At 45.6% G+C, this 286,654-nt stretch overlaps 7 protein-coding genes and 1 long non-coding RNA gene across 17 annotated transcripts; 4 read left to right on the plus strand and 4 right to left on the minus strand.

Moving 5' to 3' along the window:
- Positions 1-7,426: 7,426 nt before the first annotated feature.
- CLDN23 (claudin 23) lies at positions 7,427-9,768 on the plus strand. The gene has a single exon (XM_084627176.1). It carries the CDS (start codon positions 7,782-7,784, stop codon positions 8,517-8,519), a length of 738 nt encoding a protein of 245 aa, XP_084483302.1. The 5' UTR covers positions 7,427-7,781; the 3' UTR covers positions 8,520-9,768.
- A 5,116-nt stretch (positions 9,769-14,884) lies between these two features.
- Positions 14,885-46,961, minus strand: LOC311520118 (prolow-density lipoprotein receptor-related protein 1-like). Its single transcript, XM_084627358.1, has 30 exons — positions 46,863-46,961; positions 45,392-45,505; positions 45,138-45,257; positions 44,112-44,237; positions 42,372-42,578; positions 41,705-41,873; positions 41,126-41,294; positions 37,772-37,997; positions 36,482-36,607; positions 35,373-35,597; positions 34,660-34,971; positions 33,423-33,635; positions 32,233-32,451; positions 30,867-31,082; positions 30,090-30,328; positions 29,194-29,323; positions 28,259-28,437; positions 27,126-27,306; positions 25,970-26,188; positions 24,581-24,764; positions 23,361-23,562; positions 23,119-23,283; positions 22,225-22,422; positions 21,122-21,668; positions 20,152-20,277; positions 19,217-19,324; positions 18,691-18,927; positions 17,517-18,036; positions 15,592-15,712; positions 14,885-14,961 (listed from the first exon to the last, which is right to left on the minus strand). Exons 1-30 carry the CDS (start codon positions 46,924-46,926, stop codon positions 14,929-14,931), a joined length of 5,895 nt encoding a protein of 1,964 aa, XP_084483484.1. The 5' UTR covers positions 46,927-46,961; the 3' UTR covers positions 14,885-14,928.
- Positions 46,962-76,609: 29,648 nt separating this feature from the next.
- On the minus strand, positions 76,610-140,393 carry USO1 (USO1 vesicle transport factor). The gene is made up of 24 exons (XM_084627362.1): positions 140,213-140,393; positions 132,413-132,499; positions 132,205-132,269; positions 126,524-126,603; positions 118,898-118,998; positions 118,285-118,387; positions 118,072-118,127; positions 117,302-117,422; positions 114,589-114,767; positions 112,025-112,165; positions 110,662-110,750; positions 108,341-108,495; positions 106,064-106,275; positions 96,852-96,962; positions 95,503-95,621; positions 94,753-94,934; positions 93,781-93,902; positions 93,255-93,393; positions 88,319-88,482; positions 83,692-83,781; positions 82,528-82,617; positions 80,206-80,307; positions 78,757-78,972; positions 76,610-77,043 (listed from the first exon to the last, which is right to left on the minus strand). Exons 1-24 carry the CDS (start codon positions 140,276-140,278, stop codon positions 76,972-76,974), a joined length of 2,862 nt encoding a protein of 953 aa, XP_084483488.1. The 5' UTR covers positions 140,279-140,393; the 3' UTR covers positions 76,610-76,971.
- Positions 140,394-142,021: 1,628 nt separating this feature from the next.
- LOC311519578 lies at positions 142,022-146,923 on the minus strand. Its single transcript, XR_014711314.1, has 2 exons — positions 146,557-146,923; positions 142,022-142,404 (listed from the first exon to the last, which is right to left on the minus strand). It is a non-coding gene; the product is annotated as an uncharacterized lncRNA (long non-coding RNA).
- A 181-nt stretch (positions 146,924-147,104) lies between these two features.
- G3BP2 (G3BP stress granule assembly factor 2) lies at positions 147,105-196,928 on the plus strand. 2 transcript variants are annotated; one of them, XM_084626209.1, is made up of 12 exons: positions 147,105-147,247; positions 162,716-162,834; positions 170,803-170,884; positions 176,557-176,730; positions 177,886-177,976; positions 180,248-180,350; positions 181,841-182,021; positions 183,011-183,109; positions 188,199-188,301; positions 192,262-192,390; positions 192,624-192,742; positions 193,491-196,928. In XM_084626209.1, exons 2-12 carry the CDS (start codon positions 162,740-162,742, stop codon positions 193,761-193,763), a joined length of 1,449 nt encoding a protein of 482 aa, XP_084482335.1. In that variant the 5' UTR covers positions 147,105-147,247; positions 162,716-162,739; the 3' UTR covers positions 193,764-196,928. The 2 variants fall into 2 exon arrangements, with proteins under 2 accessions (XP_084482335.1, XP_084482336.1); XM_084626210.1 differs by lacking the exon at positions 183,011-183,109.
- A 13,035-nt stretch (positions 196,929-209,963) lies between these two features.
- On the plus strand, positions 209,964-246,203 carry CDKL2 (cyclin dependent kinase like 2). Of its 6 annotated transcripts, none has more exons than XM_084626619.1 (14): positions 209,964-210,054; positions 210,678-210,826; positions 212,038-212,234; positions 224,775-224,969; positions 226,152-226,330; positions 227,291-227,403; positions 229,577-229,716; positions 231,463-231,551; positions 234,710-234,839; positions 238,794-239,086; positions 241,992-242,085; positions 242,841-242,958; positions 243,159-243,265; positions 244,080-246,203. In XM_084626619.1, exons 3-14 carry the CDS (start codon positions 212,067-212,069, stop codon positions 244,137-244,139), a joined length of 1,686 nt encoding a protein of 561 aa, XP_084482745.1. In that variant the 5' UTR covers positions 209,964-210,054; positions 210,678-210,826; positions 212,038-212,066; the 3' UTR covers positions 244,140-246,203. The 6 variants fall into 6 exon arrangements, with proteins under 6 accessions (XP_084482745.1, XP_084482750.1, XP_084482747.1 ...); XM_084626621.1 differs by having other exon boundaries at positions 209,988-210,006; XM_084626622.1 differs by having other exon boundaries at positions 210,037-210,054; positions 210,682-210,826.
- Positions 246,204-253,392: 7,189 nt separating this feature from the next.
- THAP6 (THAP domain containing 6) lies at positions 253,393-260,356 on the minus strand. Its single transcript, XM_084627368.1, has 5 exons — positions 260,221-260,356; positions 259,399-259,501; positions 255,639-255,846; positions 254,822-254,947; positions 253,393-254,386 (listed from the first exon to the last, which is right to left on the minus strand). Exons 2-5 carry the CDS (start codon positions 259,476-259,478, stop codon positions 254,132-254,134), a joined length of 669 nt encoding a protein of 222 aa, XP_084483494.1. The 5' UTR covers positions 259,479-259,501; positions 260,221-260,356; the 3' UTR covers positions 253,393-254,131.
- Positions 260,050-270,556, plus strand: RCHY1 (ring finger and CHY zinc finger domain containing 1). Of its 4 annotated transcripts, none has more exons than XM_084627366.1 (9): positions 260,050-260,152; positions 261,043-261,162; positions 262,270-262,385; positions 264,001-264,079; positions 264,674-264,718; positions 264,891-264,949; positions 266,126-266,152; positions 266,732-266,852; positions 268,815-270,556. In XM_084627366.1, exons 2-9 carry the CDS (start codon positions 261,106-261,108, stop codon positions 268,941-268,943), a joined length of 633 nt encoding a protein of 210 aa, XP_084483492.1. In that variant the 5' UTR covers positions 260,050-260,152; positions 261,043-261,105; the 3' UTR covers positions 268,944-270,556. The 4 variants fall into 4 exon arrangements, with proteins under 4 accessions (XP_084483492.1, XP_084483489.1, XP_084483490.1 ...); XM_084627363.1 differs by lacking the exon at positions 260,050-260,152 and adding an exon at positions 260,302-260,436; XM_084627365.1 differs by lacking the exon at positions 260,050-260,152 and adding an exon at positions 260,582-260,958.
- The last annotated feature ends 16,098 nt before the right edge of the window (positions 270,557-286,654 follow it).

Genomic DNA, 286,654 nt, shown 5'->3' on the forward strand with positions numbered 1-286,654 from the left:
GGCTGACACAGCTGGGTGACTCTGGGGCCTGGCTCTGCCTGCATCGCTGGAAGCGGGGAGGCTGGCGTCAGCACTGACAGGTTGACCAGGAGCTACGATACAGTGCAGTCAGCTGTGCACATAGCCACTCCCTGCTGTCAGGTGTGAGTGAATTCAGAATAACTCCATTGGGGTCAGAGGTGTTGCACTGGGCTGAGTGAGAGCAGCATTAGGCCAGTAGTAGCCTGAGCTCCCTCCCACGGTAGCGCTACCTGTGGGGGCTCTGTATTTGTATATGAAATGCTGGTGGGACTGCAGCACCATTTGCAAAGGGACCAGTCAGTTCAACAAGAGCAACATTCTACTCACAGGACTGCAGGCTGGGAACCTGCTGCTTTATTCCACTGCATTGCCATGGGGAGGGGATGGACTCCAAACTACCAAGCAGGAAGGGACAGGCGGGGAATGGCTCCCTCCCCAAAATTACTTGGCGTAACTCAGTTAGTCCTATGGCAATCCCTTTACTACAGCACCCAGATTCACAGGAATGGCCATCCTGGGTCAGACCAGAGGTCCATCTAGCCCAGTAGCCAATGCCAAGTGCCCCAGAGGGAATGAACAGAACAGGTAATCATCAAGTGATCCATCCCATGTCGCCCACTCCCAGCTTCTGGCAAACAGATGAATTTGGGTGTGACGGGTTGGAAAGCATGGTGAATATTAGCCACAAACGTCAATGTCTCCATCCTTCCTTACCGACGAAAGCGATCCCTGGTGGGTACAACACAGCGCGGTGTCCCTGTCTGGGGCTCCAGGGGACAGGCTGCCAGGGGACTTGCTTGACAATGAATGGAGTTAACAAGCATCCCCTTGTTTGTGTCTGGATCCCTGAGAACAGAGGTCCCAGACGAGACGGGAAGGGGGGAGGGTGTATGATGAGTGTGTGTTAGCATGAGTTCTGTACCTTCACCACCCTGCCCCTCCTCCTGCGGGAGCACTTCCGGGCCCTCCTCTGGCTCCGCATCAGCCAGAATGCTCGATGTCTGCATGCAGAACAGGTAAGGTAGCAGAGAAGGACCTGGTAGAGGGTGCCCAGGAACGTGAGACTTTGTTCCGGAATTTCGTAGGACCCATCCAACTTGTTGGCAGCTCTTTACATCAGCTCTTAATGGAGCATGTCTGGTGGGCTCTGCTGTGCCCTCTCTGGAGCCAGCTCGGAGCTGCTCAGCCACATCCACTTAATTCAGCCCCACATTGTGGCGATCTGTTAAGGGAAGTGGCCTTTAGTACCGTGGAGTCAGCTCACCCTCAGATTCATGGACAAGCAACCATCCGAGGCTCCATGCACAGGCAAGAGGGTCCAAAATCCGGCTGGTTTCCTGGTGTTTGGCTGAATGGAGTCTTTTGGCTTTAGGCTGAAAGTAGCTATCCCCAATAGGCAGTGGCAGTCAAAAAGAGGAACAGGTTCCATTAGAAAAAGGAGAGATAATAAGTCAGAAAATAACACAATGCCACTATATAAACCCATTATACACTTATGCCTTGAATACTGAGTGCAGTTCAGGTTTCCCCATCTCAAAAAAAGATATTTTAGAAGTGGAAAAGGTGCAGAGAAGGGCAACAAAAGTGATGAGGGGTATGGAACATCTTCCATATGAAGAAAGATTAAAAAGACTGGAACTGTTCAGTGTAGAAAAGAGACACCTAAGTGAGGAGGGGGGCAATGATAGAGGGCTATAAAATCATGGCTGGTGTAGAGAAAGGAAGTGTTATTTACCCCTTCACATAACACAAGAACCAGGGGTCAGCCAATGAAATTAATAGGCAACAGGTTTAAAGCAAACAAATGGAAGTACTTCACACAACGCAGTCAGCTCGTTGCCAGGGGATGTTGTGAAGGCCAAAAGTATAACTGGGTTAAAAAAAGCACTAGATAAGTTCATGGAGGATAGGTCCATCAATGGCTATTAGCCAGGACAGCCAGGGATGTAACACCAAGCTCTGGGTATCTTAAACCTTGAACTGCCAGGAGCTGGAAGTGGACAACAGGGGATGTCTCATGTGACAATTGTCCTGTTCTGTTCAGCTCCTTTGAAGCACCTGGCACTGGCCAGTCAGAAGACAGGACACTGGGCTAGATGGCCCATTGGTCTGACCCAGTGTGTCCTTATGTTGGGCTGGGAAAGGACTCTGGAGCAGCTGGGCCGCTGGCCACAGGCTGGGGATCAGCCAAAGCCTTTTCTCTCTGTTGACTTTGCTGATTCCTCTTGTGTTTGTTTTACACCTGAGATTGTCTGAGCTGCGGGAAGAGCCAGACCCCTGCACATGACTGGGTGCCAAGTGGCCTTTGTACACTGCATTCCTTCCAACTGCCTGGGAAGTTAAAGGGCCAAAGGCAGCGAGAGCCACCAGTACACTGGGCTAAGCCAGAGTCTGGGCATGCAGGTGGGTAGGCACTGGGCTGGCCCTAGACTTTGGGGGGCCCCGTGCAGGGAGATACTACTTTGGACCCACTTTACTCCCCGCCTATAGGAGCAGACGCGAGCACCAGTCAAGCATTTTCTGATCCAAAACATTGTTCATCAGCAAACAAGTTCAATCTAAAAATGACATTTTTAATGAGAAAAAAAATAATTTTCAAAAGTTGGCGAAGAGTCCCAGTGGTGGAGGCGAGACTGGCTGAGAGTGACTCAAAAGGAAAGGGTCACTTCCCCTCCGAACATATGAGGTGATGAAAGTTACTGTGAAAAGGGAACATGTCCCCCACCCTCCACTTTCCTACACTTGCTAAATGGAAAAAGCTGGGAAACAGGGAGGAAGTGTGGGAAACTGGGGAGGAAAACAACTTTCCTGGGTTTCCTAAATTCCCCACAGGAAAAATCAGAATTTCCCCACGGGACCATTCTGAAAGGGGATTATTCTAATCTGTGAAAATTTCCATAGGAAAATTCCTAGTTTTCCCACTAGCTCCCCTGGGCACTGCTCCTTTCTTCAGCTCTAGGCTGCCTGGGATCCCCATCTTCAAGGTGTTCATGAATCGTATGACTGCTGCCATCCACTTACTTGGCCAAGGACATCAGGACAGTGCAGCAAAGCAATGAGGGAACTCAGCTACAGATGTTCAATGGGGCAGGATTAGGCCTGAGGCCACAGTGTGATCGGCTGCACTATGGGAGAGCCAGGCGTGGCTTGGGAGCCCACCAATGAGAAGGAGCCATTCATGCGGCTCAGGGCAGAGGGGCTCCAGCGGCATGTTACCCCCTCTGAATACCCCGGTGCCCAAAAGGGCCATGGTGCAGGGATGGGCAATGAGGAGGCTGCAAGAGGAAAAGTTGTTTGTAACCTCTGGGACTTGTGCCTAAGGAGCGGCAGCTGCAAACTGCTGGGTTTGAGGCAAGCAGCCCTGAGCACAGGGCCCGGTCCTGGTGGGATTTGGAGAAAGATGGACAGAGCAGGGAGAAAGCCAGAGGGGAGAGGGGCTTACAGGAGCAGGAAATCAGGGAGGGACCGCGCTTGGGGGAACCACAGAAAGGCTTTACGCGCTCAACACCCATCTTCTCACAACAGGGAAGTAGCTCAGAGTCTAATTTCCAGAGCAGAACGTCCCTCCCTCCTGGCCACAAGCTGACTCCACCCTCCACTCCCTTCACATCACAGTCACTAGCACCTTCCCATTGTTGCGAGCTAAGCGCCTCACTCTTCAAGTCAAGAGCACAGACAGCCGGCAGCAGGAGAGGACCTGCGACTGGCTGAACTGGGCTTGTCAGCTGTGCCATTGACTAAGCGCAGAGGCTGCCTCCTTCTGCATGAAGCCTTCACCCTGACAGTTCCAAGCCCGCAGGCCGATTGTGGCTCCCTATTCCTCCAGGAAGTGAGGGCAGGGAGGGAAGCTTAGGACACATGCCAGGGGCACAAACACACCACTCAGCTTGCCTCAGGGAGGCTTCACACCCGCCCCTCCCCCCGCTGGCCAGGGCCAGCTGGTTCTGATCTGCAGACCAGGCCCCACATCTGAGGGTGCTTGTGAGAGACCTGGTCTGTGCTGCCCAGCGTTTCTGAACTATCCTAGTGAATACAGTAGCGGGGACTGATGCATTTGCAGCTCCTTGGAGCAGGGAGCCAAGCCAACCGAGTGTCCATAGACATCATTGGCGTGTGAGCCGCTCTGGAGAAGAGCACCCATGCCTGGGCACTAGGGATGAAATGCTGACGGCAGAAGGCTCCCTACCCTAGCAGTGGGGCATTTCTGCTGAGGCCGGCTGATGGGTGGCTACCTCTCCTGCCAGACAGCAGGCTCCCAGGGCAAGAGCTCCATAATCTGCGCCCAAAGAGCACCCGTGGGCTGGCCCTGGCTACCTCAACAGCTAAGTTATCGCAGCAAGTCGTAACTGTAGCGCTAGGCAGGAGGCGATGCCACCCCTGAACCATAGCTGCTTGGCGGAGTGGCCTTTGGACTCTCACCAGTAGGTGACACTACCTCAGGCAGTAACGGCCAGAGAAATCAACCCTTAGACTCTCACCATTAGGCCCCTTGGGCTCATGCCCCGGAGCCGGCCCGGAGCACACAGCCAAACCCTGACAATCACCGTCTTTTCTGGTAAGCCTGGTGGAGCTGCCAGTGTGGAGCTGGGAGCAGGGCAAAGCCCTTCAGCAGGTGTGTAGATCCCCAAGGTAAATGGCAGAGATGTTTCCTGTCCTGAGGGCTGGCAGCATGTGTGGGTACATGTACCTAATGGTCAGCAGAAGCTGGAGAATTCCCTGGGCCAGCTGCTAGTGCTGAGCCTGGAGACTCCTCTTGGGATGACATGACAGGCTAGACTCCACAAGTGTGGAGTCCTCATTTCTGGAGTCCTGGGCCTGGTTTTCCAACGTGCTGAGGGCTCACAGCCCCCGTTGCATCAATGGGAGCCATGGGTGATCTTCGCCTCTGGAAATCTGGTGCTTGGTGTCCCATGCTGGGCATCCAGAAATGGAGGAACCCAAAGCCAGTGGCCACCTCTGGAAATCTTTAATCTTTCAGGTTCCAAATCAGTCCTTACAAACGGAGGCCATGTCTGGTCTCCAGCCCCTTGTCTGGAAGAGCAGGGTTTTGTGCTGATGTCCCTGGCTGAACATTTACCCCTCCTGTGCAGTGTGGTGTGCCACCTGGCTGCAGCACTCCATCCCAGAGTTGGCTGCATACTACTGCAGGGATATGGTTGTAAAGGGCTTTAAGATCTTGAGGATGAATGACATATATGTGGGGGTGTGTACACTGCCCAGCTTTAGAAGAGATTTATTTTTTAGTTGATGGGAAGGGAATTGATTTTGGGTCAAAATGATTTTTTTAAATCTTTTTTTAAAATAAGTGAAATGGTTAACGCTAGGATAAGCACACCATGGGGCAATTAATTTAATAACTATGTATGGGTAGAGAGGAAGCTATTGGAATTCCAGCCAGCAAGAAGCAAAATCCAAACACAATACTCAGCTTCCTGTTTCTAAGCAGTCAGGGGATGGGATCTGTCCCCTCCAGTATAGATTGCTTGGCTTGGGGTTTAGGTGTAGGGGTGTCTGAGTCCTCATTCCTTACACTGAGACACACCCAACCAGCAGGTGAAGCCAGCCATGAGGTTGTTGTTTTCTTCCTCAATGTTTGCTAAACATTTTAGAGCCAGAACACGGGATTCAGTTTAACCCCTACGTCCCCTCGGGCTCCCTGCTGGGGAGAGTCTAGGATTCACTTCTCTTCATTGCTAAAACCACTGTTGGATGCCTCAGAGCAGTGTCTCTCAACCTTTCCAGACTACTGTACCCCTTTCAGGAGTCCGATTTGTCTTGCGTTCCCCCAAGTTTCCCCTCACTTAAAAACGACACGCTTACAAAAATCAGACATAAAAATACAAAAAGGCGTCACAGCTCGCTGTTACGGACGCATTGCTGACTTCCTCATTGTTACCATAGAATTATAAAATAAATCAACTGGAATACAAATATTGTACTTCCATTTCAGTGTACAGTATACAGAGCCGTATAAACAAGTCAGTGTCTATGAAATTTTAGTGTGTACTGACTTCGCTGGTGCTTTTTATGGAGCCTGTGGCAAAACTAGGCAAATAGCTCAATGAGTTGATGTACCCCCTGAAAGACCTGGGCATACCCGCAGGGGTACGTGTACCCCTGGCTGAGAAGCATGGCCTCAGGCGACGTGTAGGAACGGTCCTGCGGTAAAAACACAGTTAAGACAGTGCACTTTCGTTTTACTACCAGGTAAACTCGCTGAGGTCAGCCCTATGGCCCTGCCAGGGGTTGCTTCCCTGTGCTTTATCCTGTCCCTGAGGTAAATCCCACAATTTTTTAGCTAAAAATCTCTCCAGTGCTGCTAAGCCTCCACTGCCTTCCCACAGTGCTCCCTAAAGGACAGACACGTTCGCCCACAATTAATGGGAGACACTCCCAGGGGATGTCTACGCAGCAGCTAGACACCCGCGGCCGGCCCGTCCCCGCCGACGCGCGCAGCGGGGCTGTTTCATTGCTGTGGAAGTTTCCGGGCTCGGGCTGGAGCCGGGGCTGCAGGCCCCTGCGTGGTGGGAGGGTCCCGAATGTTGACCCCGCAATTAAACAGCCCCTGAGCCCCGTGCACCCGAGACAGCTGGCCCAGGCCGTGTAGGTATACCAGCTGCCGTGTAGGTAGACCCCAAATCCTTACTGAGGCTCCTGCACGAGCAGCTTGTTTTCCAAGGTGCAGCACTCCCAGCAGCCCCCCCGAAGTCATGGCAGTGCTGGGTGCTCTGCCTGGTTACGTACAGCAGCGTCTTCTCACCGCGTTGAGAGCCTAACCAGGACTCTTGGCCTGGTACGATAAGAGCGGGAACCGTGGCACCGAAGCCCTCTGTGCCGGACAGCCTGTATAGAGCTGGGCTTGTATGCCTTTAAATCCGATATATCCAAGCAGACCCTGAACAAAGGGCCCTTTTATATCTGCGACCAAGCGTCTGCTCTAAATTGGGCAGCGTGTTGCGGGATCCCCTCCTCTGTTGACCTCCCCAGTGTGTGCACCAGCTGGATCCAGGCCCCACCAAGGGCCTGGACACCCCTGCACGTGCCCCGATGTTCCCCTGGAAGGGCAGGTGAGGGGGGCGGTAACATTTCCTGCCCAGGCAGATCCAGGCCATGCAGCCATCCCAAGCTCTGATTTCAGTGCAGCCGTGCCACTGTTATGGCTCAGGGGCCGAGCGCAGACCTTTGCTCAGCACCGTTAAAAGCAGCCACGCACAGGCTGGGAGCAGCAAAGGGCTTTTCTGCAGTCACTTCACACCAATCCCCACCTGCCCAGCGGTTCGGGAGCCTTTAGGGCTCCTCCCTGGTTACTGTTTCACCTCCAGGGGTGGGGAAGCCCTGCATTCCCCTCCCCTCCCCTCCCCTCCCATAAAATACCACCCAGAACTTGTTTGGCAGCCGGGCTGGGTTTCTCTGTACATGCAGCAGTTTCGGTCAGAGCCGCCAGTTTCCTTCTGCTGGGGACAGAGCAAAGAGGAAGCCGTACGGCGCGACCGGGCTGGCAAACCCAGGAGGTGAGGGCTTGCGCAGGGGCTAACGGCGCTGGGCTGTGCGGGCCGGGCAGGTGCCAGGGCCAAGCGGGAGCGGGCCAAGAGGAAGGGCCCTGTGCTGGGTAGACCACAGCAGCTGTGGTGGGGACGGCCATGGCTCCGTCTGCCTCTGCAGTAGCATTGCGCCTTCCACCCCTGTGACTGGGGCAGCAGCGGCTCTCCTCTCCCCAGCAAACCGGTGGTTATTCCCTCCTCCTCCCTGGGCCCTGCAATATGCGGACGCCGTCGGTGATGATCGTGGGCCTGGTCCTGGGCCCCTGCGGCCTGCTGCTGAACCTCGTCAGCACGCTGACTCCCTGCTGGAGGCAGGTGAGCAGAATACCCAGCAATCCCGTGGATCTGATCTATCAGCAGGGCATCTGGGACCTCTGCGAAGAGACCCAGAGCACCCACCAGCGCCAGTGCGGCCTGCCTGATGAACTCGGCTACTTCTCCATGCAGCCAGTGCAGGTGGCCAAGGGGCTGATGGTCTCCTCGCTGATTGTGACTGTGGTGGGGCTGGTGGTGGCTGCTCTGGGGGTGCGCTGCTGGCAGGAAGAACCCCACTATCTGCTGGCAGGCCTCTCTGGCCTGCTACTCTTCGCCTCCGGGCTGATGAGCCTCATCCCCGTCTCATGGTACAACCACGACCTCAGCACCCTGCCAGTGCCCGCAGGCAGCACCTTGGAGGCGGGCTACAGCCTAGTGCTGGGCTACCTGGGCAGCTGCCTGGAGCTCATTGGGGGCTTCTCCCTGGCACTCAGCCTCCACCAGTTCTGCCAGGAGTGCAGGAGAAAGAAGGCAGCTACCAAATATCCCCACCACAGCCAGCAGGGCCCCGCCACTGTATCTTCCAGAGGCTTCATGCCCCGCAGCCAGAAGCCGGCTCCCAAGTCTTTCAGCAACCCCGTGGATGTACTGGAGGGAGAAAGAAGCTTCAGCCACTCCCTGCCCTGTGACTCAGACTTATAGCCCTGTCACAGTGGGCCTGGCAGACACAGCCCCGACCAACACGAACGTGGGCAGTGCGGCACGAGCCGAGAGGAGCCCCTGCCAACGAGAGGCCAAGGCTGGCAGGAAGGGGCACTGTGCCAGGCTGACAGCAGCAAGGACCTCTCCCTGCCTCTCTGCAGATGGACCCTCCTGCTGCAGCAGCGGGGGCCTACGAGAGTTTGGTACCCAGAACTGCAGCCATTTCTTGTGGGCTCTGCACAAGAGGTGGATATTTCTGTGTATAGGCATAGCAAGGGTGACATTATTGATGATTTGCACATTACTGCCTGGCCATGGTGACTTAGACAGTTCACAGGAGGGGGCAGATAAAATCTTCAAAAGCACCTACGTGACTTAGGACCCTCCATCTCATTGGAAGTCAGTGGGATTTAGGCTCCTAATTGCCTAAATTACTTTGGGTAAATTTTTCAAAATTCTCCAGGGCTTTTCAGTGGCGGCTTGGAGCCTAAAAACCTTTGAGGATCTGGGCCAAGTGACGTAGGAGCCTGACACCATGTCCTTGGGAGATGCGGGGTGCGCAGCTCTTTTGAATACGCATGTGCTTAGTTCAGAGTCTAAATATGGAGCCTAACTTTAGCCACCAGCATATGCGATTCTTGGCCAGAGATGTTACGAACAGACTGTTCAGAAAAGTGACCCAGGTTATTGCAGTCTAGTTATTGTATCTCTATGTAATCAGCACCTTCTCAGCTTCAGCATTTACAGCTGGAAGGCTGCTGAGTTCTAGCATTCAGTCACTTCTTTGGACAGAAGCATGGCGAGCCGGGCTGGATTTAGGGGCAGGCAACCCAAGTGACTCTCTGAGAGGCTGGGCTTGGGGCGGGGTGCCGGGCTCCGAGTGCTCTCTTCGTTGAGAGCAACAAAAGGGAAGGACAGGTTTCAGGTATTCTGTCCCTGGATTCATTTTTCACCAACCTAGAATGTTCTGGAACTTTGTAGAATCTCGTGGAACCTTCCAGACTTTCTCAGAACCACATTTTCCTTGAACCTCCTAGACTGTTGTCAGCTATGCCCATGGGTGTATAAGGGGCGACATGGGTGGCAGGTATCGTGGGGTGGGGGGACAGGCTGTGCCTCCCCAAACAGCCCAGCATGGCTTTGCCCACACTCCGTCTGAGGCCCCCTCCTGCTTGTCCTTCCCCCTTGGCCCCAGCCCAGGCTGACTTCTCGTCTTCTGGAAAGCCGGATGGGGCAGCTGTAGGGGGGGGCCGGGGGGGGCCGGGCCTGGGGCCATGCTGCCCTGTGCTTGGGGCGGGGGCTGCCTGCCCTGTGCTCAGGAGGGCTGGGGGCCGCGTGCTGCCTGCCTTCCCACCCACCCGGTGTTCAGGGGTGGGCGACGACAGGGAGAGAGAGGGCGGGGGCTCCGCTGGGGGTAGGAGGCAGGCCCGGCCAGGGGCTAGCCTCCCACAGCTAGCGGTTTACCCACCACCCATTGGGGTGGGGCAGGCATCGCCAGTCATTCAGTGAGATATAAGAACAAAGTCAAGCGAAGCGAGAGCCCAGCGGCGATATTGTGAACCTTGTTTTATTGTGTAATTATGAAAGTGGACTTGTGTTTTAAGATCTGAAGAGTGTAAGTAGTGACTAATAAAGGACACATTTAATGAGACACCACAGATAGCTATCGAACCCCTGTCTATGCAACAATATAAAATAAATACTGTTACTTCTCTGTTATGCTTTACACGTAATGTTTGGTGACTTTCTAAGACTGCGGAACATAGATTTTTGCTCTCCCTAATACTGTCTGTTTTCCCCTGTAAAAAATAAAAGATGCCCGTGAAGAAGCCTTCAGGAGCTCAGTATAGGAAGCGAAAAGCTCGATTGCAATCTCATTTGCAGCAAGGGGCAAATGTGATGGGAAAAATATCTGAAACAGAACGTAGACCAGGCTTTCAGCAGTAGTGATCGTCCCAGGGCAGAAGAAATTGAGGAATTTATTTGCTTAGATATGGCTCTTCTGCTGCCAAGAACTCTGTGATACATCCAGAGGCCATCGGGGACCCGAGTCAAGGTGGGGCAGCATAGCCACATGAAAGCAATAGGGGTCAGACCCTGGGTCCCACCTTAAAGCAGCCAGACCCTCCAGGCTCCTGGTCCCTAGGTCCGAGCCCTTGCTTAGCACTGTGTAGACATGTCCTAAAGTGTGTCTGTCTTTATGTGTACAAAGAGTCAACAGTCTGTGAATCATATTGACAGAGACTGACCCTGTCCTCAGTGCTGACCATACTAAATGAGTCTATGCAGCCCAGTGGCTGGACACATTTCAATTTGACAACATGTGTCAACTGGCTGCTCGTTGATGCTAAACACAGTAGCCAGGGCCCTATAGCTGGGGAGCTCACACGTGCAGTGGCAGCTAACCCCCTCCCAGTGAAATGGTAGCTTGTAAGACAACTTGTCCTGCTGTCCGTGCTTCAGATTTGAGGTTAGAGTGAAGGCAGATGGCAAGTGTGCACAGCAGAGGAAGGGGGGAAGGGAAGGGGCGTGTGCTAGGCCTACTTTTACAAAGGTGAACTCAAGGTAAGTTGAGCTGCCTGTTACCTTCTGAAGAGGAGAAAAAAAACAAGCACAACTCAACTGTAGGACACGTCATTGCAAACTGCATGCACCATCTGCCTTTTGGGCCTGAAATTGGGGAGGCATTGGTTAAAATCAAACAAAGTGTATCATCCAAATGTGTCACTCACACTGCGTGTAATGCAAGAGGCCATGATTCAACTGCAGCTTCACCGACCCTAGCTATCATACACAAGCAGCTCACACGCTCTCTTACAACTTGTCCGATCCTTCTTATGCCCCCACTTATGGAAGTTTTTTGCTCTTGCAAATGTTTATTAGACCAGTCACCAGCCACCTAAGACCTCTGCTCTCACAGGACAAGTATCAAAGATGTGTACCAGTCAGCCATGTGTTACTATGAGATTCAAAGTCAGTTCAGCTTTGTGATCCTACACTGTTTCTCAGGGGGGGACCAAATCTGATAGCCTTTTGCCGGCAGTGAGGCATGAATAAGCTTCTCCCATTAGCTTTAGTATCTCTTATGGCTGGCTCTTTCTGTAAATATCTCTGCCTTTTAGCACATCTGCAACTGCTCCTCACAACACAGCCAATGCTCTTTAGCCCCTGTCGGATGTAGGCCCCGGTGGGCTGAGAGGCATTCGCTGGTAGAAATGGTCAGAGTGCACAGCTGAGTGAGGCAGGAAGGTTTACATTTCTGTAGTTACTTTGATAATAAGAAAGAGGGATCTAGGAATCACGGGGTAGCAATTGCACAATTGTTATCTGCTTTTACAATAGCACTATTATACATCACAGCACCATCACACCTGTGGGAGGAGATGCAGGGACAAGGGGTCCAGGCAGCTGAATTCTCTTCCAGGCCCTACCCCGGACCTTGAGCAAGTTCCATTAATTCCCTCACTAGCTGGGCTCTAAGCGGTCTTGTGGAGGTAATGGGGTGTGGTGAGTGAGTGTGGTGTCCAGCCCACTAGGGCCTTCTGATGGTGTATTTTCATGCCACCTAGAGCCTAATAGGAGTGCTCACTTTGGGAGTTCCTACAGGTCTACCTTATGCCCCGGCTGGAGTTCGGGGGGTGGGGGGGAAGACAGTGCACGGGACTGGGCTACCCAGAGGTAAGCTATCATTGCCTGCTCATCACAGCAGCCAGACAAAACCCAGCCTCCCTGTCCCCTGTGGTGGGTTACAGAGTTCTAAGCCTGCTGGGGCAGGGGCGCACTCCCTCTTCTGCTCATCCATCAAGCTCTGCGAGAAGCCTGAACCCTAGTTTTGCCCCAGGCTGGATCCAGGCCATGGGCTGTGTTCACTAGGGCCCATAACCGTCGCCTTGCATGGAGTACAAGATTGCCTTTAGAAAGGCTCCTAGGCCTTGTGGCTTCCTGGGGACGTGACTGCCTGTGACCCTTGCTAGTGCTGGCCTTGGTAGCTAAGCCAGCTCCAAGGGTGGACTGCCCCCTGCTGGAGTCTTAGTGTCCAAGCCTGTGTGACTCCTCCAGTGATTCCACTTGATGCAGTGTTATGCAAAGATCAGCCTCCTGCACCTGGGCAAGGGATCTGCCTAGACCTCCCCACCCCATCCCTGCTCATCTGGCTTCACACTGCCCCGAGGGAGAGGGGCTGTTCCATGGCCCAGCCGCCTCCTGTTTCTACCTCCCACTTCCAGATGGGAGCTAGGAGCTGCTGTCCACACTGGCATCTGGACCCAAGCCCCATGGCAGTGGGTTGTGAAGTGCTGTGATAATTGCACCACTTTGCCTTAGTCCTGGGCTGCTTGTACAAGCTACTGTCCCGTCCCCCCCCTTTCTCCAGCGGGAGGGGCTTTTGCAGCCCTCTAGAGCAAGGTAGAGCTGCTCTAAGGCAGAGTTTCTAGCATTTGGTTGGAGGTGTTAATAACCAAACTAGCACAGCTTCTTTAACTGACAGGTAGAACACCCTGACCTACTCGGCTCCTGCTGCCAAGCTGGAGAGCTTCCGGCTCCCACTCCCAGAAGCATGAAGACAGCAGGGAGAGATCTGGCTGGTTTCCTGTAGCAAGCACACTACTCACTCCTGTGGATGGTGGCATTAACCCTCTGCCTTAATGCTCTTTTGAAGTGAAAAAGAAAAAAAGAGTCTCCAAATGGTCAAAGCAAACTGTCTGAACTTAGTCTTTTCACCCAAAGCTGTGTTTAGTTCAGCAAGTAGTTTTTGGTGGGGTTGAGACAGGGGGTTTCAGAGGTGGGGCTGTGGTGAATGGTCTAGGAGGGAGAGGGTCCTGCTAGGACAGCAGCTCCCTATTGACAGGCACCAACATCTGCTATTTGCATAGCAGCTACTGCCATCTCCCTCTGAGGGCAACAGGGCACCTTGAACCCCTAAGGTAGAGGAAAGTCACCCTCTGGAGTTGCTACAATTCAGATGTTGGTCACTGATCCAGCTGGGTGCCCCCTTTCAGCCACCCACCAGACAGCTGTGAAGGAAATCCAGGCCCCCCTACATCCACAGCTGCTCCAAGCCTCTTGGAGCCTAGCCACTGCCCCAGTCTTTGGGTCCCAGCACTCTTGGGGGGTGCAGACCCCATCCTGAGAACTGTAGCCTGCTGTGTATAGTTGCCCAGACCCTGAGCTCTCTCCTGAGCTCAGACTCTCCTTCACTTAAAGACCCTCTTCCAGAATTCCCCCCCAAAGGGCGAGCCTTTGGGTCACTGGTAACTCCCCAGTAGCATGGGGTACATGTGAAGCATGTATACACATCCACATCATTTCACTTACAGAGTACCACAGTGTACAGGACATTTAGAGATGGGAACATCCTATCTGCAGTGCCCCTCACTAGCTCACCCTTCCCCTGGAAGGGGACCATCTGGGCTCAGGAAAGTATGCAGTGTTTCTAGCCCACCTGACACAGGGGAACATGTAGGGTGGCCCCTCTTTCAGAGTGGTTTTCCCCAGCTTCCAGCCTGCCCAATGCCACCTCTTGCTTAGAGCCATCCAGTATCCTCTATCAGGAGGCACCATGCTAAGCTCTAGCTACATCTTTGTGTGCATTTGTAGAACACCTGGCTCCACTGGGACCCTGAACCTAGTTGGGTCTCTCCTTCCCTGTCGGAAGTTTTAGGGGCAGCCAGGTGAGATTTCATTTCTCAAACACTCTGCAGGGCCTTGTTTGTTAAACTAGGACTCACTCTGGTTGTCCAATGTACTATTAAGCTGCATTCTACTGAAGGGTAGAGACAAAAGCACATGCTCTCATTTGTTGAGTGTGGGGATAAGAGGCTATGGTACCCCTTTGTCCTCCGAGCACTTCAAAGGAAAAAAGTTCTCTAGCTGAACAGTTGTGACCTTGTCTGGTAGAAGCCCAGATGGTGCAGACACCAGTTAGCCAAGCATGTCTGATCAGTGTAAGAGCCATGGGAAAAGGGTTCCTTTTACTCCACTTGAAATGGGAGCCACACAGTGAGGTCTTGCATTAGTACTGAGGGAGGATAATCAGCCAGCACCCCATATTGCAAGCCTATTGCTTACCCAGGCTGCTCAAGCCAAATCTGCAGCCCTACAGAGTTAAACTATAGACTCCCCCAGTTACTCTTGTGAAAAGCAGTATCCTTTCAAGGCAAGGCTGACCCTGGACTGCCAAAAGATCTACTGGCCACCCAATTGCATGTCCCTGTTACTCAGATGCAGGTTTTTAATCACATCTGTACAAGTAGCCATATTTGCATCAGAACATCCATACCTGAAGAGGAGACATTGCCCAGGAATATTTACTGACCAGCATTCACACCAATACTAAGTGAGGAATTTGTGACTAAGACAAGGGTTCTGCAAATGTTACTTTATTGAGAGAATTCAAGTTTCCAACATGAAGTTATTCTATCTTCATAGGAGTTACCAGCTCCTGCTGAAAGAAAAAAAGCATCCGATTTTTGCGTTCGTTTGTATCCAGGAGGTAGAACTGGTCTCCCACATACAGCACTGTTAGTTGGCGAGTGGTGCCCTGTGCCTGAGGACCTGGCTAGTTTACTGCCTATGTGATCAACACATGCAGTTTTACTGTAAGTGAAGAGCTGCTGGCCCTTGGAGACTAAGAGGCTTCTTAGAGGCAAGCCTAAACAGTCCCCATTTCCAATCCTTGGAGCAATTAGGGCTCCAGGAGTCTATTTTTTAAGTGACCTGAGCAGTCTAGCAGCATTAGCCTTAGGGAGTGCTGCCCCTGTAGGCCTGAGCTTGGATGCCTAGTGGTCAGTGTCCCCCTGCCCCCAGTTTGGTGTAGTACAGCTTTCTCTAGTACAGGAAATAAATGCACCCCCTAAGCCACTTGGTCTTTTATAAGGGCATTGAGAAAGGTTGGATAAGTTCCCAGGCACAATTCGGTCCTGTGCCAATGGAAGCAGCGCTCCTCCCCCACTCTATAAAGTTTTAGTCCGATATCCCATGTGTGGTCTGCCTGAAAGGTAGGTCAGCCATGCATCCCATGGGCCTGACCAAGTCACAGGTGTTTGAGTCTAGGAGACTCCGGTTGCCTTCTCACCTGTTCTCTGTCATAGGCTTCATTGATGAAGGTCTCATTGTTTGAGAGGTTCTCTTCTTCCATGAGGTCGCTGTCCTTGTGGTAGCTGGTCAGAGTCTTAGAGGATGCTGTACTGGAGGTCCTGCATTAGGAGAGTAAACACTTCTCTAACTACAATGCAATGAAGTAAAACGGCTTCAGAACTGACAGCTGATCGGTTCCTAATGTTAAGAGCCTTGGACCAAAAACCTAGCATGAGAAAGGCTGTTCAGAATAGCAATTCAGGGACACCACATGTAGCCCTGAGCACAGGATGCCTTTGACAGTAGGGCCCTGCACAGCAAGCTGAGAGTCATGGAAGCACTGGTAGAAGAGTGTTTGCCAAGGCCCATTCTACACAGATGGGCCTCCTGTTGCCCCAAGGTGTTTTACCCTTCCCCATCACTGGCCATACAATCCTGCAGTAGGGATGGGCTTGGGGATGCTTGTAGGGTGTCAGGTTTAAAGCCTTTTGGTACATCATATTGCAAAAGGCTGGAGTCTAATGTATCAAAGCCTTCCCAATGTGATCCCTGGGTTAAGTAAGTTGTCTAGCAAGATTGGTTGTTGCAGTCTTTAGAAGTACTCCTAGAGCTGCAGTTCTATTTACAGCTCCCCAGAAAACAAGTATTTGTTTTTGCTCCAATACCATTGGTAAGAGCACATCTACATTTTGAGTTGGAGGTATAGTTAGCAGGTTACCTGTACCAGGCCTAGTACAGGTATGTCTCAAGATGGAGATCTAACAGCATATCTATATTAGAGGCAGAAGTTGTTGTAGGTACTTTGCCTCAATTAGGGATTCAAACTTTATACCATTCTGTAGAGATACTGTTGGAGGTCTTTTTATGCCAGTTGCATTCAAGATAGTGCATAGTGTTAAGGGAACTAAGTTCCCAGTAGTGCCAGTGACCCCCTAGTGGTTGGCATACTGACACCAGTGGATCAATAAGTGTTGGTGGCCCATAACATTTTAGGAAGTGGTCTGCAGAAGCAGCTGGGAAAGGCCCTGCTGTATACTGCATGGAGTAGGCACCTGTCATGTTCACCTGGTCACCCTGACTTGGTGTGGCCTCTCCACAGGAAAGGAGAAGAATGGGGGACAGATTAAGAGGCAAAGGAAGCAACCCATTCACAGCCCCTAGTCTGTGAGCCAGGTGATTTAGTGCTGTTTAAGAGGCTTGGATCTGACAAGCCTTGAGGGTGGCCTGGGGAAAGGCCAACAGCAGTACCTTTGCTATGGCGTGACTACAATATTTTAAGGCACCCAGCTTTACAGTTTAGAGCCATGCTTCTTGTATGTGGAAGGAGCAAACTTGACTCCATTACAATATTAACACCAAGGCTGTTCTGCTGCTAGATTCTATATTAGGGAAGAGGTAAGGAGCCCCAGCTGCAGGAGGCTTGTAAATTTGGAGACCCTGAGAAAGCCTAACCTGGTATATGCTACAGGGGCTGTTTAGAGAGGTTTTCCCTTCAAAACTGTCCAAGGGACAGCCCCCTCCCCCAAACAAGGGTTTGTTTTCAATAGTTCATACTTGTGTAGGAAGCACCTGTTAGCAACATGGTCCAGTGTGGGCAGCCAAGTTACAACCGCTTGCTAGGTGCACAGATTCCTAGCCCCAGACGAGATGGATGACCACTTGTACAACACTAAGTTAGACCTCTTGTTTGTGCTTCATGAGCAGTTCAAACAGAGCATTGGAGGAATCCGAACCAGGCTTTCCTCAGCGCAGGCTGCTGTAACGTGCACTGCACAGCAGTTACTTTCACGAATGCTTACTACAGACATTTGGTGGAGTCAACAAGCTCCTATTACTGCTGACTGAACATTCAGGTAACCAGTGATCAGCTGGCGGGAACAATTCTCATTATGAAGTCAGACAGAAAAAGGGAGAGAGTCTTACCTCTTTAGAGTGTGTTGCCGCCTCATGTAGACAAAAGCTCCCACCACTGCCATGACTATGAGCAAGACTACAGCTGTGCCTAAGATAATGGGACCAGTGGTAGATTTGACCTCTGTCTCTTCACAGTAATCACCACTGTACCCCAACATGCAGCTACACTTCACTCTGTCCTCTTCAATGGTACAGTCCCCTCTCATGTTACAGGTTTCACGGCTGCAAGGTTGGGGCTCTGGACCACTTTCAATGCTCTCAGGTAAAGTAGATGGTTCTTCTGAATATTCCCACATACTAGATACTGTGGTCCTGCTTTCTCTGTATGGGGGAGGTGTCTGTATAGCTGGAGTTTTTCTTCCAGGGTACTTTGTCCCTTTTGGGTGCAGGTATCTGGTTCCAGTGATAGGTCTTTTGGTGATTGTCTGGACACATGTTGGTGCTAGTACTTCCTCTTCCTTTCCAAAGCCTGGCTTTGCTGGAGTTGGGGCTGTTGTAGACCAGGGCTTCTTTCTGTCCAGGTATTTGCCTAGGAGAAGGAAATATAGTGTTAGATCTAACAATGTCAAGAGCTAGTTTGGAGTTTAGTTTATCTTAAGTGGATTAAAGGATAAGCTCTCAGTATGGCTTGGGTAAGTGGGACAAGCAGGGTGAAGAGCTAAAGTTACCTGGGATAATATACTGCATGAACATGTGGGACTTATCTCACCTTGTCTGCCTGCAGTGAGGCAGACATCAGTGGCTCCTTGGTATCCTCTTGGCAGTGCATCTAGGAGGGGTTTATTGTGTTTTGACAAGAGGTGGGGGCTATAGATCTATTAGAGTTCCAGGGGCATAGGAAGGATCTTTCCTGCACCCCTTGAGCATCAAGGATCAGTGCTGCAATTTAGAGACATTGCTGCCTACCACCCTATTTCCTGTTGGAGAATGGATGCAGGTTTCACATAGTGATAGCAAGACCATAGTGATACCAAGGTATGTGTTTGATAGACATGAAGAGGACTACTAGACTAACTGACCAGTAGCTGGTTTAAGCTAACAGGACAAATTCCATCTCAGGGAATGGAGTAGGGAAGATTATGGATACTAACCCTAACCAAAGCAGAGGTTAGGGCATGAAATTAATGTTTACAGGATAAGTCTCTGGTGCCAGACCTCTAGATGTGCAGAAAGTGTTACTCACAAGCCAGCTCATCAGATCCATCCAAGCAGTCGTTGTGGCCATCACAAGCTTGCTCCCTGGTAAAGCATTTCAGCTTATCTTTGCAGGCTTCAAGTGGTTCAGGGCACATCACAGCTCTAGTACATTTGGTACTGTGCTCCAGATGGTACCCGACGGTGCATTTGCAGACCCTTCCCTGATGGTTTGGCAAGCAGAGCTGGCTGCATCCCCCATTGTTCTCCGAACAGCCATTACTGCCTATGAATGAAAACAAACATGACACAAGAGTGACTACCATTCTTAAACAAGATGTCAGTCTCCTGAATGGAGGAGAGTCAGCAGGAGGTCTGGACTGGTGTCCCAGCTAGAACTCCTTTCTTCATATGTGCATCATTGCCTCAAATGGAGGGAGACCAAGGAGAGAGACAGACACAGGTAGACCAGCTTAGTGCCATGGAGACAGTCTCTGGAATCTACAGGAGAAAGTTTTAATTCTGGTTTTATCAGGATTTCACCCCTTTATACCACAGCAGAGTTTTAGACTCACCTTGTTGGGTGAACTTGCTGTAGATTTTTAGGTCCACAATCTTCTGGTCCACTTGAAACCACCAGTTTTCCATAAGTTCCAGTTTGCTATGCCACACTCTAGTTAAGCCTAGCAGACAGAAAGGACACTGATTCAGTGCTACAAGTCAGCTTTCCATATGCAGGAAGTAGTGCACATTATACATGCAGGACCAACAGTGAGGGGTGCGTGCAGATATGGAATTCCTCCTAGGGTACAAGGCTCTGCTAGAAACAGACAGCTTGAGCCAGAAGTTCAAGAGGTCTCCTCTACACTTCAGGATGGGTCTGCAGGAAGACATCCAAAACTAGAACTGTCTCAGCTGGAGTGAGACCAAAGAATTTATGACACTAGGATGATCCAAAGGCCATATATAGAGCTTCTCTCCCTGCCTGCTCCCCCCACCCCCCAAGGCACCACTTGCAGAAGTCCAATTTGTGCCATTAGAGTGCAGAGTTTTAGACTAGTGTCTAAAAGGAAGAAGAGATGGAAGTTAGCCAACTATCCATCCCCCCCCCCCATCCTAACCTAGGAAAACCTCAACTGGAAGCCCAGTATGCTCTGGCAGGCAGCCAATATGCTCAAGCCAATCCAAGGTATTAAGGGAACTTGTTAAAGCCCACAAACACCAAGATGGATTAATTGGGCACTTCCCCACACAGTGGTATAAGGCAGGGATTGTGGGGAGAGGCTATAAAAAAAAGACTAATTTAAAATTAAGACTGAGTTTGAATCTAGAGGCAAGTGATCCAAGATCATTGGTAGGCCCAGGACAGTGTGCTATCCATTTACAGCATTAGGGACTTTTGTTTTCCAATATGGAGCTATCTATTCAAAGAGCTGCTCTCCTTGGAGATGTTCCTTTTATTAGTTTAAGGGATGTTATGGAAGGGTCTGTGTTATTGCAACTGGCTTACCATTGTGGGTAGTTGTCCAGACCATCATCCCTTCACCGGCTGCGAAGAGTGTGAGGCCATGCAGTCCTCCCCGAATTATCCTGAACCTGGAACCATCCAGCTGAATGCTTTCGACAACACCTTTTGCTACAAGAGGAAACATCTTGTTCAGGTTTCAGAGATGAAGATAGATGTAGCAATGTGTGACTGTCAGTTATCCAGCCAGGTTGGATCAAACATGTGAAGCAAGAAGTGCCAATGAACACCACGTCTAAACCCTTAGACAACAGGGCACATGCTTGTGCCAAGTCACTAAGCTCAGGGGAAGGGGCAGTTCTGTTTGGGACTTATTTATAGAGGCTTGCAGGTAGCAGGCTAGTTTAATGTCCCTCAGTGAACTCACTGCTTTGCTCAGAGCCCTGGCCTTTCCACACATCCCATAAGTCAGTGCGCTGTACCAATATCTAGCCACATACCACATGGACATCCCTAGCAGCTGTGGCCACCAACTATTTGTCATGCTCCCAATTGAAAAACAAGAGACAAAATAAAGCAGTCTTATTCCATGCATTATTTGAAACAGGGCCATGTTAAAGTTCTGCCGTTTGCTTTTAGGATGCCAGTCCAGCAGTGGTGCAGCATACCACTTTACACAGCTATGCTGTAGTGGAGGGGACAGCCAAGCAGCATTTGGGTTACTAAGCTCGCAATTCTGAGCTGTGGTCTTGCCCTCTTCCACAGAGGATGAGCAGGCACTGTTTGGCTAAGGCAATGCTTGCCTACAGGAATAGACATGTGCTGGAACCAGACTACATGGGTCTCAAATAAGCTCGAAAGAGGCCTTGCAGTGAACACGCTCTAGTGGTAAATTCTCCTGCAGCAGTGCACTAACCATGGCGAGAGACTCCCTGCCCTGAAGAGTTTGCAGCTTAGTGGAGCCACATGGGCAAGTTCCTGTATTCTCCAGGAGAGCCCGGTCTCCCGTGCTTACCATGGTCAGCCCAGTAGAGCCGCGTGCCAACGTCTCCAAAAGTTAGGCCAACTGGCCTTTGGGATTTCCTCCAGAGCACCTTTCTGCTGCTTCCATCCATGGACGCACACTCAATCTTCGGGCCAACACTATGGTTCTCCCTACCCAAGTCAGCAAAGCACATCATGCTAGTAGGGGGGTGCAGTACAACCGAAACTGTGTGATAGAGCTCGTTGCTGATCAGCACAAGAGTGTAGCGGCCGTTTGAAGTTGCCACTCGAATATCTGGATTCTGGCTGTCGATCCAGTAGATGTTGCCACTCAGCCTGTCGAGGGCCAGAGATACCACAGTGCCCTCCACTGGCACCACTACCTTCCAGGACAGCTTGCCAGAGTCCTTGATTCTCAGCCGCCTGATGTAGCCATCTTCCCGGTCAGCAAAGTAGAGGGCCTTATCCCGCACTGAGTAGTCTATGGCTGTCAAGTAGTTCACATTAGTGAGAGGGAAAACTCTGTGCTCAGGAAGAGTTGCCCCACTGGCTGCAGAGGGCAGCTTTTTCAGGTACACCTGGAGTTAAAGACAAGATTAGTGAAATCTTAGTCCTGTTCTTTAAGTCTGAGCTTTACTGTAGGCTTTCCAGGCTCCTTGCTGGGGGGGGAAACATGGACACATTCCTAGATCAGCCACTCAGTGTTCTATTCCTTGCAACTCTGAGGGACTAGATTTCACTTTCTGGACCAAGGTTTGGCAGATTATTGTTTAACACTAGGGTGGAGTCTAGTTCTTCCTGCTGGTATTGGGCTCATACAGAGGTGACTGACAGAATCGGAGTTCACTTGGCCAGTCATGCAGAAGTACATTCACATTTTGAGGAGCTCACTAGGTTGTCTTTACTGGTGAGACCACTATAAAGCAAGCAAATTTATGAGTCAGCTTGCTGTTACTTTACAACATTAACACTGGAGCCATTTCTTGGCTCCTTCCAGGAAGCTGTGGGTTATAGAGTCTCCTAGGACAGAGCCATTGCAGGTTGTTACAGAATCCTCTCCAGTCATGTGTCTCAAAGGAGAGCTATCCTATGGGACATGCTTGTTTTCTGTCTAACCTTGTAGCAGAGTGGTACCTGAGTAATCACTGTTGGGGCAACCAGGAACATGAATGCTGAATCCTTAAGAGGAATGCAGTTCTTCTCATCAGCAAGCACTTCTCCAATTGGACACCGACAGCTTCCTTTGTGTTTTGGGTTCAGCAGACATAAGTGGGAGCAGCCAAGTTCCCGACAAGGGTTAGGGGCTGTTGGTTGTAGCACTTCATGCATTATCTAAAAGAAAGGCCTGGCAGTCAGTACTAGTGAGCAAAGCAGAGAGCCACCACAAGTGTCTCTACAATGCAAGCCCTCCATTTGCTTATGGTTCTCTCCTGCAACTATACACCAGAAAGGCCACCTGGGGTCCACAACAGGAAGAGATTAGTTTACATGGACCTTTGAGTGGAGGCCCAGCCAGGAGGGTAACTGGTGGGAGTGAGTTTGAGGAAATGAGAGAAGCATTTGGATTAGTCTGCTGGGGAAGAACCAGTGCAGAGAAAGACCTGTGCAGGGGTTAGCTGCTCCATGTTGGAGCTTGACACCAGTTGGCTTGAAGTTGTGTGTTCAGAGGAATCAGAGTTCCTGTGCGTCATATGAGGGGTCAGATGTTTGACTAGTTCTATGAATCACCACAGGTGTGGCTACTAAGGAATTAGGACTTGGAGCCCTTTTGAATGGCAACATGGGGGGTGGTTAAAGATTTCCCCCCTAGATAGCTTGGCTCCCCTCCAAGAGGCCACCCCACCCTTTAGTAACATTATACCATGCCTCATGCACAGTTCCCAGGGAATTGTTTGGTCATTGGAAGTTAGCAGCAGGGGAGGTTGTGAGGAGGGAGAAGAGCCCTAAGGTTTGGGCTAGTGGGAGAGGGTGAGGGGAGAAGCATCTATGTATTGCACAGCTAGTTAGAGTCTGCTGCTTTGCAGGTACCTTTAGGCCATAGGGCTGCCCATGACGCTTGATCAGCACAGTCCTGTTCTTGCCAGTCTTTTTGTCCACTTTCTGCACAGTCCTGGTTTTCATATCAGACCAGTAGGTATCATCCTCAAACACAGCTACTGAGAAAGGGCTCTTGATCTGGGTCAGCTGGAACACCTAAGAGAGGTTAAGTCCATCAGATGTGGCAAGTCTGATGACAGGCAGGCCTGCCTCTAAAGCCAGCTGCACCATACCTTTATGCCAGTGCCATCCAGGTTGGCAGAGCCAATGCAGTGAAGCTTATCATCAGACCAGAAGATTTTCCAGCTCAGGAGGTCGACAGCTAAGCCAGTCGGCCAGCCCAGCCCTTCGTCAATGAGGATTTTCCTGTTGCTGCCATCCATGCCAGCTTGCTCTATTTGAGGTTTGTCCCCTATTTCAGACCAGTACATTAAGCTATACAATGAGGGTGGGGGGAAAGAAAATAGATATTTCAGCCACTGTATCACATTGAAGAGATCTGTCTGCAAAAGCAAGTCTCATTACAATTTGCAACATAATAGAGCAGATTTTCAGAGGGGTTTGCATTGAAAGCGGACCATTTCCATTATCTGAACACTCTACTTTGCAGTATTTCTGACTTGGTGCTTTTAGCCACGTAACCCAGCCCAGCTGCTGCTGGAGAAAAGTGCTCTCTAAATGGCTCAAATTATTGTAATTGCAGAAAACTCCCGACTCTCCAGAGCAGGAGCAGAGCTTGTCTAGACTAGGTAAGTGGTGTGTGCAGGGGCCAAGCAGCTTTTTAAAAAAAGCTCTGTACTACTGCTTACATTAGAGGCAGATATGGGATGGCAATATACTGTTCATCCCATGCCCTGCAGTGGGGAAGGAGCATTCCTTCAGAGGATGAATTAAGCCAAGTCAAAGCTTGATGGAGTCTAGCTGTTTTGACTTGCTAGTTGCTTGTTCTCCTGCAATGAGGCAGCTATTACACAGGTAGTCAGTGTCTAGTGTCACTGCATACCAGCAACAGAAAGCTTGACACTGCACTGAGCTCTGAAGGTCATTAGGAGCCAGTAGATAGTACTAATGCAGTACCCTTTCCTCTGCACTCCACCTGTTCCAGGGTGACTTGCAGTTATGGCTAGTCAGAGGCTGAGGAAGGCATAGTAGTGTTAGCAAGCTGTTCCGAACAGTACCCAGCTTAGGGATCTATTCTCATCTCTGTACTAAACTTAATTGTCTGCATGGTGCTAGTTTACACTGTGCACCACCAGTGGCTACAGAGAGAGTTAGGCAAAACACTAGTTCATGTCCCATTGCATCTCAGGTTAGAGAGCTTAGTTTACAGGGGGGAGGGAGAGGAGTCAGCCCATCTTCCGTTACTGCACAGAGTTGAAGACTAGCAGGCCTATCTCCAGCTGGAAGGTGGCTGCTGTATTGTGAGGATGGGACAGGAGGACAGAGGCCTTACCCTTGCAGTGGTTGCAGAGCCAGTGAGCGAGGCTGATCCAAGTCTCCATCCAGAACCACGGTGTACTCTGGGTTGCCTCTCCAAGTAGCATTCAGCCAAGTTGCCAGCAGCTCTCCTGCAGTCCCATCTGTCCAGTAGAGATTCCTCCCAATCCAGTCCACTGCAATGCAGTCAGACTTGATGCCTGAAACCAAAAAGCCACTTACAGGTTAGTCTTTCTGAAGAGAACCGAGGAGGACAGGTATCCCTGCCAAGGTAGCCATGCCCAGGGGGGCAGAGAGGCTACATGGATTTTAGGAACTCTTCACTCATAGGGGGTCAGAGCACCAAAGCAGCTTTAAGGTTGACCTTCAAGGAAGGACAGATTAAGGTGAATGGAGCTCTGGGGTGCTGCCCTGCTTGCTTTGCCAGGCACTAGACAGTGTGCCAAGGAGGAGGCCAGCTTTGCTTTGCCAAGAGGCAGCTAGATGGAACATGCAGCCAGTAGTGTTGGGTTTTACCCTGTCCAGGTGGCTATCGACTTGTGTGGCACATGAGAGCTGAGCATTGCCAAGAAGTCAGTGGGAACTACAGACCCTGAAGGATCTGGAAGCTGCAGGGGGTTTTGGCACTTGGAGTAAGTTTGTGATCATGGGCTAAACACACTGGTGGCCTGTCTGCCAAGTGAGATTGTGCCAGGTTTTAGTCATTCTGGCTTTCTGCACTAGGCCTATAAACTGATGTTCACAGCTTAGCTGCAATGTCAGGCTGTCTGCACTCAACCATCTGTGTTTTGGAAGTTCCTTTATAGGAAGGCTATAAAATAGCCCTTGATTTGGGAGCACAGTTCAGCGAGTTCTGGGGCTGTGGGACACTGGGTCCAGCGTTCAGGTTACTTTACCCTGACAGCAGCTAGTCCCTTTGCTGGGGCACCTGGTTTCTGTACTGGACAGACCATTTACAGCTCTTAAAGAGCAATGATACTGAATAGCTGACAAGCTGCACATGTCAGCCTGATTTAAGGGCCTTGGACATGTCAGGCCCAGTTGTCTCCAGTTAAGGGTAGGGGGAAGGAGAAGATCTGTCCCCCAATGCAGGCTATGCCACTTGGCTACAGACTCCACTTGGAGTAACTGCAGAGGCAGCAAGTAAATCTTGGGCAGTTCTCCAGAACAGAAGGCTGCTGAGGTACTGAAATCCAGCTGTGGCCCTGCTGTAACTAGTTCCTGCAGCCTGGGGAAAGTGAGAACAGGAGCTCAACTTGTCTAGGCTTTGCTTTCTTTGTGGTGCCATTTGAGGCAGGTCATCCTGTTTAGTCTGCAAACAAACAGCAATACCCTTCCTGCAGAAGCCAGCAGCTAGTAATCGCAGCAAGGTCTGGAAGGGAAAGTTGAATCCTAGGCCCCCCACCTTTCACAAGTGTTCCTTTTTTCTGGGTGTTCATTGTTATCCATTTGATACTTTCTGCATTGAGATCCATCCAAAAGACCTTCTGCGCCACCAAGTCGTAGTCAAGAGAGAAGATGATCAGGTTCTTGTCAATCGTCATCAGGATGTCCTCTTTCAAACTCCTCAGCCCGTAGAGCAATAGCTCAGACTGGATTGCTACAAGCAATTTTGGCTCTGACCCTACAATCAGGCAGAACCCCATAGGCAGGGGAGAGTTAGTTCCTCTAGACCCTGCTATTGTATCTTCTCCATCCCAGCCAGACCCCACTCCCAGCCTTGGGTAGGTATGTGAACAGCCTAAGCATAGCAAGGTGGTGGCTTCCTGGGAACTGGTGCTAAAAGACAGGACTTAGAGGACACTAAGGGAAAGTTGTGCTAACAGCCTGGAGACAAAGGGCCATGGAGTTCTGCAGCACTTCAGGCAGGGGGCCAGCCCTACAAGGGAGACTGTTCTGATGTTGCCGAGATCCCAGTGTGGAGGGATTCCCTCTGCCTCCAAGAGGTCAGTGTCAAAGCTGTACCCTAGGATCAGCAGCTCCCTCTGGCATCAGAGTCCCAGTCTTGTAGGAGCTACCCCTCCTTGCATAGGGAGAGGGCATTAGTGTCTCAGCATGCAGTCTCATCTGTAGGAAGCTGGCAGCAGCCTGGGTGTCGGCTGCTAGCCGAGCAGATTCCATGGCTGTGGGCTTGTTAGGCCCATGAGCACCAACAGATTAAAGCTCTGAGGAGGGGAGCAGGATTAAGGAAAAAGAAGCCCATGACCTGAAACTAGCCTAGTTGTTCAGGACCAAGAATGATCAGGGCATGTGCAGAGTCCACTTCCCCTCTGAGCAGTATCAGAGTGGGAACAGGGGTCTGTGGGGCTTCAGGCTTCAAACAAGGACAGGATTCCAGTGGGTTACCCTGGGGCTCAGGTCTCCCTGGCATGCTGGCTTGGTGTTGTTCCTTAGCCAGCTTGTACAGGGGCTACCAGTATCAGACTAACCCCACTACACTGAAGATTGTAGAGGGGTGACTTTGGAGGAGATCTGCCCATGGAAGTCAGGTCCCTTGCCTGGGAAGGACTCAGAGCCCTGTTTTGAGCACTGCAAGGAACTAAGGGTCATTGTGGTCTTACCAGTCACTTTACATGTGTGGGCATCTGGTTCCAGCAGGTAGCCTGGGTGACAGGTACAGCTGTAGGTGCCATTTGTATTGACACAGGTCTGACTGCATGGCTCATGCTCTTGGCACTCATTGATGTCTGTGCAGGACACTCTGTTGCTGCTCAGTTTGAATCCCCATTGGCAAGCACACCTCTGAAAGCAGAGAGAGTTGTCAGCTTGCCACTTTCCTCTAGCCAGTCAGGTTAGCAGAGTCCCCAGGGCATGGGCCATTTGGGACTCAGGCTTGCAGAGCCTACAGTAGGATCCACAGACAGGGGCCTAATGGATGTTAGGGCCAAGAGCACTAATGAGGTGCTTGGACCAGCCCCATCACTGGGGAAGGAGGGAATATGCTGCAGCAGTGCTGGAGTGGCTGCCTTCCCTCACCTCCTGCATGAGAGGAGGAGCAGCAGCGTTCCCCGCTTCCCCCCTTGGGAGCCCGAGGGAAAGCAAGGTAGGAGTTCAGCTGGTGCTGAGGGGAGTGCCAAGTAGAGAATGGTGCCTCTTCAAGAGGCAGCTACTGTCGGATCCCCACTCTTTGCCCCAGCCCTGGGTGGGCAAGTGGAGCCACTGTCAAGTGGGTGCATTGAGGCCAGCTGGGGTCTGGAGCACAGTACACTCTGGCCAGCCTCCCTGCTCAACAAGGTGCAGGAGCCAGATTTGCCAGCTACACCTGCTGGGGGTTCCCCACACTGGGGCTTGCTGGTATAACAGAGGAACAGAAATACCCAAGTCTCAGTGTGGTCTTAGACTTTCAAATGCATGTTTAGCCTGGGCTGGACACTGACTCCCAGCAATACGGTTACATGGACATCTAGGTGGTTCAGTACTTGGAGAGGCAAGGCATTCTGCTCATGGGGAGGAGAATGTCAGGTGACTGGGTGTCAAGGTGTGGCCAACCAGAAGGAGGATACAAGACAGATTGGCTGCAGCCACACTCCATGAGAGAGATGTGGGCTTGCTGGAGAATGACCACCAAGATTAGGTCTCCCATCCCCCTCCTGCCAATGGCAGAGCCAAGGAGGGTTAGTTTGTTCAGACCCTGCTGGAGGCTCCCTGTACCAAAACTAGGCAATAGGAATTCCTTAGAGTTCCCTTTACTCACAGGTCCATTAGGTGACTGGTAGCAGATCTGAGAACAGGGTCTCTCACATGGAGACAGACACTTTCCACCTTCATCCGACCCATCTGTACAGTCCTTCTTGCCATTACAGACCAGGGTGTAGTTGAGACATTCATGAGTCCCACACTGGAATTCATGACTCTGGCACTTCTTCAGCTCACCTGAAGAGACATGGGCTTTTATTGGCCACCACCATAGGACAGATGGGGTGTGTTGATGCAGAGCTTGCTGCCCCATACTACACTGAGGAGCACATCACAAGAGCTTAGGTTAAATGGAGGCTTAAAACTGGTCATCCTGTGACAGGTCAAGAGGATGACATCTATCTTAAAAATGGATTAAATGGCTCAGTAGTTAGAGGCCTACAGAACAGTAGGTTGTTTGCCAGTACCTGGTATATGTTACATCAATTTGTAGATGTACTACTGGCCTAATGTTTAAAGTGTCTGAAGTGTTACAATCCTAGAAATACTCTCCATTTAGTCATGGGCCAAACTCTGCTGCCTGTGGTCACAGATTAGACTGAGGGGAACATGAGACCCTGAGGTGAGGATACCAATTTGGCCTGGTGTTGTAGAGATCAAGTAGTTTTGAAAGCCAAATCTTGTTATTTGCACCATTTACATTTTAGCATTGTTAATTTTGTACAATAGTTCAAGGCTGTACTGTTTCTGGTTGTTTTCACTTGAATTTTAATGAACTTTCCTACTGTCCTTTGGATTGGTCCCTGCTGTAACAGGCAAGGCAGGTAGAGGAAGGGGGAACATTAGTATTTAAATGCAGCCAGAAGTCTCACAAGATAAGTGAGCTAAGACCCAGACATGGAAGCTCTCCAAGTCTAAAGAGCATCTGTCAAAGCAACAGCTCTGGTGGTAGTGTCTCTTCCACTGTAGAAGAAGTTTTAAAAGCTGCCTTACATCCAGTTTCATCACTGCTATCTCTGCAGTCTTGCTCCCCATCACAGCGCCAGACATCTGGAACACACTGGTCTCCACTGCTGCAGGACCACTGCATTGTGCTGCACTGGAGTTTCTCACGCTCACAGTCCTGCAGATTAATCACACACAGTGTTCTGTAGAGGCCCCCTAGGGACAGTCATAGCTTTGTAACCCTTGCTGGTCTGGAGTGTATCATATCTTAACCATGCCAGGATAGGGGTGGTTCCCCAGATGCCTTTTCCACCCCTCCCTCCCACAGGGTCATCCCCACACATTAAGGGCCAAGAGTCCTAGCTTAAGGACTTTTCAGCTATTCAGAGGACTGAATTAGGAGCTTATGGTCCCCAGGAAGAGAATTCCTAAAGAAACAGGAACATTAGGATCTAGGGCAGCAGTTAGCAGGGCTTTTTTTGGAGGCCCTATTTAAGCTTGCTCACTGTTTAGAGAAAGTTAGTAAAGGGTCAGAGTGTTCCGCAACATCTGGCAGAAGATGAGCCATTTCTTGCTAGATTTTGCCAGGGTTTTAGACTATGAAGAAAGTCCCCTGCCTCCCCCAATCTCATGCTTTGGGCAAAAACATCGGCCCCAGATACTGGACTACAGAAGGTCATGCTCTACTTTAGTATGTCCGATGCTCTGGGTTATAACTTATTCAGCTCATCCTTCAGTGCTTGAAGGACCAGGACAAACTGCTTTAGAAGAAAATGTTCAACCTCTCAGATCTCCCTCATCCCTTAAGTGTTATTGGCAGCTAGTCTATCAGCAGGTCTGAACTCAAAGGAGAGGACCCCAGTTCTGGGAGCGTGCAGTGCTAGAAGTTTGCATTCCCCATCCAAGCCCCTGGTAAATTATGTAGTAGTCTTTATTTCCAATACCTGCTCATCAGTTCCATCCTTGCAGTCTATATCCTCGTCACAGAGCCAGTCCTTCAGCACACACTCCCCACTTCTGGGGCACTTCACCTCCCCCAGGTGGCACAGCAGTGGCTTGGGGACTGCACAGTCCTCCTCATCAGAGCGGTCCTTGCAGTCATTGTCCCCATCACAGCGCATGGAGTAAGAGATGCATTGGCCACTCTTGCACTGGAATTCGGATTTGCTGCACTCTTCGTGAACTGCAAACCAGAGTAGTTTAGTCTAGCTGAGCTGGCTTCCCCAGAGTATATAGGGAGGATGCACTAGTACTTTCAGAGTATACTAGAATAGGCAGAGACATCAGCTACGTAACAGAAATTAAGTTTAGGGAAGCCCATGGTGGGGCAGCCTAGAAGGCTAATGAAGACTACTGCTATTAGGACAGCATGAGTACTAATGCCATGTTCTGCATGGAAGCAGCTACATACTCCACTCCAGCTGAAGACTGAGGGGTGGGGGTGGAATCCTGTTCCCAGCACCCACACTGGCTGCCTTGAGAAGCCCTGTTTGTCTCTTGGGTCTCCACTACCAATCTCAGACACCATTGTCTTGGCTCACTTTAGAGATGTGTCATACCTGGTAAAGGGACTGTGGGGTTTCTATGCTTTTCTAGATGGTGTATTCCTGTAACATGCTGCTCAGAGGTACAAACCAGCCCTAATCATCCTCCTCAGTACCTGGTGTAAGGGAATTATGTCGCGAGCCAAGGAAACCCAAATGCATCTCTGCTGGTCTTACCGCAGCCCTGCTCATCTGCTTTGTCAAGGCAGTCTGGGTTGCCATCGCATAGCCAGCTCTCTGGGATGCAGCGCATGTTGCTGTCGCAGCGTAGAGCACAGTCTTGGGTTGGCTTCCAGCAGCTGAGCTCATCTGAGCCATCTGGACATTGCTGCACGCCATCACAGTGATGTTTCTCCTCAATACACTTGTTCCCACTCAGACATTTAAAGGCTCCTGGGAGGAAGGGCACAGCATTAGCCGACCATGCATGTAGGCTCCCCGTCACTCAGTATGACTTTGCAATGGCTAGTCCTTTGCTATGCACTGAAGGATTCTACATGAGCGGGGCACCTAATCTCACTTGCGTATAGACCAAGTGATGCAGGTAGCGGTGACAAAGCTGAAGGTTGCTTCCCACAAGTTCCAGATACAGTTTTTTTTTGGGGGGGGTGAATTATAACCACTAGGCATTTCTCTCCTTACACAGGAAGGCAGTCCTTGAGTCTCTGCCTGCCTGATTCTGGGTCATGGAAGAGATCTGCACACCTAGATGGATGGAGATCATGGCCAACTCTCACCTGCTCTGCCACATGTGTTGACCAGGATGTCTGCTCCCTTTAGTGCAGGAGTGAGGTTGGTCCAGTGAAAGACAAAGCCTCACCCCACCCCTCTAGTATCCTGGGACCAGCAGGGCTACAATACTGCCCACTTTAGTGTTACTGAAGTCCACAGCTCTTTTTGGAAGGGGATGCAGTGCTCAGGGGAGGTTAAAGTGTCACTAAAGACAACAGTATGCCCTCACTGATACATGCAGTCACTTGTGATCAAGACAAAACCAGCTCTATTTCAGAGCTCAGGCTAAGTCTGCAGGTCTAAAATCAGATGGGGGACTTCAGAGCCCCTTTCTGTAAGTTACTAACTGTAGTGCAGGAGTATCAGTGTTTTGACCAAGGTTTTCCTTGACATCTGACACTGGAAGTAGGAAGCTGATTTTAGGATAATAGGCAAGGAAGTTTTGTTTGTGCCTCTGATGGGAGCTTGGCCTTCCTGCAGCAGAGGACAGCCCATGTTTAGATGTAACCCACCTGTCCTGGGTGTGGGGTTCTGTCCCATCTAGTGGCAGAGACCACTTAGCGAGAGATCAAATGAGTCTGCTCTACAGCCTTAGCTAAGAGCCAGTTGGCTTTTAGCTCATGCACCAAGCTCCAGAGGTCCCAGGGTTGATCCTACCTGCTGCTGCCTGGGGTCTGTTGGTGCTGCACACACCTCCAAGTCTTTAATATGGAATAAGCAGAGGTTGTGGCTAATGGACACCACCTTGTCCTTTGCCTGTCACTCAATGGTTAGTGATGCTGCTATGTTTGAGCCCATGCAAACAGTGTACCTGGAGTGTCACACAACTGAGAACAGTCTTCTTCATCAGAGCCGTCCTTACAGTCTCTCTCCCCATCACACAGGTACTCGTGGGCAATGCACTCTGACCCATCTCTGCAAGGTATCCAGGTGCGGGGACAAGACAGAGGTGGCATTGCTGTTGTCTCCGTAACCACTGGGAGACCTGTGGTTCTGGCTGCGGGCTGTGGAAGAGTCACTGGCTCTGGAACTAGAGAGCGTCTTCAGGTTAGCTGGGACCCAGCTCAGCAAGGGAACCATGCTGTGCTTTGTTTCCCCTGCAGACCAAATACCACCCCCAGGACTGTCTGCTCTTGTGGGCCACAAGAGTTGGTATGAAGGACTTGAGCTCTCAGCCCTGTAAGACTGTTTGGTCCAGGGAACCTCACCCACCATGCCATGCTGCTCGTGAGTCAGCAGATGGAGCACGTGCTTCTTTCAAGAGCCAAGCGTAGCTGTATGGCAGCAGCAGGCGAAGGGCACTGCAGCAGGGTCTGCGGCATAGACAGGCCCCAGCTTGCTGTGCACTAAGTCGACCTACAGCACTCCATGCTCTAAGGCAGAGACCAGCCCATAGTGTTTGAGTGAGGGGTAGTGGCACTCCTAACCAGCTGGATCTGGAGCCCAGGTACTGGATGCTCTAGTCATGGTACTTTTACACCTCATTATCAGGCTCAGATTTAACTAGCAAGAGCCTGGATGACTAACACTGAGTCCGGAGGGGACTGTTTCCTGTACCAGACCATGCTGTTAAGAAACCAAGTGGAGCAGGGAGCTAGTCTGACAGGAAGACCAGGTGTTTAGTCTGCTTTCACAAGCAGCAAAAAGTTATTTCCTCAGCTTCCCAGCAAGTCAGTGCTTGGCTAGAGCCAGGTCTCTAGCCTGTGAGAGACATGTTTCACTGATGGCTCCAAGTTACCCTGTCACTTAAAGCTTCTCCAAGTTATGCCAGCAAGAGTGATCTTACAAGGGCTGCTCTGGTAGCTGAGGATCAGACAGATCCCAGGGGAAACCCCCCCCCCCCCCCAATACCCAGCCAGCTTTCAGTAGCTAAGATGCTTCAGTGCTGGAAAGTTCTGCTTGAGGGTCTGGGACTGCTCTGCCAGCAGTAACCACAGCCAGTAATGCAGCAGGTACAGGCTAGTTGAATCTATTCATTCCAGGAGCCATGCAAAAGCTTACCTGTCTCCAGTTGCATGGCCAAGAATGGTACTACTTTCTGTATATTGGCTTCTTCCACAATGGTAACAGGCTCCATTGTTCTTCTGTCCCACAGCAGGAGAGAGGTCTTGTTGACAGACACCAGGTAGGGTTCATAGGCAGCGGCTATCCCATACATCCAGCTGGTCTTCAGAGTATCTTTCTGATGCTTGGCAAGGCTCAGAACCTGCAGGCCTGCATGACAGATCAGTGCTAGACTGTCCTTGTAGACAGGAGACTGCCCATTAGGCTAGTGCCTGTCAGGCATGTGCACCCAAGGGACCCCATGTATTGTTTTAAAGCCATTTGCTTGGTATGTTTAGTGGTTGCCAGCACTCCAGTAGGTGCTGCTCCATAACTGTTGCTTCCTTCCTGCTGCTTAAGGAATGGAGCACTAAATGTTTAGCTACTGGGAGACAGTGGAGGTAGATTGAGTGCCCCTTGGGATTCAGGAAAGGCAAACTAGCAGGTTCCTTATACATGAGGCTGCAAGATGCCTTTATAGGCTATGGTGTCCTGGTATTTTATCTACCAGACAACCCTGCACATCTAATGGGACTGAAGTAAGATATCCCCATGTTCTGGACATGGAATGGTCACTGAGTGGGTTTGAGCCTTCAGCAGATATTTAGAGGCCTCATCTGCCAGTGGATCAAGTTCTCCAAACTTTCTTCATTAGCAGCCAATGGCTTCCTAAGACAGTCCTAGCCATTTTGCAGGGGGCAGATAGCAGAAAAAACCTTGTAGCATTAGGGGACTTCACCTATCCAGCATAGCTGATGGGAATCAAAGCTGGTCCTTCACTAGAAGTTAGGGAAGAGGGCTCTTTAGGTAACACCCCAGACCCTCTGTGCTGCTGCCTGCAGACCAAGATAAGGTCTTTGCCTCGTGCAGCATGTCTCCGGCTGCTAACCTCAGGGCGTCTAGACAAACCAATGCTACCCTTGCAAGCTTCTGTACAAGAGTGGCACTTACTGGCCTGGGCTAGCCATTGGGGTGTCAGCACAGGTGCTTACTGCTAGTGATCTTTGAGCCAAGGTTGCTGTTAAGGTAAAACAGTTTAGGAATCTTACTGTGTTCCCCCCCCCCCCCCACTACAGAGTTGAGCCCCTTGGTAAATGTTCACTGTTAAGGGTCAAGATCATGAGTCTAAGCCATCAGCCTTGCTATGTCAGTTTCAATACCATTTTTAGACCACTAGTCTAAATTCAGCTCTTACCCAGGTCTTTTGAACTCCAGAGGATGCTGAAGGCTTGAGTGTCCAGAGTGATTGCAATGTCTCCTGACCAGGTTTCATTCCAGGCATCATGCACATCACCTCCAGCCAGGTTCATCTGCTGGAGGGGTTTCCCATTCTCAAGCCAATAGAGGGTTGCTCTCTGCCAGTCTAGAAACTGGTGTGTGATGATGCTCTTGGAACGGTAGAGCACACTGGTTGCCATGCCAATGAATCGGGTAACTCGGATGTCAGTTCTGTCACATGTCAGCCAATAGATGTCACCGGATGGTAGATCAACAGCAGCTGAGCAAACTGCAGGAAGAAATATCATTTCAGTGACCAGCAACTTAGAGGCACATTTAGACTATGTGGCTGGGGCTGCAGAGACTAGTCTTAGCTTCCCCCAGGCCTCCTCCTCTTCCCCTCAAGGAGTGGGAGGGGGAACAAGGTTCTGTATTGGTCCCCTAAAGTCAGGGCCTGGTTTCCCCTTGCCAGAAGGGAATGGCAGTTGAGAGGCCATCTCTCCTGCAGTGGGGAAGCCAGGTCCAGGGGGTTTGGCACTTCCAAGGTTTGGGTGAATTGGTAGAAAGGAATGGCTAAAAAGCCACAGGAATATTCTGTTAAAAGCCAGAAACTGAAGGTAGTTAGGCATGGGACATTGGTCTGGTTTGTTGTACCATTTGTAAAGTGCATGTTCAGATTCAGCATCTCACCTGGCAGCCCAGTTTGGATGGCTTCTTTCCTTCGAAGGTGCTTACTGAAGCGCATCAGGTCCCCTTCATCATCTGTCCAGTAGAGGAAGTGTCTTTTCCAGTCGACATCCTGCAGGTGGATGCTATGTGGCCACTCCAGCACCAGGGTGCTCTTTAGAGCCAAACCCTTTGGGTCCACTTGTAGTAAGTGGATCATTTTGTCAGTTGAATACAGGAAGGTCAGCTCTGGGGAACAGGTTGGTGCCAGGGTTAGATTGCCATGCACGAGTGAAACGATGCTAGCCTATTAGATGAAGCTGAATATCCTAACCCCATCCAGATACAAGCTATCTGCAGTCTCTTGATCAGGGTGATGAAACTCAGCCCCTCCTAGAGAGATGATCAGGTTTGGTTTCTTTGGAACCAAGATGATCTCCTGAAGAATGCTCCCTTCTAAAGCACAGGGGACCCCCCCACTTTGCCAACTGCAGCTGGGTGAGGTGTTGGAGTTCCAAGCTATCTAGGGCAAAGACTTCAGCTGAAAGCCATAAGCGAGCCAGTGCAGCAGGAGCTCCTCTAGGAGAGAGGCACTTGAGTGCACAGCACTATTCTGTATTAGCCTCAGTTGCCAGAGGGGTTTACGTTTAAGTGGTCTATGTGGGGTGGTCACAGCAGCTTATACTCCAGGTGGCCAGGCATGGATCCTAGCCAGATCACAACCTGGAGACATGGCTCTAGTCTCCTAGCTCGACATGGATGATCCAACACCATCCTAGTTATGGCTACTGCCCAGTCCCTTGGCAGCAGCTGGGGGAGTTGCCAGAGGGGTCAGATGTAAGAGCTCTGTGCCCTACAGCTCCCTCTCAGAGGTTCATGCCCTTCACCCCATGCTGGAGCATCCTCTCCCCTTTAGAGAGGTCAGTGGCACTCAGGCCAGTCATACTGTGCCTGACTAGGCCACTCAGCTTGGAGCACTGACTGGCCAGGTGGTGGCCAGTGTTGGGATGGGAGAGCTGGGTCCTGTGGATGACACCATGCATGTAGTGCATTGCTAGTCTGATGGCCTCCCAAGGCAGCTGCTGAGTTAAAAAAATTTATAAGAACTTCCATGTTTAGAGCCACAAGCCTACCTGCACACTTGCCAGAAGGCAGAAGGTGAGTACCTTCTGGACAAGCACACTTATAGCCCTTTGGATGGACAGGTGACAACAGGCAGATGTGACTACACAGTCCTGGAGCACATGCAGTTGTGTTCCCTAGAGAGCAAGGCAGTTGGTATTAGATTACTGACAATATTAAGATGGACAGATTTGCCTAGAGTCACTGGCTGTGGATTATTCTCTGGACTCCTATGATAGAGGAAACCTACTAGAGAGTCTTGGGACCTTCTTGTTCCAGCTACTGACAGCCTGTCTTGGAGCAGTGCTTCACTGGCCAGCCCAGAAGCCCACGAATGTTTCCTCTTGGCCACTCAGGCTGTCAGCTACAGCCAGCCAAACCCTGCTGCCTTCTCAGCTGCACTGCTGAAGCATGCAGACCTCCTAGCCACCTTGGCCTAGCAAGAACTTCTGTCAAGCTTTGAAGATTTGAACTGGTGTCTGGAGGATGGCCAGTGAGTCTTTGGGCCCCAGTTCTCAGGTGGGCCCCATTCTTGCTCTTGGGGCAGGGACAGGGTGCAAAGGGGTTCAAAGTGGGCTCCCCGTGTTGTGTCTGTGCAAGTTTGGAGCAGCTCAGAGGCTGCTCCAGGGCCTCATGGGAGGCTTTACAGTGGACCCCTTGGGGCCCCACCTGCAGCAAGTACATCTCCGAGCATCCTCCTCCAACTCCCACCAGGAGTCAGAATAGGTGTAGCAGAGTCTGCCCATGTCCCTGACCTGCCTTCTTTGCCAGGAGCTAGGAGAAGGCCCTGCACAGAGCACTTGTGGTATCCCTACTCAGGCCAGGGAGGCCCCCTGCACAGGCATGGCCTTCCCATGCCCTGTAAGCCCCACCCCACTAGAAGGGTTTGGGGTCATTGACAGACCAGTGATTTACTGAGTAGTCAGATCAGAATGGTCTTCATACCTCATCTGAAGCTGCCCAATGCCTAGTTGATCTTTTGGGGAAAAGGAACCCTTTCCATTAACAGGGGAGCAACAGGACTGGAGTGACTAGTTAAAGCTTTGTCACTTCCTGCACTGAGGGTCACCATATGGGAGCTACTCTGTTAGAGCAGGGAGCTGAATTGAAGTAGTGTTTGCCACTCAGCAGGTTACCATGATGGGTACTAGGTGCCAGGCTCTCATTGCTGTAGAACTGGTGAAGCTAGCAGCATTGTGACCAAGTTGCTGCAGCATAGCTGGATTCCACACACCGCCCTGCCCCCCCCCCCCACACACACACACCACAGTTGTGGGGGAAAGCAGTCTGCTCAAACTTACTTGGAGGCTGTTGGAGTTCATGCAGCACAGTGAATGCAGAGATGGAGGTGTTCACCAGCACCACTGTCTCCCCTGGTGAGCTGCGGGAAGCAGAGAGGAGTTTTTCTTGGTCTGCCCAGAAGAACCAGTTCTCAAACACCATGAGTCCCAAAGGGTCCTGATCTTTCAGTAAGATCTCTGGAAAGGAATATCGCCCACTGCCATCCACTTTTATGGTTTCTATGGACTGAAAAGACAGGTTGATTGAGAAGTCAGTATTGGGGTACCACAACAGCTCTCCAGGATGACCAGTATTCAGTGATGCAGTCGTTACTCTATAAAGCACATTTATATTGTCTGAACAGGAGGAAGTTGTGGCATCTCTTTTCACTAGTGTTTGTAGCAAGCTCCATGGACAGTTTAGTTTTGCCCAGAAGTTTTGAACCTCAGATCTGCAGGCTGCTCTAGTTCATGCGAGATCTAGCAATCCTGCAGAGACACAATCACACCTGGTCTCTTGCTGGGAGAGTTTGCAAGTGTCCAGTGAGCTAGTTACCTTGGAAGAGACGCTATTTGTAGAGCAGAGTACACAGGGCCATCCCTAGCTGTTCTAGGGCCCTATGCAGCCCCCCTGGGGCAGTGTGGGGCCCCAGGCCTCTGTGGGGGGGGAACCACCCCCGCAGCACTTACCAGCAGTGCAGCTGTGGCTGGGTTGCTGCACTTCCCACTGCTGGCGAGTGCAGCCCCAGCCCTGCTGCAGAGCTCAGAGGAGTGGGGCAGGGCTGGGGCCCTGGGGAAGAGCTGGAGCAGCATGCAGGTCACCAGGAAATTTGGTGTCCCATGCAGCTGCATACAGGGAAGGATGGCCCTGAGAGTACAAGGCCTTCAGAGCTATTACGAGTTAGAATGGTGTCTGTATAATGTAGAAGGGAAGGAGGAGTGATCTTTCTTGCCCTTAACCACCCCTTTACTGCAGACGTCTTTTAGTAGACAGTTTAAACTAGCCTTGCATGCCTGATCCCAGGTACTCCTATTTAATAGGAAGGCTCATGCTACTTCACCCCTATGTCCACCATTTGTATATGTTAGGATACCTCACAAGGCACACTTTGTACAAAATGTATCATTCGAAACCCCAATCTGCTGATCCTGTGGAAGTGTCTAACTGCATGTAAAGTTATGAAAATTTGCTATAGGATTGTTCCTGAAATACACTAATTCTGGGTAATGCCTACACACCATTTTGGCAGAGGCTTGCTGGCATGCCAGCAAGGTGCTAAAGAGCCATTACCTACTTAATGGTCCATTCACCAGTAGGGGGAAGAAATTTACATTGCAGGAACAGTCTCAAACCTTGTGCCCACATGGGACAGTCACCATGACTCAGCAAGGATGTTTCTAGCACAAGTGGACTTAAAGGGGAAGAGAGGGGCAATCAAAGAGTCTCCTTCCATCTCTGCTCATGAGAGCAGTGAGCTCAGAACTGAGCAAAGGGAGTAGCCATCCTAGGCTGGAAAGGGAGGCAGCCTGAGACATTTTGCTTTTAAGTTCATTTAGGGATCTGGATAAACTGGAGAAATAGTCTAAAATAAATTGCATGAAATTCAATAGGACAAATGTAAAGTACTCCACTTAGGAAGGAACAATCAGTTGCATACATACGAAATGGAAAGGACTGCCTAGGAAGGAGTACTGCAGAAAGGGATCTGGGGGTCATAGTGGGTCAAGCTAAATATGAGTCAAGTGTAACACTGTTGCAAAAAAGCCATGAACATCATTCGGGCTGTATTAGTAGGAGTGTTGTAAGCAAGACACGAGCAGTAATTCTGCTCTGTGCTGATCGGGCCTCATCTGGAGTGAGGTGTCCAGTTCTGGGCATCACAATTCAGGAAAAATGGAGACAATCCAAAGAGCAACACAAAAAGATTAAAGGTCTAGGAAAAAAAAGTGACTGAGAAGGGACATGACAGTTTTCAAAGTACATAAAAGGTTGTTACAAGAAGGAGGGAGGGAGGAAAAATATTCTCCTTAACCTTTGAGGATAGGACAAGCAGCAATGGGCTTAAATTGCAGCCAGGGAGCTTTAGGTTGGGCATTGGAGGGGGGAGAGACCTGTGTGTCAGAGTGGTTAAGCCAGGGGTGACCAGCCTGGGGCTCCAGAGCCACATGGGGCTCTTCAGAGGTTAAGATGCGGCTCCTTGTCTAGCCAGACTGGGGCTAGAGCTACAGGTGCCAACTTCCCAATGTGCCGGGGTGGGGGGCGCTCACGGCTCACCCCCTGGCTGTGCCGCATGGCCCTGCCCCCGCTCCACCCCTTCCCCTGGGCCTGCTGTGCCCTTGTTCCTCCCCCTCTCCTCTGAGCCTCCTGCACATCTGGAAACAGCTGATTGGGAGGCACAGGGGCGGAGCGGGAGGTGCTGATCAGCAGGGCAGCTGGTGGGCAGGAGGTGCTGGGAGCCAGGGGGAGCTGCTGATTATTACTGTGGCTCTTTGGCAATGTACATTGGTAAATTCTGCCTCCTTCTCCCATGCAGGTTGGCCACCCTTGGGTTAAGTGCTGGAATAAATTGCCTAGGGAGATTCCACAACCTCCATCATTGTCTAACCTGCTCTTAAAAAGCCTCCAAACACGGTCAGGGATGGCCTAGAGGATACTTTAGTCCTGTCCCCTGCCCTCCTGGCAAGGCTAGATGATGTCTCAAGGTCCCTTCCATAAATTACGATTAGCTTGCTTTTGTCATCTTGCTGTGTTTGTAATGAATCTGGATTTACACTTGCAATCACCTCAAAACCAGTTGAACTGGAGCAACAGATTTCATTGAAACCAGTGTGTTTCAAAAGGGTTTCAGAATCTCCACTGGGGCTGGCAAGTCTGGTGCCGCACCATGCATGGTTGGACGGGAGGGTGCACTGTCCAGGGTCCTGACCAGCACAAGGGTACATTTTGGGGAAGCCAGGCTGGGACTGGGCATATGTCGGTGTCACCCTGTATGTAATTTGGGAGTGACTTGTCAGAGCACTTATTTGGCTAGGAGTACATTTGCATGCTGAAGGCTGTGTATGATCAGACACTGGAGGGGTTGCGGCTCACCAGCTGAGCAGTGTAAAAGGCATCCCAGGCAGGAGATCTGAAAGGGACCCTGCAATCCTGACAATCCTGGGGAATGTCACACCCTGGCAGAGTGGCTTAAAACAAGGTTTAGAAATTTCATCAAGTAGTAACTTATCTTCAGGCTCCTTTCCCCAGAGAAAGCAAGGCCCAGAAGTCAGTAGTATTTTAGTGACCTGCCAGGGTTAAACTCCTTGGGACAGCCAGCTATTTATGAAGCTGGTCCAATCAGTTATTGAAAACGAGAGCTAGAGATCTCCCTGTACCTCCTTATACTCGCTGATCCAGTACAGTCTGCCAGTTATGGAATCCAGAGTCAGTCCCAAAGGTTCTTCCATGGGGACAACAGCAAGCACTTGTCTGTCAGAGCCATCCATTCCTGCTGCCTCAATCATGGTCCTGCCCTTCTCACCGTGATTCACCCAGTACATGTACCTGCGAGGAAGGTTACAGGACAATGCTCAGTATTGTGTTCTGGCTTGCTAGAAGATATTTGCTTGCAGAGGTAATCATGATGCATACTCAGGCTGCTCTAGGGTGAGAGCCATGCAGGTAGATGGATATCCCAGAGCTCTAGGCTTGTTCCCTTATCAAGGAGATGGCTCACACTCCAAGTGCCCTTGACACTGCTTTAGACTGGTGCTTACAGCTGTTCTGTTGGCATGATGCGAACAAGTGCTCACCAGTGCTCTTACTAGTTAGTAGTGGGACTTCTAGTGACTTGTGCACTCATGGTTTCTAACAGTCTTAGAGGAAGACTAAAGCACCCAAGATGGAAGCTTAGAGGCTAAAGCAGGCCAATCCAGACTGCTTTAGAGTGGTTCTTGCCCACATCTGGTTCTCACCTTTTTGCTGGATACACAGTCAGCTGCTCAGGGACCAAGTTCTTCTCTAGCACCTTTATGTATCCCCGGCCATCACTTAGACCAGCACAGATTGTCTGGGGGTGGCTGCTGGCCCAGTACACCTGCCCTGTGAACCAGTCTACAGATATGCTGTTCACACCACGGACATCTAAGAGACAAAGGATTGTTAGCTATGAAGTCCCCGCTCCCTAATCCTCTGTGCCCCAGAGGCAGCTACTAACCCCATGAAATCAGTGCCCCAGAGGAGAGTTCCTTTGGATTAGATGCAGGGGAGGGATGAGGCTTGTTTGTACATGACTAAGGACAGCATAGTCCCTGCTAGCAGAGGCCACCCCATTGTTACTGACTAGCTGTCTTTTGGGATGAGGCATCTTGTACTCAAAGCCAAGTTCTGTTGTGCACATCAGACTTGTAGGACAGATGTGATGAAGCTGCCCTCTGTATAGACAGAGCTGTGACCTGTTGAGACTTTCCCAGCCCTCCTGCTGGGTGAAGCACTGTACACAGACATCAAGGCTCATTGCTACCTTCAGCTCTCAGGGCAAAGGAGAGCGTTTACTGCGTTCTAGTCTCGGAGAGAAAGTGGTACTGTGATCTATTCAACCTTGAAGCCCATAACAGAGTGCCTTATTGCAGGGGCATTTACCTGGGTAGAGTAACATGTTGCCCTTCCCAGGCATATAGGCATGCAGACTTTTGCCTTCATCCACCCAGTAATAAGCTTCCCTCAGCAGATCATAAGCAATTGCTCCAGGTGTGGCATTTGTGGAGATGAGGCTCCGATGGGTATGGGTTCTCACATCGAGAAGAACAAGGTCAGGGCCAGTTGCTAGCAAGATTTGCGTAGCATTGTCTGCAATGAAAATAGAGGTTATATGCTTGTTACTGAGCCAGCAGGCTCATGACCACCTTCCCTCCACCCCTGCTAAGCTGGAGGGAAAGGCAGGCCTGTGGAGGGGGTCCTGTGCTGCCCATTCCAACATGGAGCTGGGATGCTCTGTCAGCCCCCTGGTACACCAATGGTGGGGACAGCCTAGAGTTCACAGAGAAGCAGGCTCAGACTGAGCAGGAGCAGCCAGAGGCAGTCTGGTAGCTAGCTGGAGAAAGGCCAGAGAATGGGCAGGGGTGAGCAGTAGCTGCAGTCAGAGGCTACAGGGCAGCACCACTTATGCAGGAGAGAGGATCCCAGCTAGGACAATGCCTTAATGTGCTGCTCCTGGGGGCTAGGAGAGGATCTTCCTGGTAAGATCAATAAGTTGTGCCAAGGGTACACCACCTTGTACTGTCTAGCAGCCCTTGTAAAGAAAGTCTCCCACTCCCCAAAATGCAGCAATGTGTATGGGGATACCAAGGGCTGGAGCAGCTGCCTGAGCTGGTGATTTGTAGAGCCTGCTACTAGACTTCTAGATGCAATGGTGCACTAGTGCTCACAGCTGCGCCTTGCAGTGGGGTCAGTTCTCGTGTAACTGGAAATGATCTACTCCAGAGCAGTCTTGCCATGAGTTGGCTGCCTGCACCCACCAATCTTAGTGGGAGTGGGCCTTCTGCATGGCCCCATGTAGTGCTGCTAGGATCTCTTTATTCAAGCCTCACTGGGATGCAGCTGCCTCTGGATGAATTGCTGCAGGTAACTGGCACTTGTTGCACCAAAGGTACATGGGGAGGTCAGAGCAGGTTACATGGCATTCCCTTGATTGCAGAAGGTTTTCCTAGCCACCATTACCAGGATTAGCATCTGGTTCTAGGAGCCAGATATTGCTAATCTAATGCACACACAGTTTAACCCCTCTGGCATCAGAAGGCCTCTAGCTCTAATCTTACTTGGAGAGGACTTAGAACTGTTCTCCATTGCTAAACCAGGCAGAGGCTTGCTTGGATTCTGTACACAGAATCATGCACTGCTATTTAACAGTGGCAGTTGTGCTCAGCCCCTCCAGGATCTCAGAGACCTTGTCTACATACTGATGGGCCCCCTCTAGTTCACGACTTACCCCTCATCTAGCTGGGGTCTCCCCACTCTGGGTGGTCAGGCTAATACCAAGGCCTGTTCAGGACTGGTGGCCAGTTTCAGCCTGTCCCCCAGAGAAGGGGAATGTGCACACACTAAACAGGGTTTGCTGGGAGAGTGCAGTTTATGGACATGTTTATGAAGTTGCCAGTCCCCATAACCTTGGGGAGGGGGCAGCCAGGTAAGTTTGGTATAGCTGCCACTTGCAATATCAACTAAACAGCTGGGTTACCAACTATGACAAGCCAAGCAGTAGAATCATTGCTGCAGTCTTCCTAGCAGTAGGAAAGCTAAACACTGTTCATGTGTTAGCCTGGCTTCCAACTGGCAATAGGAGGAGCCCAGTCCCACCACCTGTGGTCATCAGGTGTTACTTACTAGCAACTTCACAGGTGGTGCCGGAGTGGAGCTGGTACCCTTTTACACAGTCACAGGTAAAAGACCCAAGCGTGTTCTTACACAGCTGGCTACAGGGACTATACACAAGGGAACATTCATCCACATCTGTAAGGGGAGAAGGTCACTAGGTTATGAAACTGAACAGCCAGTAACTCAGGTAAACTTTCTAGGCCAGTCTGCACGTGTTGCCCATTCAAGAAGCTGACTAGGAACAAGTGCTACCACAGTGTTTGTGGAATTCAGGTCTGAGAAAAAGCTCTCAGTTCCAAGCTGCTCTTGAAGCAGAGAGAGAAGAGAGCTCTCTAGTACCTGCTCTTACATTCCAAGTGGTGGAAAATGCCTGCCACCACCATTTGTGTGCAAGTTTGTGGTGTGGCCAGACAAGACGTTTCCCCACAGCAGCAAGCCAGCATGCTTACAGCAGCAGATACAGTCATATCAGCCAGCAATGAAGTACTACAGGAATTTAGCCCCAGTCAGGTCCCATCTTCATGGGCATATGGTCCTCTGGTGCACTAGTGACCATATTGTGTCTTGTGCCCTTTCCAAGAGGCACAAGATTTGTAGGCTGCTGTGTTTCTCCCCTCTTCTCCAGGACTGAATCCTTGCCTGGGTATGCCTCAAGCACTCTTAAGGTGAAGACACTATACTGGCCTTTACTGAGGTCTATTAACACTAATACCCCTGGATGGGTAAGAAACCTAGAACCTCTGGATCTTAATGCATGAGCCTCTACTGCCAGAGTTAAGAGTCATGGCTCTTAGCCAAAGCTGTATCAGACCATGACTGGCTGCCTGCAGAGGCCAGACTACATAAAACCCTGGAAACACTCACTACTGGTCAACTGGAATCCCACCAGCCATAGACTCCCCACTGTGGGGAAAGGAAAGAGCTCCCTGCCCTGACATCTGCAGATTGCTCTGGTTGACAATAGCATTCTCTCAAGTAGCTTTTGGAGACTCCCCTCGTGCCCCTTCAGGAGACTGTCAAACAGCTGTGCCCTACCAGTGCAGTTCTGTCCATCAGCCTGGAGCTCCCATCCAGCGCCACAAGAACACCTCACGCCCCAGCTGGTGTCAGTACATGTCTCCATGCAGCCTCCATTGCTCAGAGAGCAATTTTTGCCTGCATAAAAAAGGGAACAAGCCTTGACATGTGAAGTTGTGTTCAGAGGCTTCCTCACAGTATGGTACACTTCTGACACTTCATGGTCTATGAGCAGTTCTACAGCAGAAAGATGTAGCGAGCCATTACATTACCACAAGTACTGCGTTCGTCAGTCCCATCTAGACAGTCTTCTGCCTTGTTGCACATTAGAGATTCCAGGATGCATTTCCCCTCATCGCACTGGATCATGCCTTCTGGACAGTGAGCTGTGAGAAAATATCATGTTACGAGATGCTCTGCTACTGCCCTCACTTGCAAGAGGTAATTGTTGCCAAACATTCAGAGAGGTTGTCTGACAGACTCCTTGGACAGAACTAAAGTTGATAAGAACTTTAGTTTCTGATGCTAGCTATTTTCCTGTCTGAGGCTATGCCAAGGCTCTGTGGAAGTTTGTATCTGGAGTCCAGATGCATGAGGGAACTTTCAATTAAAATTTGTTTTCACTACTCTGATTTAGCAAGATGTGCATGAAACATTTCCAATTGTTTACTCCTGCTGCTTACTCCTAGGCTAGATCAGTGTGATATTACAATGGATTGCTGTGAAAAGCAGGCTGTCAGAAGTTCAACTCTTATTTCAGATTAATGAGTAGATTGCTTAGGATGTGAGCTAACCTGGATACAGCTACAGCATATGGCAAGCGTAGTTCATCAGGACTGATTTTGTCTGCTTCAGAAGAAAGTTACCATGTGGTCCATAATTATGGAGTGGGGTATGGAGATGCACCTCAGCTGTCTGAGGTCTAAACTTACTTCCATATTCCTACTACATGGAGTAAGAGCCAGAGTTTGACTATGGAGAACAAGGCCTTCTAGGCTAGTTTATGGAAATTCACCACATGGAGTTGTCCCCTTCAGTGTCTGGACACCTCCATTTCAGGTTAAGTTATTTTAGTGGTTTCATCTCTTTTTAGCTCTAGAGGACTAACTTAGCAGAGCACCTTGTTAGGGCACATGTGTAATAACAGTCTTAATCATTACCTGTTATCTCAGAGGCTGTCCAGAGAAACTGGCCATAAGCAATAGCCAGGCCTGACAGTACAAGTCTTAGCAATGTTTCATTAAAGTGGTGGAAGATACTTGAATAGTGTTAGTTGGATTCTCCCCCCCACCCCAATTCCCCAAACTCCATGGGTGTGGGTCTACACAGCATTTGAGCTAGTGGGAGTAAGTGTCCCATCATGGGTTGCTACACTTAGGTAGTCAGGGTTCAGACAGTTTTGGGCTCTGAAATTCATCTCCTTCCCTATGGCTTCAGAGGAAGAGCTCCAGCCCAAGCTGCACTTGAAGTACTGTCTGTACAGACATTTTTAGAATACTAGCCTAAGGCTAACTGGCCCATGATGGGGGGCTCACTCCCATTAATTCAGATGCTGTGTAGATATACCCCATTAGTTTCCCCTTCTGACCCCATCACAGCAAGATGAAGTTTTATTGCCACTAAGGTTTAAGTGGCTAGAGGTGGATTCAGCACAGGATTTTAGGTAAATTAGAGATGGCCATGTGGTTGGCCAATTACCTTGTTCTTGTACATGTCAAAAAAATACCATTACCAGTTACATACCACAGACTTCTTCATCTGAAGAATCTCCACAGTTGTTGATGCCATTACACTTCCAGTCCTCCATAATGCACACTTTGTTCTTACATTGCCATTGTCCTGGTAGACAGTGGTTCTGGGGACAGTTTGCTTCATCTGAACCATCTTCACAATCTTTGTGGAGGTCACAGATCTCCCAAGGATCAATACATTGAGAACTCCCCCAACATGGAACTTTTCTGTCTCTACAGACTATCATAAGAGACAACAGGTTACCATAACAGCAGTTTACCAACTAAATTCTGGTTTGGTCAGGTATAAAGGGACTAGTGGCTTACTGGATAAGGCAGAAGTTGTTGAAATCTCCTATCTGTCCAGTGTTCTGTACCAAGTGATCATTTGATAGACACTAATCTGTAGTTGGGAGGAAGACTCCTTCAGCAGGATTTTGGCCATTTCAATTTTCCCTCAGATTTAAGAGGCACCCTTGTCCTCTAAGCCCCAATCGCTACCTTGATGTTCATGCATCTAGTGTCTAGTAGCCTTCACTTGCTGAAGCCTCAAGTTTTGCTTGGCAGAGACATGAGTGGTCTCTTCAACAGGTCAATATCTAGGTACTAGACACCAGAAAACAGCAAGCAAGAACAATCCTACGGCAAGTGAACCCCAGGAAACTTAAGGTTAGACCAGTGGGAAGGGTTGTTTGAACAACATTCCTGCACTTTAAAATCAGCCATGTGCCAGACCAGCCATCCCAGGTAAGAAGCACCCTGGAGTCCAGTGAAGTAAGTTTACAGGATTGATATTTCCTTCATTAAGAGGCTCCCACTAAGTCAGTCTTGGAAAAGGGCCCAATACAATAGTACTGGGCAGTTTAATAGTGTTATTTACCTGAATAAAGAGCCCTCACTAAATATCAGGTTGCCCATTGAGTTGGTCTTTGCCTACAGTCCAGTTACAAGCAAGCCATTCCTTGTACAACATGGAAGGTGAAATTTGTTCATACCAAGGAGCTCAGGCACCCACATTTGACTCTAAGTTAGGACTCTGTTGCATGGCTTGTAAAAAAAAATCCAGCCTCTTGGTCTTCAGGAGGCAATTGCAGTCTTAACCCCCCCCAAAAAGCTAGTGGTTCTAAAGCACCACTCTACCAAGCAGAGTGGAGATGCCCACCACTTCCCCAGAAAACTAACTGGGGGTATAAACGCCCAACACTCAGGGCAGGGAAAAGGGCCTACCATGATATGCCATTCACAGTTAGACATGGGTTATGGTTCCCCTCTTCCAGAAAGCCAATGTTGTCTGGATTTCCAGTATTGAGGGGGACAGACAAAGAAGCAGACTCCTTCCTTCTGCTTTTCTGACACTAGATGCAGTCATACTTGACCATGCATTTATAGAATCCTCACTCTGCAGGAGGAATTTCAGTGAGAGGAACCACAGCTCAGCTAATCTCTAGCTCTAGAGGTCTGCTGCAACTGAGCATGCATCCAGTAGTCAGATCTTTGCTGTTAAAGCAAGTAGCTGATGGAGCATTTGGGAACTACATTTCTAGATACACTTTGCCTCTAAATATCTGTATTGAGAAGCTTAGTGCAATACATACCACAGTTTCTCTCATCTGAGCCATCTATGCAGTCACTGGTACCATCACAGAGCCAGCTACTAGAAATGCACCCTCCATTGTCACACTGCCATGCATTTGGGTCACCACGACATGCTGCTTCTGAACAGCAGGAAGGAAAGACAGGAAAGTCTTTAACAGCTGTGACATTGCAAGGCAAGCCACTATTGCTGCCCTGTCAACTGTACGATACTGCTATCCTGTGGGCATGCTGGACCCTTCCAGTCTAGGAAAGGGAAACCAAGCATTTAACTGCTAGGCTAATGCCACTAGCATGATGTTGCAGCAGTCCAATTTGCCACAGATAGCCACTGCTTGCTTGATGACTAGAGCTGGTTAAAAAACCAAAACATAGGCATCCAATGAAGTGAGCTGTAGCTCACAAAAGCTTGTGCTCAAATAACTTGGTTAGTCTCTAAGGTGCCACAAGTCCTCCTTTTCTTTTTGCGAATACAGACTAACACGGCTGTTACTCTAAAACTCACCACAGTGCTCATCAGTCCCATCTGGGCACTCTTGTTCTCCATTACAGAGCCACACGAAAGGAATACATTTCTCTCCACACGCAGCCTGCTGCAAGGCATGACAATTTCTTTCACCTGCCAAGAAAGATGTGCAAGGCTGGAGTCAGAGTGTAGGCAGCCTGTCAGGTTCAAAAACTAGAGACTCAGTTGTAAGTATTTGTTCCAGCAGGAGCAATTTGTTGCTGCAGCACATAGGAAGATCAGACTTGGCAGCCCTTGGAAGAATCTAAAGAAGATTGACAACCTGGACTGATTTTTGAGAGGAGGCAGCAAAGTGGCAAGGACACCAGTTGGTCACGGGCTAGTTACAGGTTAGAACTGATAGCTATTCCTGGTCCTTGGGGAGGGGAGGCAAAAGTCTACACCTGATACCTTGCTGTTAGGATGCTATGGTGTATTAGTCTTTAACCAAGGCTCCTCCTTCATTTCTGATTATATAGTCCAGAAAGCAGTCTGGTCAGGACTGCTAGGGTCTCCTAAGACTAGAGCTGTTCAATGCCCAAGTATGACGTCTCAGTGGGGGATGGAGGGAGGGAGTATACTAGCATCAGTGAGTCAATTGCCATTTGCACTATACACTTGAGTATGGAGTAATGCTCTTCTGGTAAAGGTGGCACCCAGGGCACTTAGCACTTCCTGCTGCAGGACCAGGTCTAGATCAGCCCCATACCAAATGTAACAGCCCAAGGGGCAGACTGGATAGATTCTTGTGAGCCTGGAAGCAGGATGCAAGAGATATCAAAAGAGTCTGTCCTACACTAGTGACTGGGAATGTTCCTCTCTAGCTAGCATCTGTGCTTTCCTGCTTTGTCACCAGAGGTTTGATTTGGCCTTCAGTATCTTGCCATGCTATTTCACACCAAGAGCAATAGAAACAGGTCAAGGTAGGAGCCTCCAACTCTAAAGATTAGTAGTGTTCCACTAGAGGCCAAATGAGGAACTGCTAAACTGCCCATTATGCATGGTCAGCTACATGAAGAGCCAGTTTTAATATAGTCTAGTTAGGGTTACTGACTAGAGACAGCTGCTCCTTCTTAGAGCCTCAGCACCACAGAGGTAATGCATGCGGCTTGAGACAGCCCTGTTACCGCCCCAGTGAGCCTGCTTTGCCCACTGGCCTTGTCAGACTGACCGATCCCAGCAGGAAGGCATATGCAACTTAGCCTCCCTCCAGCAGCCACCCCAAGGGGCAAGGTGTGAAAAAAGCAGAGGCAGAGTTATTCTTTCCTTCTGGCAGCATACAGCCAACTTAAAGGGTCACATGTAGGGGCTTGGTGGGGTCCCCACTTGCCCTACCATACTAAAGTGCTTGAACTCTCAGTAAGTGGTACACCACAGCAGTGGTTCTCAGCCTCTCCATTTGCAGATCTGCAAAAAATTTCCAGTGGAGGCAAGGACCCCTTTGGAAATCCTAGATGGGTCTGCAGACCCACAGGTTGAGAAACCTCTGCAGTATAGCACACCCGCCTTCAGATACAGCTGTGCTGTTGGCTAGCAGTCACTGGACAGAGTCATTTTGTTAGCATTGGACATACCCAAGGGCTTCACATTGCATAAAGCAAGAGCACGGTGTCTGCAGGGGTTTTCAACCTCTCTTCATTTGCAGACCCCTTTGGAAATCTATTGTCTGTATACAGGGGCCGAGAGTTACACACACTCGTGGTGCCCGGGCTCCAGCAATATTCAGGGCCCGGGGGGTCTGGCTCCATCAATGTTTGGGGCCTGGTCTCTCCCCCAGCCCTGCTGCTGCGCTGCCCCCCCCCCACACCCCTCTCCCCTGAATGTCCCCCAGCCTCCACTTGCTACACCTGCTCACGTCCCCAAGCCCCAAACTCAGGCTGACTCTGCTCTGCCAGCTCCCCGCATCAACCGCGGCCAGTGACATAGTGCCCCCCACATTCACCAATGGCAGGGCAGGCTGCCCTTCCACCCTATCCCTGAGCCTCTTGAGCACCCCAAACCCCTCAGCCCCAGCCAGAGCCCTCATCCCCCTGCACCCTAATCTTCTGCCCCAGCCCTGAGCCACCCCCCACACCCCAAACTCCCTCCCAGAGCCTGCACCCCCAAACTCCCTCCTACACACCCACCCTAGAGCACGCACCTAAATGCCATCCCAGATGCCCTCCCCGATGCCCTCCCCAACCCAAATTCCCTCCCAGAGCCTGCACACTGCACCCCTCCTGTACCCCAATCCCCAGCCCATGGCCTGCACCCCAGACCTCCTCCCTCCCACCTAAACTCCCTCCCAGAGCCTTAGGCAGGTGGGGGAGGAGGTTCTGGGCACCACCACCATTTCTACAAACCTGCCACACATCTTGAAGTCTGTGGAGTCAGTTTTCAGTCTGAACTCTTTCAGAGACCCCTTCAACATAGTCTGCAAGCCCCCAGGGGTCCATGGGCCACAGGTTAAAACCACTGGTCTAGGACACTTGAGGTGTTCCCCTCCACACACACTTGTGATTACAGTATAAAAAGACTATCCTGGAGCAGATGCCATGTGCATTCCCATTATCCCCAATCACACTTCAGCTCAAGGGACCTTCACCTTAGACAACCAACTATGCAAACTAAGAAAAACAGCCCCCCAGCATTCAACCCTGCCCCCAGGAGGCAACAGGAGCCCCCATAGTTTCCCTTTCACACAGGAGCCTTGTTAAGGGAGGGGAGCCTTGCAGGGCCCCTGAACTAAGCTAGTTTGGGTCCAGAGTCAATGCCCAGGGCAATTAAGCAGGCAGGTGCTGCAAGCTCCCCCAGAAGGGGCACCGAGAGTTCACAGCCAAGGCAGCCCTGGCACCTAATCGACCCGGGCAGCAGCCGCCAAGGAAGCTCCCCGAAACGAGCACCTGGAGGGAGAACAACTCCCGGCTCAGGCGGTGGCGAGCCAGGCGCAGCGACCCAGGCGGCGCCTCGGGGAGGGCGGCCGGGGAAGGAAGGGGCTACCCGCGCCGCTGGGACCAGACCCACCCTCCAGCTTGCCCCGGGGCCGGACCGGGGACCCCGCCTCCAAGCCCTGCCCGCCCCGCAGCCCCGCCCGAGCCCGGCCCGCTCACCTGTGCCGGGCAGCGAGCGGCAGCAGCCGGCGGCGAGGGCCAGGAGCAGCAGGCGGAGCGCGGCGCGCCGCATAGTGCGGGAGCAGGAGCGGTGCGGGAGAGAGGGAGCGCGAGGAGCCGGGGCGCGCGGCGGGGCTTTATCCCCGGGCCCGGGCCCCCATTGGGCCGGGCTGGAGCGGCCGGGCGTTAATCGCCGGGCGGGGCCCCGCCGCTCCCACCTGGCGCGGCAGCAGGTGGATGCGGCTCTCGCTGGCCGGTCACAGAGCCAGGGGCTCCCCCTGCCCCGCCTGGCAGACAGCCGTGCCCCCCCCCGCCCTGCCTGGCATACCACTGTGCACCCCTGCCCTGCTCTGCCTGGCAGACAGCCGTGCCCCCTCGCCCTGCCCCCTGGCATACCACTGTGCCCCCCGCCCCGCCTGGCAGACAGCCGTGCCCCCGCGCCCTGCTCCCTGGCATACCACTGTGCCCCCCTGCCCTGCCTGGCATATAGCCGTGCCCCCCTGCCCCGCCTGGCATATAGCTGTGCCCCCCCGCCCTGCCCCCTGGCATACCACTGTGCACCCCCTGCCCTGCTCTGCCTGGCAGACCGCTGTGCCCCCCTGCCCTGCCTGGCATATAGCCGTGCCCCCCTGCCCCGCCTGGCATATAGCTGTGCCCCCCCGCCCTGCCCCCTGGCATACCACTGTGCACCCCCTGCCCTGCTCTGCCTGGCAGACCGCTGTGCCCCCCTGCCCTGCCTGGCATATAGCCGTGCCCCCCTGCCCCGCCTGGCATATAGCTGTGCCCCCCCGCCCTGCCCCCTGGCATACCACTGTGCACCCCCTGCCCTGCTCTGCCTGGCAGACCGCTGTGCCCCCCTGCCCTGCCTGGCATATAGCCGTGCCCCCCTGCCCCGCCTGGCATATAGCTGTGCCCCCCCACCCTGCCCCCTGGCATACCACTGTGCACCCCCTGCCCTGCTCTGCCTGGCATATAGCTGTGCCCCCCGCCCTGCCCCCTGGCATACCACTGTGCACCCCCTGCCCTGCTCTGCCTGGCATATAGCTGTGCCCCCCTGCCCTGCTCTGCCTGGCATACAGCCGTGCCCCCTCGCCCTGCCCCCTGGCATACCACTGTGCCCCCCGCCCCCCTGGCAGACAGCAGTGTCCCCCCGCCCTGCCTGGCAGACAGCCGTGCCCCCCTGCCCTGCCACGCCTGGCAGACAGCTGTGTCCCCCTGCCCTGCCTGGCATATAGCTGTGCCCCCTGCCCTGCTCCGCCTGGCATACAGCCGTGCCCCCCCGCCCTGCCCCCTGGCATACCACTGTGCACCCCCTGCCCTGCTCTGCCTGGCAGACCGCTGTGCCCCCCTGCCCTGCCTGGCATATAGCCGTGCCCCCCTGCCCCGCCTGGCATATAGCTGTGCCCCCCCGCCCTGCCCCCTGGCATACCACTGTGCACCCCCTGCCCTGCTCTGCCTGGCATATAGCTGTGCCCCCCCGCCCTGCCCCCTGGCATACCACTGTGCACCCCCTGCCCTGCTCTGCCTGGCATATAGCTGTGCCCCCCTGCCCTGCTCTGCCTGGCATACAGCCGTGCCCCCTCGCCCTGCCCCCTGGCATACCACTGTGCCCCCCGCCCCACTGGCAGACAGCAGTGTCCCCCCGCCCTGCCTGGCAGACAGCCGTGCCCACCTGCCCTGCCCCGCCTGGCAGACAGCTGTGTCCCCCTGCCCTGCTCCGCCTGGCATACAGCCGTGCCCCCCCGCCCTGCCCCCGGCATACCGCTGTGCCCCCTGCCCTGCCTGGCATATAGCTGTGCCCCCCTGCCCTGCCCCACCTGGCTTACCGCTGTGCCCCCCTACTGCGCCTGGCATACAGCCATGCCCCCCGCCCTGCCCCCTGGCATACCACTGTGCCCGCCCTACCTGGCATACTGCCGTGCCCCCTGCCCCGCCTGGCAGAAAGCCATGCCCCCCTGCCCTACCCCGCCTGGCAGAAATCTGTGTCCCCCTGCCCTGCCTGGCATATAGCTGTGCCCCTCAGCCCTGCTCCACCTGGCATACAGCTGTGCCCCCTCGCCCTGCTCCCTGGCATACCACTGTGCCCCCCGCCCCGCCTGGCAGACAGCAGTGTCCCCACTGCCAGGGACTCCATCCTATCCTGCCTGGCATACAGCCGTGCCCCCCTGCCCTGCCCTGCCTGGCAGACAGCCGTGCCCCCCTGCCCTGCCCCGCCTGGCAGACAGCTGTGTCCCCCTGCCCTGCCTGGCATATAGCTGTGCCCCCCTGCCCTGCTCCACCTGGCATACAGCCATGCCCCCCGCCCTACCCCTGGCATACCACTGTGCCCGCCCTGCCTGGCATACAGCTGTGCCCTCCTGCCCCACCTGGCAAACAGCCTTGTCCCCCTGCCCTGCCCCGCCTGGCAGACAGCTGTGTCCCCCTGCCCTGCCTGGCATATAGCTGTTCCCCCTGTCCTGCCCCGCCTGGCAGACAGCTGTGCCCCCCTGCCCTGCCCTGCCTGGCAGACAGCCGTGTCCCCTGCCCTGCCTGGCATATAGCTGTGCCCCCCTGCTCTGCTCCGCCTGGCATACAGCCATGCCCCCCGCCCTGCCCCCTGGCATACCACTGTGCCCTCCCGCCCCGCCTGGCAGACAGCAGTGTCCCCACTGCCAGGGGCTCCATCCTGCCCTGCCTGGCATACAGCCGTGCCCCCCTGTCCTGCCCCGCCTGGCAGACAGCCGTGCCCCCCTGGCCTGCCCTGCCTGGCAGACAGCCGTGCCCTCCTGCCCTGCCTGGCATATAGCTGTGCCCCCCTGCCTTGCTCCACCTGGCATACAGCCGTGCCCCCCCACCCTGCCCCCTGGCATACCACTGTGCCCCCCCGCCCCACCTGGCAGACAGCAGTGTCCCCACTGCCAGGGGCTCCATCCTGCCCTGCCTGGCATACAGCCGTGCCCCCCTGCCCTGCCCTGCCTGGCATACAGCCGTGCCCCCCCTGCCCTGCCCCCTGGCATAGCACTGTGCCCCCCCTGCCCCGCCTGGCAGACAGCAGTGTCCCCACTGCCAGGGGCTCCATCCTGCCCTGCCTGGCATACAGCCGTGCCAGCAGTGCCAGGGGCTCCCCACTTCTCTGGCTGGCAGACAGCTGTGCCCCCCGTGCCAGGGGCTCCATCCTGCCCTGCCCGACTGGCAGACAGCTGTACTCCCAGTGCCAGGGGCTCTGGAAAAAGGGGTTAAAGATGGGTGTCCAGCCTTAGAGGTCACTCGTGAGGGTTTGAACGCCTGCTCCCTGGGCAGGGGTGGGTCACAGGCCTTCATGCTCTTTCGTGATTATCTTTGTGCCCAGTGTCATGGCCCGGATCTGGGAAGGGTCTTAGGCATTGCAGTGCTGGGGGTCACAGCACCGAACTTTTAGACCCCTGGCAAGTCACAGGAACGGCACTGAGACCCACAACGCTGAGTTTGGTACCCAGGCTCCCCAGACAACAAATGGGGGGAGATGGGCACCTGCCAACGAGCTCCACTGAAGCCAGTTCACAAGGTGAGGCGCCACCTTGGCCAGCCAGTGGGAGAGGTCTAGGAGAGGAGTGTGTCCTGAGCCCCGCCCCAGCTGGGCTGCAAAAGGTGTCTATCTCTGCTAGCGATCCATAGCCGGGCACCTCTCTACTGGGATCAGGTGGTTTAGGTGCCTAAGATGTTTCTTGCCAGGATGAATTAGGTGCCTGCACCAAACAGCTGGAGGAGGGGTTGCTGTTGGTGCCCCCTTATAACTGTTGGCCCAGTGGTTACCACCCTCACCCAGGTTGTAGGCGTCAATCCCCCTCTCTGCCTGAGTGGAAGGATTTGAACAGGAGTCTCCCACCCCGCAGGGGAGTGTGGTGGGCTACACGTTATAGGAGAGACAATAGCACCACCCTGCTCTGACTGTGCCTCCTGGATCGGGCCCTGGAGGCAAGTAAGGCAGAGTTTGGGGCTTGTCTGCACACTGAGAGGGAAGCAGCAGTGTGCATATTGAGAGGCAGAAAGGTAGGTGCTGAGGGAACTTGGACCAGGAAAAGGTAGGTATTGAGTGAGTTAGGCACCTACAGGGTTAGGTGGCAGCCGAATGGGGGCTTGTGGATCACAGTGGTGCCTAAAACTGAGACTTAGGTGCCTAACTCTGGGGTTTAGGAACCTAGGTCCAGTTGTGATCTGGGCCCATGTGGCTTCTCTCACAGCACTATAATTCAAACTTTGAAACAGACAACCAAGGGACAAGAGCCTAGTGGGCAGAGGCTGAGCCATCCCAAGGAACATCGCCGCCGGGGCATGTGGGTGACACCACTCGTGAGCACAAGTGACTTCCAGCATCGCTATTTTACTCACAGTTAGGGCCCTTCATTTTCAGTTGTTATTTCGTTTAACATTTCCCAGGAACTTAGCGGTGTTTCTTACAAAAATTAAAGAAATGGGTGAAACTTGGTGCAAGACGTGAACATAGCCATTTTCTGGGTAAACATCACTCTTTTCTCCGTGTGTGGCTTTTTAATAACCCCTGTATCTTCTAGGTTTCAGAGTAGCAGCCGTGTTAGTCTGTATCCGCAAAAAGAAAAGGAGGACTTGTGCACCTTAGAGACTAACCAATGTATTTGAGCATAAGCTTTTGTGAGCTACAACTCACTTCATTCTAGCTGGATACGGTTTTTGTTTTCAACCCGTTTTAGCATGGAAAGCAGTTCACCGACGTTGGTTTGCTGTGGACGCTGGTAACTATCCGCACTATCTGTACGCTGGCAACGTGGTGGGTGTGGGATTGGAAATAGTACGTGCACCAGCACTCAGATCCTTCCGGTACTTTGGATCCGGCTCCCTGCTCCGGAAGAAGCCACCGTCTCTCCTTCCAGAGCAGGGAGCCAAATCTGGTACTTCCAAAATTCAGGTGAAAATTGGTTTGAAAAATGCAGACTGGTGTGATGGGGTGTAACAACCCCGCACTGGTGGGGCAAGGGTCAAACGGCTGCTCGGGACCCAGGAAGCTACGCCCCCTTGTCGCTGCTGGGCATTAAGAATGGAACAGCTCTGCTGGGTCTGGGCTGACGGAGGAGAGCAGTTGAGAAGCGGCTGGGATCGAACCTCCTAGCCAAGTGACTGGAAGCCATGGGAGCCGAGGCTCATGACTCGTGTTGCTGGGGAAGGGGCTCCGCAGCCAAACCTGGGAGGAAACCAAGACCGACCCATGACACTGACACAGGTACGGGAAACGGGTAGGAAGTGACCCAGGGAGTGCGAGTAAGGGTACCAGACGCCAGGCCATGGCCTACTGCTTTGAAGGGCCCTGGGTTGGGACCTGGTGGAGTAGGGTGGGCCTGGGTTCTTTTACCCAGCCCCCAGAGACTATAGAGTACACAGAGTGGCCCTTGACTCTTGCCTTTGGGTGACTTGACCATGGATCCTCTGACAACTGGCTTTTGTAAAAAGTGGGAATTTTTTTGGTAAAAATTGGTGAAAACTGAAAATGAAGTGACGCTTTATCTGTGACGATAAAGCCTCTCTTCTGTTTGTATCAGACAGGAGATCAGGACTGGAGCTGTGGGCAGCATCTGGGGATTCCCGGACTTGGCAAATTTTTTGTTTCATGGATATAAGAGCACCTGGAGTGAGTAAATTAGCTGTGGGCATCAGGGGAGGTGTCTGGTGGCTAGAGAACAGGACACAGAATCAGGTTCACTTCCCACCTCTGAGGAAGACTTCCTGTGTGGCTTAATCTCAGCTCCTTTCTTCCTTTAATTGACAATTATTGACTTTTAGCAATAAACCTGACCGATGTGGGTTATTTGGCCTCTTGAATATATTTCATAATGAACCAACAAGTGGTCAAGCAATTGACTGTACAATTTACCAACATTCCAGTAACACTTCTCTCCTCTGTAGGGACCAATTTATCCATGTTTGCGTGGGGCCACATAAGTAGAGAGAAAATACATTGCACCAAGCATGAACTAGATGGAAACTAATAGGACTTTCCAGTCCCTAAGATGAGCCGGAGATTGCATTTCTGTCTCTCCCTGTCCTCTTGCATTCTGAAACGAACCATGGTGCTGGCAACCAAAGGGCCAATCCGCGATAACAAATCAGCAGGTGCTGATAACCTGTATCCAAGAGTTTACAAAGAACTGGCTGAGGAGCTCACTGGACCATTAATGTTGATTTTCAATAAGTATGAGAGCACTGGGGAAGTTCCGGAAGACTGGAAGAAAACTGATGTTGTAACAATTTTTTTAAAAGGGTAAATGGGATAACCCAGGTAATTATAGGCCTGTTCGCCTATCAATCCCAGTCCAAAATAATGGAGTGGCTATTTAACATCTTTATCAACAACCTGGAAGAAAACATAAAATCACCACTGATAAAGTCTGCAGATGATGCAAAACGTGAGGGAGTGGTAAATAATGAAGAGGAAAGGTCATTGATTCAGAGCAATCTGAATGGCTTGGTAAATTGGGCACAAGAAACACTGCATTTTAATACAGCTACATGCAGATGCATGCATGTGGGAACAAAGAATGGAGGCCATGCTTACAGGATGGGAGACTCCATCCTGGGAAGTAGTGACTGTGAAAAAGTTTTTGGGATGAGTAGGTGGATGATCAGCTCCTGATGAGACACTGACCAAAAAGGGCTAATGCAATCCTGGGATGCATAAACAGGGGAATCTCAAGTAGGAGTAGAGAGGTTATTTTACCTCTATATTTTGTATCGGCACAATCACTGCTGTAATACTGTGTCCACAGTTCAAAAAAGGATGGTGATAAATTGGAGAGGGTTCAGAGAAGAGCCACAGGAATGGTTAAAGGAATAGAAAACTGGACTTATGGTGATAGTCTCAAAGAGCTTAATCTATTTATCTTCACAAAGAGAAGATCTGAGGGTGACTTCTCCCACTCATAGATTTAAGGTCAGAAGGGACCATCATGATCATCTAGTCTGACCTCTTGCACATTGCAGGCCACAGAACCTCACCCATCCACTCCTGTGATAGACACTTAACTTCTGGCTGAGTTACTGAAGTCCTCAAATCATGATTTAAAGACTTCAAGTTACAGAGACTCCACCATTTACACTGGTTTAAACCTACAAGTGACCAGTGTCCCATGCTGCAGAGGAAGGCAACACTCCCCCCTCCCACCCCGCCTGAGTCTCTGCCAATCTGACCTGCAGGAAAATTCCTTCCTGATCCCAAATATGGTGATCAATTAGACCCTGAGCATTTTGGCAAGACCCACCAGCCAGATACCTGGGAAAGCATTCTCTGTAGTAACTCAGAGTCCCCCAACCCATCTAGTGTCCCGTCACTAGCCACTGGGGACATTGGCTACTAGCAGTGGCAGATCAGCTACATGCCATTGTAGGCAGTCTCATCATCTCATAAACGTATCAAGCTCAGTCGTGAAGCCAGTTACGATTTTCACCCTCACAGCTCCCCTTGGAAGGTTGTTCCAGAACTTCCCTCCTCTGATGGTTAGAAACCTTCACCTAATTTCAAGCCTAAACTTGTTGATGACCAGTTTATATCCATTTGTTCTTGTGTCCACATTGGTGCTCACCATAAATAACTCCTAGGGCTGCATTCAGCTTTTTCACAGCCGCATCACACTGATGGCTCATAGTCATCCTGTGATCAACCAATACACCCGGGTCTCCTCCTCTGTCATTTCCAACTAAGTCCCCAGCTTATAGCAATAATTCTTCTTGTTAGTCCCTAAGTGCATGACCTTGCACTCTACACTATTAAATTTCATCCCATTTCTATTACTCCATTTTTCAAGGTAGTCCTTCCTGTATGCAGGGATGAAAGTAACTTAAAGGACTTACCGGTATGCCAGAGTCCTGAGCAGGGGGCGGGGCTTCAACTGGAAAAGGCGGGGCCTTTGGAGCCCCGGGCCTTCCGGCTGCCTCTGCTACCCCAGGGCTCCAGCATTGGGGTTCTGGCAGCTACATAAAGGGCCCAGGGCTCTGGCCGCCACTACCACAGCAGATCCCCGGGCCCTTTAAATCGCCGCCGGAGCCCCAGGGCTCCCAGCTGCCGCCACTACCCCAGGACTTCAGCAGCGGGGCTCTGACAGCGATTTACAGGGCCGGGGCTCCAGCTGCTCTTGGGAGCCCCTGGCCCTTTAAATCGCCGGCCTGGGGAAAATGCCCCCTGCTGGTACGGTTGGCTGTGTACCGGCTCTTGCCGATACGCCATACCGGACTATATCGGCTTACTTTCACTTCTGCTTGTATGGTATTCCAGTCCTCCTCCATATTGGCAAAATCTCCCAATTTTGTGACATCTGCAATTTTTTCAGTACACTCCCGCTCCTGTTGATATTTGTAAGGATCTCTTCAGCAACGGAGGTGAGGAAGGCTAGTCTTGTGGTTAAGGAACTGTGTTTAATCCCCAGCTCTGCCACAAACTTCTTGTGTAACCTTGGCCAAGTTACTTAACCTTTGTGCCTCAACTTCCTATCTGTGAAAGGGGGATAATGTGGGGCTTCTTTCTCCCACTTCTTTTCAGTCTTGGCTAATTAGTTTGTAAAGGACTGTCTCTTACTGTGTATAGCGTGCCTGTCAGACTGGGATCTCCAGGCTCTCCTGGCAATTCCTCACCAGGCATACAAGGAACCAGTGAAGCCGACGACACACAAAGCTCTGCTAAATGCACAAAAGTGAACTAAAAAAAAAAAAATCTACTAACTTATTTTGTTTCTAGCCATCTCAAATTACTTCTAATTATGAGGTATATGATTTTCAGCCAAGTATGATTTTCAACTTAATGGGTCTTCAGCTTTCTCAGTTTTAGTTGGTGAACAGCCATGAATTTTTTAAGCATCACTGTTTACAGTGTAGCTACATGGGGAACAAATAGTTACAAACGGGCTTTTCAGTCTAGCAGAGAAAGGTCTAACATGATCCAAGGGCTGGAAGCTGAAGCGAGACCAATTCAGACTGCAAACAAGGTGTACATTTTTAACAATGAGAGTAATTAACTTTTGGAACAATTTACCAAGGGTCGTGGTGGATTCTCCATCACTAGCAAGTTTTGAATCGAGATGGGATGTGTTTCTAACAGATCTGCTCTAGGAGTTATTTGAGGGAAGTTTTATGGCCGGTGGTGCACAGGCGGTCAGCCGAGAGGATCACAATGGTCATTTCTTGTCTTTAGATGAATCTATGAAAAGTCCCAGGCTGAGAGAGACTCTGCAGGGACCTGGATGAATGCAGGTTCCATTTCTGTGTTCGAGTGTGTACTGAATAGTCAGCAGATGCCGGGCAATGTTTTCCTCTGAATATTTCTAGCACTGGTATTTCTTAAGGACCTTGCCCCTGCACTCAGTGGCCTGGAGGGCTCCATGCTATGTGATAGTAAAGAATATGCTGCTAAGTAAATTGGATGCAGCCTGCCTCCAGTGAACCTTCAGTCTGGAGATAACTGATGGGATAGAGAAAATTAATATTTTGAAAATATTTCTGATCCCTGTACCTGCTCCTGCCCACGCAGCATCTGCTGACCTTCATGGGAGCACTGCTGGGATTGCTTGCATGTCTGGAGCCAGACCTCAGCTCTGATATTTAAACTTGGTTGCAAATGCATTTTTCTTTAGCTTGCTGGATGTAGCTTTTTAAATACCACCTGGATGGTGCATTCAGAAGGGGGGGAGAGGGAGTGTCACAAATGATTACTATTGGGCCATATCTTTGGTTATTACTTGGTTATTCAGGCAAAGCTATCACTGAAGTCCACAGTGCTAATTTTCCTGACTGTTGAGCGCAACACTCAGCCTAAATAAGGTTAGTTTCAAGTGGTATTTCCATACGGAGGGGAGGAACTGGTGTAGGCAATGGTGGGACACGTCTGAAAAAGCATTCTCAAGCCAATGGGAGTGTGATGTTATCTGATTAAAATATGACCTTATCGATCATTGTTGCAACCACGGTTATATATTTGCAACCAATCTTGGACAACGGTTGTCAAGCGAGGTGTCTAGGAAAAGGTTATGATTTGCTGGTTATGATTATGCTAGCTGTATGCATGTATCATTGTTGTATTTGAAGTGAGACGTATTGGCTCTATACCTGGATTTCAAATGTTTGCTCCTGGGGTAAAGCCCACAAGGTAGCTAGCTAGCATATCTTGGAGGGACTATTCAAATTGAATGGCCCATCAAAAGGGCACTCAACTTACAATGGACCATGGGAGACGTCCTTCTACACTGAGTGGACTGTCCTGTGAACGTGCTGTCTGGAATATAGGGAACGGCTTCCTGCAATGACTGAGGGAAATTGGGCATGAACATGTGACTTGCCCATGTGACTCCAAACACTATCTGGTCACCTGTGATTCTCCACTAGCTGTGCTGAGATTTTTGTTTGAAACAATGGGTTTCCCCCCACATAGCAGAGGATATAAATGGTCCTGGAAACCCTTCCATTTTGCCTCTATCCTGCTCAAGCCTCTGGAATATGAATTTATACTAATGGGAGCATTCTAACCAATGGACTGAGGGCCTTCCAATTATTTGGAAGCAGCCAGAGACTTATTAAGCCAGCAGTTTATTCCATCACTGCTACAAGCCTGAACCAAGAACTTTGCAATCACTGTATGTGATTCCTTTAACCAATTTTAACTCTCACCTTTCTTTCTTTTTATGAACAAACCTTTAGATTTTAGATACTAAAGGACTGGCAACAGCATGATTATTGGGTAAGATCTAAGTTATATATTGACCTGGGTGTGTGGCTGGTCCTTTGGGATCAGAAGAACCTTTCATTTGATGAGACTGGTTGTAAAGAACCACTCATCTCTGAAGCCAGTGTTAACTGCTTTTATGACTTCTTGCTCGCCAGTGTGGTGAAACAGGAGTTTACTTTTGTGGCTGGTTTGGTATATCTTATGAAAGAATAACTGCCAGTTTGGGGTTGAGTTTTCCCTATTTCTCAGCAGTTTGTCCTGAATTTGGCACTCTCAGCTGTGACCCACTGAGGCACGATCACAGGAAGCTACCGGGCACTTGGGCAAATCCATCCCTGATTGTGGGGGATGAGCACTCTGACAACCTGGCCCTCCAGGCTTAGGCAAAATGTTCCATCTCAGCACATCTTCTGTACTGCAGCTTACTGAAGAAACACTGCTCTGGTCAATGCAATGACAACACGGATGCCTCTAACTGTATGGGGCGTGTGTGGTGGGGGGTGCAGCTAAATTGTCTCCTTCACCATTTATGGGAGGGAGTGTCTGACAGGGTGGCTTGTGATGGTAGGGAGCAGGGCTTGGCATTGCTGGGGGGCAGTTCCTCTGCTGAAATATGTCTCATATTCCTAAAGCTCATGCTTCAGCCACTTGCAGCCACTGGCAGGGGTTAGGAAGGGATTTCACACCCCATTGTATTCTGTGACGTTGGGGTGGGGCGGGGTGCGGTTTTGGTCTTTGTATGCTGGTGGCACTAGTCACCAGCTGAGGATAGACTCAGGTTACTCCCTGGCCGGTATTTGACCAGCCTGGCCAGATTTTTTATGAATTTGCCAGTTGCCAGAAAAATAATTTAATCTACCGGGTTTTTTTAACCTGGGTCTAAAGATTTGCATGATTATCCCAGTGCACTGGGAGATCTGATGTTAAAGGTTTGAGTCCAGCTAAAGATTCTGCAGCGTTCCCACTTCTGCAGTTTAAGTGATAACAGATCAAAAGTGTTAAAAATACACCAGCTGTCTGCCTACCAACACACAAGCGCATCACGCGCGTCTGAGAGAGGGTTTGAGTCACATGAGAATGAGGAGACGTGCAATGTTAGAAATCTTAGCTCTCTGTGTTCTCTCTCTATAAGTGGCTGTTAGAGGGGGGTTGCGGGGCTACCTGGGGGTTGGGGTGGGCTTGCCTTGTGGTTGGGTGCCAGGTTTTTTGCATTTCAAAGGTGGTAACCTTTGGATAGGCAGCCAGCCATGTCTGGAATAGATTTTTGTCCCTTTCTTTGGGGCTCAGTTTGTCTTCCCAAACAAAGCAAGAAAAGCAACACCAAGTCTGGTTAGGGGTTCAGGGACAATGGGTCTTGGACCCTGGTCCACAAGGGCACTTTGGGGTTTGCAGGGACCTGCCACCCAGGGACTTCCTCACTGTAGGCAGAATAGGAGCTGAACTCAGACAGAGCACCTAGGATCTGACTGGCAGAATACTGCGGGGGTAAGGAGGGAGGGCAATTGGTCCAGCGCCCCTATTTAAACCCAGCACAGGCACCCCAATTGTCCCAGCAGCTAGGCTCCACCGTGGTCTGGACTGTGTGCTTCCGGCGCCTCTGGCTTCACTTCCTGGTATCCTGGCTTGGCCTGACTCTGGTTATTGATCTGTGGTTCTGCTCCCAAGTCTGTCTCCTGCTTCTGAGCTCCTGGTAACCTGACCCTGCCTGTCTCCTGCCATCTGACTCTCGATTTTGCCTCAGATTCTGACCTCCTGGTATCGGACCTGGCCTGACTCCTGCTTTGACTGCTAGCTCAGACAGCCTACATCCCAGCTGTGACACTGGGTCATCTGGCAGCTAACAGGTAGGGAACTCTCTGACCACAGGGGGCTACCCTGGGCCCACCTGCCTGCAGCCTCCCGCTCGATTTGCCAGAGACTTTCCTCTCTCTTGTCTTCCCCCTCTGCCTGATCAATCTCCCGCTTGGCTTTCTCCACCAGAAACCAGTGTGGCAGCCATGGCTTCCCCCACCCCTTCATGGCTGAGCTCGCCTTTATGCTCCAGCTGAGAGTGTGGGCCATCATAAGGTGCTGAGCTGCTGTCAGCTGCTTCCCAGCATCTCTCTGCTGAGCTGCTCCCTGTCCCCTCCACTGGGCTATTAAAGGAGCAGATTGCCCGGTTACAGTCTCCTTCCTCTGAAACTTCAGGGATGGCCACGGCTGGAGACAGAGCACGGCCCAGGGAGGACTGAGCATTCAGTCTCTCAGGGGCTTGGCTGGCTGGTTTTTGCTCACATGTTCAAGGTCTAACTGATTGCCAGACGTAGGGTCAGGAAGGAATTTTCCTCCAGGTCAGATTGGCAGGAACCTTGCGGGGCAGTCGGGTTTCACCTTCCTCTGCAGAATGGAGTGGGGGTCAGTTTCTGGGAAGTATCTGAGTGTAGGCCTTGCTGGAGCCCTAGGCATAACTAACACCAAAGGCTGTGAACCAGAGTAGGCCTGGCCTGGGCAAAATAACAGCACATGAGGTATTGGGTAACCAAGTAAGCACATTGCTGACCAGAGAGGAACACCCAGAGTTCTCAGGTAAGGGCATAAACCCATGTTTGGGAGGTGGTATAGGAACACAAGGACGGGGTAATGGATGGGGATGTTTTCTTCAGACTTGCAGGTACAAGGAAAAAGGTGGTAACTAACCACACCAAGAGTGCGCTATGTAACTTGTTTGTCTCAATCTATAAAAGGGGACATCCTAGGAGGGGCACCTTTGGCCAGCCCAGGGGGCAGAGTCCTGGTGCGCTGGCTGAGCTGGTACCATTGTCGTGGGCACACACACGTGAGTGTACCTGTAGCTGGTGCTGTGCTTTGTCGACAATAAAGCTGGCCGAGCGCCCTCCCGCCACGCCGAGCCCGTGCTCGTCCTGAGGAATAACACGGAGGTCTGCTGAATGAGCATGCTGCTCGTGCAGATGGCACTGGAGTGCCAAGACCAGTAACAACATTCCTCAGCACTTAACAGCCCCGGGTACATCTCACTGGATCAGGTCCCTGCTCTGAGGGGGGTGCTCGCCTCACACCAGCCCCCGGAAGAGGCCCATTAACCTTCACAGTTGTGCCTGAAGAGAGCCCTGAGGGGGAAGCTGAGAGGACGTATGTAGCATCAGGGACGGGTTCATAGTCACTCTCTGGTGAGACTTTGCTACCCCGGTGGGGACTATATTGTGACCTAGCCAGAGGGCTGAGTCGCAAAGAGGGAGAATTGTGCATTACGGGAAGAGAGGCGCTCTGTCGCTACAGTGATTTATCGGCTGGGGGGTGCCATATGGGAAGAAAGCTACTACCCCATGAGTGGCCATGAAGATGCTCCCTTGTGGTGAGTGAACCCCGGTACACTGGCCAGTGCCGGGGCATCAGGCATTGGTGGCTGCTCGGTCCCGAACAGTCTAGTCTCCCCTGGGCTGTAATGCTTTGATCCAATGTCAGTTGTGGGGTTTCGTGCGGGGATGCTGGTGGTCGGGGCTGTACAGGAGGTCTGATTAGATGAGCGAGTTATCCCTCCTCACCTCACGCTCTGACTCCATGTCACCCCAGGACTCTGCCAAGCTCTCTGTGGGCAGAAAGCCGGCCGAGGTGCTTTCTCAAGGGGCAGAGCACTCTGTGGAGACACAGATCCTGTTCTGTAGGGGAGACTCTGCTGTGTGAAGTGAACCTGGCTCCGTGGCTCCCATGTTCCTGGTCCCTACATCACACGGCCTCAAAGGGCCTCCCGTAGAAGGACTTCTGACTGAGGAAGCTAGAGAGATTTTCTTTCTGTTTGGTTTCTTAGATGAAACTTTCCTCTCTCAGCTGGATTTTGGTGCCTCGGTCTGTCGAGCACCTTATCCTCTCCGTCTCGCGCTATGCTCATGGATGATAGCCCTAGGAAATCTCTCTTTCTGCAGCAAAATCTTCAATTTTATTGCCACAAGCAGCCTGACGATGTACTAGAGGCAGAATTTGAAACGTCTGCTCCCTCATTTACCTGGACCCCCTCCCATCTTCCCCTTCCTTTTGTTGTCCTTTCTTTTTAAGGAGCGGGTCTCTTCTCAGCTGCTGAGCGGTGTTAGCTTGACAGTCCCACTTTGCTACATGGAATGAGCCCGCTGCTGCTGCTGGCTGGCTTCCATTGAATTACTATCTTAATAAAGCCGAGCTCTGCCCTGTGGATCGCAAAGCACTTTGCAAAGGAGAGCCTGTACCGTCAGAGAGGGGGAAACCCTGGGAAAGGGGAGTGAAGGGACTTACCCAAGAGGCCACAAAGAAGAGGGGAGAACCCAGCTCTGCTGAGTCCCAGCCAGTGTTAGCCAGGCTGCACGGCTCTTTGCCCGACTCCCCTCCTGATCCAAATGCCACTGTTGCAAACACAGCGGGAAGGAGCACAGAGGGGAGGTGGAGCCCTCTAGGGCGGCCCCCCAGAGTGCAGGGAGGGACTATTGAGCAGAAGATGCACAGAGGGATTGCAGGCTGAAGGCCCTGGCCGCCAAGGGCTGGCTACACCTGTACACGCTGCAGCAGCTGTGTCTGTGGTGGGTGCCCAACGTAACTTGCTCTCGAGTCCATCCAAGGACAAGCCCCCGACCCCCAGAACAACAGACTGGTTAATGAGCCACGGGAACAGCGCCTTTTCAACGTAGGGGGCTGAGCTGGAGGGGGGGAGAAAACGGCCAGGCTGGTGCAGAGGGGAGCCAGAGGCAGCGGTGGGGATGGGGTGGGGGTAAGGGTTAAGAATTGATGGGGATGGAAAGCCTTTCAAAGCCTCATGGTATTAAATGTCCTGGCAAAACCCACAGCTACAACCCCCCCCTCAGAGCGAGGCAGCGACAAAGGTGTCCGGTTCTGGGCCTGGGCCCGGAGCCTGCAAGCAGTCATGTATGTGCGTCAGTGGGGTTACTCACGGGAGTAAAGCTAAGCTTTATGTGAGCGTCTACAGGCCCAGGGCCTTGGCCCACCCACATCCATCCACGTCGGTGCACTCTTCATACGTCTGGCTGGCAGCAACCCTACCTGCCAGCGTTAATCACGGCAGGTGCCCCAGCTCCTCACTATGCTACACTGCTTAGTGTAAAAGCTTAGGCAAAACCCAGTGCCATAACCTGGCTCCACGGGCCGGGCTGCTCTGTCGCATTACAGCCGCACAACGCAGCCAGGATAAATGTGGGACTCCGGCCTGGAGCTTCAGAACAGGAGACTCATTTAGAGCAGAGGTGGGGAACCTCTTTTGTATCAAGGCCACGAGCACCTAAGAGCTAAAATCACTGAAGTCCCATTTTCAAAAGTCATTTAGGAGCGGACGCCATTCATGTAACTCTGAAGCTGCAGTGGTCGAGAGAGGAATGGGCACAAGGATGGGACTCAGGACGTCCTGAATTATAATCCCTGCTTGTCTGCTAGGTCATCTTGAGCAAATCATAAAATATCAGGGTTGGAAGGGACCTCAGGAGGTCATCTAGTCCAACCCCTGCTCAAAGCAGGACCAATCCCCAATTTTTGCCCCAGATCCCTAAATGGCCCCCCTCAAGGATTGAACTCACAACCCTGGGTTTAGCAGGCCAATGCTCAAACCACTGAGCTATCCCTCCCACCGATCACTAACCCCCTCACTTCTGGGAACTGGGGCGAAACCCCCTCCCTACAAAAGCTCTGGTCAGAATTAGCTTACCTCTGTAAGGGGCAAAGTAGTCCTACTTGCTAGTCACTGAAGGCCTAACCCTGCTTTCCTTGTGCATCCAAAATGCCCAGCGACTCTAGAGGGAATTTTGCCTGTACCTGAAATGCAGGAGGAGGCCTGGCTAGCTCCTTCTTATACTGTACTGCATTGACACGGGAACGTTTTGCAGTACCTTGTCTATACTCTTCTTCCTGGGGCTGTCGTCTGGTCTGATGCTGCCACCCACAGACATATCCTGGTAACGGAGTGTGGCCTAGGGCCAATTAGCAACACAGATTGAGCTGTTTCAGAGTAACAGCCGTGTTAGTCTGTATTCGCAAAAAGAAAAGGAGTACTTGGGGCACCTTAGAGACTAACCAATTTATTAGAGCATAAGCTTTCGTGAGCTACAGCTCACTTCCTCAGATTGAGCTGCCAACCCAAACATGAAGCCACCCCCCCCACCCCCGACCCATCATGAGATTTAAAAAAACCCAATTGATTTATCATTTTGGTCCATCTCCTGAGGCCCCCCGGCCCCCTCCTCAGTGCATGTGAGACACAAACTGATGCAGCCGATGAAGTGAGCTGTAGCTCGCGAAAGCTCACGCTCAAATAAATTGGTTAGTCTCTACGGTGCCACAAGTCCTCCTTTTCTTTTTACAAACTAATAGCGAGGGAGGTAATTTTGGACCCTGCTGATGGATGGACACCCAAGCTGAGACCAGGACTCTATTGTGATAGGCACTGTACAAACACACAGTGAGAGAAAGAGCTTCAGAGCACTAACGGTCCAGGGCAGGGCATGGGAGGGAGTTTGTGATCACGGAGGGGACCCACCAAATTCATCTCATATTGGAGTCACCAAACATCCATTAGCTGGGAAGAACTTTTGATCACTACTTGACATGATTCAGAGCGCTGACCTCTAGCTGAAAGGCTCTGTAGCCCATTAGCAACACCCCCACACCACCCAGTCCCTAACTAATGCCAATGTTACCCCTTGGGCATGAGGCTGCTCTCAGAACATTATTTAATAAACATCTCTTTCCTGACTCTTTTGGAACTCGGACACACAGGCAGGGTTGCCGCCTCTCTGGTCACACCACACAACCTCCCACACCCTGTGCCAGGCCCTGTTCTTAAAGGGTTAGATCCCATTGACCAAAGACACAGAATGAAACGGCAACAGGAAAACAGATATCAGCACAAGACCCAAACTTACTGCTCTGTGTTAAGTTACGCAGTATAAGATCTGTCCAACGATGGAGCTAGGATCCTTGTGATAACCTCTATAGATGCAATGCAATGCTCAGCTGGGGGGACTGAACCCGGGCCCTCCTGGATGTCAAAGCAAACCTGCTGTTGCAGCTGTTCTGGTGTGCACAGCCTGCCCTGGGTCAGTGGCCACCAGATGCTGAACACCAATGGGAGGATGCTCAGGGGACTCAGTGTCACTCTTCCAAAGCCAGCACAAGTCAAAGCGGTTACAAGATGACGGCTGCTCAGGGGCAAAGTGATTTGCTAGTTGCGGGCCTGTTCCCTGTGGCCCCCCTGCGATTGGTGCTAGTCATCCGTCACTTACTAACATCCTTGTGGGCAGTCTGTGATGAATAGCCAAAGGTGGGATAGGCATGAAATCTGCAATGGTCCTTCCCCCACATGCTGGGGTCCCATTTTCAAGGCAGCATGGGGAAACTCACCGCATGTAGGCAGAGGGCTCCTCATCAGCACCTTCCACAATCACTCAGCTCACGCAGGGCAACTTTCCTCAGTGTACCTGCCTGCCTTGCACAGGGCCTGACTGGCAAAGGACTGAGCGTTTGCAGTGGGATCTGCGGGAAAGCTGATGACCTCTGAAAAGTTCACAAGCTGAGTCTCTGAGGCCTTTCTAATTTACAACCAACCTGCCCAGCAAGCTGGAACTTCTTTCTAGCACTCATAAAGGCGGTGATGACCACTAGATGGCGTCTCTGCCCCCAGTAGCTTGTTGAGGCAATTATATAACACACCTCAGCCCCTGGCTGGTGGGCTTAGGGTTTTAGATTGTGCTATTCTGGTAAGCAAGGCAAAGCCCCCTGTACCACCTCTCCAAGAGGGAGCAGGGGTAGCAGCCTTCCTGTGAAGCTCACATGCATGGTCTCTCTTGCCATGAAGTGAGCTGTAGCTCACGAAAGCTTATGCTTAAATAAATTTGTTAGTCTCTGAGGTGCCACAAGTCCTCCTTTTCTTTTTGCGAATACAGACTAACACATGGCTGCTACTCTGCAACCTGACAATAGAAGAAGTGCGTGTATTTCGTCCTGAATCGTTGGACTGTCAACACTTTGGCCAGCTTTGGGGTTTCTCCCACCTAGGGCTTTGCTTATACAGACTGCAAATGGCTCTCCCCTGCCCTCACCATACCCTTTCCACCACCAGCGTGCCCCTCATACCCTGACATGCTCCCTTCTGACCCTGACACACTAGCACAAAGGTCCTTGCCCACAAACAGCTACAGCTGGACCCAGCCACTTTGGGCATCTGGTACAATGCAAAGTACAGCACAGACCAGACAATTTGAATTGCACATTAGATTCTGCACCGACGGAGGGGGAGGTGGCAAAACCCCCTCTGCCTTCAGTTTGCTAGAAGCTGGGAATGGGTGACAGGGGATGGATCACTTGATGATGACCTGTTCTGTTCATTCCCTCTGGGGCACCTGGCATTGGCCACTGTCAGAAGACAGGATACTGGGCTAGATGGACCTTTGGTCTGACCCAATGTGGCTGCTCTTATGGTCAGGATTTCACCATGAATGTTAAAAGATTCATTATGAAGTTAACTTTGCTATGTTAATAACACAATGTTAGTGAAAGTGTGTGTAAAAAACACAGCTTCTACAAATCTCCCCTATTTGAATGCATTGACTCCTCAAACAACTCTTCAGGTGTGTTGATTTTAAGTTTCAAAGAATTTATGCCACTTATTTTCCAAAGAGAAAAAGTTAGTACTAAAAATACACATTTAATATTGTCAACATATAGTTCTTTGCCTGGGCAGAGTAAAACAAAGCCAAATGAGCTGCCTGCCCACTCAGTATGTCTTTTTGAAAAAAATCATTTAGTTCATGGTAAATTTCAAGCTAAGATTGCAAAATCGTAACTTTTCAAATTGGACTCGAGCGTTTGTAAAACTGGTTTAAATCAAGGGTTTGAAACAATAAATCAGGTGAGTTACATGATGATTGAAATCCCCATACCCCGACAAGTTCTCCTGGCGGAGAACACAGACATTGCCCCTTCTTTCATGGAGATTTTATTAAGGTGTGGTCTAGTTTGCTGCCTTCTTAATTTCCAACAAAATTTGTGCTAACTGAACATAGCTGATTGTTGGGTTTTGTTTGGTAAAAGATCACCAGCAACATAGCAAGCCTCCAAATGCCATCAGCCCTGTGCTCCGTATTCAGCAGACAGACAGAGTATGAATAGAACAAAGGTCTGGTAAAGCCATGTGCTTGGAGCCAAAACCACATGGCTGTCAGAACTGCCACCAGCAACGAGCGGGGGCGACAGGGTGTGTGTGTGTGTGTGGAGAATCTGCTCCGTGGCAAGTTTTTTTTTGAGGAAAGGGATGTTCCTGGGAAGAATTTAGGAAGGTGCAGGCAAGGAAATCAAGATGGAAATATTGGATGGATGCCTTCCATCACCTGCTCCTATGGACAAGATTTCAAAGAGAGACCCCATCATTCACATGGGAGTTAGTTTAAAACACACAGCATCACCCTCCTCAGTGGTCAAAAATCCTGTCAGGACCCAAAGTTCCTGGCATTGGCTTAGGAATCATGAGCTTTTTAAAGAATAATAAACAGGAGGTCCATTTTCAGCTGGTTTTGGAGTCTTTGAGCCTCACATTTGCAAGTCCTCCCCTCCCCCCCGCCAAAGAGCTGGAACCTCAGGCTCTGCCAACACAGAAACTTGCACCGGTTCAGTTACACGGGGGCAAACCCCTGCATGGCTGCTGGTGGTTCCGTTTAAGAGTAGCTTGTTCTGGCTTTGCTGAACTGCTGGTGCTGCTCTGCATGCAAAGGAGACCCCCCCTAACTTTTTTTTTTTTAATCAAACTGGGATGCTCATGCATTCACCTTGTTCCAGGAGCTAGGGCTTCAAATATTGCAAGACCCCATCTCGAAAAAGATTTATTGGAATTGGAAAAGGTTCAGAAAAGGGTAACAAAAATGATTGGGGGTATGGAATGGCTTCCATATAAGGAGAGATTAATAAGACTGGGACTTTTCAGCTTGGAAAAGAGATGGCTAAGGGGAGACATGATTGAGGTCTAAAAAATCATGACTGGTGTAGAGAAAGTAGATAAGAAAGTGTTATTTACTACTTCTCATAACACAAGAACTAGGGGTCACCAAATGAAATTAATAGGCAGCAGGTTTAAAACAAACAAAAGGAAGTATTTCTTCACACAACGCACAGACAACCTGTGGAACTCCTTGCCAGAAGATGTTGTGATGACCAAGACCATAACAGGGTTCAAAAAAGAATTAGATAAATTCATGGAGGATAGGTCCATCAGTGGCTATTAGTCAGGATGGGCAGGGATGGTGTCCCTAGCCTCTGTTTGCCAGAAGCTGGGAATAAGCAACAGGGGATGGATCACTTGATGATTCCCTGTTCTATTCATTCCCTTTGGGGCACCTGGCACTGACCACTGTCGGAAGACAGGATACTGGGCTATATGGACCTTTGGTCTGACCCAGTAGGGCCATTCTTATGTTGTGTTAGACACGCAATACAATGGTGAGCATGGGCAACGTGCGTTAGAGCAGCTGGACGCCTTCAGCAGGCTTTGGGTCAGTCCCATTGTGCTGTGTGTCTTTTGTGCTGCAACTGCGTGTCACATATCTGGTACATAAAAGCAGGCATGGTGAGTCCCAAGTTCCTCATTGGTTGGGGGTGGGGATAGTCTTCCTCCAAGACCAGTCAGTCTCCTGTGATCTGGGAGACCCAGGTTCAAGGCCCTGCTTTGACCCTCTAGAATAGCTTGCCTATTTTATAGTGGGGCTCTAGAATTTCATCCCAGTTCAGAACAAAAACCAGTAATGAAACTGCAGTATCGTTAGTGAAATGGAATTCTGGTTTCCCAGCCAGCCTTATGGGTGACCTGGTTCTTCCCCACCACATTGCTTTGCAAGGCCTTATCCTTGTGACTGGGAGCTCAGTGCTCCAGCCGCATACACAGCCTTCCTCCCCAAGAAGTTCCTGGCATAGCTCAGATGCTGGGATCACTGAAGTCTCAAGCCCTTATTAGCCCAGCTCGGTTCTGTGCTCTACAGCCGTCAATAGGAGAACCCTGAACCCTTTTATTAGCCACCACAAGCAGCATCCCCGGGTGCTATTTGATTATCCAGCAGGTATTTTGATGAGGTCGGGGAGGAGAATCAACTTTACAACAGGATTTCCTGAATAGGCAGATGTAGCAGCATGATCATGTGAATTAAATATGGGCTGTTCTCACCCTGTGTTTGCTGTTCTGACATAGATTCGATTCCGTACCAAAATACAGGCCATTCCAAACTGGGGGCTGGGTGATTGACTGCATACACAGGCCAGACTCCTTCTCTTCCTCCACTTCCCCGGTTCGGGCATTGTGCTTTACAAGACACCCGGCGGGGTGGGGACATGGAGGCTGAGCGAGGAGACAGCAACTCTGCTTTTCCATCATTCTAACCTAATTCTGAGCTAGTCAGATGTGACCGTAATCCTTTAATGTGGGCTGACTTAGCCAAGTGTCTTTGCTGTGTGAAATTACAAGGTTAACACCTTTATTAAGGTCTCAGACCAACTGTATTTAGAAGAGAACCTAGTCTCCCATCTCTGCCGGGGGCTATATTTTGAGGCAGGAATGCAATGGTTATGTTCATAGAATATCAGGGTTGGAAGGGACCTCAGGAGGTCATCTAGTCCAAGCCCCTGCTCAAAGCAGGACCAATCCCCAATTTTTGCCCCAGATCCCTAAATGGCCTCCTCAAGGATTGAACTCACAACCCTAGGGTTAGCAGGGCCAATGCTCCAACTACTGAGCTATCCCTCCGCGTGCCTACAAGCGGGGTTAAATGGGGTGAAACAGCTGTGTATGTTTCTCTAGTCTAGTCTTAGCCACTAATACCACATAGGCACACTTTGCCCTGAAGCTGCTGTGTTGTGAAGAGATACTGAGAGCTCTCAGTCACTGAAGCCACCCAGAGATGTGCAGGATCACACACACATTTTGTGTAGTTCTCCCCTCGTTGCGGCACATACAAATGAATTCTTCACTTTCTCCTCATAGCAGGAGTCTTTCACATCCTTCCTCCGGGACCTGCAGTTAGAGCGTTCATGGGCTCTCCTTAACCTAAGATCAGCAGATACTCATTGACCTTTGGAGAGTATCTTTCTAAGCAAACTTCAGCCAACCTCCCCTTAGCAGAGATTAAGCAATGCTTTGTTTTTATCAGGCCATACACTATCTTGTTATTTGAACTATACCACTGCGGCCTGTGGGTTGGACCAGCTCTAGCATCATTAGCTAGTGAAGCTGGAATTCGAATACCAACGTTGCTACATAAGCACTGCCATACGAAAGCCTGGTTTCCATGGTCTGGCTGGGAAAAGCAAGAGGTCATCAATATGGAGCAGACTTAGCCAGGGAAGGCACCCGTAGAGTGGAGCACTCGTAGAGACACTGCTCAAAGACAAACCCCAGCTTTCCTTTGAGCAACACACTGAGATTTCTGCTTAATTCCAGAAGTAGTAGTAAATTGTCAATGGCTGGCCACGTTTAAGCTTTCCCAGCTACTCGGTCTCCGTACTGTCTTGCACTCCAATATATGTCAATCAGAACAATGTCAGGACGACTTCTTGAATATATGCTTGTCCCCTGACTCAGAGAGGCATGGTTATTTTGCACCACTTACAGGCAAACCAAGTTGGCTAGTTAAAGTGGAAAGACCCTCCAAGATATGGTACATGGTTTTAGTTAAGGATGTGATAGGGTATTATATAGTCTAGGTCAACAGGCTGAAGAATTCACAGTGCAGCCAAGTGTACTTTAAAATGACTACTCAAACATGCATAAAGCTTCAAACAACCTGAAAACCTTTCACAGAAACTCTCCTTTGTGTCAATACGGCCCAGGACTCTACTCTGCCATGGCCTTTGACCCTTATTCCTCTCCCACAGACTTCAATAAGTTTGAACATAAAGGGATTGCAGAAGCAAACTCTCTTCCTAACTCCTTATTTTAGGATGGTTTCAACTCAACCCATAAATGAGCTGTTACCAGGAGATGATAAATACATACAAGAGAATTTTAAAATGTTTATAATATAGCCAGCCAACCATTTTCATTCACTTGTCTAAGTCTTACTTGTCTGGCTTATGAGATACTGTCCTGGGCTATGAAAGCATCTTGGGAGAATCAAAGACAAGCTTCATTCTTACAAACTGCTAAACAGCTCAAAAACTGACCCTTCACCATCATCAAGTTAGCTTGACGAGCTATGAAACCAGTACCTTTGAGAGCACCCTTTTAATCTATCCAGCCAGACTGGTGTTTTTAAGCCTCTCTGATTCAAATGCAAATGAGCAGTAAAATCCACAATTAAAAACAAGACAAGAGAACTAAGTGAATGAATACTAAATGGACATATCTATTTTTATTACCAAAACATGAAATTTATGCATTGTGTATTAATTTTTCTCTTTTAAAATCTATTCTCTTATCTACTCTGCATAAAAGCCAATAAATTACATAAATCAGTTGTATTTTTCATTTCTTGACTCAAGAATACAACAATCATTTATGATGATCTGGTAGCACATTTAATTTTTCGGATGAGTTGTGTGTGTTTGTTTTTTACATATTGAGCTTAGAAATGCTACCATACTGTTGCAAGTTTCTATGCAACTCCATTCTCATTGTTAGCATAATGGTGCAGTTTCCTTGGGTTTCTTCGCTGAGGTACAGACTGTGGTGCAGCCATTTCAGGTGTCAAGGCACGCAACACTGTTCAGTTCAATTGGTTTTAGTACACTTGAACCGGAAGCTGCTGGGTGTGTACAATCCCCAACTCATCCAGCCCCCACTCCCACATCCCACAACATAGCCACTTATTTTAAAGGAACCTATGAGTTCTGATTAGCTCCATGCTGAATGTAGAAGCAATGATTCCATTCAACAGATGTTAAACCAAATACATATGTATTTAATCACCTTAGAGTTCCAAAGAAACATTAAAATGATAGACAAATGCACAGAACTTCTGTAAACGACAATGAACTACGGCAGTAGCATTGTCACCCTCATGCTTTAAACAGTGTCTAAAGCGGCTTCTAAACTGTTAGAAGTTGGGATGCTTTTGTTTAACTTAACAGTGATTTTTGTTTCGCCTATGGTGGTTTCCAAACACTTCACTTCAGAAAATCAGAACATTATTTCCCCATTTGCTTCCGTAAGTGGATGTTTTACTTTGTAGGTCAACAGCATTAGTTTAATTTTGTATTACAATGCAACCTCTAATTTTGTCATGGTGACACTAAAGCACTATTAGTCTTCCTCTTCCCCATCCTCATCTTCGTCACCTTGGTCTCCAGATTCAGTATCATCCTCATCTTCCACCTGAAATAAAAATCAGGGATTTCTTTTGAGAGAAGCAACATTTGAGGGGAGTATGAGCCAGAGACCAAACAAATTGCAAAGTAAAGAAAAACAAGCCTAAAGCAAACCTAAAATTACCATACAAATTGCATTTATATCAGTATTTCAACTTCTAGGCATCAACCATCCTGGATAACCACACTGATCCTGACATCAAAGCTAAGAAGTCAACTCCTGAGATCCGCGGGTTTTATTTCACTCAGTCCTGGGAAGAGGAAAACTGTCGTCTAGAGTGAAAGCAGGGGATTTGGACACGGAACTTCCCAGAGTTGTCACTTATTTTCTGTGCCCTTGGGTAAGTCTTCCTCTGTGCCTCAGTTTCCCCACCAGTAAAATGAGAGTACCTACCATACTGATTGCTGAGACTTCATGTCTATGCAGTACTTCAAAACCCTCTGAATGAAGCCATTAAGTGTAATGACTTCTTTAATAATTGGATGACCCACAAACTTTCCACAGAATGTTGTACGGACCCTCTCTATTTAAACTTGGACCAAAGTTTGTAGAAATATTGAACAGAAACATTTCCACACATTTCTTTCAAAACTGACTGGAATTAGGACATTACGAACCGGTGTAGCATGGCCAAGAGGGGTATTATGTGCCACCGAAAGGCTAGATCTTACATCGAGAGACATAGGATTTAGAGATGCACATGAAGTACTTGTATTCAAAGAAGAAATCTAACCAAAAGTCACCTGGCCAACCACATAAGCAGAAGAGTGACAGTTACATGTGATCCGATGCACAAGCCCAGTTGTAAATTATGGTGGGGTTTGTCAGAAGCAATGCACCCTGAAAGGGGCCAATCTAGCGTGCGCACTTGGTGGATTACTATCTGGTAGTACCGTATGTATCGCTGGGACGTACCCACTCGCAGACGAAGTACAAAATAGCCACGTGTGGTTTTGAAAGACAACTTTTAACCCAAGACAGGTTCCTGCACACAAGAGCTGTCTGGACCTATTTTCTAGCAAGCATGCAACAGCAACACGCTGAAAGCTACTAGCGGTTATTCCTGTCCATGAGCCTCCCTGATTATGGTTCTTAAAGAACATGCTTGTGAGGAGAAGACAAAAAGATGGGCCTTGCAATGTCTCCAGATGGGTAACAAAATCCAGGCTCTGGAGTAGCAAGGGGGGCGCGAGTTTTAAACCTGAGAGTGACCCTGTTTATAACTGTGGCAATGTGTCATGGAGAGAGAGAGACATGCAATCAGGTCCGAAGCCACTGGGCTATGTATGTTAAAACCAACTCATTAAATTCCACATGTAAGATCATTGAAAGCCAGTGCCAACTCCAGGGCACTTCTATTCCACTTCATAAGCAGGCTGCAGCTTTTTGAGTTGTAGCTTTTTAATAGTCCAAGGGCGGTAGCTCCATGGAGAATGTAATACAGCCAGCAAACCTCAAGGTGAAACAGGCAGGCAGGGTTGTGGCAAGGTCCCTGCATGGAGAGATGGTCACACACTCATTGTACCAGGTGCATATGGGGGCAAAACCCCCTACTTTGGGCCCCACCTGATACCCAGTTTGGCCCACGATCTAGCTGTGCACCTGCTTTATTTATGGCAGATAGGGGATAGGTCTGTAAGTTCTGCCAACTCTTCTGTCTGCTTCTACAACTGCTAGCCTATACAATGTAGATACTGGGAGTGACGGTAGGCATCTTACCGGTTCCCCAAGTTCCTTGAGCTTGTTCTTTAGTGCAAGTATTTTCTGATCCTGATCAGCGAGAAGTACCAGGAGGTCATCCTGTTCTTTTTTAGATTCTGTAACTTCTTGGTGGAGTTTGCTCTTCTCATCTTGCAAGACAGCAACTGTACTGTTGATTGAGTCCAGATGCTGCTTTAGCAATGCTTTTTCCTCAGAAAGTGTTTTAACTTCACTCTGGCAATAGTCACAAAAATAGGAAAGTCACTAACATACCAAGCAGTCAGTTCATTCAAGTCACTCAAGTGACCATTCATGACAGCTCAACATTCCTGCCTCTACTTTGCCTGGAGCTTCAATTCTACAACCCCTACCCCTGCATGTGCGGTGTCTGTCCCTCGTTAGCCATCAGGTCATGTGTAGAGGTTTATGAACCTGCTACTGCCTTCAAGCTATGAGCTTGTCCTTTAGCTAAAGCAGCAGGAGCCCATGCTTTCAGATCCAGAGATTAAACAATACTTTGTTTTAAGAAGGCTGCTATGGGTCACTGTACTCACCACTGGTCACAACTTCCAAAGGGAAGAACTGCAGGTAGCTGAATCAAGTTGGACCTGCCGCGTTAATCACGGTTGGTACACAATGTGCTATGGCCCAGTACCCAGTCTGAGTGGGAGAATTGCAGGATTCCACCCCAAAGAGGTAAAGACACAAGACTTCATACCTGGGGGGTGGGGATGGTGAACTCTGGGAACTAGAGAAAGAAGTCAAAGGTGCATCTAGCTTTTACCAGTCACACCCAAGTCCTGGCTGCAATCTCCAAGGCAATCCAGGCAGGACTGCTATTACAACTACAACCCCTCCCGTTCAACACAGCTTTCAGGTGACCTGGACGACACTTTCAAGTTGGGTTTTGCTTTCTGATGTTTAAGGAAGACTTGACAGGTATGCACGCATGCACCATTTTATTCTAAAAAGTTCAGAAGCACCAAGCCCCATTTACCCCAATTTTTATGACTGCCTTAGAAGGAACATTTTGAGAAGACAAGGTTAGTGCTCAAGCATTAGAGGCCCAAGAGCATTAAATCTTCAATAAAGGCTTGCTGTCCGCCTGTCACTGAAGTTTAAAACTCCGCTTTCTTAACATGTATTTAATTTCAACTAAAAATGCCTTTCCCATCCTCAACTGTTTAACCTTCATTTTGACTCTTGAGGTCACTTCTCAAGCTCTCCAGACCAAATCTGTCAGGGCAGACAAGAGCCGGATTTCTAATGTGAAAACTCAACAGGAAAAAGCTTAAGATTTTTGGATATAGTAAAAGAAAGTCAATTCCCAAAAACTCAAAGCACTCTCAAAAGCCTTCCCCACCCTTGCAGGTCACCTTTAATACTGAAGCACTTCACAAAATTGTGACCATAACTGAAAACTGAGTACGCAGTTATTTCAGGTTTTGTGTTTCACCAATGACCAACCTTCAATTCTTTTATCTCTTGCAACAATCTGCCCTCCAATTCACTGTTCTTTGCCGCTGTTATAGCACTGTTGTCGCCCAGAGCAGGAACTGAAGCTGTATTCTGTGGAATAGATATTCAACACCAAGAGCAGTTAATGTTTCAATCATACACACAGTGGACAATGTAATTTTCACTCATCCAGTTGTAGACTTCTTCCCACCATATAGCCAGCATGCTGGAACTGTGTACAACATGTGTACTCGGACAAAATCAAAGACAGACCGATCTCTGAGGGGCTCTATACACTGTCAGACAGATGGAGAGCTCACAAATGGGAACTTGCATCTGACAGCACTCAAAACAGCAACAGGTTTATGTACAGCCATGAGAAGGGCTTCTGAGACGCAGGCTGGTGGGCATTCCATAAGCACATCCCGCAGTAACAGACACTAGTAAGGCAAAGAACTGCCTGAAAGCAGATTCTTCCTTGAGGAAGCCAACTATCACAAGCCACCTCCATACCCGATTACTGCAGAGGTATAAGAAAGCCATTTAAGTGGGCACCCATGTTGTGCCCAGGTACTGGATATCAGATGATGCAGTTCCTTCATTTGTAAATTGTCTTGTTAATGCTTCCCTTACAGTAACTGTATAAGCTTTGCCATGAAACTACAGACAATGACAGATTCTTGTTATCAGTGTGATCTCTAAACTCAGGGTCTAAAATTCATCTCTTAAAGTGCTAAGTAACTACATGCTTAATAGAACAGTGGCCCCAATCTGTAAAACCTCCAAACTGGAGTTTTGGCAGTTTCACATGTAGAAGATTTGCTGGTGAAGCCCTATATGATGACCAAGCCAATGTAATTACTTTTTCCAAAGCCAACAAATTGCCAGTTAAATGTACAGTATTACACTGTTGTACCTCCTAGTCTTTTTAAATCTCATTCATAATTACAGGTCCACTTTTCTTACACATTTTAAGTAATTATTGCCCACTCAATTGTGTACCAAGATTACATCCATTAAACCACACTGAAGTGTGCATATGGTGTAGGCAACAGATTCAGGAATAAACACACTGACAACACTTTTTCTGACCTTGTTACGTACAGTATGAGTTTAAAATATTAAGCCACTTTCCCCTGGCTTCTTAAGTGATACAAGTATGCAATGGTGTAACACATGCCCTGGTTCTGTGAAGGCATACTCCTCCAGCTCTTATCAGGTATCAACTGATAATTGACTGTTACTTATCTCATCAGTATATTGACTGAAATGAGAGGAAAATAAGGACTCCGCATTTCACTGAAGTTAGTGGAGTTACATCAAGGTAGTGTTAAGAAATACATAACGAATTGTGTCAGATAAATGTATATTAAATAATGTTAGAGAAGTGTGTGTGTGTGTGTGTGTTTGTGCGTGTGTATAACCAACAGTCTCAAGAATGTGTAAAAGGCAACTTTTCTGCTTTCTGCATGTGTCTTGTTGACACTGCTTTCAAAGGTTGTAAAAATCAGAAAGTTGGTTTGTGTCTTATCTACAGTGGATTCTTGGACTGTGTAGATAACAGGGCAAAGCAAACCAGACAAATGTGTCATTTACCAGACACATGCAAACCTCCCTAGGAAAACCAACTTGGGAGGATGGATATTGACTGAGCAGAACTAGCCAACCCGTAACTCCAAGGCCACAAGAAGCAGATACGTAAGAGCGAGTCAGCTGTCGTCAGAAATAAGGGAATACAGGAAAGCAAGGAAAAGACAGCTGGACTGAGTAAGGAGGAGGATAGTGATGGCTAAAAACAGACAGATAAGGAGGTACCAATTAAGAGTTTTAGCAAGAGAAGTAAAAATCTAGCCATTTAAAAGGATTTTGGGTTACTGTGTGTGAACATATATTTAGAATGGAATGTTTATAGATGTTTAATAATCTGCACCTATGTGGTGTTAAGAGACAAGATATAAAGGATGTGTGTTTAACAAAGGAGGTTTGACAACTCAGGATTTACACCAGATTAGACCAGTATGGATCTGATGCCAGAAACAGCCTACCTGTGCCCCAGGAGTGGGCAGTTCATCATTACACTACCCTGCTCGATCTGCTTTACTTATACTTTAGGCTTGATTAAGGTGATGCTATACTGTCCTAAAACTCTATATTAAAGCTTTAAATAGTTCAGCTTAGTACCTGGGCTTTTCCCCAGCAGTAGGGCTTGGTTCTGAACAGGCTCTGTATTATTATGAATGATGACAAAGTGAAAAGAGTGAAAAACATTTTTCTACACTTTAATCAATAAGGCCAGGATCAGGAAAGGCTATAAGAGTCCTACTGAGTTACCATTTGTTGTAGCAGCTCTTGTTTCTCAGACTGAAGTTTAGAGATGTCCGAAGACTGTGACTGTATTTGGATCCTCAAGGCTTCTAGTTCCTGTGTCAAAAAAACCCAACAGAATTCACCTGCTTTGAATAGCGACTGTTAGGTAAGGACAAAAGTTCAATTTCTCTTTGGAAGTAAAAGCTACAAATTATGGACCACGTTATTTCAAGTTAGTTATGTGAGGAGTGAGAAGCATTGGTGGTGGAACTAGGGCTGCTGCCGCATGCCCAGGCTTGAAGTGGTTTCCGTCATATCCAGGGTTTACAGTTTGGTTCAATGGCTCTCAGCACCCCCACTATACAAACCAGCACCTCTGGTGAGAGGCATATTTGTCCACCAATGCCACGCTAGGCACGCTGACAGAGTCCTCAAGGGTACCACCCCAGCACCATTAATAACCTCATGGAATTTTTAAGTAGCCAAATGTTTTGTATGGAATGCAAAACTTAGTCATCTATTTGAGACTTGTTACATTTTTTTAAGCTTATCAGATTACATCTTCATAACTCTCCTGGCTGCTGGCTATTCTATACGCATCTTAATTTATGTTGCAGAAACCTTCCAAATGCAAGTTATCTTAGATAAAGCATTTCTCAATCCAAGTACTGTACCTATTAATGTGCTTTCTAATTGGGATAAAATTAATAGTGGAATACTTTTAGACAGACATCACAGATTTCTTCATTTGGTCATTTCCTAATATAGGTGCTCTTTTCCCTGGTGGAAAGGGCTCTGAACACTATATATTTATAATGCGTATCAGAATTTAAGTGATGTTTTCTGATATGCAACTGCTAACAGACCATCACGAATCTTCAGAAGTTCTGTGTAAGTTTCTCCAATGGCTTAATTCACCTCAACACAAAAGTTATGCTCATTCTTTTCAGGATTGATGGTCTTGATGCTCCAGGATTACGAAGAGCAGCACATAAAGTCTAAATATTCACACACTTTGGAACCAATGTTACCAGTCAATGGAAACTTGGCCTACAACCATCTCCCCATCCTCTGCTATTACTAGCCATAACAGGCAGCTTTGCCCAATGGATGACCGCACACAATTACTCCAAGGTTACAAACAAAGGAAGTTTGGACTCAGTATCTATCAAAGCATCAAGAACTCACCCTACGTAGTTCATTAGCCTGCTCCAATCCAGCAGATGCAGCTATCTGTGACGAGTGCTCAGTTGTTCCTGTTTCTGACTGCAAAGACTTCTGCAACACGAGAAAAAGCAACCATGAAAGTAGATTTATTAAAGTGTTCTCTCACAGCTAAAAGGGTTCCTCACCTGTATCTCGAGGAATTCTTTGAGACAGACCTCACGCTTTCACACCCACGGTGGATACAGTGACAGCACAGCCTGCATCTATGGAAACCTCTAATAAGCAGTACCCCTCATAAGGCCCTCTGCCCCTCATTGACCCACACGCAGTGTGAAAGCACACCAACCTCCTTATTTCCTTCCCCTGCCTCCTCCCCAAAGTCCAGCTGGATTACTAGCACTTGGAGGAGAGAGCAGTGGGTAGGGCGGGCCACGTACATCTCAAATGTTACCACCAAGTAACATTCGTTAGTTTTTTGAGTGGCCTCATGCCCACTCATGGACTTGGGCAAGCAGTGTCCTCTCTCAGGAAGGCAGATCATGACTACTAGAAATACCACTCTGCTACACTGAGCATCATACTTAGGGACTAGTGTGTTACTGTCTATAGTGACTCAAGAAGGTGAGTACTAACCTCAGGGCAGACTGTTAGGAAGCCAAGCACAAACGCTAAATGGGTTGTGTGCTCTACACTTAGATCTCACCAACCAGTTACCAAGGGTGAACTCCTCAGGCACTAAAACAGCCTTAACATGGAGTCACACAGCGTTTTTAATAAATTCTTCACCCCCCTCCTAAAACCCATCCCTGTATCGTTCACTAGGATTTCCTCCTGCTCTACCACTGCCTCTGAAGCAATGACAGGGGCATTCACTTACTGCACATTTTGGCCAATTTAGTTTTATACGGCCGGAAGCCCCACCCACAGTGATGGCAGATCACTAGCCTTTCCTTTTCAGAAAGGGTTTTAAGCCCTAGGCTCCCCTGGCTTTTTAATTCAAAGTTGCGGTTAGGTTTATTTCCAATCCCCTCTTCCCGCTTAACCTGGGTGACATGGGGATTTCCCTTCCCCTGGGTTTGTACCCACCCATGGTCCATTGATTCAACATATTAGCAATTTCTGCAGCCTCTAAAACTGTGGATTTTTTTTTTTTTTTTGGGTCACACGCTGCCTTTACCTAACCATTGCTCCTGGGCTGTCAGATCAAACAGTTTTCCATAATCACCTTCAACCCTCACCCCATTATCCATTTTCTCATAAACTACATTTTATGTACAGATTCAACAAATTGTAATAATATCAAACAATCTGAGGTTTCTGTACTCCATTCAATTGGTCTCTAGGGTAATCTGAAATCTTTACAATACATTTTCTTTAAATGTCTTGTACACCTTAGCATCTCCCTCCTCCACATCATTCAAACCTGGTCTCAGACTCCTGGCGCAGATGAGTTCCCAAATTAATTTTACAAAAAGTTATCTGAAACTTTAACACCTGGTTTACTGAATATGTTCAGTGAGGCCAAGAAAAAGCAGACTCTCCCATCCACTCTAAGACAAGATGTAATTTCAGTTATTCCTAAACCTGGGAAAGACCTTGGACTAGGTAGTAATTACAGGCCAGTTTCTTTAATCAATTGTGACGCTAAGATTTTAGCTAAAGCTCTTGCTATGCGACTGAAAAAAAGTTCTCACACACATTGTGAATTTATTACACAAACAAATCAGATAAGCGTACTTTGTGGCTCCAATAATTTGAATCAACTAATGGATATTATTACCGCTTTGAGAGATTCTAAAGAACTCTTAGCTGTTATTTCTTTAGATGCTGAAAGGGCCTTTGACCACATAACAAAATTTGTATTTGGTAAACAATGTATGGTGTGGATTAAGCTTTTATACTCTAACCCAGCTTCCAGGGTAGTTACCAATGGTATTGTTTCTATCCCTTTTCCATTACCTACAGGTACAAGGCAGGGCTGCCCCTTTCTCATTTTCTGCTTGATTTACCTCTAGAACTTTTAGATCGCTATCCGAGCAAATCAGCATATTCATGGTATAAAGGCGGGCCAAACAGAGCACAAAAGTATCCTCTACACAGATGATGCTCTTGTGTTTGTAGCTAAGCCCATGGTCAGCATTCCTAATCTTCTATCCACTATTAATAATTTTGGACTCCTCTCAGGACATACCATTAATTGGGAGTAAATCAGAAATCTTAGACATTAACAAATATGCCCACAAAGGTCTTTTATCAGACTGGGACTTTTAATGGCAATCTTCTTAAATGAAATATTTAGACATGCCTAAGATAAATATAGAACCAATTATTGCCCAAATGGCTAACTATCTGTGGAGATGGAGTTTGTTAACCCTCAGTTTGTGGAGTAAAATTAATACTCAGAATATGAACGTCCTTCCCAGAATTTTGTATGTCCTGAGGGGTCTCTCTAGTTCTAGTCCTCAAACTAAGTTTTAAGAAATCCAATAATATTTTCAGAACATTCATTTGAGGCGCAGGTAAGAAATCTAGACTGGCCCTGAAGAAATTACAGCTCCCCCTGTTTCTGGGACGATTCCGTTTTCCCAACTTGGAAATGATCGTATTTCCTTTTTGTTAAGCCAGGCACCTTTGTGGCTATTAGGCCCCGCATAGACCCCATCTTGGATTCAGATGGAATGAGAACTGGTAAACCTTCTCCCCCTTTCAGGCATTGTAGGTACAAATTATTATAGATCTGATGGCTCCAGAGCTCCCACAGTAATGGCTGTGAGGCAAGCTTGGTCAAGCCTGGCTAGAAAGTTCTCCTTCCATCCATTCTTCTATGCAGAGGCAGTGCTATGGAGCAATCCTTTCCTTAAAGCCAGCGGCAAAACCTTGATGCGGAGGGATTGGATGGACAGAGGAATTATGCCTGTGTCACAGCTACCTGACACTGATAAATTTAAACCATTTGTAGATCTTCAGCAAGAATTTGGCTTGCCCTGCTCCAGAGCATGGAAATATCTCCAGTTAAAAGAATTACTTACAAATGTATTTGGCCCAGAAGCACTGGGAGCTCCAGAACCTCCAGAATTTTTAATTATTTTGGAGGAAACTTCCTGGATTTACTCAGCTAGTGGTATCCTTTTACCATTTTCTGGCCCCAAAAAACTGCCAAAGATTGATAATTTGAGAGTTGCTTGGAATAGAAATTTAGGTATACAACTACCTCCAACCCAATGGAATACAATTATATCTATGAGGAGGAGTCCCAGGGTACAACCTGGAACTGTGGGACCACTGTGCCCATATCGTATCATAAGGGTGAGTTTCATACCACACATCACAATCATATCACAATGGTGAACACGGGGATCCCAGGGTGCTATTCTGAGATACAGAGTATCACAATTTAGTGTTAAAAAACAACTATAGACCTGAGACTACAGCTTATTCACCAAAAGACCCTGTTTTGAATATATTGGTCCCCACATAGGCTAATGGTAACGGGCCTGATCAATGCTGACCGCTCTTGGAAATGTAGCACCAAGGGAAGTACATTATCTCGTATGTTTTGGGAGTGCCCCTGTATCAAGAATTTCTGGTATCAGGTGGGTCAAAAGATCAATTTGATATTGGATACTACACTGAAGCCCTCCTGCTTCAGTTTCATTCTTGGATATATTCCTGATACCTGGAGATTACTTGGAAGGACCAGAGGAGGGATTTATCCAGGTGAGTTTGGCTGGAATAAACCTATCAGCACCAGAAGGGTGATCTTGCCACTGTCAGATTGGGTGGGAGGTTTCCAGGTTACAAGTACAGGGAATGTTTGCTGTTCATTCTCTGCACTAGCTCATGGAATTAGAGGTGGATTGTGTCTCTGGATCCAAGAGAGCATTTGTACTAATGGGATTATCACCAGGTTTGTCTTCCTCCTCCTTCAGAACTGGGGCACAACTCTCACTGGGCTGTTCCAACGCTGGAGGGGAGGGGTTTTGTTTTTTTTGAAAGTCCAAGTCTCTGCTGTCCTTATGAGATCAGGGAGATGGCCAAAACTGCCGTGCCAACCAGGGTAGCATGTCATATGCAGGCCAATAGCCAGAATGGTGTCTACATTAGCACAAATAGTGGCAAGCTCTGGCTACGGCCAATTTTATGTGGCTGGATCTGCTCCATATAAGACCACATACTAGTCTCCATGTAACCAGTTCATAATTTTTCTTAGAATGGTTAGGTCCTCCTTATCTGTGTAACCAGTTTAGTAGGTCCTCCACTCCTTCCATCCAGCCAGCCCTCTGTCCAGAAGGATGTGCCGGGGCGCAATGCTCACATTCTGTTGGAACCATACTGCCTGCATGTCCTTGGGGCATTATCTCCACTGTTGAATTAGTACAGAACAGCTGCCTAGATTTTTCCCTGGAGTACACAGTACAAACAATTTGGCAGTGTGGTAGGTTTGGATACACAAACTCTCACCCACAGTTTGAGGCAGAAAAGCTCTGTGCAGACAACTCAAGCTATGTTTGCTGTAATCAGTGGTTAGCTGGTTATAACAAACCATTGTCTTTCTAGTGCTGACAGCCACAGTGAAGAATTTCTAGCCTCATGAAGGTAATATTTTTAAGTAGCTCTGCAACTGCATACTGAAGCAGTCACTTCTTACCATGTTTTCAATCACAGAATCCTTTTCTCTCAGCTGTCCCTGTAACGCTTCATGCTTGTTTTTCAATTCTTCTATCTCCTGTCGCAATTTGCTGATTTCTTCTGGCTGAATGCCATTCATCTGAAGCATATCGCTATGGGAACTGTGATGCTGATTGTCCTTTCCTAATGGCCAGATATTTGAAAATTAGTACTCAATAGCACAGATTTTGTTTACACATTTACTACACCCATTCACACAAGGTATCGTCTACAGTAATTTGCTTCCCCCCCCATAAAGAAATGGAATTACAAACTATTCAAGATTAAAAGATTATATTCTACTGTGTTCAGAAATCTACCCCCAAACACGTGCATGAACTTCAGAAACTTGCCGTGCCTTAAAAAAAAAAAAAAAAAAAAAGAAGTACATGTGGTTGTTTCCGCCTGCTCATGTAGTCAACCAATGAAAGGGTGAAGAGTCCAAGTGTGGGACAGTAGGTGTAGGCCTGCACTTCACCACAAACATCCTAATGCAGAAAACGATACTTCAGTTCACTCTGTGTTTTGACCTAATTGCACAAATTTTAAAATTCATTTCTATTTCGACAGACATCGGAATACATATCCGAGGCTCAAGATGCCTTGCCAGGTAACACCACTCACATCAAGAATATGAACATAAAATTAAACTGCCCCCTACGTAAAATCAGCCTGTTCACAGAACTGTAGTGCCCCCCACGGCCTGGAGCGCCTGCCTAATCCCTCCATCCCAGCATGAAAAGTCCAGAGTATCCGGACTTTCAAACCCTACACAGACCCCCAAGCACATGGGATTTGCAGCCTGTCCTTAAGGTTAACAGATATGGGCTATTTTGGATCAATGGAGGGAGGGAGTTCATAAGCAGAGGGGCTCTCAGACAGCATTCACGAGCAGTCCCCTTACATGCCAAGGAAAACGGCAATGCAGGACCAAGGAACACTGACGTGGGCCCTGCGTGGCCTCATCCTCTGCCTACTTGGAGCAGTGGTGGTAGGGCAGCAGCACACAGCTCCCTTCTCTCCTCAGGTGCAACAGTGGGATCAGGGAAGAGGTCCGCCACTTACCCCGTAGCTGGGGTTTATCTGCATGTGGCCCAAGCCCACTGCCCTCTTCTTGCGCTTGATTCTCTGCTGGGATGGCATCGGCAGGGCCTTTATCATCCCATTAAGACGCATGAGGCAGTTCATACCTTTCAGGGCTACTGTTTCAAGAGCTGACAGACGCAGGCACGCACATGTGCCATGCTTTGTCCACATTCTTAAGCTTTTCTTCACAACAGTCACTGCTACAAACACACGTTAATGACAAACGCTTCAGATTCTGATGTGCTCACATAGCCGCAGGGGCTGGATCCCGAGGCACAGGCCTATTGTGTCTGCCTTACCCCGCCTTGCCAAGGAAACTAGCATGAGTGCCTACACTGATCTCAGCTGCAGCAGTAGGACAGCGAAGAGCTTGAGACCTGCCAGCCTGAGGGTCTGCCTCTCTGCAGTCTCGTAGGCCAAAGCCAACACCATAAACGGCAGCTAGACATCCACAGCAACCAATGTCGACTCCTGAGCACTGGTATCATATACTCAGGGTTAACTGTACAGAGTAGGTAACATTTTCTTCAGTGACTTAGGAGCCCAGGTCCCACTGAAAGCCAATGGCATTTAGGCGCTTACATCACATTGATGAATTTTATAAACTTCATCTGTATAGAATACATTAGGTCATTCATGGAGCAAATTTTCATTGTACAACCCAATGACAGAAAGTTTTCATCCTGAAACATCTCTAAAACCACAAGTGTGTAGTCACAGAAATGTAAGGCTGGAAGGATCTCGAGAGGTCATCTAGTCCAGACCCAAATGCTGAGGCAGGACCAAGAATACCTAGTCCATTCCTGACAGGTCTTTGTCCACCCTGTTCTTATAAACCTCCAATGATGGGATTCCACAACCTCCCTTGGAAGCCTATTCCAGAGCTTAACTACTTTTACAGTTAGAAAGTTTTTCCTAATAGCTAATCTAAATCTGCCTCACTGCAGATTAAGCAGAATACTTCTTGTCCTACCTTCAGTGGACAAGGACGACAATTAATCACCATGATCTTAACAGGCCTCAACATATATGAAGACTTGTTGACAAGTCCACCCTTCAGTCTTCTCTTCCCAAGACTAAACATGACAAATTTTTTACCCTTTCCTCATAGGTCAGATTTTCTAAACCTTTCATAATTTTTCTTGCTATCCTCTAGACTCTCTCCTGCTTGTCCACATCCTTCTTAAAGTGTGTCCAGTTTTGGATGCCGCAATACTCCAGGTTGAGGTGTCACCAGTGCCAAGAATGGGGGGACAATTACCTCCCGGGTCTTACATGTGACACTCCTGTTAATACACCCGAGAATGATACTAGCCTTGTTCATTGCTGTCTCATTCAAATTGTGCCCTTTCCCCCCCCGAGGCCCAGAACCTTTTCCACAGTACTGCTGCCTAGCCAGTTATTCCCCATTTTGTTGTGCATTTGATTTTTCCTCCCTAAATGAAGTACTTTGCACTTGTGTTCATTTAATTTCATCTTGTTGTTTTCAGACCAACTATCTAATTTGTCAAGGTCACTTTGAATTCTAATCCCCTCCTCCAAAGTGCTTGCAATACTTTGGTTTTAGCCACACATTTTATAAAAGCATATTCTCCACTCTATTATCCAAGTCATTAATGAAAATATTGACTAATAACCAGACCGAGGACAGACCCCTGAGTGACCCCACTAGATATGGCCTCAGAGTTTGACAGCAAACCATTAACTACTCTTCTGAGGATAATTTTTCAACTAACTGTGTATCCACCTTATAGTATTTTCATCTACACCACATTTTCCTAGTTTACTTATGAGAACGTCATGTGGGACTGTACCAAAAGCCTTACTGAAAACTACATACATTACATCTACTGCTTCCCCCCATCCCCTAGGCCAGTAACCCCAAAGGAGGAAATTAGCTTGGTTTGGCATGATTTGTTCTAGACAAATCATATTGGCTATTACTTACTAACCTTTTACCCTCGAATTGCTTACAAACTGATCATTTAATAATTTGTTCTAGTATCTTTCCAGGTATTGGAGTTACGCCGACTGATCTATAATTCCTTGGGCCACCTCTGTTCCCTTTTTTGAAGATAGGTACTATGTTTTCCCTTCTCCAGTCCTCTGGGACCTCATCTGTCCTCCAGGAGTTCTCAAAGATCATCCCTAACAATGCTGAGATTGCTTCTGCTAGTTCCTAAATATCCTAGGGTGAATTTTGTCATGTCCTGCTGACTTGAATACATCTAATTTATATAAATATTCTTTAACCTGTTCTTTCCCTATTTTGGCTTGTGTTCTGTCACCCTTGTTAATATCTATGGTGTTGAGCATCTGGTCACAATTCATCTTTTTCGTGAAACTGAAGCAAAATAGGCATTAAACATTCCAGCCTTCTTGATGTCATCCATTAGTAGCTCTTGTTCCCCGTTAAGTAGTGGACCTACACTTTCCTTCATCTTTCTCTTGCTCCTAATATATTTACAGAACCTCCTCTTAAGGACTTTTATGCTCCTTGCTAGGTGTAACTCATTTTGTGTCTTAGCCTCTCTGATTTTGACCCTACCTGCTTGCACTATTCTTTTGTTACTCATCCTTACCAATTTTTCCACGTTTCCACACTTTCTAGGATTCTACTGAAGCCATTAGGCCAGTCTCTAGTAAGAAAAGGCTTCCTGTAATATGGCAACACCCTCATTTCCCTAATCCACACAAAATGGCCTAAGATTTAGTACCAGAATGTGGTAATGAGGCCTATAACTAATTTTTTTAATACACAAAACCATTAAAACTCCTTTACTTGTTCGTTATGAGGTATAAACCTTACTACGCTTGACATGGCAAGCGGACAGAATCCATATAGCAGTAGAGTATCTTGCTAGTTTGTTAAACTGGGTTAGCTGCTTTGGGTCTCCCTAAAGTCATGAGTGAGATTTTACTGTACACAATGCCCCATTTTTTGCTTTTTTACAGCAAATCCATGCATTGTTGGGCAATCGGGCTGCAAAATGCAACCTTTTGTGTTCTCAGAAAAGTTTCTAGCCTCTGATTGCCAAGGCTGGCTTCCAAATGTGAAGCAATATGGGGTTGTCTTCCTGCAACTCCAAAAGTCCAGAATGATAGTTCTGACAAGCGTGAACTACCCCATTCATTTCAAAGGGACATCAACTGTGAAACCTGAGGACACCTGAAACTGGTGGCACTTCGCTGCTGCTCATGAAGCAGGAGCCTCCAGTTCGTGTACTTTTTCTGAAATGGCATCCAATAGGAATGAAAAAAAGGAGCAGCAAGGCAACTAGCTGCTGACTCCTCCACCTTTGTCTAACATGTTCAGACAGTACCTGAAGAGAGCCATAGAAGTAAAAATTCAATGAATGGCAGGGCGGAGGGAAAAGGACAAGCTTCCCCACTCTGTTTCCTGAATCTGAACCTGCTGAGTGCTCCTCTCAAGCTGCTCTGCCACTTCCCAGGCCCCTGCAGCGAACACCGCCAGTTTCCCTATTTCTAATCCATGTATCAGTTGTTCACACAAGATATTCCATCACCAATAACTGAAAGTATGGCGGCAATATAAAAAAAAATGTATACATCGATATTTTAAATCTAATTTAATAAATTAGATACTGGTAGAAATACTGTTCTAGTTGCATTCTTATTTAATTCAATAAAATAGGTCCTGGTTTTTCATTTGTGTGAATTATAGCGTGCTGCAGAATTTAGGACAGCACGTTGTTGAAACTGGAAAGGATTGGTTTCTGCAGAATTTAGATTGCTTGCCATGAACTACACAGAGAATTGGAAATATGCTATGAAGCAATGATGGATTTCAGTGTTTTTATGAAGTATACCTAGCTGTACTTTAAGGAGATTATACTGGTCCTTGTGCTGCTGGATTTGTGACATTTGCTGTGTAACTGCTGTCTGAAGCTGTTCGTTCTGAGATTTTAAAGTATTAACTTTCTGCTTTAACTCTTCAAGCTGCTGATCCTGTGAAAGAAAAAAAAATTGGAATTCTCCTTAATTACTTGTGGAAAATGAATCAATGGGGAGACATGCTGCAAAGCAATAAAATCAATGCATTAGAGTCAAGATTTTATTTACTCAGCCTACAAAAGATATTTTTCATGGGCAGTGCCTGTATCTTGTGGACTGCTTATCAGCGCAGGTAAGTTTCCAAATTTATTAGAGGCAGGGCTGATAGCACTGCTTATTAAGGTGCCTGACACTTCCCCAAGTTATCTAAGCTGGGAAGCCTCTTCCATGTTTTGTAATATCTGGTTTGGAATTCCGTTCCAGCATCCCCAAAAGCCAGTTAATATGATTTCCCCCCAACAGTACATGTGACTGTAGGTGTCTGCTACAGCTTGTATTTACCTGCTCTCTAATGACTTTTTTATAGTGAGTCACAATGTTGTCATGCTGTTCCAACGACTTCTTCACCTCTTCTTCCTGTTTGTCTTCTTCACTAGACTTGTAAATAGCTTTAGTTATGATACCTGTCAAAAAATAGTGCCCTCGTTATTCAGAACACAGCTCATGCATTCATATTCTCACATCCTCCTCAGCTTACATAATTGTGTTGTGCCACAGAGAATCCACCTGTTTTTAAACAAGTTATTAGTCACCCATGCTGATTTAAATGACTAGATGTCAAGCTAGTTCTTAGAAGCTGACTTCAGGAGGCTGTATCAACAACTGGGAAAAGTTCTATCCATTAGAGTTTCAACAGCCCTACCTTTTCCATTAAGGACCCATAATGTTCACCATTCACGTTTTTTAAGGTTCCCCAACCCAGATATTTCTAGTGTAAAAAATAACACTCATGATCACATCTTTTAGATCTTCTTTATTCATTACAGAAGGGGCACATATCCCAGTTCCTTTTCACTTCGTCTGTAAGGAAGCTGGAGAAATGATTCACTGGAATCAGAAGTATAGCTTGTGAAGCCAATTCTTGTATACTATGAGTTTTTTTTCTGTTGCCACCTTCTTGTGCATCATCTTGGAGTACAGACCTTATGGCATTATAGAAGCACAAGTTCAAAAATTTGCCATAACCAATATCCTGATCATTAACAACACGCACAAACAGCCAACTGACTTAACAGTGTTAAGAAGTCAGATTAAGTACAAAACCCAACCTTGCACCAGGAGCATTAATATAAAACATCTGAACTGCAAGCCATGTATTGTAACCCTTATCCATGAATTCTTCCTACCACGTAGAGAATTTTAGGTTTGATCGACCTTTAAAAAATCTAAATTCAGAATGGGTGGTAATTCAGTCAGGGCAATCTGAAGTGCACCGCAAGTGACAGTACAAAAGAAGAGTGTAACATGTCTCACCCTCCAATTCCTTTACCAGTTTGGTAAACTCGTGATCAAACATCATGTGGTCAGGGCTAGAAAAACTCGGCTGAGGTTTCTGAGCAGCTCTGGAATACAGTTCATGTTTGCTAATGAACCCTAGTTTCTCGATGAAGTTCTCCTTGCCAATCCTCTTCTCTATCAGCTGTTTTAGTTTCTCTCTAAAAGAAAAGGGTGTAGTTAGTACGGCACATCAGGCAACACTGTGCCTAGAGAAGAGAAACAAAAAAAATGGAGAGCAGTGAAATACCACCCTTTTTACTCCCCCTCCAAAGGGTACTTTTGTTGGTCAGGAAATGATCTGTAACAATTCCTTTTCCCCCCGTCAAACTAACAGACTTTTCTTGGCACTGGAAAGCTGATTGTTCTCAGTCTGCCATTATCAGCTGTTCACATGCCACAGTGAAAGGAGACATGAAGAAGGTACTAACTGTATTTCTTGGTAAGAATGGCTCAGATGCTTTGCACTGCCTAAGGGCTGTATCAAGGACTTTTCCCAGCTCATTGCCATGGAAAAACCATCTCACATTTTCTAGCCACATGTATTCCCTCCTGTAAAGAATAAATTAAAAGCAGGGGGCTAGAGGGGTTGTTAAACTAAGAATATCAATAATATAGGTTGTGAGGTCTTTCATTTAGAAACTTCTTCCTAATTTAGGGTCAGCTGCTAGCCTGCACACAAACTTTCACCTCCCCTAAAGTCTTCAGTTAGTCCGACACCGTACTTACTTCCTACAATTTTCAAGGGAATTGTCATTGTAATAAATGCAAATGCCCAGCAACAGCGCACACAGGCCTTGGACTAACTGCTCCTCTTCTCCAAGGTTTTCGGCTATCTGCCCTGTGAGCTGGAACATTTGCTAAGGAAGTTTAAACATTTCATGAGCAGAATATATAAAACGTACCTTTCCCTTTCAACATATAATCTCACCCTGAGCTTCTTATTACATCTTAATTAAACATGTAAAGCCAATTTCTTTATCCATTAAAACCATAAGCTTAATTAGTAATATCAGTATGCTACCTCAAATGAAACTGCTCATACATTTAGTTTGTTTTAAGAGATTTGTATAATGTGTGTATATATATATATATATATATTACTATTCAAGTCTAATATCCAGATAACTCAATGTAATATTTAAAAGGGTTCTCTGTACCAAACAGTTCTCTTCCATATGTTAACTGTGAAAACTTTTTGAAGGCACTGTCTACCACTATATGATGCTTAACTGTCAATTAGATTAAGTTCCTCTTCAGAGAAGTGTATTTATCATTACAGTCCATTGAGATTAAGAAGTATTTCCCCATTTCTGTGAGATTACACGTGAGAGATTCTTCATACGGAAACTCCATGAGTTTATTTGCAGTGACACACACTATGGGCATAGCCACACTGAAATCGAGGTGTGCTAGCAGCTTGCATAGGCATACCCACGGCAGCTTGAACCTAGCAAACAGCACCTAGGACCTGGTGGCACGGATCCCAGCACCGTCAAGGAATGCAAATATGTACGCAGGGTCCTGGGTGGGCTTGTATAGTGCGCACTGAAGTCTGCGCCTCTCCTGCTATTTTTGGCATACTCACTAGATCAAAGCCAACGTGGGTATTCCTACCCAAGCTGCAGTCACATCAATTGCAATGTACGTGTACCCGAAATTTGCAGAACTGCCCAAAAGCTTCTCCAAGCAACAGTTACCTGTGCTCAGAGGAAATATATGACATGTTGGGGTCCCAAGTTCCATCGCTGGTCCTCTGTAACTACAAATTCCCTCGCCCATCACCTTGTTAAACCAGTAACACCCAGGGAAACGGAGTCCCACCCCTTCTGCATGCAAACCACTGGAAAAACCAAGAAACCCCCGCACTTTGTCACACGTCTTTTCAAATTCACAGATTTGACTATGTTTTGTTTAGTGTCTACATGTTAACATAAAAGGGACACTACCTCTTTAAGCCCCACACCTATCATCCTTAAATATTCTGCAGCATTCCTGCAAGTTTATCTACATTTTTAATGTTAAAAATAAGATCTTTCCATTCAAACGCCTGTATTCTGTAAACATTTCAAGGATACAAATGGAATATTGGCGGAGTTGTGGAGAAAGTGTGTGACAGCAATTGGACAATCGCTTAACCAGGTACAAAGCAGCATTAATAATCCAACTCTTGTCTGCACTTTGCTGCCCTGAAATGGAAAAGCTGGCATTAATTCCTTCATATAGAGTGTTCAATGAAGTGTTTTAGAGGCTGTATTTACTTCAGAACCCACCCACTTTCAACTTTAAGGATAAAAAAAAGGAAGTCAAGGCTTCCAAAAATACACATTTTCTAGCTATACTTAACTTCACTTTAGTGCTTTGATGGAAAGGATTCACAAAAGTCTAGCAGTCTTCAGTGCATGTCAAACCAAGACAGATGTAAGGTGCGACTCAGCACAAATTAGCATTGGAACAAAATCATGACAAGTTAGTTTGCCTTCATAATTAATGCTGGGATAACAATATCGTTAAGGGGCAAAAAATACATGCAGAACCTTCTGGGGGAAGTGCTGCATAAACGGCGCAGTTAGCACAAGTCAGCTGCAAACTTTTAAAGCGGCCCAGCACTAAATATGCTGTCTTCATTTGCGGCAAATATAACGTAGACCCACTACTGATGTATTGTACCACGGGTTGAGATTTTATTTCGAGGTGAAAACTGATTCCTACAGGGCAGTTTCTTTGGTGATACAGTAATAAACAAGGTAAACCAGACAAGTGGAATATTCTAAATGCAGCCATCTTGTCTTTCAATTTCATATGCTGGAAAATGAGTTTTCTTCTGAATAGCTCACCAAAAGGTTATTTAAAATTAATACACAAGAACCGTGTGAAATAACACTGTTCAAGAGTTAGTGTTAAATAGTTTAATTTATGTTAAGGGTTTTAAATCCACACAATTAGGCCAGGAGGTACGTTGGACAATGGTTTCGAGCCGTCCATTATGTATATTTTGGTCCTTTAAAGCAGATGTTTTGTTTATTTAACTTAAGACTTATCTAGTATTAAGCCTCAGTTTGCATTAACTAGCTGATCCACACATTTTCTAGGCCTATAAAATATATCCATTTACAGAATTCTCTGGCATCTACACCTATACTGGCTAATTCTCCAGGCTCCTGAAAACGAAAATGCCATGGGAAGTGGCATCAAGGCAGACATGCACCTCTATATGAAAGTATGACATATATGACAGCAACCAAGCAAGAGTTCTCCAGCTCCCACAAAAAAGCTTGAAATAAGCATGTAGTACATCAAAGAAAGTAACACAGGGTTAAAAGCCAGGATCTGGAGAGCAAACTGGGGCACATACAAGGACTTTGATCTACCTAAGAGAGTAAAAGAAGAACATACTCTGGAAAGGATGGTCACAAGAGATTCAAGGCAGCGGAGAAGAGAGCTACCAACCCCAACCCCAAAGGAGGAGTCCTTAGTTAAGTCTTTGCTGCATTTCTACTTTTAACTCTGTGTTTCAGCCACCATAAGTTTTGCTTGACTTCCATTTCACTCCATCCTCCACTCTGATGTTCACTGTGCTTAAATACTGGAGACGGTGTTGCTTTGAGCCCTAAATCAGCACTACAAAAACCAGAAGCCCTTAAAGTAAGTCCTTATAGGCCTTTAAGAACAGCCATGCAGAGCAGCAGCTGTCAGAAGGAAGGTGGGAGGGCAGGCTCCCAGCTGCTGCGTCTGCCTCCAGCACCAAAGTGGGCACTAAAGGTGATATCAAAGTTACCACAGAAGGAAAACTAAGATCAGAATAAAAACAACGAGGAGTCCTTGTGGCACCTTAGAGACTAACAAATTTATCTGGACATAAGCTTTTGTGGGCTAGGACCCACTTCATCAGATGCATGGAGTGGAAAATACAGTAGCAGGTATAAATACACAGTACATGAAAAGACGGGAGTTGCCTTACCAAGTGGGGGGTCAGTGCTAATGAGACAATTCAATTAACAGTAGAATACCAAGGGAGGAAAAATCATTTTTGCAGTGGTAATAAGGGTGGCCATTTCAAACAGTTGACAAGAAGGTGTGAGTAACAGTAGGGGGAAATTAGTATGGGGGAAATTAGGTTTTGTAATGCCCCATCCACTCCCAGTCTTTATTCAGGCCTAATTTGATGGTGTCCAGTTTGCAAATTAATTCCAGTTCTGCAGTTTCTAGTTGGAGTCTGTTTTTGAAGTTTTTTTTGTTGAAGAATTGCCACTTTTAAGTCTGTTATTGAGTGACCAGGGAGGTTCAAGTGTTCTCCTACTGGTTTTTGAATGTTATAATTCCTGATGTCAGATTTGTGTCCATTTATTCTTTTGCATAGAGACTGTCCGGTTTTGCCAATGTACATGGCAGAGGGGCATTGCTGGCACATATCACATTGGTAGATGTGCAGGTGAACGAGCCCCTGATGGTGTGGCTGAAGTTGTTAGGTCTTATGATGGTGTCCCTTGAATAGATATGCACACAGAGTTGGCACCGGGGTTTGTTGCAGGGTTTGGTTCCTGGGTTAGTGTTTTTGTTGTGTGGTGTGTAGTTGCTGGTGAGTATTTGCTTCAGGTTGGGGGCTGTCTGTAAGCAAGGACTGGCCTGTCTCCCAAGATCTGAGAGAGTGAGGGATCACCCTTCAGGATAGGTTGTAGATCCTTAATGATGCGCTGGAGAGGTTTTAGTTGGGGGCTGTAGGTGATGGCTAGTGGTGTTCTGTTACTTTCTTCATTGGGCCTGTCCTGTAGTAGGTAACTTCTGGGGACCCTTCTGGCTCTGTCAATCTGTTTCTTCACTTCACCAGGTGGGTATTGTAATTTTAAGAAGCCTGTCTGACGGATTGGAGCAACAAGCCATCAGGAATAGTATCCCCGATAATGTCATGGCAAACCTAGTGGCTGAACTTTGTCCTCACCCACAACTATTTCAGATTTGGGGACAATTTATACCTTCAAGTCAGCGGCACTGCTATGGGTACCCGCATGGCCCCACAGTATGCCAACATTTTTATGGCTGGCTTAGAACAATGCTTCCTCAGCTCTTGTCCCCTAACGCCCCTACTCTACTTGTGCTAAATTAATGACATCATCATCTGGACCCATAGGAAGGAGGCCCTTGAGAAGGAGGCCCCCCGACTTGGTAAAGCAACTCCCATCTTTTCATGTACTGTGTTTATATATATCTGCTACTGTATTTTCCAATCCATGCATCTGATGAAGTGGGTTTTAGCCCACGAAAGCTTGTGCCCAAATAAATTTGTTAGTCTCTAAGGTGCCACAAGGACTCCTCATTGTTTTTGCTGATACAGACTAACACGGCTGCCACTCTGAAACCTAATATCAGAATGTGCTGGATACAAGAGCTTTGGTGGTTTCAAGAGCTGCTGGGTGGCGATACCACCACTGAGGGGAACAGCCTCCTCAAGACTAGAAGGTAAAGTATCCCACTACAATTGTAAAGCAGGCGATACACCATGTCATCTGTAAAACCCCACAACAGTCTGCTGCATGTTGCCTCTTCACACCCATTGTCATCTCCCTCCTCCTTCACTTTGATCTTTGGGCAGAGAATCAAATCACCATTACTAGCCTAGTTGGCATTCATGTGTCTCGTTACCTCTTTTCCATGATCCGTATGTATTACACTGTGTGAGCTTTCCATTTTACGCATTCACTTCATAGTCTCAGAACTGCTGAACTGTTTCACTTGTGCCAAACACCTTTTTGATAGGGAGGGGCAGCAGTTTTGCTTTAATCTTTCCAAAACACTGCTACAAACTCCTACTCTTCTTCCACTGCTCAGGCCTGATCATTCTCCTTCACTGGCTTCCACTTGCATCCTACGTATCATGTTCTACTTCTTGGTCCTCACTTCCAAGCCCCTACGTAACTGCTCCTGCCTCTTTCAGCTTTCATGTCTTCCTACATCTTCCTTCGCTTCTGTTGCTCAAGCCTTTCTCTTGACAGCTCATTCTGTATTCCCACCCCTACTCATCTTTGTGCCCAGGCCGCCCCCTCACACTTAACCAGCTCCTATCCCATGTATGACAGACCTCCTTCAAAAAAATCCCTTCTTCCATAAAGCCTTTCAATGAGAACCACAAGTCAAGTTGTTTAGTAGATGTTCACTATCAAGAAAACTACCTAATAGCATCCAGAATCTGCACACCAAAAGCTGTTCCCCAGAGAAAAGTGGCCTTCTAAACCCTCAGTGGGAAGGAATGACTCATGTCATGGATACTAAACCTCATATTTAGCAGACCTTGACACAGAAGAGTCATGAACGCACATGAAAGGTATATGCCTTTTCTACGGACATGTTTATCCCTAGTTGAACTCCAGACCCCTATGCCCTGAGTCTGGACCCACTGCAACTACTCAGTCAGTGCTATTTCCAGATTACTGTGGACAAGAAAAGTCACACGAGCCAGCCAGAAGCTGGTAAACTTTATACAGGTGTGTAACTCTACATAAATATTACTGCTAGAGAACTGGCAGTTACATGGCGAGAGCCCTGTGGAAAGACACTGATCCTAGCTACATATGTTATAAGCAAGGCTTCTGATTTCAGGTTTTAACTGATGACCACTGGAAAAAAACACAGGGAATGGCTACTCAATTCATATTGACTTCACCCCTTTCCCAATGCAGATTGTTTATATAGGTGATGTCCCTGATCCCTGGCTCATATCTAAGTGCTTGTTTATAGGGAGCAGTATTGTAGACTACAAGGGTGTTATGAAGGTTTAGAAATCATTAATTGCTCCTCATAGACCCTGCTGGGGCATAATGAAGGTTCCCTAGCACGCTTTAAGACAGCTCTGGTTGAAACAGTACTACTTGTATGCACAAAGAGTACACCTCAAAAAAACCCACCCGGTTTTGGACATCTACATAAAACCCCAAAATGGCTAAAAAAGAATCCCCCCGCAAATGAAATGAATAAACCCAACAAAACAAAGCCCCAGTGATAAGATCGTTGGGGCAGAGATTGTCTTTATTCTGTTTGTATAGTCCCTAACACAATGGGGTCCCGACCCACGACAAGAGCTTAGGCACTAAAGTAATACAAAGAATAAAGAACAGCTTACTGCCATCTGTGAAAAGACTAACTCAAAACTTATATCTGACTGGACTTTTACCAGTAGAGATGCTTTTTTCTTTTTAAATGAATTGGCTAGTCGCACCAATTCAAAGGTGTTACCCCGCAGTCTCCAAGGTTAGGAAAGACTCCAGATTAACAGGTACTAAAACACTCTGAATGGCAACCTGGCCCAGAGTACGTTTGCAGGTCTCATTTTTCCTTTACAGAGTTTTTACAAATATGCCATTAATTCGGTTTTTCTAAGCAGGTACAATCTTGTGAAATCCACAGTCCAAACTCAGCATGGGCTCTGCAAATAGCCAAGCTTCATACGCTTGGAGCCAACACCCTGGAACATTCCCACAGTGCAAAGGGGGCAGGCTCTTAGAACACGGCTACGTCATAGCACGAGCTGCACGGCAATTACAGGGTTAACAGGACTATATTTTCCCCCACTGTAACACAGCTGAGCTATGGCTTCATTCCACAAAAAACACATTAAAAGAACACTAAGGTTCATAGATTAGTAGATGCCAAGGCTGAGAGCGGCCCCAGTGATCTAGTCTGACAGGCCATAGAACATCTCCAAAATAATGACTAGAGCGATCTTTTAGAAAAACATCCAATCATGATATTAAAAGCTTGCAAAGTCAAGCACCTAAGTTAGGAAATGCCAGAATGAAGGAAGGCTATGCCACTTTAATTCAGCCTTCTTATGCATATGCATTACAATGCAGACTTATGACATGGTCTTACACTAGTATTTTCCACAGGACCCAGGCCTCCTTCAGCGACTGGGTAGTTATTCAATATTTCCTTTTATTGTCCACAGTTGATGTTTGACCCCAGACCTTATTTACCACACACCATCCAAACCCTGCACGGATTTCAAAGTTACACACCATCCAACTTCTCCAACAAACAAGGCAGGAGTCCTATATACAACAGTCCTCTACCACACAACCCTGATTCATCCCCTGAATGAGGCAGAAGTCCTGTGGGGAAAAACAGTAAGTGATCATGTAATAAGACTATCAGAATGCATTGGCACTCTCATGCATATGTTTAAGAGGGCTTCCTCAATTCTGGCATTTCCTAACCTGAGTGCTTGACTCTGCAAACTTAATATTCTTGTACAATAGTTAGGATGCAATTTAATACATTTATAAAAGACCTGAAAAAAAAATAGAGATTCCATCATGTGGAATCCTACTGATGCCCAACTTGGTCACCAGCAGAGTTCAAACCTTTAGATCAGCACAGCACAGACCTCTACCACTTCAGCCACAGAGCACCTGGTACCAAGAAGAGGCTGGTCTCCCCTGTGGACCAGTCACTCGCTGACAGAGAAGGAATGTGGAGACTGTGGACTCTTGGGTTTAATTCTAGTTCCTGAAGGGGAAGAGTTCTCTAATGGTTATAAACCCTTCCGCCTCTGTGCCCTTAGCTTGTCTGTCCCCCTTTGGTTCCTATCCAGCCCACATCGCTTGACTCCTGCCCACCCTCCCCATGCTGTCTCTACTGCTACTCATGCCCCCCTCTACTCCTTCCAGCTCTCTGGCTACTGCAACGGCCTCTCCTCTATGATTTTCTCATCCTCCTCCCTGCTGCCTGGGTGCCAACAGGTGGAGCACTGAGAGCACAGGAGAGTTTCCCCGTTCTGTTCCTGTGCCTAGTACCACAATGGCCTGCAGTAGCAATTGCAGGGGATGTCCTGGCCAGCCCCTGCACCCCTAAACTGGAGCCTGCCCAGAGCACATAGACTCTTCAGAGAATGTAGCTGCCACCCTAACAAGTCTGAGCATATGTAAACAGACTTCTCAGAGGCTCAATTTGGACAATTTTCCCAGGCATGGCAAAAGGCTCGTCTGACACCAGGGCAACCCCCTTGCCAAGTTTCAAGACCTTGCTCCAGAGCATGGAGCTGCTACAGCTTCTGGGGGGAAAAAAACGGTTGCATGGTTTAAAAACACAAACCAAAGCATTGGCGAGGCAAAACGTACTCTTCCTTACTCATTCTGGGAAGCCGCTGAAACATTTTAGCTGAAAGTTTCAAAAACGAAACACTTCAGCCTAACAGTTTATCTGGAGTTATAAAGCAACCGTGAACACTTTTACCATGAGAACGTCTGGCAACCTTAACAACAGGCAGGGCCACCATCTCCGTCGGTGCCAACACCACAAGCAGACAATACGCAGCAGCAGCGCTCAGGAAACATGTCTCCATAGGGGATGCCTAGCTCAGTAGCGCACTCACTGTGAGTGACTATGGCCTGCTCTACACGTCAAGCTTAGGCTGACGCAGCCAGAGCGCCCGGGGATGTGAAAAATCCACACCCAAGCCGCAGCTATGACAGCCTTGCGCAGCCAGGGCGGCGGAAGAATGCTACTGTCATTTTAGCTACTCTCGCTCAGGGAGGTGGAGTTTGTACAGCGATGGAAAAACCCCTCTGTCACCGTAGGCTGTGTAATATGGACATGGCTTCAGTCTGGCGATAAGCTCAAAATCAGACACCTACGGCTAAGAGCTAGCTTCAGAATTGCTTAGTAAAAATCCCATCCTTAATTACAAATTAAGGCAATTGAGTTAAAATTCTGCAAGAGAAATTATCACTGGAAAGGATACGGATTGACTGGGACACAGAAAGAGGACACTTGTTCCATTAGCAATTAAGGGCCCAAACAGTATACATCTGCTACAGGTCAGGCCCACCTCTTTCTACTGGTCAGAATGGAAAGCGTTTAACAGTTCTAAATACTGATTCAATTTCACTCAAAAGTACAATTTAATTCACATTATGAGGAAGTGTGAACAAAATTTAGTACATTTCAGAGCAGCTGGTGACTGCAATGCCCCATTGGAAAGAAAGCACCCATGGCACCCAAGATCCTCATCCCACAGTTCCCAGGAACACCGTGCCAGAATCCCATGGCGACACACAGAGGGAGCTTGTTATGCTAGGAATAAAAACTGATTGCAACATGACACTGTAAGTGGAAACACTTCAAAAAAAGCAGTTAAAAAAATCAGCAAAACCCAAGACAGAAAAGGCCCTGCTTGTGACAAGAAAATGCCTAAGCTATGCCAAGAAATACATACCCGTCTGTCGATCTTATCACCCTGTAAATCATATATTAAAAAATTCACACATATTACTTACGAGTTTTTTTGGTAGAGAACTTTAGAAAATTCAAATTTTTCTTTTAAGATCCTATCAAAATGAAAATCCAAAAATTTAGTGGCTATTTTATTGAAACTATTATGTTGAAATGCATCTCAGTTCAAGGAAAGAGTAAAACAATTTTGAGATTCCAATTCTGGCTATTTTGAGAGATACGCATGTTTAAAAATAGCGACGTCAACGTCTACAAAACCTACGTTTCTTGTACTCGACTAGCGTAATTTCAGACACAAGATCCAAACAATAAAAAAGAAACGCTTGGAAAGTTGATGAGTGACCCTTGAATCATGCTTTGGCTTCAAACTACATACTGTACAGAGACTAGAACTTTTGCAAGTGGCAATATAATACAAAAGGGTTACCATCAACTTAAATTTTAGTCTTTTAAGAAAGTGAATTAACACTAGTTTCAGGTGCTATATCTGCCTTTAAGTCCCCCTGTCTCTCAGTAGTTTTATCATCGTTTTCCTTTCTAAATGAAATAACTATTTCCCTCCACGTTGCTGAATGACAGAGCCGCCCCCCAACCAAGTGAAACTGGACATTTGACAGCACTCTGTATTGTCTACTTAAACGGAAACAAGTCATATCCTTCAGTTACATTCATCTTTGGTGTTTCTTGTAACAATTGTAGGCAAATCATTTCCAGATAGAAGTAGGATTGTTTTAGTTGGTGCCCTTTCAATACGTGACTTGCACGCAAAATAACAATGAAATAGGAACAGACCAACACAATGCCATTTCAAATCTAAGGTGTTTGACTCGTGACAATGGACAAAGCAGCTTCAAATGGCACTTAAAAATGGAAGTGTAGCAGATATGCCATCATAACTACAAGGTCACTCTATGCTGTAGTGTACAGTAACAACTAGCACTAAATCTACTATCGAATCTCGCTTGCACTTAAACTGAGAAAATTAGCATTTTTTTTTGAGCCACTAATATCAAGGGAACATTTTTCTTCTTAAGTGAACAATGATACAGTACAGTTAACACTCTACCTGGGAAAGAATGTTGGTGCATTGTTGCAGCAAAGACACTGGAGGGTTACCAATACTTGTTGCAAGCTGAACTCTTAGCAGTTGCTCTTTCAGAGTTGCGTTTTCTTGTAAAGCATGGGCCAGGGCCACGGCAGCACACCAGTTTGAGACAGAGTCCGTGGAAAAGAGTCCGCCACAGAGCAGCTGGCCAGCTGACACAGAATTACCTGTAGCTACAACAATGGCAAACAAATGCTGTGGCACAAAAGCAAGCTATGATCAAGACTCGTACAGTAGTTATGATACAGCAGCACAGAGGGCCCCCAACCAGGATGGGGACCTCACTGTGCCAGGTGCTGTTCACACACACACAGTCCCCATCTCAGAGAGGTTACAATTTAAGCTCTACATTCATCTGAAGGCATCTTAAGTTTTATAAAACTTTAGGAATAAAAATATGGCACCTACATAGTAGTCTAGGGGTAGCGCAGTGGAAGATGACTGCTTTCTCATGCGGCAAAGAGAGAGAGGGTGTCTCATGCTATCATCAAGCACTCCCAGCTAGGCCCTCATCACACCTACAGTCTCAGAGGAACCGCTGGAAAGACTCAACTTTCAGAGAGAACAACCTATCTGCTAGTAGGGAGTTCTACACCTCCATTAACAACAAATCCAATCCTAACGTTAGACATTTGGAATGATCTCTCAAATCCTAAACAGCCACACACAGGCAGTCAGTAGGATGGCTCATCATATTTTTCTGTGGGAGGTAGTGTGATCCAGTGAACAAGCCTGGGAATTGAGAGATCTGGGTTCTAGTCACAGTTCTACCACTACTGACTTATAGCCACTCTGGGAAAGTCATTTAACCTCCCAGCATCTGATTCCTCATGAGTAAAGGAGATGACACTTATGGAAAGAGCTCTGAACTTCAAAGATGAAAAGTACTGACTATGTAGCAAAGTAGGAGGACAGATGGAGCTTGCCCGAAAAGCTTTTAAAGATCTTACTGAGTAAATAATGAACAAGAATGTACTCCCTGAAAATTGGGATGAGCCTCAATACTCTGACAAGGTTAACAGCCTGAGTTTTGACAGGCAGATAATTAATAAAAGGAGTTGGATCATGTACTTTTAAGTATCCAGTCCAAAACGGATAAGACAGACAGAGATTGTGTGTGTTAAAATGGTAATGGGGAAACCTTTGTGAGCTTTCATGCCTCAAAATACTGGAATGAATCCATCAAGTGCAGTTTGTTTTCACACATGCACATTGATGTAGTACTAGCCCTTCGAAGTGATGGCAAACAAAGGCCTCAAAGTCCATATTGTACAACTGGAAGACTGTAGAAAGGTTCTTGGTTTAACTGTAAAACAAATGAACATTTGACTTTGATCCCCTCATGTTGTAATCTGTTCATACTTCGCCCAATGTCTATAAATGGGAAGGTACACAGTGCAACAGGAGGTGTGAAAGAAACGCTCTGTTTTAGAGGGAGGGTGGGAAAGAAAAACACCCTGTGGCACTAACAAGCTATGTATTAGACTTCCTTCCCATCATTTTACTAGTATGTTATATCCTTTTCCTTGGAGGACACCTGTCCTATTCTCTGAGACACATTTAGCAAATTTTGGATGTTTGATAAATAATGAAAAGAAACAGGGCAAGGTTATAACAACTTTTTCAAAAAGTGAATGCCATTTCACGTCACACTAGGGAATGCAGCTCCGATTTTGCTACTTGATAGCTAAGATTTGGCATCTCATTAAAATACTAGTCTGGTTCTCAGCCTCCTTGGAATTTAACTTGTCAGGAAACATATTCCAACATATACATCCCTCCGCCTAGTTGTAAAGTACAAGGTTGAAAGTTATTGCTCAAACTAGAAAGTGAATGTGTAAATTATATGCCAAAGAACAAAAAATGTAATGTTTTAGTACAAATTAGCATAGATTCTAACGAACAGAAACAATCCCTCCATGTCAACTCCAAGCCCAGATAACTAACCAATTTGGTATCAGTTCTTATCCTGCTAGAGCATAAATAATTTAAACCAAATTTTACAGCCTGAATTCTTGTACCTTTAACACCTGGACGTTACACATTGTCCGTTACGTTCAAATAGAATTCAAGTCAAAAAATAATCTCTCAAATTAAAACACTGTTCACAAGGTGACTTTTACATCTCTTGTTCTTGGCACTTCACTCAAGGTATGTAGTATTTTAGAGGAAACCTTACGCATGCATCCAAATGTATGCTAAAGTGGGATCTGGTTTTGAAATTTTCAAGCTGCATACCATCTATAGTTGACGGCAGAAGTGTTGAAACAATTTCCCCTTGTCCTTTTTGGTTTTTGTACAAGTAACACTGGAAACAGTAAAGGACAGCACAGCGTAGTACAAACGGTTGCCTTTCATTCACCATGGACATCAGAAGCACGACGATTGCAGGCCTATTTTGAAAGAAAGAGACAGGCCATTGGAATAAAAGTCACAAAATAAATAAATATAATTGCAGTTACCGTACAGAGTAGGCTCAGGATTGGGGTAGCAGGAATACTGAAGGCTTAGATGTAGGTGTATGAACTGTAGGGAAACCTCTGGTGGTCTTGACTATAGTAACAAAAATCAGACTTATAATAGTGATAGACGCTGCACTGGTGCAGGACAACAACTGATCATGATACAGGAACAGAGCATGAATGCTTTTAGTGGCATGTTTGTATGGAAATGTGTATTAGCGGTCTATAATCCAGATTTGATTTGATTTTTAAATCCAATTTAACAAGTACCACTGGAATATACACTTGAGGGGCTGATTTTCTCTAGACATAGAACATCTCTTTTAAAAAGATGGCCCAAGAAACAAAAGCAATGTCAAGCATTTAGTATGAAAAGTCAAATCTATATTTTTAAAAACTATGTTGTGGGGGTAATTGGTGCGAAGAACACTGTTGCACTCAGTGTTAGGATTGCAGTAAACCAATGTGTATCATCAGATGTATTTTTACAACTGATATGGAAGGTTCTACATCTAAGAAGCTGCAGCAGACTTACCTACTAGGCCAGCTAGGAAAGGAAGTTTTGCACATGTTAACAGAATGTCACAGCCCTCTTTCAGGTACTGCTTCCACTTCCATACAACTTGCCCAAGGAACTAAGGTATTATGAGCTTTAGTCCGAAGTAAGGTTTACCATACATTTGGATATTTATCTTTAGGGGTAACTGGATTTTCAGGTTTAACCCTCAAATATTCTCTCTCAATATAGTACATTTTGCTTATTATGTTTGTCATGGAACAATAGTGGGAAACCGAAGACGCCTGTTGGATCATCCACTCTATCTCCTTGCCAATGCATGACTGTTTCTTACAAGACTTTTCGATAGTGTTTAGTCCTGTCTAGTATCGAAAGCTCGAACAATGAGGCTCTTCCACTGCCTAACAGATCTTGCTGTAAGGAAATTCGTCTCATCCGTTACTCTGACTACTTGTACCTTCAGAAACAACACAGAATTCCTCTCCCTCCTCGGTGTTTCCCTCATTCAGATAATTGGTAGACTTATTTTTCCCCTCCTAATCGCTTAGTCAGGTTATTCATATTATTCCATTTTCATGTTTTACTCGAGATCAGTCTGTTCTGCTCTGATAGCTTCTTGTTGTTCTTCAACAGGTCAGCATCTTTACAGTAGGATGCATTCCCAGCTGAATACAATACTCATGTGCAGTCACATCAGAGCTGGATACAAAAATCTTACTTCCCTACTCTAGGTCATGAGGCCTTGCCATAGGCAGCCCACAACTGTACTGGATTTCAAAACCCGCTGTATCATGTTGCAGAATCAGGTCCAGTTTACTGCTGTTGCTCATCTCAGGTTCTGCAGCACTACTGCTTTACAAGCTCTCCCCTCACTAAGCATGTGTGGTGCAGACTAGAGACATTTCCCCTCAATACCTCAAGCCTGCCTCCTCCCACCCCCCTCAATCAGCGGCATTTTCGCTCTATTTTTTCCAGTGTCTGCACTGCAATTAAAAAACAGTGGCTGGCCTGGATCAGCTGATTCAGGCTCACAGGGCTCTGACTAAGGGTCTGTTTAATTGTGGAGTAGACATTCAGGCTCTGGCTGGAGCCCGAGCTCCAAGATCCTGCAAGGGGGAAGGGCCCCAGAGCTTGGGCTCCAGCCAGATCCTGAACATCTAGACAATTAAACAGACCCATAGTCCAAGCCCCATGAGCCTGCGGGTTTTTAATTGCAGCATAGATAAACCCTGAGTCACTTATTTATTCTCTCTCTCCTTTCACTGGAGTTGACTGCTCCTCAGTTTGCCCAGATTTCATTAATGTACTGTTCGTTTCCTTTTCTAGATCATGAAGAAAGGTGTTAAGAGAGACCAGTTCAAAAGCCAGTCTGCATGGAAGCTGTCTAGACATCTTCATACTTCAGCTGATGCATGTTTGATAACCATTCCACTGCAAAGCTTTAATTTGGTATGACCTACTGTAGCTTTAAATTAAATAAAAGACTCCCTTTCTGACTGATGAAAGCGTCTAAATGGAAGCTCTTTCCCATGCCAACGTGTCTTTGCTTGGCAAACGGTTAAGCATTTTTCTTCCCCTACCTCGGCGGATTTGAAGGTGCATTTACAGAAGCAAAGTAGTCTTGGTTTATTTGGCATCCTCGAATGACTTCTGACACAGTGTTGATGGTCTAAAGGAGAGCAAGACAAGCCACACAAAGTTGATGTGGAAATCAAGAGACCAAAACAGCAATAAACTAATTCCTACAACAGTCAGAATATTTATGAAATACATCGACACAGATATCACTTTTAAACATAGTATGTGTACATATTGCGACAGACCAGTATATGCAAAATTCAGAAGTCCTTATTTAGACGAGATAGTGCTTTCAAAGGAAGGAAGCCAGATGTCCTGTGGTTTTAATGCTATTAGTCATTTAGGAAAGTAGACCCTGAACTTATCTCAGAAAGGTGGAGAGATTACAGAGGGAAGGTGCAAATGGAGAGGCATAAGGTGGCTGACCTGCCCCTCCATTTATTGAAGGCCAACATGTAACAGAAGAAAAGTAACTTCAGGAAGTGTCACAAGGCACACAGCATTTTCAGTAGCCTAGATTACTTGGAGTCAGCTTACGAGGTTACCACAGAAAACTAAGCTAAAACCAGGTTTATGTTGGCGGTAAATTCAGGTAAATTAGGAAGAGGAAAGTGGTGCGAATGAAGTGATTTACGCAGCTATATCTTTTTGGAAAGGTAGCCAACACTAAAATGGAGGCAACCCCCAAGTGAAATAAGCTAAGAAGGTTGTTATATACCCTCATCATAGGTGAGGCTAGATTGAAACATCTTTTGGATACCTAGAGTTAGAAATGCAACTGCTATGACAAACATTTCAAGCCCTTTTGACAAGGCTGCTAATTCTGGAGGTGGGACAATCACTGGGATCCACCCGACCTAGTTCGTGTCCTCGGGTAAGGGATTAATTGCCCTCACCGTAACCTGGTAAAGGACTTCCCAGAAGCTGGAGAAATACATCTGTTATTGCAGCTGTGCTAACTCATGCTAGCTTGTTCACATTGTCACTGAAGGTCAGGAAAAAGACCAGGGACTGAACTGACTCTGAAATTACCTAACCCCACAAAAAGCAGTGAGCAAGTCAAGTTACCATCCAGGAAATCTAGAACAGATACGCACATTCATACACACACTTCAAGCTGGGATTTAAGAAGCAAAGCAAGTTTTACATCTGATTGTTTTACAGAGCTATAACTCTGAGGAGCCACCCGAAGCATACATCATTGCATGGGAAAGAGAAACTGAAATCTCTCAGACTTCCAAAACTGATCGTCAGGGAATATTAAATTAATCTAATATGATTTCACTGTATGGCTGGAGAGCCTTATACTACTGCTTTCCTGTTCCTCGGATACCTCCTTCTCCCTGCTTTCTCGCTCCGCCTTACCTCGGTCAGAATGTCAGCAGGAACGCCCGTTGCCATCAGGATTGTGCAGAGCTGCTGTAATAACCCACAATGAAACATGGTTTTTTGACAACTGCTGGTGGCACCAGGTGGGTTTGTGGGGGACACCAACACCCGCACAAGCTGCAAAGAAGAGAAATGCACGTTGGTATAGGGATGGAAGAAACCCTGGCGTTAAAACACTAATTTCATGCACATGTGAAAACTGAAGGGGGGTGCTGTCTCTCTTCATTAGGCTAGGTTCACACGGTGACGAGAAAATAAAAATGACTGCACAAAACTGTCAATATCCAAGTAGCACTTGAAGACTAGTGACACTGCAGAGAGAACTTAAATTGGAATCTAGCCAGGACACGCAAGTCAACTCTACCCTTCAGAAAAAATGCAGCTTTTAATTCCCACAAATGGCCAGGATCTTTTTTTGTGTCTTACGTTTGTAAAGCTGCTGTTGGATTAGAAGTTAAAGCCAAACTCAACACCTGAGGATTTCTTCAAGATTCCAAAATGGCTGAGCCCACTGCTTGTGTTGAAACTACGTGATGAATTTAAGCTACATATCCACATTGAACAACTGTGCGACTTGGGCAGATAGTTCTGTCATACATTGAATCTAGCCACTTTTCACAAGAAGGCAGCATTCCTTCAGCATGAATTAGCTCGTTTCACTGTTCTTAAAGCAGTTGTCATTAGTTACAGTACAGAAAAGATATCTTAACAGGCACCTCAGTGAAAACAGAAGGGCCACTTATGCAATTATCCCAGTTACGAATTCACTGGGGTAGCAAATTCCATACACTTTACAAAGGCATCATAAACACACAAGCTGTATACTTGCAAGAGCTTCAAACAATTGAGTCCTTGCCCAAAGAGCTGTTGTCACTTGTTTCGTTCATTCATTTTAAAGTTCGTATAATGCTAAACATTAACACATTTTAATAAGTCATTTACCAAAGAGTTTTTCAAAATATTTTGAAGAGCATTTCTGAGCTGGAAAGTGACTAAAAAAAGACAACATTCATACTCCATGATACAGTGCTAACACACAGCTGGAATTAATTGATTTTTTAGTTATCACTGGTAGACCAATACATGTTTTTCACTGCACGACACCAGCTACTGCTATGGTTTAATCATTTCTTGAATACAAGAGACGCAGAGCGTGTGAGTCGGTGGAAATGCAGCAGTCAGAACTAATTAAAAAAAGGAAGCCTACCATTATTCTTCTACTGGTTTTTAAGGAGACCCTTTGCGTTCATTCCTTTTTCCTATATACTACACACTTTTCAGAACTTTTGTATTAGGAGTATTTGACTTTGCTCAAATTCCAGTTGTTGATAGTGGATATCTAGCATATTGATAGTTACAACTCCAAAAAAGGTTCCAGGATGTTCACGTAGTGTATTTTTACACCCCTGCCGCCTTACAAGTCCCTTTGCTGAGGATGGACTAGTAAACATGCCTATGGCATTCAGTAATATTCTGAATAGAGAGACTGTGTATTCACACTGGCATGCAGAACACATCCAGCAAGCCAGTATCTCAGTAATGATGCGACTCCCAATATTTGGCTTCCATAGGCTGCCAAACCTGTGTGCTGTATGTTTGCACTTGCCATGATGTCTTTACTCCTGCACAATTCAAACCAAACACTGGAGATTCAACTCTTTGAACTATGGTAAGACTGATACCAGGAGTTTATTTGTAAGGCAGTAGTAACGCTTCCAAACTCTACAGACAAAATCTAACTCTGCCTATTTGAGATGCTGCTTACAGCAGACGGTGCAAAATGCTTCAATTATGATCAAGTATAATCTGCTGAGTTCAGTGATCTTGGACACCCTCTGCTGACCAGGGGGCTAGATTTAAGATTAAAACACCGAATCTTAAATTAGGAAATGCCCATACAGAGTAATTAATCATGCAACACTGACGTATGCTTAACGCAGTTTTACGCATGCATGTCATATGAAAGGCAGAATGAAGACAGCCTGAAATCAGAGCTGAGTGATTGTACAGCATCCTGTGAGCTTTCGATGACACAAGATCAAAACTCTCTTCTTCTGTGATCTTGGAGAAAGAGGAAAAACCCCAAGAACTTGAAAAAAGAGTTAAACACTCCTGTGTGACTCTCTCATCAACTCCCACGTGAAAAAGAAGATTACGTTAATTGAATTATTAAAAATCCTTGCACTTTTTCAGTTTACTCTGGGGATTTGACAGAACACTATGCACAATTTCACTGTCTGATCTTACACACTGCAAGGGGGAGAGAAAGAGAAAGAAAGTTATCAAACCATAAAAGTTGTCAGGAGTGCTCTGGGTATGCTAGTCAAAAGATATTTTTATTCTGGGATTTGGGGTTTTTTTGGTTTTTTCTTTTTTTTCAACTGACTAGATTTAGCTCTGGCTTCAGACACTTTCAAAAGAAAAAAAAACCTAGCACACAGACAGCTGGCCATGAAAGCAGACAAATAATGCTTTGGAAAGCAGAAGAAAGTATGTAAATTCCTAGCATTGTTCCACCAGTAAGTCGCAAGTTGTTTTACCTGCAGCATTAGATGAAGATTAGTCACTTTCTGTGCTGACCAACCAGAGTTGTCATCTCCAACTTCAAACCAAGGTTTCATACGCTGAATGTACGAACCTTCTTTAAAGAAATTCTGATTGGAATTATTGTTCTTTAACAAATTTTGTAACAGGAGAAGACAGTCTTCCACTACGATTCCTGAAAAGACAAGAGAAAGTGAAAGATATTCCATCTCCAGAGGTCTAACACCTTTCAGGTACAGCAGAACAGAATGATACTTTCTACCAATTCTTGGAAGCCCAATATTCTAATGGGGACAAATCACAGTTCTTCTATAACTCTCAAATGAAACTTATTTGTTTAGAGAATGTGCACTGCGTGTAATACAAAGGTTTCTCGTGGCAATGAAAATTCAGTCTTTTGGGGGCTTAAAATGGCTTGAAGTATGTATGTGTCATTATTCCAGGAAAAGGCTTCATAGGTCTCCTTTTCTACTGCAACAGTGAAGAAAGATAAAGACAATCCTAAATAACACTAGTGTGATGCCAGTGACCCAACGTAAGGGTTTTATGGTAGTAATTCTTACTGTGTAATCCATAGCTTTATTCAGTGGCTAAGATTCAAACAACATTCTCTCCTCTCGTTCCAAAGTTATTTCTAGTTTAAACTTCTGAAAGGGAGAAGAAATTCTTAGATCTAATCAACAAGATAATCCAGTTTAAATTGTGAACTCTATGGAGCTGGAATAGCATCTCCCTCGACATTACGCACTGCACCGAGGATACTGACAACAAGCAATAATGCCCAAAATCTGTGCAAAGAGAAAAAGGGTATAAATAAAACATTACGCTGGACAACTTGGCCCAAGAACCTGAATGATAGGAGCAGAATGACTGGTGACAACACCCTCCTATTTCTGTACTGGCATGAAACCTGGTTTGCTAATACAGAGGTTTAAAGCTTAATTCCCCCAGTTTGTGAAAACAACAGGCATGGAGCAACGGAGATCAGCTGTTTGACAGCTTTCCCCTGCTAGCCATGCTGTGGACAGTCGTGCTCAGCAACCCAAGCCTCAGGAAGGTCATAGTGAAGATAAACCTGAAGCGGAGAAATAGGAGGGAAGAGAGCGAAGAGCTTAGCGCTTCTGAAAACAAGTGCCCTCTCTGCAATTTGCTCGTTCACTTTTCCTTTCCTCATACCTTTAGAAACATTTCTCATGACATCATGATCTGCTTAACAATACCCTTTGAGTCTAAACGTTTTTGACCCTTTCATCGTAATACTTGCTATCGCTAAGCTGTCTATGAGCAATGGCCTGTCAACTTCCCTCATGCCTCATCCCCAGGTGCTGTTACTGTTTATTATTCCCTGGGTTTCTTAGCATCACAGAGCTTACATGATCAGTGCTACAACATTCTCAATCTCTTTTCATTGTATCTGGTCTAGGACAATACGTTTGAATATGCAGTGTGTTCAGCATTACGTTTTAAGTTGAAGACACAAGGTAAATGGACAGCACCTCTTATGCTAGCTGGCTGGGGTGGCATTTGCCCTTCAACTCCAATGCCACAGACTGTTTAAATCCAGAATGGCCATTTTTAGAATACGGGGTAGGAGGCAGTAGCCTGTTAGTCTGTGTATTTAACAAAGGTATAAAGAATGGTGACTTACACTGCGGTAACCATGGTTCTCCGTGATGTCAGTGTGGATCCAACTGTAAGCATGCATGCCCATGCATCTCATGTATGCAAGGACTGATTGTTGTTAAACAGCTGTGTCTATGGGGGCCACACATGCATCCTTTGCCTCTTCATGCTGCCACGTGGGATTGAAAAACATGGAACAGCTGCAACCTTCCCCCAGTTACCTCACGATTCAAAGTCTGTGGTAGCGGAGGACTCAGGAACGAGCTGATGGAGGGTGGGTTGTGAAATATGCAATCACAGCATATCAAAAAAACCTAGTTCCTGTAGGGGAAGTGATTGCTCAAGCAGTGCCCCCCCAGGCTGGTGGGAATGAGGCGTTTCAGCTGCAGCCATCAAATAATGATGGTAGAACTGCTTTCCAACCTAGTCACTCAATCCAAGACACCGTTCAATAGCGGGTTACACTACATCGCTGCCTTGCAGTTTTCTGAAACTGGCACATTCCCGAGCAGGCAGAGGAGGTTGCTTGCGCTGCACTACAGTGAGCTTTCAGGTTCAGTGGAAGAGGTGCACCACTGTGTTACTCACTTCAGTATTCTCTGTCAAGAGCTCTCTGGACCTTTAGAATGGCAATGTGTGACTACAAACATTGGTCCTGTCCATGTAATAAAGGGAAGTCTTGTGTAATTTCCTCACCCCCAGTGCCGAGTTGGCTTCAGGAAGATGACAGGTAGGTTGATTGACTAGTTTAGATAACTCTGGGTGACATCTGAGCACCACTGTGTCCCTATGGACTGTCTTATAAGGAGGTTGAGCCATGAAAAGCTTAGTCACCCTCCTGGCTGTCCATTCTTCTGCACATACACGCTCACAGTGGGATGCACGCAGACACATTCCAAGAAGAAATTAAGTGTGCAAATCTCTAATGGAAGGCCTCAAAACAGAACCCAAGAAGATCCTAGAAGCTGAATACTTGCTCATCCCACCACTCTTACTATGATCCTACTCTGTGTACTTGGTCCTTTTACCCATCCACATAGCACGGGTAACACCTGAAAGCCACTGAACGTTCAGTTCAGACCATACCTCCATCGCTGTTCCCTTCATCTGTTACGATATCCAGCAGTCTCTCAAAGGCATTTTCAAAAGCAACTATTTTCTGAATGGCAGCATTGCTTTTTGTCAGCTGCTGTAGTAACAAGACTCCCTTCAGGAAGAAGATAAATATAGTGAATAGACAAAGCTTTACTAGAAGAGGAGCGTTAGCTTTAAAGAAGTGCCCTCCTCAACAGCTATAATACATTAGCAGTGTAAAACCTCCGTGGCAATTACTGGATACAACCATACATAATGCATGTGGCAACTTGCATCAAACCCCACCACTGAGCGTGTGAAGTAGTGTGTTATGCCTCAAACTTAGTTCTAAATGGAAATGTAAAAAACTGCCATAACAAAGAATTAAGACAGGAAGTGGCTATAAAAACTAAAACTATCATATACAGAGCAGCACTCCTCAGTAAAGGGGAGGGGGTGGGGAGGGTGTTTTTTGGCCATCTCTAGATATACTGCCTTCCATAACTACGCTCCTGCATATATGCACGATGCTTTGTGGTTCTACGAGCTACTGATGCAAATACCATCCGGCCCAAAAACTGCATCTGTCCCAGGGACACGCCAACCCATTCCTTCCCGCCCACCCTTTCATGCCTCTCCAGAGCACACAGACTCTGAAGCAGCTGGGCTAAGGGGAGCAGCATTACAGAAACAATGCAATGGAGAGCTTCTAGTTATGAAGAGGATAAACAACTTTAAACGTATGTACAGGCATGATCACACTCCCTTTGTTCTGTACTTACATCATTCCGTATCACCTCCCTAGAATCTGCGAGTAAATCCATGAGCCTCGAGACACCTGAAAAAGCGAACAACCACATGACGTGAATTACCATAAGGAGTTTAATAAAATCCCATTTTGGAGGTCCTTTCAAGAGTAGTTATGATGCTCTGTTAGAAGTGCCCCTTTGGACTGACATTTCCAGTTTAAGTTAGCCAGTGACCAAACTACTTACCCATGGGACTGACAAGAATTATCTGCTGCACCTGGGGTCCTTGCTGCTTTAACAGTGATGTAAGAAGTTTCACTCCAGGCCAGCGAACATGGAAGTCAAATTCCTGCAGGGATATAGAGAATGACATTAAACAATGAATCCAGGAGCATTTCACACTCTTGCAAGTGACCTACACAGTGACTTTAAAAACAGGACAGCTATACGACTGCATGCCAAATGGCCCAAATGTAGATGGGCATTCATCACTGTGAGCAGGTCCCTTTCCCCCATCTGCTCTGTAACAGTGCACATGCTGTAAAGTAAAATCTCACCCCATCCTGGTTTTTTGCTGAACAGTAACAAAACTACCCACTAGCTTCAGCTCCACGCTTCTCTCCCCAGGGTTCCGCTAACCATTTATAATCCTGTTCTGCTTCCAAAAGGCAGCACTTTCACCTACCCGATTGCGAGAGGTTGCCTTCTTCATTCTGGAAGAGTGATTTCATGCCCATATTCACCAAAGTTTTTCCTAAACTGCCTCATGTTTAATTTGTATGACACCAGAGATACACATCCATGAAGAAACACAGAATCAATGTGTCTTCTGTATTCAAGGTACCACACCACTACTCACCTCTAGAAAGGTCAACAGGAGAGTGACATTTTCTTGCTGTTTAATGAAGATTTCTGTAAACTGCCTTCCCAGATCATCAACCTGTTTTTGTGAATTTTCTTCTGTAATGTTCAAGAAGAATTTTACACACTGTAACATTAAAATAACTGTACAACTTCTTTTAACAGGTTGCAGTTAACACACAGCCCATATAAGGTATTTATGAGTCAAGGTTCAAAGAATCCTTATTGCCATATTAAATAATAAATGTATCTTGTTTTCACACTAATCACTGCTGGAATCTGTGTGCCACAAACAATATTTACATTGGTTTAAACATGAGAGAGACTCTGAGTGTTTTCTATCCCAAAGTCAGAACAGTAAATGAGGAGCTAATTCATTTTAATAATGGAAAACCATAAATTCACTCAGTAGAAGTCTGATTCAGCTTTCATTGAAGATGATGGTGTCTTGTCATTGACTTTAATGGGAATCAGATCAGGTCCCAGATAAATACTTCATAAAATCTAGACTATTTTTAACTGCACAGTTTACAAGAAATTCTATTTTCACCAGTCACGTCTGCTCAGAGCCACATTTCTTATCTACATGACCACACACTCAAAATGCAAGCAAGCTTCCAAGTGATCAAACAGCTCTTACAGAGCAGAGAACACCTGCCTTTTCAAATGAAGGACAGGAAGCAGCCTTGGGGATTCAGTGTTTGCATGCAGTCAAAGTGAAGTGTACAGCTGAACAAGTGTGCCACAAAGATCATTCAATACCTTCTCCAAAGACAAAGTAGATTTACTGCTGCCTCCTTCGAGGCTTTTAGTTTAGGAGTAAAACCGTCTAAAGTTGCATGTTCAAGTACTTATTTACTCTTGAAAAAGGTGGGTTTTTTTGGTTCAGTGACAAAAAAAACTGAAGACACACCAAAAAAGGGATATTAATTTTAAGATGTCTTGATGGCAAAATAACCACTCAGATCTTGATTTGGACTAATTTCATAAAGGCAATTCACTGTCTAGACATTGGACTAGAATTATTTAAGTTCTACACAAGTAGTTCAGTCTTATATATGTTATTTGTTCATGTTGGACAGAATGGAGAAGTAACAATGATGGCACCAAGAGTGTTGAAACAGCAGGCCAGGTATCATGAATATTGTTGCATCCTGTGTCTATTTTCCCATACTGGGCAATGCCAATCATCATCCAGGCATGATGGAAAAGCAACAACTAAGTTTAGATAAGACTTTGGATAATCATGGGATATTAAATATAAGAATCAGTCACGAAGCGATGTGAGTCTGTGGTACAACCGTCTTTCAGCTAACGGAGGTTGTAGGGAGAATCCCATTTAGTTAGATTCTGATATGGTTCAATCCAATTCCAGTCAGTAGCAGCAGAAGTTTGTTACAATACAATGATGTCTGATGACCTAAGTGAAATGAGGTTGTCTCCATACAGTCTAAGGACAGGGGCCTGCCTCACAGAAACGTCGAAATAAACTTCCTTGTTGCTCGCCTAAGATACAGAAGAACCGAATGTGCATGAACTAAACTTGTCACAATTACAGTGGCTTCCTGCACATCAAGCACAATGAGGGAATTTGGCACTGGTAATATGCACCATATTTTTCAATGCTGTATAATTACTAAATGGGAAAAAAAACTAACTAGTCAAAGACATTAGATCTCATGATAATCTACCGAGTTAAACTGGATTCAGCTAATCCTTGACATGCTATTAGAAAAACAATCCTGCCAAACGTATGCTAACCTTCACGATACTCCCTCCTTCCTGCTCTGTGTAATGGTTCCACATGTACTGTGCAGCTCATATCACATTCACCCTGTGGAAAGCCCCACTGCAGACTACAGTCAGCTGGACTCTATAAAGATCACCTTCAGAAACAAGACCTGTAATTTTCTATAGCAAGACTATCTTAATGAAACAGCCAACAATTAGCAGTATCTAATCTAGGAATACCAGTGGTCCTCCCTTTTATTAGATTTTAGAAGTAAGTGCTGTTTTGTATCTGATGCTGAATGAATACATTCTGCACGTACTCATTGATAGGCAACCCCAGGCTAATTCCGATATCACAGACTCTTAAAAATATATTGAATGGAAGTGTAGTTTCCTAAGTTGCATTCACTCTACTTGTCCCAAAAAAAGGTACAATGGGAAGAGAGTTGCCAGGGGAGAAATCATTGTGTTAGTCTTCCTACATCCTGTGAGAAAAACTTAACACTTCTCCAACCCTGATATAGTAACTGAACTTGACTCAAAGTTACATAATATGATCTACTAAGAAACCAATTTCAATAACTGAAAAGAATTTATCGCCTCCTGTGTGCGTATCCAATGTAGTAATTAGAAAAGTTACCTTTGGCGTTAATGGTTGCTAGACTGCATCATCCACATAAAAACCAAAGAAATAAGCAATTAAGTGTTTCACTGCAATGATCAGTTCCCCATCTAGCTTCAGCTACCTCCCTTCCCACAGGCCACGTATCACCACTTTGATCCCAAACAATTAACAGGAACCCTTGAGCTAAGAGAACAGGTGTTGGTTACGTGTTTTGGTACATAACATCTGGCTTGACACAGCTTTCATAAAGAGATCAAAAGCAGGTCTCTGTTATTTTGTACTGGTGTGTAACTGTAGCATGGTGTCAGACTGCTAATGGTGACTGCAGAGTGACTTACATTCTCAGAAATATTTCTAACAGACGTGAATGGGCGATTCAGGTTAGTGATCTTTCCATGCTCAGGTGCGTGTAAGTTACAGAACTGAAGTCTGCACATTGTGGGCATGCATTGGTTTATTTTGTTTATGGTAAGAGTTAAGACTTGTTTTTCCATTATGTCCCAGGTGACAGATGAGGGTGAGAAACAGAACTGCTGAATGGAGGGTAGTTAAGGTGACGACTACCCTAGCTGCTCATTTCATTACTTTTTACAGACTCTGGTGGTGAACAATGCTTTCGAACAACCCTAAACAGAGTCTGAGCTAGAAATTGCCCCCCGTAGTCTCAGCATATCAACCCTCAGCTACTCACCTGCACAGCTATCAATGCTGCCTAGCTATTAGCCCCGTTATGTCACCACAGACATCCACTGTCTCCCTTCCACCCACACCTCCCCATCTACCACCAGCCCCACAGAGATCTTCCTATTCATAGACCCATTCCCCAATACCAGCTCTCCTCCTACACCTTATGTTTATCCTCCAGTGTACAGTTCCCGCTCCCCTATTCCCTACCCCACCCCCCTGAATCATGACGTACTCCCTCCAGTGCCCCCATACATCTCTATTTTAAACACCAATATATATCAATGCTAAGAGTACAACATGGTAAAACTGGGTGCATGTTAGGGTGCAGGTGGAGGAAATGTGAGAGAGTAGGGGCATGGGGGTGATGAAGGGGAATTCAGGCTGTGCACGAGGTGGATGAAGGAGACACCCCACTTAGAGAAGTGGCACTCTGCTAAACAAGTGATTTATAGCAAAGCTCCTTTACCTACTGCTTCTTCCACCCTCCCAGATTTTGCGTGTAAACCCAATCTCCTCCAATCCCCACATTCCTGCATCCCCTTTGGTTTCCCATGAAGGTGTCTCATGGTTCATCAAGCAACCAAGGGACGAGCTAGCAGGTGGGTGATCAGGTCTAGAGGCTGGGGTGGATGGAGAAACAGCAATATTTTAGTTGGGCAGACTGGAATGTATGCAAAGGACCGGGGGAGGGGGGGGAGGGGAGGGTCATTGGCAAGAGAGCCTAGTGTCCACCTGAAGGGCTCGTCTGCTCAATGAAGCCGCAACACTTAGGGAACCTTTCAAGCACCAATCTCAGCGCAGTCAAAAGCGGCTGACAGCTCTTGACACCCCCCCCTCACCATGTAATAACCTCGTGACCCCCTGAAGGGTCCCAACCCCCCAGTTTGAAAACCCCTGTCCTAGATTACCATATGCAAGGGCCAAACACCAGAAAAATCTTAAGAGCATTTAATGGTAAAGGAAATATGGAAAAGGAAAATCAGAAAAATTAAACTGAAAGTTAGAATGGAAGGGAAAGCTGAAGAGAGCATGACGAAAAAGAAAGAGGTAATACATCCAAAGGATACTACTTCAACTTTGATTTCCCACACACTGGTCAATTACATTATTGCAAATGCTCTAGACTGGCTATTGTTATGTGACGTCATACTTAAATTCTGCGAGTGGAGGGGAAGAGGGATCTGTGTTTATGAAGATTAGTTTTAGATGTTTCAGTAACAAATACTGCTTTTCAAACAACCAGTCTTAGTTGATTTGTTAAAACAGGCTAAACGCATCCCAAGTCCTCCTTTTCTTTTTGCGGATACAGACTAACACGGCTGCCACTCTGAAACCGGAGATTAACAGATGAGGAACAAACAAGTGCGTAAGTGGGCAACTAGATCCAGGAAAGAAAAGTAGTAAGAATATGGCATTATCGTGTATTACTTAAAAGGGACACTGTGAAGGCTGGAAGGTTCAAAGCTTGACTATTGTTCTGTATGACAGTTTCTCTTAAATCCTTTAATGCTTCTTCTAGACACAAGAATTCTGTGTGTCCATACTTGCTCACCAAAATCTTGTGCTGAGCCCTGGTATCCACTTTCATTAAATAGTTAACAGAGAAGTATTTAGACTGTTGGAATGTCAATAAACCCACTTAGAATCATGGGACAGACTAACGTGTCCACAAACTGATAAGTACCTGAGCATAATGGGAAACACACACATTTCAGGTACAAAAACAAATTTAAGAAATTGAGTTTTAAATTTGAGAGAAGAAAGATTAAGAATTTAGTAAGGATTATAAAAATGTCTTACAGTGTCCTTTTTAACAGTGAAGAGAGCAAAGGTGAAAAATAACTGATTAGCAACTATGACTAGTAAAAGCAGCATGCTATATAAATTGAGGTTTTTACCTTCCAGATCATCTGTAAAGGTAGACAAAAGGAGGGGAAAAAAAGAAGAGAAAGGTTCACAAGTAAAACAGTGGTCCACGTAAGATGGCAGAATTAATAATGGCTTTCAAAGGCAGCCATCTTGAAATTCTGCCACCATTATTACTTTAATTGTCACGGAAGTGGCAGAACAAGACAACCCTGTACTCCCGCAGTACTTCTGATCACGCACGTAATACGAGGCCAGTAATTTTTGTTTTGAACGGCCGTTTGAGCATAATGTTCTTATGTCAGAGCCTCCCTCCTTTGGGGGGTATTCTATCAAGGCCAGTGCCAAAAAACTCCCTGCACCAGTGCTGCCTATTTGTTCAGAAACCCCAAGTTACAGCTCTAGATTTTACTAGCGATGCCCGTGCCTTCGATAAAGGAGACTGCACGAGACGAGGCAGCTGAATGAACTTGCGGGAACAGGAATAAGAAAGAGAGGGAAACAATAAGGTGGGAATTTGAAGCAAGATTCCCATACATCGTATTAGTTTCTTTGAGCATTTCAGGCCGCAAGTCTCATTCAGCAATGCAAGGGAAGGCACAACAATTCTAGAAAAGCGTGCATGCACGTTTCCATTTCTGCCCATATCTTGACATTACATTATGTTCTGTGTCAACCTACACACCTACCAGCAGGACCTCTCTTCTGGGATACATTGCTCAAACTTTCAGAGAACTTGTGTAAGGAACCGTTCTACCCCAAGACCCAGTATCAGCTTTTCAAGTACACAACTGAAAAAAATATCCAGCCGCACAGTAGCAGTGCTACACAGAATTGAAATCAACAACCAGGTGGTAAGTGTCCTCTGGTTACTTGCAATGCTCTTGAGCTGTACGAGGGACGCAATATATGAGGAAACCAGGGATATTTAGCATACCATGAATTTTGGAAAATGCATTTATATCTAAGTTTCTCATTTTCTTAAGTCTACTCCGTTGCATATGTTATGTCCATGCTCTGACCCGGCCTTCAGACCTTCTTTTGCTGGTTCGGGGTGATGCGTTTTCTTTAAAACCCCAAACGCCAATAAAGTGGTTTGGTGTGCTGGACACTTATTTTTAAAACCAACAGTGAGTATGGATGTGGGTCTATTGGTTAGAGCGTTTAAACTAAGAAGCTAGCCAAGGACTAGTTTTCTAATGGAAGCAGAAGCCGCTACTTGTGCAATTGCAAAAGGCCGTAACCAAACAAAGGAGAAACGCTGTCTCCTGGAAAAAAGTCAATTCAAATTGTGTTTTGCAGCAGCAAAATCGTAGTTTGTTTTACTACACAGCCCACTCTGGTTTTACTTGTTACATTAAACTGCGGCCTGCCTTTCTGGCAGAGGTAGCTGCCTACTTGATTGCAGCCAGGAAGTCCAGACCCAATCTCTCCATTCCTCAGTTGCCACAGACTGGTTACTAGAGCGCTGCAGAAGTCTTACTGACTGAGGCTCAGCCTCGGGCATGCGGAGAAGTGCAGGCCCTATGTGCCTGGCCAACACGAGCCAGGCCTGTCCAGCTCCTGTCTGACAGCTCGTTGCTGCTGTACCCAAGGCCCCTCACTCTGCCCAACAGCCTGAAAACTTGAGATTTTTGCTCACCTGGATAGCTGTTTTACCCCATTCTGTGCAGCAGGAATTTCCCCAGCTCTTACTGGTTAACAGTAAAAGGGAGCAAATTCCAATATACAGTCTTTAACGTGAAGTACCCTTTTCCCCAAAACCGAATTATGATTTACAGGAGATTCTCTAACGATTTTATTTTTATATTAGGCTATTTAAGGAACATTTTTAGCAGTAATCATTTTGCAAGAGTGTCAATTTTATCTACACTTCAAGAAAAAGCCTTCAAAGACCTCCAATGATCAATCAAATAGTCTCGTTCTAAATTTGCCTAGATGTGATTTTATCATTTAACAATGAACTGGGAACCTACGCCAGGATGTCTAAGCTTCCTATTTAATCCCTTGGTTACCATTTTCTTCTTATAAGCTGTTATAACAACGAGCAGCTAAAAACATCAAGTTTCAAGACCAAATGTATTATGCCTCTGGTCAGATGTGGAAATACTAGTGTAGGAGGGGAAGAGGTGTTTGTTGGGTTGTATTATTATTATTTCCAGCCTAAATTGACAGTCATTGCATGGCTGGCAATGAAAATATTCTCACACTCATGCACAGCCACCTTTGGCTTTCAAGGAATCCATATTTTCTAAGGAACAGTCATTGGTAAGTGAGCAAAAAGGAAGCCTATCGTTTAATCAGGGCCACTCATCTCAGTTTTAGCTTTAAGTACCAGATATTGACTAATCTGCAAACACAATTTAAATCTAGTGTCAGATAACCCTTCTGTGGAGCATTCTTGTATTTTAGTATGAAACTACAGAGAAAATCCCCACTGAAACAGATACTTATTCCAAATACATACTTACAGAAAGAAATGGGTTAAAGGATTTCATATTACTACAACGCAAGTTACTGCTGACCAATGTTCCTTGCATTCAGACAAATGATTGTAGCGGTACTATCATAAGAAAGGACCCATTAAAGGAACAGTGTTTCGTAAACTGCATACCATTACATTTTTATCATTTGAATGTAAATCATTGTAGAGTAAACATCAAAGCTGCATTTAACTTCAGGAAGTGACGACAATTGTTACTCCCGCAGGCTTACCTTGTTCTTCCTCTTCTAGATCATTCGATACTATATTGCAGAGAGTGTCCAAAGCATAGCCAATTATTTCGGAATCTGAACTGTGAACAGAAGTAACACTTTTCTTTAATGACTTATTTCCACTTTTTTTTTGCTTTATATTATTTCCTTCCTAGTGCAGACAGACATATTAGCAGTGACAACTGTAGTAAATGAAAACGCTATGCTGTCACAGGAATTTTTACATTGGAACACTTTACAGATGTGGAACTGTGTAATCATGGTAGAGTTCAAAATCTTCTTCCCTACTTTCATTCCCCTTAGGTGTAATCACTTCAGAAATTAAGAGCCAGTACAAAAATGCTCAGCAACGTAACTACCATCATGCTTTTCATTTCAGAAGCCATTCCATCTCTTCTGAGTATCTCCAAAAACCTCATTTCAAGATCAACTATACAAGTTGATCAGCATGAACTACCATTTGTTTGGTTTTTTTTCAAGTTGCATTTGATGCAGTGATGTTTGCTAATCACAGCAATTGCACGGAACCTGGATCACATATCTAGATTAATTCCTTTAGCAAATCAGTTAACAAAGACATCTCTTAAGAAATCAAGGTATTTCATGGAGATTTCACGATCTTAAGAGTTTTGCACTTTAAGATTTTGTACTTAATTCTGTAAACAAATTTAGATTTAAAATAAAGGGACATCTTTCCAAGGTCGTAGATAATACAACACAAAGTTCTAGAAGCAGAAGTAATTTCACCAGGAACTCCGCTAGCCAGACAGTTGGACTCTTTCCCCCACTTCAAAGTTGTGAGACGCTAACCCTCAGCCCTCTCCAAAAACCCCATCAAACATCTGTCACTTTTGCAGCGTGCCTTGAAAAGCACCCAGTTCAGGCTATTTTAGACCTAAGTGGGGAGCAGTTCCAGAGTCTCAGAACAGTCACATGGAACTTCCTGCCAACATCCTCTTTTGTAAGGGTGATCCAGCTTGAGTGCCCCCGCTGACCACTGCTGCGGCAGTATGGCACAGAGTAAGAGGCAATCCCTCCACTAAGACAGTCTCAGGCCATTTAGGGCTTTACCCATCAAAACCAACACCTTGAACTCTACTGGGGGATCAATAGGCAACCAGTACAGATCCCAGAGCAATGGTGTCACATGCTACCAGCAAGATGTCCTCCTCAATAAGCTTCAGTCTCTGAATGGTTTTATTAAGGTGTATTATTATTATTAAGGTGTTTTATTAAGGTATTAAGGTGTATTGCAATGGTCTAATCTTGAGGAAACAAAATAATGGATAACAGTAGCCAGGGACGCATAAGAAAGGAAAGGCAGCAACCTTCTAACCAGACACAGATGGGAAAAAGATCACAGAGTTACTGCTGTAACAGAACTGCCAAACAGTAGCAACAGGGTTTAAAATAACCCCACTATTTATGGACCAAGTAATTAATGTTGGACATACTCTTCAGTTGCTTCCCCCAACCCACCATTACCACCTAAGTCTTGTCTGGATTGATCCTAGGCAGCTTGCTTTCATCCATGCCCTAATCTCAGCTAGACATTGGCTGAGGTGTTAAACTGCACGGTCCAAGTCAAACAACATAGACACACAGTTGGGTGTCAGCAGCTTACTGAAAACACTGCCTTTCCATGCTCTTTGCTAACCCTTAAAATGGCTCCCCTCCACAGACTGGAGAGGAGGGGTGACCGAATGGCACTCTGTAGTACCCCACACTTCAGAGTTCTTCAGGAAGAGGAGCAAATTTAAACTATCTACTTAAGTAAAACTAAAGGCATTTTAAAAATCAAGTTTTCTTTTCACCATTTACGGTTTACATTCTGTACTGCATTCAGCTTCCAGAGTAAAAACAGAATAGCCACTTCTGTTATATTTACAGCCAGTTCCCAGTCAGTTCCATTTTCCGATTCTCAGATCTGAACGCTCACGTGTGGATTGCAAATCAAGCAAAAGAGCTTTAACTTAAATGGCAATAGCATTCTATTGGTATAAAATGGAAACACATACGGATATTGTTTTTTGTAAAAGCCTGGTTTTACAGATCATAAGTGCTGACCTTACAGTGTTGCTGAGCTTTAGGACAGCAGAACTTTTGATCATGTGTAGCCGCAGCATTAGCTCAAGAAACCAATTTTCTGTAGAACAAAATTAAGTGTTTGTATTGCAATCAGTCAGGGAATTGAGCATGAGGGAAGCCACAGAAAGTAATATGTTGAAACTATGGCTTTGTCTACACTAGCACTTTTGTGGAAAAATCTTTTGTTGGTCAAGGGTGTGAAAATAGGGTGAACAGACAGAAAGTGTGAAAAATCGGGACAGGAGGTGGGGGTAATAGGCGCCTATATAAGAAAAAGCACCAAATATCGGGATTGTCCCTATAAAATCGGGACATCTGGTCACCCTATGTGAAAAAAACTACACCCCTGACCGACATAAGTTTCACCAACAAAAGCACTGGTGTGGACAGCACTATGTTGGCAAGAGAGGCTCTCCTGCCAACATAGCTAATGCTGGTCATTGGGGGTGGTTTAATTATGCCAGCAGGAGAGCTCTCTCCTGCCAGCAAAGAGCAGCTACTTGGGAGACCTTGTAGTGATTGGTACAGCTGTGCCACCGTAAGGTCCGTAGTTTAGACACAGCCTATGAAGAGACCATGGGAAGAGTGGAACAATATGTTTACTTGAAACACAGAAGAGGAACATTTCTGGGCTGGGATAAAGAAGTCTAGAAGTTGGAAGAAGCAACTCAAATCAGAGAAAAGAGGAAGATCGTACTTGGATGGGAGAAGTGCAGAAGAAATGTAACTCGTCCAGTAACACGTGACGATACAAACCAAGATGGTTTATTTTTCTACTTGGATCAACATATGAATCTGCATATGCCACTCACATAGCACTGTCTAGGTGGGAATAAAGTCAAGTATCAAAGTGTGCTCAAGCGGAAAGATGCCTATGCACTACACATGGTCACCTAGTTTAAAAATCACTATTTCCATCAACATGAATAAAGTTTCACACACGTAAACAAAGAGTAGCATGCTGGAAGCTTAAATGTTCTCTCTTTTTGCTCAAAGGCTATCTATCTGACTGGCAGGAGACATATTTCTTAGCATGCAGGGGTAATATCAACATGCTATTCTGTTAAGTTACACCACAAAGACTTTGTCAACAAAAGTGACTCTCACACTAGACCAGTGGTTCTCAACCTATTTACCATTGCTGGCCACATATGCGGCCCACAACGTTTTATGTGGGCCGCATCCAATACTACCTGTATGTCCCTGAGGATGTCACATGGACCGCAGCGGTCTGCTGATTGGGCTGCAGGTTGAGCACCACTGAACTAGACATTAATAATGAGCTCACAATTTCAGAAGTTAACACCGGAGGCTAATCATTCCTGTCAAACTAAAGTTGCTTCAGTTGCTCTTAAGCAGTTATAAGACATCCCAGAGGGACAACAGAAAGCCACTTCAATAATCCTAGAGATGGTAGAAATTGGTGAGAACATTCCCATGTGCAGGTTCATGAAAATAGTTTAGCAAAAGACACCTTTCCCGGACCAAAGCACAGATTTAGAACTATGAACCTTTACCTTTCGGTCACTAAGCTCTTATTCTCAGTTTTATAGGGAGAAATTTACTCTCAGCTGGCCACCCTCTCCTCCAGCCAGGGGCTTCCCTAATCTTCATTGAGCCTTCCTTCTTGCTTGTCCCTCCCACACCATCCCTTCCAAGGGCAAGCCAATCCCCATAGCATTTTTTATTCCCTGAGGCCTGCGATCCAAGGCCCTTCGCTAAAAGCCAGCAAGTTACTCCCCATTTTGCTACTCTGTCCTACCCCATACAAGTAACATTCCTGCCTAACATTCCTGTGTCCCCACGCTTATGTTAAGTCAGAGAAAGAACACAGACAGGGTTACTACCAAGGCACAAGCCCAAGACAAGTCTAGATCAGTGTGATGGTGCAAGACAAGTGACAAGCACGATGTCTGCATGACTCCAACTTCCAGCAACCCGAGCAGCGAAGAAAAGTTAGCTTTGAAAGCCGAGTCCCAGATCTGTGAACCAACCTAAGGATTAATTTAAGTGCAACACTCCTCTACACTTAACATATTCTCTATTTTCCTCTGTATGTAACTGTCTCGACTCAGAGCTGGCTGCTGGACATCTGGGCTGCAGTAACCTGCGTACCAATCGTTCCTACCCTACAGGTCAGACAATATTCAGATACCTGTGGTGGTTGTTCTTTCCCTCTGGGAACTTGTGACCAGTGGATTTCAGTGACCAGGGGAGCCTTCTTAAAACAAGTCTATTTCAGAATTTACCTGCCTTTCAGTTGTTTTCCTCCCCTACTTGGGTAGCAGAGAGCAACAGGGGAAGTGTACGTGGGCAACATAGCAGATGTAAATTAAGAGAGCTGGACCCCCCAAAGTGAATGCCCCCCTTCCAGACTGAGTAGCAGTCACAGGCTAGCCCTTTGCTCCTACTCTGTCTGTCCTTTGGCCATATGGGAGGGTTCCCAGGGGAGAAATGCCTGCTTACTTCTTGTCTCTGGTATTTCACTGCAGCCATACCAGAAGGGTCAGCGGGGTCTCTAGCTCACCAGTGCTTGTTTTCTAGCCCTGTACAATACGTTTCCAAGGGGAAGCTGCCAACCCTTGGTGCCAATATCAGGCTATTGACCTGCCCTGGCATTCAATTCCCTCTTTTTCTTGGTTTTGATGTGAGAAGATGCTCTCCTGCCCACCACCCTCCTTACTTCCACCTGGGAGTCCAAGGTCCTCGTGCGGGCAATGTACAAGTTGGACACCCTTGTGATTATTTCTTACTCTAGCTGTGTGTGGAGATTCAGGTGGGTAGGAGAGTACATTATTATATGCTTCCAAAGTGGAAGGGAAAGAGCAGCACATGATGGTGATGCCACGGTAGTGGATGAAAATACAAAGAGGAAGTTACTACACACAGTGCTGTCAAATGCTATAAGTAGATCAACTGGCGAGGCAGCTGTATATAAATAATCTATGTTCTTCCTTCTGACATGGGGACAATTTCAGATGAATATCATTTTTCCCTTGACAGCAGCACTTTCAACACCAGTAAGCTGTAGTTATTCTAGTACTCCAAAGCCTTAACCTGTCAAAATGAACGCTGTTCCATATAAAAAACATTGTACCAACCCTCCAAATTATGTACACCAGTAAATAAGACTGACTGATTCCATATTTAGTCCTCCTAATTACAAATTGTTAAATAATATCTTATCCTCCTTTTGCCCTAACACATTTGTTAATATTTATATACTTGATTCTTTAGTCTATTAATATCATGACTTCTGATTTGTTAGTCATCCAGACAGGACTAATTTTACATATTTTAAAATTAGCAAGTTTCTGCTGTATTTACACACACTTCTGTACCGCCATTATTACCTTATCGCTATTATAATTTGCCATCCCTAAAATTCTTTGTTTCCTACTTCCTTATCTTATGTACATGTTTGTAAGCAGGTCCTGTAAGCAAAGTTTAATCCGTCAGGAGAATTACTAATAAAATTTAGCATTCTGTTCACATTAATTACAGGTCTGGTTTAGTTTTATTAAACACTATTTCAGGATGTAGTTTGAGAAAACTGCCACTGAGTTCATTTTCAGAAGTTAAAATGTGCTTACCGGTCTGTCTGGAGAACATTGATAAGATGTTCCATAGCCTGGAACCCCACCTCCAGGCGATATTTCTGTCCAGAAAATAAAACATTAAGAGTAGTATTAAAAATGAAATTAGTAATATTGTGCAAACTGCAGACAACACTTTTAAATGGAATGCCACAAAAGGCACTGTATACGTTCATGGCACTATAGAAAAAAATAAAACACATACCTTTGATAATGATTTGAGAGCACGTACGGCATCCCTTCGATCATCCAATAAAGTAGATGAAGCTACGCGGTCACAGAGTTTCTGAATCTAGAACAAACAACATATAGTTGCATCAAGAGAGATCCAGTAATTCTATAGCAAATTCAAGATCCTCCATAGCCAGCAGCTCAGAAAACTAGCATGAAACAACTGACTATTTTCCTATTTCTTTTGTTCGGGTGGTAAATTAATTTACTGCAGAACAGAACACTTGGAAAACAGAATATAATGATTGAGATATAAAAATCTAGAATGAGACAAGAGTGAACTCAAAGTTCACCAAGGACCAAAGTAAGAACCAGTAGAGATTCCTAATAGAACATTTAATTTTAGAAATTCTGCTGAACATGCCAGTTCTTTCTATCCCACTTCACTTTTTAGAGAGAACAGCTTGTTTAACTGGATCTTCACATACAGATGAACAGTGAAATGACTAACTCCCACCCACAGTGACCAGCATTCAGCCTTCCCTAAAGCCACACTCTGCACACAGGGAGCTTTCTGATGTTCTGGATCTCAGCGCGTGCACCCAGAGAAGTAGCCACAAGGTGATCTTTAGTTACAGAACACAGGAAGCTCTCGCTGGACTGTTGGCCTTGTCTGAGCAGTGACTTTTTGCACCAGTGCAGACACAGTGTACAGAGCAAGGATTTTCACTACTGCAATGGTAATAGTGTAGGCACACTTGTACAAAAAACAACAAGCGTAACCAACACAACTCTTGCTGTGAAGTAAAGTTACGCCTACTGTATAAACACACTGGAGAGCTTGACTCTCCTTCAGTTAGACCTCTTGACTGACTCATGCAACTCTAGAGAAAGCCTCTTTGGTTACTTAACTCACGAAGGAGCAGGATAACGGTAACCTCATCCCGCCCCAGTGACATTATTGTCGGTACCTTTTCCTTAGTATCTAAAAAGTGTCCTCCTTTTCAATCAGACACTATATTATTTTATCTGGAAATTAAGCTTTTTCCAGTTACATATGAACTAACCCTACCTTCACAGGACTTGTGCATCCCATAGGACTCTAAAGTTACTTGACCAAACTATATACAGCTTTAATATAAAAAGAACAAGATTTATTGCGGTAGTGTTATCTTCATACAGAGCCAGAATGCATGTACCTGGCCACGCAGCCACAGAACCCTTGTAAGCAGTACTGGCTACAAGGGAGTACACATATACTTGACCCTCACGCCCTGCAGTCTATCCTATAGCCACCCTTAATTCCCCCATCTAAACCATCTCTCAGTTCCTCTGTCTCTCTCCAGGAGCGAGAGGATTTAAGCTACACAGAAAAGGGAAGATCAGCAGGGCTTTGTGGAGAACAAGCATTACTCTGGTTCGTTAGTTTGCTTCACAGAGCCCCACTTTGACATTCCTCAGTAAGCGGGCTGAGGAACATCCCTAGCTGGATACTGATGGAAGCACTACTTCCCCAGAATCCAAGTCTCATCTCAATGCAATAGCCAGAAAATAGCCGTACATTGATTATACAGATCACTGATAAGCACACGTGTGAAATATATGCATCTAAAGCTGCCACTCTTGGCTGACCAGGTTCTTACACATTCAGAGACAGACTTTTTGACTAGAGGAGGTTGAGTATGAAGCCCTTTTCAGAGTCACGGCAGACCAACATAGCAGCCATGTAAACCTTCAAATGCACAAAGGACACCTTTGTAGTTGTTGAAAGTTAAGCAACATTTACAGTAAAGAACAAGATACCAGATCAAAACTTGTGCGCTAGATGAATCTCTGGAATGTAAACTGAATGTATACATCTCTAATCTAAGTTAGTAAGGAATCAACTTCAGTAAAATCAACAAAAGGTATTTCTAAACTGTATGAAGATGTCCGAACAGGGGTGTCAAACCTATACTGGTTCAAATCTGTGATTAGACAAAGCCTCCCTTAAGTGAGCTTTTCAAACCCTCTTGACATATAAATGCAGCAAAAAAGGACACAAGTCTGATGGGCTGCTTGGTTTTATTTAAACACATCCTTTGGAAGCCACTGTTAAGAAACATGATTTTTCTCTTCAGAAACTTGCTCAGTGTCTGAGATTTGAAACTAACAAGGTCTGTCTATGGAGAGTTTACATGAGAAGAAAAGTTGTCAAGTGTGGGGTTTGGGGGTTTTATTTATTTATTTATTTATTTTTGAGTTAGAGGGGAACTGAAAAACATCAATTGCCCAGATTAGAATAAAACTTTTCATGTGAAAAAGCCTCTGTGTTTTCCCCATCAAGAGCATCTACACAACATTTGTCTTGATATAAAAATGTACTTCAGCATTCCCCCCCACAACTCTGATTTTGGGTTCAGTAAAGGAGAATTGAAATTCATTCTGAAATAATGGCAACCTCGCAGTCATTTTGGAGTTCTTGCACTGAGTCTTGAAAAAAGGCAGACTTCAAACATCAAAATGTACCCTTGTTTCAAATTGTGGCACAGTAATTTATTTGGTCTGAGGCAGGAAGCTGGCAGATTTCTAGGAGTACCCATTTAAGGCAATTTCAAAAGCCATTTTCAACAGTATCTGGGAAAAATAAATCTACCGAGCCTATTAGCTTCTTCACGGTTGAAGTTAGAAGGGAGCTGGGAGTCAGCCTTATAATGAACTCTGGTTACAGCGTCAAGTATGGAGCTACCATCTATTCTCCACGGTGGTTCTTGCCACCAAATCACGTATGTCCAATTGCAGTTGTTACACTGGCGGAAATAATTCAATCAGCAAATCTTGTAGGCTGCCAGGAGGAGTGATCATTTCAGTGGCAGTCCTGACACTGCTTGTTGGCCAAAAGGCAAGGGTTCCGATTTGGACTGTGCTAGTAACTTGCACACAAAATCCTGTATTGATTCCAGGACAAATGTTTCCATGCATAGAAAAACTGGAATATCCCAGAGCACTCACCACATCTTGTATACGAACCACCTCATTGACGAATTCTTTTTGTGCCAGTTGGGCCCAGCCTCTTTTTGTGTTGTTGCTATCAATTGTAGCACAGCATTCACACAGCCACCTTCCATTAGGTTTTGTACAACAAGCCGGATTAATTTCTAAGCCAGTTTCAGTTACTAGGCGCACAGTGGGATAGTGTTGTACGTAAGTATCATCTAAAGAAGTTCCCACGCTGTTGGCATAGTACACTTTGACTGGCCAATCTTGTAATTTTAACTGTAACAAGCTTTGCTTGATGATTTCAATGAATTACATCAGGGTCACCAGTGTTGTTAGACGTTCGGCTGCATGTGTTCTCTCTGTGTGCTGCCCCAGCTCTGTGCAGACAGCCAGCACGGCAGACCTTGAGCGAACCACCCAATGACCACAAGATCTGTTAAGATACGAAAGCACCAGGCCAGGTTTATTGTCAAAGTATGGCAGATCTACGAGGACACGAAGCCATGTTTGTCCGTGACAATGGATGCAGCTCGGTGAATGGCAGGACTTTCCATTCCCTCCCTCAGCTGGACCAAGACTCTCTCAGCAATATCTCTTTGTACCATGATACAAACAGGTTACATACTGCCCCTCTGACATAGTTAGTTACTGCCCCCGACGTAGCTAGTTATCACCCATCTCCTTGTACATGTTGGTTCGATTAAAACATCTCTATTCACCACATTGTCATCCTGACCTTATCTTTTAGGAGGGGTCAGGATGTTCCTGTTATCCATGGGGAATGTTTCTGTACCATCTTCGATATCGTGATGTTCTGGTACCACTGTTCTGGAATGTGTTTGCGTGAGTACTCGGTGCCCTGAGCACGGCTTCAGAATGTGCGTTTCTGCAATACCAGCCCTGTTCTTGCCAGATTCTGTGAACTCGCAAACAGGCAGAGCCTGACTTGTGCTAACTTTGCTTTATATTGGCAAAGCTTGCCCACTACTTTAGCTCAGGCCTCATACCAGGCCTTTAATACAAAGACTTCTATCTCAGGCTCTCTTCCTACTACAGCAGAAATTTAGAGTTAGGCTTGTTTATAAATCTTGCCTAGATATCCTGTATAGGGTTATGATTTTGTCACGGAGGTCACAAAAGTCACGAAATCCGTGATTTCCAGAGACCTCCGGGACTTGAGCCCCCACCGCCTGGGAGCTCTAGGGTCGCCCGCCGCCCATGGGAACTGCGGGGGCCCGAACTCCCAGCCACAGAGGGAGGCAGGGATGCCCCACATGCAGTTCCCAGCTGGGGCGGAGGCAAGGGCGCCCAGAGCTCAGGCGCCCATGGGCACCCTGCAGTTCGGAGTCCCGAGCTTGGAGCTGCTGCTGGCGGTGGGGGGATCCTGCACCTCTGAGCCAGACCCTCCTGGGTGATGTGGGGAGCCTGCAGCTCCCCAATTTGTCATGCATATTTTTAGTAAAAGTCACAGGCAATAAATAAAAATTCACAGAAGCCTGTGACCTCTCTGTGACTTTTACTAAAAATATGCATGACAGAAACTTAGCCTTAATCATGTATACTATAAACAGATCTCAAGGAAAAAAAATGAGCAATTTCTTTAGGTGAAGTATTACTCTGTGAAACCCACCAGGAAATGGCAAGGAGGAGTACAAACACGAGGCACAAAACGGAGATAAATTTTAAATTGTGTAAAGGAAAAACCTCAAAATCACACACTGTAAATAAGTTTTCAAACAGATATCAGCTGTTACAAATGTCAGATATTAGAAGAAGTTATTTCTCCCCAAAAATCAACAGCCTAACTGGTATCAAAGTTTGTACAATCTTCATTTTTTCCATATTCTGGTTTTAAAGGAAAGGGCACTGTTTTACTCACCATATAATACAGTACACAGTCTTTCATGCAAGGATCTCAAGTCACTTTGCAGACATAAATTAAGCCTTGCCATCTGTAATATATCTTATTTGTTTTTACAGATGGGGATGCAATGGAGAGGGAATCGTACAGCAGGCCAGTGTCATTGCTGGGACAAAAACTCTTGACTTCCTTTCTCTAACTACTTTCTTCTACTTTATGAAAAAAGTCACTGATTTTAATAAATGTATATAATTTAGCTGTGTTTTGATGTACTCAGACCTTAAACTGAGGAAATTTTCCCATGTTTATTTTACATAGAACACATGAAGATTTGCATAACAAAGTTAGACTTACCTTAATAACTTAAACAATTTCATCCTGATCATAAACTAACCCCCTGCCCTCCAAAGCAAGGACTGCAACAAATACAGCAAATCCTATTTATAAAGTAAGTGACAACAGCATTTTCAAGCCACTGGAGTGATTTTGGCTTGCTTGTAACTGTAACTAGCCTGAAGGTGTGGACTGTCCACTCTGTCCATTGTAAATGTTCCTTTCTGGATAGCAGAGAGTGTCAGAGGGATTGTCTACACCACAAAATTAGGTTGAGTTAATTTAGGTCAACGTACAGCCACTGCAGTAATTCAATCGGCTGTTGGTGTCCACACTACACTCCTTCTGTCAGTGGAGCGCATACTCACCAGGAGCGCTTAAACTGACTGAAGTGGGGGCATTGTGGGGCACTGACAGCCCCATGGGGCTCGCAACTGGAGCCCCCCACCCGCCTGGGGTGACAGTCCCAGCTGTGAGCCCTGCCCCAGCTCAATTTCACAGCACAGAGACTACCAGTGCTGAAATTGACATTCTTGTCAATTTCATGATTCCAACTGTGAGCCCTTGCTGCTAACAGAATGACAGCCAACAGCCTATGTAAGTAATGCAATGTCTACAGCAGGGGTCGGCAACCTTTCAGAAGTAATGTGCCAAGTCTTCATTTATTCACTCTAATTTATGGTTTCGCACAACAGTAATATATTTTAACATTTTTAAAAGGCCTCTTTCTATAAGTCTTTAATATATAACTAAACTATTGTTGTATGTAAAGCAAATAAGGTTTTTAAAAAGTTTAAGAAGCTTCATTTAAAATTAAATTAAAATGCAGAGCCCCCTGGACCAGTGGCCAGGACCCAGGCAGTGTGAATGCCACTGAAAATCAGCTTGCGTGCCGTAGGTTGCCTACCCCGGTCTACAGGGACACTGCCTCTCGCTCTATGCCTATAGTGGAGGTGGAGTTATTATGTCAGTGTAGCAGGGCACTTACTTGGGTAGAAGCAGCATTCTAGTGTAGACACTGACATAATTAGGTCGACATAAACTGCCTTACATGGACCTAACTCTGTAGGGTAGACCAAGCCAAAAACATATAAGATCCTGCTCTTATGCACAAGATATTTGTCAGTTCCACTCCACTTACTTGTTTATAACAGGAAAGGCAAAGAGATAGAGCATGCAAGCATCTCTGAGCCAAAACCAAGCTGTCCAGTCTATTTTCAGAGACAATAACCTAGAAAATGCTTCTGTAACAGCAAACTTCAGCTATGTTTCTAATTAGAGGTTCTTTAATATTTTACCCACAGTTTAATCAATCATTTTTTAAGATAAAAGACAAGAGAAATGATAATTTTGGAGGGTATTTTTACATTTTGAACCCTGCATAAGGAATCAGTTGCTAAATTCTGCACTGAAACCTTCTAACCCCTACTTTCAAGAACTAGTCACTCAGGTGGTGAACTTTTATGGTGACTAAAGTGCCACTTCAATTTGGTCTACAGAATAAATGCAAATTGTAGTTGAGCTATTTTTATCTTGAGAATGTTACTCACAAGGGGCAGAAAAGCATGACTTGTTTCTTCCTTACCAAAGCCAAATTCTGCTCTCTCACTGCAGATTTACAGGGATGTATTTAAAAGCCTAATCTGACTTCATGTTTGAAAAACGTGGATCATTAGGGAAGAGTTCTCCAACACTGCTACATAACTGAAGCGTAAGGTACAGCACAGGATCATCACCAGAATTCTGTTTCTTTCAGAACCACTGTCTCAGAATAAAAGAAATAATCCCCAGGTTTATTTTCCTCCCCTACTGTTCCTCTGCTGTCAACAGCTGGAAATGGCCCACCTTGATTATCACTTTACAGTGTGCATGGTAACACCCATTGTTTCATGTTCTCTGTGTATATAAAATCCCCCTACTGTATTTTCGCTTTATGCATCCGATGAAGTGAGCTGTAGCTCAGGAAAGCTTATGCTCAAATAAATTGGTTAGTCTCTAAGGTGCCACAAGGTCTTTTCTCCTCTCAAGCTACACTCCAATAGGCTGAACGTCCATCGGTTTAAGGGCCTCCGGTAAACACCACATCTCCCAGTCAGGGTAACCAGTTGCTCATGCTTAAATTGTAGTGTCAACAGAAACTAGCCGTGTCCCTGTAAGAAGCCTCAAGACGGGAGTTTAGCCTGGTTACAGCAACCGGGTTTCACCCCGTCTCCGGGGCAAGCTACCTTTGGACGCTCAGACACCACCACCACCACCGGTGTTGCAAGTCCCCGAGCTGCCGCGACGGGCGGCCAGCAGGGCCCAGGCTGGGGCGGGATCGCTGCGGGCGGAGGAGGAACACGCCCCAGCCGGAGCCGGGGGGAAGCCGCGGCCCGACCTGGGAGCGCAGGCCCCGGGCAGCCTGGGGAAGGGGCACCGCGCCCGCCCCGGGGCAGAGCCGGAGACCCAGGCCCGGAGCTGGCGCTCCCTGTGCCCAGCACCCTGGGCTCTGCGCCGGGGCGCGCCCCAGGCCCCGCGGCGGGCGAGACAGGCGGCGCTCCGGGGCCCTGCGTGGGCGGGCCCGGCTGCCCCCATCGCAGGGGGCCCGGGCCCGGCGCTCCGGGCGCTGGCGGAGCCCTGGAGGCGCCGGGCCCCGCGGTGCGGCGTCCCGGCCCGACTCACCGTCTCGGCCCCGGAGGGCTGGGCCCCGGCGCTCTGCCCCCCCATGACGCCCCGCAGGAAGTTCATGGCGGGCCCGCCCCGGCCCGGGGTCGCGCTGCCCTGGCTGCGGCCCCGCTCGCTCCGGCTCCCGGGGACGGTGGCAAGCGCGGGCCGCTCCCGGCCCCCACCATCCGGCCGCGCCGGAAGCAGCCGCGGCGCCTGCGCCTGGACGTGGCAGCGACGTGGCCGCTCAGAGGGCGAGAGAGGCGGGGGCAGCCCCGCTGGACCCGCTCCCCGGCCGCCGGGCCCGCGCTGGGCGCCGGTGGGCGCAAAGCTGAGGGGGGCGTTGGGGGGCGTCAGCTAGGAGCAGCCGCCGCAGCTCCTGAGCCCCCCCCCCCGCTCCCCGCCCCCACACCGACCCCCACAGCACCTGCCTGCACCCCCAAGCCCTCCCCCACTGCCAACACACAGCACCTGAACCCCCCTCTTAGACCGCCCCCCACCCAACACACAGCACTTCTGCTCCCACAGTGCCTGAGACCTGACCAACACCTATCTCCTCTGACCCCTTACAACACCTCAGCCTCCCGCCTGACTGACACCCAGCCCCTGAACCCCCTCACACTCGCCAACTCCCCCCCCATACAGTGTCTGAACCCCACCCACGGCACCCGAGCCTCTCCCAGAACGGACACCCCACACGCACCCAGCCCCTGAGCCTCCCCAGCCCTGACCAACACCCTCCCCCCCACCCCATGCACAGCACCTAAACACCCCCCAGTCCTGACCAACACCCACATGCAGCACTTGAGCCTCCCCCACCCTGTCCAGACCCTCCCACACAGTACTTCATCCTGATCAATGCTACAGACACACACTGACCAACCCACACAGAGTATCTCAGCCTCCCCCTACACCCACTCCACACACACTGAGCCTCTGAGGGCATGTCTACATTACAAACTTAAGTTGACCTAACATAGGTTGACTTACAGCTACCACAATAATTACTGTAGTTTTTCATGTCCACATTACCCTCCTTCTGTCAGTGGTGTGCATCCTCACCAGGAGCTCTTCCACCAACTGAAGAGGGGCAGTGCGGGTTGGGGGGGCACCCAGCTCAGAGAGTCTCGGGGGTACCTGAGCTGTGAGTTAGGGGGTTCAGAGCAAGGAGCCTATCACCCTTTATTGTTAATTTCAGGGCTCCAGCAGGCAGCTGTGAAATTGACAAGAATGACAGCCAACAACTGATATAATAAGGCAGTGTCTACAGGGACACAGTGTCGCCCTAACTACATCAACATAAGAAACCCGCTGCCTCTTGTGGAGTTGGAATTGTAAGTGCCCTGCTTCAGCAGCATAAACCCTATGCCTCTCATGCAAGTGGAGTTAGGGCATTACCGTAAGTGTAGACATTGACATAATTAGGTAGACCTAACTTCATAGCGTAGACCAGGCCTGAGTCCGACACACAGACCAAAACCCCAACTCTCATGTTACATTACCACATACTTACACCCCATCCCTCCCTCAAACACACACTGACCCATTCTTTGTCACACACTGACCCACACAGCTTCTCCCCTATCCCACACATAGCCATTTGGGGCAGCATCATGTGTAGGATACGGGATTAGACAGGCTTTTTGTTATGTTCCTTCCCATTGAGAAGCTTGGTAACTATTAGGAAAAGCAAGTTGGTACACTCATTCAAAGAAGAAAAAAATGATTCCTTTAGAAAGGGTAGTGGATTTTTTTTTCTTCCTTTTACAGTCACCTCTTCCACTCTGTGCTCTAGTTTCCAAACTGAAATTGGCTGCTTTCTGAGTGTTTTGGTTTAAGCTGAAACCTTTAATCATTTGGTATTGTTCATAGCAAGGAGATACTTTACTCCTAATTGAAACTTATGATTATTACATAGAGCAGTTGTAGTAGGAGTCAGAGAAATGTTACACCTAATTCCAGTTGAAATCTTTACCTCCCCCTACCCCAAGTGTCTGAGGACTTCCTATCCATTTTGAATTCTTCCATTGTGCAGCATCACCCTTTCCCATGGGCAGCATCTCTTCTGCCTCAAACCAGGACCTGATCAGGTAGATAAGGAGACTCACTTCTGTATTTACTTTTATTTGGGTGACGGGGAAGAAGAGAAAACAATCCTGGTCTCTAGAAAGTTGTAGTCACAGGTAGGCTCCAGCAACTTTGAAAAGTATCTATGAAAGGAAGAAAAAAACAAGTTTAAGATGACATCTCAAACCTTTCTAGACCACTAATATGCCAACTCTTGCTTAAAAAACCCCAAACACATGGAAGAGGTAGAGGTGAAAGTAAGCCAGTAGGGTACAGCATACCAGTAAGAGCCAGTACGCAGCCAACCGTACTGGCAGGAGCAGCTTCTGTGGGGCCTGGCAATTTAAAAGGGCCCAGGGCTCCTGGGAGTGGCCGGAGCCCCGCACCCTTTAAATCACCACCCGAGCCCTGGGGTAGTGGTAGCAGCATCCCAGAGCCCAAGGCCCTTTAAATCACTGCCGGGCCACTCTTAAGGGCTGGCTAGGGGAGTCTGGCCCCCCAACCATGCCCTTTCTGCCTGAAGCCCCGCCCCTTCCCCTTACTCAGGACCTCGGCTGCCCTGCATACTGGTAAGTCCCTTAAGTTACTTAACCTCTTTCTAGGGGTGAATTTCAAATATCTGTACTTCCCTTTGTGATGTTCCCCCAGGGTTGTGAGTTCAATCCTCGAGGGGGCCATTTAGGGATCTGGGGCAAAAATTGGGGATTGGTCCTGCTTTGAGCAGGGGAGTGGACTAGATGACTTCCTGAGGTCCCTTGCAACCCTGATACTCTTTTGTTGTTGGGTAGGCCAGTGCCCTTTGTTCCTGTGAGGCTGGGCTGGGTTTGTCCCATACATGCCCTGATGAGGTGTGAACTGCCTCTGTTCTTGGAGAGTTTTCTCCTGGGCTCACTTTAAGCCATGGGGATACATTTTCAGCCTCAAAACTACATACATGAAATTGTAACCTATAACCTGACTATAACATTACTGTAACATCTCTATAACAACCATGCTCAGTGCATCACAAGCCTTCCAAAGATACCCAACATGACAAACTTTGCATTGAATACCACACAAGCATTTTATAAAGATGAACATGGGGGTGTAGGGTGTTCCTCCAAGGTACAGAGGATCACACCCTTCTTAAGGTAGGGGAAGTTAGTAGTTAAAAGCTGATTTGTGTATACAGTATTCTTACTAGTTTTGATTCAGTTTAAAGTTTTGCAGGACTGATGTAATTTAAATTTTCCCCACCTAACAACTTTCTACGTATCGGTTTTCCTATGTATGCAGATAGGATCAGAAGTGTTCAATTCATATTCTGATTTACCTTCCAAGATGACAGCTTCCTATTTTGTTGTTAGTTTTAATGGTATTTTAGATATTTTATTAAATATTTAATTAGAATAAAACCTAAGTGATTAGATTAGAAGATTGCATTAATGTCACTTCAGAAGAAAGGTACAAATTGAGAATTACAGGCTCTCAAAATTATTTTTAAAAAAAATTACAAGTCTGAAGATCAGATTTTTCCTATTATTGTGGTTTGAGAACCAAACACTGTAGCCAACAATACACCTAAACAAAATCAATTAACTCAGTTTTTTAACTGCTATGATACTCCAAGCTATCTGTTTTCACTGTGCTAGAAATAGTGAATGTTCAACTTTGACAGGAATACCCTAAAAGGGTTTTTTTTAAAAAAAAAAAAAAAAAAACTTCCATGGATCAATTGTCTCATACTGAACACTAACTTCCACATTTGCAATAGGGAAAAAACAAAAACAAAAAAACTTTCAGCTCTGACATTTCATATGGACCCTGGGGGGGGGGGTGGCCATGTGTCCCAGGTCAGCAGCACCACCTATTGGTGAGGGTCCTGCACTACTGTGCTGTGCTTAGTAGCTACAGTCCCCAGGGGGAAAGTGAAACTCTAGCCCACCCTACTTTACAACGTTCCAACCCAGGGCCCTTCAAAGCAGTAGCCCATATATGTGACCTAGGGTCTGGTACCCCTTCTCACACTTCCTACCCCTGTTTCCTGTACCTGTGTTTGTCTCACAGCTTGGTCTCAGACCCCTCCTGGTTTCCTGCCAGCAGGTTCATCTGCAGTACCCCTTCTCTCAGAGACAGTGAGTCATCACTCTTAGCTAACACAGCCAATCAATGGACTTCCAGCTATTTGGCTAGGTAGCTAAAGCCCAGCAACTGTTCCCCCCAACCTGCTCTCCTTCTCAGTCAGCCTACATACTGAGCTGCTCCCTTTTGAATGTTCTCACCACCAGGAACATGTCCCCCAAGGGCAAGGGGGTGTGCAGCCAATGCCAGGCATGGAGGGGGAAGAAAAGGAGAGAACCTGGTTCAGTTCAGAGCTGATTTGTAGAAGGGTGGGAACTAGCTGTTCCTCTAATTGAGGGGATAGATCATTAACCTGCACACCAAGGAGGAAGCAATGTTATCTCAGCTGTAGGAGGCTATAGAGGAGACCCACCCCATAGTTTGAGAACCACTGTCCTATGCTATGCTACCCTATTCCAGGTTTTCTTCTTGCAAGTGCAGCCCCAGTGCATAAAGCAAACAAAGAGAGAGAGCGAGCAAGTGGTCCCAATATAGCACTGGTAGAACCCAGGCTAATAATGCTATCCAGGACTTAGTACCGTAGCCTTTAATCTTATTGGGATCCAGGAAATGGGTGGGCAAAGCACCTCCTCTCTCAGCCACGAGTCTTGGGAAACGGGGCAAAATATAAATACTGCCTGCTTTCCTTCCTCTAGGAGATCACGTGTTGGGAGTTGGAGCTGTTGGTAGTCTGGTGATAAGAAAATGTTATTTCATTGTTGAACCCGGAAAATATTTTTTTCTTTAATTTGAATTTTAACATGAAACTTTGATCACTGGGAAGAGTATAGATTCCCAGCGGAGATTTCTGGAGGGGGAAAACTTTTTGTAGGGATGTTTACATCTTTTAAACTTTATCCAAAACCTCTTACTCAGTTTGTTGCTAGAGACTTTAGCCATTTAAACACAAATTGCATTGATTTAACTAAAATCAATATTTAAACTGAGCTAAAACAGTGAAAATTCCTGTGTGAACACAATGAAGCTGGCTTATAACTAGCTTATATTGATTTAGCTTAGTTCAGTCAGTTATTGTCTTAAGCTGGTTTATATAGTAATTGAACGAATTAGATTGCTATAATACGGTTTTAAACCAGTTTAAAGTGTTTTCCCCATGTGCTCACATACACAGAGGGTTTATGCTATCATAACAGAGGCTGTGTCTTCACTGCAAAAGTGCTTTTTTACATCAAGGTATCTATTGCAATGTAAATCCTAGAGACCAGGCAATTTAGTTTTTACCAAGATAGCTAGTTGAGAAAAAGCCTACCCCAGCCCCTCCCACTGAGAGTTCACCTGGACTGGTTATGTTGAGGTAAAACCAACCTTGCCTGGTTGTTACAAGGATTTTACATTGTGATAGGTATCTTGATAGCTATTTTTTGCTGCGAAGAAAATAACAGAACCAATTAAAAATACTGAAGTTAGTTACAATTCCTGTGCTGAGGCCTGCTACAAGCTGACAGGGACCATCTGGCTTTTAGGTGAGAGCTTTTAACAGTGGAATTGCTCACAACAGGTCAGAATGAATCTGCATGTTTTCAGTCCATGACCCCAAACCTATCACTTCCCAATTTTTCTTTCTGATAACTTCCATACATTTTCTAATGGAAAGATTGTTGATGGCATGGGGGAATATATTTTTCTAAGTACCAGTAGCTGAACCAAGAAGTGGAGGAAGAACAGGGTCCTTTGTGGATAAATTTGTATTTGGCACCTAAATACCAGTGATGGATGCATTAGAAAAGCCTAGTGTAAACTGGAAAAAGCAATGCCCTTTATGAAGCATTTTCTTCTTAGCAACCAGCTAGCTGCTGCTTGTTCAATTGCTTCCTATCCCCAGGGGATATACTGTTTCCTGGTTCCTCTCTTTATGTTTCTGTGGTTTAAATTATTATATAAAAACATATCCTGACTCACTATTTACCTTGTTCTGCACGGCAAGACCTTTTTCCTCAGCCTCCCTTCCACAAAAGGAATTTCACAAATACATCACTGGTTTCAAAGTTGAATCTAGTTTGCAAAATCTTTTTTTTTTAAATTAGGTAAAGAACTGCCACTTCGAAAACACAGGTACTGCTTTCGTGTGTGTGAGCTGCACCTGCATCTACATTCAGCGGGTCACCCTTGGCCACAAGACTGCAAATTCCTCCCCCTCCCCCCAGCCCGGAGCTAAAAACCTCCTTCTCCCTTACCCTTAAGGTTAGTGCAACTGCCTACTGTTTTGCCAAGTCCCATCTCCACCGGTCTAATAGCACTGCCCAGGGGACTGGCACTACCCTCACAGCTCATGCCACTGCCTGGGACTGCGAAGCCTCCTTTCCTGATTGCCCCGGCTCAGTGGGTTGGAACGATCCCCGCAGCTAATGCCCTTGCCCCCGCCGGTCGGGCTGGAAGGGTCCCTGCAGCGCGCGCCACGGACCCGGGACTGCAAAGCCCCTTCCCCGGCTTAGCGCCCCTGCTGGTTGGGCTGGAAGGACCCTCGGAGCTCGTGCTAAGCCGTCGGGCGCGAGCGCGGTCGCGCGCCCGCCGCTCTGCGTCACGCCGGGCGGAAGCGGGTCGCTGCCGTTCAACCCCGCGTGCGGTTCGGCGGGAAGTGAGCGTTCCGCAGGCGTCACAGCCAGGGCGCCGTTGATTGGCGGAGGGTGGTGACGGGGGTTCCTGCCCTGGAATGCAGGGCGCAGGGGCGAGACAATAAGGGAGACGCGAAGCGAGAGCCCGCAGCCCGCGCCGCTGCCCCGCTCCCCGAGCCGGCCGCGCTGTGCCCGTGCCCAGCCCCCGCCGCAGCCCGCTCCCGTTGGGACCCCGCGGGAGAGGCCGCGCCGCCCGCCCGCCCGCCGACACGTCCAGGCCCCGGGGAGCGCCCGGCCCCCAGCGCTGCCGTAGGTGAGAGCGGGACGCGGCCCGGGCCTGCCGCCACGCCGGGCGCCGGCCGGCCCAACAGCCGCGCTGCGCCGGCGTGAGGCGGGGGTGCGCGGGGGGTGGGGCCCCGCGGGCCGGGCTGTCGGTGGTTGGGGGGGCCCGAGGCCCTGCGGGCCGGCCCGGGCTGCGCTTTTCCCCTGCGGGCCGCAGCCGTCAGGCGGCTCCTACCCTGCCCCGGCGGAGCCCGCTGCGTATCGGGCGGCTGCAGCCGCCGGCGGGCGTAGCCGGGGCGGTGGCCCGCGGGCAGGGTCACGGCGCAGCGCTGCCCTCGGGCCGGATGCGGGTGGCTCCACACCCCGGCTCTCCTTCCCCGCCCCGTGGCCGGCAGCGCTGCCCGCTCCCCCGGGGCATCGCGCCTCGCCGGCCCGGCAGTGCCTCCCCTCGCCCTCCAGCCTGGGCAGCGCCACCGCCGCCTCCTCGCCCGTGCAGCCATGTTCCTCCTCGTCCTCCGCTCGGCCGGGGCCCCGCTCGTGTGAGGGATGGTCCAAAACCAGCTGCCTTGGTCCTAAACCCCTTGCGTGGATGCGTCTGCTTGGGTGGAGCTGCTTCTCTCTTCCTGCATCTAACACTGTGTCTCCCTCCAACGTGGCTACAGGGGGCTGTCAGACCCTCCTCTTCTGCAGGTCCTGACATCGGGAGCAACCTTCCTGCAGGCTTCAGCTAAACCAGCTCTCACGGAGTATCTCTGCTCAGCATGCTTGGTTCATGCTTCTGTGCCCATTAAACTGAAAGGAGCAAGGAAAAAAGGCCCCGGGTAGTTTTAGGCAGTGTATGCATGGGGATCCCAAAGTAGGCAGGTGCTAGTTTTTCTGTTTTCTTTCCGATCACCTCTTTAATATTCAGTTTTGATGCCACTCTTGGAAAAAGGGACAGACTGGAGAGTTGTCAGAGAATACAATAGAAGGGTGCTGCTAGGCTTAATTTGAGGAAAGATGTCATTTGCTTGTGAAAGGGTTATAAAGTGACAGTGGGGCAGGAATAGTGGGAGGGAGCGTAGTTTCCAATCAGCAGAAAGGATTATACATCAAGGAGGAAGAGGTATTAGTTGGCATATGTGGAAGTATTTAGGATGCAAATAAGAGAGAGGTTGGTAGAGAAGATAAAACTCATAAGCTGATGCCAGAGAGCGCACCTCAGTAGGAATCTCAGCAGCCTCTTCCCTTGCTGGGGGTGAAGCTGGGTTATTCAACATGTTATTGCCCCTTGAACTTCCTGGTGTGGCCCACTGCATGGGTTTGAATCTTTCTGGCTGTTAATTGTATATTAAATGTTTAAAACCCTGTCTCTGTCTTTCTAACAGAAAGACTAGAGGCGTAGTCAACAGGTCAATGCTAGACTCTTGTGGGAGAGAGCTGTCTCCTCACTTTATTTCCCCCCTCCTTGACTCTCTGCTTTGTTCATTTAGAGAACAGCAGTAAAGGTAACATCAGAGGGTGAGAGAGGTGGTAGATGGACCAGCTTCTTTTAAAACAGATTTGCCGTGTTGTCCTCTGTTCCTTCCAGGAGCTCTGTTGATCCTTGTGTTACATTGGGGTCAAAGGGTATGTCGCTTGTTTATTACACCAGTTTTAACACTGAAATTGGCAGATACCCGTGTGGATTAGAAAAGGTCCTCCCTGATCACCCTGTACAGGTTTAGAAGTTCTGTGGTGTGAATGTTTTATGCATATTCAAAGTAAAATGCTCCTCCTCCTGACAAGTCAGCTCTTCTTGCATCTCTTGTCCAGCAAGATTTCTATTGGTCTGCTTATCCAGTATCATTTACATGGATGAAATATTTGTCCATTCACAGATGAGTCTTCAGACTAACAGTGCAGTATATCCACTTACAGGGTGTTTATACTGAGGAGACAAGTCCCTGACTTGAAGTTTTAAGCTACTGTCTGTTTGCTTTCATTGTACTGCATTGTACCTGAACTCTTTTGGGAACACTTTCTCTACCACTGGCGTTCAGTTTTTCACAAATGAAGAGCCACTTGGGTCTGTGAATGGAGCTGTGATGAGACTAGCATTGTTAGAGATTTATGGTGAAACTTGTAAAATGGTATTTATTACTCTTGGTACCCGTGACATGCATACTGTGCAAGAACTTAGGTATGTGAATAGTGTTGACTTCAGCAGTACTTATTAGCATCTCTTGCCTTAGGGCCTGATCGTGGAGGTTAATCCACCAGTAGCTCCTCATAAAACTCTTGCCCCACAACCATACGGTCCCATCAAGCTGCTCCCTGCAACACCTCTGGAAGGTTGAGTAAACAGATACACTTTGCAGTATGCCATGAAAGTCAACCAATCTAGGCTATGTTGGATGAAGTGGGGAGAAGTAAGTTTTAAAATTTAAGGAGTCTTTTAGAGAGAGGGCTGGCTATCCAGAATGGAGGTAGATCCAGTTTGCATGCTTCCATTGATCTCCTCTATGGGAGTTTACCTCCCTCCCATACTGTCTTTCAAGTATGCGGGTCCAAAGTCATTTAGGGCCTTAAAACTTACCTTTAATATCATTTGGAAATAACAGGAAGTCCATGAAGATCCTGGAATACTGATGTCCTGTGTACTTGGCAAGATATGCTGCTTACCAAGTAAGCCACTACCTATAGTAGCTCAAATTTCCAGGTTGATTCAAGGTGTGGCCACAGGTAGAGTGAATTGTAATAATCGGGTCTCTAAGTGACAAAGGAGTAGACCACAGAAGGATTTGAGGGATATGTTTGCAATTTCCTAACCTTCTCCAAATTGCTGGGGTAGGGGGAAGGATGCATGGACCCTGCTGCTATGTGATTGTCTTGTAGCATATTGAGGGTATGTCTACACTACGAAATTAGGTCGAATTTATAGAAGTCGGTTTTGTAGAAAGCGTTTTTATACAGTTGATTGTGTGTGTCCCCACACAAATGCTCTAAATGCATGGTGCATGTAGTCGACGGAGTGTGTCCACAGTACTGAGGCAACCGTCGACTTCTGGAGCGTTGCACTGTGGGTAGCTATCCCACAGTTCCTGCAATCTCCGCCGCCCATTTGAATTCTGAGTAGAAATTCCAGTGCCTGATGGGGCTAAAACATTGTTGCGGGTGGTTCTGGGTACATATCGTCAGGCCCCCCTTCCCTCCCTCCTTCCATGAAAGCAAGGGCAGACAATCGTTTTGCGCCTTTTTTCTTGAGTTACCTGTGCAGACACCATACCACGGGAAGCATGGAGCCCGCTCAGCTAACCGTCACTATATGTCTCCTGGGTGCTGGCAGACACGGTACTGCATTGCTACACAGCAGCAGTTTATTGCCTTTTGGCAGCAGACAGTGCAGTATGACTGGTAGCCGTCGTAGTCCTGGGTGCTCTTTTAACTGACCTTGATGAGGTCGGGGCGCCTGGGCAAACATGGGAGTGACTCAGCCAGGTCATTTCCCTTTTAAGTTTCGTCTCATGGTGATTGAGTCCTACCAGCAGTGCACTGTCTTTTAATCAGCAGCCAGCAGAAGATGATGGCTAGCAGTCATACTGCACCGTCTTCTGCCGAGCACCCAGGAGATGACGATGGCTAGCGGTCGTACTGCAGTCTGCTGCCAGCAAGATGTATAAAGATAGATGAAGTGGCTCAAAACAAGAAATAGGCCAGATTTGTTTTGGATTCATTTTCTCCTCCCTCCTTCCCTCTGTGAAATCAACGGCCTGCTAAACCCAGTTTTGAGTTCTATCCTTGAGGTTTTGAGTTCTATCCTTGAGGGGACCATTCAGTTTCTCGCAAAGCCACCCCCTTTGTTGATTTTAATTCCCTGTAAGCCAACCCTGTAAGCCAAGTTGTCAGTCACCCCTCCCTCTGTCAGGGCAATGGCAGACAATCGTTCCGCGCCTTTTTTCTATGCAGACGCCATACCACGGAAAGCATGGACCCCGCTCAGATCACTTTGGCAGTTAGGAGCACATTAAACACCACACGCATTATGCAGCAGAATATGCAGCACCAGAACCTGGCGAAGCGATACCGGGCAAGTAGGCGACGTCAGTGCGGTGACGTGAGTGATGAGTACATGGACACAGACTTTTCTCAAAGCACGGACCCTGGCAATGTGGGCATCATGGTGCTAATGGGGCAGGTTCATGCGGTGGAACGCCGATTCTGGGCTCGGAAAACAAGCACAGACTTGTGGGACCTCATAGTGTTGCAGGTCTGGGACGATTCCCCGTGGCTGCGAAACTTTCGCATGCGTAAGGGCACTTTCATGGAACTTTGGGACTTGCTTTCCTCTGCCCTGAGGCGCAGAAATACCAAGATGAGAGCAGCCCTCATGGTTGAGAAGCAAGTGGCAGTAGCCCTGTGGAGTGGGCAAATCTACTGTGGGAGCTGCTGTGATGCAAGTAGCCAACGCAATCAAAGATCTGCTGATATCAAGGGTAGTGACCGTGGGAAATGTGCAGGTCATAGTGGATGGCTTTGCTGCAATGGGATTCCATAACTGTGGTGGGGCCATAGACGGAACCCATATCCCTATCTTGGCACTGGAGCACCAAGCCGCCGAGTACATAAACGGCAAGGGGTACTTTTCAATAGTGCTGCAAGCACTGGTGGATCACAAGGGACGTTTCACCAACATCAACGTGGGACGGCCGGGAAAGGTACATGATGCTCTCATCTTCAGGAACTCTGGTCTGTTTCGAAAGCTGCAGGAAGGGACTTTATTCCCAGACCAGAAAATAACCGTTGGGGATGTTGAAATGCCTATATGTATCCTTGGGGACCCACCCTACCCCTTAATGCCATGGCTCATGAAACCATACACAGGCACCCTGGACTGTAGTCAGGAGCTGTTCAACTATAGGCTGAGCAAGCGCAGAATGGTGGTAGAATGTGCATTTGGACGTTTAAAAGCACACTGGTGCAGTTTACTGACTCGCTTAGACCTCAGCGAAACCAATATTCCCACTGTTATTACTGCTTGCTGTGTGCTCCACAATATCTGTGAGAGTAAGGGGGAGACGTTTATGGCGGGGTGGGAGGTTGAGGCAAATCGCCTGGCTGCTGGTTACGCACAGCCAGACACCAGGGTGGTTAGAAGAGCACAGGAGGGCGTGGTGCGCATCAGAGAAGCTTTGAAAACCAGTTTCATGACTGGCCAGGACACGGTGTGAAAGTTCTGTTTGTTTCTCCTTGATGAAACCCCCCGCCCCTTGGTTCACTCTACTTCCCTGTAAGCTAACCACCCTCCCCTCCTCCCTTTGATCACCGCTCGCAGAGGCAATAAAGTCATTGTTGCTTCACATTCATGCATTCTTTATTAATTCATCACACAAATAGGGGGATAACTACCAAGGTAGCCCAGGAGGGGTGGTGGAGGAGAGAAGCACTGGGAGGGGTGGTGGAAGAGGGAAGGACAAGGCCACACAGCACTTTAAAAGTTTACAACTTTAAAACTTACTGAATGCCAGCCTTTTGTTGCTTGGGCAATCCTCTGGGGTGGAGTGGCTGGGTGGCCGGAGGCCCCCCCAGCACGTTCTTGGGCGTCTGGGTGTGGAGGCTATGGAACTTGGGGAGGAGGGCGGTTGGTTACAGAGGGGCTGCAGTGGCAGTCTGTGCTCCAGCTGCCTTTCCTGCAGCTCAACCATACACTGGAGCATACTGGGTTGGTCCTCCAGCAGCCTCAGCATTGAATCCTGCCTCCTCTCATCACATTGCTGCCACTTTTCAGCTTCAGCCCTCTCTTCAGCCCGCCACCTCTCCTGCCGGTCATTTTGTGCTTTCCTGCACTCTGACATTGTCTGCCTCCATGCATTCATCTGTGCTCTGTCAGTGTGGGAGGACAGCATGAGCTCAGAGAACATTTCATCGCGAGTGCATTTTTTTCACCTTCTGATCTTCGCTAGCATCTGGGAAGGAGAAGATCCTGTGATCCTTGAAATACATACAGCTGGTGGAGAAAAAAAAAAGGGACGGTGGTATTTAAAAAGACACTTTTTATAGAACAATGGGTACACTCTTTCACGGTAAACCTTGCTGTTAACATTACATACATAACACATGTGCTTTCGTTCCAAGGTCGCATTTTGTCGTCTCCACCCCCTCCCCCACGCAGCTAGCCCCTCACCCCTCCCCGTGGCTAACAGCAGGGAACATTTCTGTTCAGCCACAGGCAAACAGCCTAGCAGGAACAGGCACCTCTGAATGTCCCCTTAAGAAAAGCACCCTATTTCAACCAGGTGACCATGAATGATATCACTCTCCTGAGGATAACACAGAGAGATAAAGAACGGATGTTGTTTGAATGCCAGCAAACATACACTGCAATGCTTTGTTCTACAATGATTCCCGAGTACGTGCTACTGGCCTGGAGTAGTACAGTGTCCTACCATGGTAGACTGAATAAGGCTGCCGTCCCCAGAAACCTTTTGCAAAGGCTTTGGGAGTACATCCAGGAGAGCTGCGAATGCCAGGGCAAATTAATCCTTTCACATGCTTGCTTTTAAAGCATGTATAGTATTTTAAAAGGTACACTCACCAGAGGTCCTTTCTCTGCCTGGCGGGTCTGGGAGGCAGCCTTGGGTGGGTTCGGGGGGTACTGGCTCCAGGTCCAGGGTGGGAAACAGTTCCTGGCTGTCGGGTAAACCAGTTTCTCCGCTTGCTTGCTGTGAGCTATCTACAGTCTCATCATCATCATCTTCCTCATCCCCAAAACCTGCTTCCGTGTTGCCTCCATCTCCATTGAAGGAGTCAAACAATACGGCTGGGGTAGTGGTGGCTGAACCCCCTAAAATGGCATGCAGCTTATCATAGAAGCGGCATGTTTTGGGCTTTGACCCAGAGCAGCCGTTCGCCTCTCTGGTTTTCTGGTAGGCTTGCCTCAGCTTCTTAAGTTTCACGCGGCACTGCTTCAGGTCCCTGTTATGGCCTCTGTCCTTCATGCCCTGGGAGATTTTGACAAATGTTTTGGCATTTTGAAAACTGGAACGTAGTTCTGATAGCACGGATTCCTCTCCCCATACAGCGATCAGATCCCGTATCTCCCGTTTGATCCATGCTGGAGATACTTTGCAATTCTGGGACTCCATCATGGTCACCTCTGCTGATGAGCTCTGCATGGTCACCTGCAGCTTGCCACGCTGGCCAGACAGGAAATTGAAATTCAAAAGTTTGCAGGCCTTTTCCTGTCTACCTGGCCAGTGCATCTGAGTTGAGTGCTGTCCGGAGTGGTCACAATGGAGCACTCTGGGATAGCTCACGGAGGCCAATACCATCTTATTGTGTCCACAGTACCCCAAATTCGACCCAGCAAGGCCGCTTTCAGTGCTAATCCCCTTGTCGGGGGTGGAGTAAGGAAATCGATTTTAAGAGCCCTTTAAGTCGACAAAAAGGGCTTCCTCGTGCGGACGGGTGCAGGGTTAAATCGATTTAACGCTGCTAAATTCAACGTCAACTCCTAGTGTAGACCAGGGCTTAGATTGAAAATCCCAGTCCCTCTGTTAGAGGGAGAGATTAAATCCTCTGCATTCTGATTGAGGCAATGCTGTTAAACTTGAGAAAACTAGTTTTCGGGATTGAGATTCAATTCATCTGTTATAATGAACACCTTTTTGATATTTTACAACCGTAAAATATCAGCATTTTTTATAGTACTTCGAGGAGAATATCACTCTGTTTCCTACCTGGTTAACAGAAGGAGGAACACTTCATTTCTGCTTTCAAGGGACCGTAGCATCTCCTTTTCCATTCCACGCTGCATTATGGAGTATGCATCTGTTGTAACTAGCTTGGAACCTAGTACTGAGTGAAGTGCACATCAAAAGCCTGTTGCAGATGGTCCATGCACAGCTACACATGACTATAGAGCCAGAGTAGAGTATTGCTGTTCTACACCAAAGCTGGACTGTGGTGTTTAATGGCTGTATTGCGCTAGCTGTCCTTACTAAGAGTACTTTATTTGTTGGAGCTCTGGTGATGAAATTGTGGGTACAAAGAACAATGCTTTAGTAGTCTTTGTATATCACAAAATATAGGTGTGCCTAATGTTTTCTTCATAGAAACAAATGACAAGATTTTCCTGTAATAACCATCTTCTCCAAAGGTTACAGGCTTATCAGTCTATTATGTCTGTGATATAATTTTTTACTTTTAGTAGCCATATTTTTTACTTCTAGTAGCGCTTTTCTGAACCTCTTTCATAATTTGTGCGTCTATGTTGCAGTAACGCTATCAATGGATACAGTACTTTAGATGAGGCATCACCAGGGTTCAGTACATTTGTGATGTCTGTCCAGACACACACATGGTCTTTGACTCTTTAGTCCTACCATGAATCACTTTACATAGGTCACATTGGGCTAATCACCTGTTCTATAGATCACTGCCCTGAGATGTTTAAATCTTTCTGAGATTTATCTGTCACTAAAGAGACTTACAATTTTTGGTCTTGTTTGCAAGCTTTACCTCTCTACACAAGCACAGCAGCGCAGTGCTGATCTCTGAGGTACCTTACTGATGGCTTATCTCAGGTATGACATCTTTCACAATCTTGTTTATACACATTTAGTGGAATAACCTGAAAGAAGGATCAAATATTGAAATATTAAAGGCAACTTTGATTTATATGAAATTTGATTTTCATGTGACCTCCAGATCTATTAACGTTTTGGCTCTGCAGCCCTTAAGGGTTATAGCAATTTGGCATTTTTTATCAAACATAGTACTGCTATCTTTATAGTTCCACATGGAACTAAATTTAGTGGCAGAATTAGATTTAATCAATTATACATTTTTTTCTTATGTAATAAAGATAATGCCTAGTGCAGCGTAACTTCATTCAGCATGCCAGTTGTGTATCAGTTTACAGCATGAGTCATAATCATGGAGTTATGGCCAGAAGGGACCGCTAGATTGTTTAGCCTGATATCAGAGTCCACCTGCACCAGCCAGGCCTGGCACACTAAACCCAACAACTGAAAGGAGACCAAAGCATTACAGCCCACCGGAGGCTAGGCTACTATCTGCACCAGGAAGAGAATAGGAGGGACTGAGGTGTGCCAGTGCTTGAGGCCCCTGCAATGGCAGGGAAATAACTGAGTTAGACCTAGATAATCCTGGAAAGGGATCTGCACCCTCACACTGCAGAGGAAGGCGAAAATCCCCCAAGGTCAACTGGGAGAAAATTCCTTCCTGATATTTGGAGGGAGGGATAACTCAGTGGTTTGAGCATTGGCCTGCTAAACCCAGGGTTGTGAGTTCAATCCTTGAGGGGGCCATTTAGGGATCTGGGGCAAAAGTTGGGGATTGGTCCTGCTTTGAGCAAGGGGTTGGACTAAAGTGCCTCCTGAGGTCCCTTCCAACCCTGATATTCTATGATTCTGTGATCACATAGTGATCAGTAGACCCTGGGCATGTGAACAGGAACAAGCTAGCCAAGCACCTGAGACAAAGAATGCTCAGTGTGAGCTGCCTCTACGCACAGGTGCCTCTCCCGCAGCTCCCATTGGCCGTGGTCCCCAGCCAGTGGGAGCTGTGGAGTCAGCGCTCGGGGCGGGGGCAGCACACAGAGTTGCTGTGGCTGACCCTCCACCTAGGAGCATTGACTGCAGCCAGTGGAAGCCGCAAGGGCGGCTCCTGCGGGCGGAGGCAGCTTGCAGTGCCACCTGGCCACACCTCCGCCAAGGAGCAGCAGGGACATGTTGCCGCTTGCGGGGAGCCACCCAAGATGAGTGCTGCCCAGATTCAGCACCCTTATACCTCTCCCACGCCCAAATCCCCTGCCCCAAGTCCCCTCCTGCACCCAAACTGTCTCCCAGAGCGTGCATCCCACACCTCTACCGAAATGCTGGTTTAGAGAGCTTTCTGGTTGGTAAAGTGCCAGATAACTAGGGCCCTACCAAATTCTCTGCCATGAAAAACATGTTACAGGCCATGGAATCTGGTGTCCCACCGTGAAATCTGGTCTTTTGAGTGCTTTTACCCTATACTATACAGATTTCACGGTTGAGACCAGCATTTCTCAAATTGGGGGTCCTGACCCAAAAGGGAGTTACAGGCGAGTTGCAAGGCTATTTTAGGGGGCGCCGCCCTATTCCACTCTTACTTCTGTGCTGCCTTCAGAGCTGAGCAGCTGGAGAGCAGTGGCTGATTGCCAGGCACCCAGCTCTGACGGTGGCTCCCCGCCAGCAGAAGTAAGGGTGGCAATACCATACTATGCCACCCTTCTGCGCTGCTGCCTTCAGGGGTGAGTGGTAGCGGCTGACAGAGGGCCTAGCTCTGCAGGCAGCAGCTCAGAAGTAAAGTTGGTAATACCATACAATACCATCCTTATTTCTGCACTGCTGCTAGGAGCGGCTCTGCCTTCAGAGCTGGGCTCCTGGCCAGCAGCTGCTGCTCTCCAGCTGCCCAGCTCTGAAGGCAGCGCCAGCAGCAGCACAGAAGTGAGGGTAGCTGTACCACAACCCCACCCCCACCCGTAACCTTTGACCTCCCCACAGCTGCTTTTTGGGTCAAGACCCATACAATTACACCACTGTGAAATTTCAGATTTAAATAGCTGGAATCATAAAATTTACGATTTTTAAAATCCTATGACCGTGACATTGACCAAAATGGACCGTGAATTCGGTAGGGCTCTATGGATAACACAGCTTTTACTGTGATGACATGATATAAATCAATGTTACTCTTCTCTGTTCAGCTCTTGTCTCCGTTTCAAAGGGTGTAGCAGAAAGTGTGTTCAGAGACTGGTAACAGTTGTGATAACAAGCATAGATGAACTCTTTTATATGAAGAAACTGAGAAGGGTGGGATTGCTTGCTTTAAAAAACCGACATAAGGGAAGGAAAAAATATATGGTGAAGGTAGAACAAGTAAGTTCTGTTCATCCTTTGTTGTAATACAAGAATAAGGAGATGCTCAGTGAGATTGAAAAGGAGCAAATTGAAAATGATAAAGGGAAACACTTCTCTCACGATGCGTTACTTGTACTTCGTGTACGGTATATAATTGAGGTTGAGTGCAGCAGGATTCAAGTAAGACTGGGCATCCTTATGATTAATGAGTATTCAGAGTATAGTGAAGACGTTAAAAACAGACCCTCATATTTCAAGGCTTGAACCCATCTTTGACTAATGGGGGTTAAGGAGGAACTTGCTTCGTGGGTTGCTTATTGCTTAACTACCTTCTACAGGGTTTCTTGAAACTTCCCCTCAAAGAGCTGGCACTTGCCACTGTAAACTCTGGGATTTTAGGCTACATGATTCACTAGTCGGATCCAGTACTGCATTGTGTTCCTGTGGGCAAACATAATACTGCTTTATTTTGTACTTACGGTATTTCTCTTGTGTTTGTCTATGGCACATTAACGCCTTTGCTTTATCCTATTTATACCTGAGAACGTAGGGCTGGTTCTTATAAATCATGTACAAACTTTAGATTGAGTGGTTTCCATTGGCAGTACTTGGCCTACAGTAACTTTAAAAATACCACACGATGATGATGAAAACGCACTTTGTGTCCACTCCTTTAGCATGGAAAGAGTTTAACGTATTGAAATCAAGCCTTGCATTTCTAAAGTTAATGTCTGTGGAGGATTTTTACTTCTGTGTCGTGTTACCATTGAGTCAAGCTGGGGAGCTCCCTAATCCGTTAGACACCCACCCACCCCCACACACCCAGGACTGTGAAGGCCTACTTGAGGGCCCCGCCATACTGAGTGTACTCTAGCCTCAGTCCTTAGAGGCCCCAGAATGTTCCAGGCAGTTCCTTTTGTATATGTGGTTATCAAGCACTCCTTATTGGAGCTTCCAGCAGTTCCAACTGATGCAGTTTATTGCTGCATGTCCTGTTTGGAAGTTCTTACGTTTTCTGTGATAATTGAGCATACTATTCTGTGTCTCTGGCTCATTATCTCAAAGTTTTAACTGATTTAGGTATTTTAGGTTTAGCTCTGTGCCAGCTGTTTATCTTAGAGCTTTGCTTTTTTTAAGCTACTGCCTCAAGTATGATTTTTTTAAGTCAGATTTAATAGCTAGCAGTCCTTGGCATTGACACTTGGCTTGGAACTGTGTTTGATTCTTGTTTGATGCTTCACTGAGCTAAACTGTCTGAGACGTCAATGGCTGACAAATATGTTGTTTCACTTTAGTAGGTTCCCTGTTGTTGCTGAACCTGGGATATTGATGACAGCTGTTCAGCTGCACCTTAGATTTATTAGCTTTGAGTCTCTGTCTGGGCAAAAGCAGTGTATCAGGTTGGCTCTCTTCTGATTGGACTTCTCACAGTGCTTCAGTAGAAGGCAGTTCATTTGAGGATTGGCAGTTAGCTCAGGACTTGGAAATTAGTCCCATTGTACATGGAGTACGACACTTTCCAAAGCAGAACGATCCTGTACTTGTACTCTGTTCTAGTCAGTGCCTCATTGTAAGACAAGCACACTGATGTGAAGAAGATAGTTAGCCTCTAACGAGACTGGTATTATCAGCATATCCTACCATTGCATCCATGGGAGCATATATGTGATGCTCCAGAACCTTGTGGAAGTGTAATGGTGTCTTGTGCCATGGCTCTTTCTGAGAAGCGTCACACGAATTGTCATTAGAAAGCAGGTACTGGGTCATCTAGAAGCTGAGATCTGGTGTGTGCATCAGGAAGAGGTTTTATGCCAATGTCTGAGTTTCAGAGGTGCTTCTGGAAACTTGTGTGCCTTCTGAGAGTTGGAGGTTGCCATCTGGATAAAATGGAGGTACTGCTGCTCTTAATCTGGTTTCACAAACCTGCCACCCTGTGACATGGTATTCTGAGAGGGTGGCGTGGAGAGGCTGTTGTCCTGGTGGGCTGGAGCAACTGACCATTCTATATTGTTGTGGAGTGTGACAGTGTGAGTCACTTCTCTGAGCACCCAGCTGTCATCTGTGCTTTTGGGCTGAGAGAATGCAGAACTCAGATGACAGAGGACCTCACCCTAGACAATACCCTCCATTCTGGTGCACTAAGGGAATGGCAGAGCAAAGAGACTGTTGGTTCCTTTGCCTTCCCTGACTTCCCATGGGGTGCATGGGGTTGTCTGTGCGGTGGCTTCTTCCTCTGTGGAGGTGTGCCAGTGGAATTACAGAACGTGGGAGCCAATTCCTTCACTTCTGCTTACATACTAGGAATTATAGCTTGCTTATCCCCCTGGTTTGCCAGGATGGCATCGGAGCGGAGCGGAGTGATGTGGTGGGCAGGGTATCAGGGTTCTGAGACATACAGGGGTTTTTGTCCCCTGTGCTGATATATCAAGGTGACAGTGAAGCTGAAGGTTTGTGCTAAGAATGGTTTCATTTGCTATACTGATGTGATGAGAAGTCTTTCCCTCTCCGGTTGAAATGTTTGGGATTGGGCAGAGTTGGGCTGGAATGCATTGCAGTGCCAGCTTCCTTCCTGCTAGAATGCCAACACAAGGAGTATAATGTTGAGGTACTGTTGCTTTCTCCATCCACCTTTTTCCTGAGTGCTAATTCTCTGATAGACTGTCAGTGACTTACTGAGAGGCAATGGTATTGATGCATCAGTGCAAGCTTGAACCAGACTAATTTGCATTAGTTGCAGGTGCCGGGGCATTGGAGTCTGTGTGGGGCAGGACAGGCTTTACAGGTTATTGAAGTATCCAGCAGGTTTCTGTTGTTTTAGTTTTGTTGTACATCTATTGGTCTCCAGACGTGTTGCCATGCAGCTAAGTCATGCCATCTGTTTCACCTTCTAAGGGTCACATGCCTTTGAATTTCTCCCTGTTAGCTCCTCCTGCAGCCCTTGAATTTCTCACACCTCCTCTTTGGGTAGCAAGCTAAAGAGTCTTTTAGGAATTGTTGGAGTTCTGGTTTCACAACCACTTTCTCATGAAGGTACCACTTCCGTGTGTTTAATGCTCTCTCTTCTGGGGAGAAAGGGACATGGAGGGTCATGTGATAAGAAAAGATTGAATTATATCAATTGTTCTATTACTGGGCATGACTTTTAAGACTGAAATTGATGTCTTAGTCAGCTGGCTTCTATGCCCAATAGTCAGCATAGTGGTGTTTGCTTTCCAAAGATTGTGACTGTAGTGGAAGTTACGTTCCTGATGGCTGATTCACTGCTTGCTGCAATGTGCATATTTGCTTATTAGGGACACCTGTGTAGGAGGGATGTGGAGACCAAAGTGGTGTCAATACTGATACAATAGTGGTGGTTTGTGTTTATTAACTTCCACATGAGAATTTCATTGCCCTCTTCAGGTTTTGGTGGAGACTAATGCCCATCCGTATCTGAGAACGGATGGCCACAAGACTTCTTTGGTCCAGTGACAATTCAGGGACAATGCTCAGAACAAATTTTTCCACAGTTAGTTCTAGTACAATAACCATATAGCTAGCCTGTTAAGGAAGTTCTTGTGGGAAAAACACAGGAAATGTTTTGTCCAGAAGCAGAAACTATGCATGTTTAGTTTCTGGGAATTGGGACAATCACATGCACTTCAAGGACTTTGAGTTCTGGTAGGCCAGGGGATAGTCTGCTAGTGTTCAAGAAGCTTTCAATCATGGTCTTAGGCACCGTTGCCACAGATTCATAATACATACTTGTATAGTTTTTCTTCTTAGATTGACTGTCTGTGGAGGAATTCTGCTGTGCTGTTCTTTCCTTCAGAACCTGCTTCTGAAGCAGAGAAATTTGAAATTCTCCCACTCCCCCAAGTTTTGGGATCTTACAGAATGTTTCTTGATTGGGCCAAATGTACCTGAGTTTGAGTTCCTACTTGAAAGGAACTGGGTTGGAAAATTCAGAACCATCTGAGGTTAGAGCATGGTCATTAAAGCAAAGCTGCTGAATCTCCAGACAAGTACCTTGAAACATCAGATAATTCTAATAGCTAAGAAATTTCTCCCATGACTTTTGTGGAAGGATAATTCCTTTTGGAAAAGCAGACTTACAAGGTAGATCAAATTTACTATATTAAAGGTGGTGAGCCCCTCTTAGTAAGTTTTTCTGCTTTGCGTGCAAATACTGCTGTTGAAAGATAAAAAGACCAAAGAACATAAGCAGCTAACATAATCTTTCATCTGCAACTTTGTTTTAATGACTTTAATCAATCTCTTACTAATAAAGAGTAAAGTAATTGTAATTGCCAGTATTTTGGATAATTTTGTTGTATTTATTGAAATGAATTTAACAAGTATAGCTTGCCTTTTGTCTGTCTCCACTGAAACTATTGTGCTTGCTAATTACTTTGAGATCTTGAAAATTAGATCAATTTGTCAAGATAATGAGTGATTAAACTACAGAAGTCTTGAGTTATTCAGGTATTTTTAAGGCTGAGACTACATGTTGGTGCAATAGTTTCTTACCAAATAGTGATTCCTGTTTTACATAGGATTTCATAAAAATCCATTTGAGGGGATGAATGGATGGACATATTAAATTGCAGGGTTGCTTTTAAAGTAATTTATTAATTTTTCTCTAATTACAGCATTTGACACTCTGTACCAAAGAAATGGTGATGGAGAAGCCAAGTCCCCTGCTTGTAGGGCGGGAGTTTGTGAGGCAGTATTACACTTTGCTAAATAAAGCTCCTGACTTCTTGCACAGGTAACCTTTTTATACGAAATAACTGATGTATTCTTGAATATAAGAAGCAGATTGTATTTTTGGATGAACGTAAAATAAATTTATTGTGTCTAAATTTAAGAACTCTTGGGGTTTTGTGGGGGAGTTGAAAATTATGCCCTGTATCATTTGAAAGGTAGGTAATTACAACTATACTGAAAGCTATCGTTTTATAAACTTGTGTGCTTTATTTGAGAGTGTCATTCTATATAGCTATTCAGGCAGATATATCTACTGTATGTTCATTTGGGTATTTTTTTTACATACGTGGAAATGCAGATGGAGCAAATTGTTCTTGTAAAGTAGAATTCTAGATGAATTTCTTAAAACTGTAGTAAAGTGATGTAGTAAGACACCCCCTGAACTAGGTATAATTCAAGCTTCCAGTGTCCAGCTAGTGCAGGGGTTCATCTGGCTAATGTTAGCTGGACACAACTAGAAAATCCTATTGCTGTCTGAAACTTTCATACCCGCTAAAGACTGCATAACTGAAAGATTACAATAAATATTTTTTGCTAAATTTATTTTATACATTTCATGGCACGGTGTAGTCAGTTTCATTGTCTTCCCCTGTATAGTTAGTTTTTTATCAGTTTATATAGCATTATTCACATGGCAACAAGGTAATGAAATGTTTTAAAAAAAATTCTGCAAAACAACAAAAAAAGAGACTCAACCAGATGTAGTACCAACCAAGAGAGCTAAAATTTATAGTAAACTAAGCTTTATATTGACAGAGAAACTCCCATGAGAAGTACAGTAAAAGCTATTTTATCTGGTATGATGGGGGATGCTAGTTAATTAGGAGGGAGGGAGTTTGGATGCGGGGTTGGAGCACGGGAGGGGCTGTGGAGCGTGGGCTCTGGGAGGGAGTTTTGGGGCAGAGGTTTGGGGCACAGGAAGGGGTGCTGGATGGAGGGGCCGCTCATCTCTGGCGGCGGCTCCCCACAAGTGGTGACCTGTCCTGGGCTCCGGCTGCTCCTTGGCGGAGGCGCGGCAGGTGGCTGTACATGCTACCTCTGCCTGCAGGCGCCGCCCCTGCAGCTCCCATTGGCCGTGGTTCCCAGCCAATGGGCTGGGGAGGGGGCGGTAGCACGCAGAGCCGCCTGATGCTCCTCTGCCTAGGAGCAGCCGGAGTCCGGGACAGGTCACGGCTTGCAGGGAGCCGCCATAGGTGAGCAGCTCCCAGATCCAGCACCCTGCATCCTCTCCTGCACCCAAACTCCCTACCAGAGCCCACGCTCCACACCCCCTACCTTGCCCCAACCGCCTGCCGGCCCCGCACCAACCAGACTATAAACCGGCATTTCAATTAAGATCAGAAATGCCGGTTTATAGAGCTTTCCAGTTGGTGAAGTGTCGGATAAAACAGTTTTTACTGTATTTGTCCGAATCCTTACTAGAGATGAGATAAATGTTGCAAGTCAGGGATCTGTTTCCAATATACTAATGAACGTTAATGGGTCAATACTACCCACCTGCATTCTCCTTTTGCAGTTCCCTCATTGTACAGTTAACTTCATTGTACACTTTTAAATTTGATTAGGTGTTTCTTGCCTTCAGAGACTGTTTCAGTAGTTGTATGGTGATGAGTATATTTCCAAACATAAGAGTCAGCCCTCTCAGCATCATGTTTAAGGTTGAGTGAAAGTTTCTCTTTAGAGACTTCGAGTGTTCTAAAATTCAAATGCCTGAAAATTGCTGTCATTTGAGAGCTTGGGTAGAGTTGGTGGTGCATATCTGGGCTCATTTGGTCAAGAAATTCCCAAGTTACAATTCCCTCAAAATGACCATGTAAAATTTTGATCTTAAGTGTAATGCTTTTTTGCCCAAAGCTGAGAGGGAAGCTATCTGCAATACCTCCCTAAATTAAATCCCTGAACTGCCCCTGAGCTCATCTGCTGTCTAGCTTCAAAACCTAACTGGTACTGTGGGGTGTCCAAAGTTGCTCTGAACAACACATACTTACTATGTAACAGAAGTTGGAGGAAGCATTTCTGTGTAAAGGTAAAATTACAGTGACCTAAACCTCAAAGTCAGGTCAACTTGAAAATTGGTTTGTCAGTTCAGGGGCAGGGATAGATTTTGTTGCAAATGCAGGCTCTGCCTGTCTCTCACCCCTGAGACTGGAGCTGAGAACCAGCAGGTTTCATGCATGGTACAGCAAATACTGCTGGGACCTGGTTGGGGAGTCAATAACTGACAAGCTCAGGGCATGGCACAGATCCACAAATATGATGCCGGGGGGAAGGAGGATACCCTGTGTAGATGAATGGAGGAGCAGTTCATGCCTGCAAGCCTCCTGAGGTGCAGCATTATTACTGTGCACCTCTGGGAGTTTCTGGCATTCTGGAGCTCCTCTGTCCCATGGGGAAGGAGAGCCCTGAGCTCAATATAACATTAGAGCTGGGAAAGTTCACCAGCATGTTGAGTAGCGAGCTTTCCCAAGCAAATGTTACTAGCTTCTGAGGAATCTCTGAATGCAAAGAATGTAAATAGATGCAGTGCTATGTTCCCAGTCTGCAAAGAGTTTCAGTATCTCTGCCTCTGATAGCATAGTCAAGCTGCAGCAAAGCCAAGAATGATCATGGTCTTGTTGGTTTTACTGATGTTGTTCAGAATCTTGCAGACCTCCTGTAACTGATAGTTAGCTGTTTCCTGCTGGTGCTGCTTTAAAGCTATGAGCAGAGGCAAGAACTGTGCTGCCCTCTGGAGAGGAGCTTAGGGGAGGTGCAGTCTATTAGAGGGTCCCACACATGACCATCAGAAGGCTGAGGGGAATGGAGGAGTGGTAGACACCCCTCTTGCTTCCTGTAGCAATAGCTAACAGTAGACCGCTGGTTCCCAAACATTTAACTAACGCAATCCACCAACTGCATTGTGGTTTTATAATCCATAGTCTCCCTCTGCCCAGACACTGCAAGCCTAATCCTGGCCCAGTGTGGCGTGCAGGCCCCAGAGGGGAGGGTAGAGAGAGAGAGAGCCTGCAGTGGTGGCTCCTGTCCTGCAGGACTGGGCCCAGCTCTCTGCTCCAGGCGCTACGACCTGGGTGTTGCAGCATCACTCAAATTTGACCAGGATGCCAGGTCACAATGCCCTGTGTGGGGAGCTGAACCCAGCCACCACTGAGGGGTGAGTGCAGGGCAGGCACACTTTCTAACCCTCCCTGCGAGGCCTCTGCTGTGCACCAGGCCTGGAGAAGAGTTTGCTTATGGCCCCATGACCCATCTAAAACCTTCCTGCCAGCCACTGGTGAGTTGGGACCCACCATTTGGGAAACACTGCGGTAGACAACTTGCAACATCTGACAACATCTGAAGTGAATGTGGGGGAAGCTTGGGATGTTTGGCACCCACTAGGTGGAAATGGACTCCCCAAGCAACTTGCAGGACATCACCCTCTTAGAAGAGGGGATTGAGATTTCTTTTACAGTGGAGTGCAGCGGGGGGTTGGTTTCTTACCTGGTCATCCCTGGTCAGTGAGGCAGCCCCATAAATACTCTTTTGTCTGGTAGTTGCTATACCTTGGCAGTTGGCTCAAGCTGTGCGAGAGCGCTATGGAGCACCACTCTGACACTTTTTTGTGAGGAGCAGCAGCAGTGTTCTGGCACTTGTATTTTAGGCCAGAGATGCATAGCGGTACTTCTTTTTTACGACTGGCTGTTAGGTGTCCAATAAAATTTCCAAGCCCTGTGTGTGGATGGGAGTGAGTGAAGAGAGATTGGTATTCAGAAGTTGGGAGAAGAAGAAGGGAGGCGAAAGGTATAACAAGAGGACCAAGGGTAAGGTGGCAGAAGGAAAGAAAGAAGAGAGGAAATAAACTGAAGACAAGATGGGAAAAGATACACTATGATCTCTTGTAGGTAAGAAAGTGGAGTGAAACCAGAAAATGAAAAGTTACAGCAAAAACAAGAGTGTAGTTAAGTTTACATTTTTCAAGTTATTTCTTATAAATTTGATTTGCACTATTCCAGTTAAATACTGTGCACAGTTGTCCCTTGACGTTCCAGAAGACATGTTTTTTTTAGGGCAAGGGTTTGATGTCACATCTCCTCTTTGGCTCTTAGGCCTACTCCTTGGGCTAGTAGGTGGTGTCAGTTTTTAAAGTCTTGCAGAAAGCTACCCTCTCTAGAGATGTAACTATATAGCTCGAGCTCTGACCACATGTTGCTCTTTAAGCAAGATACTAGGGTCCTTCATTCAAACTCCAGTCAGTCCATGTTCTTATTGGTTGCTGCTTTAGCATTTGCAAAGAAGATTCAGTAGTTTTGATTTTTGGTCTTATAATCTGCAGTTCAACACTTTTCTGGAGTTGGCGCCTGAGTCTTCAAGTTTTTGATCTAGCCCTTCCTCAGCTCTCCAGGTTATCCTGTATGCCACTACATGTTGACAGGCAGCAGGAGCTGTTGACATGGAGGATTCTGTATCAAGGAAGGGCCCTTAACAAACTGGAGTGTCAAGGATAATTAGTCATAAGCCTCCTTGCATATTTTTTTAAATGACCTTCTGGTACTGCCAACACATCAGGCTTAATGAACTCCTGGGAGTGATCCAGGATTTTCAGCAGCTAGTGTCCCTTACAACAGGTGGTATTCTGAGTACAGATTGCACCTTTGAGCACTTGGTGAAAATGCTGGACTGTCTCCCCTCAGCTGTTGCTCTGAACTGGCATGGTTCTGCAGGGCAACAGAACCACTTTAAGATATTGTAGAGATCTCTAACCACAAGCTAACCTGGTTTTCTTAGCTTGGGACACTTGGATGTGGCCTCTTGTTGAGGACAGTAGTGTCTGTCAGAGTTCCCCTTGAAGCATTTTTGTGTTTTAAGGGCTTGACCGTGTTTGACATCCATCTGAAGGAATTGTAATGGTTCCACAGTGACTAGAGAGGAGTTTGACAACTAGCATTGACAATCTTTTTTTCTTTCCAGTAAAAGCTTCAGGGCAGCCCCAGAGATCCTTGTCAGTAGGCATTCTTAGAAACTCAGCCAGTAGTCCAGCTTCTTCAGGATCTAGGAGTGCTACTCCAGATAGCTTTGTTGCTTATGTAGTTTGAATGGGAGTTTCATCCCAGATGAACCTCAGAAGCTATAGCACCAGCAAAGCTTTAGTGATCTGTTATGGATAGAAATTGTAGATTTGTGCACGTGGGAGCTAAACATTTATTCCCCTGGTGGAGCTGTAACTTATAGTTGGAAGCCATATCTTGGATGGGATCAGTAGCTCTGAATGATCAGCAGATCTGCCCCTTAGTGGGCTCTTTACTCAGCATGTTCAGGGGACTGCAAGGCCAGGATCTGGGGGAATTGCATAGTTCCACATGAACAAGAAATTTACATCTCCCATGACTTCACCTGATGAGGAGGTTGAGCTACTTGTTAATGGAGGGTTATAATTTAGATCTGCTTGGGAAGTTTTGCATGATTAGCTCATCTCTGTAGCTACCCTTGGAATTGGGAGTTCGGCATAATGAGGTGCTCTAATCTGCTGTGCAGGTGCTTGTGTGTCCATTGTACATCCTTTGTTCATCTTTAAGTACGTAAGAGTTTTATTGTCTTAATTTCAAATTTAGAATAGCTCATTTCTCACTCCTGAAAACAATTTACTAGAGTGTTCTGAGGCTTCTAAAGTATGTAGTTTTAGAGCACATTTATTAAGGTACAGCCCTTGAACTGGTCTGCAGCTACTTCAGAAGGTCAAATCTTAAGCGTTAAAGAACTTTTTTTGTGTGATTTTACTGGTGGCATTATTTTCAGGAGTGAAAATCCAGCATAATTATTTCCAGAAAAACAGGTAGTTTTTCTTGAACCTTAGATATGCATGAATAGTGTCTTATCAGTGTATTCGGTGTATGCCGGTGAGAAATACTGGATAATAGAAGAATAACATAAAGTAGTAGTGGGGAAAGTGCTAACCTAGTGGAGCAGCAATAGCAACTCATAGGTAAGATGTGTTTCTCTCAATACTTAATGCAAAGATTCAATCTGTTTTGCATGGCGAATAATACTCTGTCTCTTGTCCAAATCCATATAAAATAATGTGACAGATTTACTGGAAAGGAATCAAGAAAATTCTGTCTTCAGTTCACAAGGTTAAAAATGCTTCTTTAAAGCTGACATTTCTGAGTCTCATCTTTCTGACCCCTCTAGGTTAAAGTCTGAAGCTGGTAGGAAAGCAGAAATTTGCACACAGTGTGGGTTAGGGTGTCTCTGGGGAGCATATTTCTTACCGGTGAACAAAAATTCTAATAACTTTTTCAAATGAAAACTAATGTGCAGCAGTAACTCCTGGGTGGATAAAACGCTCCAATGTTTGGAAGACTAATTGAAATTAACTTTGTAAATTATGTCCTGCAATAAACTGACCCAATCCAACTCGCAGCAGAAGAAAGTTAGTGTTTTGAAGTGTGGGTGGAGGGTATGTAATGCTAAATTCTGTAACTTTCCATCCTCTTTTTATATTGGGTGTGCCATATGTAGATTGTCACTATTTAATTTGGTTTAAAAATATATATAAGGGGGATTGAAATTCAGTTACTGTATCCCTTTCGGTGGCTACGTTGCTATCCAATGGCATTCCGTTAATATATCTTCTTGCAAATACACCATTGTGACATACTTATCACTGGAAAACGCACACATTCGCTAATGTAGACTCAGTTTTCACTCGTCCAGTTAGCAATGTAACTTCCAAAATTAATACTGTTAAAGTATGCATTTGGAGTAAATCAGTGCTGACTAATTGCTGAAACTGAAAGATCATAAACCGGTGAAGTTTGAAATGATTAAGATGATACATATCTCTACAAAATTGTAGAAGAAATGTATATTGCATTTGATAAATTATGCGGTCATGGAATTAAAGACTACTGGAATGCATATGCAGAAGGGAATGGAATTAAGATTGTACAAACAACCTTAATTTGGAATTTGATTTGAGTGGTTTTTGTTTAATTTGTAGAAAAAATTAAGCAGTTCTGTACAATTCGGGTGAGTTAAGCAGAACTAAAATGGAAACATTACATTACATCCTGTTACGGTTGTGCAGTACATTGTTAACTGAAACATTAACTGACTTCTCCAGTTTTCTGTATTTCAATGACCCAAATGAACATAAAATTTAAGTTCTATCTTGGGGTGGAAATAGTTCTTGTATTTCAGTTATAACTAGGGAAGAACAAGGTGATTGAACTAAAACTGGTCCATCTCCCTTGAATGGATACTCAGATTTGGTTTTTGGTCAGTTGACTTCTATTCCCCTGCCATGTTTTTCGGTTGGATCTCGGCCTACATCTTTTTGAGCTGCTTGGAATATTGAGTCCTTTAAACCTTCCATTATCAAGGTTTCTGAATTTTGCAATGCATTTCTGGGGAAGCTGAAGGGCAAAATTGCAACCAAATGTTTCAATGCAGATTTAACTTGGCCAACCTGTTTGTACAGACTGAAGCAATGAAAGATTGGTTCTTCCTGCCCAGCAGCTTTGAAGGATAATACCTACTTATATCATGTTGTGATAAAGATCTAGTAAGGATAGATATAAAAGGTGTTACCCGTATAGCCTGAAATCTTAACTGGGCCCTCTCTAACACAATCACTGAGATGCACTAATTGGGCATACTTCAAGCTCAAATGAGAATAGGACCTAACCACAATTATTAAAAAACAACAACAACAAAAACCAGTATGGTCGGGCTCATTAGAACCACAGTAGTCGTTGTAAATAAGATGGAGGGTCTAGAAAGTAGGTCTTGTTCCTCCAGTGCTCAGGAGTTATAGAAGCAGCTGAATGCACAAATGGCAGCATTTCCACAGAAACGAATTTAAAAACAAACAAAAAAACCAAGAACATGCTTAACACTACTACACTGGACTTAAACACATGGTGTCTTTGACTTTGAAACTGGATTATTTTATTGTCAGAAGCCTAAACTTGAAGCTTCAATGTTTTTGCAGGTTTTATGGCAGGAATTCCTCTTATGTCCATGGTGGACTGGATGCCAGTGGGAAGCCCCAGGAAGCAGTGTATGGCCAAGCTGTATGTATCTAAATCAATTATAGTCTTCATTTTAAGACTAGTAACCATGATACTAATGTCTTAACCAATCAGTTTTGTTTTTTCTTGTATTATGCTTTTCTTGTCCAATAGGCAAGCTATTACAGATCAGCTACCGCCTCTCTCTCTCATGTACTGTATAATGGCATGAGCTTAAATCCATACTTGTCTGAATTGTTTTGGCTGACCTTTATTACCAATCCTCTGTTTACCGTATGCATTTTGGGACGTGGCTGTTACCACTGTAGGTAAATGGGTGAGCTATCTTCATCTTTCACACAGGTATGTTGATGTGGGAGGTTAGGGATTCACAAAATTCCCTACCTGGAAAACTGGCTTGTTTGAGCCCATGCCTTCCAGGAAGCTTTGGGGATCTGTAGACTGATATTCAGTTACCTTGATTTGATGGGTAAAAGAGCTGTCCGACACACTCCCAGATGGCCTTGCTTGGAGCTCTTATTCTGTCAGACTTGGGATCTCTGAATCAGATTCTATTCCCGATCCCTCCAGCAGTGTCTGCTATAATCTGTTTTTGTGGGAGGAGGGTTTGAAGTGCCTAACTTCTCCTGCCTCATCCAGGTAAGTAACCTCTCATTCGGTGGCTGGACAAATCCCACACCATGAAGGGGTTCCCTGTTCATCAAGGATGCCAGCCTCCATACAGGAGTTTCTAATTAATGATTCATCCATTCAGGGAACGCTGTCCTCTTTCAGAGAAAGCTCCACGTCAACATCTTGGCACTCGGGACCATCGGGCTGGCTTGAGTCTCCTCCCCGCCAGATACCAATCAAGTCAGACAAGGTGGCCTCGGTGGTCTTTTAAAATCATGTTGGGAACCCAGACCGATCATTCCAGAAGGAATCACATATTTTCTTTCGTGGGCAGAGAGAGACCTGAGTTCTTGCAAAGCCATACATGTGTGTGATCTCCCAAACAGACTGGTTCCACTAGAAACTCCTGTCTTGGGGAATGGTTCACCACTACCCTCTGCAGGAGCCCTTCAGCAAAGTACCTTCCTGATCCCCATCTCTCTTGATGGACTTCTTCATAGCAAGTGGCAGAGCCCCAGTTCCCAGATATTGTACCCAATACCTGGGTTCAGGGTGCTTTCTCCAGATCATTGATGGGGAAGATAGTTTATGCTTTCCCTCTTTTCCCCTGGTGTGGTCAGTTCTGCAAAAAGTCAAAAGGATTTTATGCTTTCAGACTTCCTTATTCCTAGGGTGGCAAAGACGTACTTGGTTTGTCGACCACCTCTCCACTAAGTTCGGCCAGTGATTACCAGGGAAAGTATATTCCAGAGATTCTTCTCCCCTCTCCCTCAAACTCCCTCCTTTCACAACTAGCGATTTCTGACCAGACCTTCTCTGTTTCCATGAAGAATAACTTTTTGTGCTTGTTAGAGGGTGGCTTCTTTTTACCTTTTGCTGCAGATTCTGTCATCCTTGTGAAGAAAATCACTATCCCCTCCATACTGGCTTTCTTCCAAGATGGGTTTGAGAGGGTGCTCTAGCTCTTTTGATGTTCAGGCACCCATCCTTAGGCTTCCCCACTGTCTTCTACCAGGGTCCTTAAAGTAAGACCCTGCTTTTTACTAGGGCTGTCAAACTATTAAAAAAATTAATTGCGAGATTAAAAAAAGTCACAATTAATCGCACTATAAACAATAATAGAATACCATTTATTTAAATATTCTTGGTGTGTGTGTATGGAGGACGGCTGTCTCTTTAAACAAAGCACTCAGGACTCTGAACGCTTTTTCAGCCAGCAGCAGGTGCTGTTGGCAGCACTCACGTCTCCCCTGTCCCCCAACCCTAGCTCTGTGGTGACCGGGTACATGGGTTGAGGGAGGGAGACACCCCAACATCAGCCCTCCCTGCCCCCACTCTGTGCAGCAGACAGGAGGCAGGCTCCTGGTCTGGAGCAGCGTGGCTAGGGGTGACTACGTGGCAGGGAGAAGAGGCAGGAGCAGCAGTGGAACAGGGCAGCAGGAGAAGGGGCACTCCTGCCCTGGGGGCACGCAGCAGTGCCCATCAAGCATGGTGCCTCCTGGGCGTGATTAACGTTCGTTTAATTCAAGACAAATTAACTTTTTTTTAATTGCATGTTAACTGCAATTAATTGATAACTCTAATTATTTTTTATTACAAATATTTGCACTGTGTAAAGAAAAGATAGTTATAACAAATAATACAAATTGAGCATTGTACACTTCGTATTCTGTGTAACTGAAATCAATATTTTTGAAAATGTAGAATAACATCCAAAATATTTATAATTTTAAATTGGTATTCTGTTTAACAGTGTGATTAAAACTGATTAATCACAGGTAATTATTTTCATCTAGATAATTTGTTTTGCATTACTCTCTCATGTTGACTACTTTTTACCCCTTGTCTAAACTGCATGCAAACAGTCCTGTCATGGAAAGTGGCTGTTATTTAGCCTAGAAGGTTGGGACTTGCACAGTGGTGTAATCTCTTCCTATTTCATATCTCAAGAAGAAATGTGCCCAAGTTTTATTCCCAAGACAGTCAGTGATTTTCCTTGCTAGCCAGGATATTTGACTCTAACATCTGTCCCAAGGCCAGAGTAGAGGTAGGTGGCATTCCTTGGACAGTTGTTCAGTACTTGAGATCTACTTATCCACAAGCAAACGTCCTTGTGCTTTTTCAGAGGGGAGGAGTTGTCAAAATAACTCTTCCCTGCTGAATCAGGCCCTTCATCTGGCATTGCTTCTCTGCTGATCTCTCCTGCCCATAGAACCTTCATGATTCTTTTGAGTGGTGACCACATCCTAGGCAAAGTACCGCAAGGCCTCTGTGGACAGGCTCTGGTGGGCTGCTTTCTGGTGCTCAGATTGTACCTTCCTGAGGCCCTACTGGAAGGATTTGCTTGCATCAGCTGATGCAGCCCTTGAAAGCATCCTTCTGCAGCAGTTTTTAGTGCTATTGCCTTGTGAAGGAGGCCGGTATACTCCACAGTGCTCTGAACAGCCTTCCCTGCCCCTTCACCTCTCCTTTTCTTAGCCAGTCTTAGCTTCTCACTAGTTTCTTCTTCCCTTCCTGGTCACTGCTAGTCAGATCCTTTCATCCATACAGGTGGTGGCTATGCATCGGTAAAGAGTGTAGTGGAGACAGGACTCTGGCATTTGTACCATTATCGCATCTCTTGAGGCAGGTGATGTTAAAACACCAGAGTCCTGTCTCCACTACACCCTTCACCATTGATATCACTGGTGGAGCAGCTACAGTGATGAACTACAGTTCTTAAATTGTCATTGTAAATGAGGCCAGGACTTGTGGACTCTCGAAACTATTTAGCATTGTCTTCATTCGTGCTTAATTAACACTACTGCAGCTGCACCTGTTGGCTACAGATACAGTATGTGCTCATGTGATCTTTCATACTTTATCAGTGATCGTCTTAAAATGCTGTCAGTGTACCTGTGAGTTTCAGGTGCGGTGGTGGTGGTGGGGAGAATTTGTTCAACCAGTCAGTAACCGGGTATTTATGTGTAGCTTCATCCTGCACACCTCAGTCTGCCTGATCTCTTGCTCTCCAGGTTTAACAGTTTCGGACAGTGCAGAAGTAATTCTCCTCTGAATAGAGTTACTGCATAGGTTGGTACATCATTGTTTGTTCTGCTTTGTGAAGCATTCATCAATTGCTATAGACGGGAGGGATATTATGTTGTGTTCTAGTCTGCCTGTTAAGAATTTCCAGAAGTACGGCCTAGGCTTGCTGACCCTGGGCCTCACCTTGCCAGGTGCCATGCATAGTAGCTTTTACTGGCAATGTATACCCACTTTCATCATCAGTAATAGTTACAATGTAAAGTTTGGAGGATGAAGGCAGTGCCAAACCTTCTGTTATCTTCCATATCATCTTCTACTGTGTGATTGAAATCCCTTAAGAATGGCCAAGTGGACTGGTAATAAGGAAAAGTGTAAATTATTAAATGTCTTGACTCCATTGGCTGTCACTGGAGATTGTTGATACTTAATGTTACAGGGTTCGAAATTGTTAGCAGAGAAGTCAGGGAGAGGATCAAGAGCTCAGTTAAGTCCACAGTTTCTAATCCTTAAGGGCAGCGTGCTATCCTGGGGCAAAGTTGCTCCATAAAATTACTATCTCCATGGAATGCCGTTCATCACAGGCAGTGTCTAACTCTGCCATATTTGGCAATCATGCTGTACAGAATGACTGTTAGGGGAAACTCTAAGGACAAGTGCAACAGAGGTGAGGTGTTGCCCTGGTGTTTCTAAAAATGTGTGCATATATGCCATCATTGAAAGGAAAATGAGATTGAGGGACTGAGAATCAACAGAGCTTTGTGAGAAGAATAGGTCAAGCAAGCTATTGACATGCATGTATAATACTAAACCTGGATGCTACGACAGAGCTATCAAAATTTATATGGAGGCATATCAGTCCCATACTTCATATCTTTGGAAACTATCCCCACAGCTGTATTAGTTTTAAGCCATGTTAAGAGGGGGTAGCCTAATATTGCTAATAATTCAAAATTAGACTGTTCTTTGCTATTGGATGTGTAATTATGGAAGTGAAGTAGGTATCCTAAAAATTACACTGACAGTTAATTCTTCTTTGCAGCTGGTCTTTGTAAATCTGTTATAATATTAACTGTAGCAAGTTGTGTTGCTGTTTTGCTTTCCTAAAGGGATAGTTATTGCATTAAGTATGTTAGTGACTTCAGTGAAAACATATATTTCTGGGAGGGGAACTGGTGTTTTGCTGGAAGTATTTAGCAGTGTGCTAGGTCTCTGCAATTCAGACATACACCATTATGCAGGACTTTGACATCACCCACGTTTAGCTGACATTCGAATTATAAATATTAAGTACAAAATGTCTGTGTATGTATCTGCTGGCCAAAGAGCTAATGCAGGATTGACTCAAGTGTTTCTGTACGCTTCTGGAATGTCTTGTCAGGTTCTAGATTTTCTCGTAGGCTTTGTGGCTATGCTATTTTGGTTATTAAACATTTAAGTAAAACCTGAGAAAATAAGCGCGCGCTCTCTCTCTCTCTCTCCCCCTCCCGTCCCATTCCCACCTTCCTGGGGGAACGTCGGTTGACTTGACAATCCCAACTCTGAGTGCTGTTCTGAGGCAGTGTGTGGTCACTTTCTTTTTTTTGTCTAGTACTTTCACACTCCTGGGTAGGAGAACTATGTAATTACAAAGATGTCATATAGTACACGGGGGGTCCTGGGTAGAATTTACGGTATTCAGATACTTGTGTTATGGGACTTGTACAAATACCTTGGAAGAGTGATGGGGTTTCTTTTTTTCTTCAAACAAATGAATCATTTGACTCACTGGTTGGCCTTGGAAAGTGAAAATCTTATCTACTGCCTTTAGCAACTTAGCTGGAAAATTAGGTAAAAATGAGCTTTACCAGAGCTTTTTGATTCACAGCTAACTCTGCTGGAGAACGTGGGTATAGCTTTTTTTTTAAGCTGTAGCCTCTGTTTCAGCCAATAGCATTTAGTAAGTTCCCTTATCTCCTTTTGAGTTGGAAGGGAGTGGTTAGCTCAGGATCAAATAATTAATATAATTTGTCATATGAGCTCTGTTTAAATTCTAGTTACAGTTAGTTTTAAAGTTAGATCTTTATTTTTATTTCCAGGAGATTCATAAGAAGGTGATGTCCCTACAGTTCAGTGAATGTCACACTAAGATTCGTCATGTTGATGCACATGCAACCTTGAGTGACGGTGTAGTCGTGCAGGTCATGGGGGAACTGTCTAACAATGGGCAACCAATGAGGAAGTTTATGCAAACCTTTGTTCTGGCTCCAGAAGTAAGTATGTACTGGAACGTGATTGCCTTGAACTTTATGAAGACTTGAGACCTTGGGGTTTTTTTGCCTTCCTCTACAGCCTGGGGCAAAAGTTCACTTGCAAGTTTAAACTCATGTAAATGATGGATTCTCTGTAACTTGAAGTCTATCAGTCATATTTCGAGGACTTCAGTAACTCAGCCAGAGGTTACAGGAGTGGATGGGTGGGTTCTGTGGCCTGCAATGTGCAGGAGGTCAGTAGATGATCATGATGGTCCCTTCTGACCTTAAAGTCTTTGAATCTGTGACAGAAACCTGGCCTGTCGGTAGGATCTGGCCCACTAGATTGTAGGTAGTACTTCATATGGCCTTGACTTTTATAGAGTTAGCCCACAGACCATAATTAAATGTAATTTGTCCCTTTCACAAAATGAGTTTGACACCCTTGACTTAATCTTATTCAACTCCTCCTGTAGTGTTGGGGTAATGCAAAGCCACCATAGACAAACACAGATATTTGGTTTAAGCAACACAGGTCATGACTTACATGATACTTATATAAAAGAATGCAGTACAAAAAAGAATAGTTTCCTATTCCCAATGCTTGTATTCCTTTTTATTACAAACCTTTATTAGATTCTTTGAACTCTGCTGCTGTGTAAAACTTACCTGTTTTGAGTAGCTCCTTTAACTTGTACATTTTTTTTCTAAGTAGAAGCACAAATAAATGCCTCAATTTTAAAATGGCAAAAGGTCAAATAGCTTTTTTGGAAAGAAGTCTCACAAATGAGTATCCATGAAATAAATGAATTTTTATATTCAGTAATTAAAAAGCATAGTGTTACTGTCAATATAAACACTCAGGATTTATCTTAATGCTTGAAGTTTTTTGACTGATACTTTGGTCGCAGCTATAGGATTTGGTTATTTGTGTACTTAAGAAAAATAGCCACGTACAAACCTGCGTTAATGAGATGGGTAGACATCAAAGGTTATCTTAAAAGTACTGAACTTTATGTAGTTGGCGCTCGTATTGTGATGGTAACTGCACTAGAAACGTGGATCTGAAGTAAGGAGTGATGTTACAAAGCTTACGGATCTAGTCAGTCAGCAGTAAAGACCACTCATCCATCTGTTCAAGTAACTTATAAATGTGTATGCTTTTCACTTCCATAGGGATCTGTTCCAAATAAGTTCTATGTCCATAACGATATATTCCGCTATGAAGATGAAGTATTTGGAGACTCTGAGGCTGAACTTGATGAAGGTGAGAACTTAATTTCTGTGTGCCTTGGGTTCATTTATACTTCTCTTCATTTTCCTTGGCAAATAGCCTCTTGAGTTTCACATGTCTCTAGACAAATAAGTGCTCTTATATTCTCTTCTATATATTGTACATAATTTTTGTTAGAGTTGGAGTCTTAGGGTTCAGAGTAGCAGCCGTGTTAGTCTGTATTCATGTACTCACAAAAGCTTATGCTCAAATAAATTTGTTAGTTTGTAAGGTGCCACAAGTACTCCTTTTCTTTTAGTCTTAGGGTTATAATTTTGCTCCTGTGATATGCAGAATGTCTTTTGTAGGACCCAGTATAGATACAGTTTACGTATTGATGGTTACACTCTTACATCTGGCAGAAGCTTAATTAAGAATGGAAACGAAATGAGCAACAGTGAACTTGGAAATTAAAGTATCACTTCAACTTTGGAAGTTAAAAGTTGTTTGGAAGTTAAAAGTTGTTGTTTTAACCCTGTTTGTCAAAAGCCATGTCAGTTAAGCAAGTCAAAGTTTAATTGTACATTTTACTCAGCACTGTGACCTTAGCCCTGAAGCTGGATCAGATGTTTGAGTGCTAGAGGACAGTCCTCCACTCATTTAAATGTTCAGCCTTCCACAAAGTATGAATTTTCTGTTTGATAATATCCAACAGGGATTTGCAGGGATGGTTTCCTGAATGAGCACCTCTGCTCACTTACCAATTTAATGGGCAATTAAGAGTAGACGCGCCATGTGTCAAGAGCACATGCTAACCTCGATGCTGTGACCATTGGAGCCACTCACTTTCTCTTTTGTGGACCCAAATATTTCATGCCTATCTATAGAAATAGTGGTACCCCTTGAGCACTCTCAGCTCTTTCCAGCTGTTAAAGGCCAGATCAGAGCTCCCTGTCTCATCATTGGCCAAATTTTTAAATCACTTTAAACAAGTGATCAACTAATGGGTATAGTCAGTGTTAAATGTGTAGTTTTATTTCATTCACAGTAGCTGATTGAGGTACAGCATTTCTCATCTCATTTTTGTAGCTAATTGCTTTGATTCTGTGACCTACTGGAGAAGTCCAGGTTCAACTTGTGTGCCTCTTGCTTTGGCAAGACTTCCACTTCATACAAACCTACTTTGTGCTTTATATGGATGCATGGTGAACATTATTTAGGGAGATTCACAACCTGTGTAGCCTTTACTCATGTCTAGAAAGACTGCTGGCTCTCTCCCTCTCTTTCTGAGGAGCCTTAGAAGGCAACTTGGACCGGACTAGAGAGTGTAAATATATCCATTCTTGGACCCTCCTTGGCTGCCAGCTTTAGGGTCAAGTTGAAGGCTGCGTCATAGTGGACAAAGACATCCAAGAAACCCAGCCAGTCTGGAGATCTGTTGGGTGTGAAGCCATCTGCTTCCCCTCTTGTATTGAGAAAGGTGTAGAAAAAACTATTTCCCCCCTTCCTTCTGCAGTTTTGGTGGCAAAATATTACCTAGGAGTGCCAGTGAAATCCAAATACCTAGAGCTTGCCTGAATATGAAGTTGTAGTTTTTAAATGAGGTTTTTTATCTGATTTTTGAGCTAAATTGCTGTAAAAGGAGGCATAGACCTTTTTAATTTTTATTTAAATCAGACTTGTTCTGGTTTAGGTTTAAGTCCATTAAGGTCAGGCTTAAGCTCAACTGAAATCAGCCACCTCTTAAATCAAAATAAAAATGTGCACTCAGGGCTTTGCGCCAGTCTAACCAACCTGGAAATCAGTGCAAGTTTGTGTGTAGACAAACCCTGGTTCATGCTACTTACAAAATGTTCCCAAAGGATAAGGTGGTTTGGAAAGTCCATCTCGACCAGTCGTTCTCTTTTTCTGAATTAGGAGTTGTTTGTTTTTCTTGGTACTGTTACTTGCAGGTAAATTGTTTAATCTCCCACATATATAAAGGTGTTTGTTGTAAAACAAAACACTCGGCCTGATATTGCAGCACTGTTGTCTCCTCTTTGGAAATGTAAAGGTGAAAAGCATCCCTGGAGAGCTTAAGTGTCCTGCCCTTTTCTGTGTTAAATGTCTTGCTTACAGTGGTGAAGCACGACTTTTAGCTCCCTTATTACACATCTTGGTTTTGTGTTTGTGTCCATTGTTTTGTGCCAGGAAACTGATTTTCACTAAGGAAATGATATCGACTTGTTGAATCTATACTCTCTCCAGCGAGCAGAATTGAATGTGCTCTAAAAAGTGCTTGACATTTCCTTGAACATTGATCACAAGTCTTGTTTTGTCTGTCAGAATCGGAAGAAGAGGTTGAAGAGGAGCAGGAAGAAAGACAGCCATCCCCTGAGCAAGTGCAAGAGAATACAAGCAGTACATACTATGAAAGCCACCCTGTAACGTAAGAAGTCTGTGCTAAACAGTAGAAAACAATCGCTTTGGCTGCTTAGTCCTAAATACAGTTAATTCCCTAAAATATCTGTTTTACCAAACTAATGCACATATGGCCCTAATATGCCAGAAACTGTGTGTGCTGAACTTTGTTTAGATGAAATATGTATGTTTGTGGGATATTGTAACTCATTATTTTTAGTCTTATCTCTGGTCTGTAAGTGTGAAGAGACAAATGTGAACATAAATAGAGATTAAATTCCCAATCAGTATGTGTTGACACCTTAAGCCATTCCCTTAGTTGTAATCCACCGTTTTATTACACAAATATCTACTATGTATTACGGTAGCACGGGAGGCCTGGCCCGCTGAAATCAGTGTCCCATTGTACAGATATACAGTAAGTGTGTGCTTTTCCTAACCATTTTAAAATTTAAATAAGACAGACAAAAGGTGGAAGAAGAGAAGCATTATTCCTGCTTTATAAATCAGGCAGGCAAAAGGATTGAGCACAAGATTTTCAGATTTAGGCACCAAAATATCTGGCTGGTTTCTCAGAAGAGCTCAGGTGCTGGATGCTGTGCTCTTTTGAAAAATCTCCCTAAGCGTGTCATTGAGGGCTGGGCATTTATGAAAATGCCTTTATTTGGTTGCGTAAGTGACAGGAATCTCTCTTCTGGAAATCTGGCTGTAAGTGACTGGCCCAAGGTTATGTTGGGAAACATGACACTGCTGAGAATTGAACTCGGAGCCTAGTCTACTGCCTTACCCACAAGACTATTTTAAATGTTTCTTTAGACTAAATTAGGCCCTTAGTGCCACCTTTGCAAATATTTCTGTCTTCATGGGGGCTTGCACAGGTGTAACTGGCTGGAATTTAGCAAACAATTCTGTTCCTGTTCAATAAGGAAACTTCACTTTCTCAACTGTTGGCTCTTACAGAGCTAATGGGAGTGGAAAACAGTAAATTTATTTGAGGACTTCTCTTTTACACTAGGCAGAAAAATAAGATGCTGGTTTTTTGTCTCTAGAATAGAATTATGCGTAAGGTTTTCGTTTGGTAACTAGCTTTTTTTCAACACACTCTCAAATGAGATGGGAACTATAAATTTGCATGTGTACAGTCAACACAGGCACTATTCACAGCCCTAGTTTGCTGGTTCTCATCTTGTCAGAAATGCCTCTTGCCATTTTTAAGTGGCAGTTCTCCAGCTTTTCAAGTTCATTCCCTGAAAGTGATACATGCATAATGTGGGCTTGATAATATTCACATTATAGCTAATGGTAAAATTCACCTTGATTTTAATAAAACTACAATATGGCTTTGTGTGCAACTAAAGGTGGGGCAAAAATAGTCTCTGCCTATACTGTCCATGTACAGGCTGTCATGGTAGGAAGCTGAAAGCCTATTTGGAAAAAAAAAAATCCGCATTGCATGTTAGCAAAGCTTTATCGTAAGAGCCTTGTACTTTACGTTGAACAAAATGCCTCTAATTCTAGTAATGGAATGGAGGAGCCTTTGGAAGAATCGTCTCATGAGCCTGAGCCAGAGTTGGAATCTGAAACAAAAACAGAGGAGCTGAAATCTGAAGTAGAAGAAAAGAATCTTGAAGAGCTAGAAGAAAAATCTCCATCCCCACCTCCTGTAGAACTTGTTTCTCTACCACAAGAACCTCCAAAGGTTAGTTAAACTTTAACTTTGTAGACATGGATGAAGACGATAATCCAAAACACTGACTGCTCAGTGTTATGCTGAATGCGAACTGCTTTCTCGTGTGCCAGATGGATAGATTTTTTTTTTCAGTGTCCTGCTCTCTGAACCACAACACTAAAAAAAGTTCACTTGTCAAAACGATTTTTAAAAGATTAATGTGAACGGCTGTACAAATGATCTGTTTAAATGTAGTGCTCTGCTTGTGAAGTGTGTGGGTGGGTGGGTGGGTGGCTATGAGCTTAAACCTTTTTAAATGTAGAGTTAGATGTAAAACAGCTAAATGAATTTAAGTGGGAGTCGCTGCCCTTCTTTTAAATTAAAGGAGTTACCTCTTCACCTGCAGGATGACTAGCAGTGTAGCTGTAAAAATGAATCTGAGGGTTTTAGCTGTTTCCCTCTAGGCGGGATGCCGTATTTCCAAAAACCATGCGCCGTCTGGTATGGTTAGACCCACTTAGTTTGAAAGGATATGGGGGAAGGAAACAGAAACCAGGTAGAGGTCATTTACTTCAGCATGGGTCTTCAGCACTGTCGGTCCTGGTCTCTCTTCCTGTTTAGCTTTAACTTCTGACTTCCACTTTCTTTCTTTCTTTCTTTCTCCAGAAGACAAATTTAGGACCAAAAACTTACCCTGTAGCCATTACGGTTTTGTCTATCAACTGTTGTCTTTTGGAAAGCGGTGGTTTGGGGGCATTCAGAGAACGGGGGTTCAGTTAGGTAGTGTACCTGAGTACAAGTACTTGCTCTGCACTGTTAGAGAGATTGGACAGTTAAAACTGCAAACCCTTCAATATCTATCTCTTACTGGCATTGTTTGTTTATATTTGTAATCCTGGTACAATGATTACTGACAGCTTAGATTTGACTCAAAAATATATTTTCAGCAGACTAGTTTCCCTCTAAGAATGTCAGTGGTTTGCCATGATTAGTAGCCTAGGTTTGTTGCATTTCTGCAGGCTTTCTCTTGGGCTTCAGTGACCAGTAAAAACCTGCCTCCTAGTGGTACTGTTTCTTCCTCTGGAATTCCACCCCATGTTAAAGCACCAGTCTCACAGGTAATCAATCTGTGAACTCCTTGGATTGTCTCGTTACCTCTGCAACTACTTTAGTCTTTAAACTAACAGATCAAATTGTAATGACGTAAATTGCACAAGTTCTGTCTTAAATGTTAATGCACTTACCTTAATGTCGCAATTAAAAAGTAATTAAAAGGCACATTCACTTAACAGGTGAGAGTTCTGGGTGGTGGCGAGAGGTTTAAGTCTGTTCACATGTAATCAAGAAATGACTCTTCTAAATTTTCTGACATTGTTTGTTTATAAGGTTAAATGTAACCGTAATTTTATTGTAGTATGTACGATAGGGGTCATTCATTGCCAGAACTACCAATCCAGTTACCCTGCCATTGGGAAACGAAATTGTTCCTTTTGAGAAAGGAACAGAGCCTCTCCTAGTGAGGTGGTGATTCTCTGCAAAAAGAAATATTAAAATTCTCAATTCTATATTTATATGGATTAACTATACTGCTATGGAACCCTGTACCAACTTATGACTGTGAGAGGTGGGAGGGTTCACCTTTGCTTGCCAGCACAGTGGTCTCTTCCAATTCCCAGACTTTCTGTGACAGGGTAGTAGTGTACGTCATTCAGATACCAAAGATCAGAGGAAATACCTAGTCAGTGGGAAATTCCTAGAGAATTTAATTTCCCTGAGAATTTCTTGTCCTCCACATATCCAAAAACTTATTTAAAATAAAGGAGGCAATTTTGAAAATGTTAATGTTCTATAGAAACCTAATGAGTTACCTAAGGCCACTTGTGGGAGCTCACTTCTAAACTGTAATAGGCCACAATTTTCAGTAGGACAATTCAGAAACCATTATTACAGTGCTTCCTACCACCTGTTTTCTCTCCATTTTATGGTCTCAAGGAGGAAACTGGCTAGGATCGCCCTTCTACTAGCTGCCCATGGAATGCTTTTGTGGTGCTGCCTTCTCCTTAACAGGGTTGTCATGGAAATCGGACTCGTGCTTTGTAATGGCTAGGAAAACCTGGTTAGTTTTAAACTGCCTTGCACTGAGGGGAGAGTAAGCAGTCAAGACGACCACTCTTGTTTGCACAGAACAGTGAGCTTGTTCCTATACAGAACCAAAGACTGCTTCCTTGTGCCACTTCAGTTTCAGTTTAGAGAGCACTCTGAGCACTTTGATGTATTGTTTTACATATGTCAACAAAAGCCAGACCATCAAATATAGTTTCATTGTCCCCCCTCCATCTTTCACTGTATTTCCATATACAGTTTGCCAATGGCAGAAGAAAGACATGTCATATTTCGTTTCCTTTCATTGGGATTCTGTGTTCAAGTAAGTCTGCTCAGACGTTTTCAGATAGGACCAAAGCAGGTTTTTAGAGTCTCAACTCCATTATCTCTTTTGGGAAGTAGATGGAAAAATATCTCTCCAGCCTCCTGTAAGTGCTGCTTAGAATCAGTGCTTGGAGGATTGGTGGGAACGACAATTACTTTATTTTAGGGGGTGTTTTCAAGCATTAGCATTTCCTTTTCCCCATCTTATTTCAGGCTATCAACATCACAATTACTCTTGTGTTTATGCAAGCGTAGCCCTCCATTTGGATTGTTCTTAGACCTTTTTTTACAAGCCCCACAAGATAGTGAGAGTGGGGGGGGGTGACAACTCCTCTAGGATTCTCATCTGCCAACTCTTAACTTTCAAGTAAAGTACCTATTATGACTCCATATCTCTTTAAAGAGGTGGCAATTAGTAAGTACCATTTTAGATTTAGACTAATTACTTTTGTGACCATTAACTACTATGGGGCTGGTCATATTCAGCCTGTAGTACCTAGGCACTTGTGTCCCTTTCCTTCTTATTTGTGTTCAGAGATAAACACTGAATATGGGAGTAACCTAGGTCATGTTTTCACTGCTAAGAGAAGATGTGGAGGTGATTTTTGTGTTGTGTGGGGTTTTTTTTGTTTGTTTAATTCCCCCTTCACCTCAGGGTAACTAATGCACATGAGCCATCCCCAGGTAAAAACCACACTGAAGGCATGGTACTATACCCTGTCTGTGGTTGACCGTGCCTAGTTTGCTTTGCAGTGAAACTGAACTGCCAAGCCTTCATTGTGGTTTTTACCATGGGATAGCTCCCATGCATTAGTGTGGTAAAAACACATCTCTTCTGAGCAGTGAAGACAAGACCTTAAATGTAGTCTGGCCTTCCATTTGAGTTGAAGCAGTGATTACCTACCAAGAAAAGGGCTTAAATAGTCACTAATTTGTATTTAATTTGGAATTTCGATGAGTTCAAACCAGTGCTTCTTTTGGTGACTGATAGTGTTGTTGCCTTCATGTCTCCAGAACCAAGCCTTAAAAGCTTTTCAAACTGGAATAGGACTTCTTACACTTGAGGACATATATAACAGGATATGTAGATGAGATTTTTCTGAGTATTCTAAGGATGCAGAGTTAATCTCTTTCTAAACAGATGAGTAAATCTGAAAAACTGTCTAGTTCTTCTGGGTTTAGGGATAATCTGTTGTCTGGCTCAGTGGATATCTTAAAACCACAAGGCCATGGGGAATCTTGGATCAATATTAGAAGTCTAGGCCTAGGGGTGGCTTCATTTTTCCTGTGGTCTATTGGTGAGAATCAAAGTGAGTGATTTCATAGAAGTCAACATGGAGACAATGTTGTAGCAAGCTGAGATTCTTATCTGTATCCCATCTAAATTATCTCCCTTTTGCGGTAACTGTGTGGCAGGCATCTCATCTGTGAAAGACCTTAAACCTCAAGGGATAGAAGTCTTCCAAAGCAGATCCATTCAGTTTTCCATATATATGGTCCAATTTGAGGCATGTCTGTCTTTGACACATGAAATGTTAACATTTGAGGGCAAATAAGTCTTGTGGGCTTGCTTCTTGTGCTCTTTTTGCTTCTGGGATTCAAGCAAGATGACTATCACAATAGCAGAAGAAGGTCCTGTTTAGTCCTCATTTCTTCTCTTGTGGATTCTGGGAGAATGGAGGCATTTCATCTTTTTTGAGTCGATGCCCAAAGGCTCAAACAACTGCAGGCTTCTGAGTATGCTGCATGGGCATTACCAGAAACAAATTATTTGCTAATCATTTTACAGTTCCAAGGAGAGAGGGATGTATCCCCTCTCTCTCTGGCACGCTGTAGAAATATTTTTCTGTGGCTTCCAGTGTAGTTCATGCTCTTTCCAGAAAACCGAGGACTGAGGGAGATTGGTGGATGGAACAAGCAGTTCTCAGTTCCAAGGGCGCCTCTATCCCCTCTCATAATTTGGTAGGATGCTAGTTTGCAGGAGCATATGCCCTCTCCAATGTTGCCCTGCGAGCTTGGACTCTTTAATTTTGAGGTGTGTACAAAATTGAGGCAGTTGGTATGTCTTGCGCTGAAGAACGTGGATAGTTTGGTATTGCTGGCCTACTTCTCATAAACCACACACTGGTGTCTAATAAGGCTGGAACCTCTATTTCTTTGGACAGACACACACTACTTATTGTGTTAAGTAGGCATCTGAGGTGAATGATTGAGCAGATAGACTGTTTCTCTTGAGGACCCCCCCCCCCCAAAAAAAAAAAAAAAGAAAAGAATGAAATCAAGTAACTTTGAGGGCAAGGTAGCTTGCTGTTCAGGAAAGAAAAATCTGCGATTGCCTTTCTAGCTGCCATGTAGTGCTATGAGCTGCTTTTATTTCTATAACTTTTTACACATTAAAACTTCAGGACAATAAAATATCACAGTGGCGCTGTTGTGGCCCAAGAGGTGCTGCTGCAGAAGTAGATGCCAGTGCTACACTCAGACAAGGTTTTATTTATTTTTTCTAATTCTCATAATTAAAATGCTCAGTCTAAAAATATTGGAGAGGAAGTGCCTGGTAAGGTGCCACTTGAGTGGTAGGCAGGGTGAGACATTAGTCTTCAGTGTAATATTTGGGCACTTAATAGGTAATCTTTCCCAGAAAATCTTCTCTGAGCACAAATATTGGGGTTAAGTCACTAGTGTCCGTAGTTTGTTTCCAAAGGAAAAGTGGTGGGAATCTCTCCTTTACTGTCACTTGCTTTTGAACTGTTGAATCCACATGAGCATGCGATGGTGCCTGTGACCATTCCTTCAGTGAAACACCCCTTTTGGATTTTAGTTCTGCAAGCTTATCTCTGAAACCCTGGTGATAGGAATGTGGTCTTTGTGGCGGTAGCATTTCTTTGGCTAGTACAAGTGAACTGAATGCTTGTAGCGGATAGCAGCAATTTCTATAACTAAGAGTCAATTTTCAGTCACCTAACTTCCTTGTTCTGTAGCTTCCTACCCCTTTTTGAAGGCAGTTTTTGTATGCAGAAGCTTGTGTTTAATGGCTCAAGGTGTGAGGTTTTTATGAATAGTGGGACAGTTTTTGTGTGTGCTCCCTCGTGCACAGGCTTGGCATAGAGAAAGAAAAGGAAGATGTCTAACTTCTGCACTGTAGGACTATTTATTTAAGATAGTTTCTCTTTGATCTCCTCATGGGAGAAGACTGTATTTAGAGATTTGTGAACTTGCTTTCTTCTCCTGTTACGATGTGGCTGTTACCTGTAGTTGATGTGTATTCTGGAAGAAGAATCCTCCAGGCAGACATTAACTGTAATTCTGTTTCTTCCATACGTATTAATCTAGGGCTAGTCTGTGCAGTCCAAGCGTGGCACGGGAAATGCTGCAGAAATTCTGTTTTTAGTTTGATTTCTGCATATTTCTTTGTACCGGTTTTAGGCACCTGCTCTTACATAAAATTATGGAGCTACTTGGGTCTCAATTCTGTGCCTGGTCAGTTGTAGACAATTCCCTCTAGCCATGCCCTTGGGCATAATAAGATTAGCAAGAGAGCTCTTAGTCCTGATTCTGAGAGGTTTGTGTTCTCTACCTGCTGGCAGAGAAAGGCAAGCCCTGCAGTCCTGGATTGGTACAGAGGAACTTGTAGAAAACTTTCCTGTATTCCTAAACACTCTTCCCGTGGACCTGTATCTTCCAGAATTGTTGCTATGCATGCGAGTGATCTGTAAACTGCTTTTATCTCAGCTTTTCTATGGTATCTGGTGTTTAGCAGTGTGCGTTCTCTTGTTTCAGCCAAGAGTTGAAACTAAACCTGAAGCTCAGTCTCAGCCACCCCGTGTGCGTGAACAGCGTCCAAGGGAGCGACCGGGTTTTCCACCCAGGGGACCAAGACCAGGTAACCGTGTGCGAAGATGAGAACCAATGTATCTGTTGTCTTTGGATTCGAAAGGGTCACTTCCTGTGATTGCAAAAAGAAAAGGAGTACTTGTTGCACCTTAGAGACTAACCAATTTATTTGAGCATAAGCTGTAGCTCACAAAAGCTTATGCTCAAATAAATTGGATAGTCTCTAAGGTGCCACAAGTACTCCTTTTCTTTTTGCGAATACAGACTAACACGGCTGTTACTCTGATTCCTGTGATTGGTTGGTACAGGAAATCCTATACCAAACAGACCTTTGATCTGTCTTGTTTGATATCCCGCTTCTAGTGTTGGCTTGTACCTGACCTTTAGGAAAGTGAAAATCCTTCATTCCTCCATCCCTAGTTGCATTGAATAAATGTTTTCCTGAGCCCTATTTCGTCCTGAGTTGCTCTGAAGCATGAGGGTCATCCCTCTAACTGCAAATCTTCCTTTTATCTAATCCTTTTTTAACATTCCTGAGTTATTTGCTCGTATCGTGCAGCAAGGAACTTCCTCAGATTGCTTAATGCGGTTTAAAACTGTGTTCTCTTGAGGCTAAAAGTTGATGGTTTCTTAATTTTGAATGTCCTCTAATTCATGTTGAACAGATCAAATGGGAGCACTTAAATGCCTTCCATTATATACAATGTGCTTCTCCTTTCTGAACAAAATCTTTTTGATCACGCATCATGTCATGTGCCAAATGCCATGCCATTCATTCTATTGTAGCTTTTCTCAGGGCATAATATAGTCTTTGAGATGGTGTTAAGTCTCAAATACTGCTCAGTTTTTGCTGCCTCACTTACACCTGTCAATTTATAACAAGCAGTCCTACTAATACATCCCGGTCAACTCTTGATCAGCACTGTTCATTAAGTACCCATTTTGAGCTGTGCACAACATCTAAATCTGTTCATGGGGATACACCTCAAAAGTTGTGTACAGCTTGATCTAGTGTACGTTAACTTGCAAGTGTGAATGGTGCAGTAGTGTACAGTGGGTGAGTGACTCTATAGGATTTCACCTCTGAGTATTAAAATTCAAATTCTGGCAAAGATCAAGAGAAATTATTTGACCTGTTAAGAGAATCGCTGTGCAACTTCGAACAATAAATGATCTCTGATCAAAGGCCTGAATTACACATTGCAGATGAGTTTAGGGGTTTTATACAAGAGATATTTGCACATTTTTAAATGTTGGGTGGAATTTTGAAACTTTTAAGTGCTAGCATAGACCAGGCAACGGTTTTCAAAAGTGGCTTAAACGGGTGCAATTCAGATTTAGTGGAAGCAAGCCTTCCTGAAACAGATCTGTATTTGCATTTACACAGCTGTTGATATTGGGGCAACTGCACCAGATGAATGTACATACCAAACTTTCTAATCTACACTAGTGTTAGAAGTACTTTCTACTTGTGACTGTTGTCTGTGTGATTATTCCCTTGCTTCCAACAGCACTGAAACTAAATGTGCTTAAGGTGGCTAGAAAATATTCTAACGCCTGTTAGAAATCAGATTTCCTTTTTTAAAGACTTGATCTGTACCAAGGGCTGAAAAACCAAAACTTCATAGAGGTTTTAAGTTTAGGCAAAATAGAGTTGTTAAGTTGTGCATATCGGCTATCCCATGACTTAGCTGCAACTAAATCTTAGTATGGGTCTTGTTTATATCTGGCTTAATGTTCTGACTTCTCATTTTGCTATTTGAGTAATTGTAAAAGTTGGAATTTTGGCAACTAAACGTCTCAGGATACTGGGATAGATGAAAGTTCCCATCTGTCAATACTTTGCATTCAGCCCAAGCTTGACACTGACTGGTAGTTGCTATTGTATAACTGATTGCAATGGCATATTAATTATTTTGGATATATGCAATTAGCTGGTCTCAAGTTCTAGTAGGTATATATCCATGTCTCAACAACTTTGGTTGGTAAATGTATTGACAGGCTGTCGAGAGACCAGGGATTTAAAAAACATGGCACATACCTATCTTATTTACAGATGGATAGACATAGGGGTTGAAATGCAATAGTACAAAAGCTTGTTCTGTTAGCTGCCTGTCTGAAGAAAAATAAGATATCAAAATTCAGGGGGATTGATCCAGTACATTTAAAACTCAGTTAAGATACCTAATACATAACCGCTGTTTAGGGTCTATAGGAACTATCCTGTCCTGTTTAACTTTTGCTGCCAGAGCTAACAAACACAAATTCCACTTACTAATGACAGCTGGTGCAACAAGAAAGTAAAAGCAGTGTTACCTGCAAGCTGCAATAAAAATGTGAACTATTGCAAATTGGAAAAAGACAAAGCTAGCAGAGAGACTTCATTTTCAAGTATCGTAAAGGCTATTGTATGCAACAGAGAAAATAAACTTGAACAACCTTACAAGAAGAGTGCCATGAACTGAATCAAACACTACAGTGCTAACAGCTGAGAAGTTGCTTAAATACAAAGTAAAGTTTGTCCTCTGAACTTCCCTTGTATACAAAATGCTCTGAGAACCATCTGATCTGTAATGAAAAATCCTACAACAATCCAGCAAGCTTCTGTAAATCAAATCACGGAGGGGAAATTTTTGACTTATGCCATAAAGTGTTGAAAAATGGGAAGGGATGATCATCTTGGTATTGTATCCTATCAGAAGATCTAGATCCAGACAATGGCCTAGTAATATGATACAGGCTAAGATTTTATGTCTCTCATTAGTTAAATCTTATATTGCATTCATGGAGATAAGAAATTCATTCAGATCTTTACAGTACAATGGGAATGCCTTCACTGTTGGTCCTATCTTTTCAATAGCTCAGTAGATAAATAACATCAGTGAGCTTTTATATGGGGGTATGGGTTATGTCTGTTTAATGCAGTCTGACCACCATAAATTAATACATATATTCTAGCTGGGCTGAAGTGGAGTAACTGGCTGTCTTGCCACCACTAGTAGATAACAAAACATTTAACTTCCAAAGCTGTACTCCTCCTTTGAACAGTCATGATGAAAGAGGAGGGCTAGAAGAAATGGTTGAAAATATACAGGAAATGCTAGCTTTTCAGATCATTTGAAAGGTTACTAGAAATGTCTTAAATGGCTAAGATGGTAACTTTGAGACCCTGGAAAATAATAGACAATAACCTATTGTGAACTTTAAGCTTTCCTCACGCTTTTTAAGAAACTTCCAAGGGTGTTCAGAGTGGGCTGTTGCTTAATATCTTTTTCTGTGTACTGTTTCCAGTTTTTGGGCAGGAGTGAACAGTTCTTAACTTAACTTACATTTCCAAAGGTACAATGAGATGCACATTCACCTTAAAAACTGGTGGTGAACAGTGTTGACCGCAGCTCTGAGTGTTACGAAGACAGAGTAGTTGCAGTCATGAAGTATGCTTGCTTTTTAACAGATTTTATTTTGAGGATGTATGAAACCACTTGGATCTCAGCTCCCAGTGGATAGATGTTGCAGTTTTGGTGGTATGGACAAAGGAGGTAACTGATGGTAATGTTAGCAGAGTCTCCCACTGAGCATGTAGATAGACTTACTTTCTGATACTTGGAGTTGTTCAGGATTGAGATTCACTGATGGGGAAGCTTGCATGGCTGCTGCCAGTGCTGTACAGTCTTCAAATTAGTCTCTGCAGCGGTCAATTCAGCACTTTCCATGAAGATTAAAAGCACATGAGAAAAATTAAGTGTATTCAGTGGACGTGTTTCTCTTGGGAAGCACATAGCTGAGTGATATGGCTTGTATGTGAAGGAAACAAAAAGCTTTTGATATCCCAATTGGGCAGAATTAAGCTTTTAAGGGCACTAAATATGCATGCCTTCCCCAGCAGAAAATAGGGTGAGACTAGCTCAAGTGAATGAACTGAAAGCAGATCAGCGTTTTGCTAGATGTACTTCTCAAATTATACCATACAAATCCTAAAATTAACTGCTTTTGTTTTGAATGGACACAGGTCGAGGGGATATGGAGCAGAATGAATCTGATAATCGCCGAATAATTCGTTACCCAGACAGCCATCAGCTCTTTGTTGGCAACTTGCCACATGATATTGATGAAAATGAACTGAAAGAATTCTTTATGAGTAAGTGATGGGCTTTTAAATAGTTTGAAATTCATCTACTGGGTCTAGAGGATGGAGGTGAAGCTTCAGCCACTTAACATGATATATGTTAACGTTTTAAAAGCAAAGGAACAAACTTTAACATTACAAGAGGCTTTTGACAATAACTAAACCGGCTTTTGACAATAACTAAACCAAATAGGCTTTTTGCAGGGCCTTATTGCATAATTCGTTTTTGTAATGTGCTTTCACAGGCTTTGGAAATGTGGTGGAACTTCGCATCAATACCAAAGGAGTTGGAGGAAAACTACCAAACTTTGGCTTTGTGGTATTTGATGACTCTGAGCCAGTTCAGAGAATCTTAGTTGCGAAAGTAAGTTTGGCCATGTAGCATTTGCATATTTGTCATAGTGAGGGAAATAATGCTACTAAAGTATGAATGATGCAATGTCCTTGGTTCTTACTGCTCTTCACCAGAGTTCAGATTTCCCCTCTGATCACTGATGGAGGTCATGGAACGTTTATATTTTGTTTGTAGCCTATTGTGGTTCCCACTTCAATTCTGTTCTTTCGAAGTTGCTGTCTCCTGATGGATGCTTGTAAGTTTTTAAAAACTGAGTTCCAAAGTTTTGAACAGTACTACTTTCATCACTAAATCATAGGTCTAGGGCTTCTCAGTGGAGCAAGCTAAACTTGAACTGAAGTGCTGGGATTGGGGGGAAAAGGAAATTACAGAATTTCCAGGGTCAGTATATCTCGGCTTCCTTTAGGGATGGCAGGTTTTCAGTCCTAACAGTTTGAGAATTGAAAGTAAAATTGCTACTCTTGCAAGCTAGCAGTGGTTTTGTGGTACTGACCATAGCAAGTCCCAGACCTTTTTAATTCCTTGCCTAATCGAAGTATTTTACTAATTTATTGCAGTGTTCTATGGTCTCGACAGATATGTAGAGTTAGAAGTTGCAAGTCACAAACTGCTAGTGAAATTTGGCATTAAGCTGTGTGCAACTGCGCTGCTAATGACAGAGTAGCATGCAGGGATTTCTGTTTCCATGTGTTTTATATTGCTGGGACGTTATGAAACGGTGACTAACTTCGCCTTGTAAACATTTTCCCCTTCTAAGCCCATTATGTTTCGAGGAGAGGTGCGCTTGAATGTAGAAGAGAAAAAAACAAGAGCTGCCCGTGAAAGAGAGACCCGAGGCGGTGGTGATGATCGTAGGGATATTCGGCGCAATGATAGAGGGCCCGGGGGTCCCCGTGGAATAGTGGGTGGTGGAATGATGCGGGACCGTGATGGAAGAGGACCTCCTCCCCGGGGTGGCATGGCACAGAAACTTGGCTCTGGAAGAGGAACCGGGCAAATGGAAGGCCGTTTCACAGGACAACGTCGTTGAAATCCTCCACTGTTGGCAGACAGTCTTGGCAGTGGTACATTATTCGTCGTGTTTGCATTCTTGTTAATTTTTTTGGCTTTGGAATGTGACACAGCCTTTTTGATCATTTCTTTGATGTGAAAAGCATCCTTTGGTTACCAGTTAAATTGAGGTGGACATGCTTTCCCAAATTTCACAACAGGAGTCACACTGTTAATTTATAAATTTAGACTTGGAGAATTAAGGACAGAGAAATGACCATAAAACTATCTGCAACAAAAGTGGACTAAAGGACATGCCCAATCGAATTCAGGTCCTTTCAGTCAAAAACCCTCTGCTGCACATTTTGTGTAAGTGTTACTGTTTCTGCTTATTACTGTTGGAAACGCAGTTAGTGCAATCTGTGCAATTGGAGAAGCTTGCCTTTTTTTCTTTTAGAACACTTGGCTCAAAACAAACTAACTTGTGTTTATGCACTCATCAAAATGCACTAATGGGTACTCTAAAGTCATTTACATTGACATCTACAAGAGGCATCAGGAAAAAAATCCTTCATCTTTTTTCAGACAGAATAGCTTTTGAAACGATGCGGGCATCTGATCTGCTTGCTGTGACCAACATGTACACACACAAACCTTAACAAGACTACAAGTATATTCCAGAAGGAAACCATTTAGTGGTAAACTAAACATAATCCAGAACTTCAAAGTTATGGTCCTGAGTACAAAACAAGTTTGATAGCTCATATCTAAGATTTTTCTATCTGCCCCTCTTCAATACAGGGATGGCTGGCTGCTCAATACACTCCTCCTCCCCTTTTCCCCTTCTTTAAGCGTTGTACAGTGAATTGTCTTTACTGTATTTGAGTTCTCTAGTAATGTAATAAGCATGATGGTGCCTTCTATTAATACATCATTCCAGTCTTGCTGGTGATTTTGTACAGTATAGTGTATGAATTGCAGTGCTGCAAAGCCAAACAGCTGCAAAATGTTTAAAAGAAATCATTGAAAAGTTGTATAAAAAATTGCAGTATCTTTAAATCAGTAAGTTACTAGAATATCACTCACCTCGCTCTTCAGTTAACAACTTTGGCTTTTTGTGGAGGAGGGGAAGGGAGGGAGAAGGCAACTGAGTAGTCTCCGGATTGTCTTTTCTCTATCAAATGTAGAATTTTTATGGATATGAAGGTGAAATTTCAGTTACATTTCAAAAGTCAGCTAAGAACTTGGTACGCTTTGCCAACTTCTAAAGTATGCTCATCTATAGATTGAGGGTAAGCTTGTTAAATGACGATACTGCAATTTTCAGAGAACAGATCAGCAGCTCTAAGTATTTGCATTTTCCAGTTTTTTGAACTTACTCATTTTGCACAAATCTTTGAACTGATGTCGACACCCATCAGGCTCTGAACTTGAGGGTAGGGGGAGACATCCTTTTATGTATTTTTACTTATAGATTCTTTAAATCTGTGAGAGGTTTGCTATTTCCGGATTACTGTCTGCCTAGATGCACGTTCCAGTAAACTGCAAATGTAGCAAACGATACTGTCTAACTCAGTGCTGGAGAGTTCAGCAAGCACCAAGCTCTGATGCTTCAGGAGGGAGGGGGGAGAGTGTGACCACTTAAAAGCTGCTTCTAAGCATGGAAGACCTCATCACATTGCAACTAGTAGCAAATATGGCATAGTAACAGTTTGTTTCAGAATTGTGCAACTGTTTATGGTTTTCAAATAAGCTGGAAGATGTTGCACATGTTTGTTTCTGATGTATTAGGCAAAGCAAGATTGCATCTGACTGTTTTCCCCCAAAACTTGAGGTCTTCCATGTTTGATGGTAAGTCTTGCACTATTTCCATACATTTTCTGGGACATATTGCTCAGTTTCCATTTTTATATTTTAGTTTGTTACTCTTGCATTTTCAGATGTTACCTGGAAACATAGTACTTGAACTCCTCACCACAAAACATGACTTGACTTAAGTTTGAAGCTTTTAGTCAAACTGCTGTCTTCAGTAAACGGTTTACCACCAGTGTTTGTGTAGCTTTTTTTAAAATTTTCGTGCTCTGATATCGCCCTGCCATCTTCTAAATTGTTATGGCAAATGGCATGGGGAAAAGTCACAAAAGTGTAACTGACATTTAGAAGAGCTACTGAGCCATTCAGTTTCTGGCTTGCTTCTTGTTTAAATGCCATGAAATAAAGATAATGGAACATCATACCCAGAAGTTTACATGGTGATTGTTCACCTACTGTACTGTGGACTCTTAATGTTCTTGTCCCTCTTTCAGTAAATGTACCTCTTAAAGCAAAGTAACGGATTCATTGACCATTACTGTTAGTTGCTGATTTGTGGATGGTGGTAGTATTCTATCATTACAATCCTATTTCAACAAACTTGGCTTGCCATCTTGGCTTTAGTAGGTATAAAAGACAGTGGATTACCATCTTTATTGCTGTAATGTGTTAAGCATTATATGCTAGTAGAATCTAGTTAATTGTTGCAGGTGGAAAGTATTTTTACTTTTAAGTTTCCATTCTTGAATGTGTTTTGACTAAACATACCAATAAACTACTGATGTCTGCAGCATTTATCACTGTCCCTAATTCTCTCTTGAATGTAGGTCTCTTCTGGTGTAGCATTATTTCAGACCTTACTATGTAAAAGCCCATTTAAAAAAAATGCATTCCTCAAAGTGATATAGGATCAAAAGCTACTCCCCTTACTTGCATGTTATATGCTTCAGTAGAAACTACTCACCTAAGTAAAGCAATTTTTATATAAAGCAATATATATATATATATATAACCCAAAAAAAAAATCCTACACTGATGGAGTTTTTTGGAGCAACATCAAGCAACTATTGGGGTTATGTTTGACCGGTCAGGACAAGCAGGTGTTCACAGACAAGAAAATCAGCCCTGAGTTTGCAATGAATAATTCTAGCATTTACCCATTTTTTGTTTGTCACATAATTAAATGTCAAGAACAAATTTCCTAGGCGTCCTTTGTTGCACAGGTGTAGCAAAAAATTGTTGCATTATTTACAAGTTTGTCCATCTGATGCTATTGCTACTTTAATCTTGCAATATTTATTCTGTTTAACAATATTTTTAAACCATTGTTGTCAAATGTGTTCGGCTGTTTCCTGCTGCCAAAGGTGATTAAAGGCTGGATGGTGCAGTATTACCTGGCATTTGTTTAACTCCTGACATCTGAACTAAAATCTCTCTCCAGGTATTACATAATTCAGTCTCTCAATATCCCTGTATAATAAGTCAACACTTCGGTATTTGAGTAACTTTAGACTTTTTCCCAACTGGTAAATGTAGCTCAAATCAGGATGAGGATTGTGATCACTAAATAGTACTCAGTGACAACAGAAAAAATGTACTTTTGAGTATAATTATGTCCTTACCCAGGGTATGGAGAAGGCAGATGTTAAAAAAACCCTTAAATAAAACTTTCAAGTGGACTAGACTTTCTTGGTCCTGGCTGCACTATCACTTATTTTATAGTGAGGCCGGGCACTTCATTTTTACATGCCATGATTCTTTCTTTTCTGGCCTCATTCAAATTGCCAGATACTGGCCGGGCCTGTGTTAATGTCAGCTTTTCTTTTTGGGAAATAATTGTCCATATAAAATGGTGTGTTTTTAATTAAAAAAAAAAAAAAAAAGCTCTTAATGCTAGTAGTCAAACAACATATTTATCATGGGAGTTGCATATATAAAATTCCCACTTCGATTGTGCTACTGGTAACAACTGTGTATCCTGGGGTTAAATGTTCAGAGTGTAATGTCTTGACTATAACTCTTTTCATAGCAGGAATATCTGAGATCCAGTCAGAAAAGCCCTTTTACATTTAGTTGCTAGATAAGTTCATGGAGGATAGGTCCATCAACGGCTATTAGCCAGGATGGGCAGGGATGGTGTCCCTAGCCTCTGTTTGCCAGAATCTGGGAATGGGCGACAGGGGATGGAGCATTTGATGATTACCTGTTCTGTTCGTTCCCTCTGGGGCACATGGCATACTGTCTGACCCAGTATGGCTGTTCTTACTTTCTTAATTCAGTTATTGGCTACAGTAAAATTATTTAAAGGGATCCTCACAAGCTCAAAATCTGTGACCAATCTTAAACACTATTCGGACAGATAAACCTTGAGCTTCCTGCATTTTTATTTTATTTTATTCTTTTTAAAAAAGGACAATCCTGCCACCTGAAGTCTTAAAACAAAAAAAACAACTTGAAATTTCTTGCTGGACGTTAAAATTCAGGAGGCTTTTGTATACAGGCTTCTGATTCATTAGAGATGGTGAGAGGCAGAAGAAGCAGATATTTGCTAAATGTGAAGGACTGAGAATAGCTATCATGATTTGCAGGGCCCAATTTCCAAGATGACATGATATACAGTAAGGTTCAAAAGGAAAAAACCCAGTGTGTCTTGCCAGAGACTTGCCCTGGTAGAGCCATGTAATGTTAAAAGTCTATTTGGATATTTTTTCTGAATTTGCCCTTCAACTTGCACAGAATAGTTCACTTCATGATGGAAAAGAGAGGAATGCACTTCGACTGTGTTCTTTGATTCTCCCACACAATGACCATGCACAGGGACTAGTACTTTAATAGGAAATTTCATTTGCATTATACAGGGCTTCTCCTTTGAAGGGTTACTTAGTTACAGAGATACAATGCAAATGTTTGCTATTACATTAGAACAGGCTGCAGATAACTCTGCATGCAACATCCCACCAGTTTTTCATGAAGTTTAAACACTAAACACGTTCTTATACATTTTAACACCACCTTTGAATGATAAGAACACAAAGTGAGCTGGTCTGTCTTCCAGCTGTGAGTTTGTCCTTTCTTAATTGACGCCTGCAGCCTTGGCCAGAGCTGGTGCTTGGCTTACCATCAGCACAACTTCTGTTTGTGTTATCTGTGATTGTGGGTATTTTCTTCTTGGCAGCCATAATAGGAAAAAGAAAAAAGTTACAGCTCCAGCATGCTTGTCTGCCATATTTGGAGTTCCACTGTTCGTGGATAGAAATACAGCCTTTAGTTAAACTGTGCCATATTTACGTAACAATGGATCTTATATTAGTCCTGGAACATTTCACCTGCCCAGTAGTAAAGTTGAGATGAAACTACTCCTTATTAAAACGCATTCCAGGATAATCAGTCCTCAGGAATAGGATAAACCCATGGCTAGTTATTTATGGCTCTCCTGTTCGTTGTTCTTAATGCTCAACCACCACAGTAGACACGGTTTGAGTATCACCTTACCCCTTCGCTGACTTAAGAGGTAAAATATCTTGTCTTTGCTATTAAGATGTCTAGACCTGTTTATGCTGGCATGTCTACAACCTTCTGAGTACTTCCAGTCCTTTAACTTGTTTGTAGTTTTACAATCCATCTTCCCCAAATGTAAGTGCCTATAGTTAGATATTTCACTCGGGTTGTCTGCGGATACCTTGCCTGAATATAAACTGTTGTCTCAAACTGGTAAATTAGCTATTCTGCATGTTAAAAGGATGCAACCAAAAAATAATAAAGGGGGGGATTAAAAGTTCAAAGGGCTCTTTAACGATTTCAGTGTTTGTTATGAGCTGAAACATCTCATAAGGTGGTCACTTTGTGGCATAAGTAGTTTTTTTTAAAGAAATCTAGTGCTTACAAAGATTGTGTAGGATGTCATTTTTAAGTGACTAAGTGGGGAAAATTTGTTAACTTAGTCTAGTCACTCCTTGCTTCATGCAGGGATTCTATATCTGTCTTTGAAACTAAATTGAAGTGATCGTAAAAAGTGGCTGTTGAGCAGATGCCTCAACTATTTTGTAAGTATCTTCATAGTATTATGTGCCAGAACATATAATTATCATAGTACTGGTGTGATAAATTTAGTTTGGGGAGATAGTGCTTGGGGGTTGATCAGTACTGAAAATAAGATTTAAACTTTGCTTTTTTTTTTAATTCTCTAACATTCTAATCTTGAATATTAAATTCCTGGTACAAAACAAATGTCAATTCAATTAGCTTTGTGTCCAGAGGACTTCAGGTGCTGAGTCATATACATGAGCCATCATGCTGCATTCAAATACATAGGTTCAAATTCTTGTGCATTTTTAAAAAGTTATTGACAATGCCTGCATCTCAACATTAAATCCCGTTAACTATCCGAGCAGGGTTTTGCTCTGTTTCTCAAAGTGTAAGCTGGTGACAAAGACCAAATGCAGGAAGTCTTTCAGCATGAGCCATGAAGTCTTTCTGTTATGTAGAGTTAACTTTTAGTACATTTGGCAATATTGAAAGTGGTGTCTTCTGTGTGCGGACCCTTCTTGAACTCGACATACATTGTGCAGGTCGGAGAGGGTTCCAGATGTTAATATGACAATTGTTTAATCCTATTTAATCTGTTTATAAGCACCTAAAGGATAATAGGGTAGTAAGTAATAACCAACATGGATTGTCAAGAACGAATCATGCCAAATCAACCAGGCTGGGTTAATTTAAATCAACTTTTTTCCTGTTTGTACTCAAGTTACCTTGTAAAGAAAGATGCATTCTCTCTGGTTAACATAACCATTTAAACATGTTGATTTACAATTAGAGCCTTTACACTAGATTTGATACACCTTTTTGAGACCTGGGAGGGTAAATTATAATTCTGTCCACTTAAGCAATTACGTAACTTAATATTTTCAGATTCTAATTGTACACCTTTAATATGTTGGAAAGTAGTGAATGGTATATTGCATATTTGCAAACTTTTTTTGTTTGTGATTTGTCAAGCTGCCTTAGGATAACTGGAATTAAACATACAATACAGCATATAAGATTTATTTTTATTAAAACAACCTTGAGAGATTTGGATACATAAACTTCTTATCAAAATATTTCACATTTACAACTAAATGACCTATCAAAAAGGGGGATTAACTGTTGTCATTGAACTAAACTGATTATTTCAGGTTCACTGTGGAGAAATTTTCAAATCTATCTAAGTGAAAGTTACTGGATCTTAAGTTCCTACTTGCCTAAATCTCTTGGACATTCTCTGGGTTATTTAGGCTGTTCGTCAAACTTTTAAAACTAGTAGATCTCCTCCACCTCCTCGTTTTTATTCATTTTAAGCAGGTTTCCTTTTAAAAATAAAACATTATATCAAATAATTCAATGGATATTACATTCATTTTTTCAATTTTTTTATTCATTTTTTAATCTACCCCGAAGTCAATCTAATTTCTGCCTTTGACTGCATTACTGGCCTAATGCATGGGAGAAAGGCTGTTGACACAGTCCCCCACACGATAGTCTCAGCTCAGGTCCTCTGCTCTCAGCTCACCCATGGTCAGAGATCCCGTGTTGGTCAGAGGAAACGCTACAAAGAGAAACTGAAAAAGCATATCTTAAGAAAACTGATGTGGATGTCACAAGCTCGGAAGAGCAAGCCACCAACCGACCCCAATGGCGCCATATCCTCCATCAGACAGTGGCCTACTTAGAGGAGAAGCGCCTTGCTCTCAAAGCTGAAAAGAGAGAGAGGAAGGAAGGAAAAAGAAATAACTTTCTCCCAGCAGGTCACTGCCCTGCCACAAAATGTCTGTACCTCCTGCGGGGGAACTTGCGGTTCCAGGATCAGACTCATGAGTCATCTCAGGACCCATATGTAAATACATGGTAGAGATCATCCTCTAATCGAGGGATTGCCAATCAATCACGTGATAGTCTCGTAAGCAAACTAGGGAATGTGGTCTAAATGAGGTTGTTATAAGGTGGGTGAACAACAGATTGAAAATCTAGTTATCAGTTGTTTGCTGTTTAAAATGGGAAGATATATCTAATAGGGTCCCATATGGGTCAGCCTTGGGTCCAATACTAGTTAATGTTTTAATTAATTACTTGGATAGTGGAGTGGAGAGCATGGTTATAAAAGATGTGGATAACGCCAAGCTGGGAAGGATTGCAAGCACTTTGGAGGGCAGGATTAGAATTCAAAATGACTTTGACGAATTGGTCTGCAGTCGACAAGATGAAATTCAATCAAGACTCAAAGTACTACACTTGAAGAAGGAAAAAATCAAATGCATGACTGCAAAATGGGGAATGGCTGGAGTGGCGGTTAATACTGCAGAAAAGGATCTGGATTGACTGACCCAACAAACGGCTACCAGCATGGTAGGGTGTATTAACAGGAGTATCATGTAAGACACAGGAAGTAATTCTGCTCTGCTTGGCGCTTGTGAGGCCTCAGCTGAAGTCCTGTGTCCAGTTTTGGTGCTCCGCTTGGAGAGAGACAAATGATCAAAGGTTTAGAAAACCTGACCTGAGGAAAGGTTTAAAACGACTGGGCATGTTTAGTCTTGAGGAAAGACTGAGGGGGATGGGGCTCGATAACAGTCTTCAGATAAGGTAAGGGCTGTTATAAAGACGCTGGTGATCAATTACACTCCAAGTCCACTGAAGTTAGGACAAGAAGGAATATAAATAACTTGCAGCAGGGGAGATTTGTTAGATACTAGGAAAAACTTCCTAACTATAAGGATAGTTAAGCAGTGGAATAGGCTTCCATGGGAGGTTGAGGCTGTTTTTTCAGAACAGGTTAGACAAACAACTGTCCGAGATGGACTCCGGTTTACTTGGTCCTGCCTCCCTGCAGGGGATTGGACTAATGACCTCTTGCGGTCTGTGTTGTAGCTCAACATTTCTGTGGTCAACTCTTTTATTGAGTGGTTACAATGAGTGATCCTCCTGAGGGTGGGATAGTTTTCAAAATGAAGTTGTATCGAGGAGACTAAAGAATAAATTATGTGCTGAGGCTTTGAGCAAAACAGTCCAGCTACTTCATTGCATAAATTTACTTATGAGCCTTAGAACTATTTGCTGCAGCAAAATGTTTTTTCAAGAGTTAACGTCTTTCTTGCGGTTTGCCTGTAGAGCAGTCTGGAGTGTTTCTCTTCCTCTTCTACGATTACAGATTCTGGATTTTGGCATCAATGTAGACTTGGCTGTGAGTAGTCAGTTTCCTTTATCTACTATTTCAGTGTGAACACACCTCAAACCGATCTGCAGTACTGGGAAGGAAATTGGCTAATGTGACTTCAAGGGACCCACCTTATTTCAACTAAGGCATCTTGATTTTTGTGACCCCTTCCAGATGTGGCCTGTGCTGTGTGTTGGTTGGCTTTTTTTTTTTTTTTGCATTGGATTGTTTTTCTTAAAATAGACCGGTTTAATGGTCTTTGCTCTCAAGTGAGTCCTGAGTGCCTCTCCTTCCTGAGACAGTTGCCAGTTTTCCCTCCATACAAATTTCTTTATGCCATATTTCTAATATCTGCCTGTAAATTAATAGCTCGGCCTTTGGGGTACTCAGTCCCTGTATGTTTATTGCAAACCTGTTTGATTGTATTGAACTGACAAGTATGAGTTTCACTAACATTGTTCCACTCATTCACACAGCAGAGCTGTTTTCCCACAACCTCTCTCTGTATCCACCCTTCTTGACAACCACATTTTGTTTGTGTGCCTTCTCTTGATAGGTGAGTGCTGCTTTCATACTGTCATGTCGTCTGCAGCTAACAACTTTGGGGAAAATTCAGCATTGCTGCCCAAAACTGTGTAAGTGGTTCAGAGTGTCTGTTTAGCAATGTCAGGATTCTCCTCTTGGTGCCCCAGCTGAGTCCAGTAGGATGCTTGGATGGCGGAGCTGTTTCTTCTCTTTGCTATTCTGATACAGAAAGCTTCGTGTTACTCAAGGACAGAGGTGGTGGAGGGGCAGGCCTGGATTCATCTCCATGAGCCAGTGCTGCTCACTGAAACACTGCTTCGGAGAACAAGGAAGGTCTTGCAAAATGTCACTCTGGTCAGGATGGCCCAGAGCTAAGGGAATTATCCAGGTGAGAGCAGGACTGACCATTACACTTGCCTGCAGCAGCCATGGAGGCACCTGTATCACGCTTCTCCTGGCTTTGTCCAACTGCTTCTAGAGTGGGGTAAGCCCTGTTTGCCCAGTTAGCCTGCCGGTCTGGGTACATGTCAGAACGTGCAACAGTCTGGACATGCTGATTGATACACAGTTTTGGTCTCAGTCCAGAACACCATGCCTCTTGCTGCTGTTGCCTCCACATCTCAGCTGGCTGCCTCTTAGCTTGGCTCTTCCTTGTCCTTTGCCATCCTCTCTCATGCCAATCTCTTGTTCACCTTTTCCTCTGGCAAATGATTTGTATTTGCACCCAGCAGGCCACGCTTTCAAAACCTACAGCTTCTGGCTCTCCAGGACCTCTGGCCTCACTTCCGGCTGAAATGGAGTTTATCATGTACCTTTTTTTTATTCCCAGGTTGATCTGTCTTGGGATATGAGGCTGGTTGCTGGTTTCCCTTTAAATCAAAGAGTAGTAGATGATGCTCCTTAATGTAACTTCAGCTAGCTCCCTGTGTTCCATTTAGTCAGGGAGGTGACGGTAATAGACCATCACCTGTGTGAGCAAGCGTGCTGGGAGGACAGATACACAGTGATCTACTGTAACTTTTTTGAAGCACTCTTACAATCTTTTCCAACTGAAAAGCTGACCTTGCTCTGTTGGCACCAGGGGTGGTACCAAGACCTGGTGGTAAATAGGTTATCACAGGCTAACCCTACGGCCGAAAATTGCTTCAGCATTTGTATGCAACAAAAGAAGGAAGGGAAAAGTTCTGTGTAATATTTGGGGAGAGCAATACCAAGGAAATAATAGGGAAAGGATGGAAGGACTAAATACTTCTAACAGGGGCTTGGCTGATAGCCACCTGCTGTAGCTGAGTGCAGTGATTACAGACCCCAGGCTGTAGGCAAGCAATAAAACAACAAAGGAATTTGTGTGTGTGCCTAGACTGAGGTTAATGTCTCACTGTCCTAAAAAGCCTGTAAGGTCAAATTTTGCAAGAGGGTTGTGCATAACTTCTGCAGTCCACCTTCCTTCACCTGTTGTAGACCAGCAACCGGGCCAATGTAAAGCTTGTGTTTTGGTCATTTTGAGAAGATCAGCATAATCTGTTAATAACCAGTGAGTTTCTTCTCTATGGTTTCATACTTTTAAAGTTGTTCATGTCATAGTAACTGTTCTGGCTCACGCTGCTGTATCTTATGGCACCGATGTGTAAGTTCTGTATGCAAAACCAGGTCCCTTGCTTGAGGATGAATGTATTTCACGTGACCGCACCTGTTCAAAGCCTATTCTTGTGTGTCTGAGAATAAAATGCTGCACGCTATCTTGTGGTAGGGCTGGCGTAACTGCTCGTTACTCTAGTTTCTTATCGGTCTTTGCTCCCTAGCTCTGGTCTGCTGTGTCTCACGTCTTTCAAGGTTATGTCTATATGTCAAGGCCACTGTTCTTCCACTGATACCAGTTGGTGACCTGGGCGCTTTTACATAAGCAGGGGTGGAGATTAGATTAATGGTTTATATCACTGAAGTAAGTCTAATGAATGATAAAATGGGGACACTGCTCTCAACTAAGATACAGACATTTGCAGTAACTGCCAAAGATCATGCAAATCTCGGATTGGCCTGTTCAGTCACATGAGACATTGCAAACTATCTACATCAGAGGCGGCAGTTCCCATCATCTCTTGCAGATCAAAGGATACTAACACTTCCATACAGCAATTCCTACTACTTCTAATTCCCAAAGGGCAGCGTTGGTCTGTCCTTTAGCTTTTCTTCAACTCTTCAGCAAGGGTACTGTGCTTAAATCACATGGCCCCGAGACTCCTCATATAGCTGGCCACTTGCCCCCTCAAAAATGAGGCTTATGTGATAGGTGGGAAATAGATGCTGACAACAGCATCAAGGCTGCAGGTGCTTTCATGCCCTAGGGCAATAGTTCTCAAACTTTTGTATTGGTGACTCCTTTCACACAGCAAACCTATGAGGGTAACCCCCCCCTTGTAAATTTAAAAACACTTTTTTTATATTTAACACTATTATAAATGCTGAAGGTGAAGTGCAGTGTGTGGGTGGAGGCTGATAACTCACAACCCCTCCATGTAATACCCTGGTACCCCCCTTCCCTCCGGGCTCACAACCCCCATTTGAGAACCTCTGCTCTAGGGCATGAACTGGACCTGAAATGGTGCAAAAAAGCATGTTCCCTCCACACCTGCTGTTCAGGTGCTGTGTTTCTATCCTGTTTCTAACCGTGCTGAATTAGATGGTTTAAAGCTGTCTACATGCAATCAGGCAGAAGGTGTGAGGCGTCTGTCCAGGTGCGAGGCAGGTGCTTTAAGGAGCTAGGAGGGCAGACTAGCAGGTTAGATGTGGTTGAGGGTATAAGAGAGGCTATGGAAGTAGCACCCCTCTCACTGCCCTTACTTGTTTAGAACTGTTGTCACCATTACATGTTAATAGCGGTCTCCAGGGATGATGTTACTGGAATGCTTTTGCATAAGCGATTGCCTGTATCTAAGGATGAATTGACTTTCTTATAATGCTGGTAGAGAGAAAACAGTTGAAACTTTAATAAAACATGAAAGGATCAGCTGTCCAACACCATAATTTTCCAGGATGCATCCCTAAAAGTTGCCAGTCATTTCAGAGAGGGAGTGAATACATCTGAAAAAAAATGGTACCCGTAATGGCAATGAGTAGGACCTCAGTGCTAGCTTTCCACAAGATGTTGCAGAGCGAAGGGCAGAACAAAGCTTCAAGCAGGGGCATGGAACTCGTTTTCAAGGAGGGGCTCGTCTCTGTCAAATGCTCAGTGTTAAGCCAGGTCTACTCTACCCTATTTGGTTCTGGACTAGGATCGAAGCACAAGCAGCCCTTCCATGATGGCTGTCGGGGGCTTCTCCTGGGACTGTTCCGCTGGATTCTCAGTGTGGGTAAAGGCAGCACGGGGAGACAATGCCCTGGGCTGCTTCTTGCTGCTGTTTGACCATAGCTGGGTGTGCTGCGCGGTCTCCTCCAGCATGTGCATTTTGCTCTGCCAGGGGCCAGGGTGGGAGCACGCGCTGGTTGCATTTCCCAGGAGCAGCAGCAACAGGTGCTGAATGGAGGCAGGGGCGGGCTTGGGCCCAGTGTTTTCCCCAGGAATTGAAATTGGGCGGGGGGTCAGGGCCGATGAGGGGTGAGACCATGAGGGTGAAAGTGGGCTGTATGGCACCATAGTAAAAAAACTGAAAAATGTTTCATGATCATTTTATTAGATTTTAAAATCATCACACAAATTAAAGTTGGCTACTTAAGCCTTCTATGAAGCACGATGTCTACATCCTTCTTGGTTTCTTGTTATAATTTTGCACAACTCTGTTAATGAACTTCTTGAATGCAATGTGTTCATCTTTGGTGGCTTCCCGTGTGTCCAGTACTTCCATTCCTTCAATTGATATGCTCATTAGTTCAGTCACATGATCAGGCAGAAGGAGACTTCTTTCAAAACACAAACTTCTATTCAATGATGAAAAAGAACGCTCAGCTGTAGCTGTTGTGACTGGAAGTAGCAAGAGATGAATTCCTACTTCTTTCAGCCCAGGAAATGTAACACAAAGATCGGGTCGAGCCACTAGTGATGATAAAAAATAAGTTGAAGTCAAATCTTCATTCATTTGTCGAATGATATTCCACTCTGGGTTCAAATTCTCTATTCTATCCTGAGCACATGGCAGCCCCATTGCTGGTAGTCTCTCACTCCACTCAACTGTCGGTGTTTTATAGGACAGGGATCTGTAAAAGCTACGTAGAGGTTGAGCAGAATCTAGAAGTTGCTGTTGTAGATTTAAGAATCAAGTCTGTGTGCTTTTTCAGTTGTCTTAACAAACACTTCTTGTCCTCTTCACTTAAGGATTCAATATAAATGCCTTCATTAGTCAACTTTTGGACTGAAGTCTTCGCTTATTCCAGTACTTTTTCAATGGATAGCTCTCTGATCCAAATGTAGCTTCTATTGCTGGACAAAGATCTACTACTGTTGTAGAAGATGCCTGGATGGCATTGTTTAATGACCTAAGTGGTTTCAACAGTAGATTTACGAGAGAGAAAATGGCAATGGTCTTCTCTGAATGTAGTAGCAAAAGTAATCCACCAGCCTCAGCTACTTAGATCCATCCCATCTTGGTAGATACTTTCCAAAGCCAGTAATAATGGCTGGAGTAATTTTAAGACAACAGCCAAGGATCACTCATGAGAAAGTCAGAGCGTTTTCCCAAGTTGGACTAATTTGATCTTCAATCCCAGTGTATCTCCTATATTTTCTAAGATATTCAGTCTTTTTGAACTCTTGCTGAAAAAAGAATATAATGAAGACATTAAATTTATAGCCTTTTTAATATCTTTCGAAGAGTCTACAGCTCGTACTAGCGCTAGTTGAAGTAGATGGCCTCTGCAGTGTGTGTGTATAGGAGAGATTAGAGTTACACTTTTCTCTGAGCAAAGCTTGTGCTCCACCGTGTCTTCCAGAGAAGTTTGAAGCTCCAGCAAATGCACAAGCAGCCATCTGTTTGGGGTCCAATTGACAAGCATTTAACTCTTCTAAGATGTGGGTTGTCACAGATGCAGCCAATCATAGAATATCAGGGTTGGAAGGGACCCCAGAAGGTCATCTAGTTCAATCCCCTGCTCGAAGCAGGACCAATTCCCAGTTAATTCATCCCAGCCAGGGCTTTGTCAAGCCTGACCTTAAAAACCTCTAAGGAAGGAGATTCTACCACCTCCCTAGGTAACGCATTCCAGTGTTTCACCACCCTCTTAGTGAAAAAGTTTTTCCTAATATCCAATCTAAACCTCCCCCACTGCAACTTGAATCTGTCTTCTATAAACTTGAACATCTAGAAATGCATCTACTGGCCTACCACTGACATCAAGGTAATGTAAACAATGACTTGATGACTATTTGCATTGGTGCATTCATCGGCCATGTGTGCAAATTTTTTGAATGTGGTGAGAGAGTTCTTCACTTTCTCAACTGTTGAGTCTTTCATTGTGGCACCACATGCATCTAGCCCGTCAGTTGAGTTTCTTGCAGAAAGATATTGAGCCTTTGCTGGTCTTGTTCGGAACCAGTGTTCAACTTCAGGATGAACAAGTGACAATGCACTAAACATTGGCCTCTAGTTTGCAGTGTGCGGTATCTCTTGCTTAAATAGCGAGGGTGCTGCCTCAGCCATCTTTGTTCGCACGAGTTGGTCTCTTGAAGTTCTTCCAGTTCTCAGTGATTTCAGCTGAGCTCTCCTTGCTGCTGGTGCAGACTGGGCTGTCTCTTTTACAGAACTACTGTCCCGCAGCAGGTCTAAGCACTTAAACCTGATTCTCAGTGACTTCAGCTGTAGTGATCACTTAACAGAACAAAGACTATCGATGGAGCCTAATCAGCTCTGTCTTTAAACAGGGGAGGGGGCAGGTCAAACTGTACTTGTGATGCAGGCAGACTATCAAGCAAAACACCTGCCCCCACCCCCTCTCTTAGTGCCCTCAATCAGGTGCTTTGTAACCTAACCCCAGTTGCAATGTATCACGGGGCAGTGCAGCTTTGTTTGCTGGATCCCTAGGTAGAGGAGGTGTGAATGTAAATACAATCTGGTCTGGACGCCTTTCTTCCCCGCCCCCCCGTTCATCCCTGGCTGGGGGGGAGAGCTCACTTTGGCTGTGCTTACAAACCAGCATTTGAAATTATGAGGTTGGCCAACATCAGCGAAATGAATGCACCGCCATGGTCATAAAAACAACAGCTCTCCCGGGAAGCTCCGCCATCTTCCTACTTTTCAAATCTGTTATACTTTCTCAGCCCCCCCCATTTTATCATACCCTCTATGTGCTTTTAAAGCCTGTATCGATGTTTCACTTAAAATTTCCAAACCCTCACTCAATGGGCACCACTGCCTGGAACTAGTTCACAAAACGGGGGGGGGGGTTTGGAAATTCGGGGGGTGTAACCCGCCCCCCCCATTGGAGGGTGTAGGGAAACCCCTGCTCGGGCCCTGTGCGGTGGGGGGGGGGGGTTCAGGCTCGCGCTGCGCCCCTGCACCGCCCCTGCCTGCAGCGCGGCTCCCTGCCCCGGGGCCTCCCTGAGGCTGCGGCACGCGCTGGCTCCGCCCGGCCCTGGCGGCGGCGTGTGTACAGCTGCGCCGTTGCCCCTGGCTACCGCCGCTCGCGCTCGCTGCCTGCTCGGGCCTTCGCGTGCACCCCGCGCCCTGGACGGCTGGCTGGCGGAGCGCGCGCCCGCCCACCCCGCCGCGGCCGCTGTCGCCCCCGCGCGGCCTCTGCGCCGGGCGCGCGGCTGCTCCGCCGCTCCCGGGTGAGCGCGCGCGAGCGCGCGCGGCGGGGGGAGGAGCGCTCGGGGCAGGTGGGTGACGATGGGGGAGGCTGCTCCCCCCGCCGCGCGCGCGCGCTCCGGGCAGCCCAGCCCTGGGGAACCCGACCCGCTCCCCACTCCTTGCCCGCGCAGCAGCCCCCTGCACACCCGGGCTCGGCAGCCGGCGTGTGGGCAGCGCGCGGCGTGGGGCTCCCCCTCGTTTGGGGGGGGGGCAGGTGTGTTGCACTGGGGGAGGGGGTTGCAGGGTGTAGCTGAGACTCCCCCTGCATTGGGGCGGGGGGCAGGTGTGTTGCACTGGGGGAGGGGGTTGCAGGGTGTGATGGGGGCTCCCCCTGCAGAGAGGTGGGGGAAAGGTGTATGGTATGCAGGAGGGGTGTTATGTTTGGTGTGGTGTCCCCCCCCCCCCGCTTGCAGAGGGGCAGCGGTGGGGGGAGGTGGATAGGGAGGTTAGGGGGTGTGATGTGGGACTCCCCCTACAGAGGGATGATGGGAAAGGGTTACAGAGATGTTAGTGGAGGTTCTGTAATTTAAGGCTTTGGGAGATTTGTGCCTGGATAAGGCGTGAACACACACATACATTCTCTGTTGGAGGTGGCGGGTGATTCAGTCACTGTGATATTAACCCCTCAATATTGCTGCAAACCCTTCCTCAGCTAGAGGTGAAAGCAAATCAACCCCAGAGGTACTTGTGAAGGACTTGGATGCTGCAGTGATGGACAGGTGCCCCATCGGTGGATGGAAAGCTCTTTGCTGTATCACAGCTCCCCCTTGCCAGTGTTAGTTCTCCTCTGTCTTTCTTCAGGTTAGTTGCTTTATGTATTTCCTGGTCAGGGGGCTGTAGCGTGAGGGTGAGGGAGGCATACGTGTTGGGGCACTCTTGCTTTGAGACTGGCTCACACGTGTCTCAAACACAAGCCCTTGCCTGCTGTGGGTAATTGAGGATTCAGTGAGTGTTTTGCATTTCCAAAGCACAGCACGCAACATTCACCAATTACAGTAGCATTAGGATGTAGGGCCCATCCTTAGTCTTATTCACGTCAAGGGCAAAATTCGCATTGATTTCTGTAAGAGCAGGCTCATACCTAGCAATAAGAAATGATCTAAGCTTTCGAAGTCTGGGATTGGCCACTTTTGATTGTGTAATACATTCTTGGCCATATATTGATTCTTATTTTTTATTGGTATTTTTGAAATATTTATATCTCCACTTGGACCCATTAACAAGTCTATGAGAAACCAAGTGCAAAAAGAGTTATCACTGTATAAAGCATCCTATTTAAGGCTTGTGTGAAAACAGCGAAGAAGTTTGAAATGGAATTATTCCTATTGATGCTCAAGAGACGGCTCGATTATGGGTTAAGCTGTGCCAGTTAGAAATGATCAAAATGAAATTATTAGGTGAAAAATGAGCTGAGTTTCCTCTTCTCTGTGGTTGAGACAACATGAGTGATTGCTTATCTTCCTAGAACAATGTCAGCTCCAACCCTCTTCTGTACAGGCTTCAATCAGCCATTCAGAATAAGCTATTAAATGCAAAGTGTACTGTAATCTCTGCAGTTTTGTATTTACTTTTCTGATCAGTCATATGTATGTTTTTTATTAAAACAGAAGATATGTAAAATTCAGAGCTGTTACTTACTTTGTCATAAAGATACACAAACAAAAATTTTTGGGCTTTGCACAAATATAATATTTTGCCAAAAGTTTTGCTACTGCTTTGTTAACTTCAGTCCAGGCTTCTGACCTTGTCCTGCACAGACCCTTTTGTTTCCATTAAAAGATGTGCTGAGACATCAAACACAATACAAACGCTCAGCCTGCTCTATGGGTTTGTTATCTACTGTGTCTCATACGGACTCCTGGGAGGTCACAGAGCACAACTTGGGAAGGTTACGATTAAGTATGTGTGCTGGTGGGGGCCGGGGGAAATTGGTCGTAGTAAAAACAGTGGAGAATTTTTCAGAAATGGAGACGCTGTTGTTGTGTATGCTTACCCTGGTTTATGGCTTTCAGCACAAAGACACAGCGGTTTCTGAATTAAAATGGAAAAATATGAGACACTTGGGCTAGTCGGAGAAGGAAGCTACGGAATGGTAATGAAGTGTAGAAATAAAGACAATGGAAGAATAGTCGCCATCAAGAAGTTTTTGGAAAGTGAGGATGATAAAATGGTTAAAAAAATTGCCATGCGAGAAATCAAGCTACTCAAGGTGAGTTTACGTACAAAGTAACATGCAGACGCAGGCAGAAGCAAGGTCCATTTTACTTAGTGTGTGCAGCAGTAACATACAGTAAATACTCTTCTGTATAAAAGTCCCAGTATTAGTCTAGGAATTTAAGTTTTACAGATGCTGAAACAAATGGTGGTTTTTGATTGATTGTCATTCGGCTAAGAAAGATAGCTTTATATAAGAGGCTTGCCATCCAAGTTGTGTTACTGAAAACTTAAGTACAGAAGGTTACTTTATTTTGAAAGTGGTACCTTTGTAGTAGCCTCAGCTGCCAAGGATAAAAAGAAAAGTATATTGTGGTTTTAGATCCTGATTCAGGAAAGCAGTTAACGACATGCTGTTCAATATTTTCTTGAATGGGGATGTTTTCCTAAATCAGTCTTAGGTTGTCGCATTTCGCAGCCCTAGACCATTCAAAAGTGCAAAAACTATAGTAAAGCTAGTAATTATCCATTATCATCTGTTTATGTTTATGTGTAGAAAATTTATAACTATATGTCACTATAATCTTGGACTGCTTTATAAATGTGTATTAGGGAACATTTTTTTAAACCTTGCTAAACTATGCATTGAGAGATCTTTAAGGAGTAGTGTCTTGTCTCTGCATTGAAATTACAGGATGTTTGTGATCTTACAATTTGAATTACTTTTGAAAAATATGAAATTTGTAGTGGTAAGTTGTCATAAATATAAAGTTTCGGAGTAGCAGCCGTGTTAAGTCTGGTTTCGCAAAAAGAAAAGGAGTACTTGTGGCACCTTAGAGACTAACCAATTTATTTGAGCATAAGCTTTCGTGAGCTACAGCTCACTTCATCGGATTCATTCAGTGGGGAGATTTGTATACACAGAGAACATGAAACAATGGGTGTTACCATACACACTGTAACCAGAGTGATCACTTAAGGTGAGCTATTACCAGCAGGAGAGCGGGGCAGGGTGGGGTGGGGGCGGGAACCTTTTGTAGTGATAATCAAGGGGGGCCATTTCCAGCAGTTGACAAGAATGTCTGAGGAACGGTAGGGGGGTGGGGATAAACATGGGGAAATAGTTTTACTTTGTGTAATGACCCATCCACTCCCAGTCTCTATTCAAGCCTAAGTTAATTGTATCCAGTTTGCAAATTAATTCCAATTCAGCAGTCTCTCATTGGAGTCTGTTTTTGAAGTTTTTTTGTTGACGTATTGCTACTTTTAGGTCTGTAATCGAGTGACCAGAGAGATTGAAGTGTTCTCCAACTGTTTTTTGAATGTTATAATTCTTGACGTCTGATTTGTGTCCATTTATTCTTTTACGTAGAGACTGTCCGGTTTTGCCAATGTACATGGCAGAGGGGCATTGCTGGCACATGATGGCATATATCACATTGGTAGATGTGCAGGTGAACGAGCCTCTGATAGTGTGGCTGATATCTCTACGTAAAAGAATAAAAGCCAGTTGGAGAACACTTTAATACGTAAATTCGTAAATAAGCACTCCAATGATTGGGACCTAGTGTTACAGCAGTTGCTCTTTGCCTACAGAGCTGTACCCCATCCCAGTTTAGGGTTTTCACCATTTGAACTTGTATATGGCCGCAAGGTTAAGGGGCCATTACAGCTGGTAAAGCAGCAATGGGAGGGGTTTACACCTTCTTCAGGAGCTAACATTCTGGACTTTGTAACCAACCTACAAAACACCCTCCAAACCTCTTTAGCCCTTGCTAAAGAAAACCTACAGGATGCTCAAAAAGAGCAAAAAGCCTGTTATGATAAACATGCCAGAGAGCGTTCCTTCAAAGTAGGGGACCAGGTCATGGTCTTAAAGGTGCTCCAGGCCCATAAAATGGAAGCATCGTGGGAAGGGCCATTCATGGTCCAGGAGCGCCTGGGAGCTGTTAATTATCTCATAGCATTCCCCACCTCCAACCGAAAGCCTAAGGTGTACCATATTAATTCTCTAAAGCCCTTTTATTCCAGAGAGTTAAAGGTTTGTCAGTTTATAGCCCAGGGAGAGGATGACACTGAGTGGCCTGAAGGTGTCTACTACGAAGGGAAAAGTGCGGGTGGCATGGAAGAGGTGAACCTCTCCATGACCCTTGGGCGTATGCAGCGACAGCAAATCAAGAAGCTGTGCAATAGCTACGCGCTGATGTTCTCAGCCACCCCAGGACTGACTGAACCGGCATACCACTCCATTGAGACAGGTAATGCTCACCCAATTAAAGTCCGACCTTACTGGTGTCTCCTCAAGCTAAAACTGCTATAGAACGGGAGATCCAGGATATGTTACAGATGGGTGTAATCCGCCCCTCTGGAAGTGCATGGGCATCTCCAGTGGTTCTAGTTCCCAAACCAGATGGGGAGATAAGTTTTTGCGTGAACTACCATAAGCTAAATGCTGTAACTCGCCCAGACAACTATCCAATGCCACGCACAGATGAACTATTAGAGAAACTGGGACGGGCCCAGTTCCTCTCTACTTGGACTTAACCAAGGGGTACTGGCAGGTACCGCTAGATGAATCCTCCAAGGAAAGGTCAGCCTTCATCACACATGTTGGGCTGTATGAATTTAGTGTGCTCCCTTTCGGGCGGCGGAATGCACCCGCCACCTTCCAAAGACTTGTAGATGGTCTCCTAGCAGGATTAGGAGAATATGCAGTCACCTACCTTGACAATGTGGCCATATTTTCGGATTCCTGGGCAGAACACCTGGAACATCTACAAAAAGTCTTCGAGCGCATAAGGGAGGCAGGACTAACTGTTAAGGCTAAGAAGTGTCAAATAGGCCTAAACAGAGTGACCCACCTTGGACACCAGGTGGGTCAAGGAACTATCAACCCCCTTCAGGCCAAAGTGGATGCTATCCAAAAGTGGCCTGTCCCAAAATCAAAGAAACAGGTCCAATCCTTCTTAGGCTTGGCCAGATATTACAGGCGATTTGTACCGCAATAATACAGCCAAATTGCCGCCCCACTGACAGACCTAACCAAAAAGAAACAGCCAAATGCTGTTCAGTGGACTGAAGAGTGTCAGAAGGCCTTTAACCAGCTTAAAGCAACACTCATGTCTGACCCAGTGCTAAGGGCCCCAGACTTTGACTGTTCCTAGTAACTACAGATGCGTCCGAGCATGGTGTGGGAGCCTTAACGCAGGAAGGACCGAATCAAGAGTTCCATCCTGTTGTGTTTCTCAGTAAGAAGCTGTCTAAGAGGGAAAGCAACTGATCAGTCAGTGAAAAGGAATGTTATGCCATTGTCTATGCTCTGGAAAAGCTACGCCTATACGTTTGGGGACAGCGTTTCCACCTGCAAACCGACCATGCTGCGCTACAGTGGTTTCATACTGCCCCGGGAAAGAACAAAAAGCTTATTTGGTGGAGTTTAGCTCTCCAAGACTTTGATTTTGACATCCAACACATCTCAGGAGCTTCTAACAAAGTGGCTGATGCACTCTTCCCTGAAAGTTTCCCAGAATCAACTGGTTAAAATCGTCCTTGAGATGTGGAAAATATTGTTAGTCCTTATACAGTTAGTAGTATATTTAGAGGTGCATGTGTCTTTTATTAACTCTGTTTTCTCCTAGAGCTCCAGGAAGAAATCACAGCCAGCGTTTCACCCTGTCTGTGATTTGGGGGGCGTGTCATAAAAACAAAGGGAAGGCTAACCACCTTTCTCCTTCCTGGCCAGAGGCAAAACCCTTTCACCTGCAAAGCGTTAAGAAGCTAAGATAACTTCGCTGGCACCTGACCCAAAATGACCAATGAGGGGATAAGATACTTTCAAATCTGGAGGGTTTTGTCTGTCTGTCTCTGTCTGATGCTTTTGCCGGGAACAGATCAGAAATGCAAGCCTTCCCCAGGAAAAGGGATGTAGGGCTTGGGGGGATATTTTGGGGCAAGACGTCTCCAACTGGGCTCTTTCCCTGTTCTTTGTTTAAAATGCTTGGTGGTGGCAGCATATGGTTCAAGGACAAGGCAAAGTTTGTACCTTGGGGAAGTTTTTAACTTAAGCTGGTAAGAATAAGCTTAGGGGGTCTTTCATGCAGGTCTCCACATCTGTACCCTAGAGTTCGGAGTGGGGAAGGAACCTTGACATAAGTCATTTTATGTTTACATTTAGAATATAGCAGCAATCTAGGTGGAACAATTTAGGTATGGTTAGCTACTGTTATTTTTAAAAATACCAATGGTAGATTGATTTGGCAGTTAGCTCAGATCAATGGGGAGTTACTTTTCTGTTTGGTTAGGTGCTGTTCTCAGTTAGCTGGCTGGCACTGACTTTGTTAGGAATGTGTTTGCATGCTCTCTATTCATGAGGGAAGGGTGAAAGAAAATGAGATGCAAATGAAGCTGCAAACTTGATTCCCCCTTGACTGCAATTAAAGGCATTCTGTTGGCAGATATTCTCTTCATTTGCCAGTTGGAAACAGATTAGTATTGTTAGATGGCTGGAAGTGGAGCATTGCATGTGACAAATTAAAAAAGGGACTTCTATTGTGCTCCTGTACCCCTCTTGCTGTCAGAAGTGTGTGACGCTGTACCTAAAACCACCGGCGTTGGCATACCAGTTCAGAGCAGCGATCTACCTAGTGTGGGATCCTATCTCCAACAATAGCCAGTATGCGATGTTTCATAGGAAGGTGCAAGAACATCTGCATCATGGATAATTGTGGAATAATCTACCCAGAGGGGTAAATTTCTTTCCAAGCCCCATCAGTTAGTGGTTGACTTATGCCATGCACTGAGCAGCTTTATAATCCTTAGATTTGTTTGTTCTGTTTAATGCAACTGGATATTCTGTTATCCATACACATTTCCAATCCTTTTTGAATCCCACTGAGCTCTTGGACTTAGTGTTAGCTTGTGGCCATGAGTTGCATAGACTAATTATACACTGTGGTTTATTAAAACCATATTTTATCCATTTTAAATTTTGTAACTTTCCAGTTCAATTTATTGCCTTCTGTACTATAAGAGGGTAAACAGGACCATCTGATTTACCTTTTGTGTGTCATTCAATAATTTATACACTTTTTTCACATCACCTTCCACTCATTTCCTTTCTGAATGAAGAGTCCCAGTCTTTTCCATCTCTCTTGATATGGAAGTCTTTCCTTGCCTCTAATAATTTGATTAGCTCCAGTGGTGTGGATTAAAAGGGACGATGTAATCCCCTAGTTACTTGGGATTGGCAGCCAGTGCAGAATACAGAGTCTGCCCAGTTCAGAATGTGGGCCATCGCTCTGTGTACTAGCCAAAGTTTTCTTGCACTCTACAAGGATAGACCTAGGTACAGGAGATTGCAGAGGATAGAGTATTATCCTGGGTCAGATGGGAACAAACGGAGTCCTGGTATTCCCTTGTCCTCTACCCATTCATAACACCAGACTAACATGCTCTTCACACTATGTTGTGCAGATTTCCACAATGTGCCCTTTCCTCTGTCTTGTACAATTTTGATCACTAGTGAAACAGTGTCATCATTAGGCTTCAGCATCAACTCCCCCTATTAAATGAAGGGGTACAATTTACACCTACTGCAGAGTTTTTGTTTCAGGCTGTCAGCAGATTCAGGCAGATATGGCTTCATCACTTAACCCTGGAAATATGAAATGAATGTAATCTTCACAACCGTAAGACACAACTATCCTTTAAAAGTTTGTTAAATGAAAGCTTAGATGCTGAGCATAAGATACAACTACTAGGGAAAAGTTCTGGTTCCCCAATCTGCTGTGAGGCAATCCAGTTTGACCCTGGGTTTTATCTGGTCCATTAGCAGTGATGCTGTGTGGTATCAAGCCCAGGGCATACCCCGCTCCCAGGTATCTTAGAAATTAACTTTTGTTCCTGGATGAAAGAGAGCTTGGCAAAGAGCATTTTACTACTAATATGCCATGGTCCAGTATATGTAGACAGTCAGTGAAAATAAATGTCAGGAGAGTTAATCTTGTTATGTTTCATAGGCTGCAAGCTCCACATGGATGGAGTCTGGTGTCTTTAACAGCTGTGGAATTTTCTCCAGAATCTAAGCTTTAATTAAAAAACAAGAGCTCTTCAGCTCTTATGGCTGTGAAGCAAATACTCATGTCCTAAGCAATGAGTAAACCCATGCTTGAATCTGTAAATAGCCTGAAACTATAGCTGCAGTGTTACCCGCACACTCTAGGGCCCCCCACCTTTACCCTTCCTTAGGCTCAAGGTGTAACCTGGTTAATTTAGGTACCCCCACCCGTCCCCAGATCCTAGGGCTCAGGGTGTAATCTTCTGTTTGGTTGCGGGGCCTCTTACCAGTGAAAGAGCCTTACACAATAATATCCTTAACCTCTATTTATTAACAATTACCAAAACAGAATACACACACTAAGCATGCAATGCTCCCCACTCCCAATAAGGCAGACATACTTTTCTTGATGGCTAGTCGAGATTAGCTTGTCTGGGGCTCCAGCTTCTGCCTGTATGGTCGCTAGGGTGTTGAGGTCTGGCAGCTCTGATCTTGGGCTGTGTCCTGGACTTCGGTTCCAAAGAACTTCCTTTTGGACCCCATATCGTTAAGATTTGGGTCCTATTTAGCAAAATCTTAACCAGTCATTTAAAACTGACATACTACAAGACAGTATTTTTCACCAGTCCTAGCCTACTACAAAACAATTCTTTAACCAATCAGATCTTAGTTGATTTAAATCTTTGCAAAATTAGTTCTGCAAGAATCAAAGACTCGGACAGAAACTGAACAGATAAACAATAGAGAAGTAGGGACCATAAAGGCAAAACAATTAAAAAAAAATGTAGATTTCAGAATCACAAACGTTAAGTTACTCCTTGCCGGACAGAATGCTATCAAACAATCTTAAACTTTAAACACCTTACGATCTGTTTCTTTCTCTGGTGCTGGTGGGTACTGTTAGGGCAGGAGCGCCTTCTTAACTGCCCAGTATGACAATTTAGGTGGAATGTGAGGCTGTGACTCTCTGCTTCTTAGCTCATGGCTGCTGCTGTCCTCCTGCGGCTGCTGCTGATTACTGCAGAAAAAGGCCTCAGACCTTACAGTAGGATAGGTGTGAATTGTGCCTCTTTGTTTCAAGTGGTGTTGACTCTGAAACCTAATAATGACAATTTAAATATGAACATGAACTATTTTACTGCTGATCATTTTCACAGTAACACTCAGCTAATGTGCTTACCTATCTTTGTTGGGGGTGTGGCCCTTTAGGGTCCCTGGCTGCTGTCATGGGTATCTGGGGTGACAAGGGAGCTCATGCTCCCTTTTCCACAGATACGAAGTCACTTTCTCCCTTCCCTGCAAGGAGGTGAGACCCCTGAGCTGCCTCTCCTCCCCAAAACCTGTATTCTGCACCTCCTGGGGACCAGAAACTCTAACCACCTCCCACAACTTTTCAGTTGCCCTCCACTCATATGCCTTGAACTCCAGCTTTCTCCTGGCAGCTCCCACTGTGCGTTTAGCTGCTGTCAATGTCCTGTTCTTTGGTACCACGAAAACCTGATGATGGGATAACATACACATAATATCTTATTGGGCAACTCTGGGAATACTATGCTGATTGAATGAGTCACTTTCAGAGTGGATTTTATAAAAGCCTTGGTGTTTGAAAATGCCAAGAATATTGGCACAGCTGAGTAGGACAGAAGCCTGTATATCCATAGTGACATTGCACTCCATATGCTTTATAAAAACATACTTATAAATGTGAATAAGCTGTAACTGGAATATGTTTTGTGCAAAAGGTCTCTTGTAAGGTCTCATTACAAAGCTTATCTACTGAGTGTGGTCATCCTGTTTGTTTGCATGTATTATTTCTATGCCTGGAGTTAGGAGAATAAGATATAAACTTGTATTACAGATGTAAACATATTAAGTGGAAGCCATTAAGGGTGCTTGTAAATGGCTCTGTTTACTTGTAAGCCTTCCTGTGTACCTGTGTGCCAGCCAGTGGGTAATGAAGTCTTACAGTGACATGTGACCATGTCACATGATACTGGAATCCATCTTAAACCTGGTGCTTTTCCATTTAGAAGGAGGGGTGGGAACCCAGAGAGACAAAGGGTTCCCACCTTGGGCCAAAGCTATAAAAGAGGGTGGAGCAGGACAAGGGGGGGGGGCTCAGCCATTAGAGAGCCCCTGTTTACCATCTAAGATGTCCGCTGGAACTAACAAGGACTGTACCAAGGCAAAGGATTGGGCCCAGACTAGGAAGGCGTCTAGTCTGTGAAAGAAGCTTATTGGAACATCTCTGAGGGTGAGATATTACCTGTAATCAGTTTCTTACTGTATTAGGCTTAGACTTGTGTGTTTTGTTTTATTTTGCTTGGTGACTTACTTTGTTCTGTCTGTTATTACTTGAAACCACTTAAATCCTACTTTTTTATACTTAATAAAATCACTTTTGTTTATTAATATACCCAGAGTAAGTGATTAATACCTGGGGGAGCAAACAGAGAGATATGCACAGCTATCAGTGTTATAGAGGGTGGACAATTTATGAATTTACCCTGTATAAGCTTTTTACAGAATAAAACGGATTTATTTGCGGTTTGGATCCCATTGGGAGCTGGGTGCTATAGACAGGTAACCTGCTGAGTGGTTTTCAGTTAAAGCCTGCAGCTTTGGGGGCGTGGTTCAGACCCTGAGTCTGTGCTGCAGCAGGCTAGTGTGTCTGGCTCAACAAGGCAGGGTTCTGGAGTCCCAAGTTCGCAGGAAAAACAGGCTCAGAGGTAATTTCAGCACATCAGGTGACAGTCCCAAGGGGATCTCTGTGACCGAACCTGTCACATCCATGATGTGGAATTTTAGGCCCAGTTTTCCAGAGTCCATAGGACTTATCCAGCAGTCAATTAGCAGGCGTCTGATCTTAGGGAACGTGTGTTCAGTTTGTTATTAAAAGTAACCCAGCACTTGGCTAGGCGTAATAGACTTGATTCCACTCCCTCTTCTCTAAAATACTGCTTAACTGAATTGATTGATTTTGCTGTGTATGGCTGACCTAATAAATAAATTCCTCTCCATAAGTTACAACAAATCTGTCCTGTTTAACAGCCTATTGACTCAATAAAACAGCTCACCCAGTTACAAGACTGATGAGTAGATTTAAAGTGATGTGAAATAGTGAATAAAGAAAAGGAGTACTTGTGGCACCTTAGAGACTAACCAATTTATTTGAGCGTGAGCTTTCGTGAGCTACAGCTCACTTCATCGGATGCATACCGTGGTGAACAGTGCGATTCCCAGCATTTCATCTTTATTTGATCGGGTTCTTTTACTTGGTTGTTCAAGTTCTTTATTAGTAGACTGGGCTTTAGAATTCAATGCCTGTTGTGTCTGTTTAATCCAGGGTTTGTCACCATGGCATCTAAGTACCAAGTGCCCAGTTCCAAAGTCGGAGAGAATTCCCCCTGCTGTGTGGGCCTTCTGCACCTTCCAGGGTGGGCTATCGTCATGAGACGGTTCTAAATCTCCTTCCATCCCTTCAGCCCAGCCTCACTTCAGTACAACCTCAGCAGTCCTCAAATGATTTTCCCCTTCCAGGCTCATCTGGTACATTTCCCTTTAACCCATAAAGAGCCAGAAGGAGTTGTTTCCCAGCAGAACAGCTATTACAGGATATTTTGCATATGTTTACAGGATATGTTTTACATAATATTACAGGATATTTTGCATATGTTCCTGCACTCTTGCACTTGCATATACAACTTCCACTGTTGTTTTGCTAAGTGACAATGTCAAGCATTACACTTCAGACTTCACTTTCTGCATGATTGCTGGGTAGCGCTGTTCAGATGGACTGCTAGGCTTGGCCTCCTCACAGGTTTTGTACTAGTGTCACTATGGTGGTTTTTTACTGATACAGTTCTACTGGTACAACCCATGTTTTGGCACAGTGACGACGGTATGAAGGTGCATTATGCTGGTCTAGCTTATTCCCCTTCCCCAATGGAACTAAACTGTGCCAGCCTAAGGCCTCATCTGCCCTACAAAGTCTTGTCGGCGTAGCTATGCTGGCTAGGAGTGTGGGGAAAAAAAATCTCACTCCCTCCAGCAGACACAGCTATGCTGGCAAACCCCTCAGTGTAGACACAACTATGCCAACAGAAGAGTGCTTGTGTCTGCTTAGCTAATGTCGTTGGGACACATGCTGTAGATATGCCAGCAGAAGAACTTCTGCCAGTTTATGCTGAGTCTATGCTAGGGGTCTCTGCCGGTGTAGCAATATCAGCCAGGACTATACTGCAGACAAGCCCTAAGCCATTTATGCTGGTGTAACAGCATCTGCACTAGAGGGATTGTACCACTTTAAGTATGCTGGTATAATTGAAGCGGTATGACTTGTGTGTAGACAAGGCCTTAGATACTGTGGGTTTTGGACTTGGTGTTCATGTGGTAGCTTTCAAATAAAACACCTTGAAAATGTCTTGTGTGATTTCTTGATTACTTCTCAGAAATATTGGCAACTGCAACATGGATAACAACTCTCTTTTAGCAGTGTGGGTTTTGTTTTGTTGCCTCTACAGATGATAAGCTAATAACACAAATGTAAAACACTCTAGAGTTGGACTTTGTTCTTGTTAGACTATGGTGGTAAAATGAGTAGGAAACACACCTCCATGGCTTCATTTGCGGTTTTGACTAACTCTTTTTCTAAACCATCATTTTTTAACAATATCTCAATGGGGCCTCTGTCTCTTTGGTATGTTACTTTTTAACCTGACTCTGCCAGATGAGACATAGTTTAATGGAACCTGTTTAATTGTTAACAGAATTTTAGGGAAGAATGCTGAAGTCTGAACTCTCCATTTGTATTTTAGTTTAAAGGTATTGCAGCACTGTTATTATTTGTTGTAAATATTTACATTATGGGAATGCCCAATGACCCCCGTCAGGATAGGAGCCCTATTGTTCTGGGCCCGGTAAAGTCACAAAGAAGAGAGTATCCTTGCTGCAGAGGGTTTACTGTCTGTAAACACATGCAGCCAAAGGGTAAGGTATGGAGTTAACACTTACAAGCACATGAGTATGCTGGTGAATTGGCACAGCTCTGTAAGTTACATTATTATAGACAAGATTTTTGTAATTGTGAGTGGAGAGGGGAGTAGGAAAAGGAATGGAAGAGAAGAACTGTATGATTTTTGGCAGCACATACCCTCTCCTTCACCTGTTGCAGGATGTGGGGAAGAGTAAAGGGTGAAGAATTTTCACCGTGTAGGCCCTTCCCTGAGATACGTGCACTTGCCTTCAGTGGCTCCTCTAACAGCTGCTAGAATACAGCAGGAGCATCCCTGGAAGACTCTGTTCCTGTAGGACTGGCAGGGATGGGTGATTGTGAACAGCTGGGGCTTGTATTTCCTACATTGTGTTAGAACATGAGCTTGAGGAGCCGGGCTAACCAAGACAATGTTGGACATGACAGGAACAAGCTGTGTTTAACATTGTGTTAACTGTTTGTGGGTAATACTGTGGGTAAGGTTTGTTCCTGGCCAGCTGAGATAAGGTTAACTATGACTGCCCCTGTCTATCCTGAGCATAAAGTCGTGTTTGGCAGCATGTTATTTACCGTAATGCCTTGAGGATGTGATCTACCGTGACTGAATTTTCGAGTAAAAACTAGCCCCCTTGTCGTCTACGCTAGGGGACCTCTTGGGGTTCTGGTTTGCCTCTGCAGGGGCAGAAATCATTCCTGTGGACAGGTCAGTGCAGGATTGTATTGTTAGGGTCATATCCTGACCCAAATACTTAAGCCCATACTAAATTTTACACATGCGAATAATCCCTTTTAATTTAAGTGCATGCTTATGTTTACACATTCACTAAAGTCTTTGCAAGATTGAGGCCCAACTTACTACCAGTCACCTTTACAGGGGCAGGACTCATGAACTGTAGAGATCTAAATCCAGTTGCTGTGAACTAAGTACCAAAGAGCAGAGGTGGGCTTTGAAAATTCCCTTTATGAATACAATAATGAGCTTCTCAGTGTCAGCCTTTCTATTGTAAACTAAATATGGATGTGTATTTACTCACTTGCTTTTTCTGACTCCGGTAAAAAGTGTACATGTGCCACTTTGACTTATGAAATTAAAGTTATTTTCTCTGGAGAAGCATCTGGCACTGGCCACTGTCAGAGACAGGATATTGGCCTACATGGACCATTGGATTGACCCAGTATGGCCGCTCTTATGAGACCCTCAGGACCCAATTTTAAACATAAAACAGCACAAGTGTCATGTCAAAGATGACAGGTTTCAGAGTAGCAGCTGTGTTAGTCTGTATTCACATAAAGAAAAGGAGTACTTGTGGCACCTTAGAGACTAACCAATTTATTTGAGCATAAGCTTTTGTGAGCTAGCTCACGAAAGCTTATGCTCAAATAAATTGGTTAGTCTCTAAGGTGCCACAAGTACTCCTTTTCTTTATGTCAAAGATGAGAGGGTGTTTGGGATACCAGGTGCACTGCAATTAAGTTTTCGGGCTCTAGGTCTTTTATGCTGGTAAATGCTGATATGTTCTCATAAAGTATCTATTGTTTTATAACAGCAACTTCGACATGAAAATCTGGTGAACCTGCTGGAAGTGTGTAAGAAGAAGAAACGATGGTATCTGGTGTTTGAATTTGTGGATCATACACTTCTCGACGACCTTGAGCTGTTTCCACATGGACTAGATTACAATAGAGTTCGGAAATATTTATTTCAGATTATAAAAGGAATAGGATTTTGTCATAGTCACAATGTAAGTAGATTGATGAGGTTAACTTTGCATTTTAAAAAAACTCAATGGATGAGTAGCTGCTAAGTACTTATTTTAAGTAAAGCTTCAACTGGAAAGAAATATGTAAAGTATGTAAATGTTAATAGTGACAGTATTTCATAGAAAAAACAACGAGGAGTACTTGTGGCACCTTAGAGACTAACAAATTTATTTGGGCATACGCTTTCGTGGGCTAAAACCCACGATGAAGTGAATTTTAGCCCACGAAAGCTTATGCCCAAATAAATTTGTTAGTCTCAGAGGTGCCACAAGTACTCCTCGTTCTTTTTGCTGATACAGACTAACACGGCTACGACTCTGAAACCAGTATTTCATAGGAATTCCCAGAGTGACTCAGACCCAAGGTCCATCCAACCCTCTAGCCTGTGGGTCTGTCCAATCCTCTGATGGTGGCCAGCACCAACTGTTTCAGAGGAAGATGTAAGAACTCTGTAGGAGGCAGATGTGGGATAATCTGTCCATCGTGGTCTCCAGTGGTTAAAGATTTATTTAAGCCCTGAAGTAGGAAGTTTAATAGCTCTTCAAAATTTTTTGTTGTTAATTTTGATTCTGGATATTCATGATGGCTCTTTAAATATTAATTTTTTAGAATCTTGTTAAATTGTTGGATTCAACTTCCTGTGACAACAAGCTCTTCCGTTTAATCTCACATTGTGTGAAGAAGCATTTTCTTGTATATCTGGGAAATTGATATCGTGTTAGTGCATAAAAATTCTTTACTGTCAGCGGCATGATAAACCCAAAGCACTGAGATGTCTCGGCACAACACTTACAACTTTTATTCTTCAAATAAATGGTCAAGGCCAGATTTTCAAAATCAGGCACATAATTTGTGCCTGCAAAATATCTGTGGTAGGTAACTTCATGTGCAAAGGACACACTCCCATGCACAAAATGATCATTTGTATGCAAAATAGATGTTTGTGTGTGCACATGCATGTTTTGGCATGTGCTTTGTGCACTGACTGTGTATACATGAATGTCTTGAAGACTCAGCTTAGGTATCCTCTGTGCAGGTGAAAGCTTCGTTTTTACATACATACCATGGAATTAGATTTTTTCGTGGGTCAGTCTACGGAATGTAAATTCTCATGACAGAGAAAGAGGAAGTTCTTCAATTATACTTTTTGCTTCTCTTGTTAGATAATACACAGAGACATTAAACCGGAAAATATATTGGTCTCCCAATCAGGAGTTGTAAAACTCTGTGATTTTGGATTCGCTCGTGTCCTGGCAGCCCCTGGTGAAGCATACACTGACTATGTGGCGACACGATGGTACAGAGCTCCGGAACTGTTGGTTGGCGATACCAAGTATGGCAAGTAAGAAAATGGACAGGAGAGTTTGCAGAGGGTTTTCCCTGCTTTGCAGACAAATTACGAGGCGGCTTTTCCGCCATAACTGTAATAACACAACTCCTCCTCCTCTTCGGAAACAAACCCCAGTACAGTTTCTATAACGCACAAAGATAGAGGAGCCAGAGACTCAATCAAGTCCCCTAGGGTCCTCCCTCTTGCCAATCTGTTTTACATGGAAGCTGCTTGAGTACTATGGTGATGGGCGAAGGCAGTGGAGAACCCTGAGATGGATGGCTAGCTCCTTCCTATCATTTTCAGACAGAAAGATGCTAACAGCATTGTGGATTCTGAAGGCTGCAGGTTGTATAGTGGAGGAGAATGCTAATTAGATGGGTGGTAGGCCCCTCAGAACTTTGACAGATATGTGGGGGGCCCTGTTGGGGTGTGAGTGGAATTAATGGGATTTCTTTGCATTGAGGATCAGTCCTGTAGACTTGGTCAGTACTCCCATGGACTTTAATGGGAGAAATCCTGGTTTGGTCCCTTTACATTTTTAATGCTGCTTGACATACCTCTTTTTAAAAATGTATGTACATATTATCTCTTTATAGAACCTTAAATCCACCTTCAGCAAATAAATCTTAAAAACAAATCCCTCCTTAGGAAAGAGCGTCTCCACTTCTGCCTCGTTAATAAGGGGGGAAATGCTAGAGCATGTTATGTTACATGAGGGTGGGCAGCATCATTAATCAAAACCTTAGTTCACAAAACAGATCTTTTTTTATGCCTGGTTAAAACTGAAAACAGTAATTTTGCCACAGGCAAAAACCATGCGCTGTCCAGGGCAATGCTATGTCAGGCCATGCATCCTGCAGTGACCTTCTGGGCAATGAACACCGGCAACTTTGGGCTCAGATGTAAGAAGGAAACTACCCTGAGATGGTTTTGCCGGCGCTGGTTTCAGTCTCTGTGCTTTTCTTTCAGGGCTGTGGATGTGTGGGCCATTGGCTGTCTGGTCACAGAAATGCTAACAGGAGAGCCCCTGTTTCCTGGGGACTCGGACATTGACCAGCTGTACCATATCATGAAATGTCTGGGTAAGAATGTGTCAGCTTTTTTCTGTGTTTAACTAGCAAAGGCTTATGATACGTCGTGGCAATGAAAAAAGGGTGGCACTGGGAGTAGTGTAAGCAAACACTGTGCAAACAGTCTTGCCAAAGTGCCTGATTCTTGCCTTAATGCACTCATGCTGTTTCAGTCAGGGCGGGGGAGAAAGTTGGTGAAGACGGATGATTGGACCGAAACAAGGTGTTTTTTTTGTTATGTGGACAAATGTCCTCTTGGGCTTTGAAGACTCCCAGATGTATTTCATTTCACCTCTCGCCTCCCAGGCTGGAACGTGGATATTTTTTGTTAATGATTACAGCACTGTAAGATTTGAAAATACCACAATCTGTCCTCTCTGCTGTAGCTGACTGGGACTGTTGGAAGCAAGCTAGTCTTGTGTTATTAGCAGTCAAAGGTTATGCCATGTAGATGTGGCCATGTCCGCTCCTGATGGGAAAGGAAGCAGCTTCGTTGCCAAGGGAATATTTAAAATAATTCTCTAGGCTACCACAGCCATCTGGCTAGCCAGAAGCCGCCAGGTTCCTAATGGCACCCCTAGGCTGCAGACTTCAGGAGCGAAAACGCCCTCAGTTAAAGGGACAGAAAGTGCACCTGCTGTCTCCTTGAGTTTCCCCCCTCATCCCACTGTCCTCACCTCTATCTTATCCCGACTGAGCCTCAGCTAGCATGCACTCATCCAAGCCACAGACCTTGGCCAGCCGCTGTGGAAGCCAAAAGACCACAAGTTGGAGCTGGTGAAAGGAAGAACTTGGTCAGAATGCTGCAGGTACCCCAGGCGGTCTCCCTAGTGGCCTTATGTACAGTAGCCCCCGAACAGGAAGGGGGAGAGTAGAACCCAGCCATGCCCCCTGCAGGAGAGCTCTCAGCAGGGGACCATGCTCCTGGTGCTGCTGGCTGGGTTCTTTCAGAGAAATCCATGGCACGTCTGCACCTTGAGAACTGCATGCAGTTCTGGTCACCACATCTCAAAAACACATGTACTAGAAATGGAAAAGGTACAGAGAAGGACAACAAAATGATTAGGACATGGCACAGATTCTGTGAGAGGAGAGAGTAATAAGACTGGGACTGTTCAGCTTGGAAAAGAGACAGCTAAGGTGGGGTATGGTAGAAGTCTGTAAAATCATGAGTGGTGTTAAGAGAGTGAATAGGGAAGTGTTCTTTACCCCTTCCCATCACACATGAACCAGGGGTCCTCCAATGAGATTAATAGGCAGCAGGTTTAAAACATGCAAAAGGAAGTACTTTTTCACACAACGCACAGTCAACCTGTGGATCTCATTGCCAGGGGATGTTTGGAAGGCCAAAAGTATAACTGGGTAAAGAAAAACAACAACTAGATAAGTTCATGGAGGATAGGCTTATCAATGGTTATTAGCCAAGGTGGTCAGGGGCACAACTCGGTGCTCTGGGTGTCCCTAAGCCAAGCCCCCAACTGCCAGAAGTCAGAACTGGATGGTGGAGATGAATCACTTGATAATTGCCATGACCTCTTCCTTTCTTCTGAAGCATCTGTCACTGGCCACTGTCAGAAGACAGGATGCAAGGCTAGATGGACCATTGGTCAAACCCACTATGGCTGTTCTGATGTTCTTAGAAGCAGTAACAGTCACTCCAGTTAAACTGCCCATTCCTGCCGAGGTCCGTAACTGAACTCCCAGCGTCAAAGGCAAAAGGTAGAGCTAAGTGAATCATGACATGCGAGAAGTGGTGACTGGGGTGCTGGGGCAGCAGCGTTTTGAGAACATTAATTCCTTTATATGCTGTAAAACGGAGTGGGTCTCCTTTAGCCTGAAAATGGAACCAGAGTTCATTTTGCTTGTAGAAAGGAAGAGAGACCCCCACAAAGGCATCACTGAAGGGTCTCAGTCTCTAAGGTTAGTCTGCCAGGTTGAGGGCTAGAGTTTTCTCTGCCAAGAAAAGCCTTTTCATATTGGCTGTCTTTGAGGTTCTAGATCCAAAATGTCCAATAGGATAAAGAACCGCAGTGAGACCGCTGAGAGCTTTAGCTAGTGTAAGGAAAATGGTAACATTTACTGGCACGGACATCCTGACATCTACAATCGAGAAGAGGGCTACAGTCTGTGCTAAGCTTTGTGTACGCAGTTGTGGTCCCATAACAATATAACCTACCCATTCCAGGCAACTTAACTCCACGGCATCAAGAGCTGTTCTATAAAAATCCACTCTTTGCTGGAGTGAGGTTGCCAGAGGTCAAGGAGGTCGAACCTCTTGAAAGACGGTATCCCAAGCTCTCTGCTGCAGTGTTAGATTTAACAAAGGTAATTAATTATTTTGGAAATGCCTTGGTCTTCTGCTTTCTCCTTCTGTCCATCTTCCCTTTGTTCTTAGGGTTCTGTGATTTAGACTGAGGGGAAGAGGGATCAAAAATGCAAGGGGGAGGCTGCATTTCTGGCTGTCTGTCAGCTCCCGGTCTAATGAACAATTAGCTGGGTTAGCAGTTGAAAAAAAACATGATGCACAGCCTCTTCCTTTCAACAAAACACTTTGCTGCTAGGATTTATTGTGTCCTCATCCCCTTGTCTGGGCTTTCTGCTTCCAGCTTTGGGTGTCCTCCTTACCCTGGGACAACGGGGTCCTGACCCCCCTTGTGTCACCCCACTTATCGCTTCTCCACTCAGGGGCATCATTTACCAGGGGGACAGTTGCCCCCTTAGACTTTTCATAGGTCTATTTTCTCCACTGCCACCCGTCTCCCCTGCACCTCCCATAGGCTCTGTAGCTGTGCCACTGGCAGAGGGAGGATAGGCCCTCTCCTGTCGCCTTCTACCTCGTTGACTGAATGGGGATGGAGCTGAGGCCCCCACTCCTTGTGGGGTTGGTGATGGTTGGGGAAGGAGACTCTGAGCTGCTCTCCTTCCTGCCTGGATCCCTGGCCACATGCTTCGTTCCCCTCTCACATGGAGCTGCTGGTAGGGTGGTGGTGGTAGGAAGTAGGGTCTAGTCAGGCTAGTGACTTGGAGGCCCCATTCAGTACTGATTCCAGCCCAGCTGTGGTGGGTAGCCCACCCACCCAGGGTACAGTTTTCGGGGAAAGGCTTTGAAGGTGGGTGGTCCCTTGGAATATGTGGCAGCTGCCATTTTAGCAGACAGCAAGGTTGAACTGGGGACCTCCAGAGCTGAAAGCATGAATCTCTGGGTTGGGCACAGAGCGGGACAGGTAACACATGCTGACCAGTGTGTTACAGATGCAAAATCCTAGCAAGGAGCAGTTAAAACACCCTTTCTCTCTGGGATGTGATTTTATATTGTGTGGCCATGTGGGGAGCAACTTTCTCTCCCTATAGCTAGCTGCATTCAGCGTGCATACTCTATGACCCACAGAGCCACTTATCTGTAACTCCTGGAGTTGGTACCTTTCCTTGTAAAGAACGGAAGCAAGTAGGTCTGTCGCTTGATGGTGGGGAGGAGTAGATAGGAGTCTGCCCTTCATCTTCCTCCCCAGAATTTTCTGCCTCTGTTACAATGGCAATTAGCCTCTAGAAAACCCTCAATTTTGCCTTAGCCACTTTAGATTTTTAGTTTTGAGAAAATATGAATTGAACATTGCTGCTGCTACTGTGTGTGTTTGTGCGTGCAATACAATAATTTTGTTGGCCAAATAAAATAACACTTTGAACACAACTTATTTGGTTTCTAATGCTTAACGTTATCCATACTGTAAAATCCTGGCCAAAAAATTAAAATAATCAAAATTAGAGAGATGGTTACAGTTTAGGAGAAAGCAGATTGATGTCTGTCAGTGAAAGGCAGCAATTCTATATAGAAAGAGTTTCCAAGTGTCATTGACTAAAATAGATGCAGCAAGCAAACACTGTTAAATTCCTCCAGTTTGTCCTCCCTGGTTACATCCCTTAATCACACCGTAGCAGTGTTTTCTTCTATAACTTTGGGCCTTGGTTGTTTGTTTTCTTACTTTCTCTTTAGTGACTTTTATTTAGAAATATCAAAGATTTTTCATTTGATGCTACTGCAGTTGCCTACCAAACTTTACCTCGGTCTTTTAGAAATGCTTGCAGATCGATCCGGACAAAAGGCCATCCTGTACTGACCTACTGCAGTGCGATTTCTTTAACAAAGATGGATTTGCGGAAAGGTACGTTGTCTGTTTGCTTCTTGGTCAAAATGGCCGTGTGAGAGAAGGAGGCAATGCCACTGAGCTCTGTGAGGTTCCATGCTGTGTTTGCAGGGCTCACAGTTAGAAAGAAAACCAAGACTTTACTTGTAAACTGAGCACATTTGATATGGAAAATGCCAGACAGTAAACATGGAGCCCAGCACAGTGCCCTTTTTACCTAGTCATTTTGCAGAGTAGAATTGCGCTTCCGGGTAAAGAGCTGCCTTCAGTGTGGTTAGCATTACACCAGTATAGTACTTGCTGCATGTTTAGCAGAAAAAAGAAAATTATTATGCCCAGGGAAAATTAGAGAATTGCCTATAAATAAATATTCGTCAAGTTATTGCCATAAAATGCACAGAAAAGGTATTAGAAATCAGTGTGTGAATTATTTGTTTTATCAGGTTTGTTCAGTTTTTCTCAACAAAATTTGAGTAATTCTAGATCAGGGGTTCTCTCACTTCACTGCCCTGCGACCCCCTTCTGACAACAAAAATTACTACATGACCCCAGGAAGGGGGACTGAAGCCTGAGCCTACTCGAGTCCTGCCACCCTGGCCGGGGGGGGGGCCAAAGCCTGAGCCCCTCTGCCCTAGGCTGGGGGTAGGAGGCAACGTCAAAACCCAAGGGCTTCCGCCCCACATGGGGGCCTGTAACCTGAGTCCCACCACTCAGGGCTGAAGACCTTGGTCTTTGGCTTCGGCCCAGGGCAGTGGGGGTCGGGTATTGGCCCAGGGCGGTGGTGCTTGAGCTTGGGCCCCAGACACCAGCAAGTCTAATGCCAGTCCTGGCGACCCCATTAAAACGGGCTCACGACCCACTTTGGGGTCCCAAACCACAGTTTGAGAACTGCTGTTCTAGATGATTAAATAATAAAACACAATTATACTTAACTTTGTCTGAGTGTGGCAAAATATTGTAATCCTAGTAAGTCAGACCTGGAGTGGCCTAGTTAAGTAGTACAGCACATGGTCGCATATACAGCACATTCCACAGTCCATTAAAGTCAATGGAGCGCTCCCACTGGCTTTAGTGGGTTTCCAAGCCCATATACGCTTGTTACACTGAGTCTTGTTTCAGAGCGTTAGCCGTGTTCATCTGTATCGGCAAAAAGAATGAGGAGGACTTGTGGCACCTTAGAGACTAACACATTTATTTGAGCATAAGCTTTCGTGAGCTACAGCTCACTTCATCTAATGCGTGCAGTGGAAAATACAGGAGGAAGATATAGGACCTAATCGCATCAGCCACACTATCAGAGGCTCGTTCACCTGCACATCTACCAATGTGATATATGCCATCATGTGCCAGCAATGCCCCTCTGCCATGTACACTGGCCAAACCGGACAGTCTCTGCGTAAAAGAATAAATGGACACAAATCAGATGTCAAGAATTATAACATTCAAAAACCAGTTGGAGAACACTTCAATCTCTCTGGTCACTTGATTACAGACCTAAAAGTAGCAATACATCAACAAAAAAACTTCAAAAATAGACTCCAACGAGAGACTGCTGAATTGGAATTAATTTGCAAACTGGATACAATTAATTTAGGCTTGAATAGAGATTGGGAGTGGATGGGTCATTACACAAAGTAAAACGATTTCCCCATGTTTATCCCCACCCCCCACTGTTCCTCAGATGTTCTTGTCAACTGCTGGAAATGGCCCACCTTGATTATCACTACAAAAGGTTCCCGCCCCCGCCCACCCCCACCCCTCCCCCACTCTCCTGCTCATAATAGCTCAGCTTAAGTGATCACTCTGGTTACAGTGTGTATGGTAACACCCATTGTTCCATGTTCTCTATGTGTGTGTGTGTGTATATATATATCTTCCTACTGTATTTTCCACTGCATGCATCTGATGAAATGGGTTTTAGCACACAAAAGCTTATGCTCAAATAAATTTGTTAGTCTCTAAGGTGCCATAAGTACTCCTCGTTCTTTTTATTGAGTCTTGTGTTACTTGCTAAGTAGCAAACTAATGTGAATAAGGATCGCTGATAAGGATCGACACCAGTTTATATTCTTGAATTCTTGTGCAGGCAGGTGCTAAAATGGGGGACACATAGGATATTACCTAATTTCTGATGCAGAAATTATGTGTGTTCTTTTTTTCCAAGTGACCTCTTCTCTAAAATGCCAGGAGCAGAGTGCCACCAGTTTCACAGAAGCATTTAATCCTGCTCCTATTAAATTCAATGGCAAAACACCCTTGGCTCCAGTGAGAGCAAGAGCAGGCCCATTGATAGTACAATGGATGCCACTTAATAGCAATTCTGATGTTAACAACTTTTGGTTAATAACAACATTTTGCTGGGAACCAAACCTTTCCCATTGACTGTAAGTTAATAGGATTCAGAGACTGGCAATAGACATGCTGCTTATTGACAGCTATTTTTGGAAGAAAGGCCCTGGCTGCAGGCAGATTTGGGGGACTGCAACCTGAAAAGGCGCGTCCCAGGGCTTCTTTTGCTGGCTGCAGCCGCACAAACCTGCCTTTCACTTATCTGCAGCCTTCAGATATATTATCAACTTTTTGCTGGGAACAGAGAGATTGCGAATAAGCGGAATCTATATTAATTCCATCTGTTGTCCCAGAGCACAAGAGCAAGTGTCCTCTTTAATAATGTTTCAGTGATGTGGCTGTACTAATATCCATAAATGACACAGACAACATCATTCTTCGTTGCATGCAGCAGAGAGAGTCACTGACCTGGAACACAGGACATTAGTGTCCTACCCCAAAAATGAATGCTGTACCCGTGTCTCCGTGTTTATTCCACAAAAAGTGTCCAGCATTGCGTTCTATTGGATGATGTCTCCTAACTAGCACCAAACCCCATCACGCTATATTCCCCAGCAATATCTAAACTCAAGCCAAATTAGTGCACGATCTTCATTTGTTTTAATTGCCATGTATGTTTTGTTAGATGTATAGATTCAGGCCACACTAACTTGTGAGGCTTTTTCCTGGGTAATCCAGTTTGGCCAGTTTCTCATTTTAAAAAATGTAATCGTTTGTTTGACTTCAAAAGAGACGTAATCTGACGGGGCTGGGGGTGGACACCAAGTTGTGTAGATTTAGTACTAATGGAAGTTGCTTTGTGTGTTTGTTTTTAATATGGAATGTAGATTTGCTCAGGAGCTTAGGTTAAAGATTCAGAAAGATGCCAGGGACCATCCTTTGCCAAAAAAATCAAAAATTAGCAAAAAGGACAAAGACGATTCTTTAGGAGAAGAAAGAAAAATGCTGGATATCCAGGTGAGTAGATCTTGTTTTTGTTTTCCATAATAGTATTCATTTAATCTTTTAAAAAATCCATCGGTGTGTGTGCATATGTCCCCCATCTGTAATTACATAGGGAAAGATATAGATATTTTTACATTCCATTATTAAAAATGTACCTTCTTTCATCACTTTCCGGTAAGGCAAGTGTAACTCTTGGAAATATGCTTTTGTGATCTAGAGCTGTTGAATTTTTTTTCCAATAAATCTGGTCAGTTGTCAGGAAACAACGTTTTGTGAAACTATTGCTTTTCTTGAAAATGTTAATCTTTTGCAAGTTTTTGACCAACTTTTTTCATTTATCGGTTTTTAGCATTCACTTACCATGTTTGGTTTTATTTTTCTCCATCACTACATTTGACTGGTCAACTAAGGTGCATTGGAAAATTTTAGTCATAAAACAGAATAAAAAATTATGCTTTTAAAAATGGGTGGAAAAATTTGATTTAAAAAATAATTTTGAATGGTGAAAAACTGGCCAGTTTATTAAACCAGTGAAATGAAAGAACCTTTGAAATTTTCAGTTATTTTCCCTTACCCCAGCTGTATATCTTATACCTAGATAAAATCACTGCCGAATGCAAGACAAGGCTACCCTTGTAGGTCACTCTGAATCTATAACTGATGCAGAAAACCTTGTGCACCAGCTGGGCAGTGTTAGTCACGGGCAAAATATTAAACCTGCTCCCTGTCAATTCTGTTGCTGAGTCCCATACAGCATACAGGCTGTGATATGAAAAACCCGCAGCTTCATTCTGGGCTCTCGGCTGTGGCTGTTGAGATCAGTTGTGGTGGTTGGTGCTGTATCATTTCGCAGGGGTAATTCTCTGGAGACTGATGACAAGACCTCCTCAGCGGAGGACCTGGGTCAAGATTTTCAAGTGACTGGTGATTTTGGGTGCCTCGGTTCTTGGGTGTCCTACCTGAGACACTTTTAAGGGACCTGATTTTCAGAGAATGGGTTCTCTGTAAGGTCTGCATCATTTGGCCCTGCATCAATGTTTGTACATTATTCCCCCCCACCCCCATTCTGTTGTTCTCTCCACATTGTGGTCTGGGTGAGCATCTGCCACCTATGTTGAAAAGAGATCCTTGTGTTTAATTTCAACATTATTCCAAGTGCAGATGCTATAGAAAATTCATGCCATTCGATAATTGTACGTTATCCAACTCTTTTATATATTTTATAGTCCGCAGTTTGGTGTCTATAAATACTGTTGCTCATAAGCTTTGTACTCTGAGGCAATCCCAAGGCCTGTAAATTAACATTTTATTCACAGGGGAGAAATGTGGCTGGGGGAAAGTCTGATTTTGGGTTCTATTTTAATTGAGAAGCAAATGCACCTGTGGATTGCTGATCAAACCTAAAAGGGCGTGTGTTTTAATTCCGTCGGTGTTTGTTCCAAACTCTTTAAAATGACGGTGCTAAAAAAAGAGAAGGGACCTTCATGTCTGAGCTGCGTTTTATTTCCGTTAACGCTTGAGTTTATGTTTTGCCTTTTTGGTACTTTAAAGGTTTCGTAACTGAAAGCTGTATACACATTAATCCTGTTTTCTTTGAGGCAACTGCAGAATCCACTTAGGAAAGGAATTTTTCTGGATTCATTAACATGCAGAGCAACACTTCTGTTATATATTCCATGTTAAGCAACTTCAAAAGGGAACCGATTAGATGGCAGCTGACTCTTGCAAGGTCAGATGAGAAAAAGCTATGTAGTGCTCAAGCCTTTAAAATACAACTGGTGCAACAGACATCTAAGGAAAGACTTTATGTGGCCCAATCATTGCTCTTGCCAGGCAGCGAATGTCCAGCAAACTTACTGGACTAATGGGTAGCTTTCACTTACTGGAAATAGCATCTATCCAGAGAGCAGGAAGGGGCTTGCTGGGTGAAGCATGCTTTTAAAATACATTTGGATAAGGTATTCCAGATCTCATGTAAAGCCTCCTGTGCATTATTTCTTTATGTGCAGAAATGTGGGATTTCCTTTTGGCTTCCTTGCTAAGCCCCAGAGGAATCTTTCCTCCTCCTTTTCGGAGGTAGAGGGAGTGCTAAACTCTATATAGCAAAATGACTGCCAGGAAGCAGCATCTCCAGATACAAGGGTCTTACTGTAGGTCTAAGTCATCACATACACCCTCTTATATTATGTGTGTATAATGTTATACATTTCCCTTCCTTGCCTTTGCACCAGCCAGTATTCAGGGTAGTTCTATTGGTACTGAGAGAGGTGAGCGTTAGGGACTTGAAGTCTGGCCCTTGGAATCGGCAAGCCCTGAGCATTAATCCTGGCTCTGATGCAGACTCCATCTGTGGCTGTGAGCAAGTTGCTTAAACCATTTTCCTCAATTCCCAGTAGGTAAAATAAGGATGGTACATGGTTACCTGCCAACCATGCAGAGCTGTGATGAGGGTTCATTAAAGCGTGTAAATCAACTGACCGAGCACATTATGTTGAATCACTGCTCAGATGTTGCAGATCCCTGACCCAGACTTTCGCTGTAAATCCCACTCTAGGGACTGGGGTCTGCCTCAGAGTGATACTTATCTCTGCTCTTGTTCCATTTCTTTGGAAGTAGGTCAGGATAGCTCTATTTTCTCTTAGACTTCTCTGGCCTATCTGCCTCTTCAAAGCACCAGTGACTCCAAACGCCCTCCACCCATCCTCCTTTCAGCCCTCTCCTGCTCTCAGATGGGTTTCTCCATTGAGCAGCTCTCGCCAGCTGTGCCTTGCAAGAGCATGGTAGGTGTCTGTCCCCTTATGCCCATGCGTTGAATAACATGATTAGCCCTCATGCACAGTACCCAGGAGTCCTTTCGTCTCAGAGCCTCTGGCAATGAAAAGCTGTAGGTGTCAGGCTAGGATCAGAATAATGGGTTGCAGCTTGTGTTTAAAACACAGAACCCACCACCAACAAAAAACCCCTATTCTTGCCACCAGCCAGCTAATGTAGCTGTAGTCACGTGCCCTCCCTTAAGGGAAGTTACAGTAAACGTTTGCTTAAATGTGGCTGAGTAGGCTGATGGTGCCTTCATACCAGAGCCTAGAAATGTGTGTTGCCAAAGCCCCAACTGATGTGGGGGTCTCATCCCCCGTGATTTAGTCCATCAGTTTTGTATGCCTTCTTCACGGTGCATGTCACTGCACTTTTGGCACATGTTCATTTCAGAAATATTATGCTCCATAACTAAACATCCTCTAGTTACTGGTGTGTTACATGTACCTTGACCTGGTGGGAAGGGATGCTCAGTTGAGTGAGGAATAGACATTGGGCTGGCCTAGCCTTAAAAATTTGATCAACCCAGTCACTCAGGGCTGCGAAAAATGCCTCCCTCTAAGCACTATAGTTAGGTTGACCTTACCTCTAGTGCGGACACAACTAGGTCGATGGAAGAATTATTCCGTTGATCTAGGTACCATCTCTCGGAGAGACAGATTAACTACACTGATGGAAAAACCCTTTCCATCAATGTAGAAAGCATCTACACTACGGTGGGACAATTACAGGGCCACAGCTGTGCCACTGTAGTGTAGACGTGTCCTGCACCACGATTACGCTCTGTTAGTGCTATTTTACTAGGGACGTAGGTGATATGAGAGAGCATGCCCTTTAATTTTCCTAAACATGTTAAAAACCAAACCAAACCTCTTTTGGTCCGTTACTCCTGCATTGATGGGATGTGGTAAGGTAAGTTATTTACTTACATAGGATGGTGAGACTTGATAAGTCTTTTGTGAATTATGAACTCTACTTTCTGCTGATGGAAAACAGGTGTTTTCTTCATAACATCACTACACTTCTACCAGAATCTCACCGCTCCCTACGAGTGTCTGCCTTCTGTTCTTTTTCCACACACACTGCCATAAGTTAATGTTAACATCCGTTCTAACCCCCAATAGGCAGAGTGACGTTTCTCTTTCTGAACAGGACTTCAACATTGATCCAAAGATCAAAGATGCTAAACTGTTCAAGGTGAAATTATCTAAAGCTGAGGTGGAGAAAGCGGACCGATCTTCCAATATGAGCTGCCTGTATGACAGCGGAACCAGTCAGTTCAAAACAGTCCCTCCGACAAGCATGAAAGACTCCAGCAGCAGCTTGGATTACATAAAGAACCCAGGCATGGTTATTCCTCCCATTATCCCGAACCTTGCCACCATCACACCCAATATAAGTGTTAACTCTGGGAAGGGAACTATTCCTGGAACCCATAATTACAGGTATGGAAGCTAAATCGAACAGCAGAGGAGTTTAGCAAATGCTCCTGAGGGAGTGACAATGTTCTGAGAGAGTCATGGAGTGACATTGCTACAATGAAGGGGGTTAAATGTATTTTGGGCAGGGCAGGGTTGGGTGGGTGGGTGGTAAAAGGTTTTCAGTGGTAGCGGGGAGGGGCTGTAATTGTATTTTGATATTATGGAATTTCAGAGTTAGAATCTCTGCTTTCCTGAGTTGATGCCATTCTCCCAGCTTGATGGAGCATAAAAGCAGCTGGTTATGGCTCCCTGATTCTCTCCTTGGCCCTGATGCAACTTCATGGCTGCTGTAATATATGCCAGCGGGCAACTGTCCCCGTGGGACCAAATACCAGTTGCAGATACCCAAAGCACAGTGTGCTCTGACCACTCACACTTGCTCCTGACGCACTCCTTCCACCAGGGGCTTGTGAGTAGGGCGGCATCAGGACTGGCAATGACAGCTCTGGGGACTCTGCCATGTCATTTTCTTCTCTGTTTGCACCACATGAGCAGCACAAAGCAGAGCAGGCAGAGGACTGCCTCTAGGAGTGTAACCACAAAGGAAGGTATCAGTTAAAAGGCAGTTATCCTAAGCAAATTGATTGGGTTTTTTTTTTTGTATTTGGACATCCCAGAATCTGCAGCTGGTGAATATGAGTTCTTGTCTGTAATTCTTACTCCTGGGGGAATTCTATGCCACTGTGCACATGCAGAATTCATGTCCCCCTGCAGTTTTTTTTCTCTGCAGAAAATACATTGTTTATGCCTTTTGCCCACCAGGGGCTGCTGTGGTGTCAGAACAGAGAGCCGCTGCTCACCAGCCATAACCGCTGATAGGGAGAGAGCAGAAGCTGCATTTCTCACAGCGCCCTGCCTTCAGGGCCAGGTGAGGAGGCACATATTGGGGGAGCGGGAAGACAGAGCGGGGCACACAGGGTTGCTGGGAGGTCACATAGACTGGGGTCCAAAAGGGCTAGTGGGGGGGAGGCAGAGCAGGGCAGGGACTGAAATGGAGTGGGGGTGCAGGACCACATGGAGATCGGAGGCAAGGGTTGGCTGAGTGGGGGTGCTGGGACATATGGGGATGGGGGAAGGGGAGGTGCATGGGGACAGGCAGAGGGTGCAGAGACACATGGGGATGGGGGAGGAGGTGCAGGGACACACGGGGTCAGGGGCAGATGTGCCTAATGAATGAGAGAGGCTAGGGGTCAGCCAGCATCTGCATGGGGGAGGCTCTTCAATTCCTCCCAACAACCCCCCCCCGCACATTCTATACTTCTCCCACCTAATCCAGGTTCACTCCCAGGCTCCTTCCCTCTCTGAGCTCCTCCATTACCCCTGACTCCCCCAAGCCTTTGTACCTCTTCTGAGGGGTGTGGGAAATACATTTCTGTATTGTAGTTTAAATGAATTACTACTCAAAGTTTTGTATTAATATGCCTAGTAAGGAATCTATTTGTTAAAAAAAAGTAAAAAAAGAATCCAGAATCTTTCATTGTCTGTATTGTTACAGACATACTTGTTGGCAGGTATTTTGAAATAAATGATCAAAATAATTGAAACTGACCTGATTATATTGTGTTATTTTGACAAATAAAATATGCAGATTTTGGAGAATTTTAAAATATTTTGTGCAGAATTTTTAATTTTTTGGTGCAGAATTCCCTCAGGAGTAAGTTCTATGTTAGCAAATAATGGTTTATCAGCTATTCTGGAAACATAGAGACGTGGATCAGTGTTGCAGTCTGGTGTATTCCTTGCTGTAATAGATGTTTAATAATTATGGGCCAGATAGAGCCCAGAATATAAGGGCATGAAAGAGGGAAGGGTGCAAAGATCATCCTTCTTGTCCCTTCTGCATAGGGATCTGGGACACACACACTCACTTGAGCTCTGATTTGTGGGGCTAACAGTAACTGTCTCAAAGCATGCAGGCAAGGCTGTGATCTCAGTGCCCGCTGTAGCTAGTCAGCTGTAGAAGGGAGATCTTCTTTAGGGGTGCAGTAGCATCTTCTTTAGGGATGCGGTAGCACCTGTGCTCTGTCTGTCCTCTGGGTAGCTGCAGGAAGTATTGTGGCTCTGAAGATTGTTTCTTGGGGGTGCTGCTGGTGCAGTTAAAGGGCCCCACACCATCCCCAAACACAGGTCTGTGCATAGAAGGCTCAACCGTGAGCCCTAAATACAACTATAGCAGGGAGAGAAGGGAGTGACTGCAAAGAGTTTTGCATCAGAAAGCATGAGTAGGAGAGAGCTTTCTGTGATTAAAAACTTAGGCAATATTCTCACTTGAAGTCAGTGGGATTCCAGGATTTTGCTTATATGTGGGATGGATTGTAATCTTCCCCACTGTGAGTGTGAAACAACTTAGATCGGAATCTAGAACGTGTATCTCAAGTGGTCAAAATGTATATGCACGCTCACCAGCCTTCCCCCACCACTTGAGTGTGACCTAACATTGATGTCATGATACATTCTACCAGCGAAGAAAGATGTGGGATTCTCCTCTCTGCTCTGAGTAACTAATACAAACCCTCACAGGATGCTGACAGGCTAGTTTGCCAATAACAGTCCTAGATACCAGCCTTGTGAATGGATTCTTGAGGTGAGTCCATAGCAGCTGTTTGTCCGTATCACAATTCCACACTCTTCTGGGAGAGACTGACCTTGATTTTCATTGCTCGACAAGCCCAGGACTAATAGCAAGAGTACACTTCTGATCAGGGTTGTAATACGCTGGCAGTGCAGTGTGTATGGTAGGACCAATAGCTCAACAACTGATTATGTCATGGCTGGATGTCTCACATTGCATTATTTTTATATTATGATGTTACCAAGAGATTATTGCTAATTCTGATTGGAGTCTTGGATTTTTTGTTTTTGTTTATAGAGTTGATGAGAAGACTAAAAAATACTTAACCCCTTTTATAAAGCAAGGGAAACATTCACCAGCAGGGCATTACAATGTCAGCTTGGGCACATCGGTAAGCATCGTCCTTCTCCTGTAGTGAAAACAACGTATTTTAAACTTCAGTATTTACTTTAATGTCATTAATACCTTTCATTTTGGCCTTCTCTAGATATATTTCCCTTCTTCGGTTTGGGGACATCATATATAATAGTTTATTCACAGTCATGTTATGTGAATGTGTTGTACTGGAATATTATTTAAGTTAGAGATCCAAGAGCTCAAAGTGATAGACCTGTATTCTTCTAGACAAGTGCAAATACAGTTTCTGGCCCGGTTGGGAGGAAACGCAGGTGTTGGCTATGGTGACCAAGTAGTTTGGGATTTACATTTAGAATTTTCTGTGGACCGATTGTAAAAACGAATGACTCACTCATGAAAATAAGTGGCTAGCAGCTCCCACGGAATTTTCTTTGAAAGGCCATGCAGATTTAAGGCCTGATGCTGTAGTCATAATTCAGGCAAAACTCCTCTCAAGATCAGCAGGAGTTTTGTCTGAGTAAGGACTGCACAGTCTAGACCCCTTTCCAGTTTTTGGTGTTCTGTGTAATTGTAGGTGGTTTCCTTAAATTACTGATTTCCTAAAGCTTGTCTTGAAGATTATGGAACAGCATATTTCTAGGAAAGAATACAGGCTGTTTTGGTACTCTGACGCTTGAGTAAGTCTCATATCAGAGAAGCTCACTTCTTTTAAACCTGAATAATGGTTTTACTTTTAGTACCCTTAGCTTTTCTATACCGTACTCATGTAAATCAATCCCTTGGTGTCAGGTCACAAATGAAAAGAACGTTCTCCAGGCAAACAAGAAAAGATGGGAATTCTCCAAGACAGATGTGCGTTTGCCTGAGCTAAACTATAACCATCTCCCTGAACTCAAAGGAGCGGACGGTACGAGCTTTAATTTGCTGTTAATTAAAACTGGATGATAAATAAGTTATAAAGAGCAGTATAAATTGTATCAGACATTTATTTTTTTAATCCTATTAGCATGTGAGATTTTTTTGGAGAGGGAAATCTTGACCCTCTATGCTTAAAACAACAAAACAAGTCCATAGCAGTCAATGCATTTATTTATTTGTCTTCTGCAGCTCGAAATTCCAGATTTGTCAAAAAGGAGAACAAAACGGTCTCAGAGTCTCGCATTCCATCCCTTGCCACCATCGATCTTCACAACCCGAGCCTGGCTTTGCAACAGGTGATGATCCAGTGAAATGCTTTGCACTGTTCTCCTAGTGCCTTTCTGCCAAGGTTTTCAAAGCACGTTGCAAGCAGCAAGAGCCAAAAGGTTCCAGACGGTCTCTCTGTGCAGCACATTGCATTCCAGGGTGTCTGATGAGCAGCAGTGTACTCATCGGAGTCATTTGTTTTAGGACAATGCAGGAGTTTTGGAGCCTGATGGGGAAAAGAACCATTTTGGGCAAACTTTTGGCCCAAATGTATGACCCTGGGATTATCCTGGAGGCAAACCTGGACCATGTTCGAGGTTCACAATACAACCACAAATCCTGTGTGTTTCACCTGTTTTCAGGATTTGTTACAAATGCGTGAACTGAGATGCAGATGCTACCCACCAATACCCATGGTTACACAGTGAGTCAGTGGCAGAGTGGGAAATAGAACCCAAAAGTTTGAGCAGAAATAGTTTAGCCATTCTAGACAGACACGGACACACACAAAATAGTTTTTTGCAACTTTGTTTTGTTTGTTTAACAACTATAGCATGCATTAGAAACTTGTAATTTGGGAGTGATGTAGTTCCTAGGTCTCTCCTGGGCTGTGTACTGGTCCAGTGAACATCTTGTTTAGATTTGGCATAGCGTTATGGATTTAAAAATGTACGTTACCCATGTATGCTGATTTGTGATATGATCAATGAAGAATCTGCCCATGTTCTATTGATACTGCACTTGGGACAGGCAGAAGGCTATCGATGAACAGTTTTACTAGGTCATACTGCTTTTAGGCTGGTATGTTAGGAATTACATTGATATTTGTTTGCTGACTGACAGATATCGGGGACATCACTGCCAGATGCTTCAGAAGCCAGCTTCCCTCGAGTAGAACGCTAGCCTGGAGAAGAACTGAGGAACGGGGTACTTTTTGCCTCGGAAGCGTATGTATTACTTTCTGCAGCTTAGCCTCTTGTTGCCTTTCAAAAAGAACACTTGACAAGGGCTGATACCTTCGGTGGGTTTCCTGAAGAGGGAGCCTTCCAATGTTCGATATTCCCGTTTGCAGCATACTTGTGTTGAGAACGGATTTGTGCTGTTGCCAAGCAGGGAAGACCAGTGCGTGACTTTGTGAATGGGTCCCTTTTCCTGTATCGTGCTGTGTAGTTCTGTGCATGTGTATCTTGATCCTAAGTGGGGTTTTTTGTGTGAAACTGACCTGAGGTGTTCGGCATTAGAGACGGGGATGGAATACGTTATGGAATTGTGTGCGTCTTCTGAAAAGATGGGTACCCAACAGTGAAACTAAGTCAGTGCGTTAGGATACTGACCAACTCCTGGCCTGGGGAGAAGAGTGTACCCAGAGGTGGATGAGGTTTTGTGGGGCCCTGGGCCAGAGTAAGTGGGGGCCTCTCCCCGCCACTTCTGCATGCTGTCCCCTTCTCCCCGCCCTCCAGCATTCCTGCCAGGGAAATGACGTTGGAGCGTGGGGGCTTACCCTGCCACGTTCCCCTGCCCAGCAATCCTGCAGGGGCATGGGATCAGGGCATGGGGGCTTGCCCCACTCTGCCCATCCTGCTTTCCTGCCGGGGAGTGCGGTCAGGATGCGGAGGCTCCCCCACTCCCTGGCAAGAGCACCTGGCGGGCAGAGCGTGGTTGGGGTGCACGCCCATGGGGGTCCCCAGTTGGCTGGGGCCCCTTGGCACGGGTCTCGTTGGCCCAGTGGCTAATCCGCCACTGGCTATACCAACAGCATCCAATACAGTTATCTTATAGTAAACTATTTTTCTTTAAAAAAAACAACAAAAACGTATTTATGGCCAGTTGAGAGCCCCGGGTCTCAGTGAGAGAGCGAAGGGTTACCGGCACTTATGAGCCAAGAAAAGATGGTAACTCCTACACTTAAACTTTTTAAAGAAAAAGAGAACACCAGCAAATTTAACAGACTCAAAAGAGAGTGATATACGGGAAACTTAGATAATGGAGGAAAAAATTCACTGAGACTACATGTTAAAGGAACACTGTCACCATAAAAATTGTCAATGGAAAATGTATCAATATGCTATCAATAACACCTATATTTAAAAGTTAAAACTGAATTAATTTTAAAAATCTAATATACTTTTTGCCATGTGTTTACTATTGTCATTTCACTAATTTTGGGTAGTGAAACTTAAACTGCTCACTTCTCCTGACTGGTTTCCAGGCTCTGGCATAGTGCTGCTGTATTCTGATTTCCAACACTACAGGGGACTGTTTAAATTTTAATAAATCATGTTTTTGTGAAATCTTTACAAATCATCAGTACTGACATGTTCATGTTGTGTTTTCTTGGTAACATCCTGTTGAATATAAAATTCTAATTTTGGTCCTAAACTATTGACAACATCACAAATATCAGAACTGCCTGAAGATAAATATTTGTGCATTGTCTGCATAAATCTATGTACCTTACCCCGGTCAGCATCCTTCTGCAAATACTGACCCTCAACTGGATTCATTTGGTTGGAAAGGACTATGGGATTACTGTATATAAAATCCACTTACGGGATTGTTACCATCTGAAATCAATTAAATCAAGAGATGTGTCTCGCATTTATATTGAGAATTTTTGAGTGGTCTAGGATTCTGTAGCATTAGTGACTGTAAATTGTTGAAATGAATCTGACAGTTGCTTAAAGAAACACCATCAAGTTGAAATCTAGTCAATTAAAGGAAGTGCATTAAAACTGGTTTCTGGTGTTTCAGCTCTACCAGTTGTTGTTTTACAGTCGCATTTTCCTCTTTGTGGGTTGTGTGTGGAGGTTATTTTTGTGGGATTTTTTTTCATATCTTCCCTTTTGCTGAAGAAAAGACTTACACAAATAGGGGGAACTGACTGATTTTGCGGCGAGAATGGTAAAACTGATTATACACACAGTGCTGTCAAATGCACAAAGTAAATAAACTGCAAAAAGGAATAAATCATGTTTGCTGACTTCTTTCAGTTGTAACCACCTTTTTATACGTTCCTTATAACTGGGCTCCAGTGGGAACCGCTGGGGGCTTGGCTCTCTTGAAAAGCCTGTTACTTGTTTAGGAGCCTAAGTAAGGACTTAGCCTAACTTTTTAAGCTGGTGTCTTTATAAAGTCCTCACCATAGTCATGGATACAAACTATTAAGACAGAAGCATGACTTTTAAATGGGTGTCTGTCTTTTTTGTCAGGGTGGGTGTGGGTGTTTGTTTTTAACTTTGCATTATGACGCAATTTCCTGCCGTTCTTGGTTTCTGTCCAAAAGGAAAAAGGTATTTCCTATTTTGAGAAGGATAAAGATTGTTCTGTTCTATACAGATTATTATACCATACTTGTCACCATAGTTCTGAGCCCCTTCTGATCGTGCATTGAAGTGTGTGACTTACATCTGTCATGTGTGGTTTGTTCTCTTTCAGCCTCTCCCCAGGTGGAGAATTGTGTGCTGTGTAGTGTAGTGTAGTGTTTTGTTTTGGTAGGGTATTTTCCTCATGTGCACACTTCTCCTCTGTATTTGTGTCAGAGAGGGCAGGTCACAGCAGTGTACCTTGTACTTGGAGCAGAAGGTGGCGAGGTTTGGAAGGTCCCTTAGTTCCTGGGGGGGAGTCTGTTCCTCAGTCTCAGACCAGCTTCTTCAGGCAAAACTCTGTCTCCTGTGCAAACAAGCTTTACTCTTATGGTAGAAAGTTCCGTTGTGCCAAAGGAGCAGAGTTATCAACCATGGGCCACATCCCAGGGCTTTAGGTGATCTTTCGATATCCTGGGCCCAGGCTATTGAGTGCTGTGAAGATAGGGACTGAGACCTTGAACTTGATTGGATATTCTCTGGGAAGTCAGTGTAGGGCGTGGAGGCCGGGTCTGAGGTGTTTGTGGTGGCCGGTGTTTCTGAGGAGACACGCTGCAGCTTTCTGTACTAGTTGGAGTTTCCTAAATGCTGAAGGCCTCATGCCCAGGTATATGGCATTGCTGGAGTCCAGATGGGAGGTGACAAAGGTGTGAATAACTGAAGCCCGGTCATCATTCTCTGGGATGGGATGCTGTCTCCTAGCCAGTCGGAGGTGGTGGTAAGTGTTAATCACAGTTACTGCTATACGAGAACTTTGCGTTAGCGAGAAAGCCAGGACCCTCTGAAACTAGACTGCATTGACCAGTTGTGGGTATGTGCCTTCAGCCCAAAGAGATCGCATCATGGCTACACACTCCTCAAAGTGCCTCCTTCTTCCCACCAGCATCACCTCCATCTTGCTAGGGTTCAGCAAGAGCTGATAGTCTCCAGGCACTGGGCCATCTTGGAGGTAGTGGGGGTGGTCAGATGTGGTGAAAGACGGGTAGAGCTTGTGCCAATATTAGTGCTTTAAATGTAATGTGTGTTCTCAGCCCGGAGCGGATGAGGTTTATTCATATTTGGAGGATGGCATTTGGTCTTGGCACAACCCCTAGATGATTTCGTATACAACCGAGACTAGCAGTTCTCTAATGGGACGTGGATGACGTTTACGATAAAGGAAGCAGGCGTTATGACTGGCTTTGAGCTACCATCGGGATCTTCTAGCACCCACCCCTGCCCAAGGACAGAGCGGATTGTGATGCGGGATTGGGGACTGCATTAGTAAATGTCTCAGGACACCCCCCGTCAGATGTGGCAGCTCGTTTTCCAGAGCGATCGTAGAGATCTTTCTGTGGCTCATTTATCACTGGGAATTGGTTTGGGCTATGAGGCAGATAATCCTAGAACTGACACTTCTTGCATATTAGCTGCTGCTCTTACAAACAGCCCTGGGGCTTTTGATAGCTGCTGTTCAGTACCGGAGATCTTCAGGCAGACGCACAGGGTGTGGGTACCAGTGTACACTAAGTGTTACAATAAGAACATTGAGGCCTTTCTGTCTGTAGGTCTCAAAACGCTTTCCAAAGGTGGCTGTGTATTGAGTAAATGAAATATGCTTGGTGGCACAGCCAGCTCAGTGGCGGAGCTGGGAACAGAACCCAGGTTCTCTGCTCCTACTCCCATGCCCCAGTGGTCTGGGCTGCTGCTCTACGGCTACGTCACATACAGCAGGTTGGTTTGTCTTTTACATTCCGCTTTGGTTCATTCTTCCTCTACCCGAGAATGAGATCGCTGACCCAAGAGCCTGCGAGTGAAGCGATGGAAAGTATACACTCCCCCAGTGTGTATAAAAATGCGCTGTGTGTTTCATTATCAATACTTGAATGCAAATATTTATCAGTATGTTTTAGTGATATTCTGTTGGTTCAGTGCAATGTTACCAGTTTTGTGTTGTGCACCTTATATTTCACTTCCTTGTTTTTTTGTCATAATTCTTGGACTCTGATATTGCTTTTCCTTTTTGAGGAGGTGGAACAGTCACTCTCTTCATGGTGTGCTCTTAGCCTTGTGCTGTAGTGCTGACAACCCTGGGCTGTGTGCCTCAGCGCTGACTTGGACAGCTCCTTGCTGAAAAGAGGTTATTGATCTTAAAATCAAAGCTGGCTTATTTTAACTGTGCTCCAATGTATGTCTAATGCGAATGTGCTTGTAGATACTTTCATATGATCAGCCGCAACTTATGATTCATTGGAAAAGAGAATAATAAAACGGTAGGGTTTGAATGGTATAAAGAACGAAAATAGGGGAACATTTTTAGCCTGCAGAAGAGAAGAATGAGGGGGGATTTGATAGCTGCTTTCAACTACCTGAAAGGGGGTTCCAAAGAGGATGGCTCTAGACTGTTCTCAATGGTAGCAGATGACAGAACGAGGAGTAATGGTCTCAAGTTGCAGTGGGGGAGGTTTAGATTGGATATTAGGAAAAACTTTTTCACTAAGAGGGTGGTGAAACACTGGAATGCGTTACCTAGGGAGGTGGTAGAATCTCCTTCCTTAGAGGTTTTTAAGGTCAGGCTTGACAAAGCCCTGGCTGGGATGATTTAACTGGGAATTGGTCCTGCTTTGAGCAGGGGGTTGGACTAGATGACCTTCTGGGGTCCCTTCCAACCCTGATATTCTATGATTCTATGATTAGTACGTGTTAGCTTATCTGTGGAATGGTTAGTTTCCTGTGTGTAGTTTGGTATTGGTAAGGGTGTGTGATAAGGAAAAACAAGAGAGCCTATTCCTAGGGCAAGGCCACTGCATTGATTTATTTTGTTTATCCATAATGGAGTCCGCTCTTCTGTTCCTCCACAGGGAGGGAATTTACACATGTGCGTGAATTGGGGGGAATTATCCATGAAAGTCTCAGGCTACTTCTGATGCGCAGAGCCTTTGCAGAAGTGAAGTAGATTCCCCTCCTGCTCACTCTGTGGATAATGCAGCAGGCTGCAAGTCTCTGGGTATCCAGTCAAGATCCAGTTCTGTAGCCATCCTACATACAGAGTTCCTACTGCAGTCAGTCGGCGGGATTATTGCATCCAACGCAGCCATAAACTAGTGCCTTCCTGCCCCAGGGCCAAATCCTAATCGTTTGCTCAGAAGGCAGTGGCAGCTGTTTGTGTGCAGCAGGGGAAGTGTGTGGACTTCAGTTTTGAAGAAAAGTGGTTAGTCTGTCTGACTGTGACAGGGCGGGATCTCACTCCTGTCTCTTTCCAGGTTACAAACAGCTTGGAGACCTTCTTCTGCTAAGCACCTTGTGGTTTTTTTTTCCCACAGTATCCTCCCCACCCCTATTACAGACGTGTGCAGGTCCATATTTACACAAGCCACAATCCTTAGCTAGCTTGGCCAAGGTGGGGGGACGATGAAAGGGATCTTCCCCCGGCAGTTTCCTCTAGGCTCTGACTCTGAAAACCTCATTCTGTCTCCCGCATTTCCTTCCTGTGCCTATTCTACCTTCTGCCTAATGGGCTAATGAGTCTCTTCGATCTCCTCAGCCCATCCCAAGCCATTGATTACGCACAGCTCTTCTTAATCGGGTCTACTCTAGGGCAGCTAATTGGAACTGCAGTGACCAGAGTACTAGATCAGCTGTTGCTGCCCAGTGGGAGTTAGGTGCTTAAATATTTTGAGTGTCTGGACCTCAGGTATTATGCTGATAGGGAATATCTAAGTACCCAGGGAGCCATGTTTGAAATCCTCACAGTCTGGGAGAGCATTGCTGAGATGTTGCGATCTCAGGCCTTTAGCAGCTGCTCTGATTAGCGTCAATGTGGAGAGGCACTGAATGCCGCCCTTTAGAATTGCTCGTGGCTGGAGTCATGCTGCTCACCCCGGCTTGTGCCTTGGCAGCGCTCAGGAAGATCTTGCCTCTAGTGGCCAGGAAGGAATGCTGGTCATGCCAGTATCTGGGAGCTCACTGAGTTGGCGGTGTAGGGAAACACGGCTTCGCATGGAGCCAGGGGTTCAGGTGCCAAGGGGAGCAGATTCAGCACAGGCTGATAGAAGGATCAGCAAGAGACTGGCAGTCCCCTTTGTGTAAGTGTTCCCTCTTCCAGGTGGAATGCAGACTTACTTCAGTCGCAACAGTCCAGCTATATTGTAACTCCCCTCATCCCTTTTGCTGAACTCTCCCCTGCCTGCTCCCTTCCACTCGGGTTCATAACCCTCTGAACTCATCAGTGCTGACAAGCATCCCTGACCTGTCCAGACTGCACAGCCCCCCACGCCAAGGCATTCTGGGGGAAGGCCCATCTGCCTGATGCCCTGAATGTTTTACCCAGCCTGGGTGGTCTCCCAGCCACATTCGGGGCGGAAGCTTGGACTCATGCAGCTTTTTAGTTGTGTGAAGGATTCAAGTCCAGCTGTCTGTGCCTGGGGGATAGTTGTAACACTCTAGGGCATGTTATGGAGGCAATAAGAAAAAAGAACAAATAACCCCATATAATGTCTTTCCATTTTTTACTGTGACTGATCATCATAAATAGATCATTGTATTAAAAACATAAAGTATCTTCTGGATTAAATATAACACTTGTTTGAGAATATTTAGGAAAAGTCACAATGCATCTTCATCCCCCTTCCTGCTATCAGCATAAGGGTGTTTTTTCTGTCTCTTCCCCTAAGAGCAAAGGATTCTTAACAGCCTAGATCCTGAACCAAGAAGCCATTAAGCAAATGTGGCTACTGTGTGTATGAATTATCAATGCTACTAAATATTGCAGAAACTACGTATAGCAGAAGGTGATAAAAGTTGCCCTAGGTGCATTCTTACTCTGCATAACACTATGAGCTCCTGTAATTACATTTACACTGGTTTTATAAGAACTGTGGATACTGAACTGAAACAAGTGTTATTAGCAGCTTCCCTGTTGAGCACACTACACCCAGCCCTTGAGCACGGAGTTCATACACTGGTGTTTAGCAAATCCCACTCTAAGAAAACAGTGCCCAGAATAGCTACCTCTTTCCCACCAACACTCTTTGCAAAGGGCTTACGTTTCCTGTTTATAATGCACCTGAACTCATTCCAAATTGATGCAAATCTTAGACCAGGAAAATCTTCTGGAAAATGCCACATGCTGATTGCAGAATTAGTGACTGATGCGTTGCATCTAATACACTCACGATACAGAGAAGAACAAATGATCAATCCATGCTCTTAAAACATCCTGGGCCAAACTTCACCTGGACCCTTGAAAGAACAGCTGAAGTGAAATCATAGGTACGCAGGAGTGGCATGGATGTCAGAGTCCAGTGCCCTGCTATTGCAGACAACCATCTCATCTAATCCCATTCATAAATTTATCAAGCTCCATCTTAGGAGCTCTGCACATGCACTCCCGGGTAGTAAAGATCCAGATTAGGGCTGTCGATTAACGGCAGTTAGCTCATGCGATTAACTCAAAAAAATTAATTGCGATTAATCGCAGTTTTAATCGCACTGTTAAACAATAGAATACCAATTGAAATTTATTAAATATTTTTCGATGTTTTTCTACATTTTCAAATATATTGATTTCAGTTACAACACAGAATATAAAGTGTACACTGCTCACTTTTTTATGACAAATATTTGCACTGAAAAAATGATAAAAGAAATAGTTTTTCATTTCACCTCATACTAGTACTGTAGTGCAATCTCTTTAATTGTGAAAGTGCAACTTACAAATGTAGATTTTCTTTGGTACGTAACTGCACTCAAAGACAAAATGCAAAACTTTAGAGCTTACACGTCTACTCAGTCCTACTTCTTGTTCAGCCGATTGCTAAGACAAACACGTTTGTTTACATTTACAGGAGATAATGCTGCCCACTTCTTATTTACAGTGTCACCAGAAAGTGAGAACAGGCATTTGCATGGGACTTTTGTCGTCGGCGTTGCAAGGTATTTACATGCCCGATATGCTAAACATTCATTTGCCCCTTCAGGCTTCGGCCACCATTCCAGAGGAGATGCTTCCATGCTGATGATGCTTGTTAAAAAAAAAAAAAGTGTTAATCAAATTTGTGACTGAGCTCCTTGGGGGAGAATTATATGTCTCCGGCTTTATTTTACCTGAATTCTGCCCTATATTTCATGTTATAGCAGTCTCAGATGATGACTCAGCACATTTTAAGAACACTTTCGCTGCAGATTTGACAAAACGCAAAGAAGGTACCAATGTGAGATTTCTAAAGATAGCTACAGCACTCGACCCAAGGTTTAAGAATCTGAAGTGCCTTCCAAAATCTGAGAGGGATGAGGTGTGGAGCATGCTTTCAGAAGTCTTAAAAGAGCAACATTCCGATGCAGAAACTACAGAGCCCGAACCACCAAAAAAGAAAATCAACCTTCTGCTAGTGGCATCTGACTCAGATGATGAAAATGAACATGCGTCAGTCTGCACCGCTTTGGATCGTTATCGAGCAGAACCCGTCATCAGCATGGACGCACGTCCTCTGGAGCGCTGGTTGAAGCATGAAGGGACATATGAATCTTTAGTGCATGAAGCGGGCATTATCTCCTGCAAATGTAAACAGACTTATCTGAGTGATTGGCTGAACAAGAAGTAGGACTGAGTGGACTTGTAGGCTCTAAAATTTTACATTGTTTTATTTTTGAATTCAGGGTATAGGGTTTTTTTTACATAACTATATTTGTCAGTTCAAATTTCATGATAAAGAGATTGCACTACAATACTTGTATTAGGTGAAGTGAAAAATACTATTTCTTTTGTGTTTTTTTTACAGTGCAAATATTTGTAATCCAAAATACATATAAAATAAGCACTGTACATTTTGTATTCTGTGTTGTAATTGAAATCAATACATTTGAAAATGTAGAAAACATCCAAAATATTTAAATAAATGGTACTCTATTGTTAACAGCGTGATTAATTGTGTGATTAATTTTTTTGATCGTTTGACAGCCCTAGTCCAGACATTAGAAAATTTCATTTAAATCCAGTCCACGATGAGTCATGATTCTGGAGAAGCTCCTTTTCCTTCTCCTAGTCTTTCCCCTGGTGAACAGCTCAACTCATAGCTACTGCCAAGATCACTTATAATCTTCCATCACTTTCTCTTACCCGTACAAATAGGGGATGTTGAACTTATCTCCAAAGCCTGCCCATGAGACTTCCCCACCCTCTCCAACTCCAAGTCTCATATGCACTGTTTTAGTCCTGATTTGTACTCTTAGGGCCTCTCTAAGGTTGTGCATTATGAAATCTAAGCTAGAGGTCCCTCACCCTGCTAGTGCAACGATTGTTTACATTTATATTTTGTCTTTTGTAGCTCGCACTCCTGACCACTACCTCAGCCCTCAGAGACCAAGACACTTTGTTACACAAGGGAGCTATGTCCCAGGAGCAAAGATCTTGCCCAGATGGTATCTTTAGAGAAACTGCTTCTCCAAAGATCTGTTTGGTCGTGTTCATTGAGTGCTGATAGCCAACTTAAAACATCCCACTTCTGAATGCTGAACCTGAGGAGAACCTTTGCAGTTATTCCCGCTGCCGTTCCTTCAGTTGACAGTCTTCTCCTGTGTGCTCGCCTCAGACCACTCCCAGCAGTAAACATCCAGCTTACAGGCTGTTTCGGGGCTGATTAGACAATTGTTTTCCAGCTCCTGGATCATCGTCCTCAGTGATTCTCTGCGTTGTCGTTCTCTGTCTAAAGTGTTCCTCAGACATTCCTTGGCCTCTTCGAGCTCACTGATTACTTGATCTAATTTACACTTCAGTTTCTTTGGACTGTCCAGTATGCTGTAACTGTGCTCCTGAAAACAAAATTCAATACATGAGACAGTCTCACCTTTCTCAAAGATCTCAGACTTCCACACATTCTCCCCATTCACCAAGAAGGAATTAAGAGACTGTTTAAAAGGCCAATCCCAACTCCCATTAGCAATCACTTTTTGCAAAACCATGCGATGTGCATGTGAAGCTTGCCTTCAAGGTAGTTAATCCACTATGGCTTAATGGTGGAACAACGTATGAGAAATGGAGATACCTCTAACTGCTCTCTGGTGAACAATAAATCTGAGGGAGATCCTTGAACTGATGCCCTAACACAAATGAAAACGGACACTGAGCCGAAATGCACTGATGACCTAAGAGGATGCCATTCCCTGGACTTACACTGGCAGTGAGTATGCCCCACTGTGTTGAAAGTCTGCTATATTTAGGTGGTTCAAATAAGTCACTTTACTTACCAAGATGAATTGGGAATGAAATTCTCCTGTACTGGAAGGCAAATCCACAAGCTGGTGGTTATGAACTGTTACTGGCAGTGTTTTCAGTGGGGAGTTTCGTCTGCCATGAACTTTTCCTTGTCTCTGCTGTTATAAACATATATTTCACACTTCAGTTATTGAGACAGAGACATCAGAAAGAGATGGGATTGTGGAGGCTAATGTGTGGCTACTGTGTGCTGGAAGCAGGGGAAAGGTGAAGTGACGAATAAGTCCCACACTGAATTGGGATGCTAAAGGCTATTCATTAAATAGTTCCTGTAATGACAGTCAGATCTCCAAGGTGAGGAGCTCTCCAGCCCAGTCTTTTTGGTATGTTGGGAATTTATTTAATGATATTATTATTGATTTGTATTAGGAAGCCCAGTAAAGGATCAGGACCTCATTATGCCAGCTATAAAGCAAATCCCTGCCCTGAAGAGCTCACAGAATAGGCATTTGGCTAGACTTCAGGTGATCCGTTTCACTTCTCCTTTTTTCATGTACTTGACCATTTCTTGTTCGGACTCACAATGGTTATTTAAAAAAAAGCCTTTAAGGGCATGATCCTGCACTGTTTCTTCAGGCAGTTCTGCATAAGTATTGGGAGACAGAACAGGCCCAGAAAGATGCTAATCTTTGGGCACAATATTTTTCCACCTCCTCTCCTGTTACCTAGTGATAATCCAAAAGAAGAAAACATCTTCTGAGTTCTATGTAAAGTGCGGGGAAAAGCTTGCCCATGTTTGCCAATACAGTTAAATATAGGAACAATCACCTGCAGATTATAAAGACCAACCTGGAAGTGAGAAGGAAATTCAAAAATGGAAGGGATGACTCCAGGTTTGAGCCTGATGTTGGGACCTCTTGTGTCGAAGTCTGACTTCTTAAAGTGGCGCGAACATAACACATCTGCTTTCTTAGGCTCCCACATACCTGCAGAGTTCACATCGAGTCTTTTCATGGCCAACACCCACCTTCTTTTGGCCTCCTCATCAGTGGGGAATCTAGGACAAGTGTGCAGACAGGAAAGCAAGTTGAATAGATCACCATTCTATTCTGCAGAGTCTCTGGCCTTACATAAGTTTCTGTAACTCATGATTGTAAAAGGGCACACTTACAGGTAGCTTTGTGATCGCTCCTTCAGACAATGTGTAGCCTGTGTGCAGGTTGGCACCCACACCCTACTCTACCCAGCCATGCCCTGCTAGTACCACCTAGCAGACCCCTCCTTATGCTCTGGTTACAGACCCCACCATGTTATGACCTTCTGTGCAGGAAGAAAGGGGCTGTGTCCACCACCACAACCTTTTGAGTCAAATTAATTCACTTGAAGCCTGTTTACAGTAATAATTCATAAATCCTCAAGGAACTGACTTGGTAAATACAAAATGACAGAGATGGGTTCAGTTCTGCAGCCAATGTAGTGACTGTTTCCACTGACTACTCCTAGAGGCTATTTCTATATGGCCTTTCATTTCAGAGATACCAGACACTTCACATTTCATAAGACTATTCTTTTGTCAATTTTGGGCAGGCTAGAAGTGATTAGTTTAGACATAAATATTCCACACTCAGATGATATGAAAATGACTGCTCTATTTTAAAGGATGACACATGTAATGAATTTTTTGAGATATCTAGTTCTGTGAGTGAAAAAGCCACATAAGTTTTTAAAATTTCCACAGCCACACACCCACACCCGAGTCTGGATTATTTTGACTATTATAACCAGCATTATGAGAATCATGTTACTTTGTGGCTACAGTGTTTAGACAATGACTTTTTATGGTTGAGTCTGGGATGAAACAAAGGAAAGCCTTAAAATGTTTCTTTGGATAATCATGGGATACACACCCTGTGATACGATTGTTTTCTGCACCCTTTCATTATGCTAATCTTTATTTCTAAGATATTATTATTACCCAATGGGACAGACATTTGAGTTCATTTGTATTTTGGAAAGAAAAATACAAAATACTATTTTGATGGCAAGAAGCAGCCATTCTAAATCACTGCGTTTACAAACAAGGCAGCATGTACGAATAAGGAGAAGAAATGCCAAGTGAATGAGTTACATAAGAACGGCCAAAGTGGGTCAGACCAAAGGTCCATCTAGCTCAGTATCCTGTCTTCGGACAGTGACCAATGCCAGATGCTTCAGAGGGAAGGAACAGAACATGTACTTATCAAGTGATCCATCCTCTGTCGCCCATTCCGAGCTTCTGGCAAACAGAGGCTAGGGACACCATCCCTGTCCATCATGGCTAATAGCCATTGATGAACCTATCCTCCATGAATTTACCTAGTTCTTTTTTGAACCCTGTTATAGTCTTGGCCTTCACAACACCCTCTGGCAAGGAGTTCCACAGGTTGACTGTGTGTTGTGTGAAGAAATACTTCCTTTTGTTTGTTTTAAATGAGCTGCCTATTAATTTCATTGGGTGAGCCCTAGTTCTTGTGCTATGAGAAGGAGTAAATAACACTTCCTTTTCTACTTTCTCTACAACAGTCATGATTTTATAGACCTCTATCATATCCCCCCTTAGTCATCTCTTTTCCAAGCTGAACAGTCCCACTCCTATTAATCTTTCCTCATACGAAAGCTGTTCAATACCCTCATCATTTTTGTTGCCCTTTTCTGAACCTTTTCCAATTCCAATATATCTTTTTTGAGATGGGGCAACCACATCTGCACGCAGTATTCAAGATATGGGTGTACCAAAGATTTATATAGAGGCAATCTGACATTTTCTGTCTTATTATCTCTTCCTTTCTTAATGATTCCCAACATTCTGTTCCTCCCTCCCTCCCAAGATTATCTTTAATGGAACAAATATAGACGCATGGGCAGAAATAGACCCTCTAGGGTCTATTTTAATCCACATTTGGACAAAATTTAAGATAATTGTATTTTGGTGGTTGTGTTAAGGTTGGCAGAATGTAATGCAATAGCTAGAGATTCTTTGGCTGATTCTTCTTTCAGGTTCCTCATGTGTAGGGCAGGAATTAGTTAGAAGCTTTAATATCAGAGGATTTCTCCAGCCTGCTCACCTCACTTTGCCTGAGAGCATCACACTGGTGCAGTAGCAGACCAGAGAGAAAGATACCATTCCTCATACGGTCTACTAGTAAATGGAGACAACCCATCAGGAGACATCATAGAATATCAGGGTTCGAAGGGACCTCAAGAGGTCATCTAGTCCAACCCCCTACTCAAAGCAGGACCAATCCCCAATTTTTGCCCCATCCCTAAATGGCTCCATCAAGGATTGAACTCACAATCCTGGGTTTAGCAGGCCAATGCTCAAACCACTGAGCTATCTCTAACCCCATCAGCTGTTCTGCAACCTCTGACTACTGTCCAGAATGGAGGGGAGTTATTGACACTGCCCACTCTGAACAGAATGTACTTTCTATTAGTTCCTTAATAAAAGAGCTCAGATATGGGGTAAAGGGCCATGTTTAGTGATGAAGGCAATTTATATAGTTTTTTGGATCCTATGGAACTATCTTTTGTTAACACTTTCTCTGTCTTTGGGTTTCCACCTAAATGCCCAGTTTATCTATGCCCTAATCTTTTATGTTCGATAACCAGCAGAGAGAAAATAACTGTTCCTTCCACTCTATCACACTCCAGGAAAAAGTTCAAATAATACCAATGGATTGTGACAACATAGTCTTTATATTAAGGGCTTTGGAGCGGAGCCCGGAGCTGGAGCGCGGAGCAGTGAAACTGCAGGTTTTTGCCTGGAGCTGGAGCGGAGCCAGAGCACAGCTCCAAAGCCCTGTTTGTATTGATAGTAGTTAGTCACTGCACTGGCAGGAGCACGTTTATGTCTCGTTCTTTGTTCACTATTAATCAATTTGATTATAAATATTTTGACTTTATAACTAACTCCATAAACAAGACATGGTGAAAGTCAAAATATCAGAGGTCTGGGCATGAGCTGTTTTAATGGCTAATAAAATATCTGTTGCTGAATTGTACCAAATTCTCTCTTTTTGGAGTGTGCTCTGTATTTCCAGTAGCTTCCCCATTATGAAGGTTGTTACTTTAACACACTAGAAGCCAACCATTTTCAAATGACTTTTCTATGAACTGTAAACATTTCAGGGCCTACACCCTGTTTGAACCACCGGTGAAGGCAAGCAGCTTGACCACAGAAAAAGCTTGAAATGTACAACACTAAAACAGGGCAAGGAACAAAAACAGTGGACTGACGATACTTTCTGTGTGCTAATTATTTCATTTCTCTCTTCAAAGATATTTACAAAGTTTTAGTATTTTCCAGATGGGGTAATGAATGTGCAGAGAGGCGGTAAAAGACCAACGCTACAAGGCAAGGTCCTGCTCCCTGCAAGCATCCCTCCTGCAGCAGGAGGTCCTACCCCACCATGGACCAGTTCCCATGAGCAGGGTCCAGATCAGTAGCAGCACTGGGACTAGAGCCTGGATTTCTTAACTCTAGCTCACGGAGCATGGAACGGGCTCACCCCTGGCCCCAGGTTCAAACTGAGTTACTTCCCCCGTCAGCTTACACGAGTCTGAACCTTACACGTGAAACGTCAGCCCTCGTAGCTTGGAATTCGGCAAACATCTAGACGCGCAGCCGATGGCCGAGCAGCTCTTCACCATGGCACGGGTGGCTCATCGCAGAACTGGGGAAAGAGCGAGGCTGAGCGGGGAAGGAAATGGGGTGAGGGCGGGACGGCCCCCTTGAGCCTGGCCGGCCGGGTGTGTCCGCGTGAGCCCGGGCACCGGGGCATGGCCACCCACACGACGCCGTCCAGCGACACCACCGGTGGCCTTTAGGGGGGCCAGGCAGCAAGTGTGAAAAATTGGGACGGGGGGGGGGCTGGGTGTGTGTGTGTGTGTGGGGGAGGAATAGGAGCCTCTATAAGAAAAAGACCCCAAATATCGGGGCTGTGCCTATAAAATCGGGACATCGGGTCACACGGCGGGTCCCTGGCCAGTGACACGCGAAGGCAGCCCCGCGGCGTGTCCGGGTTTCATTCGCTTTTATCACAGCTGGGGGAGCGCGCGCGGGGCTGGGGGGCGCGCGGGGCTGGACGGGGGCGGGCGGGCGCGCGGGGCTGGGGGAGCGCGCGGGACTGGACAGGGGCGGGCGGGCGCGCGGGGCTGGGGGAGCGCGCGCGGGACTGGACAGGGAGGGGCGGGCGGGCGCGCGGGGCTGGGGGGCGGGGGCAGTCACGTGCTCCTTAACGGGCTGCGAAGCCGCGGGCAGCTCCTTCGGTTCCCGCCCTCGCGGAACAGCGGGAGGGACGTCACGCGGGGCGGGACAGGCTGAGGTACCCAGAGCTGCCCCGGGGGGACACCAGGCCCGGCGCGCGCGGGGGACGGGGGAGGTTCCGGGTACCTGGGGGCAGCGGCGCTTCCTCCTCCGGGCTCTTCGCTTCCGCCCCGCTTCGCCCGCCGGAAGTGCCGCTCACGGCGGCGGCCGGAAGTGGTTCCGGGAGGCGGCGGCGGCGGCCCTTCCCCATAGAGAAGAGGCGGGCGGGCGGGCAGAGCGGCCATGGCTGCGGCGGCGGCGGAGGCCGGCTGCGAGCACTATCGCCGCAGCTGCCTGCTCCAGGTGGGGGCGGGCTCGGTTCGCTCCCCGCGGTCCGGGCTCGGCTCTGGGAGCCGCTCCCGCCGCCAACCGCGGCTCTCGCGGGGCCGCCCCGAGCGGCTTCTCCGGACGCCTCGCCCGGGCTTTGCCCTTCCCCTGGGCCGCTCCCCCCTCCCCGCGAGAGGGGCCTGGGCGCCGTGCCGGGCGCCTCCCCTCTCTGCCGGGGCCGGGGCCCGGCGGACGGCCCCTGCCCCGCGAGCTGTCCGACTCTGCGGCGCCGAGCGGCTGCGGGACGCGCCCCTCTCCCCCGCTGGAGCTTTTGGCTCGGAAGCATTGGTTGACGGGGCGTAGACCTCGTCTGAGGCGTGCTCCAGGGTGCACGTTTTCACTGTCTGCCCACGCAAGCGGGAGCTTCCCTTTTCCTTCCTCTCCGTCCCCAAGTCCGGCCGCTCCCGCCCGCGGATACCTTGCAAAGAAGAGACCAAGCTTGTGCTGTCTCCAGCTCCACCAACCTGACCTAGTCTAGGGCTTTGAAACGCTACAAGGGTAAATGAAACCTAGGCGCCCCCGTTCGCTGTAACTTACATTTTGATTTCCTCATCGTTTGTCTCCTCTTCTTTGTTTTTACAGGCTCCTTGCTGCGGTAAGTTTTACGTTTGCCGTCTGTGTCATGACAGCAAGGAAGATCATCCGATGGATCGTTTTAAAGTAAAACAAGTGCAGTGTGCAAAGTGCAAAAGCATCCAGCAGGTAATGGTGTATACTTTAATCTTTTCAATATGTGGTGACTGCAGTTGTTATCTCTGAATGGGATTATAAAACACAGATGCTTAATAGAGGGTCTTAATTTTACTCTGTGTGGGGGGGGTAGATTTTTCCTTTCCTTCAAATGGTAAGAGAAGAGTAAAGGGAATTCCTATATTTTAGGGGGAAGTTGCATTAATTCTCTCTCTGTTACCTAGACAGTTAACATTAGAGGAAGAGAGAGGTGGTTTCAGTTCCTAGCAAAACTAATATAAACACTCTAGCCTGGCTACAGAACAGGGTTAAGGTTATAGAGTGAAACTCTTACAACTAAGTCCCTTGGCTTTGTTACATTTGTAGTGTGGACAGGACCTTAGTGTCTCTCCTGTAGCTTCTGATCGTTCCCTGTGTTCCTGCAGGTAGCACTTCCGCAGCAGCACTAGTAAGTGCAGAGATAGGTGCTATAGAAAACTCAGCTAGATAATGAAACTTACAACTGTATCTTTTTCATTCTGCTGTTTTGCTATCTCTGGAGGAATGCTGTGTACAGGATTTGTGTCTAGATTTGATCCCCCCCCCTTCAATATACTGCCACAGTAATAAGAATGTAGCGGGGAGGGTGGTGGGACGACATGGGACTCTATCTTGTGTCCACCCAAACTCAGTGGCTTGACCAAGTATGGCAAATCCTATATTCCTATTTCTCAGGCTTGTTCTGTAAGACAAAGTCTGAAGTCTAATTCCTTAGACAGCATGTAAAATGTCCCTAGTGAAGACTGTTTTTGATTAAAAGAATAAGGAAATTGTATAAAAATCCTGTCAGGATTGGCAGGTGTAAATATGGACTTACGGTGATACTAGAATTGCCTGCCTAAAATGTCTTAACTCTGAACTTGCATATATGCATCTTTTTTGTGGGCACAAAGCCATATAAGATCCTGAAAGTATAGGCTCTGTGATGTAGGACAACAGGCTGTGCTCACCAAGTGTTAAGTCTAACTCTAGTAATAATGGCTCATTAAAGTGCTAGCTTGAAGAACTAAAAGAACCCCCCCCTTTTCTAGCAAAATGCTGGTAGTTCTTATTGCTTACATTATGTGTATGTACTTGTAGGCTCAACAGAGTTGTGAGGATTGCAGCAGTATGTTCGGAGAATATTACTGCGGTATATGCCACCTGTTTGACAAAGACAAGAAGCAGTATCACTGTGAGAAGTGTGGAATTTGTAGGTACTGTATTTAAAATTATTAATATTTTTTCTTCAATGTTGTTTGCGTTTCCAAGTTTTTAAAGCAATTCTGCTTAGGTTGGCTTAAATATTGGTAACTTTAAGATATTGTATTTTGAAATTGAAATTATGCATTGTGTGTAAGAATTCAGGATGTTAGCAAGCAGCTATAAGTTTAAAAATACGTCTTGCTTAAAGAACACTTAAAAAAAGTCATTCCGTTATTTGCATATAGTTTTTTGCCTTGGTGGGTAATGTAGACATGGGAAAATTCAGGGGGGTGTCCTTTTACACTGAATTCTCATTAATAAAGGGGAAAGTTTACTCAAGTAATGAGTTTAAAAGCTTTCTGTTGCTTTTAAATGCCCAGTTAAAATGGATTTTCCTAAAACAATTCCGATTGTAGGTCTTAAACTACATGATTCCCTTTTGTTCGCTAAAATCAATCTTCTAGTGATGTTGCACAGGTTTAATGTGGTCTGGGAAGGGAAAAATCCACCCCACCCGCCTCCCGATCCTCTGTTGCATATTCTGCACTCATTTCATGTGTAGAACTCCAAAAACAGAATATGCAGTAGAGCACTGTACTTTGGGTAAAAGATCTGTAATGTTTGTTGGGGGTGGGAAAGACTTCTTAATTTCCCACTGCTGCAAAAAATTTGTCCTTAAAAAGATCTACACAAACTCTTGAAACCTTTGGTGGATGAATTAAGTTGATATTGTTCTGTGTTTAAATTATAGCAGCTTCCTGCAGCAGACCTATGCTTTCCATTTTCATCTAACTGCTCTGTACCACTAATTAATATTAAAGAAAGCAGTCTTAGAATTTCTGACTTAGTTATAAACATGTTGGTGCTAATTTCTCTTCATTTTAGAGAGAACATTAACATGATATTTCAGAGCCTTCGTTTCCAGAGATTGGGTTTAGATAAAGTTCTTCCTAAATGCATGACTTTCAGAGAGATTTGAACTGTGTTTATGTAATAGAAAATGTGTAAAAACAAGTATCTGTTTAACCTGTGCTAATTATAGTTAGATCTATTGTTACTAGAAAATAACAGGGGTAGAGTCTGCAAATCTGTGACTAATCATGGGTTTTTTGAGACTCAGGGAAGCAGGCCTCATATTGGAGATAAGCTTTTCCTTCTGATGTAGCTCAAAAACAAAGAAAGCTTGATCTTTAAAAATGTCATTGAACACATAATGGTGGGGAATGATTTTCGTACAGGCATCTGTTGAAGCAGTTTTCTTGCACTGCAGCTATTGTAAATGTCTGCCAGTGTGAAAATTAATAAGTGCTAAAGAGGGGGGGAAAGTTGGTGGCTACCATAAAACAAGGGCCATCATCTCGAAAATATACTTTATTTTTAAGTTGCACTGGTGGTTGTCAAACGTGACACTTAAGAATATTTAATGTAACGACTCGAAGGAAACAGTTAAAAATCTTGTGCTTTTGACAGCTCTTTGTGTAATCAAAATCTTTTAAAACCTTTTAAAATCGTTTTCTTGATCTGGGAGACCATCTTTTATAAGTTTATAACTTTTCTTGCAGGTATTAAAATGTAAATTGTACAGAAATTGGCAAACTATTCCTAACCAACTGCCTGTCTCTTTAGGATTGGTCCAAAAGAAGACTTTTTCCATTGTTCAAAATGTAACTTATGTCTAGCTTTGAGTTTTCAAGGAAAACATAAGGTATGAATGTAATACTCTATAATTTCATTTAAAAAGAACACTGCTACCCCCATCACTGTGCTTAAGAAAATGAGAGCTGGTACATCCTAGCTAGACCCATTTATAATACAGACCAGTGCTATGCATACTCTCCTCCTTCCATCAATGGATCGCAGTCCTGAACAGCAACATTGATCAGCATTGGACTTCTGTATTGCTTCCCTTGCCATGTGAATCCCCTGGAATATACTCTTTGAAATTTCATTGTACATCTGGAGGTCCACGTATCTATGATTAACTCTTCTAGAAATGTTTTAAGTTTTTGTCAGTTTGATTTGCCACTTTCCTAGTGTGGTCTAGTAGTTTGTTTTTTTTTTGTTTTGTTTTTTTGGAAGTCCCATAAACAATTAAAAATATTAAAATTGGAAATTTTAGCATTCACAGATTTTACCAGAATCCCCTTTGATGGAATTTGAACCCATGTTCGGAGTAGTAAAAGGTTTCATGAAACTTTTATATATTCTCAGGAAATGTAGATCCAGATACTTCTATTATGCAAGAATCTACATTTATTTTTCTTTCCTGTTAAGCTGCCTTTTTTTTTTCTTTACAAAGTGCATTGAAAATGTCTCCAGGCAGGACTGTCCAATATGTTTAGAGGTAAGGGTTGGGTTTTTTAAATGTTTCAGCTATTAAAAGTTTACATGAAAGTAAATTCTATACCTTAATTGTGTACCTATTGAAATATCCTTTTTCCCTTTTGGCTTTGACTTTAGCTTTCTGGGTGTGTTTGGTACTTGGGAAAATACATGTTAATTATGTCTTGAAACAGGACATTCACACCTCACGTGTTGGAGCTCACGTTCTGCCGTGTGGACACCTTCTTCATAGGTAAAGCCACTTCTGTAGAATCCTCAGTATCAGAAATGGAAATATCTGTTGTATCTTCCAGTCCATCTCCTCACTAATGCAAGGCTGATTGTTCTCTGCTATCTTCAGTGGTGTTCCGAATGTCCCAAGCAATGGGGCTTCCGTCCTTTCCTTTGGAGACTTCTCCCCAACCCAGTAAAACTTCCTGACAGAGAGGCTTCCTTGATGTTCATCTTACATTTTCCCTTGCTTAATTTCTTGTTGTTACCACTTATACTCCAGCATATCACTCTATATAATGCCCTCCTTGGTGCAGACTGTTGTGCCGCCCCCTCACTCTGGCCCTATAATGAAGAGCCCCATGGGGCTTTGTGAAGGCACAGGGGTCTGACTTCATGGAACATGTTGGAGGGTCCAGGACTCAAGTTGTCTCTTAACCAGTCTATATATTTAACTCTTAATTTTCATTCTGCATTGTCCTTGCGTCCACTGAACGTTTCTATTACTCTAGGAAATCTTTCCAGTTTGTCCATAATTTTTATGCTGACATGGTGCCCAGAACTGAATACAGTACTCCCAGAGCGTGGTCACAACAGAGTCACATATTTCCTTCGTGTCCTGTGCATCGATGCTTCTATATTCAACCCAAAATGTCCTTATCCCTTTTTTGTTTGTTCGCTATTATGTCTCATTGGAAATACCTTGGATTTTCTTCTATTCCTAGGTCTCCTTCATTGCTGTTTGCCAGGCTCCCCTTCCCACTGACTGTACGTTGTAGATTAACGTTCTCCAGATGTAGCAGCATGACGTTTTCCTAACTGAATCTTGCTTTGTTGTGTTCTGCCCGTCTCCCTAACTCTCTCTGAAGTTGTTCTCTGTCCCTGTTGTTTGGAGTAATCTTGAATCATCTGCAAGTTTCATTCCCACGCTGTTGACTCCTTCCTCCAGTTCACTATTGAAGATGTCAGAATGAGACCTAACACATTCTGGTGTCCTTGGGTCCCTCTAAACACTAAGTGTTGGTGCTTGGTTGCCTCCCTCTTTCCACTGCCATACAAATTATTTTTTAACCATAGCTCTTTGGCTAGCTCACTCTTCCCTCAGTTGAAGCCCCACTTTTCTGTCCAGAGGGTTTAAAGCACAGTGACTTCACCTTCTTCGTGTAGCTACTAATGTGGCCTTGTGTTTTCTTTTTAGAACTTGTTATGAAGACATGTTAAAAGAGTGAGTATTCTGACCCCACTTCTTCCTAAGTACCATGGCAGTGCGTGCAGACTCCTGAGCTGGAGAAGTAAAGATTGCTGTGACAATCCAGGACTGAGCGATTTAAAAGCAACTGTTAACAAAGCAGTCTCTCCTCTGCTGCTTCCAGCAAACACTGCAATGTGTTCATGTTGTACATCGCCTTTCTCATTGACTACTGGGATGGGAATCAGTTCATAAGACTGGAAGGGACTTCCTGGGTAACTGAGTCCAATCCCCTGCTTTCACAGGCAACACTGTCATATAATCCCATTCATAAACTTATCAGCTACATCTTAAAGCTAGTGGGGTTGTTTGCCCCACTGCTCCTGTGGGGAGACTGTGCCAGCCCGTCACTCCTCTGGTGGACAGAAGCCTTCTGCTCATTTCCAGCCTAAATTTATTCATGGCCAGTTTATCCCCATTTGTCCTTGTGCCAACATTGTCCTTTACATTCAATAGCTCTTCTCCCTCCCTGGGGTTTTCCTCCCCGTCCTGATGTATTTAAACTGACTCTGTCACCACAGCAGCTTTCTGACTTGTATTTCGTGTCCTTGCCAGAGGTTACCGATGCCCCTTGTGCATGCACTCGGCTTTAGATATGTCCAGGTACTGGCGACAATTGGATGATGAAGTGGCGCAAACCCCTATGCCCACGGAATATCGGAACATGATGGTGGAGGTAAATGGCACCTTTTCTCACCATGCCCCCTTCCAGTCTCCCTCCATTATTGGCCACTCTCTACCATCCTGTTAGTCGGAGTAGAGAGCAAGTGGAACTCTCTCTGAAACAAAAGGTAATGTTACCCTTTGGCATGATGCAGAACCGTTGTTTCTCATGTTCAGGGGATAAGGTGACCAGCTAGGTGAAGAACTATTTTGTTCCTTACCCACCAGTGCCTGGTATAGCATTGCACTGAGCGGGGGGGAAGGGATGCCGGGGGAATTACTCTTCTGAAACATCTTGGATTGTCAGACAACACCAGATCAGGGAGCCACTGTCCTCTGCAGGAGCAGGAATGTATGCTCTCTTCCCATTCCAGAGTGAACACACTGTTTGTGCAAAACACTCGGATGTTTGCCAGCGTTAGGGTGGCAAATTGGGTGCCACTATTCTAGCCAAGGGTAACTCAGCCTTTGACATCCACGTTGGGCCTGGCTTCTGCTTGCTAGTGAAACTTAAATTAGGATCAGGGCTATGTAACTTATTCCAGCAGCATGCGGAAAGCCAGCCCAGATGCCCCACTTCCCTAGTGTTTCTTGGATTGAGGATGGTTCTGCTTTTTTAGATGATGTAGAAAAGAACGTATTTCCCAGAATGGATTATTTGAAGTCTCATAGAGCAGTGTCAGGCAGCCCCCACAGAGGGAATAGTGTAACCAGAGCTTTGTGTCCTCTCCAGTCTTCATGTTCTGGAAAAACTTAGGCTGATTGTCTGGGAAGGCCAAATTTGTTATGCATCTAATGCAAAAAATAAAAAGGTAATCAAAGTTGTTAAACAGCACACTTATCTAAACCATATTAGTAAAAAAAAAAAAATTGCATAATATTAAAAAAAGAAAATTTGCAGATTGCAAGGCTTAGAAGGTGCTAAGCCTTGGGCACCATATGAAATTAATAATTCAACTGTGCCAATTATAATTGCTGTTTAAAATGAACAGGAAATCATAAAAAATTAACAATATAAGTACAACAGAAAATAAGACCTATAACCAGCATTATCCCAGTGTAAAAATGGCAACATAAGGAAAAAATAAAAACAGCCTGCTGTAAACAAATCAAGCACAGATGGTCCTGTAAGTGCTCAGCCCAAAATAAACCGGACCACCAGCGAGGGAGGTTGGGCCCAACTAGTCGTTAAAGAGAGAGTGAAGGAGGTGATACTGCTAGGGACACAGTATGTGCTGTGAAATACCACAACTTCTCGGTGGAGACAACACCATGCCGGGGAATCTGAACCTCACCTCTTTGACTGAGATTGGGACCCAGGCCTTATGGCCAAGTGTAAAAATAAAAATGTAACAGAAGTCGTGACAGACAAAGAGAGAATCCCTGGTGGCCAGTCTCGTTGCACCTGTACCTCCCTTGCCCATTAACACCGCTGACTTCATACAGAGGAAAATAGAATGATTGGTGCACATTGCCCAACTAATAGCCAAGCAACAAACAATTGAAAACAATACTGTACCAAAGGAGGTGAGTTGGTGCCCCCGGTTCGTACTTTAAGCCTAATATTAATAGAAATTCAAATAGTTACCACCACTGTGGTCTTACAAATGTGCTGCTAAATAATAAACTTAAAAAAAAAAAAAAAAACCCAACCAACCCCCCCAAAATAATACCTATAAAACAAAAAAATATAGCTAAAACCTAACCCAGCGTAAATAAACACACACAAACGCCTCATTTAAAAAAATGTAAAATATCAAATTAAAAACAAAATACTTATTCTAAATCAACAAAACTAAAAAAAATCAAAACCAACTAAAATAAAAGACAAGTCCTGTTTACTAGAAATAACAAAAAATAAAATAAGAATATACAAATAAAATAAAAAGATGTCTGGTAGTAAGCAAGTTTTGTTCTAGGCACAATGTTTTATGCAGCCTCCCATTTGTCTTACAGCCACTCTCTTTTACTACAGATCCTTTGCAATGATTGCAGTGCCCGATCCACGGTACAGTTCCATATCTTAGGCATGAAGTGTACAAGCTGTGAATCCTACAACACTGCTCAAGACGGAGGATGCAGGATGGCTCTGGAGCAGCAGTGACTACCACCCACATCGCATGTTACTGGAAAGAAAACCATCCTTGTTTGATATGGCTGCTAAGGCACACCACAATGTCTCATAGTACAAATGGTTTCTCTGTTAATGTCCTATCACAAATCCCAATTCCTGGCGCCGTATTCAGGCTCCTTAGGAAACTGTCACTCTCTGCTGTTAGCATATCCTATGATTCCCCCACTGCAGTGGTTGTGAAGTGCAGATCCATGTCAGAGCGCCTGTGAGATCTCACCCCTCTGCTTTCTACAGTGATGCTCCCTGGAGAGCATTCTTGTCTGGTGGAACTTCCCCTTCCGTGGTGCTGTGCATCACACACAGTGTTGGTCCTTGAGAACTGCAAATTTTAGAGGAGAGCTTAGATGTCTTTTCTACCATGCTGTATAGATACATATTTCTAATAAGATGATTTATAAGCAACATCTGTCAGAACTGAACTGATTCTGTGGCATCTGAGGGCTCTGACCAGATTCCGTGGAGGCTGTTGCTTCCAGGAAGAGAGGGCAGCAAGGATAGACAGATACCCCTTCTGCATAGAAATCCGCGGGGAAGGTCAGTAGCTTGGAGTGCTATCTTAAGGAAAGCTTAAGTCTTCAATCTTTTTGGTAAATAGATTTTGTTTGTGAGTGACACTTGTAGGTGGATGAAGTCTGGGAAATGGAGGTGACGATAGATGGAAGAGGTGGAGTGGTACAAATCATTTATCTTCATCTGCAACTCCCACAACCTGCACAAAGTAAAAATGAGCAGGTTTATTAATGTAAAGCAAGGCTACTGTGTGTCAGATCAGTGTGGATATACAACACTTTAAAAACAGGGCTTAAAGCTGCTGCTTTTCTCAACTGGTTTCTCTACATCTTAGTTCCTTTCATCTGCTGCAATTACACTAGCCATTGATTTCTCTCCACCCCGAAGGCCCCGATGCTGAAAAGTCGAACCAACATGCTTCCTTTAAATATGCCAGTGGTCTGTTAACTTCAGTGAGTCTATTCAGGTGCATGAAGTTAGGCATGTGCCTTCGTCTTTTCAGGATTGAGGCCAAAAATAGTTAGTTCCATTGATTCTGCAATTTTGCAAAAATTCTCGAATTTAGGGACACTCTCAGGTGGTTTAGGCCCAGTCTTTGCTTTTGCGGTTGTTTTCTTGAAACTAGATCTTACAAAACAATTGTTAAAATATACTGAAAATAGTTCCCTCCAGAGTGTTGACAGTCTGAATGCTGCGGGATGGCCCTCCTTTGTGAGAGCCAGTGTGTGAAAGTAGCTCGAGGTATATATGAAAGAACCGTATCTCTTTCATTCTCCATGCTGAGTGAAATCAGAAAATCACAAACCTAGCTTCTCACTATGTAGCTTATTTTTTAAACTTGTTCTAATTATCTAAAGTGTCACTAAAAATTTATTTTTCATCTGACAGTGTCCCTTTATGCTCAAAAATACTTCAACTCTAAGTGCTGCATGGTAGTATTAGTGTATCCTGCTACGGAAATCGAACTGCATATATGTAGGGATCTTTTTCTAAAGCCCTTTTCTCAATGCCATAAAGTAATGTATTTTGATGTACAGTAATATCTTTAATAAAGCAGATTATAGTAAACTCTTCATTAGCTTGGTGATCGCCGTTCCTGGGAAGTGTCAAGTGAGTTTGAACTAAAATGGGATGGTGTAAAAATATGGTTTGTCAGTTCATTTCGATGGCAGTGATGGATTTTTTTACTTTGCTAGATGCTGGACCCACTGGCATGTGAGGAAAGGTGGGAGAATGCAACTACAGCTGGAATATTACTTGACTCAGATTTTTTTATACTAGATCTGTGCTGAGCCTTTTGACCTGCACAGTTGTTTACGCTGGAAATAGTTTTCCAGCAGCTCATGTTGTTCCTCAACCTCTCCACGGCAGTCCCGACAGCTACATTAAACTCTGTATGCTTCCCTCACAAGGTAATTTTCTCTGCAGTTATGACAGCATGCAATAAATGTGACGCTCACTAGTGCTAGGGAATGTTGCAATGTCTATAGTTAGCAAGTTGCAAATTAAGCACAGAAAGTTACAATGACCTCTTGGGGTATAGCTACACTGCACACGCCTTTCAGCAGCGTTTGAGTACATAAACTATATACACCCCTAGCATGGGTACAAATAGAAGTGTAGACAGTGAGACATAAAGACAGGCCTGAACACTCTGGATGTGTACCCTACTCGACTCTCTGCTTGCCCCAGCAGTGCAGCCCCATCTACACTGCTGTTTTTACCAGCATAGTGTCCCGCTGCCTCCTAGCTGCTGGAGTCTTTCCCCATTGCAGGGAAAGGCTCTGGTATCTGGAAAGACCTCTTGAGATCCCTAGAACTTTTGGCAGGACTAGATGTACTTTTTTGCAGCACAGGTGAGGAAGGTGGCTACTGTATGTGTGTTACACAGTAGTGAGGTGGACTGATGGCTCCATTCTTCCTAACTTTGGTAAACTAATCTCTTCTGAGACATTGAGTCCATGTATGCGGCCGCTGGGAGGTGTAATTCCTGACATGGGTGGGTATGCACTGAAAATAGCAGCGTGGCCATGAGTCTGTACCCAAGATCTCTGATGGGATTGTACTCTGGTGACTAGCCTGAGCTGCTGCCCCTGCCGATCAGAGCTAGAGTGGGTATGTCTGTCCGAGCTGGAAATTACACCTCTCTGCTGCAGTGTAGACCTGCCCTGTAAGTGACGGTTTCCACCACTGTAGTTCGAAACCCAAAATGCAAATTACAGCCTTTCCCTGTGGTACTGTGTTAAGTGTGTTGTGGTGTTTGGATGGCAACTGACAAAGCAAACACCGCTGGATGCTTTGTCTTTATTTATTTTAATAGGATTTGGAGGGCTGTTCCAGTTGTAGAATAATGGAACGGAGTGGAGCCTAGGAAGGCAACAGTGAAGAAAACTTCTTGGTTTTGTTAGTCAAATTAAATAATACAGTTAAATATTAAAACTTGTTGATTAATTCACCTACCCTGCTGTGTCTAGCTTGGGAAACCGCAAATCAGTTTCTCTCTTTTTGTGTGTGTGTATTTAGCAATCAGATTAAAGCTTTTTTTTTTTCTTCTATCCTTAAGGTCTGATCTTTAAATCTGTCAGTACAGATCTAAATAGTCATACACGTAATGCACACAGCCTCTGTGCCAGTGGTGTGAGCTGGGCACAGGAGTAAACAGCCTTTTTTCCACAGGACACGGGCAACTTCTGTTATGACTTACTCCATGTTGCTTTGGAAAGCTGCAAAATTAGCATTCCAGCAGAGCACCTTGGCTTAGCACCTTACAAAATAGATAATCAAAAGCAATGCACAAATAAATTGCTGGATAGCTACATAAAGCTATTGCCAATTGTTTTTCTATACTGTGTCAGTAATATCCTAGATCACGGGTGTCAAACATGCAGGCCCTGGGCTCGATACGTGGCTTAATGTATCCGAGGCGTACACAACCTATTTAGACTAGAGAATCTGAACTTTTCTTTAAAACAAAGTTGGTTTCTGGCCCTACTGGCTGCATAGATGCAGCCTCTGTTACCAGCTGGCAGGTTAAGCAATACCCTGGTGTCTTCCTGAGTCTGCAACGACAGCCATCGTTATAGAGGCACGTCTGCTCTCTGAGTGCACAATCAGCCATTGACACATGCCCATGGCCAGCTAGGACTTATGCTGGGGTACTGTGTACCTCTGCCAGGACATACCTAATGTTGAACACGTGTCTTTGAAGTGAGAGGGGAGGAGGGAAAAAGCTGCTTCGATTCAATACAGTATTTCCCTGTTTAGCACAGGCTGAGGTATGCGACTCCGACCTGTCAGGGCCAGGGTGGAAATTTCGTTTCTGTGCTATCCGGAAGGAGAAGGGAATGCATCTGGATCCCCTCTCCCCATTGCTTAGTTGTATAGGATTTTGATAAATAAAAATATGGATCAAAAAACTATCCCTCCAAATAGATGAGCCATGCCTGGCAAGCTAATCCACCCTTCCCCTTCAGCAATTCAATGTTTTCAAAGGTCTGGGGAGAAAACCATGTACCTTAAAGGTGTAGGTGAGTTCACACCAAGTTGGGAGTGAATTCCAATGTTCTGGCATTCTCATTTTATACCATCAGGGCTTCAGCTCAGGTGCTTCTGCTGATCTTAGCTGTGGAAAAAGCAAAACTCCCGCCTGCTCTGTGCAACCTTAACACTGGGCTTCCAGAGGCAGGGCTCTGTCTGACCCATCTCATTCATCTGCTACGACAACTTTGGTCACTACAGGCAGCTGTCACTGTGCTTCAGTGGGGTTTGACACAGCTACAGATTTTGTCTTCTGTCAGATTTACTTGTTTATAAATCCACTAGCGACAATGCTCATCCTTTACCATACACCTGTGCTGAGTGCATTACAAGTGTTTAGAAGGGACCATTATGATCAACTGCATCTGAGCTGCATAGCACAGGCAAGAGATTATCGGCCAGTGAGTTCTGTATTAAGGCCAATAAGCTGGTGAGCTGTAGTGTAGAAGATAGATACTAGGTACAGTTGGAGGTAATATGCCAGAATAAGTGTTTATATAATCAAAAAGCAAGGGTGTCTCCTGTGGATTTCTTGGGTTCCCCATTCATCTTGCTTGCTGCCTGCCGTGGGGGCCCGCTGGGTGGTGGGGAAGGTATTCTGCTAGATCTGGTTGGAAATTTTCCAACAAAACAGTTTGTCACTTCCCAAATTTCTTGTGAAAACAAGTCAGGTTCAATGAACTTTCAGGGACCCCCAGGCAGGGTTTCTGCAGAGACCTCCCTGGCTGCCAGCTCTTCTGGGGGGCTGCTGGGGAGAGCCCTGTCATGTGGGATGCTCCCAGGTTTCCTGGCTCTATGACAGTCCTGCCTTGCAGACTGCCAGGGACCTTGGGCTTCCAGGGTCTGTGGCTCTGGAAGTCCTGGCTTAAGCCAAGGGTCCCAGCTCATGGCAGGGAGCCTGAGATCCCTGCTCTAGCTAGGGCTCTCAGACGATACCCCTCTCCATACCATACCTGATAGCCTGGCAATCCTGTAGGCTTGTTTCCCCTTTAGGACACTGAGGGTTAAACAACTGGCTTGCTTTCTGAGTGGGCCTCAATCAGGGCAGGTGAGCCTCATCTCCTAATCAGAGTCATCCCAGCACTGCAGCCACCTGCTCCCCTTGCCCTGGCAGGCTGTGCTGGGAGATCGGAGCAGGGGGAAAGCACAGTGTGCTTGGAAAGGAGTTTGGTAAGTTCTTGCTTTTTCTAACATAACAGTGTGTTCTTCTTTGTGTTCCCTGCTTGAGTCTGAGCAGTGTAATGAGCTTGTAAGCTGTCTGTGATGGCTTCTGTCCCTGCTCTGGTCTCTGAGTGCATCCCCTCAGGTGAGAGGCCGGGGGCCTTTATTTCTCCAGGGGTGGAATGCTGCATTTCTCCCTCCCTCAGACTGGGCCCTGGGCACCTGCACCTCATGTAGCCTCCCTATTTACCCAGCAGGTCCCACTGAGTTCAGACCACGTGTGGTTCTTCCCTTTGGGAGTCTGTGAGCAGGGTGGAGCACAGTGACCAGGCAGCCTTCTGAAACCAAAGGCTGCTTGTCCTCACAGTAGCAACCCAGCATAAGCAAAACAAAGGCTTTTAAACCAGCAAAGAGTCTACCCTCCTCTCTGTCCGTCCCCCCGCCTTCTGTGATGGTGACCTAGGCAGGCCTAAATTCTTCCGCCGCCGTGCTCCTCCCCAGCCCTGGGTGTCCTGCTTTCTCCAGCAACCCCCTTGGCTCTGGAAAGAGGGACTCTCACTTCATCCAGCTGGAGTTTCTTGGACCCGGGTCTCTGAGCCATGCTAACGTGTCCATACTGCACTACACTGACCTTCTGACTCAGCTCTGCGGCTTGACCCGTGTCCCCAGTGCAGGGCTTGGACTCGAGTCACAGCGGAACGTGGGCTCTGACCTGCCCCCTAGCAGAGTCGCGGGACCTGGGATTTCAGTGCTTGCTGAGCCAGGCCAGACTGATTTGTTGGTAGATGGAGGGGGGACTCGGGCTCGAGCCTGGGCTAGCATGCAGTGTAGACACACCCTTAATTACCAGGACTGTAAGTCACACCTAGACAAGGCAGAATTGCTTGCTGTGCTTAACCCGAGGTTGCATACAATGTGTGTGTCCTGGAGCACCAGTTTGTCCTGTCTCTATTACACTCCAGTCCTTTTAGTGGATGCGTGTGAATTAAAATGTGTGAGAACATTCCTAAAAGCTGGAGCACAGGTGAGCCCTCAGACTGGGGATCTGCCAGCCCCACTGGCATCAGGCTCCTGACCCCGGCATGTCAGCACTGGCTCAGTTGTACATGGGTGACCCTGGGACATCAGGGCTGCGCTGACATCCAAGGTTTTGCTGGGCTGCTGTGAACCCTTGGCCTTCTACGCGGCCTAGGATCAGGCCCGCAAGCTGCATACGATTTCTGACCAGTGACACATGCTACCCCCGCAGCCTGCCAGTAAATGTAGCTTCTGACCAGGTCCCCTCTCCCATGGCTGCTCTGATGGTCCTTGCTGGCCATTGGCCCACCTCTGTCCTAGCTACCAGCTTCCCCAGGTGTTATCGGTTCTACCCACGCTGCTCAGGAATCTTCCCGCCCCCCAACCTGGGGTCGCTCCCCATTCACTGGCCAGTGCCGTCTCCCAGAAACCATGGATGACCCCCCCCCACGCGCTGTGCTCAGCCAGCTCTCGGGGTGCCCGGGGCAGAGACGCTGACCCTCCAGAGCACACAGCACTGGGAGAGCTCGCTTGCATAGAATCCTAGAATATCAGGGTTGGAAGCGACCTCAGGAGGTCATCTAGTCCAACTCCCTGCTCAAAGCAGGACCAATCCCCAATTTTTGCCTCAGATCCCTAAATGGCCCCCTCAAAGATTGAACTCACAATCCTGGGTTTAGCAGGCCAATGCTCAAACCATTGAGCTATCCCACCCACACTTTGTGATGAGCTGAGCCATAGTGGCTGGGTGGAGCAGGAGGGGAGAGTGGGGAGGATTCCCCAGGCAGTCTGGAGACCCTCAGACTTACACAGGCTAGACAAGGGATCCTCTGCTGACTCTGGGCTGGAGGCCTCTGGCTGCCCTGCTCCCAGTGGGCAAAGCAGGAACAGGACGGGGAGTTGTGCTGCCTCAGTCCCCCTTCCTTGAGCCCCAGCCTGGTGGGTGCATGGCCAACCCACCACCATGGCCTGAGCAGCATGACCTGGCCCTGGGGATTATACGCTTGGAGGCATTTCCAGGGGGGAAGTTGCTGACTCCTCAGCTAGACCCCTGACCACACGCTCATCCTGCCCCCATGGCTACTGGCTGGCAGCTGAACTAAGGAGAAGTTGGAGGTCACTATGCAGTGGGGGAGTTGTAGGGTATAGCTTCTCTTGTGCTCCCTGGCCTCGTTTGTGTAACGGGGGAGCCTGCTGGTTACAGGGCAGGGGAGTGCGTGGCCCTTAGCCCAGATAGAAACTGGGGAGCACCATTGATTCCTGCCAGCAGAGGGCCCCCAAATGCTTCCATTGAGAGGACATGTGTTCCCCATGGCATAGCCCTGCAGCGCAGCCGGCTTCTTCCTAAGGCTCTGGCCTGGAGGGAGCCGGATTGTTACTCTGCAGAACAGCGCCCCCAATGGGGCAGAGCCCAGCACACGCTACCCGCATCAGACAGGCCCTGGCTTCCATGCTCATCCTTCAAGCAGGCCACAGGAACAGCCCGTCACAGGTCACCTGCACCATTACAATATTAACCACAGGTGCCTGCAGAGGGCATCCCCCCGCCCCGGTCCCAGCTGCAGCGAGGTCTGTCTACCCTGTTCCTGTAGCAAGTGAGTCTGCGGTGTTCTGGAGGCGGACAATACAGGGCGGCGAGTGGGGGAATCCTGTAAAGGAAAAGGCTGCTTCTCTGCTCAGAGAATATTTGAGGTTGAAGTACTGGTGAGGGGCACCCCCTCCCCCGGCCACTGTTCGGTTTCTTTGAGGATGCTGGCACGCCAGAGGAGCAATGGGGTGTTTGATGTGGACCCCTTGCTAGATTTCTAGGACCACTGCATTCTGTGTCTCATTTCCCATGTATCCAGTGGGTGTATCCTAGTGGAGTAGCTGTCACCAGGGGCGCAGAGGGCATTCTTGGCACTGGAAATCCCGATTTCCTGGGGTCCGCGGCCCAAAATCCAAGGCACTCTCAGTGGTGCTACTGGGGAATGTCAGGCTAGATGGGTCAGATCCTGCTTCCATGATGTCAAAAGCTGAACTCCTGTGTGTGAGGCCAGATTCTCTCGCCCCTGAAATTGGTGGGAGTGGAGGTCCCAGGCAGAGTGGGGGGTGGCGTTGCAGCAGCCAACAGGAGGGTGGCAGGTGGCAGCCAAAGAGGCTTCTGTGTTTGGTTAATCGCTGTCGTGGTCCAGCTCTGACGCTGTGCCCTCAGCGTATTAGTTCCATCGTGGTGGGCTCGCGCTGAGCTGCTGACGTGGCATTTGCACCGACCCGCTCTTCCCTTTGAACTTGGCTCTGTAACGCTAACGTAAAATGAGCCGCTCCGGGGAGGTCTCCGCCTGTGGGGAACGCCGTCCGTGAGCACCAGCTTCATGGACCCAGAACTCGAACTCAGCACTCCCTTCTAAAGTGACGCTTGTCAGGCCCTACTGACCCCTTCATCCCGACTGGTTAAGTCACAAGAGGAATCGACCTTCTAGGCTGTGTGAAGTGCTCACGTTCCACGCTGGGACACGGGGAGGCAGCACCTGCAGAGAATCTACCTGGTGTGACTCTGCTTTTCACCCAGTTCGCTGTACCCTTGCAGCAGGGCCAGCATGGACCAAGAGCTAATGGTGTCTGAAAGGTCTGTTGCTGGTTTGTGATGCTCCTCTTCTAGATCAATAAATGAAGGGCCATTTGTAGCTGTGTGGATTTTTGGCCTGGAGGTCACAAATAGCTATCGGAAGGGCATGACCCCCCTTCCCTATCTCGTGCAAAATGAGAGGGGGGTTCCTGGATGGATGTGCGGGGGATATGGGTGTCCCGGTGTGGAAAAGGCTAAAAGCATGCAGTTAGGAACATTACAATATTTCTGACCTTGGCCAAAACATGGCCCTTAAGCGGGAGATGTCTCCCTCAGCTTTGCTCGAGGAAGATCAGGCAGGACTTGTCGTTCGTTGTACTGCTGTTGAGGCCTGTTGGAAACAGCTTCAGTAATAATTCAAGTCTAATGCGAAATTACTCTGCCTCTGAGATCGTAGGGAGGGAAGTATGGGGAGGACGTTTTATGTTTGTGAGTTCTGTATCAAGCCCTAGACTGGCTGGGCTGTAAAACCCCACTGTAATACACTGGGTGAGCTAACGCACCTGTCACTTCCTCAGGGCTGAGGGAAGGGCTGGGTAATTCCTGATGCTCTGAACCATTCCCCACAAGGTGGGCTCTGGAATCAGAGGGGCTGGGGTCGTTTGGGATCAGACACATCCTTATAGAGGGTGAGAGAGATCTTGAGCCAATAGTAAACAGGCCAAGTTTGTCTAACCATCTCTGTCTTTCTCTCTCTGGTGGTTGGACATGAAACTTAGGGTGCCCAGGGAAGGGTAGATGGCTGAGAGCAGGCCCTGAGACTAATGGTGTCTGTCATGAGAGAGACAAGGAGGGTGAGGTCATATCTTTTATTGGACCAACTTCTATTGGTGAGAGAGAGAAGCCTTGAAGCTCGACAAAGCCTTTCTTCAGGCGTCTGCCACGTCACAGATGGAGGCGGCTTAGGAGTTTTTGAATATTCATTTTTATTTCATTATTTGTATAGAGTGCAGTAAATTTAGGCCTTAATAGGTTGTCATAATTTTAAATAAGTACATTTTTCTTTGTAAAAGTAACCAGCAGTGTAAAAATTCTGATTTAAATAAAGAACATGCCATTTTTTTATTTTTAAAACAATTGATTTTTAGCCGCCCTGGTCTTGCGTAAGGTCATTGCAGGCCGTTAGGTTCTGGGATGACTGTTTGATGATTTAGTTGGGGATTGTCCTGCTTTGAGCAGGGGGTTGGACTAGATGACCTCCTGAGGTCCCTTCCAACCTTGATATTCTATGATTAACCTTGGTCTGGGTGAGCAGTCCCTGATTGGTATGGGCCTGACACCGCCAGGAAGCATCGCTGTCCTGGGAGAAGCTTCAGACTGGAGTAGGGAGGCCAAGCCACAGGGGTTGAGATCTGCTGGAGTCTGTGACTCCACTGATAAGGTAATCAGGCCCTGCTGCTCCTTGCCCATCACAAGGAAATGTGTAGTAAGAGGATAAAGGTCGGGGGGCTGGTAACTCACTCCCAGCCAGTGCCATGGAAACAGCTGCATTAACCCTCCAGACTGGAGGATACAATGGAAATTGGAGGGGGTGCAAGGTGTAGAACTGGGGTGCAGCCTCCCCTGATGGCAAATCCACCAAGGGTCTCTCAGTACGGGGTTTTAACCCTTAGCACTGTAAGTGCCATCCTGGGGCTTTACTGAGAGCCTGTGAGGCCCCTAGCTAGAACGGGGATTCTCCTTGTATTGGCGTTGAGTGGGTTCCATCTCCCTGTCCGGTGGGGAAGCACCAAGCATGCCCGGCTCATGCATCTCATTCTGAGTGTAGCAGCAGGTCTAGCTAGCCCAGCGTCCTTGAGGTCAGGGCTCCTTCTGGGCCCATGCAGAGCTCTGTGGCCATCTGAGGCCTCAAAGCACAGAGGCTGCCAGTTCTGCCTAGCCCCTCTCTGCTCTTGGCTCTGCTGGGCCTGGGGTATCCATGTGTATGCGTGTCCTCCCCTGAAGTCCTTGCTGGGGCAGCCGGTCGCGACTTGTTACCCTGAGACTCCCAGGCACCAGCAAGGGCTGGGCACAGGATGAGTCATGTCCTGACCTGAAGAAAAGGACAGAAGTACAGTGCCACGGATGCGCTCTTGTGGAGACATGCTGCAGGGCATGACCCTAATGACAGGTTAGGTGCCTACCGCTTGACTTAGTTCCTTGCACCCCTCCTAGTGCAGAGTCCCTGGGGAGGACAGCGTTGTCTGCTCTCCCAGCCTGTCCCGGTTCTGGGCGCCATAGATATTCATCCTTCCGTTCTTTCCCATGAACTCCAGAAGCTTTTTGAAGGAGAAAATGCTTCCAAGTGTCACTGCCTTGCCCTAACCAAACCCTGCCGGAGCCCCTAACTCTGATCAGGTGTGCGCTGCTGATAGAGGCTGACACCTGCTGGGCAAAGCCAGTATTGCATTAGTCTCTCATGCTCTCCTGGGCTGGTCTCGTAAGGCCCATGGGAAATGCCAGCTGCCATATGGTGATACTGCACCTCCCACCTTCAAAATTAGGTCTTCCAGATACAATTCCCTTCTAACCAGAGGGGCGCTAGGCCAATGCCGGAGATGTTCCCGCGGAGGAAGCAGGGTGTGGCGGCATGGCCGCTGGACTATTCCTATTGCCTTTTCCCCAACTGGTGGTGCTGTGCCTGCAAAAGTTCACTTCGTCTTTTTGCAAAGCACCGGGCTTTGGGAGCTGGGCGATGGAGATGGGGCAAGGGGCATCTGTGTTAACATCTTCTATCTTTTGTGGGTCCTGTGGAGAGCCAAAGCTTCAGAGTGTGGATCCTCTGCGTACTTCCATGGGCAACTCCCCCACCCCCGCATCAATGAAATAAAATATAGGGAACAATCATTCCCCCCTCGGGGACTTAATTTCTCTGCGGACTGTGTCCCAAACATCCCACCTGTGGGCAGTTACTGCTCAGGTACCATCCAAAGCAAACTCACCCCAGGAGTTTGGAACTTGGCCGTGTTGGGGACCAATCCTTAAGACTGAGATCCCTCATGTGCCTTTTAGCCAGCCCCTTTCCGACCCCCCACTGCACTGCAGCTCACAGCACGTGGGTACATTCCTGGCTCTGCCTCTGATTGGCTGTGTGTCCTTGAGCGAGTCATTTCACCGCGCTGCCTGTTTCCCTTCTCACCCTTTGTCTTGTGTAGTCTGACTGCAGACTCTTCAGGGTGGAGAGGCTCTCCCTGGGCGCATACCCTAGCTAACACAATGGGGCTTTGATCTAGCTTACACTCCATACGAATACAACATTCCCCCTAGTGTCTCTAGTTCCAGGCACGCTAGTGTAGCCGCATTAGGGCTTACAGGCTTCGTAGGCTGCAGTTACCGGAAGGTGACCTGCTCACACATGCATGTGGGTGGGTTTGACATTCTAGCCACTGCTGTAACACAATGAACTTCCTTCAGAATTCTCCCTGCGTATAAAGAGGTGACACTTTGGCTTGTCTTGCGAGGGCTGGGGTTTGAATGGTGGGGGAGCAAAGAGAGATGCTCATTTCTGGGAATGAGAACAGCCAAGTTAATTTTTGACTGTCCCTCCTGGTGCGTCAAAGGCCTGTGTAACGAGCACCTGAGATCAGGGATGGAGCCTCGGAAGCAGATGGGGGAGTTACAGAACTGATAGCCTGTGAGAGAGCAGTAAGGACACTTCTTTCCCAAAGGCTGACGTTCAGCACATTCTGGGAGAGGGTTGATCTGTCCTGAAAGATACAGATTTAGAGGAGGACAGTTCTTATAGTGTGTAACCAGCTCACAAAACACTGGCTCATGTTACTTGGAACCAAGGTGTTTCACGTAATGCAAGTGTTGCCAGGGTTATTATCTGTGTTTAGTATATTTGGGAGGTCAATACATGACTAAAGGAAGGGAAGTCTTGATCCAGGTCATTCTGCACTGGACGCAAACCTTTTCAGAAACTACCCCTGGTCCACTTCCAACACTGCACTGCAGGTTAAGCATGTCTTTGCAAATCAATGGAGTTACAGGACAGGTGCATGATGAGTCTATCTTGCCCCCTACCATGCAGAGCGTGGTCCTTTTACCCAGGACTTGCAATAAATTCGATGGGGATTTGTGAGCTGTGACACCCGCCAGCTCTTTGTTGCCTCCTTGTGGTGCCATGCACCCATGAGAGACAGCTATGCGGGCCTCAGGCCTTTGTAATCTCCCTCGGTCTGTAGCAGTGCTCCCTCTGTCAGCTGGTCCTGTCCCCATGCGCTGGGAGCTGAAGTGAAGGTATCCAAGCAGGGAGCAGCAGAAGACTCAGTCACGGCAGCAGAGAGGACCGTGGGATGGGGAGGGGCAGTGGCTTGCCTTAGTACTGTCCTGTCCCAATGATACTGTCTCATGTACCCACGTGCTGTGAGCTGCAGTGCAGTGGGGGGTCGGAAAGGGGCTGGCTAAAAGGCACATGAGGGATCTCAGTCTTAAGGATTGGTCCCCAACACGGCCAAGTTCCAAACTCCTGGGGTGAGTTTGCTTTGGATTGTACCTGACCAGTAACTGCCCACAGGTGGGATGTTTGGGACACAGTCTGCAGAGGAATTAAGTCCCCGAGGGGGGAATGATTGTTTCCTATATTTTATTTCATTGATGCGGGGGTGGGGGAGTTGCCCATGGAAGTACGCAGAGGATCCACACTCTGAAGCTTTGGCTTTCCACAAGACCCACAAAAGATAGAAGATGTTAACACAGATGCCCCTTGCCCCATCTCCATCGCCCAGCTCCCAAAGCCCGGTGCTTTGCAAAAAGACGAAGTGAACTTTTGCAGGCACAGCACCACCAGTTGGGGAAAAGGCAGGATTTCTCTACAGGAGGCATGCATTTCCTTCCTGGGGTGGGGGTCAGGGGAATGTAAAGATGCCCAATTTTGGCCCTGGGATTCGGAATGTCATGCAGGCAAAGCAGAGCTGCTCACTGAAAAGGGTGGAGGAATTTCAGCAAGGGTCAATTTCCCCAGTGCTAGGGAATATGTGTTCTTTAAGCCAATACTAAATACCAGCAACGTGACTTATGGTTCTGTTACTCCACAGCCAAAACTGTTCCATCTCAATCACCCCACAGAGCAGGAATAAAGCAATTGTAATAAGATACCTGCAAGATCAACATTTCCTGCCTAGGAAATAAGTCTTGGCTTAACATTTATTTTCCTTTGGCTTTTATCTGAGGCAGCCGTTGCTCTGTGGCCAGGGTCTGTTCCGCTGACATTAACTAACGACAATACAAAAGCATTATTACCATATTTTTTATCAGGGTTGAAAATGGGCATTGAGGAAATGCCTTTCTGTTCATCTGTTCTTGGTCAGTCCTCGTAACATACACCACGCTGTAATCAATCACTGTAATATCGTGAGAAAAGCCCCTTTGCGTGTGTGTGTGTAAATAACTATATAAAGCGACTGATATGACTATATCCCTTTTGTATACTTGCCAACCAAGTTTTTTCCTCTAAAACACAATGAAATAAAAATCCCCTAAAATATTCATGTGTATTTAAATGAAAATGGCAAAAAGCCTTTGACCAAAAACTAGAATTGAAATGTAAATATCGACTGCCGGGGGGAAAGGGTTTGGGCCCTGATTCAGCAAGACACTTAAAGATGCATTTTGGTCCCATGGATATCTTAAAGTTAAGCGCATTATTCAATGTTTTGATGAACCTCTACAAGGTATAAGATTTGAATGTCTATTTGATTTTCATGATCAGATAAGTTGACAGGCTGCCGCCACAGAAGAATAAATATTGGTTAAATCTGGTCTCGGTTATGTTAAAGCCAGACAAATTTCTCCATCTACCTTCCCCAGAATAAATGCTTCGAGTCTCTTTTCTCAAAAAAAGCTGTCCAGGTACTTTTCATCCAGACAGTGAATTCTTGCAGCTGTCCGTACAAAGCTGGTTAGCGGAGATCCCTGCTTAACTACAGGTTGGTTGCACAGATGCCATAGCCTGGGATGAGAATGCTGGCTGGCTGGCTTTAAAGGTGCTGCATGCTAGGCATTGTGACCCATTTGAATCCAAATGGTGGCGCGGGAGGCTCGCTTGCATGTTCTGAAAGCTTTTGAATCTGCTCTCTGTTCTTCCAAAGCCGTGTTGATTCCAAGCTTTCTGGTGTCCTTCGACTTTGGGCCAGTACTGTGTGTTTACACTGAGGCCTTGCTCCTGCAGCTGAATCTCCTCTAGCCAGGTGTCTGGACCTGTATGAAGCCTCGCTGGCTAAAGTGCAGCTCTTGTCAGTGTAAATATCTGTTCATGTCACCTTGTCCATTCCCTGTTCGAGACTAGACACCTGCTAAGTCTTCCAATATGTTAAGGGCTGTTATAAAGAAGATGGTGATCAATTGTTCTCCATGTCCACTGAAGGCAGGACTAGAGGGAATGGCCTTAATCTGCAGCAAGGGGGATTTAGGTTGGATATTGGGGAAAACTTTCTAATTATAAGGGTAGTTAAGCTGTGAAAGACTAGAATCCCCATCACTGGAGGTTTTTAAGAGCAGCTTGGAGAAATACCTGTCAGAGATGGGCTAGCACAGGTGCTGGCTTCCTCCTTGTCCCAAGGGTGGTCAACCCCTGCTCAGCTCCAGGCCCTGCCCACACTCGACCCCTTTCCCCAAGCCCCTGCTCCGCCTCTTCCTGCCCCCGCTTCTCCCCGTCCCACCCAGTTCTGCCACCTTCCCTGCCCCCCCACCCCAGGCCTCCTGCTCGTCTCTGAACAGCTGATCATGGCGGGTGGGAGGCCCTTGGGGGAGGAGAGGAGCTGGTTGCCAGTGGGTGCCAAGCACCTGCAATGTTGTTCCTGTGGATGCTCTATGTGGGCTAGGTTTATTTGGTCCTGCCTCAGTGCTGGGGGCTGGACTTGGTGACTTCTTGAGATCCCTTCTAGCCCTGCATTTCTCTGATTCTATGATTTGCAGGGCTGAGTATCTGTTCCTTTAACAGATTTAGCCAACCCTAACTATGCCCCAAGCACTTCATCTAATGCTTAATGAGGTGGTTCCCCACTGTGAATCTAATGCTAGCTGAAGGTTAATGTAGTTTCTCACAGTATTTCCAAGTGCCAGGGAAGTGGAAGAGGCAAAGAATGCTAAAGAACGAAGCAATGGCTACCGTAACGCAGCGGAATTCTCCTTGGTTCTTGCAGACCTGGCAGAAAGGGGACTGAGCTGCCGAGTGAGGATCCAAACGTCCCTTTTGTTAGGAGCAGTTCAGGTGTGGGGGGCAGTTCTGATATGGGTAGTGGATGTCCCAATCAGGGCTCTGCTTTGCCAGGCACTGCAGAGTAACTATAGGATTGATTAGTGCTATTAAGTTTATTAGCCAATCACCTTTTAAGCCACCCTTTTAGAATGAACAGGTAATTCTATATGGCTGCAACAATTCCAGAGGATGGCTAACCATTCTGAAGTGAGAAAATCAGAAGAAAGATCGTGGAGAGTTCTCTGAAGACATCCATGCAGTGTGCAGTAGCAGTCCAAAAAGCAAACGGGATATTAGGAATCCTTAAAAAAGGGAAAGAGAATAAGACAGAGAATATCTTAATGCCCTTATATAAATCCATGGTACGCCCTTGAATACTGCATACAGATGTGGTCCCCTCGTCTCAAAAAAGATATACTGGCATTAGAAAAGGTTCAGAAAAGGGAAATTAAAATGATTAGGGGTTTGGAATGGGTCCCATATGAGGAGAGATTAAAGAGGCTAGGACTTTTCAGCTTGGAAAAGAGGAGACTAAGGGGGGATATGATAGAGGTCTATAAAATCATGAGTGGGGTGGAGAAAGTGAATAAGGAAAAGTTAGTTACTTGTTCCCATAATATAAGAACTAGGGGCCACCAAATTAAATTAATGGGCAGCAGGTTTAAAACAAATAAAAGGAAGTTCTTCTTCACTCAGCGCACAGTCCTCCTGTGGAACTCCTTGCCTGAGGAGGTTGTGAAGGCTAGGACTATAACAGGGTTTAAAAGAGAACTGGATAAATTCATGGAGGTTAAGTCCATTAATGGCTATTAGCCAGGATGGGTAAGGAATGGTGTCCCTAGCCTCTGTCTGTCAGAGGGTGGAGATGGATGGCAAGAGAGAGAGATCACTGATCATTACCTGTTAGGTTCACTCCCTCTGGGACACCTGGCATTGGCCACTGTTGGTATACAGGATACTGGGCTGGATGGACCTTTGGTCTGACCCAGTATGGCCATTCTTATGTTCTTATAAATTTTAAGGTTTAGTGTAACTTCTTTACAAATGTCTAGCCTATTTTAGGCATTTATACGGTTCCCATCACCATAGGATTTTATTGTCTCACAATCTTTAATGTATTTATCCTCACAACGCCCCTGTGAGGTGGGGTAGTGCTATTGATCCCATTGTCCAGATGGGAAATTGAGGCACAGAGGCTAAGTGACTTGCCTGAGGTCACATAGGAAGTCTGTGGCAAAGTTGAGCCTTGAACGTAGGTTTCCCAAGTCCTAAGCTAGTGCCTTAACCACCTCCTCTCTATTGATGTCCTCCTTTGCTTTAGTAAGTTTTCCCAATCTCTACAATATCCTTGTATGTAGCACTCAATAAATGGCTTGTAATAGTTCTGCGTTTCCTTTGATACCATGATCATTTTGCTCCAGGTGTTGTATCTGGGCACTAGGGTGCCAACCCAGCATAACACTTAAGCACATGCTAGCTAAAAATATTGCACACAATTGGAGGAGTTATGGCTCCAGCAGGGCCATAACCAGAGTGGGGTGAGCGGGGCAGCTGCCCAGGGTGCAAAGCCCCGGGGGGTAGGGGGAATTGGGTGGAAAAGTAATGGAAAAACACCAGTAGGATTTGCAAATATGCTTGCTTACCCCAGACACTAAAATGCCTAGTTAC

This window comes from Lepidochelys olivacea (assembly GCF_965140295.1).
Source record: "Lepidochelys olivacea isolate rLepOli2 genome assembly, chromosome: 4".
Taxonomy (NCBI): domain Eukaryota; kingdom Metazoa; phylum Chordata; order Testudines; family Cheloniidae; genus Lepidochelys; species Lepidochelys olivacea.

Coding starts and splice junctions, on each gene's coding strand:
- RCHY1 (XM_084627363.1), top strand. CDS start 260,377: ATGGCTGCGGCGGCGGCGGAGGCCGGCTGCGAGCACTATCGCCGCAGC. Junction 264,080..264,673: donor GTTTTCAAGGAAAACATAAG/GTATGAATGTAA, acceptor TTCTTTACAAAG/TGCATTGAAAATGTCTCCAG. Junction 266,853..268,814: donor ATCGGAACATGATGGTGGAG/GTAAATGGCACC, acceptor CTTTTACTACAG/ATCCTTTGCAATGATTGCAG.
- G3BP2 (XM_084626209.1), top strand. CDS start 162,740: ATGGTGATGGAGAAGCCAAGTCCCCTGCTTGTAGGGCGGGAGTTTGTG. Junction 177,977..180,247: donor TGAGGCTGAACTTGATGAAG/GTGAGAACTTAA, acceptor TTTGTCTGTCAG/AATCGGAAGAAGAGGTTGAA. Junction 192,391..192,623: donor ACTGAAAGAATTCTTTATGA/GTAAGTGATGGG, acceptor GTGCTTTCACAG/GCTTTGGAAATGTGGTGGAA.
- CDKL2 (XM_084626619.1), top strand. CDS start 212,067: ATGGAAAAATATGAGACACTTGGGCTAGTCGGAGAAGGAAGCTACGGA. Junction 212,235..224,774: donor GAGAAATCAAGCTACTCAAG/GTGAGTTTACGT, acceptor GTTTTATAACAG/CAACTTCGACATGAAAATCT. Junction 226,331..227,290: donor GGCGATACCAAGTATGGCAA/GTAAGAAAATGG, acceptor CTTTTCTTTCAG/GGCTGTGGATGTGTGGGCCA.
- CLDN23 (XM_084627176.1), top strand. CDS start 7,782: ATGCGGACGCCGTCGGTGATGATCGTGGGCCTGGTCCTGGGCCCCTGC.
- THAP6 (XM_084627368.1), bottom strand. CDS start 259,478: ATGGTGAAGAGCTGCTCGGCCATCGGCTGCGCGTCTAGATGTTTGCCG. Junction 255,847..259,398: donor CGAGGGCTGACGTTTCACGT/GTAAGGTTCAGA, acceptor CACTTGTCCTAG/ATTCCCCACTGATGAGGAGG. Junction 254,387..254,821: donor TTCATTCCCAATTCATCTTG/GTAAGTAAAGTG, acceptor TTTTGTTTTCAG/GAGCACAGTTACAGCATACT.
- LOC311520118 (XM_084627358.1), bottom strand. CDS start 46,926: ATGGAGGACTGGAAGTGTAATGGCATCAACAACTGTGGAGATTCTTCA. Junction 33,636..34,659: donor CTGGAGTTCAAAAGACCTGG/GTAAGAGCTGAA, acceptor TCTGTCATGCAG/GCCTGCAGGTTCTGAGCCTT. Junction 18,928..19,216: donor CAGCAAGTTCACCCAACAAG/GTGAGTCTAAAA, acceptor TTTCATTCATAG/GCAGTAATGGCTGTTCGGAG.
- USO1 (XM_084627362.1), bottom strand. CDS start 140,278: ATGAACTTCCTGCGGGGCGTCATGGGGGGGCAGAGCGCCGGGGCCCAG. Junction 118,999..126,523: donor TCTAGAAGAGGAAGAACAAG/GTAAGCCTGCGG, acceptor TGAACATTACAG/AAGAAAATTCACAAAAACAG. Junction 94,935..95,502: donor TCCCTTGAAAATTGTAGGAA/GTAAGTACGGTG, acceptor CTTTTCTTTTAG/AGAGAAACTAAAACAGCTGA.